The 288,358-nt window shown below is 45.4% G+C and overlaps 2 protein-coding genes across 2 annotated transcripts; one reads left to right on the top strand and one right to left on the bottom strand.

Moving 5' to 3' along the window:
• Nucleotides 1-76,995: 76,995 nt before the first annotated feature.
• On the bottom strand, nucleotides 76,996-131,865 carry GDPGP1 (GDP-D-glucose phosphorylase 1). Its single transcript, XM_086958986.1, has 2 exons — nucleotides 131,694-131,865; nucleotides 76,996-78,752 (listed from the first exon to the last, which is right to left on the bottom strand). Exon 2 carries the CDS (start codon nucleotides 78,572-78,574, stop codon nucleotides 77,384-77,386), a length of 1,191 nt encoding a protein of 396 aa, XP_086815112.1. The 5' UTR covers nucleotides 78,575-78,752; nucleotides 131,694-131,865; the 3' UTR covers nucleotides 76,996-77,383.
• A 124-nt stretch (nucleotides 131,866-131,989) lies between these two features.
• CIB1 (calcium and integrin binding 1) lies at nucleotides 131,990-255,074 on the top strand. The gene is made up of 7 exons (XM_086958160.1): nucleotides 131,990-132,236; nucleotides 157,328-157,362; nucleotides 187,713-187,818; nucleotides 195,151-195,304; nucleotides 195,461-195,579; nucleotides 249,088-249,176; nucleotides 253,187-255,074. Exons 1-7 carry the CDS (start codon nucleotides 132,048-132,050, stop codon nucleotides 253,206-253,208), a joined length of 714 nt encoding a protein of 237 aa, XP_086814286.1. The 5' UTR covers nucleotides 131,990-132,047; the 3' UTR covers nucleotides 253,209-255,074.
• Nucleotides 255,075-288,358: the final 33,284 nt, after the last annotated feature.

The raw sequence follows: 288,358 nt of genomic DNA, 5'->3' as shown, positions 1-288,358 counted from the left end.
GCGGGTCTGCATTTTTGAGGATCCCGCCGGATCGCGAAGAATCTGCGACACAGGACATGGACTTCCAGACATCTCTGATGCTGACCTACGCTCCCAGTAAAGCTGAGAACTGTGGTGGACACAAAAGATATAGGACTGGAACTCCTGGACATGCTGTATCCTTGCTACTGCACCTACTTCCCGAGGTATCCCAAAGTTGTGCATTGGGGTATTTGAGACCCCTGCCTGAGCACCTTTTGCACTGAAGCTCAGAGGCCCACACTCCACGAGTGTCCCGTGGGCCCGCTTTGTGCATTTCAGCTCGACGCGTCTTCGTGGTTCCTAGTCCGTTGGCTAGTGAGCCCCCAAGGAGACCAATCTTCACTTTCTTGAGCTTTCCTGGTTACTCCAGGCTTGCTCCCGCTCCTCTCCCAAGGAAGAGTTCCTTAGACCTTGCTGGTCTGCACCGTAGCCAATCTCGACATCCTGCTTGGGTTGCATTTGCCAAGGCTTGTTGGGTCCAATCATGATTCCGACCCTGCAGTCAACTAGCTCGAATCCAGCTCCTGGTCATCGCCGACGCCTCCTGGACCTCAAGGCTGGAGAGACAAGCTTCACCTCTATCACCCAAAAGCATCCAACATCGGCTGGCATCTTTTTTCCGCCATCCTGGTCACTTGCTAATGACCCAGACTTTGTCCCTTCTGCTTTCAGGTTCTTCACATCTCTGATCCACCCTTGGATCCACCTGGACACTTTTCCTCTTGTCGCCTGCAGCACTTCTAATCAGCTCTCCATTGGAATCGACGACAAAACCTGACACCAAAAGACACCTATGCACCCGGCTTCCCTGGATGAGGTAACACAAGTACTCCGGTGCTCCCGTGGGTCTTGACTCTGGAAGTGTCCTAGTCTAAAAGGGTTCCATCGTAGTTCACCTAGAAGTATCCTTAAACTTTAACTTTGTAACTTGTTCGTTCTCCATAGAAAGTCAATGGTAACCTGTGGCTGTGTTTAGACACTGCACACGTCTCCCATGGGCCTCCTACATCCTAACCTTTGGTGGTTCTAGGCAGCCCCAGCGATTACACAGGCTCTAGGCCTGCTTTCTAACACTCATGTGGTTCTTATACCACTATTTTAGTATATGGTTTGCGAGACTCCTTGGGCATAACGTATACTGTGCAACTTATTGTATGCTAATTAAGTTCCTTGTATTGTACTTTTACCTCTGACTTCATAAAGAGTCCAGAGGCGTTGTGTTTAGAATAAATATATATATATATTTGATATATACCTTGTGTGGTGTGCTTTGATTTGATCAGTCAAGAGATTATAATTGGTAAAACAACGGGCTTAACGCGCCTCTAAGTCTTAGCCTGAAGGCTGCTCTCCACAGCTACCACTAGGATAGCTTTCTATAAGTTTGACTTTACAACCTACCATCAATAAGGGTGGTTTGGACTGGTGCAAGGTGCCCACTAGAATAGTGGACATCATATACCAGGCCAACTTCTCATAGTGCTTTGTTGCCTTTTGGCTAGGTTCAACTAACCATGCACAATACAGCAATACATTGACCTAAGACATTAGAAAGTGCAAGCACATATGCACACCAGCAGGTATTTAAACTTCATTAGGAATCTGATTTCTTTTTTTTTTTAAACTCCATATGCTTTGAAAGCGTAGAGCAATTAGCCTGACAGCCATGAAAACCACTAAAAATGTACATTTATGTATATCCCTTCCTTAAAATAAACATGGATAATGAATCAAATTGGTTCTTAGCTGTATCTTTGAGTAAACACATCTTTTGCACCACAACTTAATTCGAGCTGATGGTTGTCGGTGGGGTCCACGGCACTTATTTTTGGGGGCTGGCACTTATTTTTCCTCATCAGACATCGACCGAGAGCAATGAAGGTAAAACAAACACAGCAGGAACATGCAAGAGAAGACATGAAGGACCAAGGTGTGTTTGGTAGTGGATTCAAGAGGCATGAGGTGTATTTAAGTCAATGCGTTCATTTAATAGCACGGGATGTGGGCTTCTGAGCAGAGCTTTGGGCACCAACACTCATTCTTTTGCAAATTATGAACTGGTTAAAACTGAAAAATGAGAGCATTATTCATAATCAAATGCCTAGTTGGTCAACTGAAAGAAAATCTTCTGGGCTGCTCCACTTCTGAATTACGGCTGCATAGTCTCATGTAATCACTGCCACCCCGGTGTGCCCTTCAGCACATTCAGTACAATACAATAACACTTTATTACCATGACTACACAAAGATGTTCCCAAACCTGAGAGGTGAGCACCTCCTGTTGAGGAGCATAAGGTTGGACTAACCATCAACTCAGTCTTGCTTATGCCATATTGTTTGGCTGCATTATACACGTTGCAACATGTCCTGTGCTGGTTCGTGGCATTTCACTGGCTTGTAGGGCCACTTCAACTGCAAGTGTTCACAATGATTCTCATCAGCATCTGCAACAGTAAATATGTTCCTGAAGTGTTGTTGTGCCCACCTTCTGTGCTGCAGCGTCCCCTTGAACACAAATGCTGCCCCTCGCAGGTACCGCTGCACAGCTCATGTATAAAGTGTACTGGACATGTGGCATAGCTAGAGTGGCCCGAAGCTTCTCATCCGCTCCTGGCTACAACGGATCTCAACCAATGCCATTCAAGAAAACAATGGGGCTAAAACATCCCTTTTTCTGCAGCAGATTGGCAGATAGCGGCTGCATTTTCGGGCACCCCACACCTGTGCTTTTATTGGAGCCATTGTATTGCTTCTGGGGGGAAGCTGCTAACCGGGCCTGTTAGAGGAGCAAGACAGCTCCCAGGCTGAGCAGGAAAGAAAATCACCTGCCATCTTGTCAAAGCGGCCTAGCTTGAATTACCTGTCTAGCAGCAGTGACTGGAGTTACCGACTGCCATCACGGATGTTTGCTGGTCATGATACATTGGGAGATCCGAGGCTGGTTTTGCACAGAGTGCGTGGCCGAACTAGGGCAAAAGGATATTTTCTGATGTTCAGCTTCAATGTAAGGCTGGGTTCCTTCTGCAGAGAAATGTTACTCGGTAAACCATACAATGAAATAAAAAAATATATACAGCTTTGGCGCACTTTCTCTATTCCATGCATAGTCTTTTTTTCCTCCCGGCATTCAGGTAGTCCAGTTCCTTTCATTATTAATTCAGGACTACAAGTACCAGTAAAATAAAAAGCTGGCCTGTATAAGCTAATCATGAATTGTATCAGAAAGCTTGAGATGAGGGCTTTTGGCTGTCTTTTCTCCAATTATTTCTGATTATTCACCCAGCCAAAACACCTCCGGGGGACCATAAACTGTTATTATGCTTGTGTCGCGCAAAGTGGCGAGCAAATCGAAATCTTTAAAAAGTTACATTTATGTAAATGCAGTGCTGTGCATATGCGAAGAGGCAGTCCAAAGATTGGTCGCAGCTGCGCATGATTCAGCAGTGAAAGGACGAGTAACTTTATCGAAAAGATGTGCAGTGACAGAGAAACGCAAATAAAAGCGCGCATTCCCCTGAACTCGCTGAAGAGAAGGGAGGAGGCGCTGGCATCCGACTGCTGATACGAGCAAGACGGCAGTGGCCAGAGGCATCCAGGACCTGTCGTCTACACCTGCAAGCTTTCACGGAATCGCAGAGTCTGTTCCCAATTATTCTGTGCTGGTAACTCGACAATGCAGCACGACTGCCCCTCAAACCCTGCTGTGGGCTTGTGGCATATATTCTTACAGAGACGGCTGGTTCGTTCAGCAAAAAAGGGTTTCTTTTCTGGGGGATGCTGCACCCCTTCTCTGGTGCGACGTCTTTTGTTCTCCCCAGCGCTGCTGCGGTTTCCTGGTTTGAGAACTAAGAATGAAAGTAAAACCCGTGAACTCTGCTCACTAGGCTGACCAACTGCCAAGAAGGCTAATTATGGACAGTGACAGTAAAGAACAAGCGCTAGCCATTGCCTTGTCCTCCCCCTGACCCCATGTGCCTCTAAGCTCCGTGCCTGCTTCACAGCTGTTGTGAAGACTTTTCTTATCTGCTTGTTAAATAAACAAGCAGATAAGAAAAGTCTTCACGACAGTCGTGAAGCAGGCGAGGCAGCCAACCAAAAAGTCAAAGGGAGGCCATGAAAAACTCTCCTTTTCAATGGGAATCCAGCGTTTACCATAAACGCTGAGGCTACCCAATGGAAATGAGGGGTGGGGCTCGAGTCCCCTTCTCAAAACTGACTTATTTACTATAGCTTTCGCAGGCGAGGAGCGCATGCGCGTCCAACACCAGGCGAGACCTAAAAAGAAAAAGGAAGAAAAAGATCAAAGCTGAAGGCTTCTTAGATCTTAAATGCCCCCTCTTCCCCATTGACAAAAAAACACCCAAACCGATTAATCACATGCAGAAACTTTGCACTATTGGAGCAAAAGAAATAAACAATAAAGGACAATTGTATTTTTGTATCCGTACCATTAACACTGCTTGTGTGACAGTTTAAGAGGCTAACAGTGGATGCACCTGGGTAACATGAGCCAAAATGAAACCTCCAACTCCCCAGAGCTTGGCCCCTGGTAAGGTGACAGGAGCATATAAAGGAAATCAGTTTGCCATGCCCTGGGCTCTGGCAGTAGGAGGCCCAGCAAATGCTGTCACTGCGCAGAGGGGCCCATTATCATTCTGTATGTGATAATTAGGCTGACATACAGAATGATAATTGGGCAATAGCAGACTGTGCCAGGTCGTGTGGGGCTGCTGTAGGCCCCTGATCACAGCAGGAGCATGAGCTGGCCCCTGCAGAGAGAGTAACAGAACTCCATGCGATGTCTGATATTACGAACAAAAGGCGTCTTTGAAACAATTCCTCACAGACAACGAACAAGAGGCCCAAATAAGGGACAGTCCGTGAAATTTACGGATGGTTGGTCACCCTTATTCTTGCACCATAGCAGTTCCCGTCAGTGGCATAGCAAGGGGAGTGTGGGTGGTCCGCCACAGGCACGAGTTTTAGGAGCAGCGGCCTCCTCCTGCACTTACCTGCCATCTCACGACGGCAATCGCCACCCAATCTCGCCAGCATCCCCTCTCCCACCCCCACCCTTTTCAATATGTCCGCTGCAGGGTGGCAAACGCAGGGACCACCACCGTTGGCAATAGGCCTCGCTATGCCAATGGTTCCCGTTGTGTGTGGATTCTCAAAGGTGGTGGCAGAGTGCTCCGGCACAGTTCTGCACTATTTGCTGCATGTTCACCACTATGCTTAGGTTAGGGATCCACCTCTAGAAGTTTCCGATTCTAAAATGAAAGTATGACTGTTAGAGAGAAAGGAATTACTGACAGTTTTCATTTTGTTTCGAGAAGCCTGATGATCAGAAGTGGTGCACAATCCCAGCGAGCGGGCATGCCATATTGGAGGTGCAAATATTGACCCCCAGGTCTAGTTCATCTAAATAGAGAGGCAGTTGGAAGCAATTTTTTGGAAGAATGCAGTGTACGTTGAGAGCAATATTTGGTAAATATCCTACACATGAAAAGCAATAGTTTGCAATAGAGCTATTTATTAAAAAGACAGCATTTTGAAAGAAATGTGCTTGCATAAAGGGAGCCAATGTAGAGATTTCAATACCTTCTGCGAATAGCTTCTGTAAGTGAATTCTAAGGAGTGACATACAGCCTGATTCTGGACTAGCTGGTTATTGCTTAAAGGGCTTTTTCATCCCTAAATAAACTGCACTGCACTACTGCAGTAGTTTAAACTGGATACTATAATAGCCGCCGCGAGCTTATGCGAGTACCCAGGTTCAAATGTAGTTATATGCGCCTAAGACTGTAGTTGATACATACATGATGATACCACAGATAGCACTTGAGATGGTGTTTGCAAATTGTCATCAGTTTTCATTCCGAGGCTTCCAACCTCTTTTTTGTAGATGGGCAGTGGGTGGAAGGCCAGATGCAGTCATTTCATTAATAGTGGTTGTTGCACATTATTAAAACCTCAGTCTTATCTGGGTTCATCTTTAGCCATTTATCTTTCGTCCACATGTTGAGATCAACCAGCCGGTCCTAGCTTTCTATGCAATCCAACCCAAACAAAAGTTGGATTTCATTGACGTATATGTATACGTTCATACCATGTGATTGTACTAACTTAGCAAGTGGTTGAACATATATATTACACTGATATGGCGATGATGCCAATTCCTGTGGAATACTGCATTTAGGAGAGAAAGATTTGGACTAGAGGTGGCTAAATTTAACTTTTGAAGTACGTAAAGTAAAAAGGTAGAACCCCAGTTGAGAACCGTACTTTGTATGCCAATAGAAGTTAGTTGGTTAATCATAATTCTAGGGTCTATGGTGTCAAATGGTGGCAGTAGGTCAGATGACATCAGTGCATATGTATAGTTGGCTGGCAATGCGATCAGAGCTTCTGGAAAGCAGGACAACTTGCTTAGCTCTTGATCTGTCATATCATCTTTTCATGATTGCTTTGACATTTTGAGCATTGCTTCGATATTGTTGCAAACTTTCAAGGTGGCATTGCCATACTCTGGAAATAATAGTTGTTAGAAATTGAGTTTCTAATTGGCAGAGGTATACACCCTGTTCAAGCAGGAACCACAATCCTAATCACGGTAAGTCAGATACACAACCTAAATTAACCTATGCTCACCCTCTGGTAGCTTGGTACAGAGCAGTCAGGCTTAACTTAAGAGGCAATGTGTAAAGTACTTGTGCAACACTTCAAAAAGAAAACAGTGAAAAAAATCACACAAAAAGATACCACACCTAGTTAGAAAAATAGAGCATAATTTATTGACCAAAGCAAGACAAAAACAGCAAAAAAAATAACCATAGTTATGTGCTACTCAAAAGCATAAAGCTCCAACCAGGGCTATCTGGTTGTGCTACCGGGTCAAATCCAAAAGTTCAGATCGACCAGGATGGAGCGCGGGTCGGACACAGGGACCAATGTAAAGAAAAGGAAAGAACCCTGCCTCCAGATATACAGGCCCTAGTTAGAGGGTCCCGAGGATATACATAAAGGGGTGATTAACCTAGGGCTTGACACTGAGCATAACAATTACATGGTCAAATCAAGTAGGCTAAACACTTCATATTGAAAAATATATATTTATTATTTTTTGTTTTCTGATCACACAAATATAAAAAGTTTCTTCTTTTTTAGTATGTCAATAGTGCATATACTCCATAAATAACACAAACAAATATATAAAGACAGAAGACATAGGGGAAATTTGTCCTACCCAGTAACGGCCAATATTTCACAAACACCATATCATTCACACTCATTCCTCACTCTAGCTAAACAAATACCATACATCATTCATTCTATCAATCAGTTTATCTACTCCTTGTGAATACAGCACAATGATGGTTCCTGTGCTGAGTATGTCAAGATATTAATCCAGATAGGTGGTTTTGACTACAGGTCCTGGTGTAGTGTGGACAATAACTGTATTTCTGGAGACATACGCCGACGCGCGTTTCGGTGACAAGCCAATAAGGCAGCACCTTCGTCAGGGCAAGGGGCAGTGTACTGGGGCGGGCAAAATGATAAAATTCTGCAAAAAAATGAGTAGAACATACATTTTACTTTCATATATGTACACATATTTTTCATATTACAGTTCAAGTTCGTTATTCAACATTCATCTTTCTAAAAAAAAATTTTTTATATAGTTAATTTCAGACATTTAAAGAGACTTTAGCCTATTTTTATGTACATTTGATAAACATTGGAGAAAAGCTCCTATATCTGACCGTATATTGTCATGCAGTGTCAAACCTTCTAGAAACACTCCCTAGGAAAGATTCCCCAATAGGTGGAATCTAAAAAGGCATCATGATAGCCTTGACTGTATGGACCAAAGAGCACATTCAAAACCACATAAATTCCTTACTCATACGTAAGTCTATACATTTCAAGACACTTCATAGTCTCTCTCAGCACTCTTCTCTTTTGTACACGCATGATTATGTAGTATGGACCAAGTACAAGGTCCAAAGTCAACAGAAAGTTAAGCTAGTCATTGTATGTTAATATACCTCCCAGCTGGGACAAGAAGGTATAGTCTGACCATGCCCACAGTTGTTTAATTATTTCTAAGTTCTTCACTTCTTTATTTCATCTGACTTAGGTTTTAGAATTAAAGGATATCGGGCATCAGGTATTCATTTTAGTTATTTATACGGTTCTCTCCTCATTTCTTTTACCTGGTTTTAGTTTTTTTACTCAAAAGTTCAAGCGTTAGACGACTTCTTGGCAGGTGGATGGTCGCCGATACCACTCGTGGTATGGAAAGCCAGGCTTCAGGCTGTTTAGATTCTGTTAGGGGAATGATAAGATTACCTCTTATATACATATATTCCAGGATTAATTTTACACAGGTCAGATTTTTAGTTAGCCCCTTATCCTTTATCAATGCTCATAGCCAAAGGGTAGTAAGGCGATCTTTCAGATGTCCCTCCCTGCTACTCTCCTACTTACGGGGGTCGTATTTACCAAATTAGAATACTTCAAAAGAGCTTATTGTAGTCTGGTAGAACTAGTACTATATGATTTGAGAGATACCTACCACATTCGGTCGGCACCCCAGTGTGTCGTTTTAATACCTTTTTCCTTTTCAGGCAATCATGCGGGGTCTGAGTGATAATAGATAGCAATAAGGCCTGTCAAAGAAAGTGAGGCTACATCAATGACATCTCTTTGCCAGGACAATAGTTAGTTTTTCTTCCTTTAGGGAGACAACATTTCTAAATAGGTTCATTGAACCCACGTCTCACTGTTTATCGAGCTAAAGTGGCTACCAATACATACCGGGGATTTTTCAGCTTGTAAGGCACGTAGTGATCAAGTTTTCCTTTTTGACAATAGAACCAGCACAAAATGGTACATTTGCCTCTAGCATTCCTACAAAAATAAAGATGGCATTATAGAAGGGCTACAAGCCTAACTCCTACACTTCAATGTTACATATCTATTTCCTAACGTAGTTTATACCTTTCAAAGATAGAGGGCTTTTTTGTTGTTCTTAACAGGGGGTTCCGGTGGTGCTGTACTCTGTCATTATTCTAAAAGCGCTGTACGAAGTAGTCCCAAGAAGGATCGAGCTGCCTCAGTGACCTATTTGGCTGCAGCAGTGCCTGGAAAACAGGGACATAGACTGCTAAGAATCTGATCTCCATCAACAAGTTTCATAATCATAGCGCACTCGATCTTGGAGGCTTACCTTCGTATCGCTGGCAGTTTTCCTTCCTATGGGGTTCCGCCGACCCGGTCCGTCGGCCGATGGAGGGTGATTAAACTCCCAGCGATTTCCGGCGTCCTTATCAAGGATCGTCATTTTCGCGCTCACGGTACTAATTCAGCTGTTCCCAATTATGTAGAAAGGATAGACGGACTAATCGGTTCCCTCGGTATTCAGTCGCCATCTTGGGTCTACCAAACAGTAGATGGGAGTGCTGTTTGACCTATCATTTGAGGAGCTGTGGCGGCCATCTTGCTAAAACCAGTCATCACGTTTCTATTTCCTGTTGGAAATACAATTATCTTTATAGTATAAGGCCTGAGTTTCATAATATAGGTATAGTGTGATAATGAGTATTTTTTGAATAGACAGTTAACATCATCCATTTATATATAAAAAAATTTGTTCAATCTATCTTCTGGAAATTGATAATGGGCCAGGTGATGATGTCGATTCTTAAATGGATAATAATTTTTTCCATTTACCGAAAGGGGAAGCGGATGGAAGCATTCCTTATTTCGGACCTTGGTGCATGTTTCTTTTCCCCGCATCAGGTTATTAAGATAGATTCATGATTATTTTAAGATCACTATAGTTTGTAATAAATAAATAGATTGACAGCCATTAAGGTTCACTCCCACTTGAAGTATATTACATCCAGCTCTACTCAACCATTCTGATAGGGTAGAGTGTTTCCCCATGGCTCTTAGTCCTGATTTAGCCACTATTCATCTCACCATTAGGGAGGAATAGATCATGTATTGGCTTAGCCGAGATTTGGGACGTAGATTCATCATTTTTAGGTATAAAGGTCCCAACCTGTTGTTACAGAAAGGCCTGATGCCAGGGGCATTCCTCATTCAGTCCGTTTTTTACAGAGTCAAGGAAAAATATCCAAAAAACTTCCCGTTTTTTTCGGAGACATGTTGGATCAGTTCCAATGTTGGCCTTTATTTTTTCTAAGATGAACCAGCGAATTTCTGTGTCTTTGTGATTTTTTTCTAGCCAATGGGCCACAATAGGGGCTGTCATTTTTCTGTTTCTTATATTTGACTTGTGCTCTCCTACTCGTACCCGGCATTCCCTTCCAGTTTCTCCAACATATGGGAGATTGCATGGGCACAGTATAAGGTAGATGATATTGCTAGTGCGACAATTAGTTAGCGTGGTATTTCTGCTAACTGAGATCGTACGCGTGTTGGTGATGACAGTATCACCTATAATGGCTTGGGGGCAGATATGGCAAGTTCCACACTTATGGTTGCCATATATTGGATCCATTCCTGTTATGGTGGTCTGTTTGTTCAAAGGGGGTTCTTGTATTCTCCCCTTCACCAGGTGGTTTTTTAAGTTCTGGTTCTTTTTGAAGGCAAAAATAGGACGTCTTAGATGTGTTTTTTCGCTTTCCAGGTTTAGGATGTGCCAACTAGAGTTCACAGCCTGTCTGATCTTATGATTCATCTCGGAGTGGCGTGTTACACAAACCAACTGCTTTAGTTTTTCCGATTCTTTTTCCATGAACATAGCTTCCCTGTTGGTGTATCTGGCTCGTTTAAACGATTCTCTGATCAGTCTCGGGGGATATCCTCGGAACCGCAGTTTTTCCTGGAGTATGTCTGCCTGGGTTAAGAAATCTTGGAGGTCGGTACAGTTCCTCCTAATCCGAAGGAACTGACTGTAAGGGATACTATCCCTCTGGCTGCGTGGATGGAAGCTGGCATATTGCAGCAAGGTGTTGCGAGCTGTAGGTTTGGTGTACAGGGATACTTTGATGATGTTATTTAAATGTTCAATCCAAATGTCTAGAAATTCGATCCTGGATCTGCTGGTATGGCTGGTGAATTTCAGATTGGCATCTGCCAGATTGAGCCATTCAATGAATTCTGTCAGTTGTTCTTCTGCCCCCTTCCAGATAAAAAAGATATTGTCGATGAACCGTTTCCAGTTCATGACGTTCTCAAAGAAGGGGGCCATCTCATTGAAAATGTTTTTCCTTTCGAATTCCCCCATGCATAGACGGACACAGGGACCAGCCTTGTCCAGGTGAAACAGTACCTTGGTTAGCACTTGCGTTGAGGACGCAATGCGAGGAGCAGAGGAGGAGATACATTGTCGTCAATCCCCTCGGATGCAGGCGAAACGTCAGTTCCTATCTGTGCAAGTAAAACTTGAGGCGAAGTGCCGTGCAGTCGGCGATGCAATGTCTTCGGCCCTTGAGGCAGTGGCGATGGTTCTGGGGGATGTGCCGAATCCGAGCTGCGCAATGACGGTGATGCATGGGTTTTTCCTAGAGCAGCACTCCATACCCACTTCCAAATTGGCCTAGCGGCTAGGCCGCTCGACCTTGGACCTGGAGATCTGGGTTCGAGTCTCGGTAACGGCGCCAAAACCTCCTGTGATTCTGGGCAAATCACTTAATCTCCCTGTGCCTAAAATGAATGTGTGTCCTCATGTAGCGTAACTGGTGCTATGTAAAGCGCTCTGATACCTGATTCGGTTCGGGTCTAGTTTGCACTATATAAAACTCTGTAAAAAAAAGGGGTCCAGGACTGGATGGACACCACTTGGCATGGCAAGACTCTCAAGTGCCAGAGTCCAGGTGCTGTAGGTGGATGGTTGGGAGTCTTTGATGTCCCTGAGACTTCAACAGGCGGCAAGCTGACAAGCCTTTTGAGTCACTTTGGTTCTGGATTGGAGCGATGCACGTCCTTCTCACTCCCAGGCAAGAGGGCAGCAGGTCAGCACCACAGATCAGGACTCCAGCAGAGTGGCAAGTCCTTTCAGCTGTGCAGCAGTCCTTCTTCCTAGCAGAGTATCCATAGGTCCAAAAGTGTAATGAGTGGGTGGTTGCAGGGGTCTACTGCTTATACCCAATTGTGCCTTCGAAGGGGGGGAAGACTTAAAAGAGAGGCCTTTGAAGTGCACAGTAACTGCCCTTCGTACCCGAGCTCCAGACTGACTACAGGGGGGTATACAACCCGTTGTGTGGGGGCAGGACACATTCTATTCAGGTGTAAGTGTCAGCTTCTACCTCCCATCCTGCCCAGGATGGCCCATCAGGATGTGGATGGCCCATTAGTCACACCTAAGCTTCCTTTGTGGGTGGCTGCCTAGAGGTAATGCACCAAGCCCAGCTGTCACCCACCCAAGATGTATATTCAGAGACATGCAGAAGGGACCAAATGGTTTAAGTAAGAAAATGCCAACTTCCTAAACGTGGCATTTTCAGAATTACAATTTAAATTCTAACTACACCATAAGTTAGTATATTAAAGTGTGATTCCAGAAACACCAAACTTGGGGATCCCATCTCTTCCCAATTTGAAATTACACGTATAAGATATAATAAGGTTAATCTATTTGAGAGATAGGCCTTTCAGTAAGTAGTGAGAAATGAATGTAAGAGGTTTTTCAATACTAGGACATGTAAAACGTAAAGGTACATGTCCTTCTTTTTAAATACACCGCACCCTACCCTTTGACTATGTAGGGCTTACGTTAGGGGTCCCTTATATGTATTAAAAAAGTAGGTTTGGGCCTGGCAAGAACGTTAACTTGCAAAATCAACAGGGCAGTCTAAAAAAAAACACACAGGCTCTGCAGTGGCAGCCTGAGACATGTTTAAAGGACTACAGAAGTGGGTTGCACAACCAGTGCAGCAGGCCCAACAGTAGTGCTTAATTTACAGGTCCTGGGAACATGTAGTGCACTTTACTAGGGACTTATAAGTAAATTAAATATAAAAATTGTGGATAAGCCAATATTACCATGTTTTAAGTAGAGAGCACATGCATGTTACCACTGGTTAGCAGTGGTAATGTCCCCAGAGTTCTAAAGCCAGCAAAGTCAGGAGGTCTGAAAGCAAAAAGTCAGGGGCAACCACGCCAAGGATGCCAGATATAACAATAGCAGTAATTTATGGTATCTTCTAAGATTGTGTTAATACCTATTCAGTCTTTTGAAATGTGTACACACTGTTGTGGGTCTGAGGGAGGAGGGGTTAGTGGAAGAGTCTTAGAGGACAATAAAGTAATGAAATGCAGTCCTGGTTCCAAATGCAACCGGACTGAAATGTACTGCTAAAGTGAAATAAAAGCACGTGGTGAAACTGTGGTAATTGTATAGCTAAGTGGTAAGCCATACAGAGGCTTTGGCCTAAGCTTAGTTGTACTGAAAACAGAAATAACGTAGAATATTTGTGTTTTTGTGTAAAGGTTATTTTGCTCAGGCATCTAATTATGTGCAGCGGGTATTGGAGTATATGTGTTCTGGCAAGCTGTGCATAATGTATACAACTGAAGTATGGTAGTTTTGAACACCACTGCAAGTTGTTCTGTATGGTTGTGTAGTGTTTGGAGGTCAAGTTTTAACCTAAAATCATGGTTTCCCGTGGGCATGGATATTTTGTGCTGTGGCGATGTTTATGCATTTGGTTGGGGCTCACATTAAGTTGGTATGCATTCAGGCGTTTTGGATCCAATCTGTTTTGTATGATGCGTGACTGCATGTGAGACATGGAGGAGTTATTCTGGTGGAAAGGGCTGCCTCGCATGTGGACCTAGGCCCATTTCATGAGTAGAGATCCTGTGACTGATTGAATAGTTTTGTTTGTGTGTGCAGGCATTGGATCAGTCAAAGTGTTAGAGGAGGTTACTGGACATGTTGGCCTAAGCCTGCTACAGGATTAGAGAGCACATGCTTCTTTTGTGTGTGCAGTTTAGGGTCTAGCCCTGTGCTGGAGTGAACTGCAGGGCCTCCGGTACTTTGCCTATTGCATTAGGAGTGTTCCTGTGACTTAGTTGTTCTTCTTTGTGTTTACATTAACGATAGTTGATAGGTTTAACTTCAGTAATTAACACCTACAGCAGTGAGTGAAGATTCAGAACACAGTTTATGCCTACCTGGCCTGCAGATTGTTTTGTTTGGTTTCATTGTTTGGTCTCCGTTGGCTTTGTAAAGGCAAGGGAGGTGTCTTATATCCTAGTAGCTGTATGTTTAGTGTTTCTTCCCTTTGTGTGAAATTGTTGCGTGTTTATCTAGGTTCCTGATCGATACTGTGACCTTATGCCCCTATTCGGCTATAAATCCATTTATTCCCTATATTGGCATAACCGTTCAAGTGCGATTTTCTGAAAAGTCATCTCTGGCCTCACACGAACAGAGCCACATTCCAGCATAGTTCTCTCTGCCACTTCCTTTGCGACCAATTAGTGCAATGACAGAGCAGTAGTCACTATCTGATATTCCTAGATAACACTCCGAGTTCTTCAACAAGATAAAAACTCAGCAAACCTGGAAATCCCCGCTTGCTATGTTTTGATTAGTAATGGAACTCTAATGAGCAACTGATAACTATCACTTCCTAGTGACATCTTTAATTGACGTCTTATGTCCAGCAAACTTGCGTCAAACCCGGGACCTGTCAGGTATAAATATTACCAACGTTGCCTTAAGCAATGCGAGCTACTGTTGCTGATGCCAGCTGCCTGCAAGACCCCGTGTTGGTAAATCTAGCACTCTGTCGCTGCAGCCTGCTGTCCCTGTGGTGGTGAAGCTGCTGATACCATTATCGCTGCTAAAGCGCGAACTATGGTGCAGTACGCTTAAGGAGCTGAACAGCCGTCCTCTGCGAAGACATCCAGCAGATTCCAGCTGCCCGCGGACGCTGTCCCCCCTCCTTCCTCGACGCGCTGAAGAGACCCGCTGCCTTTCTCGTGCAGAGAAATCCAGCTCTGGCGTTTCCGGTCTACCCTCGCGGGTGACTGGGATATCGAGAGAGACCCCTGAAGGAGATACCAATCCTCCATCATTCTATTCAGAGGTATAGTGTTGACTAAACCCTTAGACGAGAATTCTTGAAACAAACCTTGGCAAAACCAACTTAACTTAAAGCTACTTACTTACTCCCCTTTCACGTGTTAGGCTTAGGTCAGGCACACTGGGGTAGGCTTAGTTAGAAGCACCAGTTGAGTATGTTAGCCTAATGTATATATGACTGTATATATGTTTTATTACTTTTAAACCATTGTATGGCTAAGAAACCATATCAATGCTTTTACAGTTCTATTTCGCAATCCTTATCTTACTGTACGTACTTTTTATAATAACAATTATTGCAATTGTGGCAATACATTTCTCTTGTACGAGAAGAAAGACTGTTCAATAAATGTTAACCCTTTATTGACAAACGCCCGTCTCTCTATTCTCTACATCTCGTGAAAGTAAACTGCACTAGACTGACTGAGTGAAATACATGTCTATTGTTTCACACGACCCTAGAGATTGACTCTTGATCTGAGGAGCAAAGTTGTCATGTTGCACGGTTGTTGGAAAGCTGAATCCCTTCTTGTCTGTGCCAAGGAAGCTGATCACTTCCTATGCAGAGAAGAAAGTTTCCAGTGACCTCTGAGCTAGTTGGTAACACAACCCAATTAAGTTTAGCATAGTCAGTGGAGGCCTGGAATATCCGCAGTTCCACGTCGATACTACTGTTTATGTTATTCCAATGCGCAGGGCCTATTGGGAAAGTAGGAACTACACTACATGGCGCCCAAACGTTTGGTAAGGCGATAAACTAACGCAAGACTTTTAGAGTAACTCAGTCGTGCATATTTCACACCCCTTTCTCCCGTAAATACTCCAATAGACGTCTGGAGTGGGTGAAAGGTTAAAATCCGCCCGAACTCAGTAGGAAGAGATTCCTATGTAAAGCTCTGGTTTATTCAACGTTGAAGGATACAGTGTTCCAAAATATTGTGCACCTAATCTTTGTCTCCTTGGAGACCTACTCTGCAAACCTCGCATTTTTACAATGCCAGAAAATGGAACCACTGGGGCCGCAGCAGATGCGACTCAGCAAGGTCCTGAATACACAGACCCGGCTGCTATCGACATCCCGGTCCACTTAAGAAGATCTATAACGTTAAAACTTATAGAAAACGGACTGACACCACAAGGTGGTACAGTAATTTTCGTGATAGAGGCTCACGAGTATCGGCAGACAGAGGTATTCTATTCATGGATAAACTTTCCAGCGGTAAACGCTAGAACAAAAGAGTTTCACTATTACAAAATAGAGAAACCTCCGGAAGAGTACGCTCCTTTCGAGGAGATTGAAATTCCACTTAAATTTCAAGAGCACCTGCTCTGGTTTAATGGCGCCCTAAAACATAATGATCACATTACCAGGCTCGGTCCACTAGGTAGACCAGGAGCAACGTGGCCGGTTCTAGCCAGCTACACACCACATCCTGACATTGTAAAAATGTCTAGAGAAGAGCTGTTAGTACAGCTAAACACATTAATAAAAATACATAGGCAATTAGTCCAATATGTAATGCGGACTGCAACAATCCAGCCAGCTGTTAATACACCACAGCTGACCCCTCATCAGGGGAACACAAATAAAATTACACCACAGAACATACAGTCATGTCTTGGTAAAACACCCGTAAAATGGGAACAAATTCCTTTCTGGTTAGCACAGAAAATCACTCAAATAGAGGCAGTATTTCCTGATACTACCCCTATTGAGAAACACAGAATCTTGACCATCTGCCTTCCTATGGGAATCGCACCACACGTGGAGGACTGTGACACTTGGGGTACAGTCTTTGCTTCCATTTACACAAAAACACACGGTGTTCCGTCTATGGCGGTAATACCAGAAGTGCTAAAACAGATTCAAAATGAATTCGGTCCAGAGCCCGCTTTAAATCTAGGTATGAAATTACTGAAAGACTTCAAGCAGGTCACGGCTATATTATTAGCCAACATTAGAGGAGAAGCAGCATCTGTGGCGATTCGCCAGAAGTTGAAGGAAACAGATATAAAAGATCCTGTTGAGCTTGCCAAAATCATAGAAAAATGCTATGAAGAATTAGGTAGAGACAGCTTGGGTGGGAAACCGGTAAAGCCCCAACTGCTCGAAAATCCTGAAAAATTATTTATTAAAAATAATTTAAATACTCCTAAAAAGAGCTGGGATGGAAATAAACAATCCACTCCCAAGGAAAAAGTTTTCCAGTCCAGAGGAAGGTCTCCTCGACGGAGGGAAAGAACTCCGACTCGAGAACGCCAGTCTCCCCAGCGGGAGCCCTCTGAGAAGAGATATAACCTTAGAAATAGGGATAATCTGAAAAAACCTGATAGATATCAAAGTATTGATACACGTCCCTCTCGATCTCTTCCACAGAATTCGGAAAGAAGAGGACGGTCAGACCCAGGAGAGCACACCAAGTCCAAAGACAAGGAACCTGCTCAAAATAAGAAATCTCAATTTCAGAAAAAGAAGGTAGCCAGTATTAGAGTAATCAACCATGCCGAGAATACTGAGGACACAGTTGAAAAACGGGGAGTGGGCATTGACAATGTTGGACAGTGCAGCAGAAATCAGTATAGCACGCAAGATCTTGATGAGTCATCTGGAGACAGTGGACACGAATGAATACATTCAGGTTGAAACTGCCGACGCCAGACTTAGCGAGCCCCATAGAATATACGAAATAACATTGCGTATAGAGGGTGATAAGACTAGGAAAATTAAGGGTCTATTTTGGGATAAGCTCTCAAAAGGCTATGATATTCTGTTAGCTGAAAAAGATTGGCCCCCAGAGTTTGTCAGGGAGTGCCCTCGTGGCGAAGAAGTGATTATGCCTGCCTTCTCGAATCACATTCCGATTCACAAAAAATATACATATGCAAGGAAATGGGCAGTAGCCCAGGCACCTGCATTATATAAAAATCATGTAGGATGGGATGAGGATTCACCTCCTCACAAAATCCAACTAAAAAGTGAACCAACTGCCCAACGGCAGTATCCCATAGAGCAAGAAGCTAAAAAACAAGTCAGGGAGATCTTAGATCAACTTGAATACCAGGGGGTGATTGAAACATGCACCTCTCAAATGAACAATCCTTTGTTTCCTGTCTCCAAGCCAGACAATTCATATCGTCTAGTTTTGGACTACAGACATCTTAATACATGTTGCAAAACTTTTGCAGTACAAAACTCGCATAGTGCAGCCCTAATGAATAACATAGTTAGGAAAAAATATAAAACGACATTAGACATTTCTAATGGTTTCTTTTGTCAAAACATTGCACCGGAAAGCAGATATTTGACCGCTTTCTCCGCATTTGGGTCACAGATAAAAATTCTGTCGACTCCCACAGGGGTTCAAGAACAGCCCAGGACTATTCTCAGCTAGGGTAACAGAGTTACTACAAATCTATGATGATGAAGCATTATCTTACGTAGATGATATTTATCTCACAGACGACGACTTGGATACTCACTTGAAAAGAGTGAACACCATTATACTTGGGTTCGCAGCAGAGGGTTACAAATTCAACTTTAAAAAGTCCCGAATTGCCCATCTGACAGTACTGTTTTTAGGGTACGAATTATCAAGTGAAGGGAAAAGCCTAGCGGACAACTTCTTAGAGAAGTGCGCTGTACTCCAAGCTCCAAAAACGCTGAAGAATTTACAATCCATTCTAGGTTTTCTGAATTTCGGAAGAACTTACATACTAAATTACGCAGAGAGGGTTAAACCTCTCTACGAACTAATTAAACCTGATTTTAAACAAATCAAATGGACTCAAAAACACACAGAAATTTTGAGATCACTGCAAACAGACATGTTAGCAAAAACAAAATTAGATACACGTGACAACACGATCGATCTTGTAATCCGAGTCATCCCAGGAAGATGCGGATTCACATACCTAACCTCTAATGAGGGAGAAAAGGTACCTATTTCAATTAAATCTCACTTGTACACACAATCAGAAAAAACATTCAGTCCCACAGAAAGAACTGTGAAAGCAGTGCAAATCGCATTAGCAAATGAACGAGAACTAGCACACGGCAAACGGATTAATATCCTTACAGCGGAATCCGCCTTCGAGGCGCTATTCAGCCCAGTAAACCTGCCTACAGTGTCACTGGATCCGAAATGGATACAGTGTTTAGATTCTCTAGGAGCGGAAGACGTGAAATACTATTTCGCCCCGCAATTTGAAGAACTGAATGATTTAGAATATGAAGAAGAATATCCTCTGCCAATCGAAATTCTGCCTCTCCCACAATACGCCTGTATAATCTATACAGATAGCTTTGTACAGCATTTCAACGTAGAGAGAAAATCCTACGATGCAGCATGTGCGATCATTAAAGGTCGTTGGCTGTGCGGTAAATTCAGACCGAAAGTAACAAAAACTGAATCTGTAAGAAACTGTTCGGTTCAGAGAACTGAAATCAGATCTTTAAAGATGGCGCTCGAAAATGCAGAACGTGAATTCCCGACACTTATAGTGTGCGATTCTCATTTTTGCGTCAACTCTTACAATAACAAACTGCAGAGTTGGATCGAAAACGACTACAAAGATGACACAGGTGCCACAATAAAGCATAAATTGCTCTGGAACGAGGTAGCTCTTTTACACAAAGAACTACAAAAGACTCACGTGATTCACGCACAGAGTCTTCAACGTGATGGCGTTCACGTTGCAGGGAATTCATTGGCTAATACAGCCAAAGCGGAAGCAACTAAACCGGCTTCCGTAGCCACAAAAAAGCGTACAGATAAATACATAGACGGGGAAACCATGCTGGCAGTAAAAACGACCGTAAAAGGCGACTGTGCAGCACTACCCGTGAACTATCCACTCAATTATGCATACATAATCGATGCAAACTCCGTTCCTTTTGCTCGAATCCCTGGAGTGGGGGACAGAGTAATTCCAAACAGGAGCAGGAGGGGCTTCCTCTTACTGGAAGCACACATGGGGTTGGGTCTGAGACACCAAACAATCAAAGCCTCTCTGAAAGAATTACAATCAGAGTACTGGTGGCCAGGAATGAGTATAGATATTCAATATTTTGCTCAAAATTGTGAAAACTGCAACCGAGATCGCAGAAATGAACAGGCCAGTGTAGTTTCAGGATCCCTTCTAGACAGCATAAGGCGGTCTATCTGCGCAATCAAAGAAGAGAAGCGCGTCCCAGTGTACACCATTAAGACGAAAAGCACTTAAAAAATGAGGCCTCCAGCGCTCGGCTGACGCTAGAACGGTTATAAAAGATTTGCGAGTCTTTATCGGCACATACGCAATTACCACGTTCCATTCTGACCAGGGTCCTGCTTTCAGCTCTCGAGCTTATAAGGAGGCCATGGCTAGTATGGGAATTGGGTTGCGGTATTCTTGTCCATCGCACCCCGAAGGGAATAGTGTGGTAGAAAGAAAAAACCGTGACATAAAGCAATCTATAACAGCGAAGGTATTAGGTTCAGGCGCTGGGTGGGTCAAACATTTAATAAGTGTCCAGACTAGTCTTAACAACATGCCAAGAAATTCTCTAAAAGGTTTCAGCCCATACGAACTATTGTTAGGAATTAGAATGCGAGTTCAGGACCTCGATAGTCAGATGTCAGTGGTACAAGAAGAAACAACGCACTTTGATGTAAAAGATCGTTTGGCTGTTTTACAGGAACTGAATGAAACAAGAAAATCATTAAGCAACATAAAGTTAAAGCAACAGCCAAGTACCACTGACGAGGCACCACCCGCAACAGCCCCAGCAAGGCCTGTCTGGATTCCAAAGATTGGGGATCTAGTCAGAGAAAAGATCGCGGTTAAGAAGGAATTTGGGCCTTCTTACAGAAAAGCAGTACCTGTCTTGGCAGTCACCGGAACAAGATCAGTTGTGCTACCGCCCCTTGCTGGTAAAAAGGAGAACAGAGTCGTGTCTATCGATCTGGTAAAACCACAAGCATGTGGCCTATAATCAACAGTAGGCCCAGTGGACTCCCAAGAAACAACAGAATACCCAAACTTGCAACAATCCAAGAGGTTCAAACTGGAAGACTAATCACATTCGATCAGCCTGCAGTGCACAATGAAGGACTATGCAATAATGCCATGGAACTCGTGCCTCTTGAAACACAGATTGAAACAGTTTGTCAAGAAACAACACCGGTCTACAATGATGTGGCATCAGAAAGTGCTACCGAAAGACAGATTGAAAGAACAATCCCATCAATTGACAGAACTGCCTCTGGTTATTTCATCAACTTCGACAACTTCTCTGAAGATTTAAGTGCCCCCGAAGTGATGCCAGAAACTAAAAAGACTTTTAAAGAAAAAGCAACGGAACTCTTTCATCAACTGAAGGAAATCTACCTAATTTCCCCTTGGCTAGAGTTCTGGTTCGGTCTAGGTGTATTTTTCCTCCTGCTTTGGCTCATCATGGTACTGTGTTTGGGAAAATTCATTGAAGGAAAATATATTACAATGGACACAGCAAGTCAGAACATCAACCTAGTCCTGAAACCACACAGATCGTCCCACGTGAAGAAAAGAGAACTGTCAACAGTAAATGTCACAGCAATTCCAATACCTGGTGGGGTAGTATGGGAGAAAACAGACTATGAGATCTATGGTCCGGTCAAAATCCTGAAGTATCCTCATCAACTAAAGGTTTCCTTAAGTGACTTTGTAACACCTAGTACATTCTCTGATGATTGGGACTTTAACAGTATTAATGACATGATGTCTGATTTAGTAATGTCAGCTAGATTCACAGATCATGATTATTTACAAGGTTCATCTAGTTATGAGCAGTTATTCTGTTATACCCATTATGGGGATCATTACTTGCATAAATCTGCACAGCCTAGAAATGTTTTTCTGTATAACCAATGGGAACATTGTTCTACACCACCTAAAAGCAGTTCTAACGCATTTTTTGAGAAATTTAAATACTTCTCAGGGTTTAACACCAGTAATGCAGAAACGTTTTATTACAAACTGTTAGATAAAACAGGAATGAAAACAATGCTGACAAATTCTAAATTGATATATTCAGAAGCATTTTATGACAAAATGATGACATTTGGTTTTGATTATTGGAAAAATAATATTGAAACGAAAACAATTTGGGGTACAAAAGATTGGCAGGTGCAAGGCATTGAAGCACTATTTAGAACCTGCATGATACCTGAACAAATGTTATTTTTAAATGACACAATACACCAAACATCTTGTCTTGGCCTAGCTAAGATCAAAGACCTTAAAACACCGTCTATACCAAAGCCAATACCTGAGAATACAACCACAGATATTGAGTTAGACGTGTCACAAATTTTACATTTCAACAGAACAAAACCTGATTGGAAAAATTGGTTAATCTGGCCTACAGACACAAATAACTGTCAAGATAGATTCCTGAATAAAACACAGGGGTTAAAAATGACCAGATTAGACTCTAGATATTCCCAGAGACAACATCCAGGGATTATAACAACATACAGTGTAGGGAAACTCTGCCTTGAATGGCTAAAAACATCCACACTGGCTGAAATTAAGCAACACTTGTCTTTACTAAAAGATGGTGCTGATTTGCGCGATTTCATTCTTGGACCATGCAAACAGCGTCATAAGCGTTTCATAGCGACCAGTATCTATGCTGCGTACAACGAGGCTTGGAAAGTAAAGCAAATTGAAACTGCTGAAAAAATACGAGAAATTGATCGTATTAATTTGGAGAAATCACTTTCTGTGGTAGACAATGGGTTAACGACTCTGTCTTCCAGAATATATTCTTTGGACAATATTGTATCCTCTGCCTTTGATATGATAGACAGAGATTTGCTAATGTTACAACATGGCCAATCTCAATTACGCTCTATTATAGAATTAGGCTGGACGCTGCAAAATCTTCGTTCAGGCTATGTGCCTTGGCGTTTAATCAACACGACGTCATCATTTTCCAGTTTTAACCTTACTGATAAACAGATCAGTTTGGCACAGAAAGGAGCAGACTATACAATCCTGAGCATCGAAAAACTCGAGAGATTACCATTGACAATGTCAGAGAGTCCTGTCATTGAATGGATAATACACGGAATTATCACAATTCCGATAACAACTTTCCGATTTAAAAAGTGCCTTGAGTACATACCTGCTGGCCAATATGAACAATTGGGTAAAGGATATGTAAAATCCGAATGGAAATTACCATACACTCATTCTTGCTATAGTGACAGCAACAAAAATGTGTTTCTTAGTGGTGAGAATTGTAAACATTCACTAAGCGGTATACTTTTGTGTCAGGGTATTAATTTACACGGAGCATGTGATGGAAATTCAAACAACCTTTCATGCCACCAGCTAGTGTCAGAGCTCCAAGCATACCTGGTTTGTAATCACCTTGACTGTACTTGCGCGGGAGCAGAGATGATTAGGCTCAGGAACTAGATGCCAGTACCCGAATCCCAAGAGACGATGGTGGCAGGTCAATAAGAACCTCCCCACATCATCCTCCGGGAAGGGGGTGTGGATAAAATAACAAACAAAGAAGAGACTGGTCCGGAAAGTTTCCTCAGACTACTTCCTTCAGGGGCGTCTGTGTATTGGAAACCTGTAAGAGGAGCACACCATTAGTTTTTCCTTCCTACGCTACTCTAACTCTAATGTTCTCGGGTTCAATCTAAACTCACTTAATATCTTTCCGGACCTTGCTCCTCTTCTATGGAATGAATTGTTTTTCATCTAGTAGTTGTTGCTGCAGGGAAGACAAGGGCGAATGGGTTAGTTCCCTACTAATGCTATTCTATGGTCACCCCTGGTACTACCTTCTTCTAAATATACTCACTTGACTAACTACTTGAGAACGCTGCTTCGGGGGTTCTGTAAAGTTGTTCTGAGTTGAGAAAAGACTTGGACAGGACTTTACTTATAAATAGTCTTTTCACCAGCAATGACTCAAGGAGGAATGTTCTGACAATCCTTGTTTCCGACTTTTTACACAAAGTTCAGGAAATGATTTCTCTTCCCCTTTGCCATTCAACGTTCAAGGAAAAAGACTTTTCGTTCCTCTTTTCGCTCTGTGCTCAAATCGGAATTTCTCGATTCTCTTTGCTCAGCATTCAAGAAAAGTTCTTTCTCATTTCTCCATTTACTCAATGTTCAAGAAAGGGAGTTTTGCTTCCTCTCGATCACACAGGATTTAGAAGTTCAGAGTATGCACTTGACAAGTTAACTATGACACTTTGAATATCTTCAGTTTGGCCAAACACTAGTTATTCTACACTTAGCTCTCTGTTGTCGACTGACGCTGTCGTCCGCTGAAATCTTCTTCTCCACAGGAATTCACTTTAACTCAGGATCACACTTCGACGATTCTTCGGAGGTTCACTAGACGCTGGAAACTTGGACTTGGGGAAAGGGGCTGTTATTACGCGTTTGAATTAACACGCCGTAATAACGTTTTCCTCGACACTCGCGATAATCGCAAATGGAGTACTACAAGCTGGACACTTTAATCTAAGGATTCAAGGAATTCGTCAGAGTACGCACACAGATTCTTCTTCGCTAACGGTTCAGGTGAAGTGCGTAGTTTCTAGAACTTGCGTCCCGCTCATACTCTCCGCACCAAAACGAGGCTTAAACGACTAGAGCGTCAACCTCACAGCACCACGGCACAGCGGCAGCCATTTTGTCTCTCCAGAGTCGGATTCTCTCCGACCATGATAACTCTGTGGATCTTCGGGCTTCACTTTGGGTCGAGGTTAAACCACACACCATTGTATCCCCATGACGGGTTCTGACAGTACCCCCCAACAAGGCAGGCTCCTTCCCTCTGGGCTTGGAGGGGTAGCGCTGGTGAAAGGAATGAACCAATCTGGGAGCGTGAACATCTTCTTCCAGTTCCCACGATCGCTCTTCAGGTCCATAACCCTTCCAGTCGATGAGGGAGTACAGTTTCCCTTTGGAAAGCTTGGAGTCCAGAATGTCTTTTACCTCAAACTCCGTTCCCGTCTCCAGGTGAATTGGCTGAGGGGGTGCTTGCATTCTCAGGTCTGCAGAAGTTCTCTTTAGCAATGAGACATGGAAGACAGGATGAATCTTTAGCCTAGGAGGAAGTTTCAATTGATAGGTGACGGGGTTGATTTGTTTCTCCACTGGGTAGGGACCAATAAAGCGGGGTTGAAATTTTCTATTACCTTTTAGTCTCAGATGCTTTGTGTTCAACCACACCTTATCTCCCACGGACAGTGGAGGACCAGCGCGCCGCTTCCTATCCGCATAAATCTTGTACTTCTCCTTAGCCTTTTGCAGATTGTCTGTTGCCTGTTGCTGGATGTGACCCATCTGCGACACCAGGTCCTCGACAGCTGGGACTGCCGTTTCCATTTGTCGGATTGATGCGTTTGGATGTCGTCCATAATTCAAGAAGAAGGGGGAGAAACCAGTGGAGCTGTTTCTTGCATTGTTATGGGCGAATTCCGCCGACCACAGGTAATCGGCCCACTGAATTTCTTCCTTCAGAAGGAATAGTCGAAGATACTGCTCCAGCTCTTGGTTCACCCTCTCTGTTTGCCCATCTGTCTCTGGGTGATAACTCGTGGAAAACCTAACTTCTGTACCTAGACCCTTCATGAATGCCTTCCAAAAGTGGGATATAAACTGAGTACCCCTATCTGAAATGACCACCTTAGGTATGCCATGGATCCTGACTATTTGGGAGTTAAAATGATCTGCTACTTGTTTAGCTGATGGGGTTCCTTTTAATGCTATGAAGTGGGCCATTTTTGAGAAGGCGTCTACCACAACTAGAATAGTGTCATAACCTCTACTCAAGGGTAAATCAGTAATGAGATCAAGAGTTACAGTGTGCCAGGGATAAGGAGGGGTGGGCAGGGGTTGCAGGAGGCCCTTAGGTGCTTGTCTTTCAGATTTTCCCTGCGCGCAGATCTCACAAGCCTTAACATATCTCTCAATGTCTGTTGACATCCCAGGCCACCAATAGTGTCTCTTTATCAGCTCTTCAGTCTTGTTCTCTCCTTTGTGCCCCGCCAGCTTATCATCGTGACACTCACGCATCACCTGTTGCCTCAATTCTGTTGTAGGCACATACAAGGCCTCCCCTTGATATGGCAACTGACGAACGATCTTCCTGCCAGGGTCTTCTTTAACCCAATTTTGCTTGTCCTCCGGACTCATGCTTTCTGCTATGGCCTCTTGGACATGGATCGAAACTGTGGCCCCAATAAACTTGTTCACAGGGATGATCGGTTGAATCTCTATAGTCGTTCTCTGAGGGTCGGTATCCAGTCTGGAAAGTGCGTCGGCCTTCCCGTTTTGCGCTCCTGGGCGGAAGGTAATTACGAAGTCGTAATCCGCAAAGTACAGGGACCATCTGAGTTGCCTTGGCGTGAGCGTTCTGGCGGACTTCAAGAACTTCAGGTTCCGGTGATCTGTGAATACTGTGACTTGATGCTGTGTCCCCATCAAATAATGCCGCCACTCCTTGAAGGCATCCTTGATAGCCAGTAATTCTTTCTCGGTGATGGTGTAGTTAATTTCCGCCGGGGTCAGCTTTCTAGATCGGTAAGCCACTGGATGCAGTTGACCTGTGCTCTTGTGGCGCTGCGATAGGACTCCTCCCAACGCCTGGTCCGACGCATCGGTCTCGACATAAAACGGTTCCGATGGATCGGCATGAAGCAGGACTGGTGCAGTAGTAAAGGCTTCTTTTAAGTTCTGAAAAGCTTCCTCGGCCTCTCTCGACCACTCGAACTTTATTCCTTTCTTTAACAGCCTGGTAAGGGGTAGAATTTTTCCGGAAAATTCTCTGATGAATCGTCTGTAGAAATTGGCAAACCCAATGAAACTTTGGACCTCTTTCACACTCGTTGGAGATTTCCAGGTGGTTACTGCCTCTATCTTCCGCGGATCCATTAAGATGCCAGACGGGGAAAGGACAAATCCCAAAAATTCGACCTGGGAAACGTCGAAGGCACACTTCTCCAGTTTTATAAACAGTTTGTTCTCTTGTAGTTTTCTCAAAACTCCTTTCACCTGTTCGTGGTGTCTCGCCACATCGGAGGAATAAATCAAGATGTCATCAATATATACAATGGCACACTGGTCGATGAACTCCTTCAAGACATCATTAATAAAATGCTGGAAGGCAGCTGGGGCATTACATAGCCCGTAGGGCATCACTTGGTATTCGAATAGGCCGAATCTAGTCCGAAAAGCCGTCTTCCACTCGTCACCTTCTCGCATCCTGACTAGGTGGTAGGCCCCTCGCAGGTCTAATTTTGTGTAGACTTGAGCTCCTTTGACTTGGTCTAATAACTCCGATATCAAGGGCAGGGGGTATCTGTTTTTCTTCGTTATCCTATTGATTGCTCTGTAGTCGATGCAGGTTCTCAAGTCCCCTTCCTTCTTTGGCACGAAAAACAGGGGCGACGAGACAGGTGACTGTGAGGGTCGGATGAAACCATTCGCCAGATACTTGTCCAGGTATTCTTTCAGATGTTGGTGTTCCTTCTCGGTTAACGCGTACACTCGGCTGCATGGCAAGTTGGCTCCAGGTTCTAGATCAATCTTGCAGTCGTAGGCTCTGTGTGGAGGTAACATCTCAGCTTCCACTTCGTTGAACACCCCTTCGAATTCTTTGTACACCTCCGGGACCAGGCGGGTGTTTATGGCGCACACGGAGTGCTCTACAAGACTCAAGGCATGAGCTGGGTTTATTTCTTCTCCACTATTCCTTGGGACAAAACAGTTCTCACAACAGTAGACCGAGTCCATGTGAACGGTTCTGGAACTCCAGTCAATTGTGGGGTTATGCTCCGTGAGCCATGGTAGTCCAAGAATTAACTGAAACTGTGGAGCATCGATCAGGTTGAACTGGATCAATTCACGATGACCCTCTGCGGTGGTTAGCTCCATCACCTCTGTGTGGCTTACGATGGGCCCCGACGATAGGTTAGTTCCATCCACGGCGCGGACTGGTTCGCTTTTCTCCTTTTGAATGGCTCTGATTCCCACCTTGTCCGCAAAACGCAAGTCACAGAAATTTCCCGTCGCTCCAGAGTCTACCATGACGGAGACTTCGGTCAGGACCGTCGATCGGAACATCACCCTCATAGACAGAATCAGATGTGGTGCCGCCGCTTGTAGGGTATTGGCCACATGGTGTTCTTTTGGAGTCTCTTCAGTGATCGCACCCACCCGTTCAACTCCAGCCACAGGTGGTGCCGCTAGTTTTCCTTCGGCTTGAAGGTTCCTTTGGGTTTCTTCGGACAGTTTCGGACAAAATGTCCACTCGAACCACAATAAATACACAGGTTGTTCGTTCTCCTTCTTTCTCTTTCTTCTTTCGTTAGGGGCCCTCGGATGGTTCCGATCTGCATTGGTTCTACTCCGAAGTTTCCTTCTGAGGTTCGTGTTCCCTCTGAACGCGCCCTGTCGAATCTGGGAACGACAGTCCGGAAATCTTTTTTCTTTTCCCCTCGCCGCTCTCCTTGACGAAAATCTATTTCTAGAACTAAATCGATGAGGGCCGATATCTCCGTTGGGCGATTCGGAATTTGGGCCAACGCGTCCTTCAGCTCGTCTCTCAAACCACGATAAAACACTGCTGCTCGTTTGCCTTCTGGCCAATCCGTCTCCACCACCAACTTGTTAAACTGCGCCAGATATGCTATTAGGTCTCGATTGCCCTGTCGCAAATCTAATAATTCGTTGTCCACAACTTGGGAGATCCTCCTGCGATCAAATATTCGAAGAAACTCTTGTTTGAAATTTTCGAAGTTCCTCAACAGCGGGTCTTCTCTGGTGACTAGAGGCATGGACCAGGCCGCTGCGTCTCCGCTCAAATACGAGAGAATGAAGGCTACTTTGGACTGCGCGTCAGGGAAAATAGATGGGCGGCACAGGAAATGCAAGGAGCATTGCGAGAGAAATATCTGTGCCTTCTGTGGGTCCCCACTAAACCTTTCAGGGGCGGCTAGGGGGATAACTGGGGACAGTGAGTGTATGACTTGTGTAGTTGACCTATTTGTTGCTTCTAACACTGGATTCATGGCCTCCCGCTCTAAACTACTAGTTCTGTGCAACCTCAGGGCTAGCTCGGCTGTTTCCTTCCGGGCGTTCACTACCTCTTGTTTTAAATTCTGATTTTCTTCCCTTACTGCTCCCAGTTCCTTGTGGATTGCGTCTAGGATTGTCCCTAACGATTGTACATCTATTCCTTCGGCCATCTCTGCTCAGGTGCAAAAATTACTTGGGCACTTCACTCTGTCAGAGCTCCAAGCATACCTGGTTTGTAATCACCTTGACTGTACTTGCGCGGGAGCAGAGATGATTAGGCTCAGGAACTAGATGCCAGTACCCGAATCCCAAGAGACGATGGTGGCAGGTCAATAAGAACCTCCCCACATCATCCTCCGGGAAGGGGGTGTGGATAAAATAACAAACAAAGAAGAGACTGGTCCGGAAAGTTTCCTCAGACTACTTCCTTCAGGGGCGTCTGTGTATTGGAAACCTGTAAGAGGAGCACACCATTAGTTTTTCCTTCCTACGCTACTCTAACTCTAATGTTCTCGGGTTCAATCTAAACTCACTTAATATCTTTCCGGACCTTGCTCCTCTTCTATGGAATGAATTGTTTTTCATCTAGTAGTTGTTGCTGCAGGGAAGACAAGGGCGAATGGGTTAGTTCCCTACTAATGCTATTCTATGGTCACCCCTGGTACTACCTTCTTCTAAATATACTCACTTGACTAACTACTTGAGAACGCTGCTTCGGGGGTTCTGTAAAGTTGTTCTGAGTTGAGAAAAGACTTGGACAGGACTTTACTTATAAATAGTCTTTTCACCAGCAATGACTCAAGGAGGAATGTTCTGACAATCCTTGTTTCCGACTTTTTACACAAAGTTCAGGAAATGATTTCTCTTCCCCTTTGCCATTCAACGTTCAAGGAAAAAGACTTTTCGTTCCTCTTTTCGCTCTGTGCTCAAATCGGAATTTCTCGATTCTCTTTGCTCAGCATTCAAGAAAAGTTCTTTCTCATTTCTCCATTTACTCAATGTTCAAGAAAGGGAGTTTTGCTTCCTCTCGATCACACAGGATTTAGAAGTTCAGAGTATGCACTTGACAAGTTAACTATGACACTTTGAATATCTTCAGTTTGGCCAAACACTAGTTATTCTACACTTAGCTCTCTGTTGTCGACTGACGCTGTCGTCCGCTGAAATCTTCTTCTCCACAGGAATTCACTTTAACTCAGGATCACACTTCGACGATTCTTCGGAGGTTCACTAGACGCTGGAAACTTGGACTTGGGGAAAGGGGCTGTTATTACGCGTTTGAATTAACACGCCGTAATAACGTTTTCCTCGACACTCGCGATAATCGCAAATGGAGTACTACAAGCTGGACACTTTAATCTAAGGATTCAAGGAATTCGTCAGAGTACGCACACAGATTCTTCTTCGCTAACGGTTCAGGTGAAGTGCGTAGTTTCTAGAACTTGCGTCCCGCTCATACTCTCCGCACCAAAACGAGGCTTAAACGACTAGAGCGTCAACCTCACAGCACCACGGCACAGCGGCAGCCATTTTGTCTCTCCAGAGTCGGATTCTCTCCGACCATGATAACTCTGTGGATCTTCGGGCTTCACTTTGGGTCGAGGTTAAACCACACACCATTGTATCCCCATGACGGGTTCTGACAGCTAGTCACACCTGCAACTCAGATAGAGCCCTTCTTTATGCAACTCGCGAACGGGAGTTACATTCTTAGAACGGATCACAGATGTTGTGGCCTCGTGCCAGGGAAAAGTTATCTAGTAGAAGTAACATCCATGGTCAAATGCTGTATGCAAGCATTGTTTCCAAGTGGGCCTCCAGACATAGTGACTCCCATCTGGCCTCGTCTGAATCTCTATTCTATACGAATTGATACATTAAGCAAAATGAAATCTGTACTTTTACAGACAATAGTGCCTATAACGTCATCTAAAGAGACGTATGATCTTCTAGTTGCAAGGACAGCTACTGAAGTTCATGACCTTTTATCAACAAATTGCCCCGTGCATTTCGTAGAAATGTTCAGCCAACTCCTTAACATGTCTAGTGCAACAAGCATCCCAGGCATATTTAAGACAGTCTTACGGGACTGCTAACACCCTTCCAGGCAATTTTGGGAATCTTTCCTAATTTTGTGCACTCCATTTTTGGCGGCATACCATTATTTTTGGGACTCGTCGCAGGGATTCTATTTTTGACCCTCCTGCTTCGTTATGGCAAGCCTCGGCTCAGACATAGCTCCCATGGGAATGGAAGAGACAATCCTAGCAATGCGCTACCGGGACAGGATAACTAACGTCCTTGGATTGGCCAGGCTGAGAGATCTAAACATGACCTGGTTCCTTTCATTCAGACCTATATGGCAAAATTGCATTTTACCTGTGCTACGGTGTATGCTTTGTGGCGATGAATGCGTGTTGGACATCTGTCTTTCACTTCCATCAGCAGTACCAATGGACGTCGATACTTTGCTCAGTCCAATAACGGCTCACGCATTGTGTTGTCCCCAGCGGCTACCAATCCTGATGACGGCATTCGTGGAGACTCCTGTACTACAGCCAAGTGGTGACAGTGGAGCGAGTGACAAAAGCAACATCATCCAGGTACAACGTTCTGTGAGCATTGCTGGTCCTGCCTTCGATGACAGCAATCATTCTCACACCTGCCAAGTTACAGCGCTATCTAATTTGGTTGAACTATCACCTGATTTTGTAGACCAATTCTTTGAGAGCCTGTCTGATACGATGTTCTCACCCGTACAGAAACAATAACTTTTAGAAGCTTTCAGACACACAGCGTTCCCATGAACTCTGAATTCGGCCTTCAGTTTTGATCAACAAAAACTGCCAAGAGCTTTGGAAATCTATTTTTTTTTGATTTGGACAATTTTTCTAATATTGACCTTTTTTGGCACGAACAATTCTTTGCTTAACGTAAAAACTATTCTTAGAGAACAGAAGCTTCACACTTCTATTTCTAAACACATCTAGAGACATAACAACATTACACCAGCCTCTAGCACACATGTTATTACAATGCATTTTTATGTGATGATTTATCTCGCCTTTCTTCTGTCAGAGATACTTCATGTGTAATTCTTTTTGCATAATCGTTCATTGATTTCATATGCAATAATTTTTTGAATGATTTCTATGCTTTAAAAAACGTACAGTACCTAAATTCATGTATTACAAGTACGGCTATTTTCGAATGCATTTATGTATTTTGGGGTGGGCAATGTTACACATGCATCTAATTGCTTTAGTTTTAGTAATTTTGATGGACATTAACCCGTGGAGTGGGTGTTGCGTGTTTATCTAGGTTCCTGATCGATACTGTGACCTTATGCCCCTATTCGGCTATAAATCCATTTATTCCCTATATTGGCATAACCGTTCAAGTGCGATTTTCTGAAAAGTCATCTCTGGCCTCACACGAACAGAGCCACATTCCAGCATAGTTCTCTCTGCCACTTCCTTTGCGACCAATTAGTGCAATGACAGAGCAGTAGTCACTATCTGATATTCCTAGATAACACTCCGAGTTCTTCAACAAGATAAAAACTCAGCAAACCTGGAAATCCCCGCTTGCTATGTTTTGATTAGTAATGGAACTCTAATGAGCAACTGATAACTATCACTTCCTAGTGACATCTTTAATTGACGTCTTATGTCCAGCAAACTTGCGTCAAACCCGGCACCTGTCAGGTATAAATATTACCAACGTTGCCTTAAGCAATGCGAGCTACTGTTGCTGATGCCAGCTGCCTGCAAGACCCCGTGTTGGTAAATCTAGGACTCTGTCGCTGCAGCCTGCTGTCCCTGTGGTGGTGAAGCTGCTGATACCATTATCGCTGCTAAAGCGCGAACTATGGTGCAGTACGCTTAAGGAGCTGAACAGCCGTCCTCTGCGAAGAGATCCAGCAGATTCCAGATGCCCGCGGACGCTGTCCCCCCTCCTTCCTCGACGCGCTGAAGAGACCCGCTGCCTTTCTCGTGCAGAGAAATCCAGCTCCGGCGTTTCCGGTCTACCCTCGCGGGTGACTGGGATATCGAGAGAGACCCCTGAAGGAGATACCAATCCTCCATCATTCTATTCAAAGGTAAGGTGTTGACTAAACCCTTAGACGAGAATTCTTGAAACAAACCTTGGCAAAACCAACTTAACTTAAAGCTACTTACTTACTCCCCTTTCACGTGTTAGGCTTAGGTCAGGCACACTGGGGTAGGCTTAGTTAGAAGCACCAGTTGAGTATGTTAGCCTAATGTATATATGACTGTATATAGGTTTTATTACTTTTAAACCATTGTATGGCTAAGAAACCATATCAATGCTTTTACAGTTCTATTTCGCAATCCTTATCTTACTGTACGTACTTTTTATAATAACAATTATTGCAATTGTGGCAATACATTTCTCTTGTACGAGAAGAAAGACTGTCCAATAAATGTTAACCCTTTATTGACAAACGCCCGTCTCTCTATTCTCTACATCTCGTGAAAGTAAACTGCACTAGACTGACTGAGTGAAATACATGTCTATTGTTTCACACGACCCTAGAGATTGACTCTTGATCTGAGGAGCAAAGTTGTCATGTTGCACGGTTGTTGGAAAGCTGAATCCCTTCTTGTCTGTGCCAAGGAAGCTGATCACTTCCTATGCAGAGAAGAAAGTTTCCAGTGACCTCTGAGCTAGTTGGTAACACAACCCAATTAAGTTTAGCATAGTCAGTGGAGGCCTGGAATATCCGCAGTTCCACGTCGATACTACTGTTTATGTTATTCCAATGCGCAGGGCTTAGTGGGAAACTAGGAACTACACTACACTCAATGAATTGAATGCATATGTTGGATCCGCTTTCTATCAGTAGCACCTATCGGTGACAATTTGTGAGGCTTAGTAAGTAGGCTGAGCGGACTAAACCCATAGTGCTGTGTAATGCGGAACTATTTTAAGTAGATGCTTCTAACTAGATCTTATCAAATAGTTGCCACATGAACTTTTCTTAACACAAATGTGCTTTTGTAAATTTTGTTTACACTAAGGTTTAACCCATGATCCTTCTGGGGCAAGCGATCCCTTCGTATCAAGCATTCCTTGGTGACGAAGTGGCAAGTCGAGGCTGCCTCTAAAGGAAGAAATGAATTCACATTTTGATCAAATGAAGATGACCGTAAGAGCGTGCAAAAACTATGAACATGGTGGTTCGGAAGTATAGAGATGCTTCTGTAGAATAAGGGCTTTGAAGGGAGCATCATGACATTCTATGGATAATAAAGAGTTATCGCCTTGTCAGGATCAAGCTTTCTGCATTTTTTCTCAGACAGCGTACGGCGTGTCCTAACAGAACAGACCCAATATATTAAGAGCCTTGCCACAAACTAAGAAAGCTCAAGCAACTGTTTAAAGGGCGGATATATCAAGCTCTTAGATAACCGAATTTAATTGCATACATCTGACAGTTTGGAGAATGATAGCCTATAGAGGGCATCCGAAGATAAGCTGCAAAACAGCCTGTTATTTTCAAGTCATCATTTACAATTGTCATATATGACAAGATATAGTTGGAGTTTGTAAGCCTACGACCAATTCTATTAAGGGGACTACTCAGTCATACCGGTCTTTTGGGTATTAGCAATTGCCTTAAACCTAGAACTGATAATAAGAGGGGGTTTGATCTTTTCCTGACAACATTCACGTTCCATGAGAGTCACATTCGTATCTTGATAAAGATGGTCCAATTGAAACTTTCCATCGAAGCTCGGCGACGCTTACGACGCGGCAACGCTTATTTTCACAATCCGTGTAGTGGCTGGAACTACAGATAAGAAATACGTCACAGGGTATCGGGCTCGAGGTCTATTGTTTCCAACACGGATGTGTGTTTTTTCTGACAAATATGTCTTTTGTGTGTACTCACTCTCATAGAGTGTTTTTGTCTTTCTGAGTCCCTTGTTATTTGCCTGTTTTTATTATACTTAATGAACTGACTATAGATGTATTACTATTGTTGCTCTAACGAGTATGTAGAATAACCAAGGTAGATCTAGTTATATACTCATAACCTTTGTTGACATTTTACGGTAGGTTTATTAATTTTTAATGAAATTTTCGTTTTGTGTTTTTGTATTCGTTTTTAAACAACAATAATAAATAGATATGTTTCTATATTTCCTTGTGTTTTGGCTTTGGGTTTACAATTGGATTCCCCAAGTATGTATGGTGTGTGAGAAGTAACATATGACTGCTTGATTCTGAGAAACATTGAGCATTCGACAAATCCAAAGGAACCCCCCTTTTTTTTAAATGATTATTTGAACCCTATTCTTTTGTCAAGTCAAGTCAAAAGATACTTTATTCGACAGCCAAGAGTCATAAAAGCACAGATCATTGAAAAATATTAATACATAAAAACCTTTAGAACACCCTAAAAAAAAATATTGTAAGCATGCTTATATAAAACAGATAAAAGAGCATCCCTATTAGCAATTTCATCATACATGTATAGATCTCCAAATAAAACAGCAATATAAGGTATAAGCAAGCAATAAATATATGACCAGAGTATATTAGAGCTATCTCATAAAGTGCACATTAAATAACCGAAAATACTGACTCTAACACCAGCAAAGTTTTCCTTAATCTAATAGTCGCTATTAAAAAGCTTGCAACCCCCCAGGCAAACCGTGGGAGAGGGTAACATTTGAAGATAAATCGGAGCCGGCCTCACTTGGACAAACTGGCGTTATTTAAGCAGTGGTAGAATATGGTACCTGCGCTGAGAGTCGTAAAAGGTGCAGAAAAACATGAAATGTAATGTGTCCTGGTCTTAAAAATTGTCACGAGGGCAGAGTTTGAGTGAATCAGGTTTCAAATATCCTAGGGGAAATGCCAAGAGCCAAGGGACCAAATTCAGACGAAATCTTGTCAAAACAAAGTGGTGATGTGCTTTGTTATTATAAATTAAGTAAGGCTGCATCTGTGGGCCCATGCCTAATATAACAAATCTTCTCACAGACGGTTTTGCTAATTCCAACTCCTCCCTAAGCATCTGCCGCTTATCCAAAAACTGCTTTTTATTTTCTCTAAAAGCAGTCTTGCCCAATGTCCCTGGATTCAGGAACAGATCAGGGAGGCCAAGCCATCCAGTCTGCTCCTTTATATAATTCAGCCAGGGAATGCGTAAGGCCCCATCCAAGCTGGTGCAGTCATCAATTATGAGCTGGTTTAGATTTGGTATCGGACACACCCAGATTCTAAGCCAGTGCAGCAGTGGGGCAACCGCAATCTCATCTGTAATATATCCTGCTTCCAATTGTTCGTGCAAATAAAAAACAGGGGTAGCGATGGGGACCGCAAGGAGTTTACGCATATATTATTCTCAGCTACCGGGATCCCCTTCGCATCCCTGTAACCCCAGATGTCACTCCCATGGATAGCCATAGGGATGCATTTTGCATTATATCTTTAATAGTGCAGGAAGTGGTTTAGACCACAATCTGTTTGCGAAATTCAAGGTAGCCCCCGAGGCTCTGGCTAAGGTGTTCTTTTTTAGTAAAAGTTGCGGACCCCAGAAAGATTTTTCATCAAAAACTACCCATAAATAGGGATATGTGGGCACCTTAGTCAATTCAGTCCCTTTACAGTAAAATTTGACCTTGGCCGCCTTTCCTGAACCTATGGTCATACTATGTGATTTCTTATAGTTCGTGGTTAAATCTAGTGACTCTATGAAACTTATAAAACAATTTAAATGGCGTTGTAAACCCAATGCAGTTCTAGCCAGCAGAACTGCATCATCTGCATACAGAAGAGCAGGAATCATTTTGGAGCCGGCTCTGGGAATATCTTCACAACAAGCTGTTAAGGTTTCACCCAATCTATTCATTTAAAGTGTTAACAGCAGAGGTGCCAAAATGCACCCCTGCCTGACCCCCCTTTTTACTTCCCAAGTATTTGTTAAACTACCATCTGTATTATACCTTACTGCTGCTGTGGTGTTTTCATGGGCAGTATGCAGAAAGGACACTAACTCCGCATCTATCCCTAGATCTCGCAACACTAACCACAGCTTAGACCTGTTGACATAGTAAAAAGCTGAGGTTAGGTCCATGAAAGCCAGATGTAAGACTCCTCTCTTGGCAATGGTGTACTTTCCAATAACTAGATTCAGATTTAAACACTGGTCCAAGGTTCCTTTCCCCTGCCTAAAACCATACGGCAGATCAGAGATGATATTGGCCTGGTCCAGGTAACCTGTAAGATGATCCAAAATTACTTTCCCCAGTATTTTAGCCACAGAATCTAAAAGGGAGATTTGTCTGTAGCAGGCGGGATCGTCCCGGGCTCCTTTTTTTATTTTTAAATAGGGGTGATAACCGCCTTGGCCCATGATGAGGGGAGACCCTTAATGCACGCTGCGTTAAAAACATGGGTTAAAATCTTGGCCCAAACATTTGGATCAGATTTATAGAGGTCAGCGGGTACCCCATCTGAACCAGGCGCCTTTCCTGCTGAGGTTGAGACTATAGCTTTTTGAACCTCATCTACATTAATATTCCTTTGGTTTAAAGGGGTCCCTCTCTCTTTTTCAGACATAGACGTCTGAATGAACATGAACCTTTGGTGCACCCCCTACTTTTAGAGTTTGGTAACAGAAAAGTGACCAGTTGAATGCTTGTTTTGCCAATAAAAATAATCTCCAGCTAGCAAGCAGATATACATATTTTTAGGAAGAGCCTTTTTATAAAGATTTTTTATGGCTATACACATACAATTTGGTTGCAGTTTTAATTGTAATGTATTTTTTTCATTACTATTTATGACACATGAATGGAATTTATTGCATCTCTTATTTGTAATGATTTTTTATTAATCACATTCTTAACTGAAACAAAATTATTCTGAACGGTGGTTAACGCAGCAACTTCAATATGTCTCACCTGCAATTGGATGTTATGTTAACAACATGGTTTAAGATATACAATATCAATTCCCCATCATTTCAAGGTTTCCATAGAAAACCTTTAGTTTATTTTGGAAAATAGTATATTATTGGCTAGTCACATTTTCTACTTCTGAACCAACAGAATGCAGGGAAGGGGAAAATATTACAATACCATTAGGTATGTTTCCTGAAATACAAAATGTAAACTCAGTTACATTTTGCCTCACCAGCCCTGTTTAACACAGCCCCTCCCCCCAAAAATATCACGAGTTACTAGGTGGATAATAAACGTATTGGCCATGTTATTATAATTTTTTTAACATGGTTGGTAAAGAAGAATTGGTCGCACACCTATATTATCTGATCATGCTATGTATGTGGTTTACCTGTTTTCTGAGATCACAGCCTAAGACTAGGTTACCAATGTTTGCCCTATATGGATTACAGCTCGGTTTGTGTTTCTAAGACTGGGCGAGTATACCTTTTGCACTCGCCTTCCATCCTGGTCCTGCCCAGCCACTCATGACTTAAGCTGCTGCTTATGCAAACAACGAAAAGAAACCCCAATTCATGTTTTATGTATGTGCCCCCAATTACTGCAACAAAGGAGAACTCTTCTCCCTGTCGACTTCTTTCGGCTAGGAGTGCGTACCTGTGGGCAGGCAATAATCACTAGCCTCAAACCATTAAATCCACTACTTGACATTAAACTGTCAAATTTCTCTAGATGGCACTGATCAAACTGGATTTAGCCAATGGCACCAGTGCAGGGGTAATACACTCTGAAATTCTGTACTCATTGCCCTCTGTGCTCACCATCCTTTATTGCATACAAGGGGTTGGCAAAAACTTGACAACGTCAAATGTTTAGCATGACGAGACAGAGTCGAATTCTATGTCAGTCCACGGAGGCTCAGATTATGCTTCTCTTTACTTTACTGACAAATACAGCAGCCAATAAAAAACTTATAATTAGCATAACCCCGGAGGGACAACCCCCTCCAGTGTATGCACCAATCACATAACACTCTTTTACTATAAATGTCTGTGACATCAAACTTCTTCCTCTTTCTTTGCTGCTGCAGTAGAGAGTTAAGTGTTTTTCTTTCTCTGATTACTGGTTGGTATTTGCATTGCGTAGCGCTATTGTGTGCCTCTGTGTTCAGCGCTTACTGTTTTGCATAATTATTGCTGCGCGACGTGGTGAGTAAGCGTCAGAAGGCTCTGCCTGAGGGGACCTTAAGAGGTGGCTCCCTCCACAGAGTAATGATAGCAGTTTTGGCACAATTTTGGAGAAGTTAGTGCCAGGGTGAGTGTTTGCTGTGTGCTTTCAAGTTAGGGGCAGGCTAGCTAGGGACAATTACTCCACTCTAATACTATTATTGTGCATAATTAAGATATCAGTGACACCCCTGGGTTTCCCCCCTCTGAAATTCCTCCACACCTCCTGTTACACGATGGTGTATTACGTATGAGGAGGTTGACCAGTGGGCTGATTATGACGATTACGCAGAAAATGAAGAGGTGCCTTACGAACACCAAATGGAGGAAAAATTGGTTGTAGCCCTGGATACCCACGTCCAGGGCTCGGTGAACAGGGCGCTGATCAAGGCTCTACAACCATTTACCAAGCCCCTGAAAAATTATGGAAAGCGCAAATTTAAGGTGTCTTTGGGCGAAGCATCAAGATACCTTTCCCAGGTGGCGTTCAGTGTCATTGAGGACCATGGGTATGACGTGTCTCTCCCGATGGGAAATTCGTACCTTTTGATGACAGGGGAGGCAGAGGAGTTGTCTCCAGCCACTCCGGATACCTCAAAGTCTGAACAAGAAACTGTAAAATCTAAGGAGACCAAAAAGAATTGCAATACTCATAATGTCACCCCAGTCCCGACTAATAAGAACTTGCTGTTCGACCCCAAGAATATTGAACACCCAAGGTCTACAGAATGGGTGCCTTGAGTGGAGGTTGCTCAGTATGTGCAGGAGAAGCTTCGACAAGGCTTTGAGCATGAGGTACGCACTACATTGCGATGCCCTAGACCCACCTTGTTAGGCAAAATGGCCAAAACACCGGAGTTAGATCCGAATAAAATTTTCGAAGGACCCAAAGAAGGGGTTGGACAGGTCCTAGAGAGGGTGTCAGGATAAACTGTTAGATGTGTCCGGCCCTAAATTCTGGATGCGGCTGTTCAGGCCAAGGATTCCAATACACCATTAGATGCTATGGAAATTTTGGAATGGGCACAGAGGGCTCTCTGTTTTCTGGGCAATGCCAATTGCGCACTGTTGACCGAGAGGAGGCAATCATTCTTAATGAGGATTAATCCGCAGCTGGCGGACATGGCCATGACCGAGGCAGGGACCCTGGCGAACAGGCTACTGTTCAGAGATAAGTTTGTCAAAGATTTGGGGAAGTATGCTGCGACATTCTTGGCACTGGACAAAGCCCAGAGCAATATCAAGAAGGTTTTCCACACTGGCCTTATTACCAGGGCCGGCCTTTTTACCAGAGCCGGACGCTTTAGGGGTCGTGCGACTGCCCGTGGATTTAATCAGACCTCCAGAGGCTTCGACCAGAGAAGACGTGGGGGAGCCCATCAATCCAATTTTTATCCCACCAGAAATCGTGGTGGTAGAGGCAAAAGTCAGAAAGGAGGCTATTTTGGGTAGAGTAACTACAGAGATGCTTCCTATTCAGGTAAATCTGATTCAGGATGGGGATGTCAAGGTAGGGGGTCAGATTGCCTGGTTTGTACACAAGTGGGAGACCCTGACAGATGACCCTTGGGTACTCCAGACAGTTCAAGGCTTTCATATAGATTTTTACGCAACACCACGACAAAATCACAGACCAAACCCATTACATTTTAACCCCGTAGAGAAATCTTTTATGGATGCCAAAGTGGCATCACTGATGCAAAAAGACGCGATTGTGAAAACAAATCCTCACAGTCACTGCTTTATCAGCACTGTGTTTCAGGGATCAGGGCTTTCGACTAGTACTAAATCTCAAAGAGTTCAATTCTTGGGTAGTGCATCGCCACTTAAAGATGGAGGACATACACTTAGTACGAGACTTGCTCTTGGAGGGGGGACTGGATGGTGCGACTCAATTTAAAAGACGCCTACTTAGCGGTACGTATTTCCCCCCCTAACCAGAGATTCCTTCAGTTCCATTGGCGGAACGCATGGTACGAATTTTCCACACTGCTGTTCGGACTCTCGTCCGCCTCTTTGTGTTTCACCACACTCCTCATACTGGTAGTTCAGTATTTGAGAGAGAGAGAGTTCAGGCTTATAATCTATTTAGACGACATCCTGATAACAGCTCAGAGTGTGGGTACAGTTCTTCAACATTTAGCGTGGACAACGCAACTTCTACAGGAGTTGGGGTTTGTCATCAACTCGGACAAGTCTTTAATGATTCCAGCACTGTCAATGTATTATTTGTGGTTCCAAGTGAACTCAGTCATGGCTCAACTATTGCTTCCTCTGAAGAAAAGAATTGGCGTCAAGAAAGAGTCGAGGAGAGCGCTGTCCTCTCAGACTATATCCTTACGGACGTTGGCCAGGTTGGTGGGCCTGTTAGCCTTGTCGATTCAAGCCATTTTCCTGGGTCCCCTTCACTACAGGGCACTTCAGAGATTAAATATGTTGTATTTGTGCAAGGGTCTGAGCGACACAGAACAGATTTTGTTGAATCAGGAAGCCAGGACAGAAAGTTTGTGGTGGTTGGAATACATGGATTAATGGAATGACAAGGCCATTTTTGTGTCAGTCCCAGAGGTTGTGATTGAATTGGATGCCAGCAGATAGGGCTGGGGAGCCCGGTGTGGCTCTGTGCAGATCGTCTCCGGAGGAGCTGAAACTCCACATAAATTGCCTGGAGCTTTTGGCGGGCTCATTTGTGATCAGGACATTGTCTCCACAGAAGGCAAGTTGTTGCATACTCCTGAGAATGGACAATGTCTCAGCTGTATGATATATGAATCGTCTGGGAGGCATGAGAACCCGGCTGTTAGCGAAAATAGCCAAGGATTTCTGTCATTATTGCCTACTCCACCACATTTCAGTGACAGCGAAGTACATTCCGGGCAACAACAATGTGGTGGCGGATTGGAATTCTCATTTTCTTCAAGACTCCAGTGACTGGCGACTTCACCCCAGGATTTTCCAACTACTGAATGACAAGTTGGGCCCTTGTGTGATAGATCTGTTCCCGTTCAGACTCAATACACAACTGCTTCAGTTTTACAGTTGGCAGCTAGATCCTCTGGCGAACAACTCGGACGCATTTCTTTTATCATGTAGGAGGGGTATGCTGAATGCATTTCCTCCATTCGTCATGATTCAGAGAGTGTTGGCGCAGCTCCGCAGGCAGAGGGCAGAAGTGATGTTGATTTCCCCGTGTCGGAGAGAACAAGCGTGGTTTCCATCGGCGCTGGCACTGTCGTGTGCATATCCAATACATCTGCTATCGTTCCCGAGGATTTTGACGGACCCTCTGGGTCAACCTCACCCCCTAGTTCTTCAGGGACAGTTGTCACTCATTGCGTGGAAGCTTTCAGAAGACGCTGGCAAATGCCGGGAGTTTCTGAGAACACAATGTTTTTCTTGTCCCAATCCTGGGCCCCAAGTACGCATAACCGATATGAGTCAGCCTGGCGTAAGTGGGTTAGTTGGGGTGCTGAACGACAGAGGGATCCCGTGGGATACGGAATCCATATGATGGTTAATTTCCTGTCGGATATGGCAAGTTCAGGTTTAGCTTATAGGACCGTAAACAATTTCAGATCTGCAATTTCGGCTGGTTACTCTCACGTGGATGGTTAACCGGCAGGGGAACATCCTTTGGTATGTAAGGTGGTGAGAGGCATCAGTTTGCTAAACCCTCCAAAACCACGGTACAGTTGTGGGATGTGGATACAGTCCTCCGTTTCCTCAGAAATTGGCCAGCTAATGAGGGTCTATCCCGCAGTTATCAATAAAATGGACACTTTTGCTATGTGTATTTTCATGCAGACGAGTGTCTGATGTGCGCTCCTTGGACTTAGCAGGTAGAGTTTTCACTCCTTCGGGGGTTTCATTTGCTATTTCGAAATGAACTAAAACGAATACTAAATGTATTTCTCATCCTGCGTTTCCGCATCACAGTAAATTGTGAGTAGTTCAATGTTTGAAATGTTATGAAAATTGCACACGAGAATTTAGGAATGATGTGGCCAGTGGCGTAACGAACCTTGAGGGGCACCCCTGCATGGTAAGTGAAGGGGCACCCTCCGGACTCAATCTAGAGCTCCCCGGCAGAAGTGCGGTGCTGACGGGGCCCCCTGGAGGGTGAGGGCCCCCCCCACACCACAGGGGCTGCAGGGGTCTGTGTTACGCCCCTGAATGTGGTAGGACAATTGTTGATTTCTTTACAGAGACGTTTTCGCCCAGTCACTGCCGCAACTCTAGCCAGGTGGGTCACTTGGTTGTTGAATTTGGCAGGCATTAATATGTCAGCCTTTGGTGCTCCTTCTGTAAGAGGAGCTATGGCTTCTAGGGCTTTTGCTACAGGTTCTTGCTTTGAGGATATCATGACTGTGGCGGAATGGTCTTCTGATTCTACTTTCAAGCCAATTGTAGATGTTGCAACTAATGTGGTGGGACAACTTTAAAGTAGCATAATCTGAGCCTCCGTGGACTGACATAGAATAAAAGATTTTCTAGCAAGTGTCAAGAATTTCCAATTCTATTAATGACACGGAGGGGAGGATTATCCCACCCTTGAAACAGTATTGTATAATATGAGGTTGGACTTTGTTCATATTGACAATTGTGATGTTATTATGTTTTGTTTGAAATTATTGGGTTTCTTCCCGCCCATTTTCTTATTGGACATGCAGTCAATGAATAGTTTATTATGAGCTATATTCTCTTTTCAGGAGAGCAGAATAAGCTGTCTGAATGAGTCAAAGAGAATTCCTGTCTGGATCAGGAGAAGAACTTCTTGTGGTTAAAGTTCGAGTCGATGAAGGAATCGGCGGAGTTCAAAGTTCCTCGGTTCAGTTTATGGACTGTGTTGAAAGGTTTTTTTGCAAAGAAAAAGGAAGAAGTTTGACGTCACGGACATTTATAGTAAAGGAGTGTTATGTGATTGGTGCATTCACTGGAGGGGTTTGTCCTTCCGGGGAGATGCTGATTTAAAGTTTTTCATTGGCTGCTGTTTTGTCAGTAAAGAGAAGCATAATCCTCACCTCCGTGTCCTTAATAGAATTGAAAATTCTTGACGCGCTAGCTAGAATTTTTTTTTATTGCACAGCAGTTTGAACAAGGGGCAGGCCCAGCCATAACTTCAAGTTTTCATGTACACAGTCTTTCACTGTATGCACACTGCTACCCACAACAGTTTTATAATGACCCAAGCTGCTGTTTAACTTTATTAGGCTGGCCATCGTCCATGTTTTTATGAATATTTATCTCCACTCCTTGTACTGATGCGCTCTAAAATGCACTGTCCGGACTGCACCAGGCCATCCTTCAAATAAGAGATCTTTTGCTCTTCATCCCAGTCAACTGCTTGACGCCCAGACCCGCGCTCTGCAACATTTGCACACTGCTTTTAACACCTTTCTGCGAAGTTGGCCTCCATTTTTGCACTGCCTACTCGTTCTCTTTACATTGATATTAGATTGTCATCTACCCCCATTTAGCTGACTGTTTTACATCAAGGCCAATGCTTTGCAAAATTTGCACATTGTTTGAAATACCTCTACGTAAAGCTTGTCTTGTTTTAAGCATTTTTTTTGCTGGTTTTAATTACTTTTTACAAGACCTGTTCTTGCTTTTGTTCACCTCTTCAGCATTGGGTCTGGGTTCTGTGTTGTGCCTCAGGTCTATTGCTTAAACTGATCCACAAAGACCTATCTTGCTATGTGCTCTATTTGTTTCCTTCCACTAGAAAATCAAAACTTATCTGCATTTCCTCCCTCGGTACCCAGCAATGTTTTTTACTATATGGTTTTATCTGAATGCTGCACATGCACCTGCTTTTTACTATAAGTAAAGGTTTTGATTCACCATACAATAAAATTTACTTATGGGTTACCAATGTTTACGCTCATTTAAAAATAAATGAGCTGGAAGGAGAAAATAAATTATGGGAACAGGCAACGGTGGAAATAAGTCTTGCAGTCGGTGGAGCATGCAGTGAGCCAGCCCACTGGTGCACTACAAAATAACGGGGCTCACCAGCACAATGTGGGGGTTACCTGTTGCACAACTTTGTCACCCGAGGATCAGCGACAATATTTATTGATAAATAATATCCATGGGGTTATCTTTCATTTCTCAACATATTTACAGGTAACAAATTAATAGGGAGCATTTAGGGTCACCAGGATAGGTTATGTCCTATGTTGTAGTTCTAGGTGCGAATATGTTTCATTGCTGTAATCTTCTTTCGGAATGCAAGATATTTCAATTTGCAGTGCACTGGGAGTTGGGGCATCAGCTGGACAGTGTACGGTTGGGTCTTCAATTTGCTCAACATGTTTAGTCCAAGAAAGTCCCTTCTTGTGTTCTGATCCGTGTGGCAGTATCAACATAGAATTTATTTACAATCCACGTTGTCCTCGATACCTGTTGCCACTCTGAAGTTGTGCCAGGCTGAGATCATAAGGCATTGCCAAACTGACTCGCCTCTAGATTTCGCAGTCTGGCAAAAGATGTGTCAAAGGATCTTTGGTGGTGGAAAGCGAGGGTACAGATTTCATATTAATCTTGTTTTGCAATCTATAAAAGTGCAGATTTTCAGGAGGAAGGCAGCCTTTGTAAATTGGTCACTATATTCAGTTTTACTGCAGCGGTGGCTTATCTGATGGACCATTTTTGTTGAGCTTCCTTGCCAATGCAGATGTGGTTTTGATGTCCGGGGGATCTATAAACAAAATATCACTGGCCCAACCTTGTTGTTGCAGACAGTTCAATTCTTCTACCCTGCTTCTGTACCAATGCTGTCTGGGATTTCCGCCATGAAATGGTCATCCAACTATGTCCCTTCTTCCGACTTCAAGGAGAATCGCCCGTCAAATGTATATAGTGGCTGGGAGCATTCAACACTTATTATTTCACGGTGCCCACGTCACAGAAAGTGTGTTACCATGTATTTAGGATACCATTTCCACTATTCAAAACCTAGCCTCACAGGTTCCTGGAGCCTTGTTACTGTAAAAGATAAATGCCGTCCTTGAAGCCAGGGACCTGAATCCTTTATCCAATTTCTTTGCATAGGCCCTGCATTGATCGAATATAGAAAATATGATTTGAACTGCAGGTTTAATCCTTACTCAATATGTACTATTGAGACAGCATATTTGAACTCTTCCTAAACAGGATTGTAGTAGTATTGTGGAATTGTACCTAGGTTATTTCATATTTTGACATCATACCACAATGGGTAAGTTAGATTATTATATCTTTGTTATAGTTAATGAAGTCAATGTTCTACTTAACGTTGCATTGTCAGTCTTAAATTCATTTTGCTTGTCCATGATAGTTTTCATACACATTGCTATCAATCAATCAGGATTTATAAATGTGCGATGAGGGAGAAGGAGCGTCCTCCACTTATGCTTTGGTAGATGAAGGGAGTATGGGCAAGTGAGAGGGAGGTAGAGCGTTGTCTTCTCGATGATTGGTAGAAGTTCAGACGGTTTTTAATGTAGGTGGGTCCTTGATTGTGTAGAGCCTTCTGTGCGTGGGTCAGCAGCTTGAATTGGCATCTCTTCTGTATGGGGAGCCAGTGGACTTGCCCAAGGTCGGGTGTGATGCGAGTTCGTCGGGGAAGGTGGAGGAGGAGGAGGAGTCTAGGTGTGCTGTTCTTTATGATATGAAGTCTCTGTAGGAGGTTTCCACGTAGAGGGTGTTGTGGGAGTCCAGTCGGCTGGCAATGAGGGACTGTGTCTCGCGTGTGTCGGCATCCACTTGAAGATCTTGTCTAGCATGCGCTGAGTGAAAAAGCAGGCAGATGAGACGGCATTGATCTGTGATTTCATAGTGAGCTTGTTATCAATGATGATTCCTAGGTTCTGGCGTGGTCGGAGGGAGAGGGTTCAGGGGCTGGGTCAGATGGCCACCAGGAGTAGTTCTATGTGTTGCTGTTATTGCCGAAGATCAGAACTTCCGTCTTGTCTGTGTTCAGCTGCATGCAGTTGTTTTTCATCCAAACTGCTTGTCATGCATCTATGGAAGTTGGTTCAGGTGGTGGTGGGTCGTCTGTGAGTGAGAGGATGAGTTGGGTGTTGTCTGTGTAGAAAATTATGTTGGAAGCATGGGATCTGACGATGCTGGTCAGCATGGTCACATATTGTAGGAAGCTGGGTTTCTGTTGCAGTAAATCCATTACTTTTTGCCAGACTACTGATGGACTTAGAATTGAAGGCGTCCTAAGTCCCTCCCAATCAGGTTCCTAGGCTCTGTGTTCTTTACCAAAACTGTACCTTGTATCCTCAATTGGCCCCTCTCTAACCAACAGCACTGGGGCCAGGGAAGGCCGATAAGGGCTGTAGCACTTATTGGGCCACCCTTAGAGGCCCTGTACCTTTAAACACACTGCCATTGCAGACAGAACAAAGTGAAAAGTCAATATGGCACACAACCCTGTGTGCAAATCCTACAACCCACTTCCCTGGCATAGGTCAGCCACCCCTCCAGCTGGGTGCACTATACCAGTGTATAGGGTACACGTGCAAGAGCCCTCACAGTGTCTAGAACAATTCTTAGACAGTGTAAGTGCAGTAATGTCATTAAGAGTATAGGTAGCAGGAAGTTTTTCATTACTAACTTCACAGCACCATAATAGCTTTACTGAAAACTGGGAAGTTTGGTATCAAACTTCTCAGCACATTAAACCCATACTGATGCCACTGAGGGATTCAATGAAAAATGCACTCAGAAGGCATCTTAGAGATGCCACCTGAAAAATGGCCAGCCTCTGGTGGGTTCCCTGACTGGTACACACCAGCCTGCCACCACAAGACAGGCTTCTAGACCATGGGTGGGAGCCTTTGATCCCTGAGCCCAGAAACAAAGCCTTTCCTGGGCGGAGGTGGTCACACCTCCCCCAGGTCCGGAAGATCCAAAAGTGGCAGGGGTGCTTCAAAGGCCTCGCCGCCTTTGAAACACGACCACCAACATCTCCTATCAGGAGCAGGATCGCTTCCCCTCCTTTTCGCAGGAAGATAGGCAGGAAAAATTTGCACAGCCCAGAAGGTGTGCCCACCTCTGCCAACCCCACCCCTCAGCTGGGGGAGGTGAGGTGAAGCCCACTCTTGCAGATGGCAGGCATTCCCCAATCAGGATTAGGGGTTGTGCCCAATCTCCCACGTGGGCTGAGCACACAAAGGGTGTAATCACCCTAAGGTCAGTAGCCTATTGGTTACTGACCTCGAGACCCCTAAAACACCTTCTAAATACAGTATTTAGGGAGCAGCCCTGAACTAAGAAAAAGACCCCTAAAACACCTCCTAAATACAGTATTTAGGGAGCAGCCCTGAACCAAGAAAACAGATTCCCGCAACCTTCGAAGAAGAAGGACAAAAGAACATGCATAGCAGAGGAGACTGCCGAGAGCAACTGACTTGGCCCCAGCCCTACTGGCTCGTCTGCAGTATATAGAGATTCTGCACCAGAGGTCACCTTGTACTTCAGCCAGCTACCTCCAGAACACCTGGGAGGATGGACTGCCTTCCACAAAGACCGGTTCTCCTGTGAACAGCAGTTCTGTTCAAAAGAATCTCCAAAGCAAGACTCGGAGAATGCTGAAGACAAAGAATCCCGACACCTAGAACCACCACTGCACCCGTCGCCTAGAGTGGCCCACCAGTCATTGCTTCTGAGTCCTCCATGGGTTGCCCCATCCAGGACGCCCGACGTCACCTGCAGCCTCTGCACTGAGATCCCCACAACCGTGAGTGGCCCAGTAAGGTGAAATCTGAACTCAAAAGACGTCCCTGCATCCAGCAGAAAAGAACCCAAGGTGACCTATGCCTCCAACTTACCTGCCCAGCTATTGGTTCCACCTGGACGCCTTCCTGGACCGAGCCCACAGCTAAAAAACAAAACCGGCAATCCCCATTGAAAACAGGGCACCAGTCGTCAAAATAGCACCCTGTACCCAGCACCTCTGTGGGCGCACTTTGTGTACTAAACCAGATAACCCTTTGCCCTGAGCCTAGCACCAGGAGCTTTGCTCCCACATACTTGTGGCCTGCTAATGAGCAACCACCAACTGGAGAGCCCCTAACCCTATTCGATAACATTGGGCCTCAGAACTCTGCACCCCACCGCCATAGTGCCACTGAGGGTGTTCAGAGAGAGTGCATACTTGACCCTGGGGGAACTTTAGTTCTAACCCCTGAATACCAACTCCCACAAACGAGTACTTAACTGTAAACCGATAACTTAATTTCCTCCCATAGGATTGCATTGACTGCTTTTCTTTGAAAAAGTGTGGAATTGGTTTGTATGAAAACTTGAAAAACTGTAAATGTACTAAAAGTGAATTACTTACCTTTTGTCTAGAAAATTTCTCAGTGTGATATCTAGACATATCACACTGATTAGCAAATGGTTCTTAACAAGTAATCTAAAAAATAACCTGCACAGTAACCTGTAAAGTAACTAAGTAAGTAATTTTGAACTTTTGACTTAGCTGTATTTCAACCAAATGCATTTGAACCTGCATTCAACTGTAAACCACTGCATTAGATTTTGCAAGGTATTATTTCACTAACCTGCGCCAGGCCTGGCTTGGTTCTAGAAATAAAATAAATAAATCATATCTTTGATACAACAAATTGATCTGAGTTCAGTCTTTGAGTGTGTGACTTAATTGCTTGCCCGAGTGTGTAAAACAAATGCTTAACACTACCCTCTGATAAAGCCTTACTGGTCGCCCACACTACCACAAATAGAGAGTAAGGTGCTATCTACTTTTACCTATGCCTACCTTTGGGGTTTCACTAGACTCTGTTCGCACTATACCTCATTTTGGAATAGTATTTACAGAGCCAGATTCCTACATATATGCATTGAAGAGTGTGGGTATGAGCCCTGGGGGACACCGCAGGTGATCTCCTTTGGGTTTTTCCAGCAAGTAAGAAGGTGACCCCTTGGATGCCGGTGTGGTGGTCTTTCGATCAGCATGTGGTGGGATATAGTGTTGAAGGTTGCCAAGGGGATAAGAGCTGCTGTTTCTCCTCAGTCGAGGAGGGTTTGGATGTCATCGGTGGCCGTAATTAGGGTGGTTTTGGTGTTGTGATTGCAGCAAAAGTTGGATTTGGACGCAGAGTAGCTGGTTCTGCTCCAGGTGTGTCATGAGCTACTTGGCACGGTGAAGATCCTGCGCTAGTACGAAGGATGCAAGTGCTCTGCCGGGAGCACCTGGCCCTTGCCCAGAGAGATGCGCAAAATGCTATCCAAGCCATGTATCGGGGCTTATACCATGCCGGGTATAAGGCGGGTAGGCTGCTCGCATGGCTCTGCAAGAAAGAAATAGAGGCCAGGTAGGTGACTCAAATAGACAGAGAAGATGGTCAAACCTACACTTCGCCCAATGGAATAGCATAGGCTTTCGTCCATTACTACGAGAACATTTATGCAAAGCATTCCTAGCGGAGTCAAAGCAAATAGAAAGATATTTAGCTGAGATAGAAGTTCCCGCATTAGAAGAAAATGAAGCCCATACATTAGAAGAAGAGATAACGCTCACAGAAGTCAGAGAAGCCATTAGTTATCTTAAGCCCGGGAAAGCGCTCAGTCCTAATGGATTACCATTAGAGATATACAAGCAGAATGCAGACCTGCTAAGTCCCCACCTCCTGAATTTGTTTTAAGAAACACAAGAAATGGGCATCCTCCCAAGGGACCTCCAGACCGCCACAGTAGTGGTAATACACAAAACAGGTAAGCCGCCAGAGAGGTTCAGCGCCTACTGACCCATCTCACTTTTAAACACGACGACTAGTGGGCGTGGCCAAGATGGTATCTGAGTGAGACGTGCCTACGAGTCTCTCCAGCACCCGGGAGAAAATTCTGAGAGTGAGGTGGTCCATTCCTGCTTACTTTGAGGGGGTGGTGAGAGCGGATTGAGACTGGGCCTACAGCGTGGGGCTGGAGCCCACAAATCAGACGGAGGCTCGCTCCCGCTGGAGAGCCGGAGGGGCCTGTTGGCTCTGTCAAAGTTTACAAGGTGAGCTCTGTGAGCTCGGAGGAAGCTGTGACGGGGCCCTGCGGTAACCCAGAAAAACGAAACAACCAGGGAGGTGGCGTTTGAGGCCTGAGTGAGTCGCGGGCCCCCGGCGCAACAGCAATCCAGGTAGGGTTCGCGAGTGCAGCTGGGCACGAGAGAAAAACCAGACGCTCTGCTGCACTGGAACGGCACTGCCCAGCTTGGAGCCTATGGGGCTGGCTTATGGTGAAAGGGAGAGAGAGGTGGCCGGGTCCTCCGGCGCGGCTGAGAACTAAGACGGGACCATGATTGAAGCAGGCCACGAGTGGCGAGGCGATTGCGGTGCTGCGACAGGCCGGCGGCTCGCCCAGTTTGGAGCCTCAGAAACTGGCCTCTGCTGAAGAGGAGTGTGAGGAGGCCCAGTCCAGGTAGATGCCCCCTCCTGGCGTGCTGTCAGAGATGGTGTGAGGCATTGAAAGCCCCTCCACTGTGGACACTGCAGTGAGTGCAGGGCCTAAAGGCTGCTAGCGAGGGGCAGCAACCACAGAGCTCCCGGAATCCCTGTACGTGGAGCGCTGAGGCCGAGGCGGCCCTGAAGTGTGATACCGAGCCCCGCGTGGGGGGCTGAGTCAAAGCTTCCTTTTGCAGCTGAGGCCTCAGCGTGCATTGAGAGGGAGGGAAGAAGGGTGCATACATCCAAAAGAGCTAAAGGGCAAGTGCGGGTGAGCCTACTCTAGTGACCGGACTCTTGGATGTGTGCCTGTGAGCCTCTTTGGATCAAGACACATGACCTTAGCCTTTAGCACATTGTACAGGCACATATCAGAGGAATAAGGCTTAGCTCTACCGATTGGAGCGGTGCGCCAAGCCACAAAGAGCGGAGGGCTTGAAAAACGGGCGGACCTATGACGAGTCCTCTATGCACAGTAACCTTACTTGGATAGTGCTAACTGCCCATAGCACTATTCACCATTTTCCACTCAACAGTTGTAGGATAGCGGACAGCCCTCCAGCAACAGGGGGGGGGGGAACATATGAGAGCGATTAAGGGACATTGGTAAGAGACAGTATGGGTCATAATATAAAGATCGGTCGGTTAAGTGGAGAGTGGCTCCCCGCAGCCTCCCGCATCCCAGCAGTTGACACTACAAATACAACTGAAATGGCTGCAGCCAGGGTTAAAAAGGATAGATCAGTGAAGGACATGTTGGTGAAGCAAACACTGGCATCCACCAAGATGAGCACGACTGCAGGAGATGAGGATCAAAAAGAGAAACCGGAGGCCTCTGATGCCCCAGCGACCAAAGCCTTCACCTCTCTCCAGGAAGATCTGCTCACAATGCAAACTTAGCTCTCAGCGGACCTGAAGGATGTTAGAAAAGATCAAGATGAAGTGGGGGACCGTGCCGCATGCTTGGAAGAGCGAAAACTAACAGGGACAAAGAACTGGAGATGATGCAGCAGGAAATTCTGCGATTACGCAAGCAACATATCGAGCAGCAAGCGGCTGCGGAGGACCTAGAAAACCGCTCAAACAGAAACAACGGGCGCATCAGGGGGGCACCATCCAGTTCAGAAGTGGAGAACATACGCGAATATGTTCTCGCCCTTTTCAAAATGGTCATGGGCGACTAATGCTCTGCAGAAATCCAGATTGATAGAGCGCACTATGTGGGACTGCCTAAAAGCAACAAAGCTCCCCACCTGATATCCTGGTATGTGTCCAAGCTAGAAAGGACCACCCGGTACAGTTCAGGGGCCACACCATATCCTTTTTCCAGGATCTTTCCCTGACCACACTCTTCAAAAGGAAGGAGTTCCGGACCGACATGGCACATCTCAGAGAGAAGGGGACACCGTACTCGTGGGGTCACCCTGTTCGCATCATCTTTCTGCATGAGAGTAAGCTATGGCAGATAAAACCGCTGAAAGAAGCACAGGAGGTGTTGGGTCTCATGGCAGAACCATCCCAAGGTGAAAATAGCAGGCACTTGCAGATTTTGAGCGTCGGGGGGCCATTCGCTAGCCATAAACCTGACTTAGACACAATAGCCATTGAACGTAAGGCAGTGATCAACGCGCTGACCAGCTCACTGAACGACCAGGCTCATTTGGTCTGGGCACCAGACTTTGCAGGAGCGGACAGCGCCGGGGGACTCTCCTTGTCGGACAGTTCTTCACCGAGGAGTGCCAGGTGATTCCAGCATTCTCACCTGCGTGAGACAGGCGGAGGACTGACGGCGCACCCCCAAGAGTTCTCTCACATTGACGAACTGATGTCACCATTCGAGATAAGATGGTTTGTTTGTCCTTCTGGGGAGGGCCATTTTTGGGGCTTGTTATTGTTCTTGTTTCCTTTTTTCCCTATCCTGTCCTCCTCACAATGCATGGGAATGGGGATCCGATGGTGGGTGGGGAAAGCTATGGGATAAATAGACCTAGTGCGCTGCAAGGTTTAGGTAAAACTAAGCACCCCCTTTTTGCACGTATAAATGATGGGCAAAACCCTAAAAATTGTTAGCCTTAACGTCCGGGGCCTTAACCACCCTGTGAAGCTCTTGACGATATTGTCCCTCCAGGAAAATTCTCAGGGGGACATCTGCCTCTTACAAGAAACCCACCTCCTGCAACGAGACGTACACCTCATATGCTCCCAGCGATTTCCCCTTCAGGTATGGTCCTCCAACACGTCCCAGAAGATTAATGTGGGTCGCTATTTTCTTTAGCGCAAAATTTTGTGGCAAGCTCCTCTGTACACTTGCTGAATTCAAGGGGCAACTATTAGCCGTCAGAATTCAATGGGAGTCCTCACAATTCACGCTTGCCAACATATACACCCCAAATACACAACAAGAGCACTTTTATGCACAAAGCCCTGAGGGAGACTTTGACATCCGCAGATGAAGAGTTCCTGGTGGGTGGAGATCTCAACCTGGTAATGGACATAAATCTAGATCGCTCAGGACAGCGTTCCACCCAGTCGGGGTCCCTATCGGTGGATGGCAAGCGCTGGCTCTCGGAGCACGGTTTCCTTGATGTCTGGCGCAATCATCATCCAGACACCAGAGATTACACACACTACTCAGCAGCACATAAAATGTACGCACGTATAGACCATTTCCTAACCTCACCTTCGCTGGCACCGATCCTCTCTGCTCCGCCATTGAACCTTGTCACTGTCAGACCACGCCATGATCATGGTTACATTACACAGGAACACGCATTCTCAACACCTGGCGGGATGACTGCTGGATAGTCTCCTACAATCCAAGCCTATAGCGGAGGCGATTCGCGCTCGAATCTTAGACTATCTGAAAATTAAGCATTGAAACTAGTGTTTAGAGGAGAATGCATCGCGATCTCGGAAGGAGAAAACTGCAACGGGAGAAAAGACAGAGCATAGAGCAGGAAGTGAGGGAACTGGAAGCAATGAATAAGGGTACTGGGGCACCCAGAGTCTGCAGGGAACTCAAGATGACAGGGCAGAATATGCACTTTTGAGGCTCACCTAAATTTTTTATCTAAGCAGCAACAAATGTGGGAAAATGTTGGCGCAAAGGCTTAGAGCAAAAACTATTGCGTCATCGATCAGGTACATTTTAAGCGCCTCAGGGGACATAGTGCAAGTAGACCGGGACATAGAGGGGGCGTTTCAACACTTTTCCCAGACCCTATGCGCAGAAGATGGTATATCTCCGATGTGCTCCAGCCCTTTTCTATGGGACAAACATGTCACCAGACTGCCGGAGGCTACCGCAGAGCAGCCCTTGAGGTGATCACAGCCATCGCACACCTCAAGGGATATAAAGCCCCAGGGCCAGACTGGTTTACTGCGCAGTTTTATAAACTGTTTTGAAGAGAACTGGCACCTTTATTGACATGAGTATTTAATTCCTTCAGGGAGACAGGCTCGCTGACCGACTCGATGCTGGAAGCTTCGATTTCGGTTATATTGAAACCAGCGAAAGACCCAGCAGACTGTGACTCTTACGGCCCTATTTCTTTATTGAATATAGATGCCAAGTTATTTGCCGGTATCCTATCGGAACGGCTGAGCCCGCTGATGGCGAATGGACCCAGACCAATCAGGCTTTATCCCCTCCCGGCAAAGGGGAGACAATATGAAGAGGCTGCTACACCTCAAGTATGTCATACATAGATCGCGTAAAGAGGCAGCGTTCCTCTCTATTGATGCTGAAAAGGCGTTTGGCCGGGTGAGATGGCCGTATTCATTTGATACATTGCAACATTTCGGCTTTGGAGAGGGCTTTATCAAATGGGTCGAATGTATATAACGTGCTCCGAGAGCCTTTGTTAGGGTCAATGGAGTGTCCTCGAATCAGTTCCCTATAGCAAGAGGCACCCAGCAAGGATGCCCCTTGTCGACGCTCCTTTTTGCACTCTATATGGAGCCGCTCGTGCAGAAAATTTGCAACAACCATCGGATCAGTAGTATTAAGTTTGGAGCGGAAACACATCACGCCAGCCTTTATGCCGATGACGTAATCCTCTCAGTAACGCAACTACATACTTCTCTACCAGCCTTGCTAGCGGAACTGGACCGCTTCGGGGAGGTATCAGGATTCAAAGTCAATCTCAGTAAACCTCACATTTCAAACCTCTTGGTGTCCCCTGACCGAAAGGAACAGCTGGAACGAGCATTCACCCTAACATGGGCCGAGCAGTCTATAACATATTTGGGCATCTCACTAGCCCCCACCATCCTTAAGACCCTGGGTCTGAACTACTCGGCCCGTATGACACAGACCCTACAGCAATTGGGGCTGATTGGGTCTGGCCTGGTTCGGAAGGGTGGCAGCAGTAAAAAGGACGGTCTTGCCGCGTATCTTATACATCTTTCAAACCATTCCATTGGCTCCTCCCCTCCCCCGAAGGTCATCCGATCTTTGCAGCTGGCCAACAGCAAATTTGTTTGGGGAGGGAAAAAAAGCACGAGTAGCCACTACCAAATTAACCCAGCGTAAACAGGAAGGAAGCGTGGAACTCCCTTTACTTCATAGATACCTGCAGGCAACACACCTTCGGTATATACTTGAATGGAACCACCCCCGGTCAGAAAAACATTGGTCATTCATGGACCAGGTGGTTGCTAGGGTCAACATATGGAGGGAGGTTTGGCTTCCTTGCAAGCATAGGGCGTGGGGCTTGTACTCCTCCCCAGTGACATCACACACAATGAAAACTTGGGACAGAGTGATGTGCACCAAGGACATGACGTCTTTCCCCTCTCTGATGACTCAAGTTATAGGGAATCCTGACTTTCTTCCATGGCGCAACTCAATGGTCTTCGACAGACGGCAAGAACAGGGCTGTGAGCACATCGGATCGTTATTCGACCCGGGGGGCTTGATTCCCTTGTACGGTCTGAGAAGGGACTACGAACTCTCTCAGTCAGACAAGTTCCATTACCTTCAATTGCGCCATCGGGTCACCGAGAGGCAACATCATGGAAGCTTACGGCCTTTGAGAAAAGGATAGTATGCAAAAGTGATGATAAACATTTCATTTCAGAGCCCTATGCCATGCTGACAAAGCCTGCCGGTGGGGATCGCTTCAAAGGACAGCAACAGTGGAAGGAATAGCTGGGATGGGTGCTCTCGGAGAAGGAATGGGAAGACATATAGAGTTTCTCACACAGCACACAACACAGCAGGGGCAGAATCAACATATAAAGTGCTTTCAAATTGGTATCTTACCCTGGCGCGCATTCACTGCTGGGACAAAAGCTAGTCTGAGAAGTCCTGGCGGTGGTGCGGTCAGACTGAATCGCTTGTCCACTTGCTTTGGCACTGCCCGAAGTTGGAGCGCTTCTTGGGGATGGTCCTGGATGACATAGATAGAGCATTTGACACTGAAATTCTGCGCTTTCCAGCATACACGCTCCTGTGTCTTTTCCTGTCACTCCCCTCATCCTTGCTCCATTGGAGTCTGATGTTCATTTTGTTTCTTGTTGTTATTATTCGCCATATGACATTCATGACCGCTTCCAGCCCTCTGGGTTGGGGGCATACATGCTTTGTAATCCTATTGAGTTACTGCCGGCCCCAGGGTTGTAGGCATGTACCTGTGTTTGTTCCTCGGATCACTCAATAAACAGAATGGTTCCATAAACACAGAGACTAAGATTCTTGCCTGCATACTAACCAGTAGACTTACAACGGTCATATCTAACCTCATTCATGGAGACCAGTCCGGCTTCATGCCTAAGAGATCAACTAGGCTAAACCTGCGAAGGCTACATAGCTGGCTAGAAACTGTAAGAACCAGGCCAGATCCACATTTAATACAGTCGCTAGATGCAGAAAAAGCATTTGACACGGTCCATTGGTCCTTTCTTATGTTGACCCTCGAGAAATTTGGGTTCGGCCCCAAATTTAGGCAATGAATAGCTATCCTCTATGAGCAACCGATGGCCTGGGTGCGGGTCAATGGTGTAACCTCCAGAGAATTTCCTATAAGGCAAGGTACAAGACAAGGATGTCCCCTATCCCCACTCCTCTTTATCCTGGTACTGGAGCCCCTTGCGAGCATAATTTGGGCACACCAAGAGATGACTGGTTTGTGAGGAAACGAGAATGGGACCACAGATGACTGCATATTTTGTATGCAGATGATATCCTCCTATACGTCATTAATCCCAGGGTCACTCTCCCCAGCATCGTCAACACTTTTGGACGGTATGGAGAGCACGTACGTTTCAAAATTAATTAGGAGAAGTCCTGTCTTTAACAGGCAACCCAGAGCTTTGAACTCCATGATAACATGGGGCAGCTCAAAGTAGAACAGGAGGGGATAAAATACTTCGGTATATACGTTTCTATAAATAGACTGGAGGCTCTGAACCAAAATCTGTACACAGTCCTCACAGAATTCAATAGCAACATAGAGGCAATGTTTTCCATCGTTCTAACACTCCTCGGGAAGGCGGCGCTATACAAAATTATAATACTGCCGAAATTCTTATATATACTCCAGAACACATACCACGCATTCCCAGATGAGGTTTTTGCCAAGACAGAGGAGCCACTGAGGGCATTCCTGAGGGGTCGGGGGACCCCCAGAAGGGCACTTGCCACAATGCAACGTAACCAAGACAATGGGTGGAGATCACTACCAGATATCAGGGCATATTACTGGGCGGCCCACTTAATTGTTATAAACGACTGGGAACACATGCCGGGGGACCACTCCACATATGCATTAGAACATACACAATTTGAAATGCGTCCCTACACACACTACCTCTATGGCGGTAAGAGAGCCAAGAATTTAATACCAGCCACGCAGGTGGTGATAACTGCCTGGGAAAAAGCTGAAAGACAGATGTAATGGAGCAGCCAAGCAACTAGAGAGACTCCACTCTGGGAAGGGGGGGGGATAACGGGGGGTAGAGACTCTGAGAATTTGTAAAATTAAGAGGTTTAAGAAATGGGATTTGTTGGGTATTTCTAAAATCAAAGACATATTCGACCGTAAGGAACTGGCCACCTTTTCACATCTCCAGAAATAATATGATCTGCATCAGAAGCAGCACTTCAAATACATACAGTTAGCATGGAAAATCTCCCAGAATATGCACCGTTGGAAGGAAGACTCCTTATGGGGGAAATTAGGGAAAAGGTGGCCTCCTGGACATACTAGACTATCATAAATAATAAGCTAGACACTCTCATAAAATTAAGGACGAAATGGGAACTAGAACTGGGAGTCATGGACAACCTTGATTGGGAAACTGTATTGATGCACCCTCGAGAAGTGGCTATTAAGTCGCGACTCAGCCTCAACCAGTTTAAGGTTTTACATAGGATATACTAGGATAGGCATCATCTACAAAAAATGGGAAGGGCCTAAAAGCCTAACTGCCTTAGATATATTCACAAGACAGGCACATATATTCACGTGATCAGGGAATGGCCAGAAATACAGAGATACTGGGGAACAGTACTGAAGGAGCTTGAGGAAGTATTAGGGGACACAATACCCACGGACCCCAAATTTGAGCTATTAAGTATATCTACAGATGTTGATTTCCCCAGGAAAAAAATTAATGCTGGTCAACCTGGATTTAGCCAAGCAAGATCTGGCACGAAAATAGGGGACGGCAAAGCGGCCCACGTTGAGTGAATGGAAAAGGGGAATGGACATATGCATGTCCGGAGAAAAACACCACATACATAGCCCGAGGTTGTCCAAAAAAGTTTAAGAAAATCTGGAACCCACGGATACAATAGTATGGCTTCTTGGAGGAGGATTCGCAAGCCATGACCCAACTTACCCATAAGGGCAGTGCAGAAGGGAATAGGGGTGAGACTGAGAAACTGGGTATCTGAGAAGTATGCACCACTAGATAATGCATCAATGTTATATGTGCCTGTCACTATGGATGACTATGTAATGATGATATTTAATCAACTGCTTGAAAGAGTAAATTGTATTTGTGTTAAAAGAAAAATTGTTAATAAAAATACGTTTTTAAAAAAAAGAATCTGCAATAAATTAATGAACCTGAAGTTATTTAGGTTCTCTTAACAAGCGTATGTTTAAACCGGAGAGAAAAATATATTTATGGAGCATTCTCAGAGTATCGGGGGATATATTATCTGGGTATATCGGGCCATATGCAACCCATCATGTTATGCAAAATTAATTAGGAAGCTGTAACGAGGTGTACAATCTGTTCTGGTAGTGAAATGACATACCACTGGTTCGGGTGAACACAGGCAAAAGAATATATTAATATTTATGTTGGGTCTCTGCTATTACTCTCAGCCACATGGTAGTTTAAAATGTTTATCGAACGTCTCATTAGAAACCAAAGATATGTAGTTTTGCAAACTAAAAAATATATAAGAAAGGGTGCTGGCTTACAAAAAATCTCCACTCATTAGATAAAGTTACTGTCAACAGTAACATACACAGGGTTACATAAATCAACAAAGGTCCTGAATAAAACTAATGATATAGGTATGCGAAGTACAGTCTTTACATAAAGTAAGGAAGGAGACAAAATGAAATTTGTTTAAACAAAATACAAGAGACTTGTGTTAAATGTGGTTCCAAATCTTTGGGCTACAAGCAATGTCCTGAACTGAAATGGGAATACAGTAAGTGTGGTGTCTTAGGCCATTCTGCACGAGTATGTAAGCAGAATATGATTAAGGAAGAAGTCAAGTCACCTACTTCAAGTAGAGAGTAACCAATTCGAAAATGGGAAGGGGTTCCCAAGGGACCCCGTCCCCTTTGGGAATGGCAGAGATTTTTTTTTTTTCAGAGCAGGTTGTGGTCCCACAGACCACTTCCTGCTCTTAAAAAAGGAAAAAACGTTTCATTTTTCTTTTTTAAATGCAACCTGTTTTCCTTTAAAGACAACAGGCTGCATTAAAAAAAAATGTTTGCTTTACTTAGAAGCAATCACGGACATGGTGGCCTGCTGACCCCAGCAAGCCATCGTCCCCATGATATTAGCGATTCCTAGGGGGGCGCAAATTGCGACCTACCTCATTAATATTCATAAAGTAGGCCATTTGTGGCCCCCTATGAATTGCAGAAAGGGTTTAACATACTTTCGTACATGATGTTTTGCCATTTTCTAATTGTGAATTGCAAGGTTTCGCAATTATGGAATCGCAAAACTGTTACTTGATACAACTGGCCCTTAGGCTGTATAACACCCAGGGGAATATTATAGCAGAAAGGACTATCAAATTAGGTTGTTTGGCGATATCATTAGGTGTACAGTAACCGATGGTGTTCTTTTGTAGGATGCCATGTGAGATATTGTTGTAGCAGAAGAATTCTCACACCTTCAGAGATGCAACACCATTCAGAGCTCAGAGTGGAAGCCAATCCCCTTTGCGTGCTTGATGGTTTAGTAGATAGAAGAAAGAGAATAGAAATGGCTCCAAGAGATGATAAATAATGGACAAGCTACATCAAGCATCTCACTCCATCTGTTCGACCTCATGATCACATGTTCTAATTCTGACGGGTTCACCCAGCTTTTCACTCTTTTGAAGTTGATAAAAGGAGTACCAGTGAGTTGGTTAACAGTCAACATCTCTTATGGAAAGGGGAGACCTCTCGGTCACCCCGAACGTATGGCTGGGTGCCCCGACCGCCCGGGAAACCTTTGCAGGCGCGGGGCGTGTCCCCGGCCGGTATGCCCAAAGTGGCGTGGTTGAAGCACGCCCCCGCCGCCTAAGAGGGATGTCCTAACACCTGCCCGGAAGTCCGTGCACTTTTTTGCCTCCCCGCTGCAAGTTAAAAGGCGCGGGGGTCCAGGCAAGTGTCCTCTTGTTCCCGCGCTCTGAAGGCTGCACCACTCGTCGCTCGTGAGCCCTCAAGGGAACAAGCAGCAGTTTTGAACGTGGTAATCGTTGTTTTTTCTGTTTCAGGCGTCGAGGCGTATCTGGGATCCGAGGAGCTGCTGGAAAACAGGCAGAGAGAAAACAGAACGTCGGATATGCCTGGAAAGAAGATTGGGAAGAGCTTCGAGATGGAACGGGTGCTTCGCATACTGGTAAACCAAGTGCCGGTAAGGTGGACCAAATGGGTCGTAGCTTAGCGGAACTCTGGAAGAAAGTGGAAGCTCAGGCGGGGCCCTCAGGGAGACCTAAGAGGATTGTGGGGCCTGCTTTGCCAAACGTTACTCCAGGGGGTAACAAGGGGAAAAAGAAGAAAGAGTAAAGGGGTCCTAGCGAGGTCCCGGTCCTGGTGGAGGTTCCGCTGGTCCCAGTAACCCCAGTTGCCAGCCCGGTGCCCGCACCAGATGGGGGATTGCCAATCCCTGTGATTATCACACCACCGGATAAGGAACAGGTACCCCCCGAACTGGCGATGCATCTAGCGGCGGTATTGCCTTGGTTGAAGAAGGGGGGTGGGGGATCCTCGGCGGCGGAAGATCCAGCTGAGGAGGCCAGGCAAATTATCGACCAGCTCAGGCAGGCAAGGGGCTCTGGGGCAGGGAACGTGCCTTCTATTCCCCTGCAGGTGAAGAACTCGGCCGCAATCGAGAACCAGAATAAGGCGACGGACACGACCGGAGGTACGACGGAAAATGGTAAGAGGTCGCTCCCAATAATGGGGGAGGGCACTGCGCCTTCAAGGCGGGAATGCCTGGCACAACATATTCCGTTGGCCACGAAAGAGATGGTGTGGGCAAACAAATATATTAATAAGTTTTCATTGTTGACGGACAATCGTGAATTAGAGTATCCCAAAACCCAAAAGGAATGGTTGCACCCCAATGAATGGAGGGCTAAAATGGCAGAATTCAGGGTGGAGGAGTCTATGATGAATTGGATCAGGGCTTTTTCTGTGTTTGTGGCAATTATGGGTGAGCGAACACCAGAATTGTTGGGAGACCTCGCTTGCTACCAGAGCAGGATCACGGGCTTCCATGAGAAATATGGGGGGGGACGCATGGAAAGGGTACGATGTGTCTTTTAGAAAAGCGAAATAGTTTAATGAATCGTTGACTTGGGATTGTTTGGACACTGTATCATGGCATGCGCAGTTCACGCCAGGCTCGGCGGGAGGAACAGGGTCGAGTGCGAATGGTTTCAGGGGTTTTCAGCAGAAACAACCACAGCCCTTTCGACCAGCCCACGGGGGAGATACTCAGTCTAGATCAGGCAGGAATGGGAACAAGCGAGGGGTATGTTGGTGTTTTAACAAGGGAACGTGTAGTAGGCCGCAGGGAACATGCAGGTTCAGGCATGCCTGCGCAGGTTGTGGTAACACCTCCCACCCCGAAACTACCTGCCGATCCAGAGGCAATGTTACCGGGGGAAAAGAGGGTACCAAGCAGGACTGACACGTTGGCTCGGATGACTAGGCAATCGCCCGTAGATATTTTGGCTATGACTCCCTGGCTGAACAAATACCCTGATAATGTGTCCGCCGGGATCCTGCGGGATGGCTTCTCGTATGGCTTCAGGATCCCGGCGGGTGATTTTCGGGGGGCCCCCGTATGCAGAAACCAACTGTCCGTTGCGCACAACCCCACTGTGGTCGCCACAAAAATTGCAAAGGAGGTTCGCTTGGGGAAGGTTGCAGGACCGTTTGGTGAAAGACCAGCTGCCAACTTTGTGTGTTCCCCATTAGGGGTAGTTCCCAAGAAGAAGCCGGGCGAATTCAGGCTCATACATAATCTGTCTGCGCCAAGGGGGGCTTCCGTGAATGAGGCAATCGATGCAGGCATTTGCAGTGGGAGGTATGCATCGTTCGATCACGCAGTGGTCATGTTGAATCGCCTAGGCCCCGGGACACTGTTAGCAAAATCGGATATTGAATCCGCATTTAGGTTACTACCGGTGCATCCCCAGGATCAGCACTTGTTGGGTTTCGCATTCCAGGGGAAGTACTACATGGATATGTGCATGCCGATGGGTTGTTCAATTTCTTGTGCCTACTTTGAAATGTTTAGCTCATTCTTGGAGTGGGCATTCTCGAGGGCCTCAGGGCACCAACATGTGATGCATTATCTCGATGATTTCCTGTTTCTCGGCCCGGCAGGCTCTCGGGATTGTGCACGGGCATTGCAGGAATTTTGCGTGCTCATGCGGGGTTTCGGCGTTCCGTTGGAGCCAGGTAAGACAGTGGGGCCAACTACCTCCCTGGAGTTTCTGGGTATTGAACTAGACTCCGTGGAGGGTTGCCTCCGTCTGCCGGCGGAGAAGATCGCCAAATTCAGGGCCTCCTTGCTACAATGTCTTAGGAACGACAAGGTGACACTGCATCAACTACAGCAAACAGTGGGACAGCCGAATTTTGCGCTGAGGGTTATACAGATGGCTCGCCCTTTCTCACGATCCATTGCCCAGGCCATGGTTGGCCTCAAAGAAGGGTACCATCGCACAAGACTGTCGGCAGAGGTTCGCCAGGACATGCTCATTTGGCTGACATTCCTGGAGGATTTCAATGGCCGGGTAGTCTGGAGCAAAGCCCCGGCCTCGTCAGCAGAGTTAGGTTTATGGACCGACTCTGCGGGCAGTTTGGGGTTTGGCGTGATCCTTGGTAACCGATGGTCGGCCCAGAAGTGGCCAGCATGGTGGGAGGCAAGTGGCTTGACGAGCAACATTGGTTTCCTAGAGTTATTCCCGATCTGGGTAGCGTTGTCGGCTTGGCCAGAAGAGTTCCGAAACCACTCGGTAATATTCTGGTCTGATAACATGACTGTGGTGGAGTGCATTAACCAGCAGGCAGCACGCTGCAAGTGGATATTGCGATTGTTGAAAGAAATTGTGTTGAAATGCTTGAAGCTAAATGTACAATTCAGGGCAAAACATGTGCCGGGAGTACTGAATAATGCAGCTGATGCGCTCTCTCGTTTCAAAATGTAGGCATTCAGGGATTGTTTACCCTCAGCGGAGCTAGTGGCAGTGCCACTTCCCGAAGCGCTATGGCAAATCGGCGCCCCGGACTACAAAACCTCGTGGCAGCCAGTTTAGTGCCCAGGACAAGGAAAGCTTATGAAGGGGCGTTCCGCTCGTACTGCGCCTTTTTGGGCCCTGAATGGTAGCATATATGGGGTCAGGAGGAGTCCTTTACCTAATTTTTAGTGGCACTTCATGAGGAGGACCGGTCGGCGGCAACCGCCAGTCGGTATAAGGCCGCAATATCGTTTATGGCTCAGCTCCAAGGGATCAGGGACCCGACTGACTCCTTTATAGTCAGAAAGGCGCTGCGCGGCTGGCGGCGCTTAGAGGGGCGCAAAAGGGATACCAGGCATCCAATAGGATTTGACAGGTTGACCGCCTTGCTGGCTAAACTAGGGGAGACGTGCTCCTCACCTAGTGAGGTTGTCCTATTCCGTGCAGCATTTGCACTGGCATTCTATGGGGCCCTGGGGGTAGGCGAACTAGTGGCTGCCAATAAAAGGAATACCGAGGGGGGTCTGCGCAGGGACCACACGCAAGTGAGGGGGGATTCCCTGCTGATCACGATTGCCAGGTCAAAGACAGACCAGGAGGCCCAAGGGAGTAGCATTGTGTTGCTGCACGCTTCGGGTAGTCCCTGTTGTCCAGTGATGCACGTTGAGGCCTACCTAAAACAAAGGGTGACAACGTGGGGGGGGAGGGGGAGGACCTTGCTGCGGCATGCTGACCGCACCCCGTTAACAAAGTTTCAGTTCCAAAGGGTGCTGGCGATCTCGATTGCAGCTGCAGGCTTGAACCCGAGTGATTTTGGAACTCATTCATTCAGGTTAGGGGCCGCTACAGAAGCGACGGCCGGGGGTCTGCAGGCAGACAATGTGAAACGGATGGGGGGATGGTCTTCAGACTGTTTCAAACGTTATGTGCGGATGCACATGTTGTAATTTATTTGAGAAGTACACTCACGCTTGTTGTCTTTTGTTTGGATTACAGTTTCACGAGCCTGTGACGCAGGGCGGAAATTGGGACCGGCCCAGTATCAGCTAACCACCACTTCAGGAGCGAGGAATGGAAGACGAGTGGTCTGGGTCGTGGGCCACTCATATGTGAGACGGGCCGCGGACATATTCAGGGCAGGTGATGCGATTCACACATCTGAGGAATATGGTTTCAGAGTGACCTTCCATGGGAAGGGCGGTTTGTGTATTGACCGACTGCAAAGTTTTGTGGAAGAATTGTTAGGGCGGCACAGGTCACCGCCATCAGTAGTCATAGTGCACATTGGGGGCAATGACTTGGTGAAGTTGGGCAGACGGGCTTTAATCGAACACATACTTTCAGCAGTTAGTTGGTTAGCAAAGACACTCCCGGGGTGCACTATAGCTTGGTCACATATGATTCCGAGGAGGGTATGGAGGGGTGGGTTGTCCACGACAGCGTTGAACCATTCGGTAAAGAGGGTCAACAATAAAATGGAGAAGTTGTTTCGATCTAACCACCTTCAAAGTATACCTTACGGGTGTATCTGGGGGGACCACTGTTATTCAGACGATGGGGTACACCTGTCCAGGGTGGGGAATGACATATGGATAGGAGACATGATAGCTTGGCTAGTGGGATTGAGGAGGCATGACCTATAGGAATTGTGGGGGGGCCAGATAGTCGGTCAACTATCTGGCCTGTGGCGGTAAGGTCATGATGAGCAGTGATTTCAAGGTCCCTAGTGGGGGCGCCACCCAATATGGATGGGAGCGCCCGGGGGGGCGGCCATTGGCCACTCCCACGGGGGGCGGCACCCATTACGGCCATAGGCCCCTCCCAGGGGGAGACAGCCATAGGCCCCTCCCACGAATTTCCCGGGGGCCGGATATCCGCTGCGGCAGAAGATAGTGCGGGGAAAGGGGGAGTCCACGCTGTCCTTCTTACGGTTACCCCGCACGGGAACTCGGACGTCCTTCAGATGGCGCCGTGTGGAAGGGGGCCCCTCTGACAAGGGAAGTTACGGATGGCTACGAGGGTAAAGTCCTCTGCGCATGCGCCACTCGCACATGAGGGCGGAAATTTGTTGATAGGGATCTGACACCGGTTAAGACCTTGCCGTTGGCTCCTAACGATAGGATGTACAAAATTCGTATGCAATGCATGATGTCATGATGTTAGACTCGGTTACGAAAATCTTTGTATTAGAGATTTGTTAAGGTTAGCCTGGATACCTGTCTTCATCAAGTGTAATGAAAGTTGAATTTTGTACATGATAAATGAAACTTTTTTTTAATTTAAAGTTTTAAATTTTGTTTCATATTTTTAATAAATACGGCCGGGGGGTCGCGAGACCCCCCCCTTCCTTCCAACATTTCAAAATGTGTCTGTCTCCTACCATTGGGATTGGTGGTGGAAGGGGTGGCGGGCATCCCGGACCATATGGAAAGGGGAGATCTCTCGGTCACCCCGATTGTATGGCTGGGTGCCCCGACCGCCCGGGAAACCTTTGCAGGCGTGGGGCATGTCCCGGGCCGGTATGCCCAAAGGGGCGTGGTTGGAGCACGCCCCCGCCGCCTAAGAGGGATGTCCTAACACCCGCCCGGAGGTCCGTGCACTTTTGGGCGGGAGGGGGATGGCGCCCCGCCTCCCCGCTGCAAGTTAAAAGGGACGGGGTCCAGGCAAGCGTCCTCTTGTTCCCGCGCTCTGAAGGCTGCACCACTGGTCGCTCGTGAGCCCTCAAGGGAACAAGCAGCAGTTTTGACCCACCCACCAGCCCCTGTAGCAGAAGTTTGGGAGTAAACAAAGTTGTGATTTGCAATGGATTGTGATGCATAAACGTCTTTTCTAGGCCTTTTCTCCCATTGTAGATTGATTCTAAAGATTGTGTATGCAATAGAATACTTGTCTCTAGGCCTGTTTTTTCCTTTGTAGAATTGTGATAAACTGTACGCAATAAAATGGTTTCTCTGTTATAGGACATTTTTCTCCTTTGTAGCAATGTTTATAGTATGTTGGGTACTATTCTGGGACATCCGCTCTACAAGGGCGGGGGTAGCAGTGAGGGATATTTCTAGCAGTGATATAAATGATGCATAGGTTTTTTCCCACTAGTAGGTCATTAACTGTCGTATTTATTTAGTCTTCGGTCGGGCGGTAAGGTCATGATCGGTGAGCAGTGATTTCAAGGTCCCTAGTGGGGGCGCCACCCATTATGGATGGGAGCGCCTGGGGGGAGGCGGCCATTGGCCCCTCCCACGGGGGGGGCAGCACCCATTACGGATGGGATCGCCCAGGGGGAGACGGCCATAGGCCCCTCCCAGGGGGAGACGGCCATAGGCCCCTCCCACGAATTTCCCGGGGGCCGGATATCCGCTGCGGCAGAAGATGTTAGACTCGGTTAGGAAAATCTTTGTATTAGAGATTTGTTAGGGTTAGCCTGGATACCTGTCTTCATCAAGTGTAATGAAAGTTGAATTTTGTACATGATAAATGAAACTTTTTTTAATTTAAAGTTTTAAATTTTGTTTCATATTTTTAAATGAAACATTTTTTAAATTTTGTTTCATAATAAATACGGCCGGGGGGGTTGTGAGGCCCCCCTGCCTTCCAAAAGTTCAAAATGTGTCTGTCTCCTACCATTGGGATTGGTGGTGGAAGGGGTGGCGGGCATCCCGGACCATATGCAGTACCAAGATGCCCAAAAGGTGAACTTGTGCTTTATGAATACAAAAGTATGTTACAGATTCACATTATGTAAAGTCTTTTCAGGGCTGGTGCTTAATGAGACATGGCAAAAGTGTGCCTTATCAGGTGGGTTGGAAAAAAAACCAAGCATTTGCAATCCAATAGATCTCGCATTTGCGATATTTTAAACTATTTGGATTTTAAAATACGCCTTTTATTTATGTGTTGGTTTTTTTAAACAAAGAAATAAATAAAAGGAATTGTCATTTACAATAGCAATAGCTTAAACTCTCGAAAATGCGAGACCTATTGCATTGCAAATAGGCAGCAAGTATTCGTCATAATACATCTCCTATGACAAACGGTTTGCTTAAAGGAATTATAGATTCTTTATGTCACGGAGTTCACATAAAAGCCAGGATCTTTAATTTGAATAAAAAGCTAAAAAGGCCACTGTAAAATATTGATAACACGATGATGTAAGTCACCAGTGATGTCCCCGATCAATCATTTTCTGTGACCTGTCAGTCAGAATCATGACAAAAACTGCAATGAGAGCGCGTTCACCAACCCTCCACAAAGACAAACCACAGCAGTGCTATAAATGATGCCAAGTAAACTCACCAAGGTAAACAAACGGGGTTTTCCACAAACCGGAGAGTATGACATTATTTTGACACGTATTATCGTTGCCTCAGTTCCTTTCTGTAATCTTGAGTTTGTTACCATAAAAATAAGACTGCAGAAAACTTCTTCAGCTAAACAAACAGGAAAACCAGGGCTACCACTCAGCTTGCTCTTTTGTTCTCACAAACAGGATGTTGTGCTCAAAATTACATTTGAACACACTGCAGCTAAAGCAAGTGGTTACATTTGGTGTGCAAAAACAAAAGGAACTGACTAGAAGAAAATGTGCCAACTTGTCAAATGCGGCGGAATCGTAGTGGCCAACCCCCTGGGTTAGTGCTCGTGAAATAGTCTACAATGACTTAACACGCGCTGAGCAGGCTTAAAAAATATCAAAACCAGCTGTTTATCCCTGAACAGTGCAATGGGTGCTAAGGATGGTATCTGTTGCCCATGTTCGGTGCATGCTACAGACACACAAGCCCTGGCTACTATAACAAAAGAAAATCAAGAGGCATTTCATTGTCCACACACCACGTCCAGGAAGCAGAGACTACTACAATTACATTACAAATGGTACCTGAAGGCACACAACAGTGCAGAATGCCATGTACACTCCCAGCCTGTTTGCGGACCAATACGGACTGCACTATTTTTACAGGCTGCTCTGTGACCATTCCTATATGCCCGTTATCTTTGTAAATAACGGAAAGAAGGTATTGGAACACGCGCCCAGGATCACATGGTTAGTGGGGGAGCTGGGATTCTGCTTGTTTGAAAGTAATTAAAAGTGAAACATACCAATGTCATTGGAAGGCTGACAGCAGCTGCAAGGAGGGCTGAGGGGGAGAAGGGAGAGGTGGGGGGACGACCGTAGAGAGGTCCCCCCCCGGGCAGTTTGAGAGGGGCGGGGGTAAGGAGGGGAACAAGCGGGCATTTTGTTTTGTGCTTCTTTTCATATAGCCCAATAGTAGCCCAAAGTATAAATACTTTGGGCTAATGCTCGCAGCCACCATTTTGTCCTTGGTGACCTGGTGGCTGGGAGCGTTAGTTAGGGTGAGGTGGGGTTTTTCTGGTTTTCTCGGGTGGGGGGCGGGTTTTTGAATAACTGTTGGGGGAGGGGAGTAGGGTTTTAAGTAAGTGTTTTATTTAGTGAGGTTTAGTTTTGTAAGACATTTGGCTGAGGAGTTTCAATTGTTATGTGCACCTGTTCCAATAAAGCGGCCTTTTACACACAAGAAGTTGTTTGTGGTCTGTCCTCCCCCCCCACCCCTCCTTCCCAAGCCTTACATGCCATGCATTGGTTAATATGCGCTGGAAGGCTAAAACGAAATACACCGAGGAGCATTAATATAACAAACTATCTGCAGCACAGATCTCCATTCATCGAAGAGGAGGGGCGTGCTGTGCACAGGGACCTGCCTCCCCTTTACTGTACATACCATATCTGCAGAGAACTAGCCTTTCTGCCCGTTCTCCCATCTGCTGGGGAGCAGCTTTCTCTGTCCCCTGGTGAGAGGGGCATGGTTCAGCTGCAGGCGGGTAGCCTATAATGGCAGCGAAAGCAGCAGCCCTTTCTCCTGAGGGGCGGGGCTCACTGGTTAGAGGCGGCAGACCCGAGAGCAGAGGACGGCCCAGGACCAGGGTTCGATTCCCTGCGCGGCAGGTTTCTGGACCAGGGTCAGCGGACTCGATAATTCTCTCGCCTCGGTGCCCACTCTGATCAGCGATCACACTCGGCAACTCTGGGCATTAGCTTGCCTCATCTTCACTAACGGCCCCACCAGACCGCCGGGGATGCCTGGTCTCACCCTGGAGATACCCATTAAGGGACCATCTCTCAGGGAAGCCAGGAAGGGTTTCGCAGCGGTCGAAGCGCCTTGGGACCCTATGGGTAAGTAGCGCGCTATATAAATGCCAATACATACATACATACATACAGCTTAAGCTACAGAGAAAGTGGGCAGCCGCCATGAACAAGCTGTGGTTGTTTGTTGCTACACTAATCGTGGGGGAGGAAGCCATGCGTCTGAAGTGAGGAGGAAACAAATTGGGAAAAAAACATCTATGGCATTAAGGGGAGGAGCGGGTAGAGCCTTGCAGGAGCTGTGTGATGTGCACAATACGAATTACGTGCTACAAACATGAAAATAAAGCCCAAGTCACACCCGATATGCACATTACGAGTTACTCAGTTACGTTCCTGCGAGTGAAACGGACGCCATACTACATAATAACAAGTAGTCCCTAAACATGACATGCCTACATTTGCAGCGTAATGAAACTCTAGTTGGTCGGTGCTGCTTCCAATAAAAACGGAAGTGACGAATTGGAGCAACCAATATGGAGGTCGGAAGTGCCAACTGACACATTAATAACCCAATTGCAAGTAGCAGGCAAGTCGCTATACTGATTACTGGATGTCTCAGAGAGACAGCGCATGCACGCTGCCTTGGCGAGACCTAAAAAAGGAAACGTCTGCTAAAGTAAGGTCTGAAGATGGTTGTGAAAGATACAAGAAGTAATGTTGGTCAACTGTAAATGAGGCCGTGGAGGATGAGTGATTAAAGCCACACAGGTCAATGGTGAGTAGGAATGTGACAGTCACTTTCACGAGAGACACGGGAAGGGTGCGATTGAGTAGTCAGCTGAAAAGGGGCCTGCTGGTACTCTTGTATCAATCACTTCCGCAAAATAAAATGATTTTGTGTTCTTTGGAAAACTAGCTGCTTCTGGTTATAACTTTTGAGCTTCCCTGAGGTACCTGCTACAGCGTTATTGATGTTCTTGTTGTATGTCCATGTGTTTGAGTGTAGTTTTTGTCCATTCATTAAAAAAGGGATGTTACGTCCTGATGGAAGGGTTCCATTACTCAATTGTTATTTTGGAGTTCAAATGTTTGTCTGTGAAATGTATTGAGAGTTGGAATCAGACAGTGAAGGCATGCATTTTCTAGCTGGTCCATGCGTGGAACATTCAGTGTTTTTTTGTGTTACTAATTTCAGGGGCACTTATTATTGTATCTGGTAATACAGAAAAAACAACTTTTGTCGGAGCAGTTTACCATCAAGCAAAGAGGCAGCCATGCTGCTGCTGTGCAGACAACAGATGGCACACTTCTAAGCTGCATGTCTTTTTCTTTGTAGACTTCACACTGCCTCTTTGGCACCCTATAGGCAAACCGGAGTTTAAACAAGGCAAAACTTGAATATTGGCATTAATGTATAGTGTGGATATGTGTGTATGATAAATTCACCAAACTCGCCTGGTGATACCACCTTCATCAGCAAGACTTAGCACCTAGAATTATGTAATCAACTGTGCTGCATGATTGTTCGACAGTGGAGATATATTAACATTACACTGGGTGAATATATTTTTTTTGCAATGAATGTCTACAATAAAATAAATGTATAGACTGTTCTAATGTGTGGCTAGTGAGTGAGGGGTTGGCAGTTCTATACCTATATGTATGTGTGTGTATATATATATATATATATATATATATATATATATACATATACATGCATACACATACATATACATACACTGCACCATTAAAGAAAACATTCAAGATAAATGACTTGTTAGGGCTGTACCCCAGCCTTTTCCGAACTGTGGGTAGCGACCCGAGACTATTTTTGGCTAGTGTGAAAGTCCAAGCAAGAAATAAAGATGTCTTTAAATTCTGTATTTATCTAGTCACATTTGCTGCCACTGAGGTCAAATGTCAGGCAGTGTCTTCTGACAAATTGATGCTTATGTTTTTTAACATGGGGATTGCTCTCACTTTTTTTAGTCAGAGAAGGAAAAGTGAATTTTGTGAAAATCTTGCTCAGTACAGGGAGTGTGAAAGGAAAGGCTGTAGGATGTCATTTTTGTGTCTCACAACAAAATGTTAATGCCTGTAAATTAACTGCACATATTCAGCAGTTAGGAAAGCAAAAATGAAGCACATTTTTTGTAATTCTAAACTGTGATGGAAACAAAGATTTTAATAGGATCAAAACAAATCAAGACAATTTAATTGGTGATACACAAATGATATTCACTGAATCCCGATTTATACACATTGTCATGGGTGCAATATAATTGTATCAGTAAAAGGGTAGGTCTGCGAATTTAGTGGCCATTTCAATGAAAAATGTGCTGTCCATAAATGACAGTGTGCTATCACACTACACGTTTGTTACATTAAAATATTACCCAACTCATGTCCATCAAAACAAGGTGGATCACAAAAGTTTGGCATTGAAAAAATTGGGTTGTGGTTATAAAACGTTTGAGAAGCACTGCTGAACTCATGTTCATGTCTTGCTTATGCTGATTAGCATAATACAGGAATTCTACTGAAAGGTCTTGCTCCTGATCCCAGGGTTAGTGATCATACTACCATATTGGTATTGGGCTTGGTGGGAATGGATAAGGAAGTTTGCAGTACCATATTTCTCACTTACCATATTTACCCATACACAACACAATGTATTTTGTATTTAGCAAACATTGATCAGCCATGGAGATACCTCCGTAGGTCAACTGGTTACTTCTACAAACAATAAGCAGCTTTTACAGCACAGAACGTCCAACAGGGCTGGTAAACGGTTTCCTTCTGTCGAGGGCTATGAACGAGGTTGGAAGTAATAACACCTCCTCAAACAGTATGTGAACCATGGATATGAAAGGTCACACCAACAACCTTACATTTCACTTGAATGGGGAGTTCCAAGTTGAGACATCTAAAGTAAGCTAGTCTCATGTCCGATCACATAGCTATTCTATTGAATTTAAAATGTTTAAACAAAATAGTAAACCAAGAGCACAGTATAGTTTTCGAAGACTTTTCTCAAGGGACGCTTTGCTTGCCAAATTTTGAGGACAACATCCGACTAATGTAAAATCTTGTAAATGCTACAGTATGCCTGGATTGATTTATTGCTTGTACTTCTCGCTTCTAATGTGGAACTACAGAAGGCAGAGTAACTTTGGCGTTGTCACAAATTCTTCTCTCTCCAATATCGTCCTCTTTTTAGATCTTCCTCTCGCTCATCTGCTTATTTTAGCATCCACACTTTCTTTGACATCCACACTTTTTTTGACACCCAAGGGAATTCGAATGAAATAACAAAAAAAGAGAGTGAGGAATTTTCCACAGCGCAGAGGGGGGTACTCCTGGTCCACTTGACCCAAATCTATATAAACAAAGGGAGGAGTATCACCATTGGACCTAACAAGGTCCCAATGGAGTGTAGGGAGAGGGAGAAATCAAAAGAAAATTGTTCTTTTGTATGAAGATCCCTCACTCACCAACCTGGTTGGTGACATGTTTCATCATCGGGGTCCCACCCGGACAGCCGAGTGCTATCCAGGTGTGCTGCGACACCTGACTACAGTGGAGCGGGTAGTTTTTTGAGAGTGTGGTGTGAAAAAGGGAGTTAAAAATTGGCCAAGTATAACTTCATAGAATTATTTTTTATTCTGAAGCTACTGGACAATGATAAAAGCAAAATCTTCGATACTTCCGTTGGTTAGGTTGACCTACAGTATCTATGTGAGTGTGAAAAGGTCAACATGTTTCAACCTGTTGTGGAAATTGCCAGGTTTTCGTCAGGACCAAGCATTAAATTACGCTCGCACAAGGTTACGTGAGAGTTTATAACCACTTTCAAAAATGTATGAAAGTGATGTTTAAAATATATACTCACTGGCGCACTAATATTGATATTGTGTGAGTATGAGTGACACTGCAATGTCATGGCTTTTTGAGCCCTCATAACAGAACCCACAGTCTGGATTCTAATACTCCTGTAAAATATTCAATTACAGGACTGTAATAGATGCATACCTAGAGCACTCTGCTAGCTCGCGCTAGCATTATAGCCACAACCTGTATAGAATGCATTGAATTGGCGCTAAACCACACGCATTAAGGGAAGAGCATGGAACACTTTACCACAGAGAAACCACGTTGCAGGCACGTATTATGTATGCTTGTGATCGTATGTTTCCACAGATTTCTTTTTTCCTTCTCCAAATTTGGATGTAAGGACACCTGACTGTAAGTACGCAGTTAGGTCACTGGGGCCGAGGGTTGGATACACCTTAGCGAGTGTATACCGCCCAGGTCTCCCATCACTTGGCCCTGACGAAAACCTGGCAATTTCCACAACAGGTTGAAACATGTAGACCTTTTCACACTCACATAGATACTGTCGGTCAACCTAACCAACAGAAGTATCGAAAAATTGCTTTTAACATTGTCCAGTAGCTTCAGATCAAAAAATATTTCTATGAAGTTATACTTGGCCAATTTTTAACTCACTTTTTCACACCACACTCACTAAAAACGACCCGCTCCACTGTAGTCAGGTGTCGCAGCACACCCGGATGGCACTCGGCTGTCCGGGTGGGAGACCGATGATGAAGCATGTCACCAACCAGGTTGGTGAGTGAGGGATCTTCATACAAAAGAACAATTTTCTTTTGATTTCGCCCTCTCCCTACACTCCATTAGGACCTTGTTAGGTCCAATGGTGATACTCCTTCCTTTGTTTATATATACCCAAGGGAATTCTGCATAACCCCAGCACTCAATAGGCTCCTCTCACTAATTCTTAATGTGACATTCATCACTTCTAATGCCCTTTACCAAGCAATCTCCCAGGCCCTTTTTTGGTCTCTCTTAAGTTTTCTAATTACATTTTCCAGCACCTGTGGAGAATCTGGTCCTATTGTATCAAACGCATCTGGACTTTGGGGCCACTTTTAAGGCTTCCAGCTCTTTCTACCTCCTAAATGACCTCTGGCAGCAGACCTCTGTAAAACAACCAGGGCAGAACGTTATTTCAAGTGGTACCACAACTTGAATTCAGCTCACTCCAATGTGGGAGTCCCTTTTCCCACAGTGTAGAGGTTAGAAGAGAGGAGTTGTCATCGTCATGGGTCAGTGTTCATCTGCGAACGTAAAACAGAGGTTTGGAGGACCAATTAGGTTAAGGGATGATGTTGACCCTTGACGAATGAGTGAATATAGGTTCCGCTCACCTCTAAATACCCTATGATACATTGAATGCCTGAGGTTTAGAGTGTATAAATTGGCCAATGAACCCTATTTGATTGTAACTTTGGCATGCATAAAAGTATATGGTGTCCAACATATTGTAGTTACTAAGGAAGGGGAATACCCCTGAGAAGAAATGGAGGGTCTCACATTTTGGTCCTGAGTAAAGCCACACAACCCACTGGGCTGGGAGAGGTGGCTGAAACAAGAAGGCCGCCTTTTGATTCTAAGTATCATTCATTTTTCCTTCGAGTATCACCCATGTTTTTAATCTTGACCAGTCACTCTGCAGCATAATACATTGGGAGCACAAGACAATTTTAATCAGATTTCTTTAGGGCCCACCATGAACACCACAGACAAGCACCCTTGATTACAAGGTTGAGCCAACCTGACACAGTAGGTGCCTGGGTGAATACTCGATGATGAAGCATGCCACTAGAGACTTCTAGTGGGCAGAGTCCCTTTTCCTATTAAAAAGACTCCATTGCCTCTTTCTTGAAAAAGCCAACTGTGGTGGTTTTAGAACATGGCAATTATAGACTTGTTTCAGATGTAGCACGGTCAGGTAAGCATGTTCATTTCCCACCTTGGGCTCAAGCAGATTTTGGACCCATAAGGAGGACCGCATCACTGAACGTGTTCATTCTGGATGATATTAGAATGGTGTCAATGCCGCCTCAATCTCTTGCTTGTCTTAACCACAACCTACCATTAAATCCTTACAAAACTTTCAAATGTGCGCCCTATCAATTTCTTGAATGTTCTGCTCCCGTCTTGCAGGGCTGCAAAGACTGTACATGTTGTAGTAAGAAGCTAATACCATTGTGGCTTCCACAATGGTCTTGCTTCATCCAATACATTCACTGCGTGTTCCACATTAAGGCAAAAACAAATCCTCGATCAGCATTGCGTGATGTAAGCTTGGCAGGTGCTAAAAGGGCACAAATCGTTTATTATGATCAAAAAATGTCTATAACATACCATTTACTAAGTTCAAACAGAATGCACAAAGCAAGGCTTTTGATAAATATTTCTAACCACTTGCATATGATAATAAATACTCAAGTAACAGAGACCTCGTTCTTGTGTGTAAACATGTTTGAGATTGACAGTGAAAATCATGAGCGTGCAATTGCATTGAAATGTTGTAATACCTGATGAACACAACTATCCGGGAGCTGGGATTAGTGCAAGCAAAATACCCTGTGCCACTGACTTCATATGCTTTTTCTCTAAAACGATCCTTAGTTGGGAAAAATCAAAAATGGAAAAATGATGGAGAGAAAGTATAAAACAGACTACATAATTATTCTGTTAAAAGATTTACCAGCTCTGATGTGAGCTGCAAAAACTCCTCTTTAGGTAGCAGATACTTTTGGATAATGGTGACTGCAGATGCCTCTGTGATGTTGCTGAAATCCTCCCAGTTTTTAATGGGCAAATGACCAGCCAACTCGCACAGTGCAACGTTAAAAGCAGTTTCTTCTTTGGCCCCAAAGCCTGACTTCCGTGGCCAGATGAAGATCCGGGTTCCAACTTCGGACACCGGATCAACTGGATTTCCAGGTTGACACCCCCGGGTAAGAAAGAGGTTGTGTGCAAAGTTTTGTGCCACTAGATAGTTTGTGATCTTATGGATATTGTTTGCCAGCTCCTCCAAGTCCTTTCCATCTGTGTAAAAGAGGAATCCCGGAGCAGGGAAATCGGAGAGTATGTGAAAGCTCTTTCCAGGACACAATGGTTCAGTACCCGCAGTTTCAATGACGAGTTTGTGGTTCAAATAAAACCCGTGCAAGTGCAGGTGGTTAACAGAGGCAAATCCTCCAAGGCTATTAAATCCAACCCGGAAGCCTCCATGGGCACTGAGGAAAATGGATTCTATCCCAAACTGGATGAGATCTGCTGTTAAAATCTGGGGCAGACAAAGGGTTGGCTCAGGGATGAACAAAACATGTCCGAACTCCAAGGGGCTCACATTGATTACTGCCAGGATGCTAACTGTCTTGTCTTTGTTCGTTGCCACACAGTTCTTTTCGGTGATATTGGAGCTGCTCTGCAAAGAAGGGACGCTTTTTGTTGGATACCTTATATCCAATTTAGATTTCTGGATTTGAAATTCTGCATTTAAACCTTGTTTCTTGTGGACAAACTGTTTTCTTATCTGGAACAAAATTTCTTCCGGTTTGATTTTATTAAAGTTAAATTGTTGTGGGTCAAAGGTCTGTTGCACACTTTGAATGTCCTGAGGTTTCCTCCTCTCCAGTCCTCTCTCGATGTTGAGCTGGGCAACAAACTGGAACACACCAGGGAGGATCCGGGTCTTTAAGTTGCCCAAGTTATAGCGGAACAAACCAAGCTTCATCTTCTCTACCCACCTGGATTGTAGGGCGATGTCAAACCTAGACACATTTTTTTTCTCATTTTCACTGCACTTGCATCCTTCCCAAAGAGGTCCTGTAAGAATTAAGTCTTCATCACAATACAAAAATTCTTCCATTTTAGATTTGTTCAGAATTCACTCCCATTTACATTTCTGATTAAAAACAAATATACTGAATCAGGAGACGGCAGGTCTGAAGCACACCCAGGTCCTTTTTAATGTTAATTGGCAATGACACTGTAGAATATAACTTGATTCTTGGCGTGTACCTTCACCCAGCGTCGGCACTGCTGACCTAGAATACAGCAAACACAGGCAATTACATTATTTAGAATCCTCATCCAACAAGGTTTGCAAGTTGTTTTTATAAAACTATCACAGGTCAATCAATCATGCATTATTCAAGGTTATTCTAGAGCGAGTGCTCACACAAATGGCAATGATCTCACACCATGGAATGATATAAGGGAATGTAAGGTGAAAAGGGTGTTCTATTTCTAAGACTAGAATATTTAAACATGTTAATAACACACACGTTAAGATGAAACCATAGTAAAGGTGAGCTAAGCGTTACTTGCACACACTTAAGGTTTTAACCCATGCCCAGCTTGTTAATATAGAGTTTAATATCAGCCTTCAAGTGAATTTCCAAGCTCTCACAATTTTGGCTGTTATCGGAAGTGACTCGCCCTGGATTACATTGTGATTAAGAGGAGCATTATAAGTCTACATTTAACAATTTACCTCCTAGAATACCACGCACTATAAGATGAAGCGTTATACATATATGTCTAGGTCTGCTATTACCTGCCGATACTCTGTCAGATGGTGGCTTGGGGCAACTAATCAAGCATGTACCTGAAACACCAACTCAGATGATTTGTCTACAATGATTATTCCACTGCTTATATGATATATTTTGTGCACCCTTCACTTTTCACACTCTCAGATTACCGTTGAAAGATCCCACCTAACCTGTGGAACTCAAAGAAAATGCTACCTTGAATTTTTCTTGCCTTAACTATTCGGCCAACTCTTGGCAATGCACAGGAGGCTCGCACCTCAATCACGTCAAGTGCCTTTTGGGTCTCAGACCCTGATGGCGGGACTATTATAAGCCAGAGTTTCTCTTCATAATGGTGTTATATTTTATTTTAGCCCTGATGAAGTCTGATGTTACCCCGACAGCATATAGACGAAACATGTGTTGGCAAGTGGAAAGTCCAAGTATAAGGGCTGAACTGAATAAGTATAAGGGCTGAACTGAATATTGGAATAAAGAACTGTTGGTACCACAATGCCTACATTTTGTGTGTGCTCGGAGACTATTTTAATTCAGTTTTGATGTTTATGTTGTCCAAAAAACACACTTTTACTGAGAAAGTACAAGCCGTACGACACCTACTGGCATACAGGGTCACAGACTTGGTACTTTGACCAGACTACAGCTTGATCAGCACACCCATAGCTCAATTCACAAAGGCCTTCTCCTGGCATACTTGAGTCACCAATTCTGTCCTGCACATGGGCATTGACCTGGTCAGTGCAGCAGCAATTTCCTCACACTTAGCATAAGGATTCCACTCAACAGGGCACCCCACTGGACCGCGCACCCTCCTACACTCTTCTCTTCCTCACAAGGCACACTGATCTTAGCAAGCAGGCAGGTGCTGGTGCTCCAGGGCAGATAGTCTTTGATTCCCTGGGTGATGTCCCCTCACTCAGCAGGGAGTCCTGGTCACTGGCAGAATCTTGCATAGCTTTCCCTCCTAACACATCTAGTCTTGCTGCTAAGCAGATGACAATTTCTGGAGTCTCAAACTCCTCTTCTTATAGTTCATTTCTAGACACCAAATGTGATACAGGTTCTGAGTCTTTGAAGTTTTATGTTGGAGTTTTGCTTCTTTTGATGTGTCCACTCCTCTGCTACCTCTTCCTCTTGAAAGACAGTCCGTCACAACAGGAGTGTCTCCAAAGCTGATTGTCCCACAACACAGGCCAGGGAAGTGGCTAAAGCTCACACCTGGATGTCAGCCACAGTGATATGTGCATACAGCTTTACTCTTTAGGATTCTCTCATCAGCCCCATCTCCTTCCTGAGATATGCCCAAACCCATTCCTTCTTACCTGTCACTGAATCAAAACTCACCCTTTCAAGTGATACAGGGGAAGCCTAGCTCTCACCTACCCCAGCTTAACGTAATGCAGCAATACACAGTTCTGTCTGGGACGGGGGGGGGGGGCCAGAGGGGGGGACGACGACTCTCCCCATGTTTTACCCAGCAGGCATGGGTCTTCCAAAATGAAACCCATGGCCCTCTGTGTATTGTACCGTCCACATACACCCAGTGCACGTATACACCATACATGCACTGAACACTAGAGTACCCTACATGTACCGTCCCAATCACAGACACACATACAGCCACCGCCTGCATTTAACATGCAAGCACTGCCCAGCACAGAATCCTGCATGTACTGTACAATTCATAGGCACTCATACATCCGACATATGCATTTAACATGCACACATTGCACCCATTAGGTATTAAATCACTCACATGAACACATACAACCCGCACCTGCATTCATCCTGCACATACTGCACAGCAGTACATCCTTCAGGTACTGTACTACTCATGGGCACAGATACTATCAGCACATGCATTCACCATGCACGCATTGCTCACTACTGCGGTATCCTTGTATTGTACATTTCCCAAGCACACATAAACCCAGCGCACATACACCCATCATGAAAGACAGGGAAAATTGCATCGGAGGCGGCATAGCTATTATCCACAAGACACATCCACATAAGAGAAACAGACACCTATTCCTACCCCATATTTGACCATACAAGCATAAACTTAAAGACGAAGAACAACAAAACTACGAAATGCCACCTCCTCTATCACTATAAAGGTAAGACACCCTCTTTTGGAGAACACTTATCATAACTCATTATGCACAGATCTCTCAAACAGCAGTAACCTATACCTCAGCAACTTCAACCTTCACTGGAACAATGAAAATGACACCCTCATACTGTCCCTAAACAATCTCCTTCTCAGCAAAACCCTAATCCAGCACTGCAAAGGGCAAACTCATACCAGAGGTGCAGACCTGGATGCAGTCACAGAACACAAGGAAGGAATAAATATCGACAACCTCATTCCAGTCGACTCGTCAGACCACCACATCATTCTGTTTCAAATCAAAAAAGTCAGAGACAGAAAGAAGGCAACAGAGGCCGGCAGAAAGTCTCGAGAGAGCAGAACCCTCCATCCACCACCACTAACAGTTCAGAGTTGAACACAGAAAATATCAAAACCACAGCGTCAAAGAAAAAGCTGTTTTCTTGAGCAGTGAGAAAAACACTGGGTGTGGGCTTCCCACAGTAAGGCCAAGCCTCTTTAGCACTACACAACAACACAAAAGCCAGTACTGTGACTTCTATTTAGCTTCAGTTTCCTACGCGCAAAGAATTAAACTAAGTGCGGATTGACAACAAATTTCACAGATTAAATCACTTTTATTTTTATGAAAGTTTTTTGATAAGTTTGTTGGTTAAAATTCACCAAGGATTCTAAACAATTAGCAAGGACAAACAATACAGGGTACAATATTCATAAAAATGACATTTTCATAAAAATACACATTAGTGAGAAAAACAAACAATCATACGTAGTTGATCAACATTCACATTCAAAACTCACTCTCTCAGACATACCATACATACAAAAGTCAATATTTACAATTTAGAATGTCACAAAGTAAATTTTTGCGGGAAGAACACCATAGAGGTTTATTTTGGATTGGATAACCTATTTTTTGCCGATTTGCAATATACTATTTAGAAATCACAATCTTATGGTGTCGAAAAACGGTCTACGCGTTTCGAACCCGTAACGAGTGGGGGGGGGGTTCTCATCAGGACCTCATAACTTGAATGAGAGTGTGCACTATTAGTGAAGAAACCGGACGTTGACCAAATGATTTCTTTAGAAGCTGTGTACACAAAACATTTTTACATTGAGTTCCAAGACGCAGCTGGTGACAGTATCAAATTACGGCGCTGAAGGGATGCCACGAGTGAATCAAGGACCTTCGTCCAGAACGGCGTTTTGTGCCTCTGTATTGTTTCTGTCCTGTGTCTCGAAGTGTTACTTAGTTTAATTCTTTGCGCGTAGGAAACTGAAGCTAAATAGAAGTCACAGTACTGGCTTTTGTGTTGTTGTGTAGTTTTCTTGAGCAGAGCGCTAGATAAAACTAAAAACTGTCTCAAAGAACTGTTCACCATCATTAAACAACAAACCTCGAAACCAATAAAACCTAATCCCCATGTCGCCAAAGAATACTATGGCAACCTCACCAAATTATTCAAAGATAAAATTTCGAAGATCAAACTGTCACTAGACCACCACACCATGCCATCCTCCAGAAATCCTCTCCTCAGAAGGGACGAACCCAACAATCTGCCGCCCTCTTCAAATTCTTCAAGGTCGGCCCTTCACCTTGAGCACTCCGGATGAGACTCAATTCCGGGACCCTTCCTCATCTCACAAGAGATGGAGGACGTTTAGCACACTTTTGGAGGACAACATCACTAAGATGATTGCGAATACAAGCACTTCTCTCATGTTTCAGATCCTCTTACATACTCCCTGACAAAAAACCTCAACCTTGCCCTAACCCCCGTATGGACCAAAAAGTAATGGGTCGATGCCTGACTGCCTCCAATTTGGGTAAGTCATTTCCTCGCTAAAGAATCCAGGTGCAGACCCAGAGGCTGTCAATAACTTCAGGCCTATCTCCAAACTCTCCTTCATGGCTAAAATACTTGAGGCATGCGTTTTCTCCCAACTCACCCAACACATTGACACCAGCACTCTTCTTGACTCACTCCAATGAGGGTTTGGAAAAGGTAGTAGCACAGAAACACCTACTGAACATAGCGGATTAAATACTCAAGTCACTGGACTCGGACAGATGTTGCCTACTTATCATCCGAGAACTATCAGCAGCTTTCGACACTGTCGATCACAAACTGATCCTAGAAACACTCCAAACTTGGATCGGAATCGATAGCCTGGCTTGAAATGGTTCACCTCCTATCTCCATAAGCATTCCCAGCTAAGAAGAAAAATCAACAACTTCACCTCAGACACGTCCCCCATAACCAGGGGGGACTCCCAAGACGCAGTCCTCTCTCCTACACTTTTCAATATATATATATATATATATATATATATATATATATATATATATATATATATATATATATATATATATATATATATATATATATATATATATAGATATATATATATATATATATATAACTCCTCACCAACATTCTCAAACAAGCAGACATCCTCCATCACCTTTATGTGGACGACGCCCAGATCTACCTAGAACAGCCTGACTAGAAGACATACAGGGCCAGATGTACGACCAAGGAATTTGCGAATCGCAAATTGTGTCACAATAGCGAGTCGCACATTGGTATGTACAACAGTGTCTGCAACACTGATTGCGATTCCCAATGGGGGTCACAAAATGTATGCCTAATGCATATTCATGAGGCACTCGCAATTTGCGACCCAATTGGGAATGGCTGGCCCTTCCAGGTATGGTGGCCTGCTGAGCTCAGGAGACCTTCATGTCTGGGACAGCTTTTCAATAAAGCAGTTTTTTTAATGCAGCCCGGTTTCCGTAAAGGAAAATGAGATGTATTATAAAAGAAAAATGAAACGTTTTGGTTTCATTTTTTTAAGGGCAGGTAGTGGTCCCTGGGACCAAGATTTTCTTCCTATGTTTAAGTATGGCATTTACCGTGCCAAATAAACCACTTTTATTGAACTTGATGGAACATTGGTATTCAACGTAAGAACTGTCCATATGTTTGCATACACTAAGTTTCACAGTATAATTGCCTTAAGCATGGTGTATCAATGCATGCCAGTTTGATGTGCAGTATAAGTGGCTACTGATGCTGTAGTTTGTCATGTTGAAGCAGTACTACAGAGTGAAAAGGATGGTAAACATGGTCACTCAATCAATCAGAAGGTCTTGTATAGCATGACTTGTCACCTCTGGGGGCCCCCAGACGCTGGTGGGCTGTGTGAGCCTCGTCGAAAAGCCAGGTGTTGTGCTGCTTCCTGAAGTCCTTCAGAGAAAGGGTGGTGCAAAGGTAGAAGGGGAGGTCATTCCAGGACCTGGAGGCGAGGTAGTAAAAGGAGCATCCTCCACATTGGATGGTGAATGCGGGGATGAGGCCCAAAGCGAGTGTAGAGGATCGGAGATTCCTAGTCTTTTGGTGGAATGTTAGGCATAGTTGTTGAAGGCGGGTCCAGACTTGTGGAGGGCTTTGTAGGCATGAGTGAAGAGCTTCAAGTGGCATCTTTACTGATGGGGCAGCCAGTGAAGATCTTGGAGGTGGGGGCGGGGGGGGTGTGATGCTGGTCCTTCTGGGGAGGTTGAGAATGAGTCGTGCAGCTGAGTTCTGGATTGTCTGGAGGCAGTTCACAAGTTTTTTGGTGGTTCCGGCATAGACTGTGTTACCGTAGTCGAGTAACTGGGTGACTGTCTTCCTCGAAGAGACGGGGATCCAACTGAAAATCTTGTGGAACATGCAAAGGGTGAGCAAGCAGGAGGAGGTGACCACATTAATCTGTTGCTTCATGGTCAGGTGGGAGTCCAGGATGATCCAGAGGTTGTGTGCTTGGCTGATGGGTGTGGGGCAGGGGCAGAGTGCGGCAGGCCACCATACGTTGTCCCATGGGGAGGGCCTCTTTCCAAAGATGATGGACTCTGTCTTATCCGAGTTGAGTTTAGGTACATTCAATTATAGGTGAATGGTTTGTAGTGAGAAATCATTGAGACAATAATTTGAACTATAATATATAACACGTGTTATAGAAGCTAGGAGTTAGTTTTATTTGCAAATATTATTTTGACAATCTAGATACCTGATTGGAAATAGCAAAGTTTACAAAGTGTATAAGAACAATTAATCGTTTGGAGCACATCACCAGGCTGGTTCTACTCCTGGTTATACACGATAGCAGGAGGTAAGCCAAAAGACATAAATGAGTTGTTTTTTTGTGATATTGCAAATTTTGATGTGAGGTTTAATTGGTCTGAGGCCAACGTTATGCTGATGTGTTTGAAGTTGGCCTTTGTGGAGCCAGCATCCTCTGTAAGGGATAGGACGAGCTGGGTGTCATCGGCGTAGGAGAGGATTTTAAGTCTATGGGAGCGGGAGATGTTTGCCAGAGGAGTCATGTAGGTGTTGAAGAGGGTGGGCCTGAGGGAGGATCCTTGGGGTATGCTGTATAGCATGTCTTTGGGTTCAGAGGAGAAGGGTGTTAAGTAGATCCTCTGGGATTGGCCGTAGAGGAAGGAAGAGATCCAGTTGAGTGCGTTGCCCTGGATGCCGATGTCGAGTGTTAAAAGTGTGGTGGGAGACGGTGTCGAAGGCTGCTGAAAGGTCAAGAAGGATGAGGGCTGCTGTTCTGCCTTGGTCGAGAAGGCGTCTGATGTCATCAGTTGTTGTGATCAGGGCGGTCTCAGTGCTGTGGTTTGGTTGGAAGCCAGATTGGGAAGGGTCGTGAAGGTTGTCGGTCTTTAGGTAGTCCATGAGCTGGCGGTTGATTGCTTTTTCCAAAACTTTGTCGGGGAAGGGGAGGAGCGAGATCGAGCAGTAATCTTTAGAGTTTGCTGGGGTTGACAGAGGATTTCTTCAGTGTGGCTTGACATCTGGGAACTACCAGAAGTTTGATACGGTGGCTGTGGAGATGGATGTATTGAGGAGCTCGATGATGGGCGTGTAATGACTTCTCTTCCTAGTTTGTAGTTGTGATGCGGGCAGGGGTTGGTGGGAGATCCCGAGTGTATGGAGTTCATGATAGAGATGGTGTTACCCGTGGAGAGATGTTTACAGCCGGTGGTCCTGGGGTGGTGGGAGGGGCCGGCAGGGTGCGGAAGTGGTTGATGCTGGTGGATTGGGGTCAAAGTTGCAGTAGATGTTGGCGATTTTGCAGTGAAAGTAGTCTGTCAGGTCGTCGCAGATGGCTTGGGAGGGGCAGATCGTCTTCTCAGTGGAGGAGGGGCGGGAGAATTCTCGGACTATGCTGAACAGTTCCTTGGTGCCGTTGGCACTTTCCTCAATGCGGGTGTAGAGGGTATCTTTCTTGGTCTCTCTGAGATGGTAGTTGTGGAGGAGGGGATCTGGAGGAGTAGAGGTTGGTGGAGGACTTGTTGGAACGCCAATTTCTCTCTAGTTTCTTGCAGTGTCGCTTGAAAATCAGTAGCTTCGGGGTGAACCAGCTGGCCTGTTTGGAGTTTGTTGTTTAGGGTGTTCTTCAGCGGGCAATGGTGTCGGCAGCCGAGGAGATCCAGTTGGAGAAGTTCTTGTAGTCATGTTCGAAAGAGTCCGAGGGGGCAGGTCGTGTTACTTTTAGGGCGGTGGTTCAGAGTGGTTCTGTGGCCTTGCCCCAATTTCAGCTAGGGTGGGTCGTGTGTCTCGTAGAAGGATCTTATGGACTGTCGATAGTGAAGTGAATGATGCTGTGGTCTGTCCAGGTCAATTTAGTGGTGTGGGAGAATTTAGCTCAGTCGAAGGTGGAGAAGGTGGGGTGAAGGGTGTGACCGACTGTGCGTTGGGTTGGTGACCAGTTGAGGAAGGCCAACAATACTCTTATTTTCGAGGAGTGTGGTGGAGTTGGAGTCATTGCGGTCTTCTAGGAAGAAGTTCAAGTCGCCAGGAAGAAACAGTGGTTGGAGTCGATGGCCAGGGGAGTATGAAGTGCGGTGGAGTTGCAAAAACTGGGGTGGCGCCGGAAGGTCTGTAGGCAAGGATTTCTCGGATGGTGGTGTTGACGTTGCGTTTGATCTAGAAGTTGAGGTGTTCCATGATGTGTGTCATGTCATCGGCGGTGCAGTTGAGGGAGTCCTTGTGGATGATGGTGATGCCTTTGCCGGGTCTGTCAGGGCTGTAGTGGTGGATCATCGAGTATCCGGGGGGAGTTGTGGTGGTGATGTCCGGTGCTGGGGCAGGGGTGAGACAGATTTCTGTTATGAACATGACATCGGGGCGAGGGAGGTTAAGGTGCCCCAGATTTACGTTGTGTGCTTGCAGAGTGATCTGATGTTGCGCAGAGTGCACTGGAGTGGAGGAATGTGGCTAGGGGTCTGCTGGGTGGTGGTCGTGGGGATACTCACTTAGCAGGTGAAGCAGCAGTGGCTGCAGGTGAAGGGTTCTCTAGTGGAGCGTGGTGAGGCGATGTGGCAGTTTGTGTCAGGGGGATTGAGTACGAGCTTGCGGATTTCATCAGAGGAGTATCGGCGGGCTGAAGATTATGGGGTTCTGGCGCTCGGCGCTGACCAGGCACTGACGGGCACAGGCAGGCTTTCTTTTGGTGAGCCAATGGGGCGTCCATGCTGTGACCTGTATTAAGTAGCCCTGGGTGGTGGGCGGGTCAGTCCGGGTGGCGGGAGGGCAGGTGGGAGTGAGGAACGGAAATGAGCTGGTTGGCCGCAGAGAGGGGATGCGGACGAAGGTGTCTCTTTTCTTCTGAGTATTTTTATAGCACATGCATTTACATTTGCTTGCAATATTTTTTTAATTAACCACTGCGTCAGCTTGCCAAGGCCAGAACTTAGATTTTACTATGTTCTTGTCTTTGTAATATAATGCACTTATTGTTTTCGGATTACATCAACTTTTCTGCTAAATGTTTGTGTGGTTAAAACAGTTTGTGAATTGCAACGTAATGTGCATTTTAGGGAAAAGTGGTCAACGTTTTTAAATAAAAAAATATATAACGTTTCCACATTTAGAAATTATGCCTGTGTTGACGATGTACTTAAACTGTATTGAACATGTGAAGAAAATTATTTTAGTGGTATATTATTTCTAATGACATATGCATTAAACATATAAAGACAGTGTACTAAACTGCAAATGGAAGGGAAAAACCAACAATGACATATCAGTGACAGCAAAGGCGAAAAGGACAGACAAGAGAGCCAAGAGAAACTAAACAGTGTACTGTATGCATAAAAATTAATTTGCTGAAGACAAACTTAAAACGTGTCTTTTGAGAAATATGTATAACTGAACCCTGGATGAGTTTCGCAGATTCTGCACAAAAAGAGGCTTGGAAATTAATCTCAATAAAACAAAATACATGGTATTTAATCCTTGCCGATCTATGCAATCAAACCCTATACTTAATGGCATCCCTCTAGAAAGGGTGCATATTTTCAATTATTTAGGAATGCCTCTTGATGAGTGTATGGATTGGAGGCACCAGGTCACTAGACGAAAATTTAAATTAGGCCATCAGATAGGGGGTCTATTGAAGTTACACATAGCGTCCTTTAGCACAGTTTCTCACCAGTAATACAGATATACCACCAAGCACTGGGGGTAGCTCTTTATTAGACAGAGATATGAGGATATAAAAAGACTAAAGAACTTGAGTTGGAGAAAAATCATTTTCTGAAGACAATAACGAGTTTCCCACTAAGTACCCCACTGATTCCTCTAAGACTTGACACTGGGCTGAAACCAATTTCAGACCAAATAGAATTCAGTCCCTTATTGTTCTGGAGAAGGCTCTGGGCCACCCCAGAGCGGTCCTTATATTGCAATGGTCTAGTGGAAATCCTTAAAAACCTGTGTTCTGCTTGATTCCATTGGATTAAACACATAAGAGAAAGTCTCAAGCGGATCGGTCTTGTGGACCTCTGGAGTGATCCAGAGTTCATGCTCATGAACAAGTACACTGGACCTGAAAATTAAACACAGGTCTTATAAGCTGTCTAATCTTTTGGCGTCTAACACACACAGTACTTTATCCTGTTACTTTTTCCAGCACAAAGATTCTTATTTAATTGAAGCATTTCTGGATACTGTTGAACCTAGGATGGCCAAAAAGCTGTATGTACAATTCAGGTTCTGTACATTGTCTCTTCGTGCATTTATATCAGGTTGGTCAGGAGCAGATAACCCCAAGGATCAGAGCTGCCCTAATTGCGAGCATAACAGAGAATCTCTCATGAGTTCCTGGTTTTTAAGAAGACGCAATATCCCAACATAATTGGGGCTAGCTTTATAAGTGGTGAATTTCTGTTATCTAGACTATAGTTGTTTTTAGCTAATAAAGGTTTAAACTTTTGATTGTTTGTCTGTAAAGTTATTTATGTATTTCTTTTATGTTATCCAATCCAAAATAACCGAAATAAAGAGTAATATGATGATGATGATGATATATATATATATATATATATATATATATATATATATATATATATATACATATATATATATATATATATAACTGAATCCGTGAAAGTTGAACTGTCTCAGACAAAGAACGGTCTGGGCTCCTCACATGAAAATGTTACCAAGCAGGGACCAGAAGTTGCATCAGAAAGGCACTCTACTTAAACATGTTTATCTTGAATTAGGCCTGATAAGGAGTGTGAAGCAACTATAAATCAGGAGAGAGCGGTCTTGCTATTGTTTAATACAATAGCGGAGGGCCTTAGTCTGGTTAAATTAATGTTCCATTCAGCTTTGAAGGCAAGGGTGATAATTGCTTTGTTTTCTTCAGCATTTCACTTTTAAATGCACGCTCTCAGACTCTTTGTGTACGGAAGGAAGCATGTGCACAGGCGTACAAGTGTGCACCTGACAGGGACATATCTCAGAACCCCTTTCACAAGGCCATGGAGCATGCAGGCGCTTGGTGGTTGATGCTTCTTACACCTAATGTCCTGGGGCCCGACCTACTATGGATCCTGAGCAACTGGGCCAAGTATCTCGTCTGCACTTGACTCTCAGTGGTAGTTGTAGTTGAGCAGTTAAAGTTCTCTCCGGAGGAGTGTAGAAATATACTGGTCAGTGACCACAACACATAATTCAAAGGTCACACAGTACGTACAATAAATCAATGTCCAGTCAAATGCTTGCTTTTATATAAACAAAAGTAGTATTTTATTTGTAAATCTAACATTCAAAGGGATATGACATTCAGAAGCAACAACACAATCCCCCATGAAGTCGAGGCTCTAGTAGTCATCAGGCAAATCCCAGTCCCACCCTCCTTCATGTAACGTGTTCAGGATGATTCCCCATTCACTGCACGCTGTTAAGTTATACTCACGAGTTCCCCTTTGACTCTTCAAAATTTCTGTCAAAAGTGCCAATGGTGCAGTATCACAGTTTAAAGCAAACTCCCGGGGTGTGCAGGCCAAGCTCAAGCCTTACCCACTCCTGCAGCACACAAGCGTTCAGCGTTACATTGGATGAATTGAGCGTGGCCACTCAGGAGTTCAGGTCCTGCTTGGAGAAGTCAGGCTATTCATGGTACACGCAGCAGCATCCGGAGGGCACAGGCTCACGCTCTGGAGTGGCACAGCCAGTTCTACTTAAAGATCGGAGCAGCTTCCAGCTCGTGAAGACATAGTAAGTCAATTGTGCCCGGGCAGGAGGAAGTCACACCTTCGGCTCTTGACTGGATCCTGGAAGGCAAGTCGTCCTACTAAACGTCCTCCTGGTCCTCAGAGAACAGTAAGACCTGCTGGTTGCAGCCTCACACTGGTCCTGGGCCACGGCCCAAAGCCTTTGGTGATTTGGTATTGGCAGACTCTCCTGGCACACAGAGTTACAGTGGGACCTCCGGACGCTACGTAGAGTCCTCCAGTGAAATCACCTCCACCATGACGCCCCCTCCTGCATGCAGAGTTGCCACTACGGTGTTCACGAGTTCACAATAACTTAAACGGTGGCCCCTCTGGAATACAGAGTCATTGCAACGAGACCATCAGGGCTTGGCGCCCTGAGCACAGCAGCCAATGCTTAACTCAGTATATGGCCGCCCTCTCCTGGCATATATGGAGTCCTCACTGTAGGTCTCCACACTGGAGCCTGCTCCTTCCTACAGCACATTGATCTTTTCAAGCAGGCAGGTGCTGGTGCTCCATGCTCCAGGGCATGGTTATCTTGATTTCCCCGACTGATGTTCCTTCACCCAGTAGGGAGAATAGCGGGCCTTGACCCCCAGTCCTGGTAATAGGCAGAAGTATTGCAGAGCTTCCCCATCTCATGCAGCTCATCTGGCTGCTTGGCAGATGCCAATGTTTGGGGTCTCAACCTTCCCTTCTTATAGTTCATTTCCAGATATCAAAATTGTAATTTAGGGTCTGAGTTTTTGAGGTTTTATGTGGGGGTTCTGCTTCTTTTGTTGTGGACACTTCTTCTCTTCTTTCCACATGAAAGACTGTCTGTCACAGCAGGTAAGACCCAGAAGCAGATAGTCCAAAACCACACTTTCTGGGAGTGACCAGGGTTCACACCTGGATGTCAGCCACAGTGATATGTGCAATCAAAAGATTAGTCCCAAACTCCCAGCCCTACTCTTTTTGATTCCCTTATCAGCCCAAGCTCTCTTCCTGAAATGTGTACAGGCCCCTTCCGTGTGATCCACCGCTAAATCATAGAGCAGTCTTTTAAAGTGTAGGGGGAATATCTTTCGTTGTCCCTCTAATGTTTTTCCCACCCAGCTCAAAGGAATGCAGCAATACAGAAATCAGTATGGGGGATTGCTCTTTGGTAGTGGGGACAGCGGGCATTGCACATAGGTAAAACGGCCGCATTAAGTCCAGCAAAACTAATACGTTTTAGCTGAGACAAACCTACCCCCTGCCCTACAATGTCCTTAGACACCAAATAGTAGTCTTTTACTTTTGGTCTCGCCTAGTTTGGCTAGAGCCCACACCAGTTGCAGATTTTTGCTTATCTGGCACCAAGAATTTAGGATTGGATACACCTTTTAGGGGGTGTAGACCGCCCATTTTCTTGCACTTTGGTCCTGAAGAAAACCTTTTAAATCATACACATAGGTTGAAACATGTAGACCATCCACACAGATACTCTTGGTCATATTTACCCACGAAGTATCTTCACCCCCTTTTAATATTGTCCAGTTGCTTACAAATAAATTGTTTTCTGTTAAGTTAAACCAGGACAATTTTTAACATTTTTTCTGCACTTATCACTCACAACAACCAGCTCCACTGTAGTTCAGGTGTCGCAGCACACCTTGATGGCACTCGGTCATCAGGGTGGACCCCAATGATGAAGCATGTCACCACCAGGCTGGTGAGTGAGGGTTTTTTTTACAAAAGGAGAAATTTTCCTGTTTCCAAACAAATATCCCATTCAGAATCTATGATTCTCAACGGTGACACTCCTTTTGTTACTCATATGGATTGCTCTCCTCCTCATGTCTTCACCAGGCAGGCCTGGGCCTCCTAAATTGGAACCCAGGGCCCCCCATGTAATTTACCATTGCTGGTACACTTAGTGTACATTCACAGAACACTTACTGTCCAGCACTTCAAGCATTGTACCCTTACATGTACACATGCATTCATCGCACACACACTCATTTGGGCGCGCTGTTTAACTCTGAAGCTTTTCTAGATTTAACCAGGGTGTGCTATTAACAAACACACACACTGCCAGCACACGCACTCGTGTGAGCTTCACCACACTTCACCCTTCATGTACTGTACTTCACACAAGCACTCTTACTCCCAAGCTCGTGCTCTCATTGCGCATGGACTGCACAGCACTACATATCGTGTCATCTTTAGCTCAGAGTTATGCATACACAAAGCACATGCACTAATCTCACATTTACCACAAAGTCTTGCTCTATCCCTGTACTGTACCCTTATCATTCACACACAAATACAGAGCAAAGTCACTACCACTGTGCTGTGTAGCATGCCACATCTACCTGATGCAGGCTACAGGTGAGTTAAGCACACATCAGTGGAACTTTTAAAAGGTGAGTGAGTCTGTAGGCCTCTCTCCAGTGACAGGGTAAAAAGGTCTTGTTCACTCCTACTGATCTCTACACGGTATGCTGTCACCACCACGCTTGTGCTGCTTACCTCCTGGTAAAGGCGGTAGGCTTCCACCACTAAGAGGGTAGCGCTTTGGGCGCCCGTGCTGATTCAACAAGACCGCAATCCATGAGAAAGGCCTATGTCATGGCGCACACGCATGATCCTTGTTCGCCTATGAAAGCGGTTCCCAAGCTGTGCGCCGCGACAGCCCAGTGCACTGTCAAAAGGATCTAGGGGTGATGCTAACAGATTCGCCACAAGCACTCAGTTTGGGAACCACTGTATGATCGGATGCCAGTGTACTGGTATTTGTTGCATATATGTCAGTTTTGTGAGTCAAGGTTCTATGTGCCAAATAGTTCAATAATTTTCCCCCTCAATTTCACTTCCACTAATTGCTGTAATGTCTGAGACCCATAACCAGTTTGTTTCAGTGTTATCACCCTCCCGTAGCACGTTTTATCGTGCGTGTCTCTGCAGCACGCCATTATTGTGGTATCTGCACGTTATAGTGTTGACCATAGTAGGTTAGCATCGGTTAGTCATTCCTCGGGTGTAACATCAGTTTTGAGATCATTTGAGTAGCTGCATAGAAGCTTCTCAGAAAGTTTCATTAAAAAAAGCTTTCACTTTATCAATAGCCTGCCTCTGTCTAATTACTGTATGCATATGTGGGCCCGGCCCTTGAGAAATGATATTTGGTTTAGGACTTGAAATTAAATCTGTGTGGCACCGCTCTGAAGTGTTGGCTTTTAATAGTTTAACTTCTTTAAATATTATTCTGCTTCGGTTTGAAAGATGACATGCTAGAACTAGCTTGACATCAAAGGCATTTTTTGCTGTATAAACTAACAGCACAAAAACTCGATTTTAATGACTATGTGCTGTTGCAGCATGAACAGAAGGACAAAGCATTAATTACCACCTGAAGTGCATAGACTCTGTTCTAAGTGCTATATGTTAAGCGTACACAGCAGCATACTGTGCGAGTTGCTATGGCAATGCGCAAGCTGAAAAGCTGAGTAGTGACTTTATTTTCTTACTTTAACTGACCTGAAAATGCATTTTTTTTAATCAACTTTATTTAGTATACAGGATATATTTTCTTTTATTTATTTAACCAACGTGACTGCGGAGACATGAGGTATGGGACAAAGCAGTCATTGCAAGAGCAGGCAGCAACCAGGGAGGGGCAAAGAGTGAGACAGCAATAAAGTATTCTCAAGAGCATGGGATTTGAACACAGATAAGGCTTGATGGGGGTGTGGAGAAGGAGAAACAACATGCAAGGCGTATTTCTGTAAATAAACAGACCCCCACGCAGGTGAACGTTAGTCTGCTTCCCAGTGCCTTATGGACCACTTCGTAGCACTTTTGTGGAAACAATGAGTGTATGCTTGCATAAAGAATTTTATTTTATGAAAACATGTCAGCTGGTGACCAAAAAGCTGTTAAAAGATAGATTAGAAAAAGGCAAGCGACACGACACCAGTGGAGTAACGAAACTTGAGGGGGCCCCCTGCAAAGCACATGGAGGCCCACCCCGGCGGCCCAGTCCACCACCTACCACGGGTCAAAATTCAGGACAGGAGGTCAAAATTCAGGACATAACTTCGGGACAAAAGGTAAGTTTTACAGACACATCAGAGGAGGACATGCAATAGTATATCAGTAAGCCCATCCATTTCCAAACATATTCAATCATTTGCAAACCTATCCATCATGTATCCTTCCCATCATTTCAATCAACTATCCCTCTGTTGTATGTCGATTCAGATTCCAAATGAATTCCCCGATTTGTGCCCTTATATAGGTACAATTCACATTGCCCTTATATAGGCAAAGAAATCCAGTCCTTATTTAGGAACAGCCCATGCTACCCAAATACAGGCATGGCTACTTCCATCTGTTCATCTACGTCAAAACAATTTCTTTGAAAACCAGACTCTTAAGCAGAAGGGACTTCCCCTAGCCTGGATATTGATTTCTCCAAGAAACTCATTATTATGCATGAACTACTATTCCTTAGGGGTTCATCCAGGACGTTCATATGCCCGACTTTTACGTCAATACAGTTATTCCTACACACCTTCAAGGTATAAATATACCTTCACTTGCTATAGCATCACACGGTGTGGTTCGGTGCATTTCGACTACCTACTTGCACGACGCAGCTCGCTACAGCAAGTGCCGAAGGAAGCCAACTCCCCAGCTTACGCACTGACCAGAAGCTGTCATCCTCCTGCCGAGAATCCAGCTCCAGTGTTTCTGACTCCCCTTGTGAGGTGTTGGGAAATCGAGTCCTGTGAAAGCGATACCAACCTCTCTCATTCTAAGGTATGGAGCTGATTAGAACCTAGAGAAACCTTTGGCAATTCTTGGCAAAACTAAACCTATGCTAAAAGACAAACACCTACTTCTTCCCTGGTACTAGACCTAGGTTAAGTACATTGAGGTAGGCGCATTTTAGAACCACCAGTTGAGTATTTTAGTCTGTGTTATTTATGTATGTATTTTTACATGTCATAGCAACAGACAATGCTATTACAGTATTATTTGATATTACTGTTCTCGCTGTGCACATTATACTTTGCATTCTGTCTAACGATTGTAGCAGTTCATATCTCTTACAGGAGAAATAAGACTGTTCAATAAACCCCTTTTTATTGAAACGCCCGTCTCTCTATTTCTATGCAACTATGTAGAAACAAAGCATGCACGATTGGCTGAGTGAACTAGTTATCTATTGTTTCCACAACTCTGAAGATAGGCTTCGATTCTAGGGGAAACAAAGTTGTCATGTTTATGCGGTTGTCAGAAACGAATCCCTTCTTGTTTATTTGAGAAAGTTTCTAGTGACCTCTGAGATAGCTGGCACACACACACACACTTAAGTTTAGTATACTCGATAGAGACATATTGACCTCAGTCCTATGTCAAATCTATAGTGTATATTATTCTAATGCGCAGAGCCTACTGGGAATATAGGAACTACACTACACCTCCATCCACCCTTTCACTCATCCATCCATTATCCATCCATCCATCCATCCATCCTTCACCGTATCCATCTGTACACTCATCAATCCACTCTTCCACCCATAAATCCATTCATTCATCCAGACAGCCATTTACCCTTTCACCCATCCAGCCACCCTTTCACTTACTCATACATCCACCCAGTCCCTCATACTTCCACCCATTCACCCTTTCAGTCATCCATCCTCCCTTTCTATCTCCATCGACCCTTTCACTTAGCCATCCTTCCTTCCACCCATCCACCCACCATCTACTCATCCACTCATGAATCCATCCACTGACCCTATCACTCATCCATCCTCTCTCATCCATCTATATTCACTCCTTCACTCATCTATGCATCCTTTTGTCCTTCTAGCCTCCCTTTCACTCTCATCCATCCATCGATCGATCCATCCATCCATCCTTTCACTTATCAATTTATCATTCCATCAGTTCACTCACCCATTCGCTCATCATCCACCCTTTCACTCATCCATCCATCCTTTCACTCATCCAAAGTTTCAAAAACCTTTATTGAGATATTGTACGGTACATCAGTGTAATAGAAGCCATAGATCAAATGATACAGTATTTAACAAATGTATAAAACCTTCCCGTATCATATGTCTAGAAGTATTTCCCCCCCCCCCCAAAAACCTTTTAACGCAGGTTTAAAGATCATGAAATACAGTCCAGTTTGTAACAGTACATTCTACCAGCATATTAAACAAGTAGCAGCACACTGCAATATACACGAGGTCATGACAATACCCATTACGAAGACATCTCAAATATAGTTGAGCTGCAAATCTATAGCCCCATCCCCAGCCATAGTGATTATAACCAGGGGAACTCTATCATATCCACTCTATAGTCATATTTCCACATCACTTTCGCTCTACAGGATAATAACCTATTTGATTCTTCTTGTGAGGATTGGGATCGGGTGATAGGCCCAGCTTCGCTCTCCGTCTCCAGATCCTCTCTTTCCACATCTCCCCCTCGATTCGTCTCCTGTGTAAGAAGATAGGAGGTGAGCGGGCCCCAAATGTCTTTCCGGAGTGACTTGGTAGGCAGCATTTCTGCATAGTAGTGCGTATGATCTTGCCAAGTAGACATAGTGTGGATCCAGTCTTTGAACTTGGGAGCACAGCCTCTCCCCCACCTACACGCTATCTGCCATTTCGCTAGTATCAACGCCATTGCCAAGAACTTTTTGTGCACTGTTTTGATTTCCTGGGACAAGCCCAGAAGGACTACAAGTGGGCATGGTGTTATCTGGGCACCTATCGTGGTTGATAGCCCTTCGAACATCTGTGTCCGAAAGTCCACCACCGGGGGGGCAGCTCCACGCCAAATGCAGAAAGTCCGCTCCCTCCTGGCCACATCTCGCACACTTATCACTGTCCCTGAGACGGTATCTATGAAGTTTAACCGGAGTATGATACAATAGGTGCAAAAATCTGAAATTAAAGAGGCGTAGCCTACTGTTGCCGGTTATGGCCCCTGTCTGAGCGCAGCTAAGGTCCCATTGGTCATCCGTTAATGGAACATTCAGATCTTTATCCCATTCTTGCCTGGCCCGAACAGGGTAGGAGGATGGTGCATTCTGTGTATGTTTATATAGGAGGGATATGACAGGCCGAGGGGTGTCTGCTTGTATTAAGGCATGTAAGGGAGCAAGTGTAATAGGCTCTTCTGGAAAGGTGGGAGTAACAGCCTTCAAACTCTGCCGGAGACGGGTGTATAGGAATGTGTCCATTGTCATCGGTGTGCATGCCCCAAAAAATTGTTCCTTAGCGCAGAATTGTCCCCCTATATAAAGGTCCCCCAGGTGCAGTACTTGAGCTCCTCTAGCATCCTACGACATATCCCCTCAAATGTAACTTGCAGCAAGGGATTTCGCAAAAGGGGCATCTTAGGAGAGTATAACATGGGGTTCTCTAGCTTGCGAGCTATCCGCTGCCATGCCATTATGGTACAATCTACGCTGGACGGGTCACGTTCACGTTCCTTCACTGACGTGAAAAGATAGCACATTGGCGGCGTTTGGGCCATATAACCATCCTCCACCGCCAAATGAGGCATAAAGGGTGGCGAGTGGAACCAATATGTAGCGTAGTGGGACTGTGCACAGTAATAATAAAATTCAAAATTAGGGACATCATACCCCCCTGGTGGTATGGCAGCATCAGCGTAGACAGGTTGAGTCATGCCTGTTTCCCGCCCCATATGAGCCTCGTAAGTTGAGATTTGAGTGTACTAAAGAAGAAGATCCCTGGGTAGTAAGATATATTAATGAATAGGTACAGAAGTTTTGGCAGCAGTACCATCTTGATCAAGGAGATCCTCCCCGCCATGGAGAGCGGGAGTCGTAGCCACTTGGTAATAGTGTCAGTTATCTTATCTATGGCCATAATTTATTCTCATTAGCGCGTCCCTGTCTCTAGTGACACGTATGCCTAGGCATTTTAGTTTGTCAGTTTCCCAAACTAGGAGGTAGTCCAATTGGTGTGGAGAGGTGTTATCTGTAAGGGGAAAGATTGCAGATTTTGACCAATTTATTTGCACTACAGATATGGCACCAAATTTAGTTATCTCTCGTAGTATTGGATTGAGATTATCTTGGGGTTTTTTAACGTACAGTGTCATATCATCTGCGTATAGGGAAATAAGCAGTTGTCTAGTCGGGTAAATCAGTGCTTTATCATTATGGTGCTGCCGTAACTTGGCAGCTAAGGGTTCAATGGCCAGGGCAAATAAAATTGGGGATAATGGACTGCCATGTCGCGTACCCCTGGATATGGTAAAGGGGTAGGATCTGGCTCCGTTTAGGAGCTCTGAAGCTACCGGTTGGCTATATAACAGTTGTACCCAGTGGAGGAAGGTAGTGGGCATCCCCATGCATCCTAACGTGCCTAGCAGGTAGTCTCATTCTAGAGAATCAAACGCTTTGGTAGCGTCAAGGAATACAGCGATGGGCGAACAGTTAGGGTCAATGTCTTGTTGTACAGCGGCTAGGGTTCCCCCAACCAAGCCGCCAACAACCTCACGAGGTGGATCAGCAACTGCGCAGACGACCTCGATCCGCTGAACCCCCCCATTCCTCCCCCCCCCCCGCCAGACCCGGCTCCAAGAAAGCATCCTAGTTCACCGACGAACTCAAGAGCTCCAAGAAGAACTGCCGAGCCCTAGAGAAAGCATGGCGCAGAGACCCTACTACAGACAACATGACCACCCTCAAGCCCGCCACTCGAAAACATCACCAACTGATCCACGCCACCAAGAAAACTGCATTCAAGGAACGACTGGACAACAACGCCCACAACAGCAAGGAACTCTTCAACATCGTCAAAGAGCTCTCGAACCCTAGCGCCGGAAACAACGACATCACTCCCTCGCGAGACCTCTGCAACTCGCTCGCCTCGTTCTTCCATAGCAAGATCGCAGACATACACAACAGCTTCAGCACACAGCCGACGCACCCTACGACCGCACCAACGCCCCCCACCACCACCCTCCGCGCCTGGACCCCGATCAACACCGAAGACACCATCCGCACGATGAACTCCATCCACTCCGGATCTCCAACAGACCCCTGCCCTCACCACATCTTCAACAAGGCCGACTCAGTCATCGCACCCCACCTACGGGACATCATCAACGCCTCCTTCGACACCGCCACCTTCCCAGAGAGCTGGAAGCACGCCGAACTCAGCGCCCTACTGAAAAAACCATCTGCCGACCCTACAGACCTCAAAAACTACCGTCCCATCTCGCTTCTTCCTTTTCCTGCCAAAGTCATCGAGAAGTCCGTCAACAAACAGCTGGCTGCCTTCCTCGAGACGAATGGATCCCTCGATCAATCGCAGTCCGGCTTCCGGGCCAACCACAGCACCGAGACCGCCCTCATCGCAGCCACCGACGACATCCGAACCCTGCTCGACATCGGGGAAACAGCGGCCCTCATTCTCCTGGACCTCTCCGCGGCGTTCGAAACGGTTTGCCACCGCACCCTAGTACAGCGCCTCAACAACATCGGAATCCAGGAGAAGCCACTGGAATGGATCATCTCCTTCCTCGCCGGAAGAACACAGAGTCCGCCTCCCCCCGTTCAGATCAGAGGCCACCGAAGTCATCTGCGGCGTACCAAAAGGATCATCACTCAGCCCCACACTGTTCAACATCTACATGAGCCCCCTTGCGGCCATCGCAAGCCAACACAACCTCAACATCATCTCCTACGCCGACGACACCCAGCTGATCCTATCCCTCACCAACGACCCCGCCACCGCCAGAACAAACCTACACGAAGGTATGAAAGACGTAGCCGAGTGGATGATGCACAGCCGCCTGAAACTGAACTCAGATAAGACGGAAGTCCTCATCCTGGGATCTTCGCCCTCCGCCTGGGACGACTCCTGGTGGCCCCCTGCCCTGGGCAGCGCACCCAAACAGACAGACCACGCATGCAACCTGGGCTTCATCTTGGACTCCTCCCTCTCCATGACCAGACAAGTCAACGCCGTCTCCTCGTCATGCTTCAACATCCTGCGCATGCCTAGGTAAGATCTTCCGGTGGATCCCCACCGAAACCAGGAAACCAGTCACTGAGGCCCTCGTCACCAGCCGACTGGACTACGGCAACTCCCTCTACGCCGGAACCACAGCAAAGCTCCAGAAAATACAGACTCCAGCGCATTCAGAACGCCTCAGCACGCCTCATCCTGGTCATTCCTCGACACAGCCACATCTCCGCATACCTGAGAAACCTGCACTGGCTCCCCATCAGCAAGAGAATCACGTTCCGACTCCTCACCCACGCACACAAAGCTCTCCACAACCAAGGCCCAAGACACCTCAACGAACGCCTGACCTTCTACACCCCCACCCGCCAGCTTCGATCGACCAGCCACACCCTCGCCGCCGTCCCCCGCATCCGAAGAGCCACAACAGGAGGAAGATCCTTCTCCTACCTGGCGGCCAAGACGTGAAACTCCCTCCCCATCCACCTCCGACTGACCCAAGACTACCTCGCCTTCAGGAAGCAACTCAAGACCTGGCTGTTCGAGCAGTAGCGGACCCCCCTCCCCCAAGCGCCTTGAGACCCTGCGGGTGAGTAGCGCGCTATAGAAATGCTTTGATTGATTGATTGATTGAGATTGTGCGATGTGGCACGGTTTGGGATGAATCCTGCCTGGTCAGGTAGCACCAGGTGCTGCATCAGCAGATTGAGTCGGGTCGCCAGGACTTTAGCTAATATTTTAGTGTCACAATTTAACAAAGAGAGGGGCCGATACAAATCACAGTGAAGTGGGGACTTCCCTGGTTTTAACAATGAGATTATAAGGGCCTTAAGCATTGTCCTGGGAAAGCACCCCTCTTCCAGTGCCTCATAGAACACCTCTTTCAGGATGGGGGCTAAGATCGAAGCATACGTTTTATAAAATTCTATTGGTAACCCATCAGACCCAGGGGCCCTTCCAGATTTCATCTGCATGATAGCTTCTGAGATTTCGTCTAGCTCTAAATTTAGGTTCATGAATTTCCGCTGGGTGTCCCCCAACGAGGCAAGGGTGGTGTCCTCAAAATAGTCAGGCATGTCAAGAGGGATGCCTCTTTGGGAGGAGTACAGATTGCTATAGTAGTCTCTGAAAGTGTTCAGTTGGTTAGGGAGCTTACGGGGTGCATTACCCTGTGTATCTTGTATCACTTATGTAGTTCGAGAACTTGGGGGGTCTGGATGCAGTTGCCAGAGCTTTCCCTGGGCGATCCCCTTCACCATAAATCCATGTCGTATGAGGTTTCCCCCGAAATTTACTTTCCCTGTCAGCAAGAACTTCATATTCTGTGAGCTTGCAGCGCATGGTCGCTCTGACAGCATTCCCATCAGAACTGGAACTAAGGTCACTTTCTAATTGTTTGAGTTCCCTTCCAATTTGGATAGGTCATTACGCAGCGTTTTGTGGATACCCCCACCCTTGGATATACACCAGCCCCGGGGCGTGACTTTGAACGCCTCCTATACAGTTGTAATGCTGGGAACAGATTTCAAATTACGCTCGAAAAAGTCCTGAATATCTTGTTCCATTTCAGCCTTGAATGCCGTGTCTTGAAGGTGCAAGGGGCTGAGGCCTCAGCTATTGTATGGGGAGTAGTTTAAGGGTGCATGCGTTTCTACAACAACCCGGGAATGGTCTGAGTACGTGCAGGCTAGATGGTTAACATGTCCCAGTCAGTGCGTCATTCCTACGGATATAATCAGGTAGTCTAGTCTAGCCCAAGAAGAGTGGAGTGCTGAGAAATGTGTACCCTCCCGCAGCGTAGGGGGTTTGTGTCTCCAGGAGCCAAGTAAGTAATTGTCATCAATAATATCTTTCAGTATTCTTTGCGTGATTGTATAGTGTATTGGGGAAACTCGGGACCGATCTATGTGGGGTTGTATCGCTGTGTTAAAGTCCCCGCCCCAAATGACGTAGGTAGTGCCGTTCTCCTGGAATCCTCTCTATAGCTGGAGGAGAGCATAAGGCTCGTCGGTGTTGGGGCCATAATAGTTGGCAAACGTGACGTCATAGGAGTGACGTCTCCCCCAGACCAGGCAGAATTTACCATTTATGTCCGTCTCCGACCCACTGGGTACGAACGCCACCCCTCACTTAATTAGGATAGCTACTCCCCAGGAGTATGTAGATTAAGACGCAAAACAGCGGTGTAGTGCTGGGGCTCAGATGTGTTTCTTGCAGCATAGCCACTCCGATGTGATGTCTATCTAAATAACTAAGGATCTCTTTTTTTTCCTAGGTTTATTTAGACCTCGTACATTACATAACGTTATCTTAAATCTATTAATATCAAGTGTGTTGTCTACCATTGCCTCTGCTGTGATAGTCAGTACTCATCAATACAACATTAACAATAACGGACTGAACAAGTTTTAACCCTGCTATAGAAGAACATCCCCCCTCCTCCCACACCTGCTTCCCCAACTTGCCGGGTACATGACCCCCACACACCCAGAAAACACCATTATTTAACTACTACTTTCCTCCTTAACGTAACTTCTGGGGTTTGCCCTTGTAGGGAACTCACTAGGGGCACACGATCCGCCCACTCTCCTCCATACTGTCAGCCACCCGCTACTCCGCTGTGAGGGCGGGCAGCTATGGCGGAACGGAGGTGAGTGGCTGAGCAGAACAGTGTACCAAACATTAAGTATGTTTATACTTCACCAGCGTAGATCAGTTCTTCATAATCAGCCTGTAAATGAGAGATCAGAAATTGTAAATTATGCGCCTCAACCTGGGTACGATAGAGGAGAGTGGTATCTGGAGCGTTCTCGTGCCTCTGTCTCCATGGACGCTGACCGACGGTGTCGTCTGAGGTAGTCTTCAGCCTGCTGCGAATTTAGAAAGTAGTGTTGCGTTCAGTGATGTGTTATCTTCAATTTCGCCGTGTATAATATGGCGTAGGGATTTGCTGCGATTGTAGCTTTTTCTTAACAGGAGCAAATTTCGTCTGGCGTCCTGCACTGATTGTGTGAAGTTTGGAAAAAAAGGCCAGTGTAGTGTTCTCATAGTGCACCTGTTTTTTGGCTCGGGCCAGGCGTAGGACCGCATCCCTGACACTAGTTTAAAAAGCGGGCTATCACAGGTCGTGGTCACCAGAGATCTATGTGCTCTTTCCACCGTGAGGTGTGCTGAGAAGGATTCTCTGCCGAATAAATCCGCAACCAATTTCTCAATGAAGTCCTCCATACGGCCCGTGTTGGTGGATTCCGCTAAGCCAAGAATACAAATTTATGCTGGAGCAGGCCTCCAAGTCTTTGTTCTTATCAGCGATTATCTTGATCAATGTATCCATCTGTAAAATCTGGCCCTTGCTCGCAGTGGCGCCATCCTCAAGATCAGACACCCTGGTCTCTGCTTCCTTAAGGCGTTGTTCATGCTGATCCAGCTTTGCAACCACAGAGTCCATTCACATGTTCTTCTTGTCCATTTTAGCCTCAATGGATGTGAGGCTTTGTTTCATGCCAAGCAGGAGCGCCTTCCGTGTCCGTGGTGTCAGATTCCACAGAGCGTGATCTGGGTGTTTTGCGCTTTTCAAACGGAATTTTAGTCTGTTTGGTGTTGGTGCGCCCCATGTTGCAGGCAGGTGAGCAGAGCAGGAGTATAGGGCCTGACCACAGTTGGCACCTTCAACACGCAGGTGTGTACCAGTGAATCAGTGTGCCAGTGATTCCGGACAGTCTGCTGAGTTATCTTCCACGTGAAGGTCAATGCGGTTGGTGCTAGCAGCTCAGTGCACAGAAGCAATGTCAGCAATCCCGACCAGTATAGTCTTTGGCAAGTCTTCGCCTTGATCAACAAAGAATATATGCGCACAAGATCTGTAAAGTGCTATGTAAGGACGTACATCCGGGTATTCGCAACCACCAGAGGGTTCCAGGCCTCAAGGGCACCTCAGGGAGTATTAGCAGACAGCCAAATAGTCGGGGTGAGAGGAACATTCAAAAATGAATTGCGTTGCACACAAATGCAAAAGGGAGAGTATTATCTCTAGCCCCAGACGGTAACGATCTCCGCTAATGCCTGGCTCCGTCCAACCCACCCAAAATGGCCGCCCACGGCAGTGTTCGTGGTGTGCTGATGGCAGTGTATGATAGTCTTAGACAGCACTGTGCAGGTCCTTATATGCAGGAAGTAGCTGAGTGGCAGGTTCCTCGGGCAGTGTAAAGCTGTAATTAGTTTCATCAAAAAGCGGAAGGCGCACTCATTGAAATCTGACACAAGTTCTTCTTAGTCCAATCAGTAACATTCTATATTTCGGTAATTTTACCAAGAGATTCACACAGCCAACGCGTTTCGTTCCATGTAGGAACTTCGTCAGGGTTCTAAAAGGTAAGTGCCCAATTGGCATGGAAACTTGAAATTGGTCAGTACAAGCTAATAGAGGTAAGCACCATTCAGGGATTGTGTCATCCAAGAAAAAGGTATATATCTGGTGCTCCTGTTGTGATTTTAACACGAGAGTAGTTGACACCTGTTCCCGGTCGTTTCAATTAAATAAGAACACCCTTTGCAAGAACAATAAGTGTGATCTTGCAGGCACGTAAATCCAAGGACAAGCGAAACAGTGGAAAGAAGAAGCACTTATTCAGCTCCTGAGAAGCAATATAAGCTGGATCTTAAGCGGCGACTCCCGGCATGGTAACTGGGATAAAGCTGTAATTCGCGCTGGAGTGCATTTGCGTCTATTGTGTGCTATCTCCACGGCGAGCTAAGATGGCGGCAGCTCCGATTGGCGGTTATGGCAGGATAGAGGCAGCGGTTCCCGAACCCCAGCCACGGAGTACATGCAGAGAGTGGCGGGTTAGGGCTCACGCAATGCACAGCAGGTCCGGTGTTCTCCCTATCTCCAGCCCTCAGCCGCCTCCCGCAGTCAGGTGCTCGTGTGATCTGCCCGTTCCAGGGTGCGGCGCACCCCTATGCCGCGGAGCCACTGTTGGGGTATTCCGATACGGCACAGATCAGGCTGCCACAGCGCTAGTGTCCCATCGGTCCCAAGTGCAGGCGCTCACTTCGTACAGCTGGTCTTCAAGAGGGGAGTTACATCATGGCAGGCTGCCTTCCGCCTTTTCGACCGAACGGCCTCGGTATGTCCTGATTGATTTATGCGCATTGCAGCACCAGGTCAAATTTGCGGCGGGCCGCTCCAAGCTTCGGCGGGCTCTGCCGCTGCTGCGCTCCATGCTGTGCTCACAAAAGCGGTATCTTTGGCAGCAGCAGGGAAACAGGTTTCTCGCGGTGAAGTCTGATGTTCATGAATATGACTCAGGGTGGGTTTGATGGATATTTCCCCGCTCGGCAGGGCTGGAGCCTCACTAGTGTGCGGCCATCTTGGTCGCGTGCCACCTAGCGCCTCACTCATCCATCCTTTTACCCATCCATCTACCTATCCACCTATACATACATCCATTTACCTTTTCTCTCATCCATCCTTCCACTCACTCATCCATCCACTCTCATTATCCATCTATTCAACCTTTCATTCATCCATTCACCCTTTCACTAATCAATCCAGCCATCCACCATCCCTTTACCTACTCACTTGCCCACCTTTTCATATTAATTATGAGCTGAGCCTTTGTCGGCAGAGTTGCAGACAGAAGAGGCCCATCAAGGACTTTCACGTAGTTCCTAAAGCAAGGGGTGGGGGAGGGTTCACTATGCCTCTCCACACAGGCAATCTGGAAACTTGTCATGCATGATGCACAGTGCCAGGCCATGAGGTGACAGTGACATGGTGTTGTTTCTGGGGCTTTAAGTGGGATGAAAAATATAGGGGGTCTCTCCAAAGTGTGTGTTCGATGTAATACGGACGTGGCTAAAAACACATAAGCTAAAAATCGGTGCTTGTATAGTGTACACCCAACTCCCCTGGGGCTCTGCAGGCAACACAGACACTGTCCACCTCCCTGAGGATCTGCAGGCAACACAGACACTGCCCACCTCCCCTGGGGCTCTGCACCCAACACAAACACTGCCCACCTCCCCTAGGGCTCTGCACCCAGCACAGACACTGACCCCCCCACGGCATCCATGCCATCTGTCCATAAGGGGCGGATTCAGTGTCAACCCTTTCACCCCACGCCCTGGCTGAGCCCACGGTACACCATGCTCTTGAGAAGCATCATTAACTGTGACGGACCCGCCAGTTTAAACATTGTGCCCATCTACCCTAAGTGGTCTTTGAATAAATGTTGCACGTGCCCCGTTGCGCTGGCTGCATCGACGAAAGCATTGTCACGGGTATTCCTCCTTTCACTTATTAAATGCGTGAAATATACTTAAGGCCCAAATTAGTTCACTTTCGACGTGGAACCCATGGACAGGATGTACTGCCCTGCAATATTTCAGTTTTGAAAGTTACCATAGCGAAATGGTTCTTTTCTGAGAACCTTTCTTGACTGTGCGCATGTCACAGGCACAGCAGCACACACTGCACTCTCCCACATGGAGACAAATAGCTGCAAAGACTGGAGCCTTCTGGTAGCAGTCGAATGATGAGGTGATCGAGGGAGGCTAAGAAGCCAAAGAACAGACAGGGAGGTGAGGCCGAGCAGCATAAGACTTTTTACTTTTATTGCCGGCCGGGCTCATCATGATGCCCTCCCGGATTCCAATCCAAATTATCTGATAATTCTGATTACCACCCGCCACCCATTAAGACTCAGACGGTCCTCGCCACCTGCTGCTCCCTCGATTGGGCCTTTCTTTGTCTAAAGGTGAAAGTTCAGGGCTGTTTGCTCCACCACCCCCCACCCCACCGTTTCACATTGTCCACTTAAGTGCCCCCCTTATTCCCAATTTAGCGTTTCTCTGAAGGTCTGTTATCCGAGGGGCCAGACCAAGAAGATATCAGCTCTAGAGTGCTACAAGGCAGAGTTCTAGACACTGTGCTCATAAGCATGGATATGGTCATGTAGGGTGTTCCAGGGTCTGCAGCCCTGTGCTTTGCTTGTACCCCCAGCCTGCCTGCAACCCCAGCTTTCCTGGCCCCCCCTTTGCGGTGTGAACGTTTTACAGGCTGAGCCATAGTTACTCATGTGAATCCCATAAATACATTTGTAAGTAACAGTATTGCGCTCACATGCTGGATTGCTCATTGTTTCCATACATGACGACGCTGTACATACACTCATCTCTGTGAGTGAAACACAACAAACCTTCAGAGTGACCACCCACGGTCACTCCCCTGCTGCTACTAGGCTCGGCCTTAGACGCAGACTCACCTGACCTGACCTGAGGGCTGGGCCTGACCTGCAGCTTCAGCGGTAGTGGCGAGCGGGACGGGCAGGCAGCAGAAGGGAGGGGCAGGCAGAAGAAGGCAGGGGCAGGCAGGGCAAGGCTAGCCAGGCAGGGGCCAGGGGGCCAATACATTAATTTAAATCAGTGTTCGAAGTGGGCGGGATCGGCAGGGCACGGCGTGCCCCTACTTCTTTTAATGAAAAGATTCCGTTCCCCTACCTTTTCTTTTCAAAACGGTGTCCCAGAAATAGACAAGGCCTTCAGATAAGGCTCTGCTTCGTTTCGTGGACGTTCGGGGAAGGGCGGGACTGGCAGAGAAGGAAAAGGACTCTGTCTCCTTACTGTCCAGAGAAGACACTGACAATATCAAGTCAAGTCAAGTCAAGTCAGTAGATTTATATAGCGTGCTACATACCCAGAGGGTCTCAAGGCGCTTGAAGAGGGGTGGGGAATTACTTCTCGAATATCCAGGTTTTAAGTTGCTTTCTGAATGCTAGGTGGTTTTGAGTGAGGCGAAGGTGCATGGGAAGTGAGTTCCAGGTTTTGGCCGCTAGGTAGGAGAATGATCTACCTCCCATGGTGGTTTTGTTGACGCGGGGAACAGCAGCGAGGGCTTGGTTGGAAGAGCGCAGCTGGCGGGGGGTGTAGAAGGAAAGACGTGTATTGAGGCAATCGGGTCCAAGTTCGTAAAGAGCTTTGTGTGCGTGGGTGAGGAGGCGGAAAGTTATCCTCTTATTGATGGGGAGCCAGTGAAGGTTTTTCAGGTGACCAGAAATGTGTTCTTTACGCAGGATGTCTAATATGAGTCTGGCTGATGCGTTCTGGATGCGTTGGAGTTTTTTCTGAAGTTTTGTGGTGGTGCCGGCGTAAAGGGTGTTTCCGTAGTCCAGGCGGCTTGTAACCAGTGCGTGGGTGACCGTTTTTCTAGTTTCGGTGGGGATCCAGCGAAATGTTTTTTTGAGCATGCGGAGAATGTTGAAGCAAGATGCAGAGACGGCGTTGACTTGTCTGGTCATTGAGAGTGAGGAGTCCAGGATGACGCCTAGGTTCCGTGCGTGATTCTCTTTCTGTCTAGCAGCCCCTCCTCACTTACTGAAAACTGTGCCTTGAAGAAACGGTTCACAACCTCTCTTCTTCTTTCATTTGCCTCCCTGTGAAAAGGATCCCAAAAAGAAAAAAAATACACTTTGATGGAAATGCCCTCTTTTTCTCCCATTTTACTATTCCAAAGTGCAGCCTCGGTATGGAGAGAAATAAAAGGTTTAAAATGTGAAAAAAGGCATAACTAAAGAAAGCAAGACAGAGTGATTTTATTCACACCCAAACACATCACACATCAGCCTCACTTTTAAGAGTTTGCCTGTAAAGCGCTACTTGTTTTCTCATGTTTCTTTGAATAACATTGTTTTCCCCGGGTAGGGAAGTGCACCATTCCTGGAGGTACTGCACTACCTGGTTGATGGGTGGATTGGAAAACAAAATGTGTACCATAGCTCTGTGTTTATACAAGTGGCCTTTTATAACCATACTGCTTATGTTTTGTAGGATATAAGCAATGGATATTGAAACGGGTCCCTTCTGGGCACTGTAGTCATGTCCTTATCTTTTTAGGTAAAAGCACTCACTGATTTCAAACTAGTGAGTGAGAAACCATTAAGGTAACCATGTTGTTTCTGCTTATATTTCACATGCTTTACTTAATCTTGTATTCCCTATGGGTGTTTGCTTTTTTGGGGATGATGTTTTTTTTTAAGGCAGCATAATACTCGTCTGGTGCGTAATTTGAATTGCGCCACATCCAGGTGTTTGTAGCGGGGCACAATTAGGTTGTAGCTGAAGGGAGTGCGAGTTCCTCTCAGGGGGGCAGTATGGTGTTCAGTGGGGGAGAGGATGTGGCACTATGGCCAAAGCTGCTGAATTTGTAACTGGCGAATCAGGTTCAGCCTTCATGACCAGTCCACCAGACCACTTTCCTGAAGGAGCATATTCCCATGCTAGACCTTAGAAGGTCCCGCTAGACCTTAGAAGCCCTGGTGTCTAGCACCAGCAAGGGGACCCTTGTGTTGGCAAGTGTGGGTTAACCTTGAAGGCTTGTCCACCACAATCAATACTGAAGTTCATCTCCTGTCTTGCGAGCAGGCCTACGTAGCAGCACACCCTAGTGCAACAGTGATCCAGTCACTGTGACTCTATTACTGAGGTCACAGGAACCTTAAGCAGGCTACAGGGGTGCGAATGGTGTGACCGCACCGGGCACCTATTCCGGGTGGGTACGTAGTGCTTGATAGTATATTATGGTTTTAAAAGCACCTGCTGCCTCTTTCCTGGCCTCCAGCAATTTTCAGCAAAAATAAAAATGTCATGATAACTCCAGTGATAAATGATTTTCCTAGAAAGAGATTGAAGTTTTGTCTAGTGGAAGGGTTGACTCCTGGAAGGGTAGCTCAGCGGGTTTATGTACCTGCTGCAAAGAACGTGTACCATGCAGATCACAAAGTGCTCATATTGTTAATGTTAACTAGGTGAGTGGGTTATTGCTTTTGTTGGAGAGATCCTTTTATTACTGTAGTTTAGAAGTTAAAATCCTAACATAGAACAGTGAGCTACTGAACTATACTGCCTACTAGTATGGTTGTCATGTGACTTCTACACCTTGTAGTCCTTTGTCTTATTGTAACATTTCCTATACAGCGATTTACACATGTATAAATGATTGTCTCTGTGTAGTGTGTAAAGTGCTCTGGCAGTGTACACTGGTATGAGTGGCACTGTAAATCAAATTAAATGCATCTGAGAAAGAGTGTGGTTATGGAGACTTGATGGGAACTCTTAAAGCATGGTAGTGAGGGAGTCTGAGGCGTAGGGGGTCATTGGGGGGCACCAACAAACATTGTTGCACAGGGTGCCACCAGTCCGCCTCACCCACTGTACCTCCATTGGCCTTGTTTCAGCAGTGGTAGCTGCAACTCACCATGAATCTGCAATACAGGATTTGCACGCACACCAAATTAAGTTTGCAAACTTCACAGTCTCTCTGCTTCATGCACAAGCACTTTTAACATGTGCTACCTGCACTGGGGCCACTGGAATTATGCAGCAATATTGACTAAATTATGAAGCAAAAAAAGGCTGCAGCTTAATGCAATATATTTTCTTATACTTTATTATTTTGACACTTTTACACATGTTAAGTCTCTGTAAAGCTTCTGCCTCATTAGTACCAGTGTACCACACAAATGCAGCAGTGAGAAAGGTGTTCAGCCAACCTTTGCAAAGGACCGTCCGCTTTGCAGCAACCCAAGTCACGTTTTTTAGTAACCTTTTAACCGTTTGAGCTACAAAAATGATTTGTTAAAACTGTAAGATTATGCAGTGTATAATATAACATGTGGCAAATATGGCAGAGCGAGCCATAATTATATAGAAAACATTTGCAAACTAGGATATTTTACTATTCATGTTTGAACTGCTCTTGTGGAAGAAGGGAGGAGATGTGCCGATGACAGAAACTGTATGGCTCGGAGACAAATGGCATGCGATTCCACTTTCAAGCGTATTTGGGACTTGTGTGATTGGAAATATATCCCACTTTGTGAATGTATTTAAATGCCAATAACTCATATTAAACCTTAAATAATCAAGTGTATACATTGGTTGAATTAAATAACACAATAAGCTGTAACTGGTCAGTGAAATGCCAAACAAATACTATAAATTATGTTTTGCATATTCTGGCCACACCTCTGACTCCGCCCACTGATCCAATCCTTGGGTTATCCTCGCCCTCGGAGTCTCCGCCCACAGTTCCCCTACTTTTTTTTAGCCACTTCGACCACTGATTCAAATTATGGCCCGGTGACGGACTTCGGACAGTAAGTCCTGCATAGGAGCGTGGCTGAGTCTGCTTGGTAATGGATGCCACACCTCAGTCTCACACGCACTTTTAATTGTGCACACTCAATGCGCATGTCAGGACAAATTCAAGTCAGGCATTATCATACGCGTCCTAGAAGCAACTGCGAGCGCCACGCACACCCACCCTGACCCACCATAACCATTTAATATAGAGAGCCTCAGAGGCCCCGGCTGGGGCCGGGCACCATTTATTAAGTGCCTCAGGGGCCCCGGCCAGGGCCCGCGCACAGCAGTTGTTGTTGTGCACCATTTAATTCATGCAGACCGGGACAAGCCTCTGCGCACGCACCATTTAATTAGAGATTAGCTTCTGATGCCTCCCTACCGGCGGTGGCCCATGCATGCATGCCTTGCGCACCATTTCATTTATTAAAGGTGCCGTGCGCACTGTGCACCGTGCACCATTCAATTCATGAGGAAGTAAGTGAGGGGGCCTCTGGAGCGCAGGGGCTGCTGGGGCCTGTGTTACATCCCTGCATGACACCCTGCATATTTCAGGAGCGAACTTCAAAGGCCGGCATGAGCCCATGGCGCCAATTCACGAGTTTATGGTGAGGGGCGACGAGGCTGTGCCATAACCATCTGCTTCCCCAAGCTGTACTGCGACCCCAAGAAGCATGTGCTGTTCATCTGGCAGAAGAGGTAGGAAGGTAAACGAAAATAAGGATTGCGTAACTTACACCAAATAGAAGAATTGTGACTGAAAAATAAGCGTGTATACAAGTATACTATGCAGTTCCTAAAAGAATTAGAAAAGGCAAAAAAAAAAGGCAGCAGGTCGGGAAGGGTCTGAGCAAGCAGGTAGTGGGATCTGATTGCTCAGAAGAAGGTGCCACAACACACTCACATGGTTATCATGCTTCATCATTGGGCAACTCCTTGTTGGTCTGGCACTGCTAGGTGACTTTTTGAGATCGGGTATTGTTGTCAAATACCACTACCCTTAGGGCAAGACTAACATGTTAGAGGCTCATCTCCACCTATCACGCCTTGTCTCCAGCAATGTCGATCTGCATCAGAATACACAGATTACATTTTTTTCTAGACGTCATATACCAGTCATACCTTCACTTGTGTTATGTTTCATATCTTGGACACTTCATGTAATTTCAGGAAAAGCCTGCTGAAGTCCTTGCCAGTGTTCCTGTATGATTAAGTAATCTAGCACATTTGTGCCCATCTTGGTGGAGGCTGAGCCCCAGAGAGAACCCCTTATATATTAGTAATTAGGCCCATAGTGGTTTTGTATACAGTAAACCGTTTTTGAAAGGGACCTAGATCCCTTAACACAGCCTCTTTATTGGCTTGTGAAAGTCCCCAATGGTGCAACTGTAATCTCTGCAGCCTATTAGATTCATCGTCTTGGAAATCTCTTTTATACGTTTCAAAGGTTTTAATTTACCCCAGATACAAGGGTCTCGCAGAATTTTACAATCCTTCTCTTATCATTTGGAGGGCTCTTGTTTTATCCAAGGATTTTGTGACAAGTTCTGAAAAAGTTGGATTGTGTTTTCGCCAAATTTGATAGTATTAATTTATCTTGCTTCCTGCAGCATTCCTTTTACTTTGAGGATGGCAGTTACACCAGAATATCTCTTGTTTGGGACCCTGGAGTGATCTGGTGTACAACACCGGACCCTTTGATCTCTTACAAAGTGGATCAGATAGTTATTACTTTCTTGGAGAAAACGAGACAAAATGGCACCATAGCCAAGTTCCCACTGCGGCTTTCTTTACATTCCAGATCCTAATATTGTCATGTCTCAATTGATCTTCAAGGTCAATGCGCCTATCTTCCCTTAATTCATTAGACACCGCGGTAAATGTAGCACTGGCATCTTTCACTGTATCATCCATTATTCTTATGGCCTCTTCACTGGCACTCTCTGATCACTTGAATGGCTAGTTAGGATGCTCATCATTAATGTAATCTCTGCTTTTACTAACTTCATTTGCTCTGTGAATGTTTTGCTTAGCTTATCTTTCCAGTCTGACAGTCATGACAGCAGATCTTCGTTGGCAAGTAGTAGGATTTAGTATTTTTCAGCAAACATCTTAATGTATTGATGCTCAGCTTTTTCTTCTGTTGATTTCTCCTTTGAGCTTTTCTTCACCCCATCATTTTCCCAGCGAGTCCACACACCACGTTATGTTCTTTCCATATCACTTTTGTTTATGGGTATTTTGCAAGATAGGTGCGAGGATAAATTATTGTCTAACTCAGGAGTAAATAGTACAATGCCAGGCAACGTCCATGGTAGGAGAGCTATTTCAATTCCTCTGCAGTGAGGTCTGTAATAGTGGCTGTATGGCTGCAGTTGCAAGTTCTGAAAAGCAGATTTTGCTACATATGTAGAGTTCTTTCAGAAACAGTAAAGAGCTATTTTAGGAGGGTTTAACAAACTAAAATGGCAGCACAGGTCCAAAGAAACAACAATACTGAGTCCATAAATATCAGGTGCAAAGATTGAGAGAGAACAAGTGTTCACTTAAGGGATGGCCCGTTAAAACAAGAAAAGGTACAAACTGACAAGATGTTACCCTTCTGGATCTACAGTCTTCTTAGAGATCCAGAAAGCCACGACATTAAGCTCTAGAGAACGGAAAACCTGTCAACCATAGTGGCCACGACTACGACTAAGGAAATTGGAGGAGCAGAACAAGTAGAAGCACTGAGAATTTCCAAATTCTTACGCCTTATGATGGATTCAAAAGTCTGGAAGTAATAGGCTCTGGGACAGTCCCTGCTGTATACCTAGACAATAATCAAGATGGAATAGATAACAGCAAGATTAATGCACTTCCACTGTCCCATGCGTAAAGAGCACCTCAACAACAGAGGAGTCCACAGGAGGATGCACAATAGAAAACAAAGAACAAATGTATCCCATGCACTGATCTTTTTTTCCTCGGGGAAAAGATAAACTTATTGTAAATGCTCAAATAATACATAAGAAATTTGTAACAATGCCTATCGATCAACAGTGCATAGAAAATAATACTTAACGAAGATGATCTCACATTTTCAACTAATTTCACATAGTTTTACAAATGCTCCCAGATCTTTAAAAAAGAAAAAAAAAGAAAAAAAAGGCTTTCAACACAACGGGCCTTTAATACAGAAGCATCCAGTTCATAAATGCGGTCCAGTTGATTCCCCCATTTATCAATGCTTGACAGCATGAAGCAAATTTGTTCTGAAGAAATATGTAATCTGGAAAACTATATAGCATTATACACAAAAGATACATTCTCCTCAGGTATAAAGTCACAATTACGAATCATGATACATCCTATAGTTAAAATAAATTATGTTGTGTGAATCTAGAGCTTGATTCAGTCATTTTTCCAACCATTCTTTCAGTTGAGTACATTCACATCACATGTACAAATCTTCAGTATCTTCATATCTGCACCGAGGATAATCCTGCACTACTTTTTGAATAGCTTCAACAGTATGTAATACAGCATACCGGTACTTATAATTTGAAATTGTTCCATTCGAAAATTGGCAGCTTTATAAATATTAGATCTCATTCTTTTGCATTAATAATCATCTTTTTACTTATCTATGCATCTAATTTTTTTTAGATGTTTATGTAAATCATCGTCTAAAATTCTAATAAAAAAAATTGTGCAATTCTCGAGTTCTGTCCTTACTTTGCATCTGATTAAAAGTTTTGAGTTCTTGTAATTTATTTTCAATTTGAGAGTATTCTTTTTTTTTTTTAAATCCCTCACCTGAAAATATTCAAAAAGCTAGATTATATATTCTATTTGAATATCAGAAATTTCTGTCAATTTTGTACATGTCGCATCCTTAAATAAGTTTGGAAAAGTTGAATAGCCACTCGAAAAGTTAAGGAACTAATTGAAGGGATGTTAAACAATTAAACCAATTTTTCCCAAATATTTTTAATTGCACATGCATCCTTGATGTACTTTGGACCGAAATATTGCAATAAAAAGAACTAGGACAGGGACTAAGGCTCATTTGCAACATTGTAAAAAGTGACTATGGGGTGGAGGGATTGGTAATTAAGTATCTCATTCTTTGTACCATTATGCCCCAATAATAAAATTCAAATCAGGGATCTTTCAATATTAGTAATTTTAAGAAACGTTGTTGCAGGGATTCTGCCCAAGAACAGAACTATGCGTAGGCTTATGGGACCTTAGTGCATAGGGACTGAGTCATCACTTGTTTCTCTGTGAGTGAGTGAGGAGGGCAAGTGAGACACTATAGCTAGTCGGTCCTGGGCTCATGGGTACTAAGGTGGTAGGATGACTCCGTCCTATTAACTAAGATCCCATAATCCTATGCATAGTTCTGTTCTTGGCTAGAATCCCTGCAACATGGCGCCCCGCATTGGACACCAAGTTGCATGGATTCTGCCCAAGAACAGAACTATGCGTAGGCTTATGGGGCCTTAGTGCATAGGTACTAAGGTAGTAGGATGACTCAGTCCATATGACGCAGACGATACGCAGCTGGCGGTGACACTGAGTGGAGACTCTGAAGTGGATGCCCCTAGATTCAGAGCGGGACTTGTGGCAGAGGCAAATTGGCTAAAAAACAATTGTTTACAACTGAATGCCAAAAAAACTGAAGTTATGGTTTTGGGGAAACATGCGGAGCTCTGGGGAGATCAGTGGTGGCCCCCAGAATTGGGCGTCACTCCAGTACCCGTTTCCGAAGTTAAGAACCTGGGTGTATGGCTGGATCCGGCACTTGCCTTCATAGGTCATACGAAGAAGGTTGCTGCCACCTGCTATGGAATCCTGCGAGGACTAAGGCCAATCCTCAAGTTTTTTGATCCCCCCACCCGGCAGCTCGTGGTCCAAGCCTCAGTTCTTTCTCGGCTGGACTACGGTAGCGCACTGATGCTGGGGATAAACCAGGCTGAGGCATCTAGGCTACAAAGGGTACAGAATGCTGCGGCGCGGGCCATTGTTGGTCTTCCCAGGCACTGTTCGGTCTCCAGCACTATTTCTGCCCTTCACTGGCTGCCGGTTAGGCAAAGAATCAAGTGTAAGGCGCTCTGTCTGGCTTTTAAAATGATGAAGCTCTCCTCGCCACCTGCACTTGCTCACCCTGTATGTTCCTTCGAGGTCCTTGAGATCGGAGGCTCTTCAGCTTGCGGTCTGCCCCCGTTTTAAACTTAGCCGGATAGGTGGCCGCTCCTTCCGAGTGCTTGCCGCTGGGCTATGGAATTCTCTCCCGGTGCACATTCGACCTCTGGACAATTTGACAATCTTTAGGCGTGCTATCAAACTTTTCTGTTTTCTGTACTTGGTTAGCCGTCTTTTTCCTTTTCCCCGTGTGTTGTGTTTTAGCATCTGTTCAAGCGCCAGGACGCCCCTTTGCTGGGGCAGCTGCGCGCTGTATAAATAATACTAACATAACATAACATAACATATGCACTACGGTCCCATAATCCTACGCATAGTTCTGTGCTTGAGTAGAATCCCTGCAACAACGTACTGCTTATCGTGGTCTGCGATATCCCCAGATAAATGTACCATTTGCAAAGTCAAATCCATGAAAGAACGAATTGGGAATCAGGAAGGGGGATTAATAGAATAAATACAGAAACATTAATAGAATAAATACAGAAATTGTTGTAAAAATATTGCAACACACAACCAGGGTTATGGGAAGTTGATCCCAATCATGAAGCTGATCCCAATCATGAAGCGGTGTATCTTAATGCAACAAATGTCATTTTAATTATGTTTTTAAGTTATAATGAAGTGTGTTTTCTTTGAATTCAGAATAATTTTGCCTCTTTCTCTTCTGCACCTGCAGAGAATAAATGTCCAGGTGCAATGTTTGACAAATGCAACCACTGAACCTGCTAGCCACCCTCTTTCTACAGCAGAAAAAGAGGCTGAGCCTAAAAATAAGATCAATGAGCCAGGTGTAGAGAAGGCGGTAATAAGTGAACCAAACGTCACTACCTGTCATCTAGAGTTTATTGATCTATTCTCAGATGCTAGTTCTGCAAATACCTTAAATCCCGGACCTCTTCTATGGAATTCCGAAACTAAGGGTAGGATAAAAAAAAAAGAGTAATCTTAGTGCACCAAACATGCATAAGAAGGACAAGAAATTACCAAAGAACACACGTAGTATGTGTATCAATCAGCGTATTCTAAGACGCCTAGATGATTTCCACGTTTGTGGGAGTAGACGTCATGCTATTTCACCTACCAACGACTAAGGATGATAGCCTACCTTTATATAAACAACCTCTGAAGGAGGCTGCCAAGGTTTCCCTTCTAAAGGAGTCATGCACACCGAGGAGCCCAGAAACAGACAGCTGCCTTGACCAAGCAGGATTAATTTAACCAACCTCTGCATTACAACAAATGATCACTCAAGGACAGTCAAACTATTAGGCACTGAAAAAGCAGCAGATAAGACAGAAGGCCAAGACTGGGTGTGGTTAGCTACAGCCATGTCAGACATTGAGAGCCATGTCAGACATTGGCAGGAGTTTACCCGAGGTGCAGTCTGACTAATTAAATTGGAACCACCAATTACCAAACAGTGTCAAGAACAGATATGTTAAGATTCAGGGGATAGGGACAAGAATGAAGGAGGACTATTTGGACATCCGGTCATGAAATGTTGCAGATTTGACTTCTAAATTGGAAGATGGGGAGTGGTTAAAATGTATTTAATAACTATGCTATATGTTGCAGTGATTTCAATAAAAACAGCATAGGCTGATGCCTTCAAAATAATAATGTTGAGACAGTTTCAGTATTAGCATTTTTTATTGAAGAATGTAAATAGGGTTAAGAACGTAGATAGGGTTCTAAATATAAAACAACCATGGAGAGAGTTGACATTCCACACCTTTAATGCCATCAGTGTCTGTTATAGCCCCAGCCAGCACTTTCTTATCCTACTTTAGCAATGGCACAGTCCTAGGGTTGTCTCTATTTAGAACTGTAGTAGTTTGTCTGTTGGGTAACAGAGTCCTAAACCACCCAGCCATGTGTTACAGATGGATAAACAAGAGGGAAGAGACAATCGCACCCCTGGGTACTAAACAGTGATAGTTCATGTCAGAACTTTGAAGGGTGCCAGTGGGTATCGCCTTCTAATCAATAGGCGTATAAGTCAAAGAAAATTGTGTCTCCCTGAGGAGAAACGTCCCCATTAGCACCCCATTAAGAATTGTTAAATGTAGATTCCTTTGTAATTAATACAATTTCGTCAAAGATAGTGAATCCAATCTTCATTTTTGTAGAATTTCGTCAATAGGTATAGTGTTATCCAATCACACTATTAGGGTAAATATTCATCTGTAATAACACAACCCAATGTATTTCGGGACCAGCCCTTTGTCAGGGGAAAATCTTGAATCAGCTATTTGTGTTTTGAATACTGTTATTGAAAGAACTGATTTTACTCACAGCGTTAGCACAGAGAAAATTACGTTTGACGTTGAAATCTCAATACAAAATCGACGACTGGCGACAAATGTTTTTGTAAAACCCACTTATATGAATACCTATTGCACTTTAACACTTTTCATCAAATGGCTTTAAAAAGACATGTATCTTATTCCCAACTGTTAAGGTTAAAACAAATGTGTTCCAGTGATCGTTACTACAAAAGCAGCCAAGCAAACCTTGTTACAAGGTTCAGACAAAAAGGATACTCTAATAAAGTCATACAAACTGCCATAGATAAAGCTGAATCGAAGGACGGGGCTCAACTTTTGAAAGTGGATAAACCCTAAGGATAAAAGCGTAAAGACTATGTTTGTATCTGAATACTCCACCAGGAGCCATAAAGTAAGTAAGTAATTATCATCCTAAAACATTGGCCAGTGTTACAAACAGAAGCAGAATTTGAGGGTATCTTTACCATCAACCACTTTTTGCATACCAAACTAAAGATCACAAAATTTGAAGGAACTACTATCTGAAGCATATGATCACACTAGTAAAACTCATAAAGTAACCATACCTTGTCTTAATTGTGCTAATTGCAATAGTTTCATAATGGGTACTACGATTATGCATCCTAATTAAGGAATCCCAATAAAATTGCAAACTAGAGCAATGTGTGACTCCAAGAAAGTTTTCTACCTATTGAAATGCCCATACGGACTGGCATATGTGGGGACGACTGCAAGGAAAATTAAAGTGAGGTTGACCGAACACAAAAGTAATATTTGCACTAGGAACCTCAATAACGACATAAGTCAGTTAAAGTTCCTTATCCTAGAAACTTTACTCATAACAGAGGGTAGAAACAATCAAAAATACCTTCTCCAAAGAGATTTATTGGATCAAACCACTTCACTCCGTCAATATGAAAGGACTTAATGAACGTTTGGACTTTATTTGTTAGTTATAAATCTGCAAATGTGCATATTATTATTCCGCTGGAACCCCCTAAAAAAGTTGTTTATTGTCATGATCTTGCCCTATTCACTGATAATTATTTTAAGCTCTATTTTTATGCCTTTATTTATGTTTTTACTTCATGTCTTTAGTAATTTTTTCACCCATGAACCTATCACGATTGTTTTTATGCACATAGAGTAGTTTTAACCTGTGGTTACACTACCTTTAAATATGGCACTTATACTCAGTCTTGGTGAAGGCTCTTTGGCACGGTTCTTTCTATTTCTAATTCTTCAACTTTATACAGCCGCAGTGAACTTGGCTTCTTTCATGGCGCACACCTTTCCGATGACATCTTTCAGATGAAAACGTTCCCAATCTATTAGGACGGTACGTGAGCTCTGACACTTCTTAAACCTGGACCATTAAGTCACTCTAACCTTGGGTTATTCTTGGGTATTTCCTCTATAGGCCCAGCTATTGGATTGTGCGCACAGTTACCTTTAGGCATTTTTTTAGGTCTTTGCTTTGCTAAAACTACAGGTAATTGTCGCTTTGACACTATGATCATTTTGAGGCGTTTATTTATTCTTTGTCTGTTGAATTCGAGACGCTTTATTTATTTGTTTCAATTTTTTACATTTATCATTTTAAATCGCATTTCTCCCGGTCACATTATGTAATTGAGTTCATTTTTTTCAAACCTAATTTGTTGACATTTACACAATGAATTTGTCTTTCTGGGCCAACTTAGGCTGGCACACACTGATTATATTCACAGAGTGATTACATCTTTTCTTTTTCACTGTTTTTCACCTATTTGTCCCGTTTTTTTAGTATTGATCCTTTGTTTGGGGGCACCTAGATTAATTTGAATTTTACCATGATGAAGGTCTGGTCCCGAAATGCATTCGGTTGCGTTATTACGTATAACCGTTTAATATTTACCCTAATAGTGTGATTGGATAATACTATACCTATTGATGAAATTTTAGGATAAAAAATGAAGATTGGATTCACTATCTTTGACAAAATTGTACTCATTACAAAGGAATCTACATTTAAGAATTGTTAATGGTGTGCTAGGTGGGGACGTTTCTCCTTCTCAAGGAGACGCAATTTTCTTCTTGCAGCTGGAGGACCCAGTATTAGTGCAACATTTTGGTCACCATAAGTCATCCAATTCTAAAGCCATCCACATCCCAGACGACTTGGCTCAGTATCCTGAATGAACAAACATACCCCTCAGCTTGAAGCTGAAAACCTGGAATACCCGTCAGGGAATAGAATTGGGGGAAGTCAGTAGATTTACAAAATAGTGCAGGCAGTACCACCATTTTATGATTGCACTTTTGCTCATTATTGATAGAAGCAGGTTGCCCCACCTTGCTAGGTTCCCATTAACGTCCTGGAGATCATTATTATTATTGGAATGAAATGCTGCCTCAGTTTGTGGTAAAGTAATTTTCAGGTAACTGAGTTTGGTTAAAGGCCATCTGAGTGGACCCACCACATCTATCACTGCAAAGTCACCAATGAGGATTGGCCCAATTAACTTTAAAGCTTGCTAAAGCAAAAATTCACTGTTTTAATGCAGGATTGCAGTTAAAAACGTTGAACAAGAGTATTGTACCATAAAGTTTGTCGGGTCAATAGATAAAGTGAAGAATTCCCTGGTACGGTTACTTTCCATATTCATTAATATACGCTATTCACTTGTTCAAAGTTTAGAGTTGCACTCCAGTATAATGTGCAAACCCTTTTACTGGCTGCTACCGTCCTGGTCTCTAGCACCGTAAATAACACAGTCATGCAATTCTCAAACAAACTTCACTCTTAAAACCATCACCACCTAACGGCCTCTCTTTTGCCTATCCTTTCAATGCTAAATACAATCTCCTAAGAGAAGAGAGGGGGAGTGGAACTTACAACCGTGGATGTATTTTAACCCGCCACAGTATCTGACAAGAAATTGTAGCATGTCTCCTTCCTAGTGACCTCATTATTCTAAGCCCTGTGGATAGATTCCACGAATCCACAGTTTGCAGGTCTCCAAAGTAATGAACATTGCTGGCAAAGCTTTATCTTCCCTCGCAATGTGCTTGAAAGTACAGTTTTAGATTGCAGTAGCTGGGGGACACCAATATTCCCAACAATTGAGAATTTCAATGCACATCTCTTCACTGAGGATACCCTACTAATATCAAAGACCCCACAAGACCTCCAACAGCTACTAAATGATGTTATACTATTTTGTATTGAGCTTGCCTGGAATTAAACGAGGCTAAAACAAAATATATTATGATATTTTGTAAAGGAATTGCAAAGCCACCCAATGGACATATGTATGTAGGGAATAGTACTCTAGGACAAGTTTCTGTCTTTGACTACCTGAGCATTTGTTTAACACCAAACCTATTTTAGACAACCCATATTGAGAAAGCACAGTTGTCATTAATCCATCAGACCACTCACATAAGTAAGATTCACAAAAGCACCGTGTCCAGGAAAGTGCCCCACCTTTAGAAATCTACAATATCAAAGTCTTAAGGGGCGTATGATATGTGGTTGGATTATGGGGTAGAGGGAACATGGATTGTCTTACCACCCTAGAAAACCATTTTAGAAGATCGCTTTTAGTTTACCAAGTAGTACCACCTTGACCCCACTTTTTCTGGACCTGGCCCAAAGACAACTGGCCTACAAGTTAGGTTATAAGCATCTATTGTTTTGGCATCGTCTGTGGTCAATTGGTGAGCTTGCCCCTTACCGAGTTTCGATGATGGGCCTTTTGAAAGAGCCCCAGGTAATCTCCATCACATGGTCTAGAAATTTCAGAGATCTATTGAGGAAACTAGGGATGGAGGTTTATTGGCATAATAAACCTGAGAAGCTGTGCTTAATACTAAAGAGTAGGGTGAAAACTGTCTACTGGGAATCAATCTCGGCGAAAGAGGTAATAAAACTGATGGGCACTCTGGCACACAAATTTATTAACTTTAAACCTGTTCCATTGTTTGAGGAAACGATTGATGTAATTGTTCCACCCCTGCACGTAAATTAGTTCTACAATTTAGATATAAGACCCTACGCACCAAACAGTTTTGCAGTAAGTGGCAAATTAATGTTCCCTTTGATGTCAATTGTCCAGCGTGTAAAGAAAGTCTTGAATCCTTAGTCAACTATCTATTCTTTTTTACCCATTACAAGTCCTTGAGGGGCAAGTGGATAATTCCCTCCGGCCACTATCTAGTGTATTCAGAATTTCATTACAAGACCAGAGGCTATCATTATGCATATACTTTTATTTGCTGCCCCAACATGCATAATGGTAGCCTCCGGTCTTGTAGTGACAGAACGATTCTCCATTTAATATGCAGAGAGTATCTTGATTTCAATACAGATCACATACATAACCTATGCATTCCCCCCTTTCTCCTTAATCCAGGTAGTCCTGTAGAAGTGAGAGTAGAGTCTGACAGTATCATCCTTGTGACTCCCTTCTGGAAATCCCAGGTGTGGTTGCTGGGAGTGATGGAACTAGCTATAGATATTCCTTGTCTAGTTCCAGCATCCCTGTGCTTGCTTCAGGACCCAGAGGGAGAGGAACACCCTTTGGTTTTGGAGGGGAAAATGAACCTTCTTGTATGGAGGATGTCAGGGGACCTAATAGATATTCAGACCTTTCATCAGAAGCTAAGAACTTCTTAGATGAATCCTGGGCTCGTGGAACCGGGAAAAGATATAAGGGTGTGCGGAATAAAATGGTGCAGTTGGTGTTTGGAGAGGAGTTTGGATCCTGTGGAGGTCCCTGTTCAACAGATAGCACATTATTTTGCAGCCCTTTTTAACTCTGGTCTCTCTTATAGGACCATTAACTGTTATAGATCTGCGATTTCATCTGGGCATGCGAATAATCTAGCAATAGGTAGTAACTATCTTATCAAACGAGTAATGAAGGGCGTTAGAATTAAAAGACCCCCCAAAGCACGTTATGATTCCTTTATGGTTGTTACTTTAATTTACTAAGAGGTGAATAACTTCCTTGTTGTGAGCAGGTAACAAAAAGAGGAAGATAGCCCTGTGCACTGGATAATGTTAGCGCCTGTTTGTCTTATTTGAAATCCAGATTCTCTCAGCATAATAATTGAAGGATTGTCAATCTATCCACAGATACTCGTAGAGTAATAGTGTTTGGTTTTCCCAAATATTGGCAAACTTTATGGATCAAAATGCTCAAAATATATAGTATGAAATCTTTTTAATGTTTTTTTATCTGTATATATAGAAGATTGGTTTCCTTTTAATTATGGTTTTTATCTTTTATCTATCTTAATGTGTTTTTTTCTATGTACTTTTTAAGATCGTCTGTGATCAAAATAAAGTTATGATGATGATAAATTTCAATGACACCCACCAGTCTGAAATCTTATCATACTTTTTTGTCTTTTCATTGTTACAGAATTCGCAGGATTCTCATCACTCAAGGATGGCAGCCTCTCAGCTACTTGGAAACTTAATGGACTTCAACCGATTTCCAGAACTTTCTCAGTGACAAGGGTTTAAAAGTGGGCCAGGCTGATGGCTCAACAAAGTAAGCATGCATTGTTTACATCCTATGTGACCTGCAGGGCATGAATTCAGACTTCAGCAAGGTTAATTCAACCTGTGATCCTTTCAATTGTGCTAGATAAAAGGACTATCAATTTGGTAACAGTAACACATGTTATTTACAATGGTCAGAAGAAACGAGCACTGAGAGGTAAAGCATTATTTAAACTAATAATTATTAATAAGTGTAGCCATTTCCAAAAATAAATAATTGCTGTGCAAAGTGATGAGAAAAGAATGTTATGCCAACATATCTGACTAGTCTATAAACTGCACAACTAGCAGAGTCAATAATTGTTAAATATTATCACCTACTATACTTCATTTGCTTGAAAGCAGATGAAGATTTGATGAAAATAGGAAATATAATTAGAAACCACTGGAAACAAATCAATTGACTAAATTGTTATTCCACCACCTTACAAGCCTAAGTGGAAGCAGTGCTTAAAAGAAGTTATCAATCAATCAGGGATTTTTAGAGCGTGGCAAATCACCTGCGAGGGTCTCAAGGTGCTGGAGTGGCCAACTGCTTTGTGGTGATATATTAATTTGAAGATCCAGGTGCCGAGTCCTTTCCTGAATTCCTGGAGCGATACTTACATGCAAGGGAAGTTTGTTTCAAGCTTCCGCAGCCAGGCGTGAGAAGGAACATCCTCTGCTTTTGGTTTGGCGGATCTGGGCAGGGAAAGGTGTCTGCGAGGAATAGGGAGGCGGATCGAATGGGTCTGATCTGTTGGTGGAAGATCATGCATTTGTTTATATATTCTGGTCCTTCGTGGTGCAGGGCTGTGAATGAGTGGGCCAACATGTTGAATTGCCATCTCTTCTGGATAGGAAGCATTGTAGCTTCTTGAGTTGTGGTGTGATGTGGGTCCATTTGGGGAAGTCAAAGAGGAGTCCTGCTACGGAGTTTTGTATCGTCTGAAGTCTCTTCAGGAGGAATGTGCGGATTCCTATGTAGAGTGTGTTCCAATAGTCCAGCCTGCTAGTGACCAGGGCCTGTGCGACAGCCCTTCTGGCGTTGGCTGAGAGCCACCTGAAGATCTTGACGAGCATGAGTAGGGTGTGGATGAGACTGCATGTACCTGTTTCTTCATAGATTGATTGCAGTCCAAGAAGTTGCTGAGGTTGTGGCGTGGTCCGTCTGGGCAGGGGAATGTCCGAGTTTAGCAGTTCACCATGTGTTGTTCCATGGCGAGGTGTTGTTTCTAAAGATGAGAACTCATTCTTGTCCGTGTTGAGCTTGAGACAGTTGTCTTTCATCCAGTCGGTGACGTTTATCATACAGCTGTGGCAGTTGGCTCTGGTGGTGGAGAGGTCTTCTGACAGAGAGAGGATGAGCTGGGTGTCATTGGCGTAGGAGATGATGTTGAGTCCCTGTGATAAGACGGTGTTGGTCAGTGGGGTCATGTACGTGTTAAAGAGGGTGGGGTTGAGGGATGATCCTTAGGGGACGCTGCAGATAATCTTCTTGGGTTCCGAGATGTTTATTGGTTCAGTCCCACTGCGTTATCTTGTCGCTTTTGGAGTGGCGATGGGGATATCAAGGGTGGATGCGGAGTCAGCCAGGTCTCTGTGAGGAAGATGACGTCCGTGGTGAGGGAAGAAATCGAGTCCCAGATCTCAGTGGCTTGTTTGCCGAGTGATTGTGCCACGGCATTCTCGCTCGGTGTGGTGGACGCAGCCGTGTTGGCAGGGTTTCCGGTGGTGTTGTTTATTTTAGTGTTTAAGGTGAAGCAGCAGTGCTGGCAGGAGAATGGTCCTTGGTGGTGCGTGAGATGCGCGGCAGCAGTTGTTGTCAATGCGCCCTGGGATCCAGGGCTTGGAGGTCTGCTGTGGTGTACCTGTGCGGGGTGGAAGAACCAGAGTTCCAGGTGCTTGTGACAGGCGCAGATGGGGCTTGCCTTTGGCGGACCTGCTGCTCAGTCGCGCTGTGTCCTTATTTAAATAGTCTTGGGAGGCAGGAGGGATGCTGGGAGGTGGTGGGCATGGCCGGGGGAAGGGAGAAATATCAGCGGGAATCGGGCAAGGGAGTGGAAAGGCAGAAAAACAACAAAGGAATCAGGCAGTAAAACAGTGCAATTAACAAAGCAGATGCAGTATAACCAGAAAACAAGAGATCAGGCAGTAAAAATGATCAAATAAAATAGATGCAATATTCACCAGAAAAAACCCTAGGGAAACAATCTCAGGCAACACTCAGAAGCAGCTAGGGGTGCAGACACTGGGACCTGCTCAATGGAGTCGCGCTGCAACCGCCATTAAGTAAGCCCTGGGAGGTGGAAGGGTTGCCGAGAGGTGGTGGGCGGGACCAGCGGGAGGGAGAAAAAACTGCAGGAATTGGGTGGTGGGAACAGCAGAAAACATCAACATAATTAGGAGGTAAAACAGTCAAAATGACAAAAAGGACACAATGTAAACCAGACACCAAGAGATCATACTGTAAAAATAATAACATGACAATACAGATGCAATGTAGACCATAAAACAAAACCAGGGAAACATTCTCAGGTAACACTCAAAAGCAGCAAGGAGGAGCAAACACTGGTTAGCTATGCCGTGCCTAGCTGCCACTAAGCAGGAGTTGCAGAGCATCTTCTCATGTTTGTACATACGCCAGGTGGCATTGTTTTGACTCTTATGCCAGTCTCCACATCTAATCCTAGACAGGTATCCACCCTCACCCAAAATACCTTAGTGCAGAAGAATCCCCACCATATATGCAAGAAGTCAACTTTATGCCTGCATCCACTATGTCACAAATCTGATCAAATGAGAGCCATAGACCTTCAATTGTGTATGTGTGTAGAATATTTGGTGTAATAATTTGGGCTGTACTCGATAGAATCCAGGCACCAGCATCTCCTCCTCCCCATTCAATGATCCATGTTCCCCAAGTTACCCATCTAATTTACCCTCAACTGTCCCATGCCTCGGTTGCACACTTGATCACTGTGTTATAAACTAACAGTATCGTATTTGATGGCACCTAGTTGATAACGTTTGATCATTCTTGGAATCACACTGAAATGGGAGAAGGGAAGAACACAGTACATGTACTTTATCTCATAGCAATGATAATCATGAGAAACTGGTTGGAAAGTTCTTCACTTGAAGTGCCTATTGTTTCCAATACAGATCATCTACTTAAAGCAGGTTAGGATCAGTCACGTATTTTATGATTGGATGGCTTTATTGGTTATCTCTGGTGTATATTCTTGCTTCAATGGTTTCCCTCCCTATTATTCTGTTTGTTCTGCCTGTGAGTATTTTGGTCTCGCCATCTACCTGGATGCGTTGTATTCTTCCACTGCTGCCTTTAGTGGACTCTTTTCTATAGGTATCAGCACTTTGTGGGAGGGCATGTGTTTGCTTGCTCTATTCCCATATTCATTTCTGTTTTAATTGGGTCTTTTTTTTTTTTTTAATATGACCCGGAAGCTGAAATATGCTACTGGGCTCAACGAACTTCCTTTTTAAATTCCCTGCTCCCCATACAGCTTGTTCAATTATTTATTTTTTCAAAGGCCCCAAGTCCACTTATGAGTAGCTAGGCCAGTCCTGTTTTTTTTCTTAATATTCTTGGACTTGTAGTCTTATTTAACAGAGTATAAAAGCCAGGACTACAAGTCCCAGAGCTCTAGGAAAAAAACAAGACTGTCTTAACTTGTCACACAGGGACCTGCGAAACTATGCTGCTGCAAAGTGCTACTGGGCCACTTGGTTTCCTTTTGGCATTTGTGAGCACATTGTTTTCTTTTTACTTGTATATATTGTTCTAACCAGTGGTTGAAGTGCATTAACAAAAGTATGGGGACTGTGATGCTGCGCACAATGATGGCAAGGTGAATGAGCATGTGGGTGGGGTCAAATGCTTGGTTAAAAGCAAAATATTCTGTAACTTTTTTCGTTTTTTACCTCCAGGTAATTACATACAAACTAATGCACAGTTTATATGAAAATGAAATGCATGTGATGTTAATCATTGGAAAATGCACTATCGTACTTTATGAATCCTTTATTAATTAATGCACTGCAGAGATCTGTGACTAGAGATCCACAGAACTGAATCCTGGTTGGTGCACTGGAGAATAAATGACTTGTGTATTTTTAGCGCCACGGGGTTCCAGTCTGTGAGAGAAAGCACTGTGAATATGCAAGTCATTATTTTAAAATAGCATTACATGCACTATAAGACAGGATGCTACAAAATGCGCAAAAGGGTTTAAGATAAAAAAAGTGCTTCCAAAAAAAAGGAGTAATACCCAGATTGTAAGTTGTGCACTTTTCTTTGTAGCTGTCCTTTAAAAGCACACATTTCACAGCTCAGCTGGTAACTCCTTTGCAATACCACTCAAAATGAATACATCTGTGTCATCAGGAAACTTCAAGCGATTCCACCAATTTAAGGCAATACTGGCTTCCAAGCACCCTTTACATTTGCAGATTGACTAGGTGCGCACATTTACATTTCGTTCAGGCAAGCAGGCACCCTGGAATGAAGGCTTATTCTGCTGTATGCCCCTCCCTCAGTTTCACAGCACAGGAGACTCCCTGCCTTATGCTTCAGTTCAAGCATTTCAATTGTCGAAATAAACCGTCCCGGGACGGTTGCCTTTTTACAAAGCAGAAGGGGTACTGTTTACTTAAATTTGAAAAGTATGGGTGCATTGTGGCCCTGCAATCCTGCCCACTTCGACCAATGATTCTAACATGGTTAAGTGCCATGATAGAATGGTAAATTGTCACAACACACGCAACTGTGGTCACCTTGGTATGGATTTTCATTATATCCCAACAGATCTCTCCATTGCTCTCTCCCTCCTACCATGCCACCTCAGGACTACAACTATACACAAAACCTAAGATTGGACAACCCAATGCAGTAACCAGCTGAGCAGACTATATCATATAAAATACCATAAAGAGACCTCCAGAGCAGTTCAAAGCAACCAGCATACTGAAAAACAAACTGTGGGTCTGTCTCTCACACTTCATCATCCAATACACTGCTCCATAATGCGGGGACCGCACCACATAGAAACACTTCTCATACAGGATCAAAACAAAGACAACATCCTTCCAACCGCACACCCTCCATGATGTAGTGTTCACCCATGTAGGCAAGGGCTTCAGCGCCCCAGACGACAAAAGTGCTATATAATACAATAGAAAACTCAATACAAGAGTGCAACCCCAGTGGTCACTACCCATCCTTGGTGTAGCGAGTCACCAGGCCACTGTGTAGGGGCCTGTGCCCTAGATGTAGATGCTCACGTCACGCTCTGGCCAGAGGTTATAAATAAAAGGGTCGCAGAACTCACGGGGTCTCCCACCCATACTAGTGACACTGTGTGAATGTATGATTGCTGGCAACTTGCCAGGCCTGGTCCTCATGTACAGTCGGGGCACACTCCGTACAATTTACCATCGGGGGCCCTGGCACACTTCATACAATTCAAATTTGATAAACATAAAAACATTCAAATACAAGGAGTGATTAGTGAAGTTACTTTCTCCCGAGTCCTATTTTTAAGAAGCGCAATAGAACTTTTTAGACTCTTCCCTCCTAGGCTCACCCTAAGCCTCCTTTTACTACTATGATCTCCCTAATCCCTTTCTAGAGACTCTTCCCTCCTCCATCATGCTTTTACTCATCCCAAACCTCATCTTACTACTACGATGTCCCAAATAACACTTTCTATATTCTTCCTTCTTCTGTCCCTCCATTATCCTAAGCAATCCAACTAACAGGCTTGCAATTCCACAGCTCAAAAAAACTCATATTCCCCTATACTAATCCACCACTAATTGTTTTTTAGGTTCGGAGTAGCGCCCGAATAGCCGAAAAGTGCTACAACGACTCATCAGGGCACTATATAATAAATTACAATTAATAAAGGAAAACGCTCGGTTTCAAGAACCAAAACATAAACGTCCCACGTTGTTCCTCAAGCATTTCAATGACTTGTTTCGGAAGCACAATAGTTACTACGGCTTCTTGTGCTTCAGGCAGACTGAAAACATAAATATTAAAAGTATGTATTGAAATAAAATGTGGAGAGCAAGTCTAGACAGGATTTTTGTATTTAATGCGATTTTATATAGCGCGAACTTTACCCGAAGGTGTCAGAGCGGTTTATATAAGAACCAGTTGCAAACCATAAGGATTTAGGATTACATGCGTTACATAAAAGATACAAACAAGTCACACAAGGAAGAGATACAAACAGAAAGAAAAATTGCAAATGTACAAATAGTAAAGTCACTCAAGGAAGAGATACGAATGGATATACTCTAAGAGTCACATAGGAATGGTAGAGTACAAAGGTCTACTGCATATACTAGTGATTAGAGTTATCTCTATATACATAAGGAAGGGATACGAATGGATATACTCTAAAAGTCACATAGGAGTGGTAGAGAGTACTAAGGTCTTCTGCATATACTAGTGATTAAAGTTATTTCTATATACATAAGGAAGGGAAACGAATGGATATACTCAAAGAGTCACATGGGAATGGTAGAGAGTACAAAGATCTACTGCATATACTAGTGATTAGAGTTAAGAGATTACGCACCAGCAGCACCGTCCCCGTTCACGTCTTCTGAGATGAATCAGGTTAGCCAAAGCAAGGAACAAGTAAAGTCAAGCCATTCAACAAAGTCAGGGAACCCAGTAGTCTGTCATTGACCAAAAGCGAATTCTTTCATAGATACCGGCTCAGCATTGCAACAAGTGACATCTGGCATGCGATCCCCTAGCGAATCAAAAAACACTTTACTATGTGCGACACCCACTAGCCAATGATAGCGAGGAATTAGTTAGCCAATCTAGAAGCAAGAGTTCTCCCGCGTCCAATCCCAGGTTATCACGCATTCCAACCACTGCAACGCTGTTCTCTCTCGTTTTACTGAAGGGTGAAGTCTCACCGATGTGTACCTTTCTGCTTGGTGACGTCATATGCGGAAGTTCGAGTTTGTCTAGTTTAGTTGTTAGGAGAGTCGGTGACGTTGTTTTAGGCGTAAGTTTTCGGCTAAAGTTTAAGAGGAGGCTGTCTGCTTTTCTGAAAATGGGAGGCTCGGCTAGTCTCCTGTCCAAGGAGTTACTCTCAGAGTACCAGGTACAGTATTGGGAAAATTACTCAGGTTAAATGTAATCTATTCGCGCATGAAAGTGATACCCTTTCACATCACTTTTTTTTAAAGTATGTAGGTCATTTTGTTTACGTGTGACTTATTGCAACTGTTTTGAAGTTAAGCTGTAACTTTTTGCATGCCACTTGTTACCACCGCTTCTCTGATGATTATTCTATGCACGTAAGAATGAAACGCTGAATTAATATAAACAAAATACGAACTTTGGCTGCTCTTAGTTTGCCATACAATGGACTTTAGATACTGCGATATGGTATTTTCCATATCTGCTTGTCAAATGTTTATCATAAATGCTTAACGTGTCTGCTGCTGAGCACTGCATCTAACCCCAAAGTCACACGTTTGAATTCCAGCAAGACAGCACAGGGAGTTTTAGGCCTGGTCTGCTAGATTACGCAGTCCTTGATATACTTCAGCTGCCACAGGAACACGAGAAGTGCAGTGTGTACTAGCCAAGTCTTCTGCAAATGCGTTGCAGGACAATGAACCAGTATCTTGAAGGGCTGTTATCTTAATTACAATCAGCAACAAAATGTCCGGTTACTTACCAGTAAATCTCATAATCCTAAATCCCTAGTCCGCCTCACAGTCCATACTTTTGAGGTGAACTTCACCTCAACCAGGAGAAAAAACAGGAAGTTTTGGGGTAAACCCCACCTTCGTAGGGTAGTAAAAATACCCCTTTTACCCACATCAATTCCCGATCATACCAAGCCACATGAAGACCAGCTGTCAGGGTGGTTATGGTGAGTTGTAATGACTGTGACGTAGCATTAGAAACCAGGGAACAAGTCCTAAAAAAAGAAGTGGGGGGACGCTGTCACCGGAATTGACGTCACGGCAGGAAGTGACGTCACGAAAGGTGGCTTGAACCATCTGGCTCATTGCCTCCCCTCGCTCACCCCTTAGATGCGATTGCATCTGAGAAGCCAGCGCGTGAACAGCGTGCTGTGAGCTTCGATCTCGTCCCAGAGAGGCCAAAGAGTGAAGTACAGCTGTTTGGCAGGTGGGACGGCGTCCACCCAGTAAAATAAGTGGGGGGACGCCGTCCACCCGCATGGTACCCCGACTCGAGCCCTGTTAGAAACCTTGTGGCCTTGATTGATTCCTCCAAAAAGTGACAAAGAAATATTCAGACATTCTATAACTCTCACATCTCTGGAGATACATTCCCACTGCTCTCTTGACAGCCAACAAATGAAAAAAGCTCTTCTTCCCTGGCAAAGAACACAGGAATCAAAACCTGTTGCTCTCTGTGCATCTTGGATGCCACCTTTAGTAGGAAAGCCAGATTATGATTTAACAGTAGTCCATCTTGAGGGGGACTAGGGATTTAGGATTATGTGATTTACTGATAAGTAAACATGGTGAAAGTAGACTCAGTCCACCCAGCCCCAAATGATGACTGTAACATGTATGATAAGTGTCATCCTTTCATTAACTAAAAAGTCCAAAACAAACATAATAAAAGCTTAGTCGAGTGCGGGCCAGCATTTATGACTATCTCTCCACAGCGTCTCTGTGTCAGTTACTTGATATCAAACGCCATGTAGAAAGGAGGCGTGTTTAAATAAACACTGTATACGTGACGTATAAGGTAACCGCCATCTTGGAGTGGTGAAAAAAAGGGGGAAACAAGTCTAAGCTATTACATTTAAAAAACTGGTAATGATTCCAGATTTGAATTCAATTTTGATCCATCTCAAGAGGGAATAGTAACCCAATGGATGTCTAAATACGAATGTATCTTTTCACATCGCGAATGCAGCCAATCGACATAACGTGATTGTCACGTTTAGACATATATGTATCCTGTGTGTGTACTAAAATAGACAGGTTGAAATGGTAGTTTAAAACTGCATCAGAGGCTGCAGTGACAGACTTAGTTAGACATCTTTTATGGTACTACTTTAGTGGATGGCACAAGTGCTGCAGCCCACTGTTATCCTTTAATTTACAGGCCCTGAATACAGGTAGCACCATATATATATAAAGGACCTTTAAGTAAATTAACTGTGTCAAGCATGAGTAGGCAAATTTGACCATGTTTAAGGGTGACAGCACAAGCACTTTACCGCTGATTGGCAGGGCGAAACTGCACAGTCATAATACCAACAAAACAGGTTCAGCAGGGTGGTAAAGGCAAAATGTTTGGGTGAATACCATGCCAAAGGTGGTCAGGTCTAACTGTTTGTTGTAGAACTCCCGGCAGGGCAATGAGAATAATTTGCAATGTAGCACCACATTTTGCGTCAGAGTTGACTAAATTATGCTGAAATAAACCGCACATTTTGTGGCTTGATGCAGTACAACTTGTGTTAGTATTACACGTTTATTTTGACCTTTTTAATCATGTTCAGAATATCTGGACAAAAGTTTTATCGTTAAGTATCAGGCTAACGCCTACACAGAGCAATCCCCAACTGAAAGATGAGCAGTTAACCTTTGCAATTGGCCTCCGTTGTGCAGCAAAACGCACAGCAGTGCTTTTGGTATCTTTTGATTTCTTTGAGTTAGAAACAACATTTTTTGTTAAAATCTACAAATTATTCTGCAAGTGAGAGATTATTTGGTAAGTGTAGCAAATCAATAATCACTCGTAAGATACCAAAATGCATTATTCCAGTGGCTCTCGTGCCAAGATCTTATTCTGGTAAATAGTTCAGTGAGTTACGCACCTACTGTGAACCTCTGCATGTAAGCAGTGAAGCATATGTTTGTATCCTTGCAGGGCTAATTTGCCATTTCAATATTCTAATGTAAGTAACATGGGCACCATTAAGTTGCTTATGAATTAACACCTATAATTCATAATAAATCTTGCCCATTCTATCAGACAAAACCCCAAGCTCGGTGGAATCCCCCTTGATTGTGGGAGGGTTTTTTATTATCTTGGATTTACTCTCACTGAGGACCTGGATTGGGGTTGTCACATTGAAAAACACAGGTTAAAACTAATACAGCACACTGGGGCGCTATTTACAATTCAACTAGGCTCCCAATATTGCCCAATCACGCCTGTCATTCAGATTGACAAATCGCAGTCCATGGGAGCCTCCCTTTAAGGGGCTGAGTTATGATGATATATGGAAATGACAAAACTATTAGTCTCTGAAAATAATTTTTTGTGACAACTACTGGGACTCCCTCCCAGCACTCTGCTACTCTCAATTAGGCTAGACGTGGGACTTAAGCCAATTACAGAGGGGGAGGAGATCAGGTCCATTCTTTATTTGTGACTAATTTGGGCTTCACCTGCGTTACACTCCTACCGAAAAGCCTTAAGGAAGTGCTAGGCATCCTCGGATCAGGAAGAATCCCCTGGATTACATATGTCAAAGATATTTTACAACGGGTGGGGTGTGGTACTCTGTGGTCTGAGCTGGGGGTTGCCCCTGTTTAGCAAAACATTGCAAAAAAGGAATATTGGGAGTACAAAATGGGACAAACACTGGTACTCCCTTACCATGGCATTTTGACTAACAATCAATCAATCACTGCATTTATAAAGCGCGCTACATACCCGTGAGGGTCTCAAGGCGCTGGGGGGGTGAGGGGGCGCCGCTACTAATCGAAGAGCCAGGTCTTGAGGAGTCTTCTGAAGGCCAGCAGGTCCTGCGTCTGTCGTAGGCTGGTGGGGAGAGCGTTCCAGGTCTTGGCGGCAAGGTAGGAGAAGGATCTGCCGCGCGGCAGTGGTCTTCCGGATACGAGGAACTGTGGCGAGGGCAAGGTTGGCTGAGCGGAGGTTTCGGATGGAGGTGTGGAAGCTGAGACGGTTATTGAGGTATGTGGGTCCGGCGTTGTGTAGGGCTTTGTGTGCGTGGATGAGGAGTTTGAAGGTGATCCTCTTGTTGAGGATGAGCCAGTGCAGGCCTCACAGGTGGGGTGTGATGTGGCTGCGTCGGGGGATGTCGAGGATCAGTCGTGCCGAGGCGTTCTGGATTCGTTGGAGTCGTCTCAGGAGCTTGGTTGTTGTTCCTGAGTAGAAGGTGTTCCCGTAGTCGAGTCTGCTGGTGATGAGGGCCTGGGTGACGGTTTTCCTCGTGTCGGAAGGGATCCATTTGAAGATCCGGTGGAGCATGAGGACCTCTGTCTTGTCTGAGTTCAGCTTCAGTCTGCTGTCCTTCATCCAGTCGGCTACGACCTTCATTCCTCTGTGGAGGTTGGCATTGGCGGTGTGGGATCTTCGGTGAGGGATATGATCAGCCGGGTGTCGTCGACGTAGGAGATGATGTTGAGGTTATGTTGTCATGCGATGTGGGCGAGCGGTGCCATGTAGATATTGAACAGCGTAGAGCTGAGGGAGGATCCCTGTGGGACGCCGCAGATGATCTTGGTGGGTTTCGAGCGGAAGGGTGGGAGACGGACGCTCTGGGTTCTGCCGGAGAGGAAGGATGTGGTCCTTGCCAGGGCCTTCTCTTGAATTCCGGCGTCATGGAGGCGCGCTGATAGGGTGCGGTGACAGACTGTGTCAAAGGCTGCTTATAGGTCCGGGAGGATGAGAGCGGCTGTTTCTCCTTTGTCCATCAGGATCAGGTGAATCTGCAGTTCCGGCAGGCGAAGGGTCCTTGGGTGCGCTTCGGGGTGGCTCGGTAGCAGGGGTGGTCTCGTTCGGTGTTGAGTGCGTGGAGGGTGCTGGAGTCGTAGTGCAGTCTGGCGTTGCGGGGGGGGCGGAGCCCAGGGGTTCTGGCGCTGGGCGCGGACCGGGCGCAGATGGGCTTGCTTTTGGCGCACCTTCGGCGCACCAGGTGCGTGGCCTCCATAAGAGGTGAAGTGGGAGGGAGGGGCAGCTGGGAGGCGGGAGCGGGGAGGCCAATGCCAATGGGTGGGCAGGGGTACAGAAGGAAAAGGGGGTGGGGCCACTGGGTGCAGCGGCGGGGGGGCACAGAGGGGCTGGGGCACACAAGGAGCGCCACAAAACTAAAAATACAGGAGCAACAACAATGTGCAGTGAGGGAAGGAATACAATGAACAGTGAGGGGAAAATGAATACAAAACCCGGGGCACACCAGCGGCGAACCCTCTGCAGCACTCTGGTCCCAGAGGAGTCGAGTGGTGTGGGGAGTGACCTGGGGTCAGGTCACGCTCACCTTTGCTGCGCGACCTCCATAAGAGGCCAAGTGGGAGGGAGGGGCAGCTGGGAGGCGGGAGCGGGGAAGGCCAATGGGCGGGCAGGGGTACAGAAGGAAAAGGGGGACGGGCCACGGGGGAGCAGCGGAGGGAAGCGGGGAGCGGGAAAGGCACAGAGGGGCAGGGGCGCACAAGGAGCGCCAAGAAACCAAAAATAAGCAAGAAATAAAAAATACAGGAGCAACAACAATGTGCAGTGAGGGAAGGAATACAATGAACAGTGAGGAGAAAAGGAATACAAAACCCGGGGCACACCAGGGGCGAACCCTCGGCAGCACTCGGGTCCCAGAGGAGTCGAGCGGCGTGACCTGGGGTCAGGTTACGCTCACCTGCGCCGTGTGACTTTCGTAAGAGGCCAAGTGGGATGGAGGGGCAGGCGGGAGTGGGGAGGCCATTGGGCGGGCAGTGGTACAGAAGGAAAAAGGGGCGGGCCGCAGGGGAGCAGCGGGGGAGGCACAGAGGGGCAGGGGCGCACAACGAGCGCCAAGAAACCAAAAATAAGCAATAAATAAAAAATACAGGAGCAACAACAATGTGCGGTGAGGGAAGGACCGACAACATCAGGATGTCACTGGATAGGGGGGGATCAGTGATCTTAGTGCTGTTAGATTTATCCGCTGCCTTCGACACGGTATCACATGAACTTCTCCTCGAAAGACTGAGTGATGTGGGGGTAGGAGGAACGGCCCTATCATGGCTGCAAAGCTTTCTTTCTGGCCGAACTCAAGGTGTCAGACTGGGCTCTCATTCTTCACCATCAAGAGTGCTAACTAAGGGAGTGCCACAGGGCTCGTGCCTTAGCCCCACGCTTTTTAACATTTATGTGGCCCCCTTAGCAAATCTGATAAGATCCTTCGGATTCACTCCGGTGTCATACGCTGATGACACCCAGCTTTTGTTTCCCTTTCAAACTCTCACACCAGCAATTCAGTCATCATTTGCTGACGGGATGAGAGCAGTAGCACATTGGATGGCTCAAAATTTTCTTCAATGCAATGTGTCCAAAACCGAGGTCATGCTGTTTGGAGGGGCGACTCTACTATGGTACCCAGAATGGTGGCCCCTGGAGCTAGGCCCTGTTCCCAACCCCAAACCAATAGCAAAAAACCTAGGCGTCAAACTAGACCAGGCGCTCCTGCTCAAGGAGCACACCACTCAAGTGGCAGGTGCTTGCCTCCATGTGGTGGGGCTTTTGCGACGCGTCTTTCCATTTCTGCCAGATAATCATAGAAAAACTCTCATCCAAACCCTTATAATAAGCAGAATGGACTACTGCAACGGACTATATTTATCGGCAAATGAAGAACAGCTAGATAAACTTCAGGTTGTCCAAAATACGGCAGCTAGACTGGCCGTCAATGCTCCTCCCAGAACGCCTTCCCGCCCTTTACTTCGCCAACTTCACTGGCTTCCAGTAAAGCAGCGCATCAAATTTAAAATCTGTAACATGATACACAGATGCCTGTTTGGTACTAGCCCCAAATATCTAAAAGAAAAATTTGTACCATACACCCCTGGACGTACACTACGTTCTAGCAACCATCTACTGCTACAGGTCCCAAAGATAAGAAGAGCCAGACAGGGAGGTCGAGCCCTGTCTTACAAAGGACCTATCCTCTGGAACTCCCTACCCACCGAACTGAAACAGATCAAGAATCTAGAACCATTTAGGAAAAAACTGAAAACTTACCTCTTTACCTTGCCATAAAATCTATTTAATCTCTCCCCTTCAGCTTCAATTCATACAGTAAACTGTCTAAATGCAAGCAACAGCGCAGAGATATCCCTTCGGGAATTGACTCAGGCGCATTACAAGCAAATAAATAAATAAATAAGGAATACAATGAACAGTGAGGAGAAAAGGAATACAAAACCCGGGGCACACCAGCGGCGAACCCTCGGCAGCACTCGGGTCCCAGAGGAGTCAAGCGGCGTGGGGAGTGACCTGGGGTCGGATCATGCTCACTTGTGCCGCGCGACCTCCATAAGAGGCCAAGTGGGAGGGAGGGGCAGCTGGGAGGCGGGAGCGGGGAGGCCACAGGGCGGGCAGGGGTACAGACTGAAAAAGGGGGCGGGCCGCTGGGGAGCAGCGGCGGGAAGCGGGGAGCAGGGGGGGCACAGAGGGGCAGGGGCGCGCACAAGGAGCGCCAAGAAACCAAAAATAAACAATAAATAAAAAATACAGGAGCAACAACAATGTGCAGTGAGGGAAGGAATACATTTATTTATTTATTTTTTCAGTTTATAAAGCGCGACAGCTACCCAGGTAGGGTTTCCCGGCGCTAACGGAGACAAGAGCCACAGACCAATGAATCGTGGGTTATTGGTTAAACAACCAGGTTTTAACTGCTTTTCGGAAGTGGCCGTAGCAGCTTTCGGCGCGAATGGCCAACGGGAGGGAGTTCCAGAGCCTAGGACCCAAAAAGGCGAAGGACCTCCCGCCCATTCTTGCGAGTCTGACCTTGGGCACACAGAAAAGTTCTTGGGTGGACGACCGCAGTGTGCGTATTGGGGAGTATGTCTTAACCAGTGATTTCAAATATTTTGGAGCCATGCCTGCTTTAATTTTATACATATAGCTTAGAGCTTTGAACTTCGCCCGGCTCTCCACTCTGAGCCAATGAAGTTCCCTAAGAAGTCCTGAAATAGGTTAGTTTCTTTTGCAGCCGCAAAGTAATCGCACCGCGGCGTTCTGGACCATTTGGAGGCGCCTGGTGATTGCCTTGGTAGCCCCCAGGTAGACTACATTGCTGTAATCCAACCGGGAGGTCACCAAAGGGTTGACCACCGACCTCTGGGTATCGGCAGGCAGCATCCACAAAAGCTTCCTCTGCATTGTAAGCCCCTGATCTATGGTCACCCCCAGGTTGCGGACGTGTGTAGATGCAGGTGGAATGGGGCCCATTACAGTCGGCCAATGCTTGGAGCACCACAGATCATGCTTGTTCCCAAGGACGAGAATCTCCGTTTTCCCCCCATTTAACTTGAGCAAATTTTGGTTCATCCATGTGGCTATTTCATTAAGTCCCGACTGAAGGAGGGAGGTGGGTGACCGATCCGATTGTGAAAGGGAAAAGACAATCTACGAATCGTCCGCGTAAGTAAACAGCGTGAGCCCTGCATGCTCCGCGATATAGGCCAGCGGGGTAACATATAGATTAAAAAGTAGAGGGCTAAGGATTGAACCCTGGGGCACTCCAAAGGGGGAGGCATGGATCTTAGATGTCGAGTACTGGGAAAAGATTTGGAAGGTCCTATCGGCCAGGAAAGATTCCAGCCATTTCAGGGCTTTGCCACCAATGCCTAGGGTGCCCAATGCTCTGAGTAAGATGGCGTGGGAGATGGTATCAAAGGCCGCACTGAGATCTAATAGAATCAGTGCGGCAGTGTCCCCTCTGTCGAGCATGAGGCTAAGATTCTCCGTGACTCCCAAAAGTGTAGTCTCCGTTGAGAATCCTGGGCGAAATCCCGACTGGGAATAATGTAACAGATTGTTTGTTGAAACGAACTGGGCTAAATGCTGGTAGATGTGTTGTTCCATTACCTTGGAAAATACAGGTAGTAATGAAATCGGCCTAAAGTTAGCAGGGATTTTAGGATCTGCCATAGGTTTCTTCAACAAAGGAGAAACCATGGCGTGTTTCCAACACGCAGGAACACAAGCCAGATGTGGTGAGACATTGAGCGTAGAGCAAATCCTGGCGAGCTGAGGCTCATCCAGAAGTTTGAGGACAGAAACAGGGAGAGGGTCATTAGGTGAGCCTGATTTGATCTTAGCCAGATGTGCTGATAGAGCAGACAGATTAAGGTCTGGCCATTCGTCCAGGGGGGTATATGTGACCGGCGGGATACTCATGGGGCTAGGGCTGACAGCTTTCATCTGGGACGTATTTCCCTTGTTCTGCTCAGATATGTCTTGGTAAATTTTCTCGATCTTTGTAGTGAAAAACTGGACCAGTACTTCACACTGGGTACTGTCCAGGGGCGGTGGTCCCGCCACTGTGCCAGATCCAGCTAGGTCCTTGACTAGCCCGAAAAGCACTTTGGATTTGTTTACAGCGTTGTTTATGGTTTTGGCGACGTAGGTGGCTCTGGCTTGGCCGCACGCTTTATGGTAGCGCTTCAGTTCCATTTTGTAGGTCTGCTCTGCTGTGGGAGAGTAGTCCTTTCTCCATATTCTTTCTAATTTTTTGCAGTACGATTTATCAGTTTTTAGTTGTTCATTACACCACAGTGCCGGTGGTTTGTGAGTGACTAATTTTTTGTGGATTGGTGACAGGTAGCTGTTGATGGCTTCAGTAAGCCAGGAATTTGTACTAGCTGCTACTGTATCAACGTTGTCCCTTTTAGTGTGATCATCTAATAGGTGGGAGTTAAGGTGCTGTTTGAGGACAGCCACGTCTAGCTTTTTCCAGTCCCTCCTAACGGTAGCCTTAGCATATTTCTGCTGGACTGAAATGTCCCTGAGGGATAGGTTGAAACAGATCAACGAGTGATCTGACCAGTGAATTGGAAGTGCTGGGTGGCATTGTATATGGACCAAGTTTGAAAAAATAGGGTCTAGCAAATGGCCCCCTTTATGTGTGGGACCGTGATTGTGTAGTACCGTATTCAAGACTGCAAGATCAGAAATTAAGTTTGTGCTCACGCTGCACGTAGGGTTATCCAAATGGATGTTAAGGTCACCTAAAACTATAACATTTCTAGAGTGTAGTAATGCGGTAGCTACATAATCTGATAGCTGTGGGGCCCAAGTGTTCGCTGGGCCAGGAGGGCGATAGACTAACAGGCCTGATAGGGTGTACTTGGGATGAAATGCAAGCTTGAAGTAGGTTGCCTCGCAGTCTTTGAGGTTTGCAGGTTCAAGCAAGCATTGCACATTGCTCTTGATTACTATCGCAATGCCTCCTCCCATTCTGTCAGCCCTGTCTTGTCTGAGAATGGTGTAGTTCGCTGGCAGTGCTTCGGCAATATCCGGCCCTGAGCTGTCATGCAGGCATGTTTCAGTAAGAAACAGCGCATCGGGTAGTTCGTCCACGAGGAGATCGAAAATCTCACGCTTATGTTTAGCTAGGGAACTGCAATTAAGGCTGTAAAATGTGAACACAGTGTCACATAAAGGTCTAATGCGGGGCGCGCAGCTTCCACAAGGGTGTGCTGCGTCCAGACCAAACGAGCAATTTCTGCATGCCCTAGGGATCTTGTCACTCAGATAGAAGACGGTGCAGTCCGACTTCCTGGATGGTCTGAGGGACTCCAGTTGGGCCCTCGAATAATTAGTCCTATGGCCACAATTTCGAGCAGGGGAACTGGCCCTTGGTCTTGTGTGGGCGCGGACGGGCACAGACAGGCTCGCCTTTGGCGCGCCGCCGGCGTGCCCGCTGCGCGGTCGAGTGATGATAGTCATTTATACCTAATGAGGGCAGGAGCTCTCAACAACTAGACCGCCCCTCGAGTTCCTCCAACATGTCCGCTTGCCCCGCTAACTCCCTGTGTGTCCCGCGGCAGCACCTAGTCGGCTGCAGGGACCAGGGTTCGAGTACAGGGGGTCGCGGAATGCAAATCAGCAAATGTAAAAACAGGTCAGTGCCAAGAAGTGAAAAGGTTTTTAAAATGGTTAGCAATGAAATATTTGTCCCGGCTTCTGCCTCGGGACCATAAGCAAAATGCAATATTTTAAAAAGGCTTTACAGTGCAATAATAGTCCCGGCTTCCGCCTCAGGACAATGAAAATGTGCTCTGGAGTCAACCCACTGGACAATGAACAGTGAGGAGAAAAGGAATACAAAACCCGGGGCACACCAGCGGCGAACCCTCGGCAGCACTCGTATCCCAGAGGAGTCGAGCGGCGTGGGGAGTGACCTGGGGTTTCTGCAGTTCAAAGATGCATGCTTTTTGAAACAATTCTTAGATGAAATTTAGCCCTCTCTGGCCATGAAACAGTACTTGCAGATTATATATAGTACACTACAGATTGCCTCTTTTACTGGCAAATTGGTCAGTAAGCAGGATTCTGCTAGATACGCCTTTGTTATTTGCGGAGTGTATAGGGAGACAGAAAAGCATGTCTTATTTTTTTTGCCTGTTGTATGTTAAGAGTAGGAAGAAGTGGATAATTCCTACTTGTAGCATCTTAGGTGAACATAGAACTGCCCTTTGCATTTTAAAGACTGATGCTAGACAAGGTCTGATCTATGCTGTAACACGCCTTTTGATAGCCATGTGGAGGATTAGGGAAAGAGTGCATCTTTAGAGGGCTATCATGATTATGTAGTAGCTATGTTGTAGTTCCTCCAACAGTGTTTTCCGAGGGAGGGGACACAGTTGTATCTAATTGTCATTGAGAAAATATATTTTCGCAATTGGGATGTTATTTGTTTTATGAAGTTGGATTTTAATCAATGTATTTGGTAATTATGTTACTGAATTATTATACTTAAAGTGGTTGCGTATAAACTGTTTTACTCTCAGTCTTACTTTTATGGCATATTGCTGAAATAAAGTATAAATAAAGTAAAATTATGTGACTACTGTGAACATCTGCATGTAAGCAGTGAAGCATATGTTTGTATCCTTGCAGGACTAAAGTAGCATTTCATTATTCTAATGTAAGTAGCATGGCCACCATTAAGTTGGTTAGGAATTAACACTTATTAATAAATCACCTGTACATGTAGAATTCTTTACAGTACATTTCATGCACATTTGTTATTTTCTTCACGAACATTGAGCGCAGGGTGCAACTTATCTTGAAGAAATATATTGCTGCAGTCTCTCCTTGGCCTCATGGATTTTTCTATATGTTTTCGTCAGTTTTTATTTGAATAAATCATTTGAAATCTTTTAGGAACTTTGAAAAAATGCAACACTTTGATATTGTAGTTCATCAAAATCCTATATTTCTCTTTACATCCTTCCATTAGAGACAACTGATGAGCCCAGCCACTCCTTTTCATCTCTTAACCTGGAACGTCTTCAGGACAGGTTCACGAATAAGCCATATGTAGATATATTTATGACAAATATCTTGGTCCTGGAACCAAAATGCACTTCTTTAAAGACTTGGGGTGGGGGGGGGGCCCATTACGACGTCATTCTGAGTTTCCGCTGACTGACACTATGACGGAAACGGGACTGACTGCCCTTTGGTCGGCGGCCCGAAAGCCTAATTATAATGCCACAACACATGGTGCGGTTACATTCCCCCATTTCTCTGTGGGAGCTTGTGTTACAGACGTATACTGGTCGTAACACATGCTCCCATAGAGAAATAGGAGATTGTGCTAATCCCTGCACCTGTGTGCCTTCCACAAGGTGAAGGGATCAACAGGGAGGGGGCACCATAGGTGCCCTCTCAGGCCCCAACCGGAGGCCGCAAGGGAAATTGGGCTCGCTAGGGGCACCTAAAACACGCTTTCCGACAGAGCATGGAAACCCTTCCGGAAACCGTGTATCGTAATTCCGACGGCCTAAACCGCTGTCCATATGGATTACGGGCTGGTTCTGACTGGCCGACAGGCTCCCTGAACTAGTCGGAAGCCAGCCGGAATGACCGGCTGGTTTCAATTCCGACTGGCTGTATCGTAATCAGCCGGTCGGAATTGAAGGTAATTGGCCCCATTTTCTTGAACTCTTTGATTCAACACCAAACTTCCTTATTTCTCTCTCAGTTGTTACTCCAAAGGCAACAGTGTATACTGGTTGGGTTAGGTACTCCAAAGTGTTGACCTAATAATATCAAATATATGATTAGGTCAGCCATTAGTCTTATAAAGGTTTTAAACAGCATCTCCTGGGCACACTGTCATGGGAATGGCTTTGCCTCATTGTTTGCTGACTAGATAATATGCAAATCCTTTTGCTGAAGAAATTACGCAAAGCTAAGATTCCACCTACTTTAGTTTGTGGTTCAGAATGTATGCCCATAAAAACTTGAGAAGGGGAAATCAGAACTGTGTAAGTTGAGGAAATGTACATCCGAGGAAGTTCTCCGAGTTGACCCTGGCCTCGCTGGTCAGTATAGTGAGGCTTTGTTCTCCTCGCATTAAATATGGTCAAGACTTCGGCTGGACCCTGAGCGCTGTCTGTTCAGCAATAATTTATAGAAATGACAGCAAAAAACAATTTTGAGTATAGTTAAGGGGAAAATGTGGATTTTGTTTTGGATGCACATGATGTTTTCTATGAAACTTGGAAAACAAAGAAATATTGGAACCAAGAAGCATTGATTGTAGCTATGGACCGATTTACATCTCTGTTTAAAAAAGAAATTCTAGGTTCCATCAGATTTTTTGGCCTTTTGTTCAATATTGAATGCAAAAGTATTTATTTGAGAATTGCTGGTCTTAATGGCCCCAGATGCTTTGGCCTCGCAACTCATGAATTCCGGTACGTTTTATTTTCTTTAGAGAGACCGTGTTTAAAAAAATGATTTAATTTAAATCTATTATGGCGTATTTTAAATTCCTACAAACTTACTTGATAATTGTAGTACTTTGCTTAAATTGTTGAAGAAATACTCGATTTAACCTTATTTCACCATTCTATCATGCTTAACCTGCCCATTTCCACTCGCCTTTAGGTTTGCTATTCCTTTTTGCAGTCTTAAAACAATGATTAGGGAGTTTGCACAAGTGTCCAAACCAAGTAATTGTAACTGCACCAGAAATCAAAGTAGACTACACTGCATTCTCAAGACTAGCATTTGCAATGCAATAGGTCTCGCATTAACTAAGTTTGAGTTATTGGCATTGTTAAATATTGCAACACCAATTGCAACAAAAGTCTATAAATTGTACGCCAAAAAAATGTGAATTTATTTTTGTAGCAATGGTGGCATGCTGCGCTTTAGATGAATATGTTTAAAAGTAAAGTGCGCCATACTGCGATTGCTACAATATATAATTGCGGATGCGTTAGCAATTGATGTGTGCACTGATGGCTGGTGGTGTGTGTGCCTGGTGGAAGCATGCACTGACGGCTGGTGGTGTGTACCTGTGAAAGCATGCACTGATGGCTGGTGGTGTGTGTGCCTGGTGAAAGCGTGCACTGACGGCTGGTGTGTGTGTGTGTGCCTGGTGAAAGCGTGCACTGACGGCTGGTGGTGTGTGTGTGCTTGGTAAAGGCGTGCACTGACGACTGATGGTGCCTGTGCCTGATCAAAGTGTGCACTGATGGTGTGGTTGGGTGTGTGTGTGGCTGTGTTTGTGGTTGTATGTGGGTGTGAGTGCGGTTGTGTGTGGGTGCGGTTGTGGGTGCGGTGTGGTTGTGCGTGTGGATTTGTGGGTGGGTGTGGTTGTGTGTGTGTGTGTGTTTGTGTGTATATGTGGTTGTATGTGTGGTTGTGTTTGTGTATTGTGACTATTCACAGCAGTGTTTCGGTACTGAAAAGAGACAGCATTGAAGGTGTTCAGATTAGGTGGTGTGTGTATGTGGTTTTGTGTGTGTGAGGTTTTGTGTGTGTGAGGTTTTGTGTGGTGAGGTTTTGTGTGTGTGTGGTTGTGGTTATGTGTGTGGGTGTGGTTGTTGGTGCAGTTGTGGGTGTGTGTGGGTGTGTGGTTGGGTGTGTGGGTGTGTGTGAGGTTTTGTGTGTCTGTGTATGTTTGTGTTTGTGGTTCTGTGTGTGTGTGTGCGGTTGTGTGTGTGCGGTTGTGTGTGCTTGTGAGGTTGTATGTGGGTGTGGGTGCGGTTGTGTGGGTGCGGTTGTGGGTGCGGTGTGGTTGTGCGTGTGGATTTGTGGTTGTGTGTGTGTTTGTGTGTGCATGTGGTTGTATGTGTGGTTGTGGTTGTTTATTGTGACTATTCACAGCAGTGTGTTGGTACTCCAAGAGACAGCAGTGAAGGTGTTCAGATTAGGTTGTATGTGTGGTTGTGGTTGTGGTTGTGGTTGTGTGTGTGGTTGTGTGTGTGTGGTTGTGTGTGGGTGCGGTTGTGGGTGTGTGTGTGGATGTGTGGTTGTGTGTGCAGTTTTGTGTGTGTGGTTTGTGTGTGTGTGGTTTGTGTGTGTGGTTTTGTGTGTGTGTGTGTGTGGTTGTACTCACATACATATTGCGACTATTCACAGCAGTGTTTTGGTACTCCAAGAGACAGCAGTGAAGGTGTTCAGGTTAGGCACTGCCATGCTCGCGAATGCCTTACCATGCAAGCAGAAGTCAAAAGTGCTTCGGCACTACACACTGCCACCACCACGCCACCAGTGCTGGAGGCCTAAAAGGGAGAAAAGGGGTCCTTGTATCATACCACAGTCAAGCTAAAAGCACCAGTGAAGGTCTTACTGTAAACAGCAGGAGTCAATGGTGCTTCGGCACTGCACACCACGCACTACCCCCACCACGCCACCAGTGCTGGAGGCCTGGCAGGGAGCTAGAGGTCCTTGTATCATAATAAAAGCACCAATGAATGACTTACCGTGCGTATCAGGAATCAATGGTGCTTCGGCACTACACACCAAAGAAAGAGAGAGAATGTATGTGTGCGTGAGTGCCTGTGTGTGTGCGCGAGGGCGAGAGAGAAAGCGCATGGGTGTATGTCTGTGTTTGAGAGAGGGAGAGAGAGCGTGCATGTGTGCGTGCATGCATGTGAGAGAACGAGAGTGCATGTGTCCGTGCGTGGGTGTGTGTGAAAGGGAGAGAGTGCATGTGTTTGTGCATGTGTGTGTGTGTGTGAGAGAGAGAATGTGCATGTGCGCATGCCTGTGTGTGAGAGAGAGAGTGTGCATGTGTGCGTGTGTGTAAGAGGGGGAGAGATGCAGAGCCTGCATGTGTGAGTTTGCATGTGTGTGTGAGTGCGAGAGAGGGTGCATGTGTGCCTGTGTGTGGAGGGCTCAGGCATGCTGACTGCTTATCAACGCGTCCACATTAGTGGCACACACCTGCTTTAGTTCTTTCTATTCCTGGTGGATGCCATTTCAACAAGTTAACCCCTTCAATTTCAACTGGGTTGGGGCCCTTGAAAATTTTTTTTTTTAATAAATTGGTTCATCCCCAGGTGCATTTTTTTCTCGATGCTGCCGAACAAATAAGGTAGAGCCATCCGGCGTGAGAAATAATTGGCTACCTTGGATGGGTAATCTCAACTATGTTTTGATGGTAGAGTGTCAGGTGTCCATGGCAGTGTAGTAGTTTCATATAGTCAATGTATATGTTATGAATCGGAAGATGTTGCGCTAAAAACTAAAAGCATAAATTTTTTTTAAAACTTGTATACGCACTGCAGGTCACACATTTGTACAGAAGCCTTTATGAATCGGGCCATTAATCGGGCCATTAATGTGTTTCATGTGACGCTGTTAATGCTTTCTGCATGTTAGTGACAATGGTGTTTTTACTGGGGATCATTGATTAATGGGGTGTTTATCTGCGATATGTAAACCAGCTGATTGAATCGATTGCTAAATTAAGGGTTTGTTGTAATTTTTTTGCCAAAAAGGAAGGTTGCGCTAACATCTGCTCGCCAAGTCCAAGCAGCGTTCTGTAAAAGTCCACGTCATCAACATAAGGTGCTACTCAGCATTTTTGATGTATGAGAATGTGTAGCATAAAATATATTCCCTAACATGGCTTACATCTCCATTCAGATTTCAAAGAGACACCATTTGCCATAAAGTTCACAGCCACAAAATGTGTTGATAAAGTATGTGTACCTGGACATGATGCGCTATGTCAGGCTGTGTATATCATGCGGAATGTGTGCCATCTTGTTGTAACAGCTGTCTAAGGGATGGTGTTTTCAACAAGCGCCTTAATGCTACATCTGTACTAACAAGGCGCTACCGGTCTGGTTATAAGTGCCCGTTAAATTGTGATCACTAGGCAAGCACCTATTTGCACAGGGATTGTAATTAGAATAGGAAGGATGATTATCACACCAGGTAATTACCAGGCGCAGTAAAATTTGCAACCCTGCTAACCGTTAAATGTCAGTAGGTCAAACCTGCCTGACTGCATTAGGTGAAGTTATTAAGCTGTCTGGCACCACGAAGAGACAAGAATTTAATTCTGGCTTCTTACTTGGGGAAAGTGTGTGATCCTGGGAAAATCTCTTTCACCTTCCGCCTGAATCACCTAATCTGCTGAAACATGGGAGTCTGTGAACCTGAACAGCATACGACCTCCATAAACGACTCCTGTATGCTTGATTTAATCCACAGCCAACATACCACGTGCAGCGTTACCCTGCTAAAAAGCATGGTTTAGGGGCAGTCGCTGCCCCGCTGTATTACTGTGTCTCCTGTAGGATATGGAGGTGTGAAGGGGTATTTAGAAGCCATCACCAGGGGTCTGTGGATGAGCCTGTATGTATGTGACTCCTTGGCACCAGGGGCGGAGAGGAAGCTTGGCGATCAAACAGCGCCCTCTTTATTGTGCAAATGGTGCTCGACTGAAGGGGACAATAGCCGCCCGGGCAGGTGGGATATCAGAGCCAACTTCCTGCTAGGAGTATTTAATGTGGTCATTAACCCAAGCACTAGGCACCTTCAAAGCTCCCCCTCCCCAAAGCCGGGCACCTTTCCCAGGCCGAAGCTGGCCCGCTGGATGGCATTTATAAAAGTGCAGATTTTCACATCAAAAGTGTATTTGTCTACTGGGGGCGCGAGCGGGTTCACGAAATGCAACAGCTGACTACCACACCACTTTAATTTAACGGTGACGCCTGGGAGAGGGTGTGGAAAAGAGTGTCAACATCCTCCCCGCATGCACAGTGCAGCCGCCCTATGTGGAGGAGGAGCCCCACCTCTGTAAACAGAATGTAATTGAGGCTACGCAAATCCACGGAGGAAAGGAAAGGGAAGGACCCTTCTTAACCCCCAATATTTTAAACACTGTGTTTAAAGGGTGCAGATGCAAAACCGGCCAGGAGGGATAATCCTGAGCCGGTAATCTCAAGGCTTCCCAGCGAACATACTGTGCACGGGCATCCGTCTGTCGTTTACGTTAAAGAGCAGCGCTACAGTCTCTTCCAAGGAAGGATAATGACAGGTCGGTTGCAATGCTGGTAAGGAGATTTCTCAGATGATGTTATTATTGCTCGTTCAGACAGAACTAGACTGCTGCAGCTAGCGGAATAATGTGCAAGAGCGCCGGGGAAGCCTTGAGGAGAGAGAGAGAGAGAGAGAGAGCAAATAAAAAGGTGAGACGGTGAGCCCAGGTGCACGCTGCGGACAGGGAGAGAAGTGCATCGGAGGACTTGCTGCTGGAACAAACAGCTTGCGACAGTGGATTGGACGGAGTAGACATGTATGTGAATGTTACCAGGCGGAATGCACAGATCCCCGGGGGCTGTAGCGGGAGAGGGAAGGACAACACAGGGGCCGGGCTGCATTTAAATAACCTCGCTTAAAGGGGTCAGAGCTTGCTGTGAGTCCGGAGTGGGCGGACATAAGAGGAAATGCGCGAGTGGTGACGGAAGTTGTGCGCACGCGTGATGTGAAAAAGTGCTATGCACGTCGCGCGCCTGTACGCGTTCTAGCAAGCTGATCGCCAGCCAGCAGCACTTTCCAAAGTCACCTCTAAAGTCTCTCCGAGCAGCGCATGAGCGTTGACTCAGCAAGACCTAACAACTTCGTATTAAGTGCAGTCTATTTGAGGCTAATTTAACCAGCCACATGATAGTGACCAATACATGGATGACACCATATAGAGCAACAGTACACAATGGAAGATGACCTCAGAACTCATCTGGTTTTATCTGAAAAATTTAGAAAAGTGATTCTTTTTTCGTAGCTAATTACGAGTAATGACAAATTTTGAGGGTTTGTCACCGACTTATTTTCACAACAAGGTGTGCATCTGTGCGCAGACATCGACCTTTCTCCAGAGCTCACAACTCGCATGTCAGTCCAGTATCAAGAGAGAGGCTTCCCCAGGTGGCACGTTTAAACAAGCATTTGCAAGTAATAGGTCTTGCAATGACATTATTTTGAGCTATTGACGTTGTAAATGGCAATGCCTTTAAAAAAATGTAAAGGCATTGTTATTTACAATACCAAAATCAACACCTATTGCATTGCATAGCGTGGTGTCCGTGAAGAAGGCGCCGCGGTTATTAAAGTTTAAACAAAAAAAAGCGTGTGTGTATGTGGAGGGTGTGGGGGGGCAGAGAGCATTGGCATAGCCAATAGGTCTCGCTTTTGGGAACTTATACGTTTTTAGTTATGCAGCTCAATATCCTTGGTGCAACAACATAGACTGTTGCATGGCTAAACGCTATGCCAATGCTTGTTAGGTTAGGACATTCTACTCTCGGTGTGTAGAATGTTCTAATAAGCCTTGAGGTTCTTGTGATCCTATTGCATTCTTACCCTGGCTCTTATAAGTAATGCAGTGCATACAGATCGACTTAATCTATAGAGTGCCTAAAGCAGGCACTCGCTCACACAATACAGTAGAAACACTACATTAAGGGAACTGCAAGCAGTGACGGCATGTGAAATGTAAAACTGGTGGGCCGTTATCGCTTACTTCAAAGTCCACAGAGTAAGTGCACCAAGTTTTCCAAGCACGGCTTCTGGGGTGGGGATCTTGAAAAAGATAGAGAAAAATGCAACAATTTGACATCACAAATTAAAACCTGTACGTTTAAATAGCTGCCTCCTCATTGCATCAGCTTTTGTACCGCTCAAAGACAAGTGGAAATGGTGTAAATTGGCCTTGTGAGTCCTCCCAAGCCAGTAGACATTTGAAGAATGAACTCTAAAACGTTTTTGCATTCACTTTCTAATCTGAGCCTCCCCCTTTAATTAGGTGGCTGATCCTCGGAAAGTCGGTTTATCACCCGGTGCTTTTGTTTTATTTTCTGACGAAATTAGGAATATTCAGATACAATCAGAAACACGTGCAGTAAGTGCATTGCAAAAATAAAACTAGTAAGCATTTGTGATATATTTCTAGGTGATGACTTAAACTCCTTGGTATATTTAAGACAAGCAAGGCTGTGACTTAGCTTCTTTGAAATGTTCCCTATATCCTGGCTTGTGAAAGTGTGGCATTGCGTTGTGCTATAGAAGTGGCTGAAGGAGTAGCAGTCTCCTGGTCCGACTGCTCTCTCCTGTCTAAACCGAAAGTGAGTACGTTTTTTTGTACTCAACTTACTTCTGTCTGTTCAAGGGGGACTGTCATTGTGATGAAGATTGAGGGGATAATGTCTACTCGTTCTGAGTGATTTGTTATTAGTGCCTCCTCGTCCTGCCACAAGAACCCCAATCTAGTTCTTCACTTACAGATACAGTACATGGAACTCAAATGCAGATTGTGGTTGCACATATTGGGTTTGCCATTACCTGTACCAGAGTTTCTCTATTTTGACAGTACACAGTGATGCCACAATCCTCTCGGCCTCGATAGATGCATGAAAAGCGATACATATGGCAGTGCTGCACTTTTGTTTTATGGCGAGTCAGTAGCTCCAGAGGATCGAACCCGCCACACCCCAGCGCTACATCTACATTTAAATAATCTCTTCAAATCGTCCAAGTATAGCTTTTTACTGTTTAATTTTTCAGTATGCAGCAAAGCTAAAGCAGAGATACTCAACAGCCACTTTGTGCAGCGCCACAATGGTCCTCTGAACGCAAATGGCAACGAGATGCACCGAACGTCTGCTCCCCAGGGCCCGAGTACTGGTGCATGACTAGCGCCAAGGCCTAGGCTCGGCCAGCTTTATTTCGAGCTGTTTTCAGAGCTCCCATTTATGACTGAAAAACTGTGTTCTTCTACATTTTCGGTTTTACATGTTTTCATAAGCATATTATGTGATAGGAAAAATAGTGATGCACGTTTTTTCGGTCAATAATAAGATGCTTTGGCCCGCCGCACAGCTCAGTCTAATAAAAGGCAAAATAACGGAGACTGGCGCTTGTTCTTTATTTGTAGTCCGTGATTGCAACAACTTTTACACAGTAATTAAATTGCTGCTAAGGCTGCAGGCGCTTCACATTCCTTGAACAAACTGAGCAGATTGAAGGCAAGTGCCATTACCGAGACCGAGTTTTGTTTCAAAAGGTGAACCAGGTTACAAGTGCACTCATTCGGGGACCAAGAGAGGACGAGGAGCAGCTTCCCGCCCAGTCCACAGCCTCATAGCTCGTGCTCTCCTACACTCCTTGTCTTTGAGGACGTTTTCGCAACAGTCAAAAGTAAAGGTTCCCGATTCCGCCCCTCAGGACTCAACAGTAACCACAGGCTCTCGCCATATTTTTTCACTCAGCCGCTTGTTTATATTTGCATAGTGCTTTCACTTTCACTTTTAGTGAAAGCGTGATGCAAAAATAAACACGCGGCTGAGTGAAAACAGATGACCCCCTAATAAAGATAAGAAATTGCTTTGCGACAGTCGCAAAGCAGATGACCCTGTCCGGATCGACCGGACAAAAAGGCGACTACAAAACCCCATTTCTAATGGCAGGATACCGTTTAGCATAAACAGTGATGCCAGCCAATGGAAATGAGGAGCGGGTCTTCGAGCCCCCTTCTGAAAACTCCTTATCCACAATATCTCTTGCCAGCAACGCTAGGCGAGACCTAAAAAGAATTAAAAAGGGCAGCAAGAAAGGAAGTCTGCCTCAGTGTGTGAAATAGGAAGATCTGGTAAATGATTCTCTCTATGGCACTGTCGGAATAGGGCTTTAATTGGGGTCCTGTGACAGCATGCAGCACTTAACAATGTTGCCTGCCCTTCGAACTTCATTCAGATGTGGCACCTCGTTGGGGCTATGCCTGCAGAAGCAGGCAGCTCTTATCAACGCTACCTGCTCCACAGCTTGTGGAGTGCGCTTTAGGAGCCTGCGAGGACTAAACCTTCTTTTTGCTAGCTTTCTCTGGTAAAATATGCCTCCGGTTAATAAACAATAAAATGTGAGATTGATATTATTACCAAGTGTATTCACATAATTTATATTCTTGTTAATCAAGGATATCGCACTGGATCTTCAGTCATTCAGAGTATGGAAATACCATTCATGAAACTGTTGCTTCACAATTAGCTAGAATCCAATCCAGGTAAGTTTAAAGAGATTTTACTGCAAACCATGAGTCTCTGATGAAAAGCAGGCAAATAAGCATGCAGAGTCTCTAACGTTTGTGAGCAAAGGTCAAAAATATCAACTTGATCATACTGCTCATTAGTCCATCAGGTTTTCAAGTGCAACGAGTTCCAATAAAGGCCTCTGTTCAGGGAGTTCTAATAGCGAGACAAAAAGCAAGCCGTAATGAATGGGAACCGTTCATATTCCATACTGTCTCTATATATTGCTGAACACAACGTTCAAATCCTGTTAACGTCGCATCGAAGGAGATGTAAGATTACATCCCCCATGTTGGATAAGGATGATCTAACCTTTCATGTTTCCTAATAGCATACATGTTGAGTGGGTATAATGTTATCCATCGGATGCATCCAGAATAAAGTAGTAGTAATGGAGCGTAGGGATTTAAAAAATATGTTGAAAGAATGAAGTATGACTAAAACAAAACATAATTACTGTGAGCAACTGATCTTTCTAATAAATCTACAATGATTAGCCTCTCCTTATACTTGTTACCACAATGATGTTTGCGGAACTCACCCTGAGTTGCTGACCAGGTGTGTCTGCAATTTCAACCTTACATTTTCCAATCAGGAAGCAACATCTACTTTTTATTTAAGATGCCCGATTTCTGTGTGGAATAGAATGTAGCCTTGTCTAAGCTCTTGTATAACACAAGACCCCTGATCATTATCCCTTATGTGAAGCTGATAGCACCGGACTCCATCTTTAGGAGGTATTTAGTATTAGCCTGTTTGTAGTTATTCCCCCTGGTCAAGTTTGAATGTCTTAATTTTCACAGTATTTTGACACGAGAGATCATTCAGCTTAACTAATAACATTTTCCTGTTACTTTATCTGTAGCATATAAGACATGAGTCGTGCCAAGGTGCCCCAGAATATCTGTTATAGGGTCATCTGATACATATGTGAGATATAACAGTGATATGTGCACAGAGGTAACACTGTTAGAGAATCCTTCTTATGGCTGGAATTTTCCATCAAGTTGTCCTGCTTGTCACCCACAATTAGTTAGGTTAGGCAGTAGTAATTTCATTATATAAACACTGGAATTGGACCACTCCAGTTAGAGAGGTCCTTGCCCTGAGCTTTCTAGAGATGTATCGGATTCCAGATCTCGGACTGAGGCCATTCTTGGACCTAAGTTGGACCTGAGGAGCTAAAACCGAGTTTGGCTGAACCCCGATTTCGGAAGGCTCCCCCATCCGTGCCTCTTGCCAGCTGAAGGTCGGATACCACAGAGGTCCTTTGTGTCCCATGTTTGCAGAGTGACAATCGTAGCACTTTCCCCGCAGGCAATGTTAGATCACTTTTCTGATCTCTGATTAGTGAATAGAGAGTAATATGGTTTGGTGTAGGAGTTAGGAATTCTGGATTTGTGCACCATGGTAGAAAAGGTGATTTTTGTACTATCATTACCACCCTAATTATATCAATCTGCTTTATATGTTCTATGGTCTTAGCACATGTACTGGTTCTTAGAATATTGCAATAAATGTTTTTAAACATACATTGTACCATTATTAGTTCAGATACTTGAGTGTGACATTCCAAGCTTGAAAGGTGAGCTTCCTGAATAGTGATACGCCCCTGGGAGTTACTTTTTTGTGTACCAGAATGCTCCTCTCCCCCTGTGAAACAGGGCGGGATGCAGGTCTGTGGCAAAGCAGATCCACATTCCTCATACATAGTACTTTGAAGTCAGCCCTTTTACTACTGGGCTGCTGGGTCTAAACACGTAGACACAGGGTATATCCAAAAGATACGTAACCCCCCACCCTTACTACTATAACGCCTAGATATCAAAGTGATTTAATGGTCACATCAAGTTGATTCCATTACACCAATAAATAGGTATTCAAGTGCTTTTTCCACGGTTACTTATATAATAAACTATTTTCCCCTTCCCTTCATCCAACAGGATATTGGATTTATTCCTAAAACATAATAATGGTTCAGAATTCTCTATAAAATACCAGTTTAGTTGAGTATTAGCACTATAATCAATGTCCTCTTCAGATGCCCTTGAGTTGGACTACACACAATAATTACAATTATTAAAATGCTGCAGATTCAGAACTCTTGCAAATGCAATATACTTGATTGGAAAAAACCATATGCATCAGACTTGAGCAAAGTGATGACCCAGTTCAGCAATGTTAATTTTTGATTGGTGTCTTACAGTCTTGAGTCATCTAACATCACAGTTTCAGCTGTATTTGATACTAGCAGCCCGTCCTGACCTTGTCCAGGAGCAATCAGGCTTCAGGGCCCCCGCCCGCCCCGGCCCCCGCCCGCCCCGACATTGTCTGTGGGTCCCCCGGAGCAGCAGCCTGTCCCGACCTTGGCTTCAGGGCCCCCACCCGCCCCGACATTGTCCGTGGGTCCCCCGGAGCCTTACCTCATCCGCCGCACCTTCCCGCGCTCCTGAGTTCACTGGTCCGCCGCACCTCGCCGCTCCTCCTCGCCTGTCCGCTGCTCCTCCTAGCCTGTCCGCCGTTCCTCACCGCTCCTCCCCGCCTGTCCCCCGCTCCTCCCCGCGCTCATGTCCGCCACTCCTCCTTTAAATTTAGATAGCCTATGTCCATCTGCACACCCTGACAATTTCAACGATGTATCCGGTGTGTGGATTGGCGCTGTGGTTCCTGAGTTTACCCGCCTCAAAGGTTCAAAGTTCTTCCTTTATAATAGTAGTATAGATTTGCCTCTATGCTATTGTATTCATTTTTTGCCTTTCTTAGCATTAATCTACCCTTTTCAGGGGCTGCTTCGCTGTTTCAATAAACATGTTGAAAAGTTTCTGTTCTTACTTGATGTGTGGAATATTAACTATAAAATATAATTCTCAGTGCTTCTTATTCATTTAATTTTCCTTTTACCTTTTAGGAACTGACCTTTCTAACTAAGCAAGAGATCCTGCTGTAAGTTATTTTCATTTGTTTGATTTTATACACTTCTGGTCATCATTTTCAAAAAGACTACATGTTGGTCATGCAGTGCAGAATAACAGATAAGACCATGCATTTCAATCATTTCATGCATGCTCCCAATATGGGCCTCTTTTTATTTTCTCACTTTCAGAGTGACTTCCTGCATCTGTAATGGTGCTTGGCAGTGCCGTAACTCTTTTTTAAACACAGACAGGATCCCAATGGAGAGCCAAATGGTCATTGATTTGATCAAAAATTAATACTCTTGCCATTGTCTACATAGATTTGTCCCTAATGGATCTCAGCCAAGCCCCAGTCTGGAAAACCTTTACCACTTACCACCAGCTGTAGTTCTAGACCTAGAGGATTCAGCCACAACTTTGCCACCCAGATGTGATAATATTGGAGCATTATATATGTGTTTGCAGCTGCTCCTGTTTTTTGTGCCTCATTGATGCTGGCCCAACACTTTTCTTGGTGTACCACTGATAAAATTCCTGAGCTTTTCGACAGTGACTAAGTCAAATTTCACCCCCTAAAAGTTCCAGATTTAACAGATGCCTTGAGAAAATGGCCTTTCCTGATCCCTATGACATGCATGTGATTTCTTGGCTGCACACATGATTCCATAGCCCAGAACTCTTCTTTTTATTATTGATGCAGGCCTTCTGGGAACAGGAAGGCAAGCTGTTTTTGGCTAAGTCCACCAGGGACTTGCAGAAGTTGTTCAATTCAGGTTAAGTCTCTCGAAGGGTACAATCCCCTAATTATGTTGTCACAAAAAACATAGTGTCCTATAAAGGAGAAATTATTATCTTCCTTGAGGATACTATCCTGCTCCTGTAACCACTCAGAAGCTTAACCTCCAAAGGCTACTGCCCCGTTGCTGAAGATGAAGCCAGTAACCCCATATATGATTCCTTGTGTTTTATTAGTGCCTCCTTTGATGCATAGTCAGATGCTGTCTTCAGAGCCTTCATCACCTGTGCCTTCAAAGTCAGCAGGAGAGATTCGTTGCCAAGGGGAAGGTTAGGGCATGTTTGATGACTGGTCCTTGGTGGAACGTCTTTCTAAGCGGAAATATTTGCATGGATTGAAGAACATGTTGGGTCAGATACCAAAGGCTGATGAAGACATTTGCCGTACAGGAGACATTACGTTAGAGGCGGATAGCCTACTTACGCCCCACAGCACTGCTGCTGGCTTATATCTTGATTTACAAAGTGAGTTGGCCTGCATGCTCCTACAGAAGGGGATATTCCATACCTCTCTGCCTTTCCTTCAGAATAAGTGTCTTCGATCTCTTTGGTGTGGTGTGAAAATCACCAGTAGCATTGGAATAAGCAGCCATTGAGTGGGCACAAAAACTAGCATTTTAACAAAAAGTTTGCAACCCACCCCACCCCCCCTACAATTGCTGAACCAGCAATTCCCTTTAATGAAGCACTTCTTGAACTTGGGATGGCTGATTGGGAAATTCGTCGAGACTCACCAACTTCTCGACGAAACGCAGTTTGGGTTCAGGAAAGGGCATGGAACAGAGACTGCCTTGATAAAGGCCTCTGATGAGATCAGGACGATCATGGATCAGGGAGGGGCGGCTGTTCTTATCCTTTTGGATCTGTCAGCAGCCTTTGACACGGTCGACCATGTCACTCTTGTCGACCGTGTCACAGCTCTGGGGATAAATGGTCGGGCCAAGGATCTTATTTCATCCTTCCTGGCAAACCGTACCCAGACAGTAAGGCTTGGAGACTTTTATTCTCCCATCTCTGCACTCCCTTGTGGAGTCCCACAAGGCTCCTCGCTAAGTCCCATGCTTTTCAACATCTATGTAGCGGACTTAGCGAGGATAATAAAGGCCTATGGGATACAGTTAACATCGTACGCAGACGATACCCAGCTGGTGCTGGGTATCCATAAGGATGGCCTTACTGTAGCGGCCAACTTCCAGAAAGCTATGCTCGAGGTCAGTACTTGGATGGCCTTGAATTGCCTCAGGCTTAACTCGGACAAGACCGAGATCATGACCTTTGGAAAACTTTCCCCTGAATGGTCCCTCGGTTGGTGGCCAGAAAAGCTCGGCCATCCACCTGTCCCAGTGGAAAAAGCCAGAAATCTGGGAGTGATTTTTGACAACAAGCTGGTTTTTGACCTCCATATCAATAAGGTTGTGTCATCTTCATTTTACATCTTGAAAAAGATTAAGAAGCTGCTACCTTATCTCCCTCCGTCAGCTGGGAAGACTCTGGTCTCTACCTTAGTCTTCTCAAAAATAGATTACGGGAACGCTCTCTTCCTCCATACTCAGAAGCGTGTCATAACGAAGCTGCAATCTATTCAGAACGCGGCTGCTAGGATTCTCCTCAACATCCCTCGCTGCAAATCTACCACCCTTGGTATTCGTCAGCTTCATTGGCTGAGAGTTGAGAGCCGCGTTAAATTCAAGGCCCTCTGTATTGCTTATAAGGCCATACATGGCACAGGACCCAGATTCCTGATCGAAGCTTTTCAGCTCTATACCCCCAGAAGGCAATTAAGATCGGCCAATACCAGTCTTCTGCCGGTGCCACGTACAAGATCAGTCACCTGGGGCGACAGGCGCTTTCTCGTGGCCACTCCAAAACTTTGGAACCTCTTGCCAACTGCCATTAAAGCCGCTCCGAATCGGATTAGTTTCCGTAGGCTTTTGAAAACATGGTTGTTTAACCAGTGAGAAGACGGTAGGATGATGAACTTTAGTTGCTCCACAGCGCCGAGACACCTTCGGGTATTTGTCGCGCTATAAAAGTTGCGTAAATAAATAAATAAATAAATAAATAAATAAATCTATTCTAGGGTTCAGCATCCCCTGACATATAGACTACACAAACCTGCTTCATGTGACCCAAAGTTCTTACCGTGCCGCTCTTCACCAGAAATTTTAGTAGACTAAGCCTCATCAGCAATATTGAATCCTAATGATTTTCTAGTGACCCAGCCAGACCAAGAGTCTAAGATGCACTGCGCCTTGCCATGAAGGTCTTCCTCCTTCCGTCTGTGATTCTATTCTACAGTACCATCATCAATTCCAGTATAAACAGACAGGATGGTGTGGGGTTTTGGGAGATAATTCACTGTGACAGTGGGTTCAGCCAGGCAGATTTTTCCTGTTAGCGGCATGCCTTGGAGGCTCCTTCAAAATGAGAACAGTTTTCTCTTCACCAGGTTAATTCAGATCATGATCTTGGAGTCTCATTTTTACACCCTTGTGCAAGGTCTCAGTTAAATGTAACAGTATGAGTTAGAAATGCTGTTGGGGAGTGACCCGTACACAACCCACTGAGCAATACAGTGGTAGTGGTGTATTCGGAGAATGGATATTTTTTCTAGATGGGTACAGTGGAACTTTAAACCCTCTTTCATAAGTAACTAACACACTCAAAATAGCACTGATAAATGGACTGAACTTTAAAATGTTCATTTTTAAAGCCAAATCTACAAATCTAGTGCATAATATATAAACAGTAACCAAGGTGAACGAGAAAATAAATGCAGCAATGCATGACACAGGCAGCGGAAAAAAATATGAACATTCCTAACCTGATTAGCAAGTTTCTAGCAACCTAACACCCTATTGCTACTTCTAAGCACTATACTAAAATTTAACAGAAGCAAAATTAGTAAGTCTATTAATCGAGTTTCTTAAGATGGAGCACACAACACACATACTCTTGGCGAGAAAATAGCTGTTTATCTATTCTTGATTGCACAGCATGCCCCAAACTGAGGCTGGTTGTCGCTTCAAACTGTATCTCAACAGTTCTGTTGCAAAGTCTCTCGAAACAGTCAGATACCTGGGTTTTTATATTTGATTTCTGATTTTATCTTATCTTTATAGATTTGGAGACCCAAAAGTCTCAATAAGACAAAACATATATGGTGATAAAAGCATCATCTCAAATTACATATAGATAATTTGCCACATAACTTAAAAAATCGAAACACATCCACTTTTATTATAGGTATCTATTTTGTTATGACAGCGACCATAATGAAAACAGTAGAAATATGTCTGCCTAGTACTAACACTTCTGCTTGTGTCTAAATCCTCACACTTTCTAATAGAAAAAAAAAGATTCTGCAAGCAAGCACATGATAAAAGTCGAAAAGGTCAAATTGTCACAGTTTTGACTGCAGACCTTTTGTATCTATTTCCACTGATCTTGCTTTTGTTGAGATTTCTGTGGCAGGCAAGGGAAGTTGACGCACAGCCAATGTTAATCGAACCAGACTGGGTGTGTAGGTTATGGTATGCCGATCTTATGGGACTTGATGTTCAGCCTTCTTTCCAGTTCTCACACTGGGTGGAACTTCTCTTGCAGCGGGCTAGCCAAGCCCTGCACCACAATGCCTAGAGGCTGTGGCTGCACAGATGGAGATGGAGTGGGCCTTTTACTTAGCAGTTGAAGTTGTGGATGTCTTCTTGGCTGCCTGGAACCCTACCAGAAAACCAGTTTAGGCGGGTTGCTTGAACATGTTCATTCAGTGGTGCAAATTAGATAGTGCGAATACATTTCATTCATGACTCTCTGATGTTTTAGATTTCACAATTTCTTGCTCAGTAAGGCCTAGCATTGGCTGCTGCCAAAGGCTATTTTGCTGATCTAACCGCATTTATGTGCCACCTTGACAATCCTTTAATGTTTAATCCCATTTATTGTTCTTCCGTGGGATCTGGATCCCATGTTAACTTTTCTAATTGCGTCTTCATTTGAGCTGATGTACAGTTGCTCCATTGACCTTATCTCTTTGAAAAATATCTTCTTGGTGGCAATGACTTAAATCTAAAGGATTGGTGAACTTCAGGCCTTTCAGTCCTGCCACCATTCATGGTATGCTATCCATATATTTTGGTTCTTTCCACTTTACCATCTATTCTTTTAAAAGTTGTATCAGCTTTCCACACGAACCAGTCCATTGCCCCTCCATTCTTCTTCCCTCCTCTTTTCCCATAAAAGGCAACTATATATAACTAGGCCTCAGGTGTATGGTACCCTATTACATTGAGTGCACTCAGCAGGTCGTAGTGAATGATAAGCTCATCATAGGCTTCGCTAGAGCGTGAAAAAGGCAAGGCAGACACCAAATGCACCATTTAGTTGTCAGCCAACCTCCATTAAGAGGTCTTCTATGTCTTTGTTAAGAAAGACCTCCCGGAGGATTTTCATATTCTATCCGCTAGGTCATTGGCTGTTTCCATAGTGCTGACCAAGCACTAATGGATATTTAACCAGTGCTGTGCTGCATAATCTCCTTGCTTCAACTGGCACTACTCCATCCCTCATCCTGTGTAGTATTGCTTGGGGACTCATTCATAAAGCAAAGAGCCGAGGGAAGGAATATCCATTAAAAGAAAATAATACTTACGTATGGTAACAATAGTTCTGGTGGATAGATACTCTTCCTGCAGATTCCTTACCGACCGTCCTGCTCCCTTGTGAGTTAGTGTTGTGATTGAAATCCCAAGATATGTGAATTTATATATGCTGTTGTATTCTTGCTGTAAATGATACTTTCTTGGTTCCTCTCCACACCCATCGTTGGGGCATGGAAAACGTACCAGAATTGATGGTGGAACCCTAGTGGACACCTAAAATACTCCTATCAGTCATATCCAATGGCAGTGAAGGCTGGTGCATCTAGAAAGTGGTGACGCACAAATAAAGTCCATGACCTTGACTGAGCTCTCCGTCCAAAAAGCATGCAAAAAACCCCAACAACAAACAGCAGAATCCTCTCACACATTGATCCAGTTAGTGGGTGAGCCATTGCAGGCCTGAGCTAGATACTCTATTTAGCCGGAGGTCTTCTTTGACCCTCAAGCCCAAATGAGGCCCTTGCCTGCCAACCACACTCCAACCCCAAGAATGAAACTCAAAGTATAACCTCATGAAGCAAAGCAAATGCAAGAGACACCCATCCAAAGGCTGAACCACACGAAGTGGGACCAATCCCCACCCCGCCTTTGTGACCACACCGTGTGATCCTAGGAAAAAAATAACCTCAGTGAGCCTCCCCCTCTTTCATCTCCAGAGAGGAGCACCCCTAAACACTTGAGCTTAGGATAAGCACCATACAAAAGTCTCTCCTGTGTTTATTCCAATAGACTAATGCTGCTTCATGTATCTAGGATCTAAGCGAATCAAGGTGCGTACCACAACAGACATCATCTCCCATCAGCTCACCAATGGCATCGTCATCAGGGTGTAGTGAGGGGTCATTTCTCTATTTCATTTCCAAAAACCACAAGAGACTATATGGCCCAGTGGGAACAGCTGACACCCGTTCAATAGGGGTAAGCAGCCCTGAATGGGAGCAAATCTCCCTGCATCAGAAACGCAATTCGTTGTCCCCCGTCTGACGCTTTGATCCCATCCTCCAAGAATCAAGGACAAAGAACCAAACCTTCATTCAGGAAAAGACATGTATCTTGTGACATAACTGCACAGTGTGAAAATGGAAAATCCAGGAAAATCTTGACTTATCCGCGCCACTAAACCATGTGATACGAGGCAAACACTCCATTTCACTGTGCCTAACCCCCTCCCATTCACCATCATACATTTAAACATCTTCGAACAAATGACCTCCTGGCATGTGCTGTGGAAAAACCAATCTTTTGATCACAAACTTGCTCCATGCACAATAAGCATCAGGCCGCATGTAGGGTAGAGCATTGCAGGAATAAAGTCAGCAGCGCGAAGTACGAGACCGTACTGATGAACGTGAAAGTCAAGAGCCCGAAGTAAAAAGCAACAATGATGAAAGGTGAATGCAGCAAGAAGCTCACGTTGAAAAACTCTCACCCCTAATAAATGCCCTTCAGTAATGTGACACAATCTGACTTGCCAACGGGAAATTGTAGGATCAATAATCACCAGTAAATTTGATAGAAGATAAGTTTATTCGTGGAAAAAGGAAGCACCACCAGCAACTCATCGTGCCATGGTGCATGAGACACATACATTTGAAAGATAACATACATTTGAAGGATAACACAAGGCGCGTAATAATAGAATACACAAGGCGCGCGAGAGAAAGGGCACGTGTATACATAACAGAAATGTGTCTTCGTGCCAAGGAAATGTACCCAACTGCTTTCCCCGAAGACTCTTCATTGTAACTGCAATTGCAATTGGATCCATATAGTACCCACTGCCTCTGATAAGGCACCGTAGTGCTCCAGGACGAACAGCACATCATTAGCTGTATTGCCTCCTACACCCGTCGGCCTATAGGATAAGAAAAGAGACCCACCAAGTGTAGCCTCCGCTGGCAGAAATGCTGCACTTCGAAAGTAGCATGTCATGCCCAAAGCATTGTGATGAAAAGACCCCAGAGCTAGTCTCACCTGTTCAGAGGTTCCGCCAACTGTGCTCTCTTCTCCCTCACTTCATCACTAGTGTGCAGCTTAGTGGTCTCAGCTCACAACTCCTGCCACCAGCTGCCAGCAAGGGCACTATTCCTCACACTCCATGATCATTATTTCACTGCATGCCAAACATTTCAAAGGCACGTAATGGCGCTCTCTGTTTGCCCATCGGTCACCCACCTCCACTCTTTCCCACTGAGAAATGGCAAACAACCTCACGAACACCAACACTCACACATACACCTACACACTGGGTCCTGCTTGCAAAGGGACACACCCATACACCTAAGGTCGAAACTTAACTGGCACATACTTGTGCTACACTCCAAACACCTACCATGATTCCCACCCAAACTTCAAGATCCAACAAACGGTGGCACAGCAATGCTCATTACCTTTACCTTATGCCCAATCAGAAGTACAGACAAGACGGGAGGCTGTCTTTTTTCTTATATCATTGCCTCTGATGGGGCAAAAGGGCACATGGCGGACAGGCTCTAAATAACCATTATCTGACATGCTGCACTTCCTGATGCTAGCACAGCATGTCCTATATGTATTGCGTCTGTGTTAGGACAGGCTGTAGAAGTCCCGCCTGACACATGCGCAATACAGCGGGTGGAGCCCTCTTCTGCTGGCAAGGTGTTATTACAGCTGCTTTACATATAAACAAGCGATCAGCGAAATCTCTTGTTTGCATGTAAATGCTGCAATATTAAAGCAATGAGATGAATAGGGAGGCGTGATAGTGTAGTGATAGGTGTATGAATCAGGAAACAAACGCAGTACTAGGTTTAGAAGTTTATTCCAAGTATATGCCAAGAAAACCCCACCAGGAGCAGCCCAATTCCCAACTGACTCCAAGAGTTCGCATACCAACATTCCATTACATCACATGAATGTCAACATTCTACACGATAACTAGACTGGCTAAGCAGAAAAGCAAGACACCACACATCTTCCCCTTTATAATGGCATCAAAAAGCACAAGGTATAAACAATGCAGTAACACAATAAAAACAATGTGAACGATGAGAACACTTATAGGAAGAGCAACAAACGAGAACAGCAAGAATAAGAAGAGAAGAGAACAATAATTACATAAGGAGAGGGATTACAAAATGTGAAAAAGATGTGAAGCACAATACAAAAAACATACAAATGGTAAGAAAGGTAAAGCAAGGATGAAAGTAGGAAGACTTCTTCTCTTTCAAGGACAAAAGAGATTTAAACAACACATTCAAGGTTACAGCAAAACACACCAATTGGCTAGACTGGTATGAAGGCGTGAACCGACAAACTGTAGGCAAAAATAGAGAAGCACAAAATAAACAAGAAAAGTACTCCTAACAGGAGAAAACAGCAAGAATCTCCAAGAAAGAAAGCAAGAGGAAGGATGAGGAACAACACCTAATGGGAGTACGAACAGATGTGGAACAGAGGGCAAATCTCATAGTACTCCTAACAGGAGAAAACAGCAAGAATCTCCAACAAGCATTGGAAAAGCAATAGGTCTCGCATTAGAAAAGTTGGAGCTATTGGTCTTGTAAATGACAAATATTTTATTTATGTGTTGGTTTTTAAAATAGCTAAATTGATAGCTTTGTCATTTACAATGCCAATAGTTATAACTTTGGCGAATGTCAGTACTAAATATTTTTCAAGCATTTAGGTGGCAACACATGCCTGCTTTGGCAACAAAAAAAGTTAGGGTTTTGGGATTAACACAGAAAGATTAAAATACCAAAACATATCCCAAAGTGTTCAAAAAGCAATAAATAGCAGCCAGTTCATAAGCAAAGTATAATCCAATATCCTGCTTCGACAGAGAGTTCAGTTTGAAATTAGCAGCAAGGGAAGGTAGTGACAGGGCATATCCTATTCTGTACATAAATATTTTCATTAATGTATTCAGTCAGCAATTAGTTAAAAGACGTGTCATTAACATATGAACTTTAAAAATCATATCGCATTCTGTTTTATGAAAAGTTACATCACGAAACAACAAGTCTATTCCTGTTTGACCCTTCCAGTAAATGAGTAACTAACGTACCATATTGTGCCTGAAAAACTGCCTGCTACACTGTCACATTTATCACCAAAGGAGAGCTCCTAAGTATGACGTCAGCAAGCCTGGTCACCAGGCTATGGACAATCCTACTCCGGGTGACCTGCCATTTGACAGTGACAGCTCTTTTTGCAGTAGTTTTGCCGGCGATAGAATCCTCTCAGGGCTCTGATTACAGGAAATACGGGTCAGACGGCGAACTCTGAGCAGGCTGAAAGATGTTACTTGAAGCTAAGTTTAAACAGCCCAGAAGGGTACACAGTGCCACGAGAAATGCCTTACGCACGAACCATGAAACGGAGAAAGAGGAGCGCGCACCATATGGGAGAGAGGATGTGGCATAACATAAACATAAACATAAAGCTGATGTTGTGATAGACTTCGCCAGAGATTAAAAATCATATAGGACTTTTACACTTCATATGGTGCAGGAGAACTCTTCTGCTTGCAAATGAAGCTTGCACTATAGCTGTAGGCTCTGGATGAGAATAGCTATGACCGTGTCAATGCAGAAGCATTTTCTCTTGTGGAAAAAAAATATCCAAACAATGTCAAGCGTGTAACAGAATTACTCGAGATACAGTCATTCGTGTTCCTCAGGCTGGTTTCAGAGCGGCCTAATGCAGGAAATAACGGTGGGGCAGTGGGGCCGGGTTGAGGGGGAATTCGACTGACAACCACGAGGGAAAATTAAATAAATTATGCATTTCCCTTTGTTGTTGTCTGTCCCCCCTCCCCTCCCCCCCTGCTCTTACGTGCACGGGCCGCGGATGGGCTCCGGCCTCCACTCCACCGATGCAGGACGACTCGCTACACTTGGGACTCTGCATCTGCCTGATGGGGATGTCTTCGCCGTATGTGAGGAAGCGGGAGAGCAAAATCGCTGAGTCTGGAGCGGGTGTTATGCTTGTGTCACCTCACCTGCTCTGCAGCCATTTTTAAATGTATTTTCACTGAAACCTGCAAAGCAGGATATTGTTTCAGCAAATCAAAAAGCATTGACCCTGACTGGCAGGGGGGTGTCTCCTCACTCTTGGTGGCCACTGCCAGCTTTGCCTACTTGGGTCCAAACCATGGCATGGAAAATCGGTGACTGTCACCCATCCCTAGGTGGGACAGACACTGGGCCAAGGACATCCAGCAGCAGAGCAAGCTGGGGCTTTCTGTTAGAAACCCTGAGTTTCCTTGACTCAGAATGACGTGAGGGTTGTGAGGTGGGCGTGGTGGGACCACCACCTGTTTCTGGTGTACTCCCATACTGCCAAACTCTAAATGAGGCCTATAGCTGTTTTTAGGAAAAAGGAATTGAGTCATTTTTAATACACCTTTGTGTAAACCATGCCAATTGTAACATGCAAATTCAAATGAAACACTGTGCGTGAAGTGGAGTGAGCTGAATGGGGATCTTTACAGATGCCTTTAAACCTTGTCTGTAAGCTACCAGAGTATAGGCATTTACAGTTGCCAATATGGTGGTAAGTGTTAAGGGCAAAATGGGAATGGGTGGCTGCATTTTGCCCTCGGCTCCTACTGGGGCTAATGTTGAAGCAGGTGCAGTAGTGATAGATGTGGAGGGCTAGGCAAACAGTGAGTTGCGCTTTCATTTAATGCTAGTTTGGAGATGTTAAAACTTGTGCTATGGATGCAAATGAGGTTTCCATGTATTTAACATAATAATGCAGCTTTAGAAAAAAATTGTACTAATGCGTCAAAAAATGCGTAATACCACTTAACTGCGGGGGAATGCCCGTTAGCATCAATGAAACGTTGGTGTCAATTTCACACATTTAAATGAAGAAAGGAATGCAGACTCAGTGCGTCTGTGTGTTATTGCTCCTTTCCTTCTGAATTATGCGTAATATTTCATTTACCAGTTCTGGTAATCCAGTGCAGGAACAATAGAGAGGATGTAGCCTAATGGCAAGAGCGGTCAAACTCGAAGCTGGGGAGCCGGGTTCGAGTCTTGGCAGGGACGCTCAACATCCTGTGATTCGGGGCAACTCACTTAATCTCGTGTAAAGCGCTCTGATACTTTCTGGTTGAGTACGCGCTATATAAAACGTCCACAAAAATGAATAAAAATAGAGTTTCCTCAGATGCCCGACATACTGTGAATGCTCGCCTCTGCGGTTAGACATTCATTGGTACAAGAGTGCTTCAGTAGTCTGGGGGAAGGTGTAATGTTGCTGGCTAATTTCAATCGGTCCCCGGCTTCGAGCGGAGCAGGGAGAGCGGCCTTTGAAGTGCACTTCACACGGCCGGCCGTGAAACTGAAAGCACGGCTGGCCGGCCGTGATGCCAATTGTAACATGCAAATTCAAATGAAACACTGTGCGTGAAGTAGAGGGAGCTGAATGGGGATCTTAACAGATGCCATTAAACCTTGTCTGTAAGCTACCAGAGTATAGGCACTTACAGTTGCCAATATGGTGGTAAGTGTTAAGGCCAAAATGGGAATGGGTGGCTGCATTTTGCCCTCGGCTCCCACTGGGGCTAATGTTGAAGCAGGCGCAGTAGTGATAGAGGTGGAGGGCTAGGCAAACAGTGAGTTGCACTTTCATTTAAAGCTAGTTTGGAGATGTTAAAACTTGTGCTACGGATGCAAATGAGGTTTCCATGTATTTAACATAATAATGCAGCTTTAGAAACAAATTGTACTAATGCGTCAAAAAATGCGGTAATACCACTTAACTGCGGGGGAATGCCAGTTAGCATCAATGAAACGTTGGTGTCAATTTCACACATTTAAATGAAGAAAGGAATGCAGACTCAGTGCGTCTGTGTGTTATTGCTCCTTTCCTTCTGAATTATGCGTAATATTTCATTTACCAGTTCTGGTAATCCAGTGCAGGAACAATAGAGAGGATGTGGCCTAATGGCAAGAGCGGTCAAACTCGAAGCTGGGGAGCTGGGCTCGAGTCTTGGCAGGGAAGCTCAGCATCCTGTGATTCGGGGCAACTCACTTAATCTCGTGTAAAGCGCTCTGATACTTTCTGGTTGAGTGCGCGCTATATAAAACGTCCACAAAAATGAATAAAAATGGCGTTTCCTCAGATGCCCGACATACTGTGAATGCCCGCCTCTGCGGTTAGACAGGCATTGGTACAAGAGTGCTTCAGTAGTCTGGGGGAAGGTGTAATGTTGCTGGCTGCTTTCAATCGGTCCCCGGCTTGAGCGGAGCAGGGAGAGCGGCCTTTGAAGTGCACTTCACACGGCTGTGAAACTGAAAGCACGGCCGGCCGGCCGTGAAAGCCTTTGATGCCGCAGGGGGTGGAGCGGCACCAAGCTGGGCAACAGATGGCTGACAATTTGATGCTGTGCACGTGCATTTTAGGTCAATGCGCTTGCGCATTGACCTAAAAGCGCACGGGCACAGCACCAAATCGCCAGTTGGGTAAAGTCTGTTTAAGCGCCTATAGTCTCACTCTGCTCAATGCGCATGCACATTGAGAGGCGAGACCTAAAAAGGGAAACAAGAAGAAGAATGAGGAACAACACCCAACAGGAGTAGGAACCAATTTGAATCGGAGGGAAAGCCTCAATTGCCAGGAACAAACATGAATGAAACCTTTGTGCAAAGTGAAACCGGAACTGGCAGAGTTTTGAAGAAAAATAATCCAGAACTTTTGAAGAGAATCAATGGAAGAGGTACTGTGCACAGAACAAGGAAAACTCATGAGTGTAAAACAAATAAAGAAGAATGAAAATGCAGGTGACAAACATCAAGAAGAAATTGGGAAAAATTCTAAAATAGTTTGAACGGTTTAACCTGCGAAGAAAATGATGAGTGTCAATAACATTAAGCAGAAGAATATGAAAATCTCTTTGAAATATTTTTGGAAAGTCATGGCAGAACTACACATTAAGCATTTTTTTTTAAAGAGATTGAACTTATATCATTCACAACATAACTTAAATCAAGAGAAATTAAAAGCATTATAGAGCAAAACACACACACATCACATTCAGGATCTATGCACCACATCAGATAACTAAAGTGTTCCGAAGAAGCCTCTGGTGAGCGAACTCTCACCCGATGAGTGGGACTGTTGAAGGAAATCATGCATGCACATAAAAAAATTAAGGTGCAGTGGTAACGTGAGTAGAAGTTACATTAACTGTGTATCACAAAATCATGCATGAACAAGAATAAAAGAGTTAAGGTGCAGTGGTAACGTAAATAGAAATTAGATTAACCATGTTATCACACAGTAAATGTCCCAAAAACAATAAATTAAAATAAACAAGGTAGTCACCGTGTCAAGAATGGGCAGGATACTTGAAGAGGACTCAGCAACGTAAGCATCCAAAGCGACTCTTGTCATGATGTTTAAAAATGAGCAGGGAGAAAGCGTTAAAAATGACCAGCCACGAAATGAAACCGTTATGAACACCATAGCTTGGACTGAAGAAAGATGACAACGGTGACGAAGATATATAGCCTCTGCCATATAAGCACTTCCGGAGCGAGGAGAAAGTCATGGGTTGTGGTTCATTACCAACAGATAAAGTTCCCATAACGTTAGAAGAACTTGACAATGACGTTACAATGATGAGGAAGAAGAAAAGAAACGTGGTTGGCAGAATGGTTGGCAAAAGCACAGTGGAAAGCATTGCAGACTAGAAAACACAGTACATCAAGCGTAACATGGTGGCATGTTTTAAACGTATCGTCGGATGGCTCCAGGAACGTTGCTGTGTATAAGTGTCTAGAAGCAGTGGGGAATTGTGGAGACCCAGGACGTCACAGAGGATTCCACAGCAGCTCCGCACGAAGACAACAATAACGGTAAAATGCGCGAGCTGTTTTAAAAAAAAATTTAAACGCAGCAAAGCAGTTATGCAAACTTAAGTGCAGGAGAGCCACATTATTTAAAACAAAAAAAACAGATCTCACCTTGATAGTCCCTATGTGGTGAAAACTAAATGATAGGGAGATCATAATTGCAGGGATTCAAAACTTGCTACTTGCCTCTGGCACATCACACCTTGAAGGTCCCATCATGCCAAAAACAAATGATCAGGTCACTGTAGTAGAAGAGCTACGAAACTTGCGCCTTAAATGCATGCATGATGAATTGTGTGAAACCACACCTTTAGTCACACTCGGATGCAGGGAAGCGGCAGGGAGTCGATGAAGCAGCACCAGGAAGTGAAAGGCAGGCAGTGCGAGAATGCAGGAGTTAGTAGGCAGGCGGCAAATAGTAGATAGACAGCAAGCAGGGAGGCTGGAACGCTTGCTTCAACAAGGCATCCAAACGTAGCAGAACAGGCAGAAAAGCAGGGGAATCCATCACGGATTGTAGAAGAAGCACGCCAGCAGGCAACAAATTACTGGCACTTAAGGGATGTGGGCGTGGTGGGGCTCGCCGGCTGCCAGTATGCTTCTGAATTAGTAGGTAGAAGAAAAGGAAGTTCATTACCTTGAAGTTAGGTAAATCTTGAAAGTCCATTGAAGTAGCAGGCGGAAGTTCACCAAGATCGTCGCCAAAATTGTAGTAGGTATAGGTGTATGAATCGGGAAACAAACAAAGTAGTAGGTTTAGAAGTTGATTCCATGCATATGCCAAGGAAACTCCACCAGGAACAGCCTCTTTCTTGCTTAGCCCAATTCCCAACTGACTCCAAGAGTCCAGCATACCAACATTCCATTACATCACATGAATGTCTACATTCTACATGATAACTAGACTGGCTAAGCAGAAAAGCAAGACACTACAAATAGCTTAGTGGGTCACTGCCCCTTGTGCCCCCTAATGGCAACCGCTGCTGTCCGATGGATGGAGTTGTTACTGAAAACTCATGGTGCCGCCTGGCTGTGCTGGAGAGCTATTGCTGAAGAAAAAAATGCCACTTGGAGATATTCATAAGGTAATGAATCTACGAGTAGATTTTGTGACCACCAGACATATTTTCCAGAAGGTAAGTAACTTTTGATTTGGTTGGTGCGATGGTTGTTAGAGAGCTTTGTATTGGTACAATTTTATCATAGGTAATTGCTATTCAACTTTTAGTGGTTTCTTTGTGACTGTGAGACTTGCACCATGTTGATACAGTGTTAATGAATGGTCACCCATCAGATGTAACTGTCTGCTTTTCCTGATGAAAAACTCAAACCATTTGAAAGAACCTTCAGAGCTATCTAAATTCTTGAACATGTGCCTTTTGCCATCCATGGCGTTTGCTTCACATATTGGTCAGCGCTAATTCTATTAAAAAAAAAATATCAGTTTGCTAAGCTAATTTAATGCCAAGCCAGAATTATGGAGAAATTACTAGAAATAACGTTGTAAGAGGAGTGCAGTGTAGTTCCCCCAAAAATGTAAATGTTACTAATTGCTGCAAAAACGTTGAAGTCACACAGCATTGTTTTACCTTCAAACTTTTGTATGTGAGTGTGAATATCAACAATGTAGTAAAAACTCCAGCTTTAATTTATTTATATTTTATCACCATTTATCCTTTTAGGCGTGTCATTAGCCACGACCTTTTAGATTTTAGTAACATTGTATATAGAATTTACTTATAGGGCCATTCTGCAAGTCCCCCCCTCGCCCCCCTCCACTAGTATGTTGTTGTGCCACTTTCATTTTTCTTCTGCTCACTAGAGAATCGGGCAAGGGGCAATGAGTGTTCCCGCTATGGAATGGAATGAGTGGTGCAAAGATGACCTCTGATGTCCTCCGTATAGCTCATATTGTGGCAACAGTGTCTTCATCTGATTAACACTAGCTGGCTTTGGTTGTAAAGGAAGGGACAGATCCATAAGGTTGCTCTGGATGTCACTTTAGATGATTAAGCTTTATAAATAGGACATTTTCTTCCATGAGAATAGGTTGCTTTGAGGTGAAATATCAGATTGAACACTTGCCTTTCCCCCTGGATAATGCCCATGTAGACGCTGATATTCTTCAACAGTTCCTCAGGCCTTATTGTAGATGTAGGATGTTGCTTTGATGCACACATGCTCACAGACCACCTTGCAAATGGGTTGTGCTTCTTTCTGTGCCATTTTATTGTTGTATAAGATATGTTTCTTTTATTCAGGTGATGAAGCTGGTCCTCTAAATTAGTTTTTCCAGACGTGAATGATAGTTGCTTGTTTAAGCAATGTGAATGTCTTCATTGATTGTTACTGTTCTTAGGAGTGTTTTCGGGGATGGGCATGTAAGACTTTTGTTACATCCTGGTAAAAACCTTAGATATTACAACTTTTCCAGGGGCGGTGGTTTTCTACCCTGTCTAAAAAAACATTTTGAGGTAATGTTATTTCTTAGGAGATCCATTTAATTTGAAAGCATTTGTATTGATATGAGGGCCTTCCTGCAGTAAAGCAGAGAGCAGCTGTGGTGTCATGCTGAATGAAACCTGACTCGTGCATGAGAGAGGGGTGTTGGAATAAAATAAAAAATAAGCAGAATATGTAAGGCTAACTATCCTATCAAGCCCTCTGACCTCAATAATCCCTGGGGCATTACTAGTTTAAGGTATTACGCACCCCAGCGGTGTACTTTTACTTATCAGGAGGGGATCCCCAGTTCTAGCGCAATGGCCAACACCTGTGGAGCTCTCTTTGTGTCAGTGCTATACATGGTTGAGAGACAAACTCTGCAGTTACAGAACTAACAGGTGAGTTGTTGGAATCCTTATCTGTGACACAGTGTAGTATTTCCTTACTGATAAATTACTACGGGCTGAATAATTGATAGAGCGAATGAAGTGATTCAATGATCCCACATATTTAGGAAATGTGCCTTTGACAGGATGAGACGTTATAGCCTCATGTTTCCTTCACATAGGAAGATTCAGCCCTTCAAGAAACGAGGCTTGCAGCTAATAAGAATACTACCCCGCAGAAAGATTTTGACCCTCCTTCATAATTATTGATTCCCTGGTATAATTTTTTGATAGACAAATTTTAATTGATTTTACAAAGGAAATACACCAGCATTGCATCACAAATTCATGAGTCTTGGATCACATATAAGACTGCGCAACCCATTCCCTGGTATTTATTAGGAGGTTAGTAAAAGCTTCCTTAGTCTGCAGCATGCTTACTTCTAAAATGTAAGTATTTGAAATACCGTATTATTGAATGAATTTCACTCAGTCAGCATGGCTAAATGAAATATGCAAATTTTGTATGGCCTGTAGTTCGTACTAGATAAGTGTAAATGCAAGCATTTTCTGAATACTGAAAAGGTGCAGATTGTGTCCTTGAAACGTAATTAACATCGCAAATAAGTTAAATGAAGCTAGGAATTGCATACACCTTAATTTAGTGTTTTCCAAACTCTGGGTCACACCCCACTGATGGGTCATGAGTCTATTTTTGATGGGTCATAAAAGTCCATGCATTTAATAAGATGCCTTTAAATTCTTTATTTATATATGTCACATTTGCTGCACTTCAAGGACAGGTTAAATGTCCTGTTATGTCTTCTGACAACTTGCTGCTTATTTTTAGGTCGAGCATCAGCGCACACGCGTTGTCTGCAAGGCCTGCTGTAATCATTCTCACTGAGTGTAATCCTGCCTGCCATTAGCCATTGGTTCACTCCTGTGTCACTTCTATTTCCTGGCTCCTGATTGGTTGGTGCTCCCCATAGATCGCTTCCGTTTTTAGGCAAGGAGCACCGGCCAACTACAGCTTCCTTACACTGTAGGTCTTTATGTATTTTATTAGGGGCTACTTATTTATTAACACGGTGCCTCCTTCAGTGAGCTGCTACGTAATACCTTTTAATGTGCATACACAATCATTAACATGGCACTCGCTTCACGTAGCAGCCAGACAATTCCTTTAATGTGCATGGGTGCTGCGATTTATTTCAGCACGGCACCCGGTCTCATTAATGTTTCTCTTGTTCCCCCTTAAAAAAAAAGCAGCAATGACGCTGCTGATCACCTTCCTGCCGCTCCACACTTTCCGCTGCTGGCGATCACACTGTGCATGTTTTAAGAAGGAATTGAGGTGGGAGGGAGCCCCGCAGGACTGAGCTTTCGTCTCCAATGCCAGGCAATACCTTTACAGTGCACGGGTACCGCACTTTATTTCAGCATGGCGCCCTATTTCATTAATATTTCTCTTGTTCCACCGTAAAAAAGCAAAAGCAGCGCCGTCGGTCACACTGCTCCTTTTAAGAGGTAAGTGGGACAGCTTCTATCAGGACTGAGCTTCTATCCCCACTGCACCTGGTGTTGAAATGAACTCGCTAGTCCTTACCAAAAACTTACCAAAAACTTTTTCGAATATGAGGGCACCCTGTTTTGGCAACGCCATGGAACCAGCATGGGGAGCACATTTGCTCCGAGCCTGGCGGGATTGTACGCTCACCATCTAGAGTCCTCCAAGATTCTCCACCCCAACAACCCTTTCAGGGGGAGAATCCACACATGGCAACGCTATATTGATGACATTTTGGTCATTTGGGAGGGGGATGGCAATTCAATCACCGAGTTCATCCAATGGCTCAATGACCAGAACTCTTTCTTAAAATGTACCCACCAAATGTCCAACAGCTCAATGGTCTTTCTGGATCTCAATATCTATCATGAGGCAGGTCTGCTAAAAACTGAGACCCATTTTAAACCAACGGCGAGGAACTGCCTCCTCAGGTTTGACAGTTTCCATCCTCGTCACCTGAGGGAGAATTTACCATACGGGCAGTTCCTACGCCTACGTCGCAACTGTAGCGACTTAGCCAAGTACAAAACTCAGGCGAAGGACTTGAGCAGGAAACTGAGACAAAGAAAATATCCGAATCAAATCATCCAGAAGGCAATGAAAAGAGCCAGGAATAACAACCGTGAAGCTCTTTTGGAAGATAAGCCTCAGAAAGACGACCAACCGAGCAGAACAGTCTGTGTCACGACTTACAGTCCAGTTGCAAACCAAGTATCCAAACTAGTCAACAAGCATTGGCGCACACTGACAAGCGGCTCACTGAATCTGAAAAAAACGCTGTTTGCTCACAGACGTGGCAGGAATTTAAAGGACATGCTTGTCCACACACAAAGTGGAACAAACAAGGTTACAAGGAATACAGGGCCTTCAGCCTTGTGGCAACTGCAACAGCTGTCATCTTACCAAGAAAAGCCAGACACTCACCTTCACGAATGGTACCAGTTGGGAACAACGCACGTTTACCAACTGTAACAGTAAAAACGTTGTGTACCTAATCACATGCCCCTGTAAGAAGGAATATGTGGGAATGACGAGAAGGCAAGTCAAAATAAGGATCAATGAGCATAAAAGCAACATTAGATGCAAAAAATCAACTACGAAAATGGCAGCCCATTTCCTTGAATACCAACACTGTGTGAATGAGTTACACAGGACAGTGATTGAGCAGCTACCTACAGAGTCAGGGCTGTTTGAGAAAGAACAGCGGTGGGTGTTCCGCCTTGGTACTGACACCTCAGGGCTCAATGACTCTATCCCTTGGAGTCAGTTACGCTGAATGTTTTTGGTGACAGTGACAGCCCTCACTTTGCCCATAAGGTTGACAGTACAGACTCATTGTAACCTCTATGCAGTTTTTTTTCCTATTGACTATATGAAATGTATGAATACTGGGACAGCCCTCACCTCAATATGTAATTATACTGCTTGTACACAGGGCAAGATTCGAACTACGCTACCCTGAAAATGTTGCTAATGCACTCCTTCTGCAATAAGAAACCAAACAATAACGCGCAGGGTAAAAGCGTCATTATGAAACACGTGCGCGCTGTCAAACATAGGTGTTACCCTAATCATAACCTAATCCAATTTCCTTGGCCACTACTGAACTTGCCCCCTTAAATATGGGCTTTATGCGCAGGGTGACAGCGTCCTTTGAAATACTTATGCGCCGTAATATACAGGCAAATAGCCTTTTTCCCTCCATAGAATTTAAAGAGACTGAATGCCTTAACATACAACATGCGCTGGCGTCTGTTAGTTACGCATGCGCGCAGACTGCATTCAACCGGAAACCCACGTATTCGTGAGTCGTAGCACGCCGCATCCCGTAGAGGGGTGCGAAGGCCCCGATGATGAAGCATGACACCAAGGGGCCTGTTGGTGTGTGAGGGGCATTAAAACAACACTGTGTGCTCCCCATCACTTTAGGGATCACAACCACGTTCTGAGTGGATTCTAATCTATTTAAACATACTACTAAGGGAGACCGAATCCACTTGTCTCTCTCTCTCTCCCTCCTTTTGTTATATTTAAGTTGAAATGAACTCCTCACAGACGTCTCCTCCCCTCACAAAAGGAAACTACATGGCATGCTTTAATGTTGATGCTTTTCGCTGTCTTTTTGATGAGCATTTTGTTTTGCTGATTAATTTTCAGTTCTGTTCCCCTACATGCTGCCAGCAATGGTGTACTTTGGCTTGCCGTGAGCCGCTTTCTGTTACACACCTAGGCTATAGCTGCTACTATGACTATGATTGACTATCTTGTTTATCCTTCCAATGCAGATGTAAGTTTTTTAAAACTCTTCATATTGAAAAAAGGCCTGTAGTCATTAGCACACATTGTGACAGAACATCAAATACCTTTTCATTCTTCTGCAGCATTGTTGAAATCAGGAAGAACACATTACTCAAAATTAATAGCCTCCTCCCCCTGACTTCTTGGTGGTTCACATATCTCCCCCCGGAAAGGTTCGAAGGCCCCAAATTTTGGACCACTTTTTCAGGCAACCGTGGAGACATAAATCGGTATCTGTCACCATGCACCAGTCCATATTTTTGACCCAATGCACAATGTTCGGTGAGTTCGGAGCCTGATGTAAGTTTTTTAAATAAATATTTTCCTGCTGCCTCTCTCTCAAGTCATTTTAAAAGCTGCCTTTCAGTTTGCTAATGTCAGATGCTTCTAAAATATCCAACGTTTTCTATACTTTTAGAGATGGCTATCAGTTGCGCTCTACAATGAACACTGTCATTACATCTCGTCATAGAACACAGCTGCCATCTATCAAAGAAGTTTTTATGACTGCCCACTGAAGTGACTATGTTAAAAATTAAGTGCGAAAACAGGGTTCTCAGTTTGAGTTCTGAGGTCTGCCCATCTACTCAAGAGATGTGTCTGGTATAAAAAATGGTTAGGCTCTTAATAAAGTGCCTTGTGCATGTAGAAGTATTTCTATTTATCAGAAGACCATTAAAGTAACATGAGCGATTAAAGACTAAAGTGCGTCATAATAGCTGTTTTGTAGGTACCTACAATTGAAACTGAATAGAATAATCTCTTTACATTAACAACACATTAGGTTGTAACAAAGTATGTATTTCAAAACAATTTAAAAGTCTGCCTGCAGATATTTATTCTTCTTAACAGTATGGAAGGCTTTTTATGTAGTGGAAAAATCTTATAAGGGAAGCTGTGTAGAAAAAAGATCTGCACAGACTTGGAGAAATAAGTTAATAAGGTACTTTGAAAAACATTAGTAGCACATATACATGCATGTCAGTCAGGGAACCGTTTAGCTCTGTATGCATTGATTGGGAGAAACAATTAGGTTAACCCTATTTAAGGAAACTATGACAATTTCTTGCAACATATGAGGTTTGTAATTAAATATTTCGTATCCAGTATTAATAAATATTTATCACATATTCTGTACTTGCTTATATTTTCTTTCTGTGATGGTCCATCGTACAGCTAGTATACATATGCATATATAACATTGCAATGAAATAAATCTCGCAATTGTGAGTTTTTGAGCTATTCCCATTGTAAATGACAATGCCTTTTATTTATGTGTTTAAAAATCTTGCAATAATTAAAGGTATCTTCATTTACAATACCAATAGGATAAAGTTTCTAAAATGCAAGACCTACTGCATTGCAAATGCTTGTTTTTAAATCGGGCTTAGTGTTTACAAACTCCTCTTGCTCTGCAGTCGCAGAAAGAAAAATAAAGCAAATTACGTGACAATCTTGCTTGTGTACAGCGAGTGTGAAATTAATGTTGGTAGGACATCATTTTTTGTAACGCACAATAAAATGTAAATACTCGTAAATGAACTGTACACATTTAGCATTTAAGAAAGCAAAAATGAAACACATATTTCTGTAATTCTGAAGCGTGATGGAAATAAAGACTTTAATAAATAGAACCTAAACAAATCAAGACACATTACTTGGTGATGGGCAAATGATAAATATCAAATGCGAACACCAGAAATTATAATTTGTGTATAATATATTTTAATCAATAACAGCACCGCTACCCTTGTGTCTTGGATGCTTCCCTTCAAGAAAGGTATGTTTTCTGTAAGCAAAGGAAGAATTAATCCTTTTGTGTTGCAGACATGGTTCCATCATCAGGGTTTTTTGGGGGCTAGTTTGAAAGAGCAGAAAAAGGCTCTATGGAGGGGCAGCATAGATACAGGGGAGGGAAACTGAGGGTGCGCTAAAGCATCGACAGTTGTTTAATATTCTGGACTCAAAAATGTTAAGGGGTCCTCATAATACTACGGGAAATTATCTACTGTTGCTTTTACTGGCTTTATATCCTAGTTAAATATTCCTTTTTTGTGCCTCTTTAATGTGTTGGGTAGTGTGTGCCTTTTTTTACGCTTTCTATGCCACTGTGTTGGTAACTCTGTGTGAGTGACCTGCAGCTAACCTTCTATGCTGTACTTTGTAGAGGGAATATATACTAAAAGCTTGTGGAATTAATGCGAGAACCATTTCTGCAGAGCTACAGGCTTTAGTGGCAATTTAGAATCGATGGGTAATGGATAGGATTTGGAGGTGAAGTCTGGGACCTCGTAATCAGCCAATGCTATTATGTTTGTATTGGTGTATTTTTTTTTTTTTACCAGTCATGACACTGACTGGAAGTGATGAACTTTTGAACTGTATAAAGCCTATCTAATATGGTATGGGAGTCTAGCTTATTGGCAAACCAATTTTGAATTTAAGGTGAAAATTGGAGGAAATGCAAGGTAGCCACTTCACAAGTAGTGAGGAAGCTGTGTGTTTAAGGGATTCAGCACAGTTCTAGAGGAGATATAATTCTTCATGCATGCTAGTGCTCTCAAGCGTGGTTGGCAGGAAATCCTTGAAAACGTTTGAGTGGTGCAGGCTGCATTGGACAGCAAATGAATTGGCTAGTAGAAAGGTGAATTTGGTGAAGTGGGTTCGGCATAAATTGCATTCCATTTATCATTTTGTATAACAAAAATGCAAAATTGTTATTCTTTTAATCGGTTGCAGGTAAAAAAAATCTTTTTTTTTTAATTTAAAAAATCACTAAAAATAGGAAAACATCACTCTGTATAATTTCCGCCATCTACATCCAACCACCCATCCACCCACCCACACACTCACACACACACACAGCATATTTTGTGAACTTTGTCTCCTTTCATTAGAAAGGACATTTTCATGGTGTTTTCCTTATGATTTTTTGACATTCATGGAAATCAACCAGTGCAGTTTCATCCACTTCTAGGAACATTTAAAAGATTTTGTTCTATTATATGAGAAAAATGCATCTTAAGTCTTGGTTTAGCATGATGTAGTTTGTAAAATGTGTATTTGCTGTTTTTGGTGTATTGTATTGTCATTTGCATTTATATAGCGCTTACTACCCCTGACGAGGCGTCGAAGCGCTTTTTCGGCGGGTAGCACGCTACTCCGGGACCCATAGAGGATTAGTGTTGAATTTGTATAGTGAAACATGCAAGTACAACTTAAGTGGTGGATAGGTTAGCCAGTTATTTGGATTTGGAATGATAGCAGAAGGATCGAAGAGGACAAAGGTTTGTATTTAGTTATCGCTTGTTGACGCACGCTATTCAGGAAGCCTCTAAAGGATTAGTGGTGAATTAATATGGTGAAATATGAGTTGATTTCAGTGGTGGATATTAGTCTGTTACTTGGAGTGAGAAGGATAGCGGAGGGATAAAAGGGGAAGAAATATTTGCATTCATATAGCACTTGTTACCCCTGATGGGTGTTGAAGCGCTTTTCTGGCGAGTAGCATGCCACTCCGAAACCCATAAAGGATTAGTGTTGAAAATTAGTATAGTATCAATATGAAGTAATTTGAGTAGTAGATATCTTATTCAGTTATGTGGGCAGTATATTAGTATAGTTGAATATGGAATTTGAGAAGTGAACATGTTAGTCTGTTAATTTTGAATGCAAAGGATAGTGGAGGGATAAAAAGTGAAGGATTTTTTAAATTTATTTTTTAGGTCTTAGCAGTAGGAAGAGGCTTTTGGATGAGTAAAAAGGAGTTTTGGAGGTGAGGAGTCAGAGGGGAGAGATTAGAAAGGTTTGTTTTAGGGGATCGGTGTAGTAAAAAGAGGTGTCATATGATGAAAGGAGGGGTAGAGCAGGAGGGAGTCTAGAAGGGGTTATTTTGGCGATCATAGTAGCGTTATGGGGTTTGGGATAAATGAGAGAGTGGATGTAGAGGATGAGAGATAGGGTGCAAAGACAGTAATCACAGAAAGGGAAAATCGTTTTTTAAACAACTTTTGTTTTGGGAAGAGACAGCACTAGTCTGTCTCCTTACCACTTCCTGGACTCTGCTCACTTTAATCTGGGGCACAGTTAGGCTTCAATTCACGAGATGGAGGAGAATGATTTGGGGTGCACCCAGCAAGGCCTTAGGGGGCCTGGCCAGGTGTGAGAGGAGGGCTCAGACTGGCCTGGTAGCTGAATAACCAATGGTCCGCTGGCCTGGGGGTGGGGGCTGGGGAGCTGCTTCTCTTGTTCAGAATCTCCTAGGAGACAGACAGGCTCAATCCACACTTTGGACTTCTGCAGGTAAAGGCTTCACTAACTCGAAATCTAACAATTCTATTTGAATAAAACTTTACTCCCCCTGCTGGCCAAAAAACAAAGTGCACAGGCCCCAGTAAATACAGGTTAAACAGCTCACAGAAGCACCCTCTGATGTAGAATATCCCTGTTGCTGGCGGGAGGGAGTGGGGGCTGGCCTCACTGGCTTGTGAACACAAAATGGTGGCTGGGGTGCACTGTTTTAACACACAGGTCTTAGCACAGAGCAGAGGAGAAATTTGGAGGGAAAACAGATTTGTCACCAAGGAATGAGAGGGACAATCTACAGAGGTTGGACTGCAAATCCCACGGTTCAACACGTTTAATGCAAGCAATCACGGGCAGGGAAAACCATAAGTTTAAAACACAAAACAGGTGATAAAATATGCAATCACAGGCAGGTAAAAACTGCAATTTTAAACTACAACAACCTCATGCAAAGACAGTAATCACAGAAAGGGAAAATCGTTTTTTAAACAACTTTTGTTTCGAGAAGAGACAGCACTAGTCTGTCTCCTTACCACTTCCTGGACTCTGCTCACTGCAATCTGGGGCACAGGTAGGCTGTAATTCACAATATGGAGGGGAATGATATCGGGTGCACCCAGCAAGGCCTAATCTCATGAGTGTCTTATGGGAGAGCAGTAACTTTTTTAGTTACATGAATTACAATCCTCCAAGAACAGGAATTACAGTACAAAGTATACCAGTAGTTCAAAAGTATATATGTGCCTCTTTTTGTACACCCCTATCAAGAATGAGAATCCTTGTTTAACACTGTCCAAATGAATTTTACTTAAATCCTCCAAACGAAGGACATAGAACACTCCCACTTCTAAGTCTTCTGTGCAGCCCTGCTAATTCATGACATTGTTTCATAAGAACAACGCATGATAGAGGAACAAAAGAAAGAATTTGATTTCCATTTTTGCAAACTTTGTTACCTAACACACTAGAAAACATGTTAATATCAACTTCATGATTGTAGTTGGTTGTAGCCATTTAAAATGTTTAGAACGGAGCATATTGTTCTTGTGTGCTGTGAAACTACTACATGTTGAAATTCACATATAAACACATTCTGTGGGTAGGGTACAGTAATAAATGCATCTGTCTTTGTAAATTTCACGGCTAGTTCTTGAAACAAAATATTGTCTTTTAGGTGAGTCCATATGTTACATGCGTTCGTCCATGCACAATACTACCATCATAATGTTGTATTCTGCCTTCCAGTTGTGTTTCTGTGCTTTATTGTCACCTCTTCCTGGTCATGATACCTGTATAGCTGATATGTGCACATATATTACTATTTCTTTTATTATGTGTTTTATTTACCGACTTTACCAAGCTTTTAACATCTGCATTAAGGAGGCAGTAAACTGCATTTGAACTGACTGTTAAAACCTATTTCTCACACCACGTGGCTGGAGAGAGCAGTGACTTAGCTAGACCAATGCTGTTCGTCCATACTGATGTCAAATTTAGATCAATCTCTCACCATCTTGCTTGCTCTCACTTTCTTCTTCAGCATCTTTCCCTCTACCATGGCAGAATCTGTCACCCTGATAAGACGGGGTGCTCTTCGTGTAGAGGTGTGGGAAATAAAACCTATTGTTAATAATAAAAATGAAGTAACACAGATTCACTCAGTAAAGAGGAACCATTTGTAAATTCAGACATTAGGCTTACCGTCGCCACTACGCCCTGGCTACAATTATTTTTCACCTTTGGTAATAGAGATTCATGCCTCACCGGGCATCAGAGCTCTGTGTAGTGTGGGGTAATCCTAACGGGTCGATACCCTGCTTCCGAAATAAACGCATTCACCAGGCAGCATATTGCCTAGTGTTTCATGAGGGAGGGTAGTGTGCATCACCGGAAGAAGCTAACCACTAATATATAATTGTGTGATTTACATTTGCATGACTGTGATGACCGAATATAAAAATAAGATGCTGAAGAAATTGGTCAGTCGTTAGAGCAAGAGGTTCTCGTATAAACCATCCTTCATGTGCTGCATTTAGGGCCACTAACTATTTGGGCGTCCAGGGAGTAACCACGACTAGGAAGGCATGAATGTGTTTTTCTGTTAATTTGGAACTGAAGTCATCTCTAGCAGAAACGCTAGAAGAGGCTATTGGAGGATATTGGTCAGAACGAGGCCACAGGGCCGGTGTGCTCGAAGTAAGCTGCACATATAGTTTGCTAGTTTTCAGCTTATTACTGCTTTTCTTTTTAAGTACCGCATAACTGACTGTGTCATACAAAATTGCACTCTTTCATACTGAGTCTGGTATAACTAATTGGCGACAGCTTAATTGCAGTGTATACTGTGACTCATGATGGATAGATGCAGTCCACCTGCCAGAAAAAGAGGAAGAAAATTTTTTTTTAGTGTTCTTTGTTGAGGGCGTAAACATCATTAAGTGGAAACAATTGAATGGAGGCATATTCCGGATAGCAAATGTTCTCAGTATCCTATGAAACGTTTTCAACGCTTTGCGGCAATCCGACATGCGACTATCAATACCTGCTACTCCCCAGTGCTGTGCTGTATAGATACCAAACTGTGCTGAGGTGTTGAGGGGTGCGGGTGCCATTGTTGCGTTAAACTCTGCCAAACAGCATGCTACTACGCATTCAACATTAGGGTATGCTCTACATGAGCCAGTTTCCACAGGCAGTGTTGCAGTGTTAAATGATCTATAATACAAAAAGTCAGATATTCGGTTACTCTAACTGTCTGCTCCCAGACACCGTTCTGCAGAAATAACTTTAAAACATACTACAAGTTGATGTGCTACTTTCTGATCTCTGGACAGTGGACACTCTAAGAAACAGGCCTAGGCTGGTTGTTTCTGGTAATGTAGTTACAGTGCAGTTGTCAGTGACCTTATGAAAAGGTACCAATTCAGCCTTAGCCTGGAGTCCTCGTAACTGTCACCTGCCCAGTTGGATTTACGTAGGCTCCTGTGTGACACTATTGAAAAAGGGGTAGGTTCTCATGTGTGAATGAAGTGTCCCATGGGTCTTCTCTTAGTACACAGCCTCAAATTGTAACTACCAATATATAAAGTACTTACCCGGTACAATGCATTGGTTGGATGCGATCACATTATCTACAGTAATTTATTTTTGATAAAATCCAGCACTTGTTTTTATCATTTACAGATGGATTCATAAATTATCACTAATACCAGTTTACATTATTTTACACATTTAGCGAAGGACAGGATTGTGCACAGTTTTTTTAATTGTGTGTTACTAACTTTGTGTGTCTTCCTTTGGTTACTTGCTGTATGCTTAGTCTTTGGTATGTTATTTTCTCCTTTCGATAGAAACTAAATTTGTCTCATTCTCTCTTTCAGACTGATCTTGAAAAATATTTTTGGCCTTTACTTCAGTCTTCTCTTTCACTTCATTAGTTCCATCACGGTCTTCCTTATAATCTCCATTTCCATATTCTATGATCCAGTATGAATCGATCCATGTACTTGCGGTATCTCTAACACCTCCTCCACCACACAGTATTATCCCTTGAATGTTACTCTTTTTTTGCCCCAATATGTATTTTGCATATTGTTTGAAATTAAGATTTCCATATTTTCACATTATCTTTTATTATGCATACTTTTTGATGGCATGTCATCTTCTATTTACGTTTAGCTGTCCTTCACTTTGACTCCTTAACTTCACTTATGTCTCTTTCCCACTTGCCTTTTGACCTCAGTTCCATCCAAGAGGTATCTTTATTCCATTTACTGTTTGCCACGGGCATACATCGAATCCACACAAAATACCCATAAGCGAACAGAAAGGTTGTTTTACACACACAAGGTTCTTTACAAATGTTATGATTCCCTCAGGCATAACGCTTCTAGAATACAGCTCACAACCTTCAGAAACTTTCTCCATGGCCTGCTGCGTGATCTCTGCTCCTCGGGTGTATTAAAATATTTCACTCACTTTCATACACAATCAGACATTATCCTTACACATGGGTTTCGGGTTACCTCGCCTCTCTCTTCCCCTAATTATCTAATTCCTAATCATGTAACCCTTCTTCAAAAAGCAATCTAAGTTTAAGCTAAAAAGAGGACAGTTTGACTTTTAGTCTTCTTTTTTCAACCATCTTAAGCTAATAACAGTCACCGACCATCTTGATTGCCGCCACTTCCATTTCACCTCCTCCTTTTAGACAACCATGTTGCTTTCTAGCTCACTGTCATTTTGTATTGTTCCTACCAAATTTGGACCCTGGATGCAGCCGTTTAGAGCTGGCCTTCAGCACTGTGTGCAGACGTTTCTAACTTCTACCAAGCAGTAAGAGGAGCGAAGCTGCAGATGGAAGGTGGCAGTTCTGAAGCAGACACAAATGTGAGGACCAGTAGAGGGAAGCCATAATACGGTAGAATATTGTCATCTCCATGGCCCCGGGTGACAGATAGTTTGTCCACCCCTGGTAGTCTCCCCCAACATAGCTAATTTGTACTCCCACACAATATAACATCTTTCCTCCCCAACAAAGTAGCTCCTCACAATAAAATAGCCTTAACCACAGATTGTGTGACAGATGCTTTATCTGTTCCTAATGGGGTAAAAGCAGCGGCATGATTGCTGCACCTTCTGACACAAAATGGCAGTCATGTCCGACAGCTAATTTTGTAGGTATTTTTTCATCCCCAGGACTTAAAGCATCACAGTCACTTCTTGAGGAGTAACACATATGTTTTTATAGTTTGTATGCAGATGGTAATTTGATGCTGTTATTGGTGATTGGAGAAAGTAATTTGGCAGTAGCGATGTCTCCAAAACAAACTTGAGCAGAAAACTATTCTAAAATGAAACTGCAGTTTCATAGCAGCATGAGTAAGCTGAATTATATTTCAAGAAAGCAGCTTGAGCATTTGCAGGTAGGTTAGTGACATTATACATCCATCTATACTGCTACATACTTTGTTAGGTATCAGTTATCTGTTGAGCGCTGCATTTGTTTGAACAAAGGTTATGCACATAACTTTTTAATTGAATTGAATTTACTGATTATTTTCTTTAAGTGCTTATAAAAGATTTGCTGAACTCATGCCCAAAGACCAAAGGAATGCAGATGTTCTCTCTGTGAGGCTTACGCAAGAAAAGATCCTCACTTTACCAGAACTTAAGGTGAGCTTTTCATCTTTTTTGTGTTTTGTTTGTTTTCCTGTCATGTCTGCATTTATTTAGTTGCTTGTAATAGTGTTGCATGCCTGTAGGTGGTGCGACTGTGCCTTACACATGTAGATTGGCTAAGATGGTATTTGATGGTATGATTTGTATGTAGATCTGTTTATAGTAAGTATAGTAAGTACTGCTCTTGAGTATTGATAGCTGGCCAAGTACAGAGCTCACAGTGGTACTGTACTTTCAATTCAATTCAATTCAAAGAAAACTTTATTCGGATTGTAACAAATCCATAAAAGTCACATAGGCATAAAAATACATCTCTAAAAATAGTTATACACAATTAACATGGGATAATTAAAAAGAAAGCAGCAATGGTCATGTAAACAATTAAAATAATGTTAATAAAGTGCATTCCAATGTACATGGTAAATAACCAAAGTGCTGTTGCATAGGGGACAATCTTTTTGAGTGCTAGCATTTCAGGGAGATTCCATAGATTTTCGTGCATGGAATATGACTTTCAAAAACGAAGAGGCACGAAAAATCAGGTCTGCATTATCTAAGTTTAAAAACATAAGATATGATTGATTTAGGGAGACTGGCCTTTGTTTTTTAAAATATGGAGCTAAAAACCATTTGATGTACTTCATGAAGAATTTACAGTGGAAAAAGAAATGCAGTTCATTTTGTCTGCTCTGGCCATCACAGGGGCAGGGGCTTGGCTCGTGTCCAGAGTTCAATGTGCTGTAGCCCATGGGAAAGCAGAGTGAATATTTTGCGGATCCAGCTCTTAGGCGAAATAACAGCGACCTCTCCCAGTTGGTCAGAGGGAGTCTGAGGTATAAAGGTAGTCGTGGAGGAGATAGATCATTATTTATATTGGTCACATACGTTTTTACAGTTTGTTTTTGTAGTTCTATGTCCAACCTCTTTTCCCTAAAGAGGGCATAAAGTTCGATTTGTGTGTCCTTCTTATCCGATTTCTTAATCTGGGCAGGGTCGTTGAAAAGATTAATTTTCCCAATACTGTCCAGGCTTTCCTTTGTGGCCCGAAGCCACGGGATACTCATGCCTTTGTCACAGTTCAGGCATTCGGACACAATGTCCTGTGTTAAAGTGGCACGTTCATTGGTCCAGATCGATAGCCAAAATATTGCAGGTCGCGTGGCGATGAAGTCGGTTATGTAGGGCAGATTGAGCTCGGCGTGACAGATGTATCCAGAAGAGGCAATCGGAGCTCCTAAAACTTTTCTACACAACCGATTTTCTTCTATCTGCAGGCTAGATGGATTCGCTATCCCCCAAATTTCTGCTCCATAGGTTGCAACCGGGACACATTGCAATTTATAAATTTTCATAATTGCCCCGGTTGTTTCAGACCTTGTTGGTCGTGGCAAGGCTAAGATGGAATTTATGGCCTTTGAGAACTTGCCTGTGGCGTGGGCGAGATGCCCACTCCACAGGCCGCTCGCAGCAAAGACCATGCCTAAATATGGAAATGATTTGGTGGAGTATAGTTTCTCTGATCCAATTGAGATGGAGTTCAATTGTTTAGCCCCTGGCCCACAGGTCATAACAAATGATTTTTTAAAGTTCACCTTTAGGTCCAGTTTCTCCATAAAAAGGGAAAAGCTCTTGACCAGGGCACGGAGAGCATTCGGTGTTAAGCCCATGATCACCGCATCATCGGCGTAGAGGAGTGCGGGTAGCAAGTTCCCTTGGATTTTCGGGACATCCGTTGTCGTCTCTTTCAGGGAGTCACTCAGGCCATTTATGTAGATAATAAATAACAGGGGTGCTAAAACGCACCCCTGTCTGACGCCTCTTTCTACCTTTATTGCCCCCGAAATTTCCCCCTCCATTCCAATCCGTACCCGGGCTTTGGTGTCCGCATGTAAATGGGCTAAAAAGTATACCAGAGGTTCGTCAAGCCCATAGGAAAGAAGTGTCGCCCACAATTTCGATCTATTCACAAGGTCGAATGCGGACGACAAGTCCATAAAGGCTAGGTAAATGGGAGCAGCCTTGGCTATGGTGTATTTGCCTATTATAAGATTGAGATTCAGGCATTGTTCTGTTGTCCCGACCCTGCTTCTGAAACCCATCTGACATCTATCTAGCACCCCTATTTCTTCTGATGCCCAGTCATTCACTCTGTTGTATAGCACCCGGCCCAAGATTTTCAGGGTGTTGTCTAAGAGTGAAATGGGCCTATAGTTAGCAGGGTCAGATCTTTCACCCTTTTTGTAAATGGGCACTATTGTGCTTGTGGACCAGGTAACAGGGATGGTACCCAGCGGTACGTTGTTGAAAACATTAGTCAGGATTGGCCCCCAAAATTCTGGTCTATGTTTGATTAAATCAATTGGGAAGCCATCTGGGCCGGGTGCCTTGTTCCCCAGGCTTTGATTGATGGCCAGTAGGACCTCCCCCAGAGTTATGTCTAGTGGACTCAGTTTATCAAAATTTAGGTTTTCTACTGGAGTAGCGGGATTAGCGTATATGTTGGAAAAGTGCTGCTCCCAGTTCTGACTTGAGATGGTGCAGCTAAGTGGTGACAGTTGTTTCCCCATGTCCCGCATCTTTCTTACCGCGGGCCAAAAGGTTGCGCTGTTTCCCATGGTAGCAGAGACTGATAGTTCTTTCCACTGGTCCTCTACCATTGCAGCCTTCCTTATCCCTATAGCTGTTTTATAGGCGTGCCTGGCGGTACGTACATCAACAAGGTCTCTCGGTTTGGAATTTAATGCCTTGCGAAGTGCCTTGTTAGCAGCTGAGCAGCAACTGTCGAACCATCTGGGTTCGTCGTCATTTTTCCTGTAAGGGACTGTTAGGAGGGTTTTAATGACATGGCATAAGTTTTCAAAATCTTTAATTATCCTCTGATGGTTCCCATCCATAAGTAGGCAAGAAGCGACTGTTGGTTGGTGGGTGTTTGTGATTATGTCCATAATGGGTTCACAGTTCACCCCTTTCCATTTTAGCCTAAGGTTATCTGTTGATGTCGTGATATCTCTTGCTCCCAGAATACGCGGAGGTTTTTGGGTCGGGCCCATTTTTAGTCTGAATTCGAGTGCATTGTGGTCGCCAAAGGCTGTTTCTACTACTCCAGCTTGGATGACTTTGTCTAGTAGTTCCACAGAGGTGAAGATGTAGTCTACTGTGCTGGAAAAATCTCTCCCTCTGAAGGTTGGAATGTAAGCAGTATCGCTGTTTGTGAATGAATCCATTATATTTGATAGGGTATGAATATTTATGAAATTTTCCAGTTCGTTCCCACGTTTAGAGGCCCTATCTTGTTGGTTTGTGCCTGCTTTAGTTCTTGATAATTTAGCATTAAAGTCTCCAGCTAGGATGATCCCGTTGCTTGCACAGTTCTTACTTGATTCAGTTATCCTTGTTATGGCCTCGAATAGCTCTATATAATTTTTATTGGGGATCGAGTGGAAATCGTTGTTATAGAAATTGATCAGGTGTACCGATGATCTGCAGGTAAACTCGATGATTTGGATATTTGGGCTCTTAGTTGGTATTGGCCTGATGGCCCCCCCTAGAGTTATTCTGAACCCGATCAGCAAACCTCCCATAGGGCGGCCAAAGGCTGGCTTTTGAGCACAGATACTATAGCATTCAAAGCCCTCTATAGTTATTTCCGATGTAGCCCATGTCTCTTGGAACATTATGATATCTTTATTAGATATGAATTTTAGCCATTCCTGGTCCGTTACCCGTTGTTGGAGTCCGGCTACGTTCCAGCTAACAATCGTTAGTACACTATCAGAGTTTTTATGAATATGTGGGTCTGGTGGGATAGTTGTTTTACATCCTATAGTGTTCTCCATTGGTTTGTCTTCCCTTACTAGAGGCAGTATCGGGTGGTTTTGGACCAGTTGGGTGCCTAATGTCCCCTTATCGGCCATCTCTGTATTTTTATCCAACTCAACGGGGCAGCCCTGTTTTATTCCCTCCAGGTCAGTAGTCAGCAGCCCCGGTGAAGGTAAAGGAAGTCAATCGACCATATCGAGACTGCTGAATCTATTAAAAACTGGTATACCCCAATAGGCATCACTACTTGGCATGTTCCTGTGGGGATGTCTATAGTTATTGTCTAATCCCCACTCACCCCAGTTGTTTCCCTCAGCTTCTTGCCCCATATGGCACCAGTTTCTCTCAAAGGCAGTATGGTGGTGAATGGGTCTCCTAGATGGATAGAAAAACGAGAGATGTCTTGTTTCTATGCCTTCACTATACCCCTCGTTTCTCCAAGAACAAATATGTTCTACAGTGCGTGGATCGTCAAAATTAACAATCACACAGTCACCGTGTGTTTTCTGTATTTCTCGGCCCACCCATGGTACTCTTCTGACTGTTAGGATTTTACTCCTACAGTGTACAGGCAGGGGTCTGTTGTTATTCAGCCAGAAGCTAACTTTATTTAATAGAGACCAGGGTGGCTCTTCGATGTTGTCTGGTATCTCAGGGACACCCGTCATTACCACTACATATGGGCTAGATCCAGGTGGCAGATTAGCATGGAATCTTCTTTGGTTACCTTTATTCCTGTCCTTGGAGTTGCTAGTGGTATCCCCCTTTGATTGTGTTGGGTTGGGTTGTTTCCCCTGTGTGATTGTGTTTGAGGTGGGTATAGGTACGTTTGGCTTATTCGTGCCTCCCTGTGGGGGTAGATTTTGCTTATGTGTAATACTGGGGGCTGGGGCTGGTTTTTTCACGACTTGCCCCAAAGGAGGTTGATTGTTTGGTTTTGCTGCCACTAAGGTCGGAGTAACTTTGGGTAGCGGGCATTTAACTAGGGTGCTTAGTTCATTAAGCTGTTTTTCCATATTCCCTAGTCTCTTTTCGATGGTGGCGAGATGGGCAGATATAATTTCCCCCACTTTTGTAATAAGTTGATTTGTTGAAGAGCAGTCTTTATATGACCCCTCCTTAGGGGGAGGATCTCCTTTATTACTTAATCCTGCATTAGATTTTTTGCAGGCCTTTTTTTGATTATTATTGGGTGGGTTTTTCCCCTGCTTTCTTTGGGGAAGAGGGCTTCTATTGGGTGTAAGTGTATTTGGACCTTGGGTCGTTTTCTGTTTCTGTACCGCTCCTTCCCTTAGCCCTCGCATTGCTCTTGAGTTAGGGGTTGAATCCACGAGTATATGCGTAGTAGCTGAGGCTCGTGGAGGGGAGGAGTTTGTAGCCATATGGTCGGGGTCTATAAGCAGGATTGGGTCGGTAGCATGATCATGTATGGTCTCAGTTAGTGAGGTGAGAAGTATTTGAGACTCTGCAGTAGGTATTATGTCCGAGTTCTCAGGAAAACTCGTTGCAGGAATAGAATTTGTGACACGATCCAGTTCTGTGTTAAAGTTATCAGTAACATCTAAGTTAGGTGATTTCTCCAGGCTCCGTAGGGAGTCAGAGAGGAGTTGTGTTACTGATAGATCCACGATGTTAGGCATGGTGTGGATCTCTGCACTAGCGCTAACTATAGAGGCGCCATTGGCAAAATTATTCCTGTTGGGTGTATTTGCTGTGGCGAGGAGACCCAGGGAGGAACGTTTTGCTTGGGCCAGTTCCAAGGATACTCTGCGCTCCAGTAATGAAATGCCGTGATCAATTGCTTCATTGGCTTTAAAGATAAAATTGTCAATTGGCCCGGTAACTTTCCCAGCTCCCGCAGCAGTCTTGCTGCGGCTGCCCCTTGTGGTCATTGTAGGGGAGTGGTGATACACACTCCAATGGGGACAGCGTGCGAGGAGGACTTACTTGGGTAATGATCTGCGTTGGTGAATGTCAGCGGGGTTGCCCGACCCGTCCTCTGAAGTCCTCGGACGGCCTCAGACGGCCCGCCCTTTGCCCGGGCTTAGCCCCGGGCGTCCCGCTCGCGTCCCGCTTCACCGAGGGCTTGCTCGTTATGTAGCCCCTCCTGGCGCGTGCTTTCCGCGTCAGGGAACGCGCCACCGCAAAGGCTGCCGGGATATGGAGTCCCGGAGCGGCGGCGCGACTGGTGGAAGCGGTGTCTCTGTGGCCTGGCGTTGGTCCGCTGTGTCTGCACTCCTCTCGGTGCTTGGCTCCTCTATGCTCCTGGTAAGGCTGGCTCTGGTCAATTACAGTACTGTACTTTCATTTGAACACGCTGTGGTCTGGAGCACAAAACTGCTAAGTGTCAGAATGTGAAATACCTGACGGAGCTCGGCCACAGAATTCCATTAAAATAAAATTCCTAAGGGGGAGCAAGTCCTTTGGGAGTACTAAGTAAAATATGGAGACTAAATAGCACCTTGATTCTTATGAGGACACACAGACTAGATGATATTGGTTTTCTTCAAGACATATTTAGTTTTCTCATCGCTTTAAGTTATCATTTCTCTGGCTGCTTTATATTGGGTGAAAGGCGGCATGCTGGGTCTGCCTCACACACCTGAGTGGATTATGAGTGCAGAAGATTGCTTCTCACTTGGAAAGGTGACCATTTACTTAATACGTTTAGGAAGTGAGAAGCTGATGTGGGTAGGCCATGGGAATTTGAAGATGGTTAGCCCGTATGGCAATGTGAGAGGAGGGACAGAGAGGTACTTGGATCCAAGTGAGATGAAGTTTTAGAGTAGAGTTGGGGTTACTGATACTTTGTAAATTAAAGAATAGTGGGTTGCCAGTGGCAAGTGGGGCAGGTGATCTAGACACTGAGATAGGCAGTGCTCTCTTTGTATGAGTTTACTGTGTGTGGGCTCTGGTCAAACATTTTGTGTGTTAATTTCGTAAGAGGAATGCAGGCGCCATGTGTAGCGCCCTGTGATTGATGTAGCAGTGTTTGACCTATGAGGCAGTACATTTGGAGACTATCAGACATGGGGAAGTTTTCTTGCAAATAGCCTGGTTGCATATTTTTTTCGTTCCTTGAAGTTGCATGTTTTTAAGGTCTGGGAAAGTATATTATAGCTATCCAATTTGTAGATTTCTAGGATGAGATTAGCAGTTTAGAAGCAGCAGAGTGAGAGTATGAGTCTGCTTTTCCTGATGATTTTGAGGGAGCATGTTCACACTAGAGGTTTATACCAGTCAAAACTGAGCACTATGTTACCATGTGTTTTGCAATCCTGTGAAGGCGAAAGAGTTTTATCCACGCTACGTCTGTAATGCTTCATTTCACTCATGAGCAGAACGTGTCAAATCTTGAGTAGTTTGAAAGTAAACATTCAGGGAAGAGAATACAGGATTCGCTGTGTCATTGGAAGAGGCAAAAGGTACCATTGCCACTCAATTAAGAAGATAAAGTGAACAAGCTTAATTGCTGAGCCTCCACATGCAATATTTTTCTGCTTACAGGCAAACCCGTTCCGTGACCGCATTTGCCATGTATTTTCAACGTCTGAAAACCGTGACGGCAGCATGTCCTTCGAAGATTTTCTTGACATGCTGAGTGCTTTCAGTGATTCTGCTATTCCTGATATTAAGTCCCACTATGCATTTCAAATTTTTGGTGAGCGCATGTTTTTCTAAACTCTACTACTTTATTGATATTTAATCCATATTCAACATTAGAAAATCAAGCTTGTCATGGTTTTTGATATGTCTGTCCTATGACTGGAAAATGTATCAAGTCCAATCCTTAGTACATTTACTTTTTCTTTTCAAGACTTTGATGGTGATGGAACCCTGGACAAAATGGATTTAGAAAAACTAGTGAACCGCTTGACAGGAGACGCCAACGATACCAAACTGAGTGAATCTGAAATGATCCAGCTAATTCAAAATGTAAGGTCTTTAAAGGAGCATGTTTTTCACAGTTCGTAGGGTGCATTCTATCCATGTGTGTGTGTCTATAGCACATAAGTCATCCATGCCACGAGTATGCCATTTGTAAGACATAAGAACCTTTAGACAAGGGGTGTTTGCTGGTCAATTTTGTTAAACTTTCCCGTCGTTCTTTTTTTTCTGGTCTTCTAACATTTTCTTTAACCTATGCATATAGAGTTGGGACATGCTGGTAAATGTTTGTTCTGATGGATACATATTCCACCATATAATTCTCCTTATAAATATCCCCCAAGTGTCAATCTGTAAACTTTTTTTCCCGAGCAATAGGTCTCTAGCATCACCAGGTGGTGCCTCCTGGCTCACGCTGCGACTCCAGTCACACAGGATGTAAGGACATTGGAGCATATACAGTGCCAATCAAAGTACTGTCGTAATTTGCTGTTTCTTCGCTTCTCATTAATGCTGGCCAGGGGTTCTTCTTAGTGTTTCACATTGAAATCCTTAGATTTTCAATAGTAGCTAGGCCAAATGTCTCCCCAAGGGTTTCTGGATTTTTACCTTATTGCAGACGATGCAAGAAAAGTTGATGTTTGCAAGTGATGTCTGTGTTCTGAATGTAACACCTGTGGTTCCTTTCCTTTTGTGGAACCGAAGGGCATTGGAGAGCAGGAGACCAAAATATTTCTGGTTGCGGCCTGCAGGGAGAAGCTGATGCATTCTTATTTCTCTACAGATATGTCTCTAGATAGGGAACAATCTCCCAAATGATCTTTCCTCAAGAAACACAAATTGCTTTTAGAAGGAGAAATCCTTTTCTTTCTCCTGGACTGTTCAGAGTCTCAGCTCTATTCCCTGACCCCAGACCCTTTATTGACCTCCGTACCAATTCTGAAATTGGAGAATATGAAGTCAGTTTTTCCCCCGCCATCGGCCGATTCTGCACAGTTTGAAGCCTATGCTTAATATCTTTAGAACAGCTCAGTTGTCCTTTTGAACACTCCCCAAGGGTGAACCAGTTTGTGCAGATTGGAAATTCAGGTGGTCCTGACCTCAGTTCCTCCCGCTTCTGCTCCTCTAGAGTCTCTGGCCCTGGGCTGTATCAGAATAGATTTAAGTCACCCTAATGCCTGAAACCATGCCTTCAGCATCTTCTTCCTTTGAGCTGTACTTGAGGCCACCTCCCTTAATTTAAAATGACGGAGATTCTCAGCATTGCTGAGGAGAAGGTGCATGCTAATTTTGTTGATATAACTTATGCAAACATGGCCTAAGCACAGAGATGCACTTGCATGAAGGAATGATGTCATCAGCTTTAGTACCCTCTCCACTTTTACCTCTAACAGCTTAGCCCTTCGCATTGTCAACACCACATGTCTTCTAGACCTCTGTGTCTGTCCCCTGTGGAAGCTGATAAACTGATTGTGTTGGGATAGGAATATCCACTACATGATAAATAGGTGTGTACCACTTTCCCAAAGGCCCGACTGCATATGAAACTGGTATCCAGACCTTTTGTTTGGCCCAGCAACCACACACATCTATCACGTGTGCAGAAGCCTCGCCCTTTCCATGGAAACATAAGGGTCTAGAACCTGTTCTGTGACCTTGAGGGACACACAAAAGTATGATCTTGTAGCTGGTTATGGATCATTACTTGTTATAGGTGACACAATGAGTAGCCCTATAAAAAAGACTTTCAGGTGAAAGAAGCCGTGCAAGCTGCACTCATTATATCAAGTGTATTTACTATAGTTCAGGGGACTCTAGAGTGCTCCTTGGCACTCAGCTTGATAGCGGTGGACATTTGCTAAGGTGACCCAGATACCCTCATGCCCAACCCTACAACTGCCTCAGGGTGTGTGTTGGAAGCAGGTATCAGTGAGAGGAAATTTCCTGCAATGAGGGATATATGTACTTGCAGGACTATGGTTGAGACGAAGTATCTCAAACCCAAGGAGGTTCTCCATGATGCCAATGACACAGCGTTGGAAGTCAGTGGAGACGACATGGAGTACCTGATAGCTGGAGTTGATGTTGAAATCCAGGCGTGAGAGTGACACAGGGTGCTGGATAACTCTTGATCAATGATTTGATTTCCCCTGGTTTAGTACCAGGACCAGAAGCCTGCATGGTGTGTACTAGGTCAAGAGTACAGGCTGCACTTTAGTTTCACAAAGACACTGGGACCATCCTAGATGTACAGGAACCAGTGAGCAGATCATAGGCAGATTCTGTGATGGTACGGGCTGTGCCGCCTATTGGCCATGCACCACAGGGAAAGGAGGATTAGGCACACAAACTGGACCAGGTTTTGGAGTCTGGATCCCTGCCAGAGGTTGTTGTTGCTGGAATACCTACCCATGTGGAGTCTACCAGACACAAGTTGAGTGCTCTACATTTGTAAGACTTTGGAAGGAAAATCAAGAACAGGTCGGCAAGGAAGTGGTTGTAATACATTATGTTGGCTGGGAGAAAGGACTGCTGTATAGTGAGCTTGTGCACCCTAAATCAGGTGGTTAAAAAAAGGCTAGTGATTCACCTAGTACAAAGGGATTTCCTGTTGTTTTTGGCCCATGGAGTGCCTTTAGTGGATCACTTGAGCATAAAAAAGAGCTAGGATAGATTAGACCAGTGATGCGCCGGGATACAGAGAGGTTCTGTCGCCCTTGTTGTAATTGCGAGTGAGTGGTAAGAAGGGAGGTAAGACCACAACACTGTTAGTGCCACTGCTAATAGTAGGTGTTTCATTCTAGCTGGTCAACATTGACATCAACGACTCATACGACTGCCGCTCTGCATCAGGCAACAAGTACATCTTCTTTGTGGTGGATTATGTCTCCTGGTATCCAGAGGCAGTACCACTAAAGATCACAACTGCTAGGTGTTGAAGCCAGAGCACCCTCCGAGATAATGTTAATAGTTGAATTTCCTAGGACTGTGATTTCTGACCTGGGATCAAACTTTATTTATTCTTACATGAAAGAGATATGGGATCAAACTGGTGTGACCTACCAGCAAACCAGTGGGTTGGTGGAAAGGTTTAACAAGACATTTTAGAGCATGATAGACACTCTTGCGGAGAACTTTAGATGGAAGTGGGATCTTCTCCAGTCATGCCTCTTATTAGCCTGCAAAGTAATTTCTCAGAAAAGAGATTCAGTCCGTTTAGACTTCTGATTTGGCATCCAGTGCATGGCCTGCCTACCTTAGTTGGAGACAATTAGGAAAAACTGCAGTCACCCCAAAAAAATGTGGCAGGCTATGTGATGGTCTGTCTACTACACAGGGCTCGACAAATCCGAAAAATGGTACTAGTCCTGCTGGTCTAGTACCATGGAAAATCCCCTCGACCTGACTGCAACCCACTTGACCTCCGTCTCTGAAAACGGAGCAAAAGTGACAAGTTAACAAGATTTAAAGGCATCTTTATTGCTCATTCCCTTAATGAGCAATAAAAATGCCTTTAAATCATGTTATCTTGTCACTTTTGCTCTGTTTTCAAAGACAGAGGACAAAAGTTAGTTTGACTTCCTACTCGCCAGAAAGGGCTAAAAATAGCTCGTCCTCATCCATTCTCCCTCGCAAATGCGAGTGGGCGAGTGGATTTGTCGAGCCCTGCTACAGATCCTCCACCCCCACGAGACCACAACTCCAAGCCCCCTCCGCTAGTCGGAGTAATTCTGCTGTCATTTTTCTGCAGTGTCTCCTGCCACCCGCCCCTTTAAGTGGGCACCTCCTCCCACATCGCTGTACACGTGTGGGCGGCCCCGGGGCAAAGCCCGGGCCCATCACTGCCCATCAGAGCCCAGAGGAGGCTGGTCTACCCCTCTTTGGCCGCAGCCTTCGTGTAAGTCACCTACAACGCCTCCTCGCTCTTCCTTTGCAACGCCCACGCCAAGCATCTGGCCTTCAGCCTGCCTGGCACCTCTGCTTTCCTTGGCTCCTTTCCCTCCTGCAGCGCGCCCCTGGCAGTCTGTTCGGTTAAGCATGCCCTTCTCTGGGGATTGGGGCTTGCCCCATTCCCGGGCAGGCCCAGCCTGCCTCTGCCCCCGGTCCCGCCTCCTGCCTGCAGCTCCACTGGCGCACCCCAAATACCCCATGGGTAAGAGGTCCCCTGCGATTTGCCTCCTGCTCCCCCCCCCCCCCCACCTTTTTGGTACCTTCGCTCATAGAGGCCAGTGACACGGCCTCCCTCCGCCTCCCCACGGCATGGAGACCGCAGCGCCACCATGCTGTGGGCGCGTGCAGAGGGCATGCCGCGTGAGCGCCAGGACCCCAACCAGCAGCAGGACCCCAACCAGCGCCAGGACCCCAACCAGCGCCAGGACCCCAACCCCCACGGACTGCCACCGTTTCACCTTAGATAAACTTCGAGCTATAAAACCCAATGCCACGACAACACCAACTGTACACATGCCTCCCCTGGGACCACCAATGGCCCTTTCTACTGCTGTAACTTCCGCTTCACCTGCGTCACCGAGGATATCACCCACACCTCTCCAGTCAACCACACCGCATTGCACACACCCACCAACAACCGACACCAACACCTCCGGAAAGATCAAATGCCTGCTGATCAACGCACGCTCACTCGGAAAATACGCCGCAAAAAGCTGGGACGCCATCACGACCCATGCCCCGGGAGCACTTTTCATCACTGAAACTTGGCTAACCCCCGCATCCGCTTCGGACATTGCCACAGCCACCCCAAAGGATACAAGATCGCGCACCGGGAGCGATCCAACAGAAACGGCGAGGCATCACCAAAATCTACAAAGATAACCTCGAACGCTCAGACAATTTCACCCCTTCATGAGGCACCTCCACTTCCTACTCCAAACGAATAGCAAAACCACCATCAGAGGCACACTCGCCGACAGACCTCCGGCACCCTGGCCTACCTTCTGAAATCCAATCCCCGACTTCATCGCCCCTTTCCCCATTGACTCGAATCTGTACATTTTCCTAGGACACCTCAACTTATTCTTTGAGAAGACATGGCTAACCTCGAACTCAAGCAGCTCGTCACCGATCCCACCCACACCGTAGGACACACGCTCGACCCCATCTTCTCAGCTAGAAACAAAATAACCTACACCCACACCAATGAGATCACCTGGACGGATCACCACTGCGTCAAAGGTAACAGAACAATGATGGACAATCTCCCTCAACTCCTGCTTACCCACCACCTCCAAAGACACAGAACAAGCGGTGGAAAACTTTGCAAACGGGATCACGGCATACGCTGACAAAGGTACTACAACCCATCTGATTCACAGCAGAACGATGGCGTAGCGATAAGATCCTTGAGGACCGGAACTAATTCAAAGATGCCCTCAACTGTTACCACCACCTCCTGAAAGACTTCAGAAGACTGCCTTAGCCACCCGCATCAATGACCGCTCCAACACCAGCAAGAAACTGTTCAACATAGTTAAGGACTTCACCAACCAAAAATACCATCACACCCTCACAAGCCCTGTCGGACACCTTCTCTGAATTTTTCCACAACAAAATCAACACCATCTACCAAGACTTCGCACATCAAAACCGAGGACATCAATCTCCCCATGCCATCTGACCCCCACCCACACCAGCTCACGGAACATCTTCACCAAGAAGGAAACTGCATCCATCATGAGATCCATCCACTCTGGAGCTCCACCAGACACGTGCCCCCATCACACTTTTAACCTCCGCAATCAACCCATTAAGCAAAGATCTCACCAATGTCCTCAACTTCCCGATCGCTATAGCCCACTTCCCTCTGAAATAGAAACATGCAGACATGAAGATCTTGTTGAAGAAACCATCCACGGACCTACGAGTACTCAAAAACTATCGAACCATCTCCCTGATCCCCTTTCCAAACAAAGTCATCAAGAAAACTATCAACATCCAGCTAACCAGACATCTGGAGAACCACAACCATCTGAACCCCTCCCAAACCTGCTTCAGAGCAAATCACAGCACAGAGATAGCTCAGCCACGGTCGACATCAGAGTTCTACTAGACCACGGAGAAACAGCAGCCCTTATCCACCGCGACCACTCAGCAGCCTTCGACACAGTATCCTGCACCGCATTGATCAACAGACTCTTCCAGATTGGAATGCAAGGAGCTGCCCTCGAGTGGATCGCTTCCTACCTCAAAGAAAGGATGCAGAAAATCATCCCTCCCTACTCCTCGCTCTCCAAGAACATCACCCGCGGTGTACCTCAAGGCTTATCCCTCAGCACAACCCTCTTCAACATATACCTGACATCCCTGACCAACATCGCCAGGAGTCACAGACTCAACATCATCTCCTACGCTGACAACATCCACCTCACCCTCTCCCTGACAAATGACCCAATGACCATCAAAGACAGGTTCCAAAGAAGCATGAAGGATGTGGCCATCTGAATGAACAACTGTCTCAAACTCAACACGGACAAGACAGAAGTTCTCCTTTTCGGGAATGGAAAGGATACCCTATGGAACAAAGAAATAGTGGCCACCTGAGCTGGGACCTACCACCAAATCCACAGAAAACACCGGCAACCTCTGCATCATCCTCAACAGCCAGCTATCCAAGAAGAAGCAGGTCAGTGCCGTCTCCCACCCATGTTTTCTCACCCACCAAATGCTCAGGAAGGTCTTTAGGTGACTCCCGTCCAATACCAGGCAGACTGCCATGCAAGCCCTCATCACTAGCAGACTCAACTATGGCAACTCCCTCTACGTAGAAATCACCGCCCAACTCTTGAGGAAACTCCAGATCATACAGAACAATACAGAACACAGCCGCCAAACTCCTCCTCGGCCTCCTCAGACTGACTCACCGCTCACCTCAGAAAATTCCATTGACTACCAGTAGAAAAAAGATGCCAGTTCAAGCTGCTCACCCACGCTTACAATGCACTACACGAAGGAACAGTATACCTAAACAAACAAGTGAATTTCTACCAACCTACCAGGGAACTCCATTCCAGATCCCTATTCTAGTAGTCACCCATTGTATCCATGGGACGAATAGTGAAGGCTGGTCCTTCTCCCACCTGCCAGCTAAGACCTGGAACACCCTCCCTCTGCACTCCAGAGCAGCACCGTCTGCCAACAGTTCAGGAAGAACCTCAAGACCTGAATGTCCAACCAATCGGAACAGGCAGCGTGATCTTGAAGCAGTCCCCACAGCTCCTCAAGACCCTCACGGGTGAAGCAACTGCGCTATACAAACCATGATTGATTTATTGATTGATTGATGGCCTCAGGAAGTTGATGGTGCTGTACATGAGGAGGGGAAGAAAAGTTTTCAGGCAAACCAAGAAATGATGGCGTGGTATGAATAGAAAGCACACTGAGTATTTAGAGGTCAGGTGTTTGGGGCTGAAGCCCATTTGCCATAAAGCTTTGGTAGAGAAGTATTGTCTGTATTGCAGAACAGTTCTGAGGTGAACTACTTGTTGGACACAGGTGAAAATGTCTGTGTGGCATATCTTGACATTTGCCATCTTAAGCCATTTGAGGGAGGATCACCAGAGGCACCTAGAACAGGTGTTGGTCAAGATGCAGGTAGCAAAGCTGGCTATTTAAGCCAACTAGCGCCAGGTAGGGCAGTCTTCTGTAGTCTACCATGGGCAGAAGGTCAATAATGGGTTGACTTTCATGTTGGAATCCAAGATCCAGTCTTTGTAGGAGTGGAAGGTTCTCACCATCCAGACATCCTGGATATTACAGAACATTTTTGCCAACTATAAGGCCATAGTAGTGCCCTTGACATCCGTGTCCTCAAAGAAGCAGCCAAAAGAGTGAATTGGGCTCCCGGAGTGTCATAAGGCCTTCATGGACCTGAAGGCAGCAGTATACAATGCACCTGTGCTGAAGGCACCTCTTCATTGTACAGACTGACACTTCACATAAACAAGTTAGAGTGGTATTTGCTTAACTGCATGTCAGTTAGAGAGTTCCAGTGGCTTGTATCAGTCACACACTGCTTACTAGTGAACAGAACCGGGCTGCCATTGAAAACGAATGCTTTCCAATAGCGTGGGTCCTGAGGAGAGTCTTGCTTAATGGTTGGCCACCAGACAGCTCACAAACCACTCAAGTGGCCAATGCAAGCTGTTGAGATCCATCTGCCAAGCTTGAACAAAAGACTGAGGTTCCTATGAGAAGCCTACTCCTCTTGCTCCCTCTCTGTCAAAAGGTAATAGTATTTACACATTAGTCAGGGAGATTGAGGAAAAAGAGGGACTGGTGCATGAGAAATACTTGGGTGCCAATAGTTTACTTCTTGGATTCAGAAAGCAAGGGACAGGCTCTGTACAGGTGATGCTACAGGAAATACAAATACACATATCAATCCAAGTAAAGGAATAACAGAGTCATAAAGTATCACTGTAGTAAGATGGTGCTTACGGAACTCCGTGATTGAAGGCTCCTTCATGAGTTCCATATTGACCATGAAATAGGTGTACAACCCCAGGTCGCCACAGAAGGCTAGTCGCTATAGAGGTAAGTAACCAAGATAAACAAATGGCAACTACCCTGCCTCACCTCACTGACATGAGAAAATTAAAAATGAAAAAAACAAGAACGGCGCAAGGAGCAGACATAGAAACAAACTGCTCAAACCAAAAGTCATGCTAGTAAATATGAAGTTAGTTGGACGCTTCTGCATGCTAGTCCACAGCTGCCTACAGGTTACTGAAAATAGTGGGCTTAACCAGGTAGTGAGTGCACAAACATGGTAGATGTCTAGATCTTGTTTTAAAATTTTCATAAGCCGGTTCTCCAACACTTCATTAAAGCTTTGGTTTCAGTTCTTTCCTGGTACCCCTGGAAATTACGTCTCTTTCTTCGTGCTGCCTGGTTCCTCTCGTAATGTTTTACCCAATCTCTTTATGAGATGTTAGGACCTCCCTACTTCACATTTTGGACTCTATCTAATTGGAAGGCCTGGATTTCTCTGTAGAGCATAAAGCTGGAACACAATATGGGAAAGCAAATGAACTTTCCAGCGGCTTTTGACAATCTGACACCCGTACTTCTCTGAGAGTGGAGTAGGGTTCTAGGTAGTCTGATCTTTGAGGAGCATCTGTTGGGTTTAGAATGCCTTCTGCATGATAAACTGGCCAGTACCCTTACCCTGAGTGACCGATTGCATGTGAAACTGGTATCCTTTTGTTTGTCAATGCAGCCCCACTAATTACACTAATCCAGACCGCTTATATGATCTCGAAGGGTACAGCAAACATGCTGTCATAGCTAGCATCGAACTACAGTCCATGTCTCGGTTTACATAAATTGATGGCAGCAGTGTAATGCCTTTTGTGAATCATTAGTTATGAACATACTTTTTTTCTGAGGCAAATAAGTGTGCAGCTTGCTGATCCCACTTGTGTTTCATGTAGCTTTAATGTGAGCCCCAACTCCTTGAAGGAGCAATCCGAGTGCCTGCCGACACCACTTGTGTAAAGTCTAGCTTTAGTGTAAACCACAAACCCTTGCAATGACATTCTGAGTGTGCCAGGTGCATGCATGTTTGGTAAATGTGTGTCACATGCGTGATAGCAAGACCCTGTCTATTGTGATCATTTTGTCTGACCCTATTTTATCCTCTCACAAAATGGAGTGTACAAAGTGCTTCCACAGATGATGGAAGTGCATTAAGTGTATTCCTGTATGACAAAACAACTCTGCGACTATGCTCATGGAACATCAATGGGCTGAACAGTACGGTAGTTGATGCTGAATTTCTCGCATACTTAAAAACCTTCAACATTGTCCTTTTGCAGGAAACATGGCCAGAGGATCAATATCTACTACAGGGGTACATTTGCTTCCATGCCCCGGCACTGAGAAAATCGAAATATGGTCACCTATCCGGGGGCCTAGCCACCTACATCGCCATAATAAAATGTTATATAGCACAGGAAATTCAATCTCCACTGCCATCAGTAAACTAAATCAAAATCTACCTAAATCTCAATGGCCATAAAGACGAAGTGCTGGTGGTCAACACATATATAAATCCGAGACGGAAAAAACAAGAGTCAAAACAATTCATCGATTACCTGCTCACTATCTTTAGCTCTCGGAATACCACCAACCTCATCCTCTCCGGGGATTTAAACCAGCAAATCCTAGGCACATCATCAAACGACGACATACAGGCTCAGTCCTCCTACTGGAATATACCACCTGAAAATAAAGGCAATTATGGCAGATCAACCAAGCTAGGGAAAGAGCTGCTAGAAGATCTGGAGCACATCAATCTAAGGGTTTTAAACAGAAGATTTACTGACGACTCCCCTCCGGCTGCTACATTCTACTCGGAAACTGTAAACTCCATCATAGATTACACTTTAGTCTCCCTTTCAGTCTTCCAATACGTATCAGGATTTCGCTTAGGAGACAAAGGGGACAGCGATCACCGGCCCCAGGAAGTCTCAATCCAAGCATTCCCGCACAAACTGACGCTTAATACAGTGGGCAGGCATGCATGCCACACAATAAACTTAAAAATAATCAGGTCCTCTCTTGTAAATTCCGGAGAGGTGCTCCTGGCTGCAAAAACACTACTACGTGATCATACAAATTTCAGTGCCACCCCGATCAGTTCATGGGAATCCTTCACAGTTACACTTGCAAGTTCCTTTTCGACTATAGCCTGTTGGATCAAGTGATCCACCAGTTGAGGGGAGGGCTACGAGAGCACAGCGAACTGAACTAAAATTGCTCAAAAAATCTGGTAATAAAACTCTCAGAGCGCTGATGCTTTACCCTGGGTACGTGGGCCTAAACCATCAACTCCGCCAAAGGAAAACCAAAACCAAAAAACTCAACTGGGATATCAAAAGGTCCAACGAAATTGCATTCTGGGCAAAACTCTGCCATGACTCCTAAGCGGGGGTGACCCACTTGTGGGACACCCCAGCGCCGCACGGCCACCAGCTGCTGCGTGTGCCCCATTGCCTTGCCCTCTGCCTCGCTGCCTGCCTCGCTGCCGGCTGCCGGCTGACTCTGCTGTTGGTTGTTTTGGCCTTTTTTTGACCTCCATTTGTGCCTGTTTTACTATTATTGTGCCCGTGTTAGCGTCTTGATCTCCATTTGTATTGTTATTGTTATTTTGTTGCCGTGTCAGCGTTTTCCTTCCTGTTTGCCCGCCTACCTCGCCGCCCTCCGTCTTCCCTCCCCGCTCCCCGCTTCCCGCCACCACCGCAGACCCCGCCCCTTTTTTCCTTCTGTTCCCTCCCCGCTCCCGCCTCCCAGCTGCTCCGCCCACCCGCGCACTTCGCCTTATATGGCGACCGTGCGAACGCGCAGCGGTCACGCGCAGCGGGCGCGCCGATTGTGCGCCGAAGGCGCGCCAAAGGTAAGCCCGTCTGCGCCCGTCCGCGACAGGATCGCGACCAGCGCCAGGACCCCTGGACCTCGAAGACCCCGGCCGACCCGCCGGACGTACTCCGCCGCCACCCTCATCGCACTCAACACCGGCCGACTCCCAGAATGCCACCAAGCCACACCACGACGCACCCACGGACCTTTCAGCTGCCACGCCTGCAAATTCACCTGCATCCGGACCTTGCTTGCACCAGCACCCGCCAAGTCGAACACCAGCAGCACCCACCTCAAGTGCATCCTGCTCAACACCCGCTCCGTCCACAGACACGCCATCGAACTCTGGAACCTCCTAGACGCCACAGCCCCAGACGTTGCCTTCCTCACAGAGACCTGGATGAACGCCTCTTCAGCTCCCGACATCGCCATCGCTATCCCAGAGGGCTACGAGATCGTCCGGAGGGACCGCAACGCCAACCAGATGGGAGGAGGCATCGCCATCATCCACAGGAACACCATCCGTCTCACGACCAGCACCGACAACACCCTGACCACCGCCGAACACCTGCATTTCCAGATCCACACCGACCCGAACACCACCCTCAGAGGCACCCTGATCTACCGACCCCCGGGACCACGCTCACAATTCAGCGAGGACATCGCCGACTTCGTCAGCCCGCATGCCCTCCCCTCCGCCGACTACATCCTCCTGGGGGACCTCAACTTCCACCTGGAGAACAACAACGACCGCAACACCAGCACCCTGCTCGACAACCTCGCCAATCTTGGACTCAAGCAGCTGGTGTCCACCCCCACCCACCTCGCCGGACACACACTCGACGCAGTCTTCTCTTCCAGCACAGACATCGACTTCAGCCACGCCACAGAGCTTCAATGGACGGACCACAGCTGCGTCCACTTCACCTTCAAGAGAACGACAGACCCGGCATTAAGAAAGCCCCGTGGTTCACCGACGAACTCAAGAGCTCCAAGAAGAACTGCCGAGCCCTCGAGAAAGTCTGGAAAAGGGAACCTACACCGGACAACAGGACCACCTTCAAGCTGGCCACCCGGAAGCACCACCAGCTGATCCGCGCCGCCAAGAAAACTGCATTCAAGGACCGGCTGGACAACAACGCACACAACTGCAAGGAACTCTTCAACATCGTGAAAGAGCTATCCAACCCCAGCGCAGGAAACAACGACATCACCCCATCGCAAGACCTCTGCAACTCCCTCGCTTCATACTTCCACAACAAGATCGCGGACATACACAACAGCTTCAACAACCAACCAACGCACACCAAGACCGAACAACCACCCCCCACCACCACCCTCCACGCCTGGACCCCGATCAGCACCGAAGACACCATCCGCACAATGAACTCCATCCACTCCGGATCACCGACCGACCCCTGCCCTCACCACGTCTTCAACAAGGCTGACGCTGTCATCGCACCCCACCTGCGAGACATCATCAACACATCCTTCGACACCGCCACCTTCCCTGAGAGCTGGAAGCACGCCAAACTCAGCGCTCTACTCAAGAAACCCACAGCGGACCCCACCGAACTCAAGAATTACCGCCCCATCTCGCTCCTCCCGTTTCCAGCCAAAGTCATCGAGAAGACCGTCAACAAGCAGATGGCCGCCTTCCTCGAGTCGAATGGATCCCTCGACCCCTCACAGTCCGGCTTCCGAGCCAATCACAGCACCGAGACCGCCCTCATCGCCGCCACCGATGACATCCGAGCCCTGATGGACAACGCAGAAACAGCGGCCCTCATCCTCCTAGACCTCTCCGCGGCATTCGACACTGTCTGCCACCGCACCCTAGTACAGCGCCTCAGCAACGTCGGAATCCAGGACAAGGCGCTGGAATGGATCATCTCCTTCCTCGACGGAAGAACACAGAGAGTCCGCCTACCACCGTACAAGTCAGAAGCCACCGAAGTCATCTGCGGCGTCCCTCAAGGATCCTCTCTGAGCCGCACCCTCTTCAACGTCTACATGAGCCCCCTCGCGGCCATCGCACGCCAACACAACCTCAACTTAATCTCCTACGCCGACGACACCCAGCTGATCCTCTCCCTGACCAACGACCCCGCCGCCGCCAGAGCCAACCTGCACGAAGGGATGAAAGAGGTAGCCGAGTGGATGACGACCAGCCGCCTGAAACTGTACTCGGACAAGACGGAGGTCCTCATCCTGGGCTCCTCACCCTCCGCCTGGGACGACTCCTGGTGGCCTCCCGCCCTGGGCACCGCACCCAAACCGACAGACCATGCACGCAACCTGGGCTTCATCCTGGACTCCTCCCTCTCCATGACCAGGCAAGTCAACAACGTTTCCTCGGCGTGCTTCAACATCCTATGCATGCTACGGAAGATCTTCTGGTGGATCCCCACCGAGACCAGGAAGACCGTCACCCAGGCCCTCGTCACTAGCCGACTGGACTACGGCAACGCCCTATACGCCGGTACCACCGCCAAGCTCCAGAAGAGACTCCAGCGGATCCAGAACGCCTCAGCCAGACTCATCCTCGACATCCCACGAACCAGCCACATCTCCGGACATCTGAGAGACCTTCACTGGCTCCCCGTCAACAAAAGAATCACCTTCCGCCTCCTCACCCACGCACACAAAGCCCTACACGACCAAGGCCCGAGCTACCTCAACAGCCGAATCAACTTCTACGCTCCCAAACGCCACCTCCGATCAGCCAACCACGCCCTCGCCGCCGTCCCCCGCATCCGAAGAGCGACTACAGGAGGAAGGTCCTTCTCCTACCTGGCCGCCAAGACCTGGAACTCCCTCCCGACCGACCTGCGCCTGACCCAAGACCACCTCTCCTTCAGGAAGAAGCTGAAGACCTGGCTGTTCGCTGTTCGAACAGTAGCGGCACCCCCCCCCCCCAGCGCCTTGAGACCCTACGGGTATGTAGTGCGCTTTATAAATGTCATTGATTGATTGATTGATTGATTGATTAAGCGACCAACAGCGCACGTTTCTGGGCCACCTTCAACAAAATTTTGCAGCCTGCACAGGGAGACTTTATATTGTATATCACAGAGAACTCATGGATACCTTTTCTAGAATCCCACTTCAATCAGCAAATATCTAGTCAAAAAGCAATTCTGGATAACCAACTGATCCACCAAATACAACCTGAAAGGAACCCAGAGGAAGTGGCAAAGGGAAACAAAGTGACAACAATTAAAAAACAAATCTCAAAGGGAATGAGAGAAGGGGCCCAGGGCCTAACAGGATTCCACCAGCTCTCTTTAAACTAGAACCCTGAGTACTGGTCAGAAATATTGGAGCTCCTCTTTCACACCGTCAGCCAGTCCGGACTTCATGAAAGGGATCCATAATTTCTCCAATTTTCAAGGCTGGCGGTAAAACCTCACCAAAAAACTATTGTCTGATTGCACTATTAGACATAGAGGCAAAATATTTTGCTGGCACCTTACTCGCAGAGCTCCAGGACTGGGCTAAAGAGAAGGAAATAATCCCCTCTCACCAAACTGGGTTTGGCAAAGATACAGAAACATCAACCAACATACTAACTATGTCACTGCTTATTGACAAAGTGAAATCATCCAACCAAGGGATATACTTTTGTTTCATCGACTTCAAGGCAGCCTTCGACAATGTCAACCGAGCAAGACTGTGGAGAAAGTTGGCCTCCTGGGGAATTCTGTCATCTCTTTTAATACACCTCCAATCCAATACATGGATACAGGTAAAACTAGGTAATGGCTCCCATCTTTCAAATGTGTATACCAACTAACAAAGGGCTTAAACAGGGATGCGTGCTTGCGCCAACGCTCTTTAACCTGTATACAGCGGATATGACATCAGTCCTAGGCACCTGCAATGGGCATGCCCCACGGCAGTATATCTTACGCCGATGATGTTGTCCTAATAAGCCACACTCCAGTCTCCTTGCAAAGCTTGCTCAGTAAAATGCGTGAGTATGCCACGGAAAACCACCTAGAAGTGAACATCAATAAAACAAAAACTTTTACAATAAACGGCAGATGACAGACCCACTCTTGGTACTTGAAAAAAACTCCAATCGCGAGCACCCCTGCTTACAAATATCTAGGCGTAACCATCGATGAGGACCTATCTTCTCACCTCTCCTCCGGGTCGCCCAAGCCAAAATCCTACCCTCCATCACCTATGGCAGTGAGGCACTGGGAGGCAGGGACGCAAAACTGTTGGACACCACCATGACCAAGGCCTATAGAGTTATGTTTTGCCTTCCAACCTATGCCTCACTTGCACAGATACGTTTGGAGTTCGGCCTAACTAAACAACTCTTAGCAAGGCTCATACATACTGTGCTGGCCCAAAATTAAGAACTCCTCACGGAGCATGTTGAACCACCAGCTCTGTCAAGAATTCTCTAACATACCCAACTCACCTGCCAGAAAATACTTGGAGGTTTCACTTGCTACTACCGGGCTAGTCGACCTATGGGAAACTACCCACTTGCTCTTTAAGCAAGCGGTAAAAAAAGTAATAAAAAAAATCTTCCTTGTCGAAGACAAAGCGGCCTTTGTCTGCAGGAGACACGCCTGATGACTCTGAGCAGTTACAAATCACGTGGGCCACAGTCCTACTTCAATCTGGGGTGCTCCCGGAAGACCAGGGAACAATTCTTAAAATACAGGCTTGGAATCCTGCCAGCCATCCCACACCTTCCACCTTGGCAGAGGGAGAAATGGGTAAACACATGCAGATTATGTGGGAATGGCACTGAAGAGATGGAACATGTAATCTGCTCCTGTACCGAACTAAAAGAGGTAAGGACAGGATTACTCCAAGCCCACTTTAATGAATGAGGGATTCAACCCGGAGACAGGCTGTGGTTGCATGATTTGACCCCAAGGACCCGCAGCTAAACTGGAAGCTAGTGAAATACCTGTCACTAGTAGAATCAAAGCAAGGGAGTGCACTGCTTCGCGTCAACCCAAGAACCACATAAGGTAGTTTTAATACACATAATCGGGAACTTAAAGCACAGACCTTTGAACCCTTCCATAAGAAGCTGAACAAAGGCGCCTTTTCATCAGAGACTTTTAAGCTTTTAAAATTGCACTTCTCTTATTTTATGGTGGTGCCAAGCGAGTGTGGGACATCTCATGGTGGCCGCCCTTGTTGGGTTCAGCCCCTATCCCTAAACAACATGCTAGGAACTTGGGGATTATCATGGACGATGATTTATCCATGAAAGATCATGTGCGATCCCTCTGTGGCAAGGGCTTTGCCACTTTGAAACTGTTAGCTAGGCTTTTTCCCTGGATACCCCTGGACTGTAGACGTTCAGTAACACAGGCCCTATTGGTTAGCCGCCTGGACTACGGCAATGCGCTATTTGTGGGAATGAATGAACATCTATTCTCTCGACTACAGGTACTGCAGAACTCGGCCGCAAGACTTATTTGCGACAAGGGCAGGCTAGACTCGGCATCGGAATGTCTGAATACACTTCATTGGCTTCCAATGCGTCAGAGGGCTGCCTTCAAACTACTTTACCATGCCCATAGGGTCCTGCATAGGACGGGCCCCACCATTCCCTCAGGGAAGATTGAATTTTACGTCCCCACTAGGAACCTACGATCAGCTCAATCAGCATTAGCCAGGATGAAACGCATTTATAAAGTTAGAACAGGTGGCCGCTGCTTCTCTTATCTGGCAGCCAGGAGGTGGAATGAGCTTCCGGATGACCTCAGACACACAACAAATTATCTCTTGTTTCGAAAAAGCTGAAGACCCACCTCTTTCCTATTCATCGTTAGGTCCTATTGCCTCAGTCTTCAGTAGTGTTCACTTGTTATAAGCGCCGTGATATCCCTCGGGATGAGTGTCGCGCTCTACAAAAACCTTAAATAAAATAAATAAATTACGTACAAAGTCTTTTTTACATGTATTTTTTGTAATGGTTTTTATTCATCAAAATAAGTAAATTTGTTACTGATAGTGATATTATATGATAAATGGGATTTATAGAGCGCACGTTCACCAGCTGTTTCTTGGCGCTAGAGTGGAAGGGCTGACAGGTACAGTGGAGTGAAGGAATTAGTTGTGGGCTAGAGAGAAGAGCCAGGTTTTGAGTGACTTTCTGAAGTGAGTATAGGAGGGGAGGAGACGGAGTTCTTGGGGAAGGGAGTTCCAGAGGAGTGGAGCCTGGGTAGAGAATCTCAAGCCTCCATGCATCTTGCGTCTGAAAGAGCAGGGACAGTAAGTTGGAACCGGAGGAGCGTAAGGCGCGGGCGGGACATATCGGTGTAAACGGGAGGAGATAAAGGAGGAAAGGGCTTTGTGGATCAGGCAGCCCAGTTTGAAAAGGCTGCGCTAGGCCACTGGGAGGCAATGGAGGCTCCTGAGAAGGGGTTTAGTGTGGCTGAACGTAGGCTGGCCATGAATAAGTCTGTCTGCTTGATTCTGGATGAGTTGGAGACGTTGAGATTGGTATGCAGGTATACCGGCGTATAAAGAATTTGTGTAGTCCATGCGAGACATGACTAGTCCCAGAGTGACCTGGACAAGAGCTTCACGGGACAGCAGTCTGCTGATTTTCCGAATACGGCGCAGGTGGAAAAAGCAGACGGATACTACTGAATTAATTTGAGCCTTCATGGAGAGGTCATTGCTAATGGTGATGCCTAGGCTCTTGACAGAGTCAACTGGGGAAAGAGAGGGGCCAAGGGAGAGGGGCCAGAAGGTGGAGTTCCAGGGGTTACCTTGGGGCCCAGTGAGGACTAACTCCGTTTTGTCTGGGTTAAGTTTGAGCTGGTTTGAGTTCATCCAGGAGCTGATGAAGGTCATGATGGAATGGACGTTTTGAATGGAGGAAGGAGAAGGGTCAATATTAAAAATGAGCTGGAGATCATCGGCGTAGTTAAAGATGATCACTGATCTTTTCTGAAGCTCCGCGATCAGGGGAAGAATATATAGATTGAACAGGAGTGGTGAGAGGGAGGAGCCCTGCGGGACTCCACAGGTGAGTCGCTTTCCTTACGAGGAGAAGGGGGGAGGGAAACAGCTTGGAAACGGTCTTGGAGGAAGGAGGCGATCCATCTCAGCGGTTGCCCCCGGATGCCGGCGCACTCAGCACGGTCGAGAAGGACAGCATGGTCGACGGTATCGAATGCCGCCGACAAATCCAGGAGCACCAGTGTCTGTGAGATGTTCTGATCGGCCCCCTTTCTGAGCTCATCGTGGACGGCCAGGGCAATTGACTCAGTAGAGTCTTGAGGCCTGAAACCGGCTTGGTGGGGATCTAGATAGTGGGTGGATTCTATGAAGGTACTTAGACAGTTTGCCACAAAGCCACAAAGGCCTCCAGGATTTTGCCCAGGTAGGGAAGAAGGGAAATTGGGCGGAAATTGCAAAGTTCCCCAGGATCAGATCCTGCTTTTTTAAGAATGGGTGAGACCACAGCTGTTTTGAAGGAGTTGGGGACTACACTACAGGAGAGGGAGTTGTTCAGAAGGGAGAGGGGGGGTTAGGGATGTTAAGGAAGATCTCCCAGGTAATGTGTGGGGGCAGCTGTCCTGGGGAGAGCCTGACTTCACTTTCTTGAGGAGAGAGAAGAAAACTTCTTCAGTGAGCGTGGGAAAATTAGAGAACTGGACGGGGTTAAGGGGTGCCTAATTAGCCTCAGGAGGTGAGACAACTTTGGGGATACTGATTTGTATTTTTTTGTTTTTTTCAATGAAGTAACTGTTGAGGGAGTCCAGAGGGATTGTGAGGGGTGGGGTTTAACAGTGACACGATCGGGTTTCACCAATTCGTCAACGATGAAAAAGATGGTTTTTGTTTTACAGGTAGAGCTCAAAATTTTTGCCGAGAAGTATTCAGATTTAGCTAGGAGAATGGCTGCTTTATAGCCCCGTAAGGCCGTAAGGAAGATAGATTTCTTGAGGGCACAGTAATCTAGTCTCCACTTGCGTTCCGATTGACGCAGCGCAAGTTTCTTGTCCTTGAGGTCTTTAGTAAACCAGAGTTGGGCATCGTGGGGCCTCTTCTTCTTGAGGACTTTCAGGGGGGCAAAAACGTCTCTTGCCTGGGCCAGCCAGGAATCAAGAGCTTCAGCCTGTGTGTGAGGTGAACAGAACAGGTCGGTTGCAGGGGAGGGACGTGAAGTGTAGAGGTGAGGGCAGTACAGAGGGAGGGGATGTCTACACGATTCCAGTTACTGACCATGGTGGGGTCAGTTGTGTGGGTTTTGGTGACGGTCGGGCGGATAATGGAGAGGGAGATAAAGTAATGATCAGACCAGGCACAGGGGGAGACCCGGAGATCAATGATGTCCAGGTTTAAGCTCCAGACTTGGTCCAGGATGTGCCCTTTTATGTGGGGGGCCACTTTGATCTGTTCCGTAAAGTTCAACCCGTTTAATAACTCCGTGAAATGTTTAGAGCAAGTGTTCTCATGCATGTCGTGGGGCCAGTAATTAAAGTCCCCTATAATGAGGATTTTGGCGTGGTTGATTGCTAGCTCTGCAGCCAGGCTACTGAAAAACTGAATAAAATTTGGCGAGGGGGTTGGTGGCCTATAGCAAACAACGCATGTAAGCAGGAAGCTATTAGAATCGAGTTTGACTAATAGGATGTCGGCAGAGGGAGTTTTGGAGGTCGTGAGGGAACCAGCTCTGACGTCAATCTCGCCAACTCCGAACACCTTCACTTCCAGATCCACATCGACCCCAAGACCACACTCAGAGGCACCCTCCTATACAGACCACCAGGACCCCGCGCACAATTCAGTGAAGATATCACAGACTTCATCACTCCACACGCGCTCCCCTCCAAAGAATACATCCTTCTGGGAGACCTCAACTTTCACCTTGAAAAGAACAACGACCGCAACACCACCACCCTCTTGGACAACCTCGCCAACCTCGGACTTAAACAACTGGTCACTTCCCCCACCCACATAGCAGGTCACACACTCGACCCTATTCTCACCTCCAGCAATCACGTCTCCTTCAGCCACACTACGGCTCTCCTTTGGACTGACCACAGCTGCGTTCACTTTACCTACAACAAGCCTAAACCCATCAACCACCCCCAACCAACTCTGCAAAGAAACTGGAACAAAATCACCATCGACCAGATCTCCTCATCGCTACTTCTAAACACCCCAGCCCACTCTTCGAACCCAGACCAAGCCGCCGCCAACTTCACCCTATGGTTATCCAACAGCGCCGACATCCTAGCACCACTGAAAAAACGTCAAAACAAACCCGGCAGCAAGAAGGCCTCATGGTTCAACGATGATCTTAAGAAGTCCAAGAAACTCTGCCGCTCCCTTGAGAAGGCCTGGAAAAAAGACCCAACCACCAGCACCAAGGACGCCTTCAAAAACGCCACCCGCATACACCACCAACTAATCCGAAAGGCCAAGAAAACAGCATTCAAGGATCGACTAGACAACAACGCCCACAACAGCAAGGAACTTTTCAACATCGTCAAGGAATTTACCAATCCCTCGGCCAACTCCAACGACATCACCCCCTCTCAAGCTCTCTGCGACTCCCTGGCTTTATTCTTCCACAACAAAATTGCAGACATCCACAACAGCTTCGACAACCAACCCGGAGACCAACCCTCCCAACCAAATGCTGAACATTCACCCCCCTTGAACACCCTTAACAACTGGAACCCATTCTCCACTAAGGACACCATCCGCCTGATGAACTCCATTCACTCAGGATCCCCCACAGATCCATGTTCTCACCACATCTTCAACAAAGCAGAGTCCGTCATAGCTCCACACCTCCGAGACGTCATCAACTGCTCCTTCAACTCCTCCACCTTCCCAGAAAGCTGGAAACACGCTGAACTCAGCGCCCTTCTGAAAAAACCCACAGCGGACCCCACCGAACTCAAAAATTACCGCCCCATCTCGCTCCTTCCTTTCCCGGCCAAAGTCATCGAGAAAGCTGTCAACAACCAGCTCGCCGCTTTCCTCGAAGCCAACAAATCCCTCGACTCCTCACAGTCTGGCTTCCGAGCAAAACACAGCACTGAGACTGCCCTCATCGCAGCAACAGACGACATTCGAACTCTTCTGGACAACGGAGACACAGTCGCCCTCATCCTCCTCGACCTCTCTGCAGCCTTCGACACAGTCTGCCACAGCACCCTTTTACAACGCCTTAGAAACATCGGAATACAAGGAAAAGCACTTGAATGGATCACCTCGTTCCTCACCGGAAGAACCCAGAGAGAACCCAGAGAGTCCGCCTTCCACCATTCAAGTCCGAGGCCACTGAAGTCATCTGTGGCGTACCACAAGGATCCTCACTCAGTCCCACCCTCTTCAACGTATACATGAGCCCCCTCGCGGCCATCGCCCGCCAACACAATCTCAACATCATCTCCTACGCGGATGACACTCAACTGATCCTTTCACTCACCAATGACCCCAGCACCGCCAAAACTAACCTACCTGAAGGAATGAAAGAAGTAGCCGAATGGATGAAGCACAGCCGTCTGAAACTGAACTCAGACAAAACAGAAGTCCTCATCTTAGGTACCTCCCCCCCCGCCTGGGACGACTAATGAAAGAAGTTGCCGAATGGATGAAACATAGCCGTCTGAAACTGAACTCAGATAAAACAGAAGTCCTCATCTTAGGTTCATCCCCCTCTGCATGGGACGACTCTTGGTGGCCGGAAGCCCTTGGAAAAGCACCCATCCCGACAGACCACGCACGGAACCTAGGCGTTATCCTGGATTCTTCACTTTCAATGAGCAGACAAGTCAGCGCCGTCTCCTCATCCTGCTTCAACATTCTTCGCATGCTCAAAAAAGCATTTCGCCGGATCCCCACCGAAACAAGAAAAACAGTCACCCATGCTCTGGTCACGAGCTGACTGGACTACGGTAACACCCTCTATGCAGGTACTACCGACAAACTCCAGAAAAAACTCCAACGAATCCAAAACGCCTCAGCCAGGATCATATTAGACATCCCGCGCAACGAACACATCTCTGGTCACCTGAAAAACCTCCACTGGCTACCCGTCAATAAGAGGATCACTTTCCGACTTCTAACTCACGCTCACAAAGCACTCTACGAAATCGGACCAGAATGCCTCAACTCACGACTGTCCTTCTACACCCCCTCCCGCCAACTACGTTCTTCCAGCCAAGCCCTCGCCACTGTACCTCGCATTAACAAGACCACCATGGGAGGCAGATCCTTCTCTTACCTGGCAGCTAAAACCTGGAACTCACTTCCCACCCACCTTCGCCTTACCCAGAACCACCTAGCATTCAGAAAGCAACTTAAAACTTGGATATTTGACAAGTAATCCTCCTCCCCTCCCTAAGCGCCTTGAGACCCTCTGGGTAGGTAGTGCGCTATATAAATTCTATGACATGACTTGACTTGACTTGAGTGGGAAATGATAGCTGCAACTCCCCCCCCTACCTTCCCATCTGGTCTGTTGGCCTGAAGAATGTAATAATTGTCATGCAAGGCAGCCAGGATGTCTGGCATGGACTCAGATGAGAGCCATGTTTCGGAGAGGAGCAGGATGTCCGGTCTTATGGAGTCTAAGAGATGGGAAATTTCAAGCTGGTGCTTGACTAGCGAGCGAGTATTTAAGTACCAGATGGAAAGGTGGTGGTTGTGATTTAAGCTAGGGGGGAGGGAGGGGATTATGGGGTGTGGGGCCCTAGGGCTCGTCGGGGGGAATTGAGAGGTCGGATCTTGCGGTAGTGCGGGGAAGATGTGGGTTGGTGACGATCGAATCCCAGCATTATATAATGTACTGAGGAGCTCAGTGTTGATGGGCCATTTTCCCTGGAGAGCTTTCAGCTCAATGGCAGAGTAGGAGAGAGTGAATTGGGCAGGGTGATTGGCCCCTGGCCCCGGCCGGCCGCGGATGGGCGAAGACTGGCTTGCCTTTGGCGCGCCAGCGGCGCGGCCTCTGCACACGTCCGCTGCGCGACGGGAAACACATCTCTAGATGAGGACAGCGGCACGGCGCTAATCGCAGTGCTCCGCCCCCAACAGGCAGCGAGACAAGAATGCCGTCCTGCGTGAGCCTGCACCCACCACAACAATCGGGAGAGCCCCGTGGTGGACCGGGTGCAGGCGGAATGCGCAGGAGGTAAGAGAGGACTCAGTCCAGGGATGTCTGTACAAAGTAGCAAATTTTCAATCCATTTTGTTGTTCCTGCAGCCCGTCCCTCCCCCTTCGCTAGCGCCTCCCAGCTCACCCTCCCACCCATGAAGCACTTGGAAGCACTCGGCTGAGGTGCCCCTGTGACCAGCTGAACTCTCTGTGAAGCGGTTGCTCCCTGCTCACCTCCCGACCTACAAGCGCCATTGGGGTATCGTAGCGCTGACTCTTCATTCACTGGCAATATCTCCTAATTAGCATTTCTCTCACTCGTGTTAAAGCGCCCAGCCCCCAGCGTAGCGCTCTGCATTTGCGTAGTTCATAGCAGCTTTGCAGATTTTGTCTTAAGCATATTGTGCTGCCTCTGCAGTTATCCGTCTCAGGATTTTAATATTGTTTACTACCTGTGTGCATAGCGCCGCTGTTCCGACTGATCGCATCTGCTGTTGGGCATTTACTTTGGCCTCGCATTGCGTCTTGTTGTGGTTTGGAAGCCCTCCATTTTGTTGTTCCTGCAGCCCGTCCCTCCCCCTTCGCTAGCGCCTCCCAGCTCACCCTCCCACGCTCCGCCCCCTCCACCACCCATTTATGGCCAATGCCCCCACGCGCAGCGTCCACGCGCTACGGCCGCGCCGAAGGTGCGCCAAAGGTAAGCCCGTCTACGCCCGTCCGCGCCAAGACCGCGCCCAGCGCCAGACCCCCTGGTCCTCGTAGAGTCCACCCCTCCCGCATTACTTACGATGCCACCACCCTCCTAGCCCTTAACCCCGGCCGTTCCCCCTACTGCATCCAAGCCGCTCCTGGACACACCCATGGACCCTTTTCCTGCTACTCCTGCAAGTTCGACGGCACCAAGAACAACTCCTCATCTACAAACACACTACAGATATCCGACCCTAACTACCTACAATGCATCCTGCTCAACACCCGCTCGGTCCACAGACACGCCATTGAACTCTGGAATCTACTTGACACCACCTCTCCGGACGTCGCCTTCCTAACAGAAACATGGATGAATGCATCTTCAGCCCCAGACATCACCATTGCCATCCCGGAAGGGTATAAGATCATTCGCAAGGACCGTACCGGCCTCACAGGAGGAGGCATCGCTATCGTCCATAAGAAATCCATCCGCATCTCAACCAGCTCAGACGTCAATCTCGCCAATTCTGAACACCTTCACTTCCAGATCCACATCGACCCCAAGACCACACTCAGAGGCACCCTCCTTTACAGGCCACCAGGACCCCGCGCACAATTTAGTGAAGACATCACAGACTTCATCACTCCACACGCGCTTCCCTCCGAGGACTACATCCTCTTGGGAGACCTCAACTTTCACCTTGAAAAGAACAACGACCGCAACACCACCACCCTTCTGGACAACCTCATCAACCTCGGACTTAAACAACTTGTCAATACCCCCACCCACATCGCAGGTCACACACTCGACCCTATCTTCACCTCCAGCAAGCATGTTTCCTTCAGCCACACCACAGCTCTCCTTTGGACTGACCACAGCTGCGTTCACTTTTCCTACAACAAGCCCACATCCAACAACCACCCCCAACCCACTCTGCAAAGAAACTGGAACAAAATCACCATCGACCAGATCTCCTCATCGCTTCTTCAAAAGCCCCCCGCCTACTCCTCAAACCCAGACCAAGCAGCCACCAACCTCACCCAATGGTTATCCAACAGCGCCGACATCCTAGCACCACTGAAAAAACGACAAATCAAACTAGGCAGCAAGAAGGCCTCCTGGTTCAACGATGACCTTAAGAAATCCAAGAAACTCTGTGGCTCCCTCGAGAAGGCCTGGAAAAAAGACCCAACCACCAGCACCAAGGATGCCTTCAAAAACGCCACCCGCATACATCACCAACTAATCCGAAATGCCAAGAAAGCAGCCTTCAAGGACCGTCTAGATAACAACGCCCACAATAGCAAGGAATTATTCAACATCGTCAAGGAATTTACCAATCCCTCAGCCAACTCCAACGACATCACCCCCTCTCAAGCCCTCTGCGACTCCCTAGCCTCTTTCTTCCACTACAAAATTGAAGACATCCACAACAGCTTCGACAACCAACCCGGAGACCAACCCACCCAGTCCCCTGCAGGACCCCCACCCCCCCTGAACTTCCTCAATGACTGGAAGCCAATCTCCACTGAAGACACCATCCGTCTGATGAACTCTATCCACTCAGGATCCCCCACAGACCCTTGCCCTCACCACATTTTTAACAAAGCAGACTCCATTATTGCACCGCACCTCCGAGACGTCATCAACTGCTCCCTCAACTCCGCAATCTTCCCGGAAAGCTGGAAACACGCCGAACTCAGCGCCCTCCTGAAGAAACCCACAGCTGACCCCACCGAACTCAAAAACTATCGCCCTATCTCACTCCTTCCATTCCCGGCCAAAGTCATCGAGAAAGCTGTCAACAACCAGCTCGCCGCATTCCTCGAAATCAACAAATCACTCGACTCCTCACAGTCCGGCTTCTGAGCCAAGCACAGCACCGAAACCGCCCTTATCGCTGCAACAGACGACATTCGAACTCTACTGGACAATGGAGACACAGTCGCCCTCATCCTCCTCGACCTCTCCGCAGCTTTCGACACAGTCTGCCATAGTACCCTTCTACAGCGCCTCAAAAACATCAGAATCCAAGGAAAAGCACTGGAATGGATCACCTCGTTCCTCTCCGGAAGAACCCAGAGAGTCCGCCTTCCACCATTCAAGTCAGAGGCCACTGAAGTCATTTGCGGCGTGCCACAAGGATCTTTACTCAGCCCCACCCTCTTCAACGTATACATGAGCCCCCTCGCGGCCATCGCACGCCAACACAACCTCAACATCTTCTCCTACGCCGACGACACTCAATTGATCCTATCACTCACCAGAGACCCTAACACGGCCAAAACCAACCTACACGAAGGAATGAAAGAAGTAGCCGAATGGATGAAGCACAGCCGTCTGAAACTGAACTCAGACAAAACAGAAGTCCTCATCTTAGGTACCTCCCCCTCCGCCTGGGACGACTCTTGGTGGCCAGAGGCCCTTGGTAAAGCACCCATCCCGACGGACCAAGCTCGGAACCTGGGCGTCATCCTGGACTCCTCACTCTCGATGAACACAAGAATGCCGTCCTGCGTGAGCCTGCACCCACCACAACAATCGGGAGAGCCCCGTGGTGGACCGGGTGCAGGCGGAATGCGCAGGAGGTAAGAGAGGACTCAGTCCAGGGATGTCTGTACAAAGTAGCAAATTTTCAATCCATTTTGTTGTTCCTGCAGCCCGTCCCTCCCCCTTCGCTAGCGCCTCCCAGCTCACCCTCCCACCCATGAAGCACTTGGAAGCACTCGGCTGAGGTGCCCCTGTGACCAGCTGAACTCTCTGTGAAGCGGTTGCTCCCTGCTCACCTCCCGACCTACAAGCGCCATTGGGGTATCGTAGCGCTGACTCTTCATTCACTGGCAATATCTCCTAATTAGCATTTCTCTCACTCGTGTTAAAGCGCCCAGCCCCCAGCGTAGCGCTCTGCATTTGCGTAGTTCATAGCAGCTTTGCAGATTTTGTCTTAAGCATATTGTGCTGCCTCTGCAGTTATCCGTCTCAGGATTTTAATATTGTTTACTACCTGTGTGCATAGCGCCGCTGTTCCGACTGATCGCATCTGCTGTTGGGCATTTACTTTGGCCTCGCATTGCGTCTTGTTGTGGTTTGGAAGCCCTCCATTTTGTTGTTCCTGCAGCCCGTCCCTCCCCCTTCGCTAGCGCCTCCCAGCTCACCCTCCCACGCTCCGCCCCCTCCACCACCCATTTATGGCCAATGCCCCCACGCGCAGCGTCCACGCGCTACGGCCGCGCCGAAGGTGCGCCAAAGGTAAGCCCGTCTACGCCCGTCCGCGCCAAGACCGCGCCCAGCGCCAGACCCCCTGGTCCTCGTAGAGTCCACCCCTCCCGCATTACTTACGATGCCACCACCCTCCTAGCCCTTAACCCCGGCCGTTCCCCCTACTGCATCCAAGCCGCTCCTGGACACACCCATGGACCCTTTTCCTGCTACTCCTGCAAGTTCGACGGCACCAAGAACAACTCCTCATCTACAAACACACTACAGATATCCGACCCTAACTACCTACAATGCATCCTGCTCAACACCCGCTCGGTCCACAGACACGCCATTGAACTCTGGAATCTACTTGACACCACCTCTCCGGACGTCGCCTTCCTAACAGAAACATGGATGAATGCATCTTCAGCCCCAGACATCACCATTGCCATCCCGGAAGGGTATAAGATCATTCGCAAGGACCGTACCGGCCTCACAGGAGGAGGCATCGCTATCGTCCATAAGAAATCCATCCGCATCTCAACCAGCTCAGACGTCAATCTCGCCAATTCTGAACACCTTCACTTCCAGATCCACATCGACCCCAAGACCACACTCAGAGGCACCCTCCTTTACAGGCCACCAGGACCCCGCGCACAATTTAGTGAAGACATCACAGACTTCATCACTCCACACGCGCTTCCCTCCGAGGACTACATCCTCTTGGGAGACCTCAACTTTCACCTTGAAAAGAACAACGACCGCAACACCACCACCCTTCTGGACAACCTCATCAACCTCGGACTTAAACAACTTGTCAATACCCCCACCCACATCGCAGGTCACACACTCGACCCTATCTTCACCTCCAGCAAGCATGTTTCCTTCAGCCACACCACAGCTCTCCTTTGGACTGACCACAGCTGCGTTCACTTTTCCTACAACAAGCCCACATCCAACAACCACCCCCAACCCACTCTGCAAAGAAACTGGAACAAAATCACCATCGACCAGATCTCCTCATCGCTTCTTCAAAAGCCCCCCGCCTACTCCTCAAACCCAGACCAAGCAGCCACCAACCTCACCCAATGGTTATCCAACAGCGCCGACATCCTAGCACCACTGAAAAAACGACAAATCAAACTAGGCAGCAAGAAGGCCTCCTGGTTCAACGATGACCTTAAGAAATCCAAGAAACTCTGTGGCTCCCTCGAGAAGGCCTGGAAAAAAGACCCAACCACCAGCACCAAGGATGCCTTCAAAAACGCCACCCGCATACATCACCAACTAATCCGAAATGCCAAGAAAGCAGCCTTCAAGGACCGTCTAGATAACAACGCCCACAATAGCAAGGAATTATTCAACATCGTCAAGGAATTTACCAATCCCTCAGCCAACTCCAACGACATCACCCCCTCTCAAGCCCTCTGCGACTCCCTAGCCTCTTTCTTCCACTACAAAATTGAAGACATCCACAACAGCTTCGACAACCAACCCGGAGACCAACCCACCCAGTCCCCTGCAGGACCCCCACCCCCCCTGAACTTCCTCAATGACTGGAAGCCAATCTCCACTGAAGACACCATCCGTCTGATGAACTCTATCCACTCAGGATCCCCCACAGACCCTTGCCCTCACCACATTTTTAACAAAGCAGACTCCATTATTGCACCGCACCTCCGAGACGTCATCAACTGCTCCCTCAACTCCGCAATCTTCCCGGAAAGCTGGAAACACGCCGAACTCAGCGCCCTCCTGAAGAAACCCACAGCTGACCCCACCGAACTCAAAAACTATCGCCCTATCTCACTCCTTCCATTCCCGGCCAAAGTCATCGAGAAAGCTGTCAACAACCAGCTCGCCGCATTCCTCGAAATCAACAAATCACTCGACTCCTCACAGTCCGGCTTCTGAGCCAAGCACAGCACCGAAACCGCCCTTATCGCTGCAACAGACGACATTCGAACTCTACTGGACAATGGAGACACAGTCGCCCTCATCCTCCTCGACCTCTCCGCAGCTTTCGACACAGTCTGCCATAGTACCCTTCTACAGCACCTCAAAAACATCAGAATCCAAGGAAAAGCACTGGAATGGATCACCTCGTTCCTCTCCGGAAGAACCCAGAGAGTCCACCTTCCACCATTCAAGTCAGAGGCCACTGAAGTCATTTGCGGCGTGCCACAAGGATCTTCACTCAGCCCCACCCTCTTCAACGTATACATGAGCCCCCTCGCGGCCATCGCACGCCAACACAACCTCAACATCTTCTCCTACGCCGACGACACTCAATTGATCCTATCACTCACCAGAGACCCTAACACGGCCAAAACCAACCTACACGAAGGAATGAAAGAAGTAGCCGAATGGATGAAGCACAGCCGTCTGAAACTGAACTCAGACAAAACAGAAGTCCTCATCTTAGGTACCTCCCCCTCCGCCTGGGACGACTCTTGGTGGCCAGAGGCCCTTGGTAAAGCACCCATCCCGACGGACCAAGCTCGGAACCTGGGCGTCATCCTGGACTCCTCACTCTCGATGAACAGACAAGTCAACGCCGTTTCTTCATCTTGCTTCAACATCCTTCGCATGCTCAAAAAAACATTTCGCTGGATCCCTACCGAAACTAGAAAAACAGTCACCCACGCTCTGGTCACGAGCCGACTGGACTACGGAAACACCCTCTACGCCGGCATCACAGCAAAACTCCAGAAAAAACTACAACGCATCCAGAACGCCTCAGCCAGGATCATATTAGACATTCCGCGCAAAGAACACATCTCTGATCACCTGAAAAACCTACACTGGCTCCCCGTCAATAAGAGGATCACTTTCCGGCTCCTAACCCACGCACAAAAAGCACTCTACGAAACCGGACCCGAATGCCTCAACACACGACTATCCTTCTACACCCCCTCCCGCCAGCTACGATCCTCCAACCAAGCCCTTGCCACTGTACCTCGCATCAACAAAACCACCATGGGAGGTAGATCCTTCTCCTACCTAGCAGCCAAAACTTGGAACTCACTTCCCACTCACCTTCGCCTTACCCAGAACCACCTAGCATTCAGAAAGCAACTCAAAACGTGGATATTCGACAAGTAATTCCCCACCCTTCTTCAAGCGCCTTGAGACCCTCTGGGTATGTAGCGCGCTATACAAATATTTTTGACTTGACTTGACTTGACTAGCTGGAGGCTAGGAGACCCAGACAATTGAGTGAGGGAGAATGGAGACAGGGCTACCCTTAGAAACATAGTGAGGTCCTAGTTAGCAAAAATGCAGCTGACTAGTTCTTCCTGAGCATTGCCATTTGGAGATGGTTTACGAGAGGGGTAGTACAGCAACATCTTTTGTTCAAGGTGAGGAGTTTTCTAGGCTGGGCCAGCCATTTGTCTGTCCCTGATTACAGCTTCAAGAAGCTTAGGAACCAGTATCATTGCTATCTGTTGTGTGAGTGTGTTGCAGGGATTCTGCTCCTACACAGAACTGTGCACAGAGACTTGGGACCTCAGTGAATTAGGGTGTGCCAAAACTCACCTTAGTACCCAAAATCCTATACCAGATTAGCATCATTGTCACATTGGCTCTTCCAAAATACCAATGATTAGACAACCCAGAACATGCGACTTAGGTTACCTCAGGCAATGTGGAAAACATGAACACTCTTTCGGTATACTCTCATACCAGTCCAAAACAGGGAGTAAAAAGAGACACGTGCAAGTTTGAAATATTTATTTCTAACGCCGTGTTCTCATGCGTAGAATCTTAGCTAATACAAGCAGACATACAATTAGAAAGAAGACTGTCAACATAGTTACTATTCCATAAAATACACCGGGAGAAAGCATGTTATAATGCTAAATGGAAACAGGTTTAAAATATACCTATATTTGCTAGTAGGTTATTTTATAATTACAGAAGGTCTCTTGGGATTACATAGGCGACCCCATACCTCTGGTATTAGCAGAATTGGGTCACATCAAATTCTGCACAAGCTCTCAGCATACAAATGTTCTCCCAAGTGTGTGTGATAATGCCTACGCAGTGCATTATTAAACGTGCCAATATCAGAGGTGGCCACAGCTGCATATGTGTTATGTCTAGAACGTGCGCTGATCAGTCCGAACAACAACCACAGTGTTGAAATAACCTTGAAGGCCTCAGCACTCACTGTTCAGACTAAGCTTACCAAGCAATGCTACTAATGCAGAAAAACATGTTATTCTTGTGTGAAGCAAAACACTCTGCTAAACTCCACACATTTAATAAAGTGTGTGCCGTGTGCAAAAGGCAGCAGAAAGGAAAAATGGTGTTTCAACTTCTAATGAGCTCATGTCAACTTAACACTGTGTGAATGCAAGGCTCAGCCCCACGACACCCTCCCTTGATCTGAGCACGGAAAAGAAGGGGGCAAATTTGGAATGCAGAGTTCAAGAACAAAAGTCAGAATCAAGTTCAAATTGCCACAGTGGAAAAATGGGAGCAAACTCCACATTTTGAAAACACTACAAATCAAGAATCACTTTAACGGGCACAGGGTAGTCAATAGGCCTGGGGGGAAAAAATGAAGACAGCAAAAAATAATTAAAAAACCCGATGTCCAACATGTGACGTCGGCCATGAAAGAGAGAGAAGAGGAAACACATCTCACTCCAAAAATGTATATGCACAGTACGTTGCAACAGCCTCCAACAGGAAGTCATTGTTCTCATCTGAAAACATTTCAGCCATCCAGTTCAGCAATGGGAAGGAACATACATGTTCCTCAATAACCGGAGCCTCTAGTACCTGCTTGCCAAGAAGTTATGCGCTGCTGCAAAAACATTCCAACGTCCCAGGACTCCATGCATGGCTGCAAAGGCCATAATCCCTTCGCCAGAACAAAGCAATTCATGAGCAACTAAGGGGCTCATCAGTTGATCATAATCCGCGTTTGGAGACACCGTATTGCAGAGACACAAATCCAGGGCCCAGTCGAAATCGCAGCTCAGGCAATGAAAGACAGGCTGGACGCATGTGAAAAAGGAAAATCAAAACGATAATCCATAAGCTGCACTCAATGTAGCAAGAGGCAGCTCTCCATAATAATCAAGCATTCGGTTGCGGAGCAGCAACAGCCATGGCAGATCGTCTTGTAACACAGGACGTGCATCCATTTTAAAATAAACAGAGTAACAGAAGCACTCCTGCAACCAGAGCGAACATCAACCAAATAGGCTGGAAAAAATCAAACGAAAAAATGCTGGGAACACACCAAATAAAGTTTGAAAACAAGTCACAAGGCCACTACTAACAACTTTAAAAAAGTGAGCCAGCCCTGTGTTGGAGGAAGCATTAATGATAGTGTAAATTAATTCACCGAAATGCAAGGGTAAATCCGTATTTAATATAGCATGCACTTCTGTGCGGGTGTTTGCCACGTGAAGGACAAATGTTTCATGAGCAGATGTGAGGACGACTTCTTTTTGACACAAAGGAGCTCTTATGCGACTCATCTTGTTAAACTCTGCTTTCAAGGTCGGAATCGACGGCCAGATGGAAACATCCAGCTTCCCATGTTGGGGAGGAAACATTACGCTTTTACTACAAACTACACGTTCGGAGACCGTAACGACGTAAATAATTCCAGCTAACATCCCACAACAATCCTCAATATTTAAAAGTAAATAACTACTGTTTGCTAGTAATGTGAATGTGGGTATGATAGCAGGCGTCGTGTACCTTTCAAAACACAGGCTAGATTAGGCGCATCCTGGTTGCATGAGCCATGCAATTGGATATTCCTACACACTGAGTGATCCGGTGTTGTTGTGCAATCTTCACCATTCAAATAAACCTCTTTTCCCTCCTTCAGGCACTTATAGGTAAAAGGTAGTGACCAAGCTTCATGGAGATAAGCGGTGCCCAGAGGTTCATATCTGCCAATTGCGTAGTACTTCATGCAAGCTTCGAATTTGAACAAAGGAAAAGGTAATGTTATTAACCCATGGACGAGCCACACAGCAGAATTTGTTTCGGCCACAGTAAATGGCAAAGGTTCTAACTTTTCAATATGTAACATAGAAAAAGTTGCATCCTTCATAGACATAAAAAGTTGCTTGTCAGTCAAATTAAAAGGGGCAAACAAAGATGATGTGTTCATGTAGTGCCAAAGCACTTTTCCTGCCTTTAACATTTGCAAAGTCCATGCGAATTGCATAATGGAACGCAATTGATTTTGACCATGGTACAAAACAGAGACATCATCTTGCACAATATCAACAACAGATGAAACTATATTATCTAAAGTGTAAATGCGGGAAGAAAGCGTGTTAATGCTGCTATCTACAACTGCCAGCACCTTTTCTAAATTCGCTTGATCTATAGCTCTTAAGTGGAAAGCAGCCTCAATCTGAACAATTTCCAAACTTCGATGTAAATAGCATATATCCATCTTTTGGATCTGCCGGAAGCAGGGCCCTTGACAAAATCATTTAGATCAACATCGTCAGTCAATTTAGATAAATTAAGCTTAACTGACGCTAAAGTGGAATGTTTGAGCCAACTCTGACACAATTTGCCTACTGAATAGGTAGTCACAGAATGGCCATTCTCAAAACGGGGATCCACTCTAACCTGTGTGTAGCCTTGGGCTAAACCCATAAAACGATGTTGGCAAGAATCTGCACTTTTGTGCCACAACAACCAACCATTAGGATCCAAACTGGATATGTTCAAAGTAGAATTCAGCAACAGGGTCTGTAATTCCCTAATAGAAAAACTGGTATTATTATCCCAACCAGGGTCTTCTTCCAATTCAGGAAAAGAGGGAGCATTTAATTTTTTAGTAGTAGCCAATCCAAAGCATGTGGTTTGTGAAATAGTAGAATTCAAAAACAACATATGGCTCGGGATGAGACATGCATGATGCAAAGCCTCAGTTCCTTGCACTTGCCAAATTTTAGAACCCCAAACAGATTTAAGATCAATAGTATCCTTCCACAGTTCATAGCCCCCAATTGCCAATTGGTCAAGAAAGGACTTGGAATATAATAACTTCGTGTGGGTAAGTCTAACTTTGGAAGCGGACTTCTCGGTCATTTTTAAATAAAATGCATTGGGATTTGACTGATTAAAATCAGTAAATAGGTGAACCTCTTTAAAAGAGAACTGGAGCTTCCTTCAACAGGAACGGGGCAATGTTCCCATTGCGTAAAATTAACCATATTCTTCCTGGTGTTTGCCTTATGCAGGAAGTGATTGCCAAAGTGTTGATAACAAAACAAATCACCATAATTGGCCGAATCTAAATCTAGATCTCCAGCATCAAAAGCAGCATAATATTTCAAATCGGAATACAAAGCCTCTACGGCTTGAACATCCCAATCATCAGAACGTATATTTTGTTTAATCACATCTCCCATAGAAACCCTTAGGACATTCGGGACATTTATAACCTCTGTGGGACCATGGATTTGAAATCTTAACAGCATCCCATACAATCCCATCTAAGACGGGCCAAGCAGTAATGTTTACAAAAGCCAGGTCCCTCTTCAATCTGTGTGATGAGGAATGGGGTGCCAATGTTCCATTAATGTGTCGAATACAGGGGTGGGGAATTCCTATCTCCCGACGCCCGAGACATCTAGATTTCTTAGGAGGGCAAGAGGTTTTAATTTGTATTTTGTCCAAAGGACAAGTAGACAGTTTTATGGTAATCCGATACACAGCTGTTCAACCCTGTAGGTCACAGCCAGTTAATAAGATGCTCTGAGCAGTTTATTGGCAGTGAAAGGGTGAATGCAAAAGCTGGGGCCTGCACTTTAATTTCCCCAGAACAGAACAATAAAATGATAAAGCAGAACTCGAAGTTGGAAATAGCTCGTGCTCGTGTAGCTTCCAGGCCCCATGTAAGAGGCTGCCTTATCTGCCTCTTGGCCCCTTGCTCTGACTTGAACTGTATGACCCCTGCCTTGTATTCTCTGCTCCACTCCTGGGCCTCATCTTTAACTCACTTTGCTTTCCCTTCTCATGCACCCCCTCCTCTGCACTTTGCCTTTCCTGTACACCTTATGTTACACCCGGTGCCTGAACCTGCTCACCCCACCCCACGCCCCTTAGCCACCCTCTCTGACATCTCTGACCCGCTCCCCTTGGCCTCTCATATCTTACACATCGAGGGCTTACATTAAAGCTCATTAGTTTCCCAATGGGCTTTCATGCAGGCCTAACGCCACCCCCAATTCTGTCCTTGCACTAGGCCTCTCATGTCACTTTGTGCCTGCACCAGGGGCATTGTGAACACACTGCTGTAGAAACTACAGCAGCTGTGAACTTTTTGATGGGCCTCTTCAGTCTGCTGGTCCGCAGACAAAGGCCCATAATGGACTTGAAATGGTGGGTGGGTGAGTGAGTGAAAGGGTGGATGAATAGATGCATGTATGAATGAGTGAAAGGGTGGATATACAGATGCATGGATGAATATGTGCAAGAGTGGATGATAGATGCATAAATTAATGAGTGAAAGGGTGAATGGATAGATGCATGTATGAATAACTGAAAGGGTGGATGTATAAATGCATGGATGAATACGTGCAAAAGTGGATGATAGATGCATACATTAATGAGTGAATGGGTGAATGGATAGATGCATGGATGAATGAATGAGTGAAAGGGTGGATATACAGATGCATGGATGAATACGTGCAAAAGTGGATGATAGATGCATACATTAATGAGTGAATGGGTGAATGGATAGATGCATGGATGAATGAGTGAAAGGCTGGATGGATGGATGAATGAGTGGAGCGTAAGGGCGGATTTTTAGATCCATAAATGGATGAATGAGTGAAAGGGTGGATGGATAGGTGCATGGATGAATGAGTGGATGGATAGGTGCATGTATGAATACGTGAAAGGGTAGATGTATAGATGCATGGATGAATACGTGCAAGAGTGGATGATAGATGCATACATTAATGAGTGAAAGGGTGAATCGATGGATGCATGGATGAATGAGTGAAAGGCTGGAAGGATAGATGGATGAATGAGTGGAGTGAAAGGGTGAATGGATAGATGGATGAATGAGTGGATGGATGTAAGGATGGATGTGTGAGAATGGGAGGAAAAGAGCAAGGGTGAATGAAGGGATGGGTGAGTGGATGGATAGGTTGAAAGTGGATTGATGAGTGAAAGGATGGACGACTTACTGAAAGGGTGGATTAATGGGTGAGAGAGTAGATGAATAGATGGATGAATGAGTGGATGGATAGGTGCATGTATGAATACGTGAAAGGGTAGATGTATAGATGCATGGATGAATACGTGCAAGAGTGGATGATAGATGCATACATTAATGAGTGAAAGGGTGAATCGATGGATGCATGGATGAATGAGTGAAAGGCTGGATGGATAGATGGATGAATGAGTGGAGTGAAAGGGTGAATGGATAGATGGATGAATGAGTGGATGGATGTAAGGATGGATGTGTGAGAATGGGAGGAAAAGAGCAAGGGTGAATGAAGGGATGGGTGAGTGGATGGATAGGTTGAAAGTGGATTGATGAGTGAAAGGATGGACGACTTACTGAAAGGGTGGATTAATGGGTGAGAGAGTAGATGAATAGATAGCTGACGGTGAGGGATGGATGGGTGGGTGGCTGGGTGGAAGGGTTGACGGATGGCTTGGTGGGTGGAGAGTTGAGTGTAAAGGTGGATGGAGGGATTAGTGAAAGGGTGGATGGATATATGAGCGAAACAGAAGATGGATGGGTGAAAGGGTGGATGGATGAGCGAAAGCATAAATGGATGAAGTGAAAGGGTAGGTGGATAGATGAGTGAAAAGGAGGGTGGATGGATGGGGGGATGAGTGAAAGGATGGATGAATAGGAGTGAAAAGGAGGTTGTGTGGGGTGAAAGGATGGATGGATGAGCAAAAGGATGGCTGAATGAAAGGAAGGCGGGATGGATCAGTTGGATCGATAGGTTTGGAGATGGCAGGATAGGCTTTAGCAGCTACAGTAGAGGTGGTGGAGCTCTTGATGGGCCTCTCGTGTCTGCAGCTCGGCAGACAAAGACTTGTAATTAATTTGAAAGGATGAATGGATGTGTGGGTGAAAGGATGAGTGAGTAGAAGTGTGGCTGGCTAGATGGATGGATGGATGGATGGATGGATGGATGAATGAGTGAGTGACCGGGATGGTGGATGGACAAAGGATGTTATAATGAAGGAAAGGGTGAATGAGTGGATGGGTTACAGGGTGTAAGGATTAGAGAGCGAAAGGATGGATGAATGTAAAGGATAAATGGATCGATGGATTGATGGATGGGTCGAAGGGTGGGTGGAAGGATGAGTGAAAGGGAGGGTGGATATATGAAGTGAATGGAAGGGTATATAGATGGAGTGAAAGGGAGGGTGTATGGATGAGCGAAAGGATGGATGGATGGTTGAAATGCATAGGTTTGGAGATGAATGGGTAGGTTTGGATATGGATGAGTGGATCGAGAGAAAGATGAACAGATGGATGAACAGATTGGTGAAAGGTAATGGATAAAAGAATGAATGGGTGCCAATGTAAAGGTGAAATGCTAGATATCAGTGGGTGAAAGGATGAATGGATAGATGCTTAGATGGAAGAGGCAAGAGAGCTATTGTGGAGAGGATTCCAATTACTTTTTTTTCGCTTGCTTGGTGTCATAAGAACTTTGAATCAACGTAGGGGGTATTTAAATGTTCTGGTTACTCACTTGGCCTACATTGTGTTCCTTTCTCTACCTTGGGATTATCACGTAGGTGTGGTGCTGTTTGCCAGCGAGTTCTTACTAGACAGCTAGTATTTGGTCTCATAAAGGCCACATTGCCATAGAAATTCCCGGCACTGAACAAAACTACTTTGTAAAAGAGCAGAATGCTGTCACACACAATGAAGCCAGCTCACAGATAGGAAGAGATAGCATTTCAATAAAAACAAAAGGTCTTGGTTAACTCAAATTTCATTAGGGGCTCAAATGTTAAAGTCACGAAAGTGCACCCAGATATATGTCCTTGTATTAAAGGAGATTTACGTTTTTCATGAATTCACATGAATTTCCTTAAGTAGGCCAGGAAACCGTAGTCCTAGAAAATATTTGTGAATTGCATCTTAGCATGAGCAAATATGAATATGCCCCAGCGGAAATCTGTTGAGTGTTTACAAGTTCACTTTTTCTCCAACCACATTTTTCCCAGCCCTGGAAGAAACTTTACTTCTGCCGTTGTCAGGGGTAAATTTCCGACCTTTCTCAGTATGGGAAAAGATTAGAGAAGAGCTGGTGAAAACCTACAAAATTCAAATCCTTCTATAGCATTAGCCGGACATAACCAGAGAGGCTATTATCAGCTCTTCTACAAAGAGATTGTAGCCATTATTTGACGGTGCACTACATGGCACCAAAGGGACAAGTGGATTTTGTTACAGGACAAGTAGATTTATGAAGCTACTTGTCCGATGGACAAGTACATATTTCAATAAATTCCACACCCCTGGTCGAATAGATGTTCTCTCTTCAACATAGTGTCCGTTTACAAGACGGAAAAAATACACCACAAATCCAATTGACACAAACAAAAAAATTGAAAAAAGCACCAACCAAATGTAGGTCCAAGGAGGAATCAAAAAATGTTTTTTAAACCATGTAGCAAAAACAGAAATTTTTGAAGGGGTCTTTGATGTGGTAGAGTTAGTGTCAAATGAAAATCTGGACTCAGTTGCCAAACAAGTTTGCATATAGGGCATCGATAAATCTGTGGGGTAAGTATATTCAGTATCATCAAGATGATCATCAGGTGGGGTACTCAATAAAGGACTAGAAATAGCAGGCTTCTCGATGGCAACGTAAGGCCTGGTGTTAGGAGCCGGAGCCTAAACAGAATGTTTCAGTATTGATGGACAGGAGACCGCAGGATTCATACTACGAAGAATCGGCCACTGTGTGTAATTTGACATTGTCAATGGAGATGTACCTTTTTTCCTTACGACCTGAAAGTGGAGGTAAAATGACTGTTCTTGTGCCCTGCACGCCAAGTACAGGAACCGGAGCTTGATATGAGGGACCAAATTCTTTCTTGTTTTTGATCTTCTCTCGAACCAGTTCTCGAACTCTGGGTAGCCAGCCAACTACTGGGATCTGCAACGCAGCTTCTGATGCTGAGGGCAAGTGTTCCTTTGCAAGACTGTCTCTCGCCTCTTGTAGATTCTGTAAAATATGGCAATGTTCATCTACGTCAAAGGGGGCAGCTGCCGGCGCCTGGTCTAGACCTTCAAGGTCCGGGACGAACATTTTTATACTAAAGAGCATCTCATATGGGGTCCGACCACCCAGAGACCTTCTAGGGAGATTATTAAGTGTACGCTGTACGCTATTGAGATGGGCTAGCCAGTTCCGACCTGTACCTATAACTCGGGCTGTCAATGACTGCTTTAAGTCTCGGTTCATTCGTTCCACAACACTATTACCCTCAGGTCTGTATGGAGACGAAAATTTTACTTGGACCCCCAATGAACTTATGGCATCCTTGTACGCCTTCGAGGCGAACACTTGACCCTGATCCAAATGGAAGGTGCCACACGCAAAAATTCCCACAAAGACACGCAAATCTCTTATGACAGTACGTGAATCAGCACTGCAGTGTGACCACACCCATACAAAGCGTGTGCAAGAATCAAATGCAACTAAGATGTACTTATACGCAGTATCAGAGGAAAAAGGACCGCAGTGATCTAAATAAACACAACCAAGTTGTCTATTAGAAATGTACAACTGTGTCTGGGGCGGACGCAAAGCAGTCAAAGGCTTTATCTGCTGACAAATGTCACATTAATCATGCGTCTGTTTGGACAGTCCCCGCCACCAGAAACGTTTTTGTAACTGAAATACAGTAACCGAAATGCCTTCATGCGCGGACGTAACACCCTCGTGGGCAGCTGTAATCAGTGTGGACCTGCGGTCCGCGTTGGGAATCAATCTTTCACCAACGTCCGGTATTTTCACATAAGGAACTTTATCAGGACTTAAGTGATAAGAATACTTTGAAGGAAATCCAGTAGGACATTTATTTCCCTTCTCAGTAGCGGCAATTGCTGCCAAGATGTCATCCTCAATCTTACTTTTGGAACGTGTATCTGCTGCAACCAAATATGTCGAAACTGCTGTTTTTGCGGCCTCATCGGCCAAACTATTGCCAACAGCGTGAACTTCCACACATTGATGACCAAGAGTATGAATTACATACACGAGTGGTAGCAGCTCTTTAAGTTCAGCCACTCTAACCTAGCTCATTTTATGTTTTATTGTGCTACCCTTGGAATCACAAAAATCATTCTGAGTCCAAAAGAACAGGTTTTCATTCTAAGAATGGACACAGTAGTAAGATTCACTCACAATAAGAGTAGTCACTCCAGAATCAGCGTACTCCAATGCAAGCATCAGAGCACGGATCTCCGCCAATTGGGCGTGTGCGTTACAGTCCCCTAATGTCTGCGTATGCACGACATTGGACTTGAATTCATCATTCACCATGGTACCAACCACAATGGTGCAAGCTGAGACGTACGCGTGCTTAGACCCATGCGCAACTTGCGCTGAACCATCAGTGTAAATGATACAATGGAAATCCTCCAAAGGCCGCATAGTCAACGGACCAGGATGAACAAACTCATACTGCAAAAACTCCTGCGACTGTAAGGAGGCATCACAAATGAATATGACATCCGGAGACGTCAATGATGATGCTCATTGTATCCACCGTTGGTGCAAAGCTTTAGAATTAGGTACACTGGCTTTCGTCACTGCCTCTAGAGCAGGACACGGGGTAACAACCAACATGCGTTTTCCCTGCGACAGTGCGCGTTCCTTCAGAATCGCTATTTGCACTTCTGTCAAAACTTTCTCCACAGTGGAAAACCGCATTTCAGCCGAAGTGTACAAGTGTGACTTGTAAGCGATAGGTACTGTGTCACCTTCGTTAAAAGTAAGGTAGTATGAAACCCACCGCCCCAGGGATAGTTCTTATCACCAGATTGGTGTAGTTATCACGAGTCAGTAAGAATTTAGATTCTAGCAGATCCGCCTGCAAACATTGCAAAATGGCTGAATGTTCAGGCAGCCAGCATGATTTGGTAAAAGTAGGTTGTATCAAGGCATACAATGGTTTGATACGCTGGGCATATTGGGGAATGTATGTATGGCTGAAATTCAAAAATCCCAGCAAAGATTGTAACTTTTTCAGAGTTGTCGGAGCGCGAAGTTGTGCGTAATTCTCCAAGAAGTGAGGAGCCAATCCTCAACCTTCATTGTTGAGCTCATAGCCCAGAAACAACACTGTGTACTCTGCAATGTTAGACTTTGCAAAGTTGAATTTGTAACCGAAGTCCGGCAAAATTACTAATTATGGGGTCAACGCGGTACAGATGCGCCCATATTTCGCCGTCCGTGAGATAAATGTCATCCACATACGAACACTCATCTGGGTCAACTCTCTTCAAAAGAGAGACAATACGGGCAGCAAACACACCTGGACTATTCTTATAGCCCATGGCCAAGCGTTTAAATTGGCGTTGTTTTGCCACCACTGGTAAAACTGGTCCATTGGTAACTTAGACCTGACAAATTGTTGGCAAAAAAACCATTGGATATGTCAAGTGTGGTTTTAAACCATTTACGCACAAGACCATCCACTAAAGCAGAGCCGTGGGTTTTCTGTACTGCACAGGTACGGCAATGCGAGTTTAAATGCAGGTAATCCAATACCAAACGGTACGAACCATCAGGCTTGGTCACAGTAAAAAGTGGGTTATTCATCGGAGACACACAAGTTTTAATCACTCCTTTATATTCCAATTGTTCAAGGATTTCCGCAACAGAAGCTTTTGCTTCACGCCGCATGGGATATTGAGGTTGAGGCTGTGGCATAGACCGTTAGGGAAATCTCGTGGTGGGGGGAGAATTTATCCCAACCACATTGTTAAAGGTACAAAGCTGGCGCAAGGACCTTAGCCCACTCTTCTGCAAAATTCAGCGCATGCTCCTCAGACACTGTGTGCACGAAACTAGGGTTTACCTCCTCCCCTCTCGAGGCTGCGAGAACAAAAGGTGGGGGCCAGGCAGCCTCCGCTAACAAAATGTCATACCCCTTTTATGGTACCTTGTATGTCACCTTCAATCAAAAGGTCAATTTCGAAAAGCCTATCGGGGGAGCTACTCTAGTATCAGCTGTCTTAACAACAACAAATTGGTCAGTCGCTGTCACCTTCAGTAGTGGACGCAGGGCTTCTCGCACTTTGGTAATCTCCGCCGTGCTGTCCAACAACGTCAGCGCCCATGTCAGATTCCGAAGCTGCGTTCTAACTATCTGTGGCATATCTTGCTGTTAAAGCGGCAACTTTCTTTTTCTGAAACTGGGGTCTTTTCTGTGAAGAAACGTTCTGCTTGCCTTTTCCGTCTTTTGGGCGGGGCTGATCGCGACTCCTCTGGCCCCCCCCGACATCTGCCGGCGCCTTCACCACCGGACGAAGAGGCCGATGTGTCCTGTAAAGAACGAGGAGGGCGTTGATCAAGAACCTGAAATCGTTCAGGTGACTTAATGGTAGAGCGGTCGATCAAATCATAAACGCGCTCAGTAGACGCAGGCACAGGTGACGCGGGACGGGACTCCAGTTTCTGTTGTTGTTTCCCCTGCTTTTTTTTCTGTTTCAATTTTGCTTTGGAGCTTTGGGCTGAACGTCTGTTTCAGACTTCGAACCCTGAGGTTGTTTTTATCTTTAGCAGAAAAGGGCTTGACACCTAAACTATTGCGGCCACTGGTTTGATCGCGCAAGGCATTAGCCACTTAGGTTCACCGCATCTCCCTTTATATTAGAAAGGACAAGATCAGAAACCATGTCAAATGAGCCTACGAGTCTCATTCCCAATTCAACCGCAGCCTCCGGTCCGTGTTCATCTTGAACACGCCTAAAGACCGTCGGAAGGACAGCCATTGACCGAGTGCCAAAGCACCTCGTGTACACTGCCGCAAAAATTCTACCCCATGACTCGCAGTCACCCACTTCTGGTACCAAGTCCTTGGGTAAACTAATTGTAAGAATCCTGTGTTTTTCTACGGGAGTCGAATTAGGAAAAACAGCCTCCAGCTGGTCAAATTTCTCGGCAAGCCAAAAAGGCATATCAACCTTATCCTGGGGACGCTGGCCCTTAACCGCATTAACCATCGCGAGACTACGCTTCATTCCGCTCGGTCCAGCTGAAAGCGCCGCAATACCAGGGGCCCGCACTGAAAATTGCGGGTGATATATTGAACTAGGGCCTTGATAATACTGATTGCAGAGTTATATAGGGGCCGCAATTCAGCAACGGGGACTATCGTCGCACGAGGATGCAGGGTAAATCCAGCCAAAACAGGCCAAGAAGTGCCTGGAATGGACAAAGGACCTAATCTAATCGCCGTTACACTGTGGGGAAGGGCGCCATCAAACCAAACACGGTGCTGCCATGCAGTAATCGGAATCTCCTGTGTCCTATAAGGAATATATTCCAAGGGCACGGCTGTGTGAGTGTAAGTGTGAAACACCTGAGTAGCCGCATTCACTGGAGGAAACGTCACGCATGAGTAGAAAATCTCAAACGGGTAAGCAACCTCTGCACTCACCACCAAAATACCTGCCCTTCCCTCCAAACCAATGTTATAAGGTTGCAAATGATTGCGGTCCGCAATGCGACTATGCTGCGGTATGTCAACGTTAGCCATATCGACACAGAGAATTAGAGGTACAATGTAAAACAAAGTAGCACAACTGGGTAGTAAACCGTTTTGAAAGATTCAAACTTGAAAAGACCTATGTAACTATAGGTAGGTTTATCCGACAACACTGTAAACCGGAAACAATAGCGAAGGGGCTAAGGACTGATATAAGTACTACTCAAGCGTTATGAAATAAGACCACCATTGTTGGGCGCCATGTTGCAGGGATTCTGCTCCTACACAGAACTGTGCAGAGACTTGGGACCTCAGTGAATTAGGGTGTGCCAAAACTCACCTTACTACCCAAAATCTCCTACCAGACTAGCATCAGTGTCCCATTGGCTCTTCCAAAATACCAATGATTAGACAACCCAGAACATGTGACTTAGGTTACCTCAGGCAATGTGGAAAACATGAACACTCTTTCGTTATACTCTCATACCAGTCCAAAACAGGGAGTAAAAAGAGACATGTGCAAGTTTGAAATATTTATTCCTAACGCCGTTTTCTCATGCGCAGCATCTTAGCTAATACAAACAGACATATTATTAGAAACAAGATTGTCAGCATAGTTACTATTACATAAAATACAAAGGGAGAAAGCATGTTATAATGCTAAATGGAAACAGGTTTAAAATATACCTATATTTCACCCTCCTTGGCTAGTAGGGTATTTTATAATTACAGAAGGTCTCTTGGGATTACATAGGCGGCCCCATACCTCTGGTATTAGCAGAAATGAATCACATCAAATTCTGCACAAGCTCTCAGCATACAAATGTTCTCCAAGTTTGTGTGATCATGCCCACGCAGTGCATTATTAAACGCGGCAATATCAGAGGTGGCCACAGCTGCATATGTGTTATGTCTAGAACGTGCGCTGATCAGTCCGAACAACAACCACAGTTTGGAAATAACCTTGAAGGCCTCAGCACTCACTGTTCAGACTAAGCTTACCAAGCAAGGCTACTAATGCAGCAAAACATGTTATTCTCGTGTGAAGCAAAACACTCTGCTAAACTCTAAACATTTAATAAAGTGTGTGCCGTGTGCAAAAGTAAGTAGAAAGGAAAAATGGTGTTTAAACTTCTAATAAGCTCATGTCAACTTAACACTGTGTGAATGCAAGGCTCAGCCCCACGACAAGTGCTTGCCTTGCACAAAGGTTGTGTTTGAGAAGCAACCAGAAAGAGAAACCACCCCAACCAGTTCCTAAGCCTTAGACAGTAGGTTCACATTCCCTGTCTGGAAAATAAGTATAAAAGTGAGACCCAAGCCATCTGCTTTATTTCAGTTCCAAATTCTTTTTGACAAAGGAAGATGGCTTGCAGAGTATTTGGACTGCTTTGGGACCACAGCTGGTTTCTGCATCGCATCCAGTCTTCCAAAGGTGAAGGGGCATCTCCTGAAGACTGCACTTCATGTTGGAGGAACTGAGGTTCTGCCTTATGCCTGGAAGTCTGCCTGCCTGCTGAAAGAGCGAAGGAGAGCACTTGGCCCTGCACGATGAGATCCAGGAGTAAAAGCCAAATGCTACAAATGCAAGGAACACCCAGAAAAAGCTGACTACCAATGAGAATGAAGCATGTTGTGGTCTCCCTGAATAATTTCCCTTGTGGACTGTGCCAGGATATTGAAGTAAGAAGCAACATTGAGCCACCCCCCAATGTTGGGACGCCCACAAGAAACTCCTCCATCAGTGTGGATGCATTAGCCCTGATACAGCGTAGAGGCTTCTGCTGCAGTGACTGACCTTCCATCTGCATCTTGCCTGGGAGGCAGAAGCAAACAAAGACCAACCCCTCTTTCCAGGGCTGCTGTGCTGACTCCTGCCTAGCAATATGCACTCTTGGTGAGACTGTCATCTCAGCCCCACACCGCTGAAACTGCTGTTGCAGGAACGAATGCACCGAGCATGCTACCAGCAACATCAGAGCAGCAGCCTTACCAAGTAAAACAAAGTGGGGCCTGTCTGTGACCAGACTGAGTGTGCAGGAAAATCTTCTGTATGACATTTTGTCTGACTGATCTCTTTGTGGCAAAAGCCATTTGAACTGATCTACCCAGATATGTAACCCATAGTGAATTGTACCTGTGCTTGATTAATGCCTATGCTTATTCCAGCCAAGTTAGAAGAAACACAAGCAGGTGAGGGAGTTTTGGCAGAACACCTGTATGCCAATCCCTCAGGTTTAGGGCAGAACACCTGTATGCCATTCCCTTAGTAAGTAACTATGCATCACCATCTGTGTATGGAAAGGAACAAATAAAGTGTTCCCATACTGCCTCAACCATTACCACTTGATCATTGAGATTGTAAATCAGGCACTAAAATTCTGCCACCCTGTCCAGCTTTACCAACCACTCCAAAGGGTTAGGGAGAGAGGGCTGCCTCTAGTGCTGCAGAATGCAGACATTGGCAGTAGGAGAACTGTTGCCAGCCATCGATGGTTTTGCTTGGTGGATATCACACTGAGTGCAATGTAGGAGGGCCAAGTTCATTGAGGGGTAGATGTTCAGTTCCTAAACATTCAGGGTCGACCACATATCAGTTCAGTATGGTTAAAGCACTGGCCATTGCCAGAGAATATGCTGTAAGTGACAGCTGCCAACTCCACATATCCTGCTCTAGACAGAATCTGCACTACCATAATTCACTCATACCGAGTGAAACATGTTTTTGTTGAATACATGTATTAGAACATACAAAAAAACATTTTACAAACTAAACCAACTATACAAATGTTATGAAATGTTTGAAAAAGGAAAATTCATCCAGCGTAGTCCAATGCTTCTTTTATTCAAAAGCACTGATGCTTCAAGTTCAAGAAATGCAATTAGCGTGGATTACATGCTTGTCAACGGTAAATCCCAATGCATTTCGGGTACTATTTGCACCCTTCTTCAGGGGAAATCTAAAAGACATGTAACATAATCAATACAATAGTATCATGCCTGAATGGTGGATGCGGGATCCATGTAAGATGCAGTTAAATAGAGAAATGACAGGGGTTTATCAAATGAGTTGTGAAACCATGGCTATGCAAACAGTTGAAAATAAGTCTTGAAAAGGGTGGGCAGACAGAGAAACCAGATCCAAGATTCTCTCAAAGGGTATCACCTGTATGTGTTTGTTAGTGTGTTCAAATCATGCCAGTCCTACCACATCTGTGAAATCAAAGCCAAAAAGTACCTGAAAAACCGCAATAGAGCACAGCCCACTGACTTGTATGTCAAAAATAAAAATCTGAAATATAAAAATGGCAACCATTCTAAAACAGCAGCAAACTAAAAAAATCATAAGTGCAGCAAAGAAAACTCGTACATGCTCTCACCTTTGTAGTAAGAAATTCTGTGATCAAGGTCACTGTCGACCATGGATGCCTGCCACTGCAGGACTGGTTTCACTGTTAAATTACTGAAAAAACATGATCACATGTCCAAAGATTGTAAATACCATTGCTTAAGTACGACCACAAACTCAAATGTAATAAACATGTAGGCTACTCTCACCTATGACATGCAGCAATCTATCGTGAAAAGCTTAATCTGTCAGAAACGCCTGATGACACGCTTGATATCGCAACTACAATGTCACCGTAGCTCGATCAACGAATAACCATAGGCTCAATCGTGCTGCAAACAAAACGGAATAAGATAAAGTAAAGGAGGCCAACAATCGTCTGCCAACATGAAGAAACAAACACTCTGGGTATAAAATGTATTCGTCCGACTTACTGGTACGAAAAGAACACCATCCAAACAATCCCAGAGTGTCCAAAGAGTCGCATCTAGACCCGCGCGAGGATTAATATAACTCACGTGTGGCAGTGTTAGTTAGTCGACATCAACAAAGGATTATAAGCCATATCAGCACTGCGCGGCGGCCATTATAGAGAAGGATAGCGATGTTAGTATTATATACTGAATGTAAATCAAGCCATGGTAATTCACAATCAGTAAGCAAATATATGCAGAGACAAAAAAATAATAATACAACGAGTTCTTGCATGTATGCCAGAAAAAAGCAATGACAAAAAGTTCGGCAAAATGTAACAAAATGCTGAATGAACGTAACAATATACAGATAAAATCATGTTGGAGAATACAATAACACGTTCAGAGAGTAAATGAATGAAAATAATGATCTTAACATAGTACTGTGATTAAATTAAATATCCGATTACGCCAATAATCAAATATACATGACAGATTAAGTGAACTGTGAGTAAGTCTCAATGACAAATCTGAACAACGTCCACATGGTTCTTGTTCTATTGCAAGTAATCTTGTTGATTTAAACATTATTTTTAAAAAAGGGGAAATCGCTGCGTATTCAACCAAGAAGTAAACAAAACATAATGTATTCAAATGATGTATAAATGCTTACAGTATGGTGAACAGTATTACACAGCAATATCCTAGTAATGTTTACTCAATCTCAAACAATGTAATGGGTTGGTTAACCTGTGCAAGAACATCCAACAACCTGCCATATGCAACTGATGATCTATGCAGTCCAATCTCTGGTCACTTTGTGTAATGTGATATTGGTAAATGTGTGCCCTACTGATGTCTGTACCCTGTTCTTTCTCATTAAGATGCGTTCCTCTGTCTGCCTGAAAGCGCCATATAAACAAATGGATCATAATCAAAATCAACCTTCCTGCCACATCGGTGTGCAGTACAATCCGATTAATCACAAGAAACATGATAATTCCAATTTATCATTGAGGCCATGTGGAACCAGTGTGTTCCTGTACTTGATCCAAAATGTCTCTCTCTGTATGATGAATCTGGTCATGTCTCTGTCCTGTCTTTGAGGCACTACCTCGAGGATAGTGAATCTCATCTGTGCTATTGTATGTTTCGCCTCCGCCCAATGAGTGGCTAGCGGAGAACTCAATGTGCTTGTATATATCCTGCTCTTGTGTTCCGTTATTCTGATCCTCAAAGCTCTTTCAGTCTTGCCTACATAATGGAGCGAGCAAGGACAACGGATCAAATATACAAGATTCTGTGTGTAACAATTAGCTGTAAATCTCAAAGCTACGGGTTTCCCTGACCAAGGGAGAGAAATCTGCAAACCAGTGATGACATTATTTCAGTGTGAGCAGTTATAGCACTTTTGCATCCCTTTGTACGTGTCAATTGATTTCACCGGTTTTTTATTGAGTATCTCACGCAAATTGTTGGATTGTTTGTAGGCAAGGATGGGAGGATCCTGAAAAAGATCTTTAAAGTCTGGCTCTGTTTGTAAAATGTCACCGCGGTTCAGAATAATTTTCTTAATCGCTGGTGACCTGGTGGAAAATGTGGAAACATAAACTTCTCTTTTCAACTGTGGTTTCTCTTTTTTATGTAGTAAAGATTCTCGAGGAATGTCATTTGTTCTTTTCTCTGATGCCTCTATGAACTCAATCGGATATCCCCTCTCCACAAAGTTTTTTTTGGATTCAACTAGTGCTTCTTTAAATGCTGATTCATCAGAAGAGATACGTTTCATTCTGAGAAACTGGGAAAACCGAAGGTGTTTTTTGAGAGCTTCAGGATGGAAACTGCTGTACAGAAGAGTGTTATTAAGCTCAGTCGCCTTATGGTAAACCTTAGTTGCTATTTCTGTGTCCTTAATTTCTACGGCAACATCCAAGTGGGCAATCTTATGTGTGTCCAATGTATAGGTAAACTGTACCCTCGAGTTTATATTATTGAGTTCCTGCAGTTTATTTTCTAAATCACATCTACTCCCTGCCAAACAATGAATATGTCGTCGGTGTATCGACGATACATCAAAAGCTGATCTGTCCATGACGAATCATTAAGGATATGCTCCTGTTCAAATTTCATCATAAAAATATTTGCGTAGCTGATGATTGTTAGGCCCCCATTCAGGCATGATACTATTGCATTGATTATGTTACATGTCTTTTAGATTTCCCCTGAAGAAGGGTGTAAACAGGACCCGAAATGCATTGGGACTTACCGTTGACAAGCATGTAATCCACGCTAATTGCATTTCTTGAACTAGAAGCAACAGTACTTTTTAACAAAAGAAGCATTGGACTACGCTGGATGAATTTTCCTTTTTCAAACATTTCATAACGTTTGTATAGTTGGTTTAGTTTGTAAAATGTTTTTTGTATGTTCTAATACATGTATTCAACAAAAACATGTTTCACTCGGTATGAGTAATTTACGGTAGTTCAGATTCTGTCTAGAGCAAGTTTTTCTAGTCTATATGTTCTTTCAGAATTGGTGGTTAGGTAGACCCACCTCAGAATCAGCACACCAACTTGGTATAATTGGATAAATTGAGAATTAGAGTAGTTTTGTATTGGTTAAGTGCATTATTGCTATGTTCTTGCACATAACTCCGCATATCCAGCATAAGGCATTCAGCAAGAGGCCTCTGTGAAATTTTTGGAGAGTCCAGTTCCGCCATGAAAGCAGTCTAAAGTAGTGGAATTTCAGTATGGCTTCTCGCAGGTCGGTGTTCTGCGTATGGAGTAGATTGAGCCAGTCATCTTCAGTCTCTAGCCAGCAAGAGTGCCACTTTTGTGTCGTCTGTTCTTTGGCTGGCATGGAGAACAGATGGTCTATGAGTATGCTATGTAGGCCAGATACCACCCCCGTATAGGTCCCCCTGGTCAGGTCCCGCCCGGTTTCCAGATATTATTGAATGGTGGAGCAGCGTTTTTCAGTCCAGGACCATTGTTTGGACAAGAGATGGCAATACTCCAACTGAATCGAATGAAATGTTTTCAAGCTGGTTCTGTCGATCAGTTGGTCAGCCTTTAAAATCCTCTACGACCTCCGTGAAGGCCAGGAAACAGTGTGGCCGCTGATGCTTATCCCTTGATTATGCCATATGGCAGATATGTGCATCCACAGGTTGGTTGTCAAAAGGCTGTTTGACAACTGCCATATGACCAACATGGGTCTGATCACTGGGTTTTTAGTCTGTAGAGTGCAGGCCTTATATTTATAGAAAACGTCTGGAGACCTATTGCATTTCAGGATTCGGGCTCATTAGTGAACCTTATGGGAAGGATCTTTGGTCCTGGACAGCCAGCAAGTGAGCTACAAGAAATGATGGGCCCTGTAATGAGAGGCCATGTGCAGCAGGCGTAGCTTCCCCGATTTAATGTGAGCATAGTTTGTGAATTTTCAGCCGGGCCATGTACCTGGCCAGATGAAAGATTTGTTGATTGAATAGATTTACGACAGTGGGGCTGTGGAAATCAATACTGGGAGCATTCCCAACACATAGTAGAATTGGGGGCAATTACCATTTTCACGGCCTGCACATAACACCAGAGAGTGTTGGATGGCAGACCAGTTTGCTAATTTAGTGCGGGCCTTCGCTAGCAGGGGGAGAACATTATCCTCCACCATGTGGGAAAAGCTCCTGTAGCAAAAACCCAAGATACTTCATTCCTTTGGGCATCCAGCCAAAGCTGAAACCTTCGACTCATGCACTTGTGATGACCTAGGACATTGCATTCACCTCGCTCTTATCCCAATTGACCTTGTATCTGGAGCACAAGAAGAATTTATCCGAGAGTCTGATGAGGGCTGGGAGAGAATCCCCCTGTTGTGTCACAGTCATGAGGATGTCATTGGTGTAGAAGAGTGCTTTTTTTAACCTTAATATCACTAAGTGCGATGCCATCTATCAGGCACAAGTACCTGATCGCCAGGGTTTCCAGAACTAGCAATTATAACAGCGGGGAGCGAGAGTAACTGTGTTGTGTCCCATGTCTAGTCTGGAATCTACGCAAAAGAAAGCCATTGCAGTTAAGGTGGGCCTCTGGCATTTGATAGAGCCAACCAACTTTGATGGTAAATTGCTACCCTAGGTCGAACTGTTGGAGGGCTTCAAACAGATACGACCACTCCACGTTGTCGAGGGCCTTCTCTGCATCTAAGACAATCACCAAAGTCTCCTGGTCTGAGTTTGCAGAGGCCCACGATAGGTGTGCAAGTGTTCTGAGGTGGTTCTTGGAGGAGTATCCTGGCACAAATCCAACCTGGGATTGATGGATAAGAGAGAGGATGACCTTGCGTAGCCTGGTCACCAATATTTTGGTCAGAAATTTGACATCCGCATTGATCAGAGCTAATGATCTATAACTCCTGCAGTACAGTAGGTCTTCGATGTCTAACAGCAGGATGGTTATAATGGCTTCATTGGAAATCGTGCCCTGGAATTGGAAGTCTCTGCGTACTTGAAGGCCTCCTGCAGCATTGGAGTTATCCTATTGTATCAACTGCATTCGAGAAGACAGAATAGATGACCAGCTCGTTGTGAGCTTTGCCGGAGCCAAGAAAACTAAGGTGTTAATCAAATCACACTATTTTAAGTTTGGTTATCTTCTGATTACAGGTGTGCAGTGCCTTAGCCAAGAAAGACTCTACGGAGCTTCATGCCACACAATAACCTATGGATGCTATCACCAGAGGGGTCCAGTAGCTGACATTTGTTGGGCAGCCTGTTGATAATCTTTGCTTACACAGTGTAAGCGCTCAGTGACAGATAGTTTGCCAGGAACTGACACCCATATGCCAGAGGGTGCTTTATATATTCCGATGTCATCACATCTTGCTGGCCGGAGTCACGGCTGTGACTGCTTGGCGCCACACTCCAACACTAAGGAGCTATTGCTGGGGGAAAAAAAAGTTTCTGGTGCAGTCTTGCGTCTGGAGAATTATCATACTGTGAAGAATCTGCAGGAAGATTGTGTATCCACCACCTTGCTACCACGCTTAGCAACTTTTCACTGTTTTTGTTGTTGTTGTTAAAAGCCTGCAAACAGTCAGCCATTTACGGAAAGGCCTTGATCGCTCTTTCTCATCCAGATATTTATTACCGTACTATATTTGCACAGAACTAATAATCGTTTTCTTTGTCTGCTACACAGTCCATAAATGCTACACAATAACAAATAAAAGACTAATTTGTGCAGTCTTTTTCTCTTATTCCTCTCGCAGTGCTGCCGAAGGTCAGCATTAAATTACTATATGGACATTCATTCACCTCACCGGTGGTGCATTTACTACTATTCTTAGAGTTTTAGGTAGATTCTGAATTTTTGGGTTATTAATAAAAATGTATACACCATTGAAGAAAATGACGAGTTCCACTGAAATAAGTAGAATGAATATACTGCCACAAGCAAATGGATTTAGAAAGTGGAGGTCCCAGATGTCGCGTTGGTAAATAAAATGTGTACAAAAGACTGCATATTTTGCTCTGTGCCATTGGGAGACATATATATACCACAACAGTAAATCTTTTCTAAACGGGTACTTTCCACTAAAAAGGCAGTAGACTGTACTACAGAAATTCTAATTGTGGATTAAATGTACGTTTTTGATAATATCTTTGTGTGGTTATAACTTTCCATGTGCATTTGCTTCTGAACAGATTCTGGAGGAGTCCGATATTGATAAGGATGGAACGATAAACCTCTCAGAGTTTCAGCACGTAATCTCAAGATCACCAGATTTTGTCAGGTAGTTTTTTTTTCATGTGGAAATAATTGCATTTCTGTATAATTTATTTTGATTATAGATATAAGTAATCTGAGCTCTTGTGTTAATGCAATTTGTGACAAATGTTGTTACAATTTCTATTAGCCATCTCCACTTTAATGTGGCCACTCCAGAATCACACATGTTCTCTTTCTATATGAACTGGAACCCATCTTGAAGTGAGATGACTTTTTTTGTTAATTGTAAACGGTCTGATTATGGGTTTGGTGGTATGGGAGCAGAGCGGCACGCCACCACCTCACTCCCACACCACCAAACTTGACCGCCTGCCGAATTACAAGTTGGAATCCGGGTGGGCGGTCCTGCGGAGACTGGCCAGGACGCTACCTTTTGTAGCCTCCTAGAAGAGCCTTAAAAAGCCAGTGCCGTAGGACCGCCACAGTGCCTTCCAGCAAGGCATGGACTTTCCATGTAGGAACTTGGTGTGCACACAAACAAAGGGGCACACCAATTGCCCCCTGCATGCACCCCTGTGCACCAAAGCACCAGGGGGCCCTATTGGGCTAGTTTTCTCATTGTCATCCTTTTCATGGCGGCTCACTGGGGCTAAACGCACTCAAAAACGCTCTCCAAGTGACATAACCGCTAAAGCCATTTTTTCTAGGTGGATAGTGTCTTGTGTTTACCACATCTAAGAAATTTTAGGTCCTTGGAGGTAACATGCTTATTCCATGAGCGCAAAGCCAGCATTCAGTGCTTTTCGACAGCATGTTCATATCAGAAACATGTTGGGTCATCACATTGACTTCTTTGAAAGATGTACCCTCTGTCCCCAAATTTTGCCCAGTTTAATTGCTTGAAGCCTAGCTCGACCTTGTCTGTTTTTTGCCTTTCTAGTGTTGTAAGTGTGATGCCATTTTTCCAAACCAGTTAGGCAAAAGCGAGAGTAGAACGACAGAATAAAGAAACAAGCATTTACAATGCAATGGTCTCGGCATTCTTAAAGTTAGAGCTATTGGCATTGCTCATGACATTATTTTTATTTATGTTTTTGTTTTTAAAACATAAATAAATGGCATTGTCATTTACAATGCCAATAGCAGGGCAGGAGAGCAAGCACAACCAATGAGGGGACGGGGGCAGGGGCAGGAGAGCAAGCACAAACAACAAGGGGGCAGGGGCAGGAGAGCAAGCGCACGCAACGAGGGGGCAGGGGCAGGAGAGCAAGCACAACGAACGAGGGGGCAGGGGCAGGAGAGCAAGCACAACCAGCGAGGAAGGGGGGGCAGGAGAGCAAGCACAAGGAACGAAGGGGCGGGGGCTGGAGAGCAAGCACAAGCAACGAGAGGGCAGGGGCAGGAGAGCAAGCACGACGAATGAGGGGGCAGGAGAGCAAGCACAAGCAACAATGGGGGGACAGGAGAGCAAGCACAAGTAACGAGGGGCAGGGGCAGGAGAGCAAGCACAAGCAACGAGGGGGCAGGGGCAGGAGAGCAAGCACAACGAACGAGGGGGCAGGAGAGCAAGCACAACGAACGAGGGGGCAGGAGAGCAAGCACAAGCAACGAGGGGGAAGGGGCAGAAGAGCAAGCACAACGAACGAGGGGGCAGGGGCAGGAGAGCACACACCGGTTCCATGCCTCTGTGCCCCAGCTTGGTACATCAGTGGCATTGCACGCCTGAACAATACGGGCAGCTGCAGTAGTGTCCCCCTGCTTTCAAATGGTAGGTGCCAGGCTTGTGCGACATGTTGCTGCAGTGCATTTTTGCCTTGGCCATGACTACCCTTGTGGGGTATGCCCCCTCAAGGGGAGATTGCATCTGTTTAGCACTGCTGGGGGAGCTTCTGCCGTGCATACTTCACCATTCCTAGTTCTGCGATCACCGCCTAAGGCTAGTGCAAAGCATACCTGTTGGTTTGCGCTGCTCCTGGCTGTTTTTACTCGGTTACTGAGAGGAATGTGCGGCCGGACATGTCCGGCAGCTGTTGCCTCTGGAGGGAGTGGGGATCTCCTCCTCCACACGTGTCCCAGCTGCTCCAGACCGGGCTGAGTCACAGGAGCTTCTTCCGGAGTCTCCCTCGCCCTGTGACGAGGCCTGCTGCAATCTCCTGGGCGAGGCCTGTGCCTGCCCCGGACAGGGAACGCTGCCAGTTGGTGCTGCTGCCCGAGCCACAGCGAGTGAGTGCCCGTAGCCCTGGCGATGGGCTGGGGCACATGAGGGGCTCCTGGGCATGTGTGCTGCAGCGTCTGAGCAGGCCGGATGGCCTTCAGTACACCCGGCATGTGCTGCCGTGGCCTGACTCGTGGAGCGGCGTGGACTGGGTGAGGGTCTGCCCATGTGAGGGCCCCTCGGCAGTGATGAGACTGCAGGGCCGTAGGGAGGACGCATCCATTCTATGAGCAAGACGAAGATCCATTTTACTGTGAGTTTTAGTATTGACTGCAGGGGCCTACCTCCCGAAGGTCCGTCCTCAGACATCACACCGCTGATGAAGACTGGGAGGCTGGGTGTGCAGAGAAGGAATGCGGGGCGTGAGCTCGAGGGAAACGGTACATTAAAAGTAAATATCGCACAAGGTGCCAAAGATTCTTGAAAGTATGGATAACAAGCCACCTGCGCAGCCAGCAAAGCGAAAGGGCAGGGCCTGCGGCCTCGAAGTGCAGCAGCCAGCCTGCCTTGGCGTTCCAAGCCAGCCACCCAGGCTCACCAGCGGTCCATGTCTCAACGAGGCCTCCAGGGGGAAAGCGGGCTGTGCTTACCTCACCTCAGCAGCTTTCACCCTCCGCCGGTAGTGCTCTGTCCGCAGGCCTCTTGATTTTCCTCCACGCCGCTTCCTGTCGCACCTCGGCCTTCAGCAGCAGTCGGGGCTGGAAAGCAAGCACAACGAGGGGGCGGCACGAGGGAACAGACACACAACGGGGGGCGGAAAGCACGAGGGAACAGACGCACAACGAGGCAACAGACGGCCAGGACTCCACCATCTTTCTCCGAGGCGAAGCAGAAATGCCTCTGAGAAAGCATCGTCTTTGTCAGATTCGGGGGCGTGGTTTTCGTTCTCTCCTCTTCCCATTGGCTGGAAGGTAAAATTCCAGCCAATGGGAAGAGGAGACAAAGAAAACAAGAAATAAGCGAAAAAGACGCCCCCGAATCTGAAAAGGACGGGGCTTGAACAGTGTGACACCCCTCTCCTCCAATGGCTGGCCTCCGTTTAGGAAGCCAGCCAATGGAGAAGAGGGGCGGGTTCAAGCCCCACTCTAGAAAATATTAAATCTTTGACCGAGACTGCGCAAGCGCAGCCTACGGTCCTCGGCCTAAAAATTCCTTCATGGTGATTCCGGGACTTAGTCTTTCCTCTCCCTCTTTCACAATACCCACCCAGTCATCACCTCCACAAGTGTATACTATGGTAGAACTAACCATGTACAGGCAGGAGAAACGTGCTGGAAATAGTTGTGGTGGCATATACATTGGGGGTAGAGCTTTTGTAAGGAGGAAGACTTGAGCACGAAAGTCTCAAATTCTTTTAAAGTGACAGTGTTCTCTTAGTACAGCTTTGTATAGTTTGCTTGCCTGCCCAATGCAAGAGAGGGAAATCACGGGCTAAGAACACCAGTATCAGCATGATGCTTATTTTATTCTGTAGGGTCCATATTGACAATCTCTGGTCATGGTGTAATATGTAGTCATATGCTCACATTCATTTAAAGACTGACTTTGTTGACTGGCAGTTTTCAGCGGTGTTAGCGTGTTATTTGTTAACTATAGGCCTTTTCTTTGGGTGTGGTGCCAATGTGAAATTTCTGAACTTATGGAGCCAAACTCAAAGATTAACTTATTTTTGGTCCTCCACGCGATATTTTGCAGTAAACTGTGATTCTAAATATTGTACAAGTGACTGTTTACAATCCTTATTATGATGATGTTGGATGGTTGATGTCATTCAGAAAAAAGTGGTTTAATGCAAGACCTATAACATCTAAATGTGGTCCCTTTAATGCTCTTCATTATTTCATTATTCTGTTTTTTAGTTCCTTCAAGATTGTGCTGTAATGGCCCAGGCAACTACTACTCGGAGAAGCCATCTGTAACAACTTACGAACAGCTTGTCGGCACTTCCATAAAATAATTCCATGGATTCAACTCCTAGAATTAAAACTCCTTCCTCCACTTGGAAGAAGCTTCAAAGAGCTGTGTGCTCTGGACTGGTATCTCCTGTTAGAAGCAGCTTAATTAGTACAATAATTCGTTCTAAGCTGTGAAACTGTACAAGACTTTCTTGGCTATCAGTCTGTACCAGACCAGGCTGCGGTAGAAAAAATGCATCCTATGTGCTGCAGCGTAGCTACTGAACCAAAAAGTGCCTAGCATCCCTTTGAAATGTATGCTTCTGGTTTTTCTTCATAGGCATGCTAAGAATACTTATTTTAACTTAAACTTATTTAAAATCAAAGTGATAGAAAGGGGAAATTAAGCAAATGTGTTGTGTGCTGCTATGCAGATGCCTCCTATGTAGCAATTGGGTTACCCCCAGCCCTCTTTACCGCTCATTACCTCTTCCCGTGCATATACATTGGTAGCTATTTTGAGGTCTCAGTCATCCATCGACCGTAAACCGGCAGCAGGATTGTAAAGGTCTGACTAAGCAATATTGTGGCCGACCTACTCGTAGCCACTTTCCAGACGGCTTGGGTTGTCTGAAAATGCTCAGAACTGTGACCCTCTCAACGCACAAACCTCTATCCCTCTAAATTTCCATTTGTGTTAACACATATGGTCAGCAGTGGCTTCTTTGTGCCACATTATTCATTCACACTTCATAGAAGCATCATACCGGAGATATCCAGAAGCTACTTTCTCCCCTCTTTCTTTTCAGTTTCTTTATGCAGCACTCACTGCAGCAATAAAATGTGTTGTTAGTGGAAATCTTCTGTCTGTGAAATGGGGAAGCACCATGTACTGAGAGTAGTACTGTATCGGAGAGGATTGAATCATTTCTATTTTGTAATTTGTTTTGTAGACCGCATTTACTTCTCTATTGCACACGTATGTGAAAATAATTGAACTATGATGTAACAGTTAACCTGTACTTAAACTGTGTTTTGTTTAGCATTTGAGCATTAAAAGGGCTCGATGTGCAGAAGTTTTTAATCGGATTCCAGTTTTGGATCTTGCCCATTATTTATCATGGTTTAGAGGAACATTACTTACCTAGTAATGGAATATCTGGCCCTTTGCCCTTTTTATGGAGTTCCACCTTCCTATCCTATTCCCAACAGGTTCTCCAAATCTTTAAAGCGTCTGCTGCACATTAAACCACATGTGCCTTATATGTGAATTGAATAGACATTGGTACGTCTGAACAATGCTCTATTGAAATATTGGAAGATATTAGAAAAGACTGTGGAAAAGTTGCTTTTTAGAGTAGAAAACAAGTAAGCCATATAAGAAAACTAACATCTAATCTGTACTGCAATAATGATTTAGAGGTTGGCGGAGTAAAAAGTGATGTGAGCACCTGCCACCTATTGTATGTTCTGATATAAAACGATATTTTGAATTTAAGACAGAAAGGGAGCATGTTTACTTTTGATTGTAGTATGGTGGAATAATCACAGTTTTTGATATGAAATAGTACTTGAACTTGATACATAATCAAGATGTTGCTAGGCATTTCAGAATTTGTTGACATGAAGATGCACTGCTTGCGGCTTCAGAAGTGCAGAACGATTTGACTTGTAATATGTGGATTACATACAATTGGGCACAATTTATCTAATGTATAATTACGTTAAAAAAATATTTTACAGATAGTTTTTCTTTGTCCTAACATGTTTGTATTTTCAGATTGATCCAGCACAGTTTATCTGTAAATTTTGATACTGTGTTGCTTCCGAATAAACATTGAATTCTAATCAATTTACACTAATGATTTTCAATTTCTAATCTGATGAATGCTGTTTTTGTGAAAAATGCTCAGATAATCCCAGAATTTGGTAACATGTCTAAAATCAAATACAGAATATAATGAATTGACTTGAAAAAATCTTTAACACTGCTTGGAAATGTGATTGGTTGGTGTTGTGTTAGGAGTTATGGTAGAATATGGTGATGTCATGCGGAATATTGTGTATAGGTTCTGGGAAGGTATATAAGCAAGATGTTTAGAATGTTGAAGGGGGTCTTTTCTACTGCAGGAACTAGCTTCAGCAGCATAAGCCGTGTATTGGTGAGTTTCCTTATGATTGTGCATTACCATAAATCTTCCATCGGCACCTAACTCGTTCCTTTGATGCTACAGTTGGTCTTGTGTATTTGCGTTTAAACTTTAAACTGCAAGTTAATGGCATCTGTGGTTGGAGATCGAGAGGTGGTGGTATTGAATGGATTAACTCTGGTTTCATCGAGGTGAATTTTATTTATTATAAATTATTGGTGTGAGTTTTACATTCAGTCAGCATATCTAAATGTACCTGTTCTGTTAGCTTAGGTGATACATGGTTAAAGGATTAAGCAGCAAGTTGAGGGTCCAATCCCTGGGCTTTGCCCTTGGAGACAATCGTTATTGTATTGTATTGTAATTGCATTTATATAGCGCTTACTATCCCTGACGAGGCGTCAAAGCGCTTTTGTGCTGGCAAGAACAGATTGATAGGAATAACAATGAGAGGCAAGGGTATTGTGGGGGCGCGTCCTGATCCCCTGGAGCGTATGATACTTAAACAATGTGGACGTGCCCACTATGTGTAAGTGCTAACTACTAGGAAACTCCTAGTAGTTAGCAGTGCACAGCTGTGAGAGCCATACAGAACCAAATTTTTAGCCATTTTTGAGTGCACCGATAGCAAAATTCACCATGGCAGAGAATCCATGCTTGGGCTTCACTCTAGATGATGTCAACAACATCTCTGCTAACCCCCCACTTATGGCAGACTTTAACGTGGCAACATCAATAGCCCAAACAGCGGATTGGGAAAGCCTCAATGAGAAAAAACGCAATCGCATAAGAACAATTCTACATGGGGTCATCCTCATAGAATACTTAAGGAACAACACCGCTCCAAGAGGACTCATAGTCATGAACGCCCCACGCATTTTTCTAGATGACGAAACCTTCAGAAAAGACTGGGCACAGATTGCGTGGAGATGCACCAGAGATTGGATCATCCTTATAATCCAAACAGCCAAACGTCTCTCCGATGCCATTCTAATTGAAATCCAGGCCACAGAAACACACTTTAAAGCCACCCTAACCTCCTTTAAAAAAAGACTGGACGAGACCAACAAGGAAATCAATTAGTACAAAGAAAGCCTAACACAGAGCAAAATTAATACATTTCAGAAAGACCTCAAGAGGTTCTCCTATTTGAAAACATACCCTTAAGCTGACACAAACTACAAAGCCCCCAAGAGGAGCGACACTTCAGGAGGTTCATCCGATGAAGGCTCCTCAGAAAGCAGCAACTCCAGTTACAGTAGCTAAAGAAAAAAACAACAAGGAAGAGGAAGGAACACAGGATGGCAACAACCATGGACACCGACACCACCAGGACCAAATATGCAGTATCCTGGCCAATACCCACCAATGCATCCACCATATGGATATGGCTGGAACATGCACTTTGGACCCCCACCACCCTATGTTAACCAGAACCAGAGGTTCTCTTTTTTAGGGGGAGGCCCACGAGGCAGAGGGAGAAGACGCCGAGGCAACCAAGTACATTGGAGAGACGACCAGTACGAGGGAGCCCAAACGAGGAGCAAATCCAAGGACCAGCAGCCAGGTCCCAACACAAGATGAGCTTGGTCACAAACCTCTCCCCATTCACTGACACCGACGGAACAAAAAGTCCTAGAGAAGGGGCTGGGTTTCGTGCCTACGGCTAGACTAGACAAATTTCAGCTACATTGCGAGCTGGCATCCTTCTTCCGGAAACTAAGACTAAAAGCATATTTCGAGAATGTTCAACTTCCGCCCACCGCATCTTCTGAGGGAGACACGTCGTTCAGAGTCAAATCCACCTTCATGCCGCCACCCACTGCTATCCCACCTGAGATATCAGTATATGAACAAGCGATATTCAAAGACATAGAATAACTCCAAGAACACCACCCCATCCAGAACACCAAAACTGCAGAACGAGCAGCCTTACAATCCCGGAGATCCAATGACGCCATTGTCATCAAACTGGCTGACGAGGCCGGAGGAACAGTAATCATGAACAAAGAAGACTAATAGCAGTGCCTAAGACTTCTCAGTGACACCAAAAACTACGAAAAACTTCATCAAGACCGGAGTGACAATTTAAAAATTTGCATCCACCACCTGGTAGAAGAAGCGGAAACCACAGGACTCTTAACACCTGGCAAAGCCAAATTTCTCATCACATCAGAAGGCAAGATCCCATACTTCTATGTGGTACCCAAAATCCACAAGAACAGAACACCTCCTCCTGGGCGGCCAATAGTATCCGGCATCGGCTCACTTCTTGAGCCTCTGTCGCGCTACTGTGATTTCTTTCTCCAGCCCATGGTAAAAATCACCAATACTTACCTGCAGGACACCAAAGACCTTCTCAGACTTCTTGAAGGCCTGACATATAACCCAGCGACATCCTTACTTGTGAGCCTGGACGTGGAGAGCCTGTATACGAGCCTCCTGCAAGATGACACCCTGAGAGTCCTAGAAATGGCTCTGGAAACCACTGACTGGCCATACCGCACTTCCACCAAATTCATCTGGGACTGCGCAAAACTCGAGCTAAAAGAAACCTTCTTCGAGTTTGAGGGCCAACTGTACCTCCAAAAGTACGGTACTTCAATGGAGAGCGTGTTCGCTCCCAGCATAGCAGGCCTAGACGTACACCACTTTGAGACACAATAAATCTTTACAAATGCCACCTCAAAAATCCCAGAGATTGAATTCTATAAACGCTATATAGATATCCTATTGATCTGGGAAGGCAACAGTGAGACGCTGACCGCTTTCTGCCAATGGCTCAACACCTGTGACAACAACCTAAAATTCACAAACAGTTTTGACCCCTCAGACCTTGACATAGAGGCGGAGGAGGGCCACCTGAACAGCAAGACACATTTCAAACCCACAGCATGGAACTCTCTATTACACTTCTCCAGTTTCCATCCTAGGCAATTGAGGGAGAACCTCCCATATGGACAATACCTGCGATTAAGGAGGAACTGCAGTAATGTGACCGATTTCAAGAGACAGGCCAACAACCTCACAACCAAACTGAGAGACCGCGGATACCCACAGCAAATCACAAATAAAGCAAGGAAACGTGCCAGGAACCAAAACCGTGAAGGTCTTCTTGAAACTCATCCACATGAAGCAACACCCATGCCTCTGACATGTGTCACCACCTTTAACACTGTCTCCAACCAAGTGTCAAGCATAATAAAGAAACATTGGAAAATCCTCGGGACAGGTTTCCTAAAGTGGGACCCACCACTCCTATCTCACAAAAAAGCTAAATCTATCAAGGACGCCATTGTCTCTACCAGGCCGACACCAGTCCGAACACAAAATAACACTATCTTGAATACATGGGGCCTCCCCAAAGTAACTGGCCACTTTGCATGCGGCAATTGCAGCCTATGCCACCTGACCACAACCACCAAAACACTACATCTTGAACCTGGAAAGACGTGGGAGCTGCGCAAACATACAAATTGCAACACCGTCCATGTAATTTATCGGATCATGTGCCCCTGCAACCTAACCTATATCGGGATGACGAATAGAAAAGTAAAAACCCGAATATGCGAGCATCGAAGCACCATACGATTTCGAAAGAACACTACCAAAATGGCCAACCACTTCCTCGAAATGGGACACACAACCAATGACATGAGATGGGTCATCATTGAAGCACTGGACTTAAATATGCCCAACATCCAACAACAGTTACTACAAAAAGAACAAAGATGGATTTATCGTCTCTCCAGTCATAAGGTGGGCCTCAACGACAATATTCCCTGGAATAGTCTCAGCAGACATTAAACAGGACTGCCATCATATGCAGGGCTGCCCCAGCCATCCCGTATGCTCCTATGAAAAATAACCAAACATTACGCATACAGATACTGGCACCATACCAGGACCCCTAAACAGAACTTTCCCACCATTTCGCTAGCAGCCAGATGCCCAAGATCCAGCGGCACAGTAGCGAGACCCCTCCATGCTTTGGAGCATCTCGACACATTCTGGAGTGTGGCACCTTGACACTACCCGCACCTGGTGACACCTTTGTCTGTACCAGGCCTCTACAGCTCCTTTTGTAATGCTTACACAGCCTAACCTCTGTTACACACTACGTAATTGTAATTCTAGTTCTTGCTGCTCAGCCATTAGTAGTATGAATGTTAGTGGAATGTTGGTGCGCGGGTGAGTGGAGTGTTGGAATGCTTGTGTGTGAGCGTGAGGATTGAGTTAGAGTCGGGCTGAGCAGCAAGTGAGCTGCTCCTGGTGGGGTCCCCCCATGATACTTACTATCTGAAGAATAAAGCATCCTTCTAATGCTACACCTTGTCTACTCATCATTTATCCATCTTATAACATTTGGCGACGTTCAGGAAAAACCCGCATGTGCTGTATTGAAGTATGTTGAACTTAAAACGGAATTTATCAAAGGTGAAACAGCTAAAACGAAATTGAAAACGGAACTTTAAAAAAGGTAAAGCAGCTGTTTTTGGGAGCCTGACACCTGGGGACCCCACCAGTGACTGTCACCGTCGCCCGCTGAAATGTGTCAGGACTCGAAGCTCTTCATGCATCAGTTCCTACAGTTATCATCCAGTTTACTGTTTACTGTTTAGGATCCGTTTGTATACTGATCCTGTTCTATCAGTTCCTCAGTTTCCGGTCACTCTCCTGTCAAGCCGAGATTGTATAAATCTATCTGAAGCAAGTCTAACTATTAGGAAATCTGGTACAGAACTCTAACGTGAGGTAAAGAGATCGGCGAAGCGACCTGAAAGTGGAAGCCATGAAGAGATCTGAACGGATGGTTTCTGCCACCTTCTGGATATAAATGGAACTTTTATTTAAATTGGAATTGTATCCTAAGTACGAGTTTGGTTCGTACTTTATTATTCAAGGAGTAAATCTACGGAATTTCGTTTGCTGTGAAGATCATTCACCGCACCTGGGTGAGCATGTCATCGGAGTGTGTGATGTTTATTTTTTATTTTTATTTGCTTCGTTTTATCTTTAAACTTCGCTTGGAGCAACCGATAGCAATTTATCTACTGACAGTTTGATTTTAAACACGAGCTCACCTGATCACGAGCTCACCTGCATCTCCTCGTGCGGCAAGTTTCCATGACGACCGGAGCTGCTTATAATCGTCAGTGTGCACTACCGCACCGTGAGCCACCCAGTTCATCATCTAGTAACGTAACGTGCCGCCATATTGATTTCCACAGTGGTGATCTGCATTTTGGTCACGCAATCTTCCGCTTCTTCCAATCATCTTTGCTCATCTGTGCCTGGCAATATGTTGAAGCGTCTGTGTGAAACTGTCGACATCGTTGTTGTCATTGGCCTCGTTGGCCACAGGGTGCAAGTTTTTCTCTCTCCACTCGAAGTACCTAAAGGGTTTTCTGATCGGCGTGGGACATGTTCAACTTAAACCAGTTGCTGATTGGTGTGGGACATGTGCAACATTATTCTCGGGTGAGAGAGTTCGCTCACCGGCGGTTACCCTATTCGCTTTACTGTGTTTCTAGTTTAAAATTATTAGAGAGTTGGTGGTAATTTTCATTTAAAAAAAAAAAAATCTTAAAGTTGAATTTGCCTGTGTTGCACCTTCAGCAACACCATGCTTCTGGCTTATTTATAAATTTAATGAATTTGCCTGCGTGTTGCGCAGTTTTGCGTTCAGCAACACCAAGCTTTTAGCTTATTTGTTTAAAAAAAAAATGTAATGAATTTACCTGTGTTGCGCTGTTTCGCTTTCAGCAACACCAAGCTTTTAGCTTCTTTATTTTAAAAGATGTCATTAATTTGCCTGTGTTGTGCTTACAGCAACACCAAGCTTGGTAGCTTATTTAGTTAAAAAGAAAATGGCATAGGTGCTACAGTTTTATTTATAGGCTGTAGGATATGCTATTCATAACTCATACATTAGTCAAGTGTTTTCTTTTCAGGGAATGCATTTATATGTTATGGTTTTGGCCAATCTATTTATTATCAATGCTCTAAGCTTTGACTGTTTTTAGGGTAGTTATGTTTGGGAGCTGGTCTCCTTACACTTGTTTTATGCTTCAGTGTGGGTGATGCGCACACCTTTTTACACTGTCTTCTCCCTATACAGTTTTGTGCTTTATGCAAGTATAGATTGTTGCCTACAGCTTCTTAATTCAGCCAGTAACAGAATTTTCATAACACCCATTCATTGCCCGTGTCATTTTAGTCATACTGGAAATGCCACATAACTCATTAATGTACGTTATTTAATTTAACCATACGATTATAGTTTGTTTTAGCAAGGTTCACTTTGTTGTAGCCTTTGGCTATGTGGTCTTCCTGGCTTGTGGATTTTCCATTTAGTTAAGGAGTTGCCACTTTTTCCTGTGTACGGGGATTTCCACTTTATGTGATAGGTCACTTCGTGATATTCACTTTTTCGTGCATATATCACCTGCTGTGTCTCTACTTATTTTGTTTTAATTTAATGGGTTTAATTATCCACTGTGTGTAGATTCTACAGCTTCTGTAATTTTGTGACAGTGTGTGATTTTATTCTTTTGGTTGTGGTACATTATTCCTCACCTTACCTTGTCACGTTGAACTTATTTTATAGTTCATCAGGGTGAAATCTTCACCTTTCTTAATATATTTTGTTTTTCTCTTACTCTTTGTAATATGCTTATGAATTGCATACTATGTCTTTTGTTCTTTATTAATGCAATGTATTTACTTTTGCGATTTATTGCATATTTCTTTTCCTTCACATCCTGTGTTAGCAATTTTACACCAATGTTATTTCATGTTGTGAATGTACTTACAGAATTTTTGTTTCCTTCCAAAAGGGGGAAGGTGATGTAGTGGTCTAGTTCTTGCTGCTCAGCCATTAGTAGTATGAATGTTAGTGGAATGTTGGTGCGCGGGTGAGTGGAGTGTTGGAATGCTTGTGTGTGAGCGTGAGGATTGAGTTAGAGTCGGGCTGAGCAGCAAGTGAGCTGCTCCTGGTGGGGTCCCCCCATGATACTTACTATCTGAAGAATAAAGCATCCTTCTAATGCTACACCTTGTCTACTCATCATTTATCCATCTTATAACAGTAATATACACCTTGTAGTTTATTATAAGCAGTTTGCTTACTCAGTTCAACCACTGCAATACACTACGTAATATACACCTAGTAGTTAATTAAAAGCAGTTACTACGCAGGACTCTTCCACAGTAATGCGTTACCTAATACATGCTTAGTAGTACATTACTAACTTCCTCACAGAAGTATTTGTTATGCCCCAACCGGCATTCATTGCCCACTCCAAAATGGGCGACACAAGCATCCCGATCCGCGCGGCCATTGCGCATGCGCAACCTCCCAGGTCTCCTGTGTCACCACAATCCCAGAAGTACAGCTACGATCAGATACGCTGTACTTAAACTCCCGCATACCGGCCCCGCAGACACCAGCCGGGAACGCGGGGACCAGATGCAGGTTAATAGGAAGAGGACTTCTTATTCCCAATAAGGCCTTGAATCATTAAATCTCGCTGCATTCCAGTAAGCCTTCCTATACTCTAGTCTACAGGCTCAGTGCAGCACTGTTACTTTACATTTCCAGATCGCACGCTGCCGAGCCACTCCCCCGAGCCCCTATTCACGCTAAAATACTGCTGGCATTGTAAATATTGGTGCACTTTTTTTTCTTTCATTTGTGTATATATTTTTGACATTTTAACTGGTTGGTTATAATGCTTTGGCTCTAAAAACACAGAACGAGGCGATTCTGGCCACCACTCGCTGCCACAAGCAGGGCGTTTCCACTAGCCGCGATGATTTACAACACGATAAACTCATCGCATGACAATCCCTACTATGGCACACTATATGCCAGGGACCACGTGGTTCTTAGTACAGCATATTCTTAGTACAGCATATTCCCCTGTACAAAATCGCAGTTAAATGATTAGATGGCAGCCACACCTCTGCCATTCACACAGGAAAGTTGCTTGACTCACACTGCCCTGTGCACTTACCTTATCAGCAGCATGCCTCACTGTATCAACGCATGCCGCAATCTGTATGAGCACATTAATAACAGTCACTGTAGTGGCCCCCCTTGAGGACCACCACACAACTTTGAATCCTACCATTAAGATTGCATTTTATGTTGCGAACAGTTGAAAATGGTATATGTTGTGTCTTGTCTTCTTGCTTCGCACAGGAATTTTTTGCCTCTTTGAAGTTCCAGTAAGTACGCCAACACTCTTTTCACACTTTTTTTACCACACACCTTAGCGAGTGTGTAGGTACTGCACTGGCTTTATCACGTGGTTCCTACTACTTTTGCCACTCACTAATTACCTTTTCGGTCCTGAAGAAAGCCCCATTTAACTACGCACAGTGGCTGAAACATGGAGACCATCACACATAGCCAACCGATAGGTAATTAATCCTTACTAGTTGCATCACACAGATTTTAACTTATATCCTGAGCCACCAATAATAAAGTTGAGGCAAGGACTCTAAGAGATATTTTTTAACAGTAGAACTTCGCATCACACTAACGCACCAACACCCGCTCCGCTGTAATCAGGCGTCGCAGCACAACCGGGGGGGGCATTCGGCCACCCGGTTGGGACCCCAATGATGAAGCATGACATCAACCAGGTTGGTCTGTGAGGGGTCTTTTAAACACCCAATGGGTCTCGACTCATGCCACAAACAGTGACAACAAGTATTCACATACATATAGTGAGCACGTCCACATTGTTTAAGTAAAAACAGATTAATGCCTTATGAATGTAGGCTGTTCAGGTACAGTGGTTAACACAGGACCAGTGAGCAAGTTACTTCCCATGCACACTTGACTCTCAGAGGCTGGCTAGGGAGACCAGTTAAGGGTTACTGCCGGAGGTGATAGAGGATGGGCAACTTAGAGAGTGCTTGGCACATGTTAATACACTCATATTTAATGTCCAAAAAGAGAATTTATTTTAGAAATGAATTGGTGATTTATTTACATGTAGAGAGGCTATACTAGGAACACCACCAAACAGAACCACTAGCATAGTCTAGGTGTAAAATATGCAATGTGACTATAAAAAGAATTAAGTGCTTATTTAGTCAGTCTCTATCATTCAAATAAAATGGAGTTATTAATTAATCTCTCAACACTCCGGTCACAAATCTTTTACAGTGTGGTGCATTTGCAATTTTCACAATGGGGCAAAGCTGTCAGACACAATGTCATAATGCATTACACATTGTATTGGTTGGCAACCAGGACGTTCTTCAGATTGGTAACCATCCTGTCTCTGCCAAACTGAAGACAAAACCTAGAGTGCAGGTCATCAGTAAAGATTTGCTCTGTTTGTGTGGTTGAATTTATTGAATCTCCGAAGGCATCCTGATCTTCACAAAACAGATAATGTCAAGAAGCTTCAAGGAATGAGACTTTCTGTACTGTCAGCACGGATATGAAACGGTTCATGAATATGAATAAATAGTTCGTAGTAGAAGCATGCTTGGATTGACTGAACTCAGCCACCCATATCTTGAGGCATACCATGTACTGTATGTGACTTTCATGGCACAACCCTAAATACGGTACAAAAGGGGGTGGTGATGGACGGAGCATCTGAATCAATCAAACACTCACACCCAGTCAAAAGACCTGGGTTTAATCCATCACCGTTCTTTAGCCCACTCTGCCACCCCAGTTCAGATATGGCTATATGCAAATCATTCTGACCCTGTGCCTCATGGGAACAGTCCAGCCCGAACTGCCAAGCCATGTCTTCCCTGGACCGGAAACAAGCTTCCGAGGACCGGTTTCTGGCATTCCAGCTGTCTTCAGCCCGGCTTGCTTGAATCCAGTGGCAAAGTGAGCAAGGGACTCACGTCTGAGCATACCCTGCCACACTTATGGCGGCCAAAAGCGGTACACAAGGGGGTGGCTTGGTAGTTCGGGCTGGACTGTTCCCATGAGGCACAGGGTCAAGGCTGATTTGCATATAGCCATTGTGTGACCTAGGATGGTGTGGAGTGCAAAAAAACGATGGATTTAGGCCCAGATCTTTGTACTGGGGTGAATGTAAGACATTGTTCTGCATTCTATCCATCAACTGTGTTTTTTACAACCCTAAATACAGCGCATTGAAGCCATGTACATGATGGAGGTTTAACAGTGGGAATTCTGGAAAGGAATGGAGTGCGGGTTAGTGTTGGAGCTGTGGGTTCAATGGCGATGCCACTCTGACTTCTTCAGGGATAGCTCGGCATGTGGGTGGACTCTGTGACCTTCATTGCTACACATATCTTGGATTGAGCAACCTACAGAATATCCCTGGGCTAGGAAATTGAGTGTGGCCTACCAGATGATATAGTCAATTCCTTAAACACACTGATACTAGTCTCGTTATTAAAATCACGCTGCATGGGATCATGACCAAAAAACTGACAAAGTGGGTGGAGGGAGATTTGAGGCACACCAACTCCTCTGCTTACTTTACATCGGAATGCTGGCATTTGGAGAAAGGAATTGTCTCCATTTCACCTCAAGCCCCTGTGAAAGTAGAATTAGCTTAAAGTTTATAACAGGACCTGCTTTCATTTGCAAACTTGAGGTAAATCTACACTGCCATTGCCATTGGTTGCAGCACTTGTGATGTAAAAGTGCACCTGCAAACCAAAAACACATGAACTGAATGCAGTGGTGGGCAAAGAAATCGGAGGATGACATTGATCTGTTTGAGATTGTTAGATTAATGCAATATAACATATTCAGGATACAACTACAAAAAACTAACAAAGTTGATGCTTTTAAAGGTTTTGATTATCACAATTTTTCATTAACTGTTGAAATCAATAACAAAAGTCGAATTATTCATTAAATGTAAATTTGTAACAGATTCATGATACAAGACTTCTTGTCTCAAAACGTTTTTTTTTTATCTGGCGTTAGCCGAGACATTTAAATTTTTTTAAAGTATATGTATAATTTAATTACATTAAGGGTTTCTTCTCCATTATAATTTGTAATATATTCATATGATTTCATTGCCTGCCTTCCTTCTGTAGGGCCACCTTCCCTGCATGTGTGTGAGACGTCGAAGCGCAGTGGGCGGAAAGATACCTGAGAACCAGGATAAGTTGCATATTTGGGTACCTGGGAGGAAGCTAATTCTGTATCCACCCCTTCCCCCAGAAAGAAAAGCTGATACAAGAGCATATGATGTAATGTCCCAATCACTTACTGGTAATCTTCATTGCTCGTAGTAAAAACAAAGCTAATTTTAATTCCTGGAATGGTAATGGCACCTCAATTATTTCTTCCTATTTGAAAAATCTGCATTGGCTCCCTTTCCATTAAAGGCTAATGTTTAAAGTGCTCACTCTCAACGAGAGGTAGCTTCCTTTGGGGACAGACAAAGGACAGGCTGCATGTCCCCAGGTCCGGGATGGGGGAGCTAATGAACAACTTATTGCCTTGTGACCTGAAGGTACTGGCCTTGAAATGCTTATGTGATATTACATTGTTTCTGATGTTGAAACTAATCAAGAAATGTAAAAAATAAAGTTCTCACTCTAGCATTCAGAGCCTTGTCTTGCAAGTGTCTCAATAATCTTCAAAATCTCTTTCAACGATATACTCCTCCATGTACTCTCAGATCAGCCAGGTATAAGCTCCTCAAGATTCTGCAGATTCGACATGTCCAGAATGGGTGGCTGCTCTGAAAGGTATTTTAAGGCTCATGAAAAGTGCCTGATTAAATGGTTGCTTTTGGTAACTGTTGTAGATGTTTACAGAAGTAAAGAAGCTGGCCAGTACTCGGGTCTGCAAGTGTTGCCTATTTATTCAGAAGTTTTATTTGGTGCTTCTTTCATGTCTATTTGTGACTACTTCAGAGTACTAGATGGGATACAGTCCTAGGGAATTGGAGTCCAGTGAGAGAAAGGGGAATCCCTCCCGGTCTGATATTCTTCCTTCATTATCTCTAGGAGAAGGAGTTTATTTAAATGCATGCTGAAGCAGATGGTTTTAAGCTAATGTTATACTTTTGTTCCACCCTATTGCAATTCATTACATTCCAGCCAGTGCATTCCACAGTCTGGCCTCTTGATTCGGGGCCTCACCCAGTAAGTGCATGGCACAAAGCACTTTGAATTTCATTTTTGAATTTACTGGGATCCAGCATGTGCTTTCAAGGCTGGCTTTATATATTTGTTCTGCAACAGATGTAGACACCTTCTTGCAGCTTGGTTTTGGAACCTCTGAAGCCTGTTGATGAGCTTCCTGGGGGCCCGAAGTAAAGTACATTATAATAGTCTATGCAGGCTAGAACAACTGCTCCAGTTAGTTGTCTCTGGTGGTAATTTAGGCTGAATGGAAGGATTATTTTGAGGAGGGTGAACTGCAGATTGATGCCTTTGATCACCACGTGGTCCTGGGAATAAAGTAGAGTTCATAATCGAATATAATAACTCCTAGTGTCCTAGCATTCAGATGTTCCTAAATAAGCCGGCAATTCGCACAGAAATCAAGTGTATTCTTGCATCTATGATAAGGATTTACCTCTTGGCTTTTCTCAGGTAAAGGAAACCATTTGATCCAGAAAAATATATGGTCCAGGCAGGCAGAACATTTTTGCCTGGTTCGCTAGCCTAATTCCTAGCTAGAAATTGCTTTGGGTATTGACCCCGAACGTTTGGAGGTTTACCTGGTACTGCTCTTGGAGCTGCATCAGTGGTATTGTGTAATGTTAAAAAGAAGGCATGAACGGGATGAGCTCTAGGGTAAACAGGTGAGAATTCCATTGACCTAATTTGGACCTTTTGGCTGCCCCTGGAGAAGAAGGGCTGGATTCATTTCACAGCGGAAGGAGTGACTTAAGTCTATTCACTGGGTCCACTCAATTGTTGGTCATGTTCCATGTTTAAGGCTGCTGTGAGGATATCAAGTAGAAGGGCTGTGTTTTGATTTCAATCAACAGTAGTCTCTCTTATGTTAAGCAGGGGGGTTTGCTCTAAACGCAGATCGGTGGTCTTGAAGAATGAGGTTATGTTCAATGTATAGTTGGGGTCTTGCAATTCCACTTTCTTTGATGTTGCTGGGGTAGGGTAGGTTAGATATATGCAGGTAGTTGGTCAAGGCTGTCAGGTTGGTGGACGATTTACTTACCACAGGGATGATGGTAGAATGTTTCAAGATGCCTGTTCTAACTCTATGCAGAAAAAAAGCAATGATCACCGCTGTGAGATCTGCCTTGGGCAAAATGGAGGAATTGTTTCATAGATTGTGCTATACTGAGTTCTGAAGGTTTTATTTGAATGTTTTCGTCCCTTGGGCACTTCCCTTTTGGTCAATGGGTGTAGGAGATGAATGATGACTGAATCAGAGTCCGAGGGAGGATAAGAAAAAGGTTCAAGGTTGCTGGAGATGGAGTTCAGAGTTTTGGTAAATTTTGTTTCAAAGAACAGCAAGAATCAAGATGTTAGTTTTTTTAGGTTTCTGGGTTGGTCATCTAGATTTTAAAGACTTTCTAGTTTGATTATTGGCTTCATTTGGCCAGGTAAGTATTTTAGGGTCTTATTGGCTTTGTTGTAGCACCTTTTGTGCCTCTTGCGACATAGCTTAGCTGCACCTTTATTTCTGCTATTGATGTTTGAGGTTACGACTAGTGTATTAGAGCTCACCTACGTCATTGTTGACCATTTTATTTGTGGATTTGGTAATGGTGTTTGGTTTTCTGATTCAGAGAGAAACCAGTAACTGAAAGAAATACGTTCGTGTTAGATTCCCCATGCGTCAGACTGGATCCAGAAAGTTTTCATCAGCAATACCCCTGCGCGTCGGTAGGCGTCGTCTGTGGCTCCGCGTCCGGCATCGTGATCGCCGGGATGACGTTGGAGTACTTAGACGCCGCCCTCGCGCGCTGACGTCAGTTCTTCTTTTTTCCGCACCAGCAAGAATAGATCCGGGAAGAGCTAGTACCCTAGTCACTTTTTGACTAACTTTTTTTGGTCTATTTTGACTATCTTTTTCGAGTCGATTCGACTTCTGGTGCCAGTAGGGATGTCTGGATTTAAACCGTCCGACGCCTGTTTCCTTCTGATGTTGGTGATCGACCCCCACTGCAGTGTCTCTACTGTCTTGGGACCGACCACCACGACAAGTCGTGCCCCAACTACCGGGCCTTGACCTCGAAAGCTAGGCGGGAGCGGTCCCGTAAGCTTCTCAGCCGACTCCATGCCGTTTGAGGTCCCAGTCAAGGAGGAAGTCGAGGGACCGATTGCAGAGCTGGTTGCAGAGCCGCAGTCATCGACGCTCGTCGAGCCATCACCACTCGTTGGGCTTGAACTCTTCCGGTAAGTCGAAGAAGAAGAAGTCGTAGATGGGACATGGCTCTTCTGACTCCCCTCCCTTTGCCGGTCGCGCGACTCGGATGAGGGTTTGGGTGGTACCACCCGCACGGCTCCGCCGTAGTCACAGGAGTTTAGTCCGGCCCCACAACGACTCCAGGCGAGATTCGAGATTTCCTCGTGGCCATGAGGACTCTCTTTCCACCGTCGAGGCCTGACTGCGCGCGTTCGGGCCCTGCAGACCCGACTGGGGGTCCTAGCGTGCCCGCGGCTTCAGCCCCGGCCCCATCGGTGACTTCGGTCCTGACGCCGCAGGACCCCTCGGGATCCAGGCCTGGATCCCAGTCGACACCAGTCGACCTCACGACTCCTCCGCTTGTGCCGACCCCTACGGTGCCACTCCCAGCACTGTCCTCGGACGCAGCCGTCCCCGGTTTCAGCCCCGGTTTGAGTCCGACGCCAAAACGGCACTGCTCGGCGCCATCTCCGGCGTCGATGGGTGAGGCCTTCACCTGCGACCAGGCTCCGTCCTTTATGCCTATTTATCAGGACATGGATGAAGGGGGGGACTAGGAGGGGTCTGAGGACCCTCTGGCACAACACTGCCAGTTAAGTCGGGACTGGGCAGATGAGCTGGGTGAGGCCTGTGGTCTTGACACATCGCCTGACACTGGTTTTATCTCTCCTCCCTCCGTGGCTAGTTGATGGGTGCTACATATGGTGTGGTGTTGCGTAGGGAAGCCAAGGCTTTGGCTCTTGAGCTCCCTGCTGCAGCCGTGAGGAGTAAACTCCTCATTGAGGTGCTTCAACCGCCAGTAAGCTCCTCGGAGCCTATGCTGTCGTTCAATGAGGCCCTCTCCGATGTTCTGATGGGCACTTGGTCCAGGCCCTCCACAGTGCCCCCTGTGGATCGGAACGTGGCCCGACGCCATCGCCCGGCTCCGGGCGACCCCTGCTTTCTGTCCGTGCACCTCACTCCCGAGAGCCTGGTGATCCAGGCCTCTATGTCCCAGACTGCATTCCCGTCCGCTACCCCGGATCGGGAATCCAAAAGGCTAGATCAGTTTGGGAAGAAACTGTTCTCCTCAGTCAGTTTGGGTTTGCGGTCCATTAATACCGCATGCCTTTTGGGCCGTTACACCCACTCTTTGTGGGATACGGTGACGGACGTGCTGCCTTTGTGTCCGGAGGAGGCTCGGACACGGCTCGCCCAGGCTTTTGCTGAGGGGTGAGATGCAGCACGGTATTCCATCCGATGTGGACTTGATACCACGGACTCGCTGGGCAGAGCGATTTCCACGACGGTGGCGATCCGTCGCCACGCCTGGCTGAGGTCCTCCATTTTTTCGGGAGATGTTCAGAACACGCTCATGGACATGCCCTTCGATGGCCGTCACCTTTTTGGCGACAAAGCAGACCGTGCGCTTGAGCGTTTCAAAGACTCCAGGGCTACGACCAAGTCCTTGGGCCTGTCGGGCCAGCGCCAGCAGACTTCTGCTTTTCGCCCCTTTCGTGGCCAAGCAAGGGGTGCCCCCACACGTTCATCCAGCCACAAGCCGCAGAACCAATCTCAACGCGGACGGGGTAACCACAGCGGCGGTGCAGAGGTACAGGGGCCCGGTCAGTACACATCCACCCCCGCAGCATCTGTCTCAAAGCCTTCCTAGTCCGAGCTTTCAGCCCCATTTAACGCCAGTTGGGGGCAGGGTTCTCCATCACCTACTCCACTGGCGTACAATCACTTCGGACAGGTGGGTGCTGCAAATCGTCCAAAGGGGCTACTCCCTCCCCTTCGAGGCAATCACTTGCAACTTCTGCAGGAGGAAGTTACGGCCCTCTTGGCCAAGGGGGCCATCGAGCACGTTCCTGGGCCAGAAGTAGGACGTGGTTGCTGCTCCCACTACTTTCTGGTTCCAAAGAAGGGCAAAGGGGTCCTGCGCCCTTTCTTTGACCTCCGGAGCCTCAACGGCTTCCTCCGCAAAGAGAAGTTCAAGATGCTGACTTTAGCTCAGGTCTTGGCTGCTCTAGACCCTGGAGACTGGATGGTAGCATTGGACTTGCGGGACGCATATTTCCACATCCCCGTCCTGCTGGCCCACCGGCGCTACCTGCGGTTAACGGTAGGCCACGAGCACTTTCAGTTTACCGTGCTCCCCTTCGGACTCACCACTGCCCCTTGGGTGTTTACGAAAGTGATGTCGGTGGTCGCAGCTCATCTGCGCAGATCAGGGGTTCAGTCTTCCTATCTCGACGACTGGTTGTTGATGGCGGGCTTGCCCCAGACAGTCGTCTCCCACCTCCAGACTATGGCAGATCTCCTGCACTCTCTGGGGTTCTCTATCAATGTGCCAAAGTCACACCTGTGCCCCTCTCAGAAGCTCCTCTTCATTGGAGCGGTTCTGGACTCTGCGCAGTTTCGGGTTTATCCTCCCGTGCAGCGGGTTTGGGATATTCAGGCTCTGATTCCGATCTTTCAGCCTTTATCCCGAGTCTCGGTCAGGATGACGCTGCGGCTCCTGGGCCTGATGGCCTCCTGCATCCTGCTGGTACATCATGCCAGGTGGCGTATGCGGACTCTGCAGTGGGACCTGACGTTCCAGCGGGGACAGCATCAGGGCACTGCAAGACATTTGCAGTGGTGGCTCACGGACCGCGATTGGGTCAACAGCAGATCCCTCTCCCTACCCCAACCGGAGCACAAAGTGGTGATGGATGCGTCCCTCCTGGGATGGGGGGCCACATGGGAGAGGCGGAGATCAGAGGCCTCTGGTCTCCAGCAGAGTCGCGGCTCCATATCAACCTTCTGACGCTGCGGGTGATCTGACTTGCACTGACGGCATTCCTTCCCTCTGTCCGGGGAAGTGTAGTGCAGGTGTTCACCGCCATGTGGTACTGCAACAAACAGGGCAGGGTGGGGTCGTGGACCCTTTGTCAGGAGGCTCTGCGCCTCTGTACATGGCTGAAACACCAGGGCGTCACCCTGGTGGTTCAACACCTGGCAGGTTCCCTGAACGCCAGGGCGGACGAACTCCGCCGGCGGTGCATGATGGATCACGAATGGCGTCTGAACTCGGATGTGGCGCAAGGTCTCTTTCTGCAGTATGGAGAACCTTGGTTGGATCTATTCGCCACCGAAGAGAGCGCGCAATGTCATCAGTTCTGCGCGTTGGAATTTCCAAGGCGGCACTCGCTCTGAGAGTCTTTTCGTCACGAGTGGAGTTGCGGTCTGTTGTACGCCTTTCCGCCTATACCACTTCTGCCCAGAGTGCTGAAGAAGATCAGGCATGACCGGGCCCAAGTCATCCTTGTGGCTCCGGACTGGGCACGAAGATACTGGTATCCTGAGCTACTCAGTCTGCCTCTTCAGGAGGACCTTCTGTCGCAGCAACAGGGGACGGTCCTCCACCCGAACCTGTCCAGTCTCCACCTACATGCGTGGAGATTGAGCGGCGACCGGTGAGGCCATTTGACTTGCCTCCTGAAGTCTGTGAGGTGATTCTGGCAGCCAGGCGTCCCTCCACAAAAACGGTATACATCTGCAGGTGGAACAAATTTGTAGCATGGTGCACAGCAAAGGCAGTGGATCCTCTTTCTGCCCCTCTTTCGGAGGCTCTCCTCTTTCTTCTTTCTGTTGCCCAGCAGGGCTCTGCTCTGGGCACTATCAAAGGCTATCTCTCGGCCATTTCAGCCTTCTTAAGGCTTCCTGATCAGCCTTCTCTTTTCAAGTCCCCTGTTGTAAATAGATTATTGAAAGCCATCACACACATGTTTCCTCCTCTTACTTTTGTGATGCCTCAGTGGGACTTGAACTTGGTGCTTACTTATCTGATGTGCGCTCCCTTTGAGCCACTTCATAATTGCCCTTTCCGTCTTCCGACTCTTAAAACTGCTTTCCTAGTTGCCATCACCTCTGCCAGAAGAGAGAGTCAGCTCCAGGCTCTTTCTTCTAAGCCTCATTTCCTCTCTGTCCATCCAGACAAAGTTGTTCTAAGGACTCGTCCTTCTTTCCTGCCCAAGGTGGTTACGGCCTTTTACATCGGGCAGTCCATCACCTTGCCCACCTTCTTTCCGCCTCCGCATCCCTCGATAGAGGAAGAGAGGCTCCACCGTCTGGACCCAAAACGTGCGCTCTCTTTTTACCTAGACAGCATACGACCGTTCCGGGTGGACGACCAGCTCTATTGTTGGTTATGTGGGCGCTAAGAAGGGACGGGCGGTGCACAAGCGGACCATCTCTCGGTGGGTCGTTTCGTGCATCAAGGTCTGTTATTCCTTGGATAAAAAGAAGCCTCCTGTGGGGCTGTGCGCCCATTCCACTCTGGCTACGGGGGCTACTACTGCCCTGGTTTGGGGAGTTTCCTTGAAGGACATCTGTCAGGCAGCTACGTGGGGCTCGTTGCACATGTTTGCCAAGCACTACTGTCTGGACAGCCAAGTCCGGAAAGATGGCTTTTTTGGCTGTTCCGTTCTCCAGGACTTCCTGGTGTGATCTTGGTTCGCAGGCCCACCACCGAGGTTGGTATTGCTGAGGTATCTATTCTAAGGTAAGAAATCTAACACTAACGTGTTTCTTTCAGATGCACAAGTTACTTACCTTCGGTAACGATATATCTGTAAGAAACATTAGTTAGTGTTAGATTCATTACCGCCCCATCCATCCTCCCTGTTCTGCGAAACAGATATCTAGGGTTAAGGTATCTCCCTTTGAAGGCCCTAGTTTCATGGCACCAGTGTCGGTTTCTTGCATGGCTCTGCGTTCCTGGTGCGGAAAGCTATGTACAGAACTGACGTCAGTGCGCGCGGGCGGTGTCTAAGTTCTCCGATGTCATCCCGGTGATGACGACGCTGACGACTGATGCGGAGCCTGAGACGACGCCTACAGACGCGCAGGGGTACTGCTGACAAAACCTTTCCGGATCCAGTCTGATGCCTGGGGATATTCTAAGGTAAGGAATCTAACACTAACTAATGTTTCTTACAGATATATCGTTAACGAAGGTAAGTAACTTGTGCTTCGAATCCAAATTGGAGGAAACGTTGACCTAGAGGTTTTCCTTCAAGGCTTTTGATCAGGGCATTTTTTTGGTTGGGGTGTATTTTGCTTCAATTTTGTCAGCACTCACATTTTTGAGGTGCATGGCTATGATTGACTGCGAGAAATGGTGTTTACAGGCACTGCCACTATACCTTTGCCCTTCTCCCAACCCCCTTCAGGTTGAGGGCTTGGCTGGACCACGGGCCTTAGTGGAGGTCACATAGTAGGAAGTGGGTTGTGGCAAGGTTGAGGAGTTAGAAACCTTCCCCCCTTTGGGTAATGCAATAAAAGGGTTTACCCCTTGTGAGATATTACCTGGGCAGGACCTGTGTATCCCCAGGGTACTCTGCCAGTGACCTCTTCCATGTCAAAGACTGCTAGTTGAATGGATGCACCATTTGTTAAAGGGCCATTGGCTGATTTCAGAGAAGATCTTATTCTGAAAACTTGTACGACATTTGTGATGACCTGTAGATAAGGACAAGATCAAAGCTAAAAGCAATGTAAAACAGAATTTTATAGCTTTTCTACCTGTATGGTTTACTCATTGTTAGCTTCGATACCTGTGTTGTTTATTCATTGTAATAATGACCTTCTCCAAAGCTATTGGAAGTTTTTAACAGTTGATTCATAGTGCAGGTGCACAGACCTTTTATCTTCTCACCTCCGCCCCACCCCCTAAAGGAGATGTGTACTGACTGTTTTGAAATTGACGAAGTCTCCCATAACTGGGATCCATGATCACTCACATCTGTGAGTGTGCGTTATGTGCTTCTGCTTACATGTTGTATACTTGAGAACCGTGTGTGGGATGCATGATTGTCATTACAAGTACATGCTGCATTGCACACAAAATGTAGATAGAGCGGGTGTGGCTGCATTTAAATTAGCAATTTTAAATGCCTTTCATATGTGAGCTTTGCTACCTTTTCTAATTCTTGAGTTGCATTATGCTCATTTGAGGAATCTGGCATGGCAGCTAGAGCCTATTAGTCATTATGCCCAAGGTAGATGAGCCACTCTTTGATCTTCTTCATCCTTTTTTGCCCAGGTAAGGGCACTTGCTATTGCAGCTGCCGTAGGACTTCTGACGAGCCTGGGCGTCTCAAGTCAGTTATTGGCAGTAGGCTTCAGATCAAGCGATCGATATAGAGCAGCCCATTTCTCAAGCAGCTCAGAAATAGAGGGATTGAACTCCTTTCAGACACCAAACAGATTAGAAGACTTTCTCTGCAGGAATTGAAATGCATCTCTGATCAGACAACTCACAAAATGGTGAATGTAGAGCTTTGTACAGGCACATTGGTGCAGTGTGCTCCCTTTCTCCAGGGCTAACGTGTTTTGCACCGAGGATAGTGACGCTGGGGACAGTGCTGCTGTGAATAAAGAAGTTTATAGGATGTCATTGAGAGTCTAGGAATGGATCAGATAAAAAATAACCAAGGTGATGGATTTAAATGTCATTGAGATCTCGCAACAGCCATAGGAAGCTCAGCTTCCTAAGGTAGGGACCACTGGCATGCCTTTCTAGCATGTTTCTTATGGTACATATTTCTGCATTGACCACAGGTCTTCAATACAGTTTAGAAGATAGGAGCAACCTCCACTCTACACCTGAGAACCAATGATTTGGTAGAAAAAATAGGTGCAGAAACTCTCCCACGCTCCTTTGTTGTAATGACAGACCACTGGCACTTAGGCGATACAACTCGTGCTAGGTTGAAGTCTGCAGTCCCCATGCCATATAAACGCTTCAAATTTCAGGTAATACTCTGTGGGCCCTAAATTCTCAATCCCCTTATAAAGGTTGGTCAACAAAGTTGTTCATGGGCTGGATGAAGTCAGTGTTTCCTATTTAGAGTCCAAAGTGGCTTTTACTTTCAGCCGGAACGATCACCTGTTCAAACTCAAAAGGATTTTTCAAGCCTGACTTTCAAGGTGTCCAAGTACCATGTTGGTCAGAAAGCTCAGGGTCAATTTAGGTAAACAAGTTGTGAAGCAAAAAGATCCAAAACTTCAAAGATATTATTATGATGGACTCTGAAGGCTCTCTACACAGACTCAGTTGAGGCATTCCTGGTGCTCACTGGCTACAAATCACCCTGATCCCTAGTAAGGAGCCAAAGAAGGTAATTTGGAAGTCCATTTTAGTAGACATTTTTTATGGTGAAGATGACCAGAATGAAGCGTCTTCATTCAGTGCAAACAGATGCATCTGATAACAAAGACTCAATTGACTAAGAAGGGTCATGAGCATCTGGGAGTTTTTAGCATGTCTTATCTGTTTCTGAGAACACAGAAGTGGATCATAATTTAAAAAGTGCTTCAGAGACCATGAAACTCTTTGCTCACTTGTTTGTTCAGGATAACCTTCAAAGTCCCGTAGAATCAATAGAGAGGTGCACCTTAGACAATACCCAAATTTGCTACTGTCCAGATAATGAGTCCAGCCAAGTGTCCAATTCAGTCATCCGCATTTATTTAGGTGGTACAAACAGATCATCTTCCAGCCAACGCGTTTCGTTCAGATCAGTTGATTGAATTTTATCAGGGCACTGGATAATGCATACATGAACATATCAGCACATAGAAAGTGACAAGGTTCAATGTGCTTTTTAAGAGGGATTTTAAGCACTACTGTATATTTGGCAACTTGCGCTGCAGCAATGTATTGCCCCATATTTTGAAATAGAGACTATGTACAGTCTTCTTTATATCACCATTCCATTTGACTTTTGCTGCGATCTAGCCAGTTTAAAAACTAAGCGTTATGAGGGAGGAGGAGTTTTTGCTTATACCAGTGTTGAGTATTAGGTGGAGGCTCCTCAGCGTGTAACTGTGTTTTGGGGCCCGTGATGTTATATGTTTTTATTTATCGTTGGCCTTACTTTGGTTATCTTTATTGAAAGGATGGGCCCTCGCTTGCGATGTGTGCACTTGTTATATAATAATTTTTTATATTTCCCTTAATGGAGGAAACATCCTTTAATGTTTGGATTCGGCATATAAGCGGCTGTTTGATTCATCACAAGTATGCACGGGCCTCTTGCTACTTGGTGTACTGTCTGGGGATAATGCATCCTGGAGTGTAGAGTTAGTTTATATGTGAATGCGCCGTCATGCCGCAGCACTGCTTAATGACAACTAATATAGTTTTGCATTAGTTAGTAATGATAGCAGGGGACCAGTAATTCCCTGGGCTCTGCATATTTATTATATATATTGTACATTTGTTATCCCAGCATAAATGCCTCTTCTTTGGATTGTGCATTATTTCCTCTCTCTTTTTCTGCACGCATCTGTAGCTTGGCTATCAGACCAGGAGCATTATTATGTGGCCCTTTAATCTAGGATACTAGACACATGTTGCACTTCTGCAATATTATAAGCGGTACCTACCTGCCTACCTGTAAGTGGTTTCTTGATACAAGAAGCCTTGGATGCTTTTGAAGCACTTACATGTGGACGTTTACGATCAATAGGTACGTGTCTGCTGCAAGCCCAGTTTATTTTCTTTACCACTTGGGTGTTATTATATGGATACATGAACCCTGATAATTGAATACAGCTTTTCAATCACATATTCTACTATTGGCGGGAATGTATAACTGGTGATCTCTTGTGCTGCTTCCGGCCCGTTAGTGTTTATTGCTGTGTTCTTGCTTTGTTCTCCTCTTTTGCATCGATTTATGCACAGAATAATTGTGTTATATATTTGTTGTCTACCGATTGGTAGATCTCCTGCAGTATAGTTTAAAACTTTTCTTCTATATGTCACTTTCTATGTGCTGATATGTTCATTCATCAAATGGTTAACACCACAGTGTTATCATCTTGTTTCCCCATGCCTTTTCTGTTATTTATTATTTACTGTCTATTGATCATTTTCCTGTACCTTCTCTTTTTTGAACTAGTACGTTATAGAAAACAGCTTGTTGTGGTGATTGTCGTTTTTAACTGCATGTTGTGTGATTGGACACAAGGCACGGTGTGTGTTAAATAGTCAGTTCTGTTTGTTAATTGTAGGTGTGTCCAGTTTGTTTTTATATATGTATTATTCACCACCCTGATGAAGTTCAACCAACTGATCTGAACGAAACGTGTTGGCGGGATGATGCTCTGTTTGTACCACCTAAATAAATGCTGATGACTGAATTGAACACTTAGCTGTACTCATTATCTGGACAGTAGCAAATTTGGGTATTGTCTAAGGTGCACCACTCTATTGATTCTATTGTGTTGTTCTGCATCTGCAGTTGCACCCAACGACGGCGGGTGCAGTGGTGTTTATGCGCTAACCTTTGTTATATAAAAATTAGGAAATGGAAGAGTGAGGTGCTGCACTAATAGCCCGTCATTGGTAGAATTTCTCTGGTTATAAACCTTCAAAATCCTGACTGAATTTAAACTCCTAAAATAGATGGTTGACCTGGCAACTGAAAACCTGAAGCTCTTTCTAGTATCCATTTGCCTGCAAGTCTTATAGTTCTCTGTAGACCATTAGGCTCGATTGTTTCATAATGATGATGGACTTAGAAGTTAACTTCCTTTAGTCATTCTGATCTGAGAGCAACAGATTACTGGGGCAAAAGCATATGCTTCCCGGTTTATTTAGGAGTGTCCTTACATTTTGATGTCAGTCGAGTTGCACCACCAGAGCTTCTGATGCACCCTGTGCTGGATTGGAGTACACCAAAAACTTCCCCACACAGAATGGAAAGTGACTACTGTCACTTAAACAGGCTATTGCCAAACTGATGATTGTTGGCTATTCATATGGCGGCAGCACATGTTTCTATCTATACTCCTGAGAAAGGTATCCTAAGCCCCTCTTTGTACTCCATAGTCTCCCATAATTGATATCCTTTACAACCTGAGGAGAGTGTTTGTGGTGTAGGTTCACTTATATTTGGTGTTCTGGGGGACCACGTGCGATACAAATGGCGTTGTCTGTGAGGACACATTGCAAGCAACACAAGCTTTTGGTCCTCTGCAACTATGATGAAGAAAAGGCCATCCTGACTTTACTGTCCCTTCAAGCCGCCCATGCGTTATGCCTCGGGATCCCTTGCCTGGTTTCCTGTCTGCAATCCACTTTCAGGGACCTGCCCCTAGAACGGTTCATTGACTGAAGCCAGTGTTGCTGCTTGGGCAGCCCTCCCATTTTTTGGCTGGAAAACGTTTGACCACTTGGAATGTCTGGCTTGTTCCTACACCATTGCCCATCATTTTACCCATGCATTGCCTTGCTTCTTTTTTTGTGCTATGATCTGCCAGCTAGGGAAGAGACCTTCCTTGGGATGTTTGACCATGTGCGCCTATACAGAGCCATATGCCAAATTGCTGCTCTCTCCTCCTGTCCGATGTAGAAATACCCTGTGCAGAGATTGGTCGTAAATGTTACCTTTGAAGATGGCGCATCTTTTCTCCTCCAGATATTTCTTACCACTCCTTGCTCGAAGGTACTACCCCTCCAAAGCCACTTTCTTGTACTCAGTTTGCATATTGATATGACGCTCTACAGCAACATCCCTAAAAAGTGCATGACCATCATATGGTTGATCTCTAGGTTAGAACTAATCCTAAAATACCTAAAAAGACCTTCTGCAATGCACTGCTTGGAAGGGTGCTGTTCGCTGCCCTGCGCGTTTAGGAGCCATCCACTTTGGATCAGGATTACGCAATGTTAGTACACACTTGGAGTCTTTTACTGAGTGCAGCTCCACTCCCTCGGGCTCTTCCGTACTTCAGTCAATAGTCATTTCATTCCTTTACCTCTCTCATGAACCAAGGAAATACAGCTTCCTTAGGACTATAAGAACAAATTATGGAGTTTTGTTGCATTACTGTTAATAAAGGGGTGAGTTGAGCGTTGTGAGTCTGAACTATTAGTAGGAGCACCATGTTTTTTTTCTTTGACTTTGTGCTCTTGTGGATGCTGCACTGGGTTTGGTTTAACAGAATTCAAGTGCCCACTAGAATAGACAACCTCAATAAGATTAAGTGAAGTTCTGTAGTAGGGGATCTCTGTGTATAGTCATAATCTTTGAATAGTCCCGCCCATGTGCGTGGACCCCAGCGCAATCGAAAAAGTCTCTTAAGTTGTCCTCTTCTGCAGTCCTGCATAGACACTTAAGAGAAAATCAAATAATGCAGCCTGCAATTAACAAGGCTACACTGGCCAGTACTTAATCTTAAGGATAGCCAAATAATATTAGAATTTCCCTATTTTTCTAAGTTTCACACATAGAATAACTCCCCTTCACAAAAATCCTTTGTCATGATTGAGAGGAAGGGTTGGACAGACAAGCCCCATAGGCTGCCATTATGTGTCTGTAAAAAGGATGCCGTGCCTTTAAGGAACCCTCCAGAGACCCTCAGTATCCTAGGATGCACAGCCAAAGGCAAGTTACTTTCAGTTCTTTTTTCCGGCTCCTGCTAGCAGGACCCTGGAGCATTGAGCTCTACCTTTATTGGTATTTCTTCAATTGTTTGAGCTTTTTTGAAAGTTTTAGTGTTTAATTCGACGTCTGGGGCCTTTCTCTTCCATTTGCTGCCCTTTTTGAGCAGCTAAGTCACCCATTTCATGTCAAAATGCCAGATTTATTTGACAAGTGCCCTGAGTGTGGCAGGGAGAAGGCCAAATCAGACTCATACAGGGTTTGCATACTCTGTCTTCCATCCTCGCATGTACCTGACTCCTGTTCCATCTGCAAATCTTTCTCCAGGAGGACCCTGCGTGACAGGGAGAAGATCCGGCTTCAAGGCCTAGAGCAGAGGAGACATCAGGATGCAGGTGGGACCTCTGGGCATGAAGGGACTCTATTAACTTTCACTAGCCATGCTTAGGCCTCTGGGGGGCTCCACAGTCACATGAAGGCCCAGAAACGGCACCGGTCCCGGTTGACGTCGATGGCTACGAGCTCTGGGTCTAAGCGGTGTCGACGTTCGGCGTCGAGGGGAAGGACGTCGAGACCTCGGACGAGGTCGACGTTGAGGAAATTGCAGCTGACGTCGACACATCATTAGCTTCAGTCTGAGTCCCAAAGACACCGGCGCTCGCCGCCGAGGCGTCAACGTCGATGCACAGATCGCTATCGAGAAGGCCGTCCAGGAGCAAATCAACGTTGAGTGGGAAAAAGTTGACGTCGAGGAGGAAGTCGATGTCTAGAAGGAGCTTGTCATCGAGCAGCCGGTCACCCTCGGTGGTCAGCATTTTCACTTCTGACAGTCCTAGATCACAGCGACACTGGCGTTCGTCCTCAGGAGCGCCCTCCTCAAAGCGAGCCTGCAAAAGGAGGAGAGTGATTGGTACCTCAGACTCAGACTACTCCAGGACCTATTCACCATCTAGGTCTCCAGAGACAGCACAACCTGTTGTCCCTCTCCTGTCACCTCAATGGCCTCGGGCGCTGACACCTCCTGCTCCTCCTCCTCCTCCTTCACCACCACCTCCTCCTCCTCCATTGCCGCCTCCTCTGCCTTTGGCGCCAACGCCACCACCACTTCCGCCTCCACCTTAGCCTGTGCCGGTGGTTCCAGTTGTGTCCAGGAGGCCGAGATATCGCTCTCGTATGAGACATCGCTCTCGCAGCCGGCACAGATCCTCAACCAGCTCTCGACTTCGTCACCTCCACGACAGGTTGCGGTCCAGGTACACCAGGGACACAGATTCCTCTAGTCGTGGCAGATATTCGCCGACCCTGTCAGACTCTCCACCAATGAGGGTTTCACCAGTCGATGACAACGCCACGTTTCAAGACGTACTGTTGCGGGGAGCGGCGAAACTGGGGATCGCACTGGCTGTGCCTGCCCCTTCCACCGCCGTAATCTTTGAGACTCTGCAACAGAAACAACTGTCTCAACCTCTCCTTCTATTAGTACCCGGGTTGGAGGAACCGGCTATGGAACTGTTTCTGACGCCTGCCACTGTGAAGTCGGCTCCATCACGACTTCAGAATAAGTACAGGCCCCCGGACTCTGATCCTGCGTTCCTTCGGACGGATCCTTTGCCGGTTTCGGTGATAGTGGAGGCAGCTAAGAGGCAGCTAAGAAACAGCACTCTACGGCTCCATCGTCCACTGTTCCACCAGATAAAGAAAGTTGCTGACTAGATTCGGTGGGAAGGAAGGTCTGCAGCACGGCAGCCACTTCCATGAAGGCAGGAAGCTTGACTGCTCTTTTGGGCCGATATGACCGCTCCTTATGGGAATCTCTCCAGCAGTTCATTGAACTACTCCCTAGGGACAAGCGAGAGGACTTTCAGGCGGTTCTGAATGAGGGCATGATGGTATCAAATCAGATCATCAGTGCGGCTGCGGATACCTCTCTCCTGGTAGCCCATGGATACTGTCACGGGGTGACTCTGAGGCGCTACTCCTGGTTGCGGCTTACCTCCCTGAAACCAGAGGCACAGCAACGGATTGCTAGCATGCCCTTTTTGGGTTCCTCGCTCTTCGGTGCCCATGCTGATGAGGAAATAGCTTGCATGAAGGTGGAAGTCGAAACACTCAAGGCTGTAGGCTTGTAGAAGCCTAAAGAACAGCGCAAGACATTCCGTCCATATCAACAACGCTATTCTTCTTAGCGTTTCCAGCGCGGACAGGGTCGTCAGGCAGCAACAACAGCAGTTTCCGCGACAGCCCTTCCAGAGACGGCAAAGGGGCTGAGGCAATCAACAGTCCACATCTGGGACCAAAGGCCTGGCTGGGTCTAAGCCCTGAGGGATTACTTACCCCTCTTCTGTTACCTACTCCGGTGGGGGGAAGCATTCAGAACTACTTGGCAGAGTGGAGAAAAATAACACAGGGCAAGTGGGTACTGAATATTGTTTGCAATGGATACAGTCTACGTTTTGTCAGCCATCCTCCAGCTATTCCACCAGTTCGCTCACAATACCTGCTACGCTAACTCCAAGCGGAGGCCGATACCCTGTTAAAAAAAGGGCGATAGAACCTGTTCCTCAGTCTCAACGGGGAAAGGGTCTATACTCCAGGTTCTTTCTTGTGCGCAAAAAGGACACAAAACGAGTTCAGGCCCATTCTGGAGTTGCGACAAGCAAACAAATGGATTCGCAGAGAAAAGTTCTGTATGCTGTCCCTGCATCAGATTTATCCTCAGCTGCATCGAGGAGACTGGCTTTGCGCCATAGATCTGAAGGACGCATACTTCCATGTCCCTATTGCAAAGAAGCATCGGACGTTTCTGCGGTTTCTAGTCAGAACCAACCACTATCAGTACACAGTACTTCCGTTCGGCCTAAAGTCTGCTCCCTGGACTTTTTCAAAATGCATGGCCGTGGTTGCAGCGCCCCTGAGAAAGAACAAGGTGTTTGTCTATCTGTATCTGGACGACTGGCTGATCAAAGCATCCACATTCCAGGAAGCGCAACTACACTTCAACAGGACGGCTGTTCCGTTGAACCAATTGGGTCTGCACATCAACATATCCAAGTCTGCCCCGACTCCTGTTCAGTGTCTGCAGTACTTGGGAGCCTCCGTCGATGCTCTCAAGGCAAGCGTGTGTCCTTCGGAGGAGCAGCACTTATCGTTCTTTCGGAAGGCTCAGACTCTCATGGCCGGTCCAACGACAACTGTGAGGACAGTATCCTCTCTCCTGGGGTCGATGGCCTAGAGTATCTTTCTCACTCCACATGCACGCCTCCACATGAGGCCGCTGCAGGAATGTCTTGAGGATCAGTGGGACCAGAGACGTGGGAGCTGGAATGACAGGGTCCGTCTGTCTCAGCACGCTCTATAATCCCTGAAGTGGTGGTGTGCACCAGTGAATCTCCTCAAAGGGATTCCATTCCACAAGGAGATACAGACTCAGACCATTGTGACAGATGTGTCTCTCCAGGGCTGGGGAGCGCATTCGGACCGCCTTCAGATACAGGGCACGTGGTCTCAGAGAGAATCCACGTAACACATCAATTTTCTGGAACTCAGAGCTGTTCATCTAGAGCTGAAGGCCTTCCACCTGTCCTTTCGGACCAGTTCCCTGCTTGTACAGACAGACAACACAACAACAATGTATTACCTAAACAAGCAGGGGGGCTCAAGATCGCGCACACTGTCTCAGAAAGCGCAAGCGATCTGGAACTAGCTGTTGGCCAGGGGACTGACGATAACGGCAACACATCTGCCAGGTGTGCAGAATGCTCAGGCAGACTCGCTCAGCAGGCTCATTCAAGAAAACCACAAATTAGTCTTAAACGATGAGGTATTAAGAGACGTCTTCGCAAGGTGGGGCACTCGAGAAATCGATCTGTTTGCCACTGCAGAAAACGGCAAATGCCGAGACTTCGCCTCCAGGATTTACCAACCAGGGACGCTGGGGAATGCACTGTGGATCAATTGGTCGAACAGCTTACTGTACGCTTTTCCACCCATTCCCCTGATCCCAGCAGTGCTAATTAAGCTGTCCCAATCCAGGTCCAGGATGATCCTCATTGCTCCGGAATGGCCTTGGCAGTGGTGGTTCACCGACCTCCTACACCGGTCTCTCAAGCCGCATCTTCGACTTCCGTGTCAGCCGGACCTTCTCACGAAGTTCGGAGGGCAGAGTTTGGCAGCATGGCTCCTGAGCTAGTGCAGTATGGACATTTAAATCTGCCTCAGAACTGCAAGGAAATACTAAAAGAGGCAAAGAGACCGTCTACAAGGACTTCCCACGCCTACAAGTGGGAGAGATTCTGCATTTGGTGCACTTCCAAGAATGCTGATCCTACGACCTGCAAGGAGCATGTCATTCTTCCATACTTGCTGCATTTGGCTCAATCTGGCCTCAATTTTTCATTCTATTAAGGTTCACCTTGCAGCTTTGACTGGGTTTAGGATATGCCCTTCACAAACTTCCTTTTTCCAAATCCCTGTCATCAAAGATTTTTTGGAAGATATGAAGAAGGTGTTTCCCCCGGTTAGGTGTCTTTTGCCTCCGTGGGAGCTGAATGTGGTGCTATCTAGGTTGATGAAGGAGCCTTTTGAGCCTATTCATAAGGCTTCTCTGCAGCACCTGTCCTGGAAGGCAGCTTTCCTTGTGGCTATAACATCGGCTCGCAGGGTGAGTGAGATCCAGGCTCTGTGTTGCCAAGAGCCCTATACTGTCTTCCATGCATCTAAGGTTGTCATGAGGACTCACCCAAAGGTTCTCCCTAAGATGATCTCTGATTTTCATGTGAACCAAACGATCACATTACCAACGTTTTTTCAACATCCTTCCTCTCCGGCGGAGAGGTCCCTTCATTGTCTTGATGTGAGAAGGGTGCTGAAATTCTACTTAGACAAGACCAAGGAGATTCGAAGATCAGACCAATTATTTGTTAATTATGGATCTGTCAGGACTGGTCTTGCCACCTCTAAAAAGTCCGTCTCTAGAAGGATTGTGTCCTGTTTCCAACTATGTTACCAGAAGTCTAACGAAACTTTAGGGGGTAAGCCTAAGGCTCATTCAAACAGAGGCAAAGCTGCTACAGCGGCTTTGCTGTGTAATGTTCCCATTGCAGACATCTGTAGAGCTGCCACTTGGAAGTCCGTCCATACCTTTGCTAAGCATTACTGCCTGGACTCTGACCTCAGAGCAGATAATCAGGTTGGGCAGGCTTCGCTGAGGAATTTATTTTCACAGTAGTGGTTTTGTCTGTTTCTTCCACCGTTGGGTTGGTTTGTTTGCGATGGGGTTGCCATTCTATTCACAGATTATAACTATACACAGGGCTCCCCTACTACAGACGGAGTAGTTTCTTACCTGTAACTCCAGTTCTGTAGTAGGGGTAACTCTGTTATAGTCATAAGCGACCCGCCCTCCTCCCCGGTGAATGAAACAATCATATCTTGAATGCTACAGGCCTGGCTTTACACACCTTCAAAAAGAAAGGAAAGTAACTTGCCTTTGGCTGTGCATCATGGGATACCGAGGGTCTCTGGAGGGTTCCTTAAAGGCGCAGCATCCTTTTTTTCCAGACACATAATGGCAGCCTATGGGGCTTGTCTGTCCAACTCTTCCTCTCTATCATGACAAAGGAATTTTGTGAAGGGGAGTTTTTCTGTGTGAAACTTAGCAAAATAGGTACATTTTAATATTATTTGGCTATCCTTTTTATTTCAAGGTGAAGTGCTGGCCAGTGTAGCCTTGTTAATTGCAGGCAGCATTTTTTGTCTTCGATTTTCTCTTAAGTGTCTATTCAGGACTGCAGAAGAGGACAACTTAAGAGACTATTTCGATTGCTCTGGGGTCCACGCACGTGGGTGGGACTATTCACAGGTTATGACTATAACAGAGATACCCCTACTACAGAACTGGAGTTAAAGGTAAGAAACTACTCCTTCTCCACTACATTAAGAAACCATTTTCAACTAAGAGACCGCAAATAGTTTCAAAGTTATCCACAGGTTAGGTTACTTTAGTTCTGTGTCATGACTCACAAAACTGTTACTCAACAGTATCTGTATATGATCCCCAGACATATAAGCAGAAAAGCTGTTCTGATCTTCTAATTCCCTTTTGCGTCTCTGCATAGGTTTTAGTAAAGCTGCACAGATCTACCTTGCAAAGGCTTCCTTTCGCCAAGCTCCCTCTCAGCAGCGAGTCTGAGGAAGTTTCCTTTCTTCAAGCTTTTTATCAGAAGTGAGTTGGAGAAACTTTCTTCGCAGGACTAAACCCACCCTGCCGTCATAACACCCCATCCTCCTAGGCAACAGTTATATCTCTTTTTAGAACAAAAATGTAGACATTCTTGTTTCTACTTTTTATCCTCACCACTTAGACAGTCATATATTAGAGTTGCATAACAATTGAGAGAGATTTACAGTGTCATAACGGACTACACAGAATTTCCTTGTAATGCTCAGCCACTTCAGCCGTATAGACACAAAATAATGAGAGGGACACGGACCAACTGCACCTCTGGAGACTAGAATAAGATTCATTGCAAGAGGGAACAATGCATATTCATGAACTGTAGCTTGGAGTGGATGTGAGGAAAGTTAATATTATATTGACCAATGGATTGTGACCACATCAATGTTCTTCCTTGTGATGCTGAGGCCTACAAAATCCCACAACTGGCCCATGTGAACTCTCAAATGCCGAGTTGATGGTGTAATTGAACAATGTCAGCTTTCTGGAGGAAGTGATGCATACGTAGGTGAATCCACCAGTTGAACTGATCCACCATATTGATAATATAGTTGCAGAAATCCCCCAAACTCCTAGGAGATTATCCTCAGGATTAGGCACTTCCTACCGAAATCAGAGTTCTCTCAATCACAAGCCCCCTGCCCCATGCACTTCTCCATTACTACACAACTCTAACCAGGGCCTCAGTCTCAAGTACCCCAAGTGCCCACATGAGGCTCCATGGTGTGTCGTCTTCGACCAGATCAATCTTTTTTATGTCAATTAGATTCTAGTTCTCCTAAACAAGTAGTTTCCAGGCCACCACAATGCAAATTGATACTAATTGATCTAACAAGGGTGAGAATGAAATGGTACACTGACATGCTACAGATGCCCTTGTCCATCTACAGTGATCATGATATAGTGAAACCAAGGAAGCATGCAACACAGTGCTTGGATTCACATAACCTGGGAACATGACTTGTAAGA

The sequence above is a fragment of the Lissotriton vulgaris genome, chromosome 2_1 (assembly GCF_964263255.1).
Source record: "Lissotriton vulgaris chromosome 2_1, aLisVul1.2, whole genome shotgun sequence".
NCBI classification, from domain to species: Eukaryota; Metazoa; Chordata; class Amphibia; order Caudata; family Salamandridae; genus Lissotriton; species Lissotriton vulgaris.
The sequence above is the reverse complement of the archived record's forward strand: the minus strand, read 5'-3'. Positions and strand labels throughout refer to the sequence as shown.

Bases quoted from the DNA above. Each gene is read 5' to 3' on its own strand.
- GDPGP1 (XM_086958986.1), bottom strand. From the start codon at position 78,574: ATGGAAGAATTTTTGTATTGTGATGAAGACTTAATTCTTACAGGACCT.
- CIB1 (XM_086958160.1), top strand. From the start codon at position 132,048: ATGTGTACCTTTCTGCTTGGTGACGTCATATGCGGAAGTTCGAGTTTG. The intron at 195,305-195,460 runs GTGAGCGCATGT...TTTCTTTTCAAG, and splicing joins CTATGCATTTCAAATTTTTG to ACTTTGATGGTGATGGAACC. The intron at 249,177-253,186 runs GTAGTTTTTTTT...TCTGTTTTTTAG, and splicing joins AGATCACCAGATTTTGTCAG to TTCCTTCAAGATTGTGCTGT.